This window comes from Pinus tabuliformis, chromosome J, assembly GCF_031772625.1.
Source record: "Pinus tabuliformis cultivar Carrire ecotype Pingquan chromosome J, CPIR1, whole genome shotgun sequence".
In the NCBI taxonomy this organism is placed as follows: Eukaryota; Viridiplantae; Streptophyta; class Pinopsida; order Pinales; family Pinaceae; genus Pinus; species Pinus tabuliformis.
In genome coordinates this window covers 370,026,792-370,315,149 of record NC_142295.1, presented here as the reverse complement: position 1 = coordinate 370,315,149, position 288,358 = coordinate 370,026,792, and the positions used below count along the sequence as shown (strand labels likewise).

General features: G+C 36.5%; 1 protein-coding gene across 1 annotated transcript; it reads right to left on the bottom strand.

The window, feature by feature from the left end:
- Positions 1–146,592: 146,592 nt before the first annotated feature.
- LOC149227278 (uncharacterized) lies at positions 146,593–274,866 on the bottom strand. Its single transcript, XM_089375475.1, has 9 exons — positions 274,570–274,866; positions 274,295–274,416; positions 186,172–188,171; positions 185,791–185,829; positions 185,501–185,653; positions 171,877–171,945; positions 171,519–171,575; positions 170,751–170,800; positions 146,593–146,901 (listed from the first exon to the last, which is right to left on the bottom strand). Coding segments are annotated over exons 3-9 (2,298 nt in total). The 5' UTR covers positions 188,101–188,171; positions 274,295–274,416; positions 274,570–274,866; the 3' UTR covers positions 146,593–146,900.
- Positions 274,867–288,358: the final 13,492 nt, after the last annotated feature.

Here is a 288,358-nt window from a genome sequence, read left to right as displayed (position 1 = left end):
GATGCAGGAGACTTGTAAGCCTAGTAACATGAAACATGGTCTGTATCATCCCTTACCTATACCTACTCATCCTTGGGAAAGAATTTCCATGGACTTTGTGGGAGGTTTACCAACAACTAGGAAGGCACATGACTACCTGTTCGTGGTAGTTGATAGGTTCAATAAGATGTGTGTTCTGATGCCCTGTGAAAACACCATCTGCAGATAAGAAGAAGCAAACTTGTTCTTTGGACAGGTTTGGGTGAATTTTGGGATACCAAGGAGCATCATTTCAGACAGGGACACAAGATTTCTCAGTGCATTCTAGACTACATTGTGGGAGAATATAGACACTTAGTTGAAGAGATCTACAACATTCCATCCACACACAGATGGGCAGACAGAAGTAGTCAATAGGACTTTGCTGCAACTTCTAAGGGGATACAACCAAAAGCATCCAAAGACCTGAGATGAAAATATGGTATATATACGACATTCTTATAATAGAAAAGTCCACACTTCTACCGGAAAGTCCCCATTTGAGAATTGTTTTGGAAATTTTCCACCTTCACCTTTGGATATTGCATATGGGTAGCAATGAGGAGTGAGGGAAGATCTTATGGGAGATGTGTTTAGGCCTGAAAAATTTATATAGAAGATCAGGCAGATCCATCTAAAGGTACAGGAAACACTTCATAAATCACATGAGAAGTATAAGGCCAGGCATGATTAGCATAGAACAGAGAAATCATTCGAGGTGGGAGACAGAGTATGGCTACAGTTGAACAAGAAGAGGCTGCAAGGACCTGGTAAGAAAATCAAGGCTCTAAGGTATGGTCCCTTTGAGATACTGGAAAAGGTGGGTGATAATTCCTATTGACTCAGTTTACCACCACATATGTGCATTTACTCAGTTGTGAATGTAGAGAATTTGAATCACTATGAGCCTTTTATGCTAGATCAAGAAGATGAACAGGTCCTACCTTCTGTGGGGAAGTTAGCACTAGACACTCAGGCAGAGTTGATAGAAGATACAGTTTTGCAGAAGAGGTCCAGAACTACAAGACATGGGCAACATGACCTTTAGCATATTGGGTTAAAGGGATAACTTCCAGGAAAAGCTAAATTGTACAATAGAGAGAAGGTGGAGGAAACATTTCCTCACCTCATTCAGTAAAATATTTTGGGGACCAAAATCCTCCTAAAATAGTGAGGTGTGATCCAAATTGGATCATTATATTGTTTTTCATCCATCTCAATGCATTTGGAGTGGAAAAAGTGGAGGAATCGGCTCATGGGACTGTTTTTACTATCGGGAACCAGTTTGTAAAAACGAGGTCTGAAACCTTCCAGGAGCGATTTGAGGCATCAAATGACATTTTTTTGGGGGTAAATTTTTTTTTATGTAGTGTTAGACCTTTTCATACTATTCTACACCCATATACCTTTCCAACGGCGCAAGAAGCACGCCGATCAAAATCTGTATGCAAAAGTTATGCCAGTCAGAAGTTGACCTTCCTATTTTCACACCTATAGTTTAGGAGGATGTCGCGTCAACCCCCATTATTCATGGAAAAAGTTCTAACCACATGTTTTTGATGTAAGAGACTCTAGAAGAGTCTATATTGTAACTCTAGTTAAAATTTTATGTAGTCAAACTTAACCACTAGTAGGCTATTAGGTTGTGTTATAACCAAACCACTAAGAGGAAGAGGCATTCCATTCTTTCGAGAGAATTTTGTTCCATAGATGAGCAAAGATAGCCTAGAGAGATAAGAGGTAGAGCACACATAGAGGATCTGTGCATTGTAGTAGCCCACGGGCCATAGGCATTACTTCTTTGTACTTGCAGCCATATTTCTAGACAAAGAAAGAGAGTGAAGCAACCTCACCTTCCAGTTAGGTTTTCTCACGAAAAGGTTTCCCAGAGAGAATATCTTATGTCTTGTGTGTGTGTGTGTGCTTATTTTATCGTTCTCTGATTTTCTACATAATTTCCATTTGCATGCATGCACTAAATACATTTAAATCCATAAATATTAAAGTCTAATAAACTACAATAGTGTATAATTTTTAGAGTTTTAATATAATATAATTAGATTTGTTGTGACGAACTGTGCAGTGGAATATCCACGAAAATTTACGAATCAACATTGGTCATGATTGCAGTGGTGTCGACATATGAAATTTATTGGTGTTGTGGTTGTATGTGGTCGTCGTGAGTTTATGTGGGTTATGCATGTCAATGCTTATATATCGTTATGCATACATTGATGTGGTTGTAGTTGTCATGCATGAGGTCATAACATGTGGTTGGTATAGTCATGCATTGATGACTGGATAATGGTTGAAACGATGATTAAATGATGATATGATTATGTTTATATGTATATATTGCGCTAATCTGATTGGTCTAGCAAACAAGATATCCTCCCCGAACTATGCTAAGGTATGTTGGTTTGTTTATGATTTGGTTTAGCTGACATAATATACCTTGCAGGAAGAAGAGATCAAAGATGACTAGAAAGATGGTAGACTACAGAGATTCTCCCTACGAATCAGATGAGAAATGTGGTGTTGGGCACTCTTCTAGCTTAGCACACAGATTGAGGAGTTTGAAGGAAGAAATAAGGATTTGTAAAGCAGTTAATGATAGAATAATGCAGGGACAGGAGAAACAAGAAGAAGACAATGCAGTAATTCTTCAGAGTCTGTCAGAATTATAGAGGTAGGGACAACTTCAGACCAACTATGGATATGAGGATAAGACTAATGGGGCATATGGTAGGAGATCTCACAGTGGGCATGGATTAGATAGAGATGAAATGATCAAGGATGGCAAGTTCTTGGATACACTGAACATGAGAGGTGATGGACACAGGTACTATTCTAGTTCTGTTTTTGATAAGTATCATGGTCATCCTCGTTATCATCCTTACAGGAGGAGTGATAGGGTATATTTTATAGATGAGTTCAAGAAAGAAATTCCACCTACATTTGATGGGAAATGAAGAAATCATAGGATGCACAAGCATGGTTAATTGCAATGAATAAGTTCTTCAAGATACATGATTACTTAGAGAACATGAAGGCCAAAATAGCTACATTTAGTGTTAAAAGTAAAGCATATATCTGGTGGGAATATGTAAAGAATGTCATAGATATTTATGAGGAGGAGTTGACCTGGAGTGAATTCAAGAGACTATTAAGGGAGAATTACTTATCAGAGAGGTACTATGACGATAGGGAAAAAGAGTTTTATGAGCTAAATATGGGATCTATGACTGATGAGGAGTACACTAGAAGATTTCTAGAGTTGTTGAGGTATGTGCCTTACCTCAAGGAGGAGAATGCCAAGATTCAGAGATTCATCAGTGGGTTGTCAATAAAATTTAAGGATTGAGTTTGATGACCCTAAATCATTGGAGGAGGCCATTTGGAAGCTAAATAATTGTTATGAGAAATGAAAGCGTAGATCTAAGACTAAACTAGATTGGAAGGGTAATAATAAGAATAAAGGGAAATTGGACAAGAAACGGGCAAGGCCTCAGGACACAAGTAAAAAAGAGAATGCAGTGTCGCATAATAAGTTCAATGCATCTGACAGAGGGTAGGAACTTTAGTCTGAGAAAAAAATGGTGATTATAAGAAGCACGTACGGTGTTGGACTTGTGTCAAAGAACGTTGTTAGAGAGATTTTCCAAAGCATCAGGGTGGTAGACAACAGATTTATAATGCCTAGGCAGCGCAGACAGTTGGGGATGTTGGACAGAGTGTTCCTAGGAACTATGCAGTGTTGGATAATAGGCAGGAAGATCACCAGGCGTCTATTATCAAGATGGATGGTAAGATTTTTGATCAATTTCTTTCTATTTTGATTTAGCCTGTGTTATCACTCAGGTTTTCCCAAAAGTTGTAAGAAAGGGAAAGGAGGCCGAGGTAACCATAGACTAATCTTTTAGATACAGAATCTAGCCAATCTATATCCAGAGAGGGCTCTCTCTTTATGATTTAGCTTTGTTTTTAAAGGTATTAGGCTAGTTATGAAGTTTAGGAGTTTTGTTTGAGTTTGGGTGGTGAGATTCAATAGAGCAGAGAGGTAAGACAGAGTAGTTCAGTCCATTGGGCTAATGGAGTCAAAGAAGATGGCTTTCTGGACTGGGTTTCTTAACAGAGGATGGTTTCACAAAGCAAGGTAGTCAAACAGGGAACAAATAAAGACTTGAAACAGATGGAATGGGCTCAAATTGGGTGAAGGGAAGTTAAGGATCCTTCTACCTATTTAAAGAGCGAAATTGGATGATTACTGATAAGGAGCAGTTAAGTATTCTTTAACTAATAATCAACATGAAATAATTAGGAAACATGAGCAATTATGATTTCACTGCTTATCCTAATTCTGAAGAAAACACAGAGAACAATAATAACTTGAAAACAGAGTGCAATCAAGCATATTCTGAAATTAAATCTTTTCTTTATCATTCAAATTGTGAAACACAAATGATGTAATAAACTAAGAAAACTTTAAAACAAAAGATATAGAGGACTTATTGATCTAGTGGTTGATTCAAGAAGTCTGTGACAAGTCCTCTACTACAATTCTTCATCCAGTAGGCCATGCAACAGTTGATTCCAACAGCGCTTTATTCCAAAAAATCAATATTATAGCAAAGTCTAGGAATCCACCTTCAATACTCCATTTGAGGGGGTATTTATGTAGAAAATTATACAACAAATATCTCAGTGAGATAATATCTAGGATGACTAATAATAGCTTACAAGAAAATAGAAACAGCTAGTCTCTATAATAGAAAAAGGTAAACTGATGTTGTGTTGGTCCTGTTTTTGTTAAATGTGCTAGAGGCAGGCCCTAGGATTTGGCGTGCAGCTGTCTTTCTTCGATCACTCAGTGCTGGCTACCCTGTTCTTACTGATACTCTTTAACCCTAATCTGATACACTTTGATTGTTCACCCTGTTCATCTCTGTCTGGTAGATAACTCTGTTGATAAATAGCTCAACATTTAACTTTTACCCAGGGGTGAAATTTTAACAATATTTCCAACATATTTTCTGTGAGAAACATTGAGGGGTGCAACCTTTCAGGGTTACAATGGGTTTTCTTTAGTTTCTTTGTATTTTCAAACCGGAATTCGGGCCTTCTGCGTTGAAGAAGGAAACAATACACTGACAGGTTGAAATGGCAACTCGGAGCTCGTGGTGTAGCTCTTCTAGTCGGGCGCCAGTTTGAAACTGGACTGCTGGCCTCGGTCATTGTTTCTGCCTGGAAATACTGGACGCAGCGAACAACAACAAAAATGGCGTTTTATTCATTTTATTCAACAAAACAACGGTTGGTGGGAGTTTTTGGCATTTATCAGGCGGATGACGTCAGCGGAAGGCAGATGATGTCAGCGGAGGCGGATGACGTCAGTGGAAGGCGGATGATGTCAGCGGAGGCGGATGATGTCAGCAGGGGACGGACAGTTTGTCGAGACATGGAGGGCGGTAAGTGGTTTTGCTTGCACCTCTTTTAGAGTCGAGCGGTATTGAGTGGAGGGCGAGTGAGCATATCAGATGGGCGACGCGTGGCAGAGGTACGGGCGAAAAATCGTCGGTGATCACAAGTTAACGCGTGGTCAAAAGGGGGTCGCGATATCGCTGTCGACCGTCGGATGTGAAGGCGGAGATCGGACGGCGAACGGGCAGGGAACATGGCGGAGAGTTAAGCAGCAGGGCCGGCACAATAAAATAATGTTTAATCATATTGGGCGCTATTTTGATTGGTCGAGATTGGTTTTTAATTAACCCATTATCACATGGCGGGGAAATTATGGTTCTTAAAAAGTTTCAAATAAACTTATTAATCCATGTTTAAACAGCGACTATGGTCGTATTTCGACCGGGGTGGGATATGTAAAATAACGGGGTTTTTTTTTAATATATTAATACGGGAAGGGTATATTGTAAGGGATTTATATATAATATATGTTAAATTTAATATGACTTATGATATGAAATGAAAAGTGCCCAGTTAAATGTTAAAAATTAATATGAATTTATGAAATGAAAGCGCCAAGTTTAAAGACAGTCGACTTTTGTAGTCAAACTTACGCTTTTGAAGGGGAAAAAGGGGGTTTTTCATATGATGTTGTGCATGTTTCCTAAGTAAAGTAGGAATTTACTTAGGCAACTTTATGAAATGGAAGGAGTGGTTTTTGAGTGATATTAAGAACAAATGTTAATATTTTTTGGGGGAGTTAGTTAATGATTAGGGAAAAGTATGAAGGGGAGTTAGTTATGTAACCTTGCCTCACTTGAGCTGCATCAAGTATAGTGTCTGCCATTGCACTAGTGATAGAGATAAAGATTAACACTTTTAGAGACATAATCTATCACAAGTATCATTCTGCAACACCACCTACCTACACTGCCTACTTTGGCTTAGCATTTTTTCTTCTTTATTTGGGTGCACTTAGACTGGCAAACCCTTATCAACTTTCCTTTTCTTTTCATGGTGAGCCTACCTAAGTCTGCGCTTATTGCATCCAAGGGCTTAGATTTAACTGTTGAGCTAATTTTTATTTACTCTACCCATCTACTTATCTGCCAAGATTGAATAGTTTGGTCAGATTTTATTCTCTATCTCTAAAACAGGAAATTCAAATATGAACTAGCCAAGATTAAGCTGTTTGGCCATTCATCAATTGTGGCATAAATTAACAAGCTGCACATAATGCTTTATTACAAAAAATGAAAAAGTAGTGGCATTTTGGACTTGCACACTTTTCTGGTCTATTTTTGTTTGGGGTTCATTTCTACTCATTTTTTCGACCATTTTTATTTCTTTTTTTTTTTTTTTTTCTTTTAAGGTATACCCTCTTTACATTTTTTAAATTTTTTGATTTTTAGAAAATATGGAAAACTTTTGCATACAAGGAAAGGAATGAACATATTACAGAGCTCATCAAGTCAATCATGAAATATGACACCTATTGGTATAGGAGTATAACAGTGGCTCCACTTGGGGATGGCTTTCCCTAGTGGAAAGTTAAGAACAACAGGTCAGATGGCCTTCTGAATAACTTAGACTATGCTCTGTAATCTCCTTTTGCTGGTTGCTTTATTGTATCTATGACAGCACACTTGTGAATCATAGGGCCTTCTCTTTGGCCTTCAACTGCAACAAGTTACTATCCAATCCAAACTGTGACATTATTAAGGATATAGTATGTACATGTTAGAGTCAGAATACATTAAAAAAACTGGATCAAAATAATGTTTCAACATTCGAGCATTTGCTGGTCCTTCTTCTGTTTCTGTACCATCCAGGCTCTTCAGAAAGTAAGTATTGTTCCCTTGCAATGCCTGGATGATAAATGGCCCTTTCCACAGGAAGTCAAACTTCCCATGTTTTCCTTTGTCTTCTTTCTTGGAATCCCATCTTAGAACTTTGTCTCCAAGGTAGAAGTCTTCTGCTTTGGTCCTTTTATCAAATATTTTCTTGATTTTTTCTTGTAACACTTGGGATCTTTGGTGCACTTCCTCTCTGGTTTGCTTCAAATGGATGGTCTGATTTATTCTCCTTTGAATGTCATTGGGTTCCACCTGAGCTTCTTGCAGTAATTTCATTACAGAAACTCCTAAAGATGAAGGAAATACAACCTCCATGCCATAAAATAACTCATAAGGACTAGTTCCAATAGATCTCTTTGTAGTAATTCTGTCTGCCCATAGTGCATTTATAAGTTTCTTGTGCCAGTTTTTCTTGTTCTCTTCCAACAATTTCTTAATAATATTAATTAAGCTTTTATTGGAAGACTCAGTTAGACCATTACCTTGAGCGTAATAGGCTGTGGAATGGCCTAAAGTGATATGGTATTTGTTACAGAAATTTATCATTTTCTTGGACTTGAAGGCAGCAGCATTATCAGTTATGATCTTTTCAGGACAGCCAAACCTAGACAATATGTTGGTTTCTAAGAATCCTATAATCACTGTATCATTGGTTTGTCTAGAAGGAATGGCTTCTATCCTTTTGGTGAAATAGTCTGTGGCAGTGAGGATCCATTTATGTTGGCCAGAAGAGGGAGGGTGTATTTCTCCAATGAAGTCCAAACCCCATTGTTGAAAGGGCTTTTCAGTGGAAATTGGTCTCAAGGGTAAGGGTAACAGTTTCATTTTTCCTTCAAAAAATTGGCATTTGTGGCAAGCAGTGACAAATTTCTTTACATCAGCGAACAAGGTTGGCCAGTAAAATACAGCCCTTAGGATTTTGTCTGTAGTTTATTTCCAATAAAGGTGTCCACCACAGTGCCCTGCATGAAATTCTTTGAGAACCTTGTCAGCTTCTTCCTTTATTAAACAGTTCAATAGAATACCTTCATGATTTTTCCAAAAGAGAGCATTATCTAAAATACAGAATTTTGAAGCTTTCATCTTTAAAAACCTTTTCTTTGTTCTAGATAACCTTGGAGGAGCCTGCAAGTTTAATAATACATGAGTTATATCAGCATACCAAGGTGATTCTAAGAAGGCCTGGCTGATTTGTGGAGTCGCCATCTCCTATTCCTTATCCAGTTCATTAATATCCAGGGCTTGAAAGTTTGTTTCAGTCATGAGTTTAGACAATCCCTATCATTTTATAAGCTTTGTAGGTTTTATTTCAATATCATACTTCAATATATTAGCTATCCATTTACCTCGTTTGCCTTCAATTCCATCCTGAGTCAGGATGTCTTTGACAACATCATTTGGTACATAAGCTATTACATGGGAGTACAATATATAGACATTGAAGTCTTTAATAGCTTTCACAAGTGAAAAAGCCTGTTTTTCCATGATTTTGTAATTTAGAGGTGCATCACTAAGTGCTTTACTGAAAAAGGCTATGGGTTTTTCACATCCTTGACCATCTTTTTGCAGTAAAACAGCTGCTATAGTGTGTTCTGATGCAAATGAAAAAATTATGAAGTCTCTATCGAACTTTGGACTTGTAAGGACTGGTGTTCTGGTCAAAGCCATTTTAATTTCTTCAAATGCTTGTTTGGCTTCTACTGTCCATTTAACCTTTGAATCCTTTTTTAACATATTGTTTAGCAATCTACTTAATTCAGCCAAATTAGATATGAATCTTCTTAAAAAGTTAATCTTTCCTAGGAAAGCTTGAAGTTCTTTGACATTTCTGGGGTGGGGTATTTGCAGAATAGCTTCTATTCTAGCAGGATCGATTCTGATGCCATCTTTGGAGATAATATGGCCTAACAGTTTGCCTTCTTCTAGACCAAACAAAGACTTTTTAGGATTTAATGAAATACCATACTTTCTGCATTTTAAAAACACTTGTTTGAGATGATCTAAATGTTGCTGATCTGATTTGGAAAATACAGTCAGGTCATCTAGATATATAACCAGAAAATCATGAATTTCTTTTGCAAAAGCTATGTCCATTGCTCGTTGAAAGGTTGCCCCTGCATTCTTAAGTCTGAATGGCATTTTAACATATTTGAATGTACCCCATGGTGTTGTAAATGCAGTCTTTTCCTGGTCATCAGGATGAACCAGAATCTGATTATAACCTGAAAACCCATCCAAAAGTGAAATCCTAGAAGCACCTACTACCCTTTGTAAAATATGATCCATCTTAGGTAAAGGGTAATTGTCTTTCAAAGAAACCTTGTTTACATTTATTAAGTCAACACATAATCTAATTTCTCCTGTTTTCTTCCTTGTAGGCACTAAATTAGACATCCACTCTGAAAATCTGATTGGAGCAATTATCCCTACATCATGCATTCATTTGATTTCTTTTTCAATTAAAGGAAGCAGTACAGGGTTAATTCTTCTGAGCTTTTGTTTGAATGGTTTTTGATTTTCCTTGAGGGGTATTGTATGTTGAATTATAGAGGTGTCATAAGACTTCAGGTCTTCATAGCTCTAGGCAAAAACATCCTGGAATTCTTTGATTAGTTCAACATACTTAAGTTTTTGATCAGGGGGCAAAGATTTGGACAATTTTACCATTTTTGGCTTTTCTTCAGTTCCTATGTTATAGTCTTCAATGTCTGCTTTTAGAGGTTCCATCTTGGGTTTCTTTGGAATATCGTTGAAATTAAAGAGATCTTCCAAAGGAGTTAATCCTTTGGGCAAATGATTGTCTTTCAAATTGATAACTTCATATTCTCCTTCAATAATCTCATCAATGTCTATTTCTTTAAGATCCTGTATTTCCTTTTTGGTAAATTTCATTGGATGAAGCATTTGAGTTGCATTTTCTACTGAAATGTCTGTTTTTGTCTGATTTGTTGGATCAGACTCACTAACTGTATCTATATCTATGTTAGTGCTAGAAAATTCTTCTTCTAGGGTTAAAAAATTGTTGATCTGATTATCACTGTCAAACACTTGCCAGTTCTTTACATTATCAGGTATGGCTGGCCTGTGTCTAATTTCAGCTGTGAATTGATGATTTGGTTCAAATGGTAATTTACATGATTTGGTTCAAATGGTAATTTACAGGTGTTGGCAAACATTGCCAGGCTATGAGCTTGCAAGTTGTGTTCTCTCGGGATTTTGGCAAGCTGAGTTTCTAGAAATGTATTGAGGATCTCTATAGTTGTTCCTCTGTACTCTCTTAATCTGGGATCATTTGTTACGAACTTCCCTTTTATCTGTTGAATGATTAAATCAGAATCTCCTAGGACTAACACTCTAGTTGCTCCCAATTTCTTGACCAGTTTAAGACCTAGCAATAGAGCTTCATATTCAGCCATATTATTAGTGCATCTAAAGTTTAATCTGTAGGCATGGCCTTCAGCATGATTGTTTTCAAGATTGTGCACCCAGACTCCTGCTTCTGCTCCTAATTTGTTCACAGAACCATCAAATTCTAAGTACCAAAGGATTTCATGTTCATAATTAGTATCTGGAGTTTCAGGGATCTGTTTAATAGGGAGATCTGGTTTTTTGGTTTCTTCTGGTTTATCTGATGTTTCATGATTTTCATAAATTTCTTGGATTCGGACACTAGACTTTTCATTTGCAATTTTTTCTGTTTCATTTGCTAAAACTTTTATTTCATGTGGGGGATCAATTTCAACATTGTAAAGGATAAAAGAATCCATATCTAAATGTACTGAGTAGATAGGGAAATTTTGAGGTTTCTCTTGACTACTTACTACATACTTCATTAAGGTTTCTCTGTATAGTTTCTTGGGTTGGCCAAACACTGAAATGGTAGCGTAAGACATGTCTAACTGTAGAGATCCTTGAAGCTTTGCACCCCAAGATCTAGACAATAACATGCCGTACTTTGGTGGAATATCAGCTACTACTATGTCCATTAAAATGGTTTTGGCAGGATATTGGACTAGTGATACATATAAGTCTTTGATTAAACCCAAACATTTGACCTGACTTGAATCAAAAGAGAAAAGGTCTTTATATGGCCCGGTGATGTCAAAGTCTAGTCTCTCCATTACAAATTTAGGCATTAAGTTATGGGAAGCACCAGAATCAAACATGGAATTATGAAGTATTTTATCATGTATGTTTAAAAGGTTTTTCAGTCTGAGTTCTTGTATTTCGGACAACTGGATTTTCTTCGTTTCTCTCCTCTTCAAGAGTGGGATTATGGGTTGAAGTTGTTTCCAAATCAAGTTCTAGAGGCTCTCCTACTTTTCCTTTAGAAGGAATAGAAGTGGAAGGTTGTCTGTTCTTTGGTTGATTATCTGATACATCTTCAACAATTGGGTTATTAGGGTTAGGACCTGTTCTAGAAAGAATATGTACAGGGGGGGTACTGATCTTACCTTTGTTAGGCTGCTTGGTACCTTTCTGTTTATTGGTTTCAGGGACATCTATTCTTCTTCTCCTCAGATTGTATTGTTTGTAGACTTCATAAATGGTTGTATCATACCCCTCCCTAAAGTCAAATGATTCACCTGACTGAGTTTGGAATTGTTTAAGAATGTGAGCTTCCTGATCCTCTTGGGTCAAGAAAACTTGTTGTTCATTGTTGAGTCCCATCAAATTAATTTGAGTGTCTTCTGTTGGTTCATCAAAGTTGAGGCTTCAGCATAATTTTCTTGAAATGGGGGCCTAATATTTTGGTCAGGCCCTGTCTTTCCAGTGTTAGGATTTTGGTTCTTCCTAAAATTTGGATTTCTCCCAGTATTTCCTGGTTGACCATCCCAAGGGGATTTTCTCTCGATTGTTTCTAATCTATCTCCAAGTCTATCCATTCCTTTAATAATAGAATCTAATTTCTGTTCAAAGGCAGAAGGTTCTTCTTTGAAAGGTGTCCTCCTTTTAGCTCTGGCTCTAGATCATTTAGAAATCAGGTTGGCCTCAACGCTGGCAGCTATACTTTGCATCTCTTCTAAGTTTCGAGGAGCTCTTTCCCTAATTTGGTATGCCATATGAGAATCAAATGCATCAGGGAATTTGATCAAGGCCAAATCTGGAGGAGGTCTGAGATTTTGAGGAATAGCATTGTAGACATTATTGAATCTGGTACAGTAATCTTGGACAGTTTCTTGTGTGCCTCTTCTTAGGTTTTCATATTCTGATAAAATGTGGAGAGGATCTTTCTTCTTTTCCCATTTGTTCAAGAAGGTCTAATAAATAGCTTGTGGGTCATTGATACTGTTTGCAGGGAGGGCTCTAAACCAGGTTCTAACATCTCCAGTCAAACTTTGAAAAAATACTTTCATTCTAAACTCATTAGCATCAACCTCATATATTTCAAAATAGTCGGTCATTTTCTTGGTATGTTGTTGAGCTGTGTAAGTGCCAGTACCTTCAAAAGAAGTGATTTTACTTTGATAGTCTTGTGGCATAGCCCTTGGATTGGCAGGTAAGTGCAGGGGAGTATATTGATTTGCCATGGTTGCAGAAATAGATGTGACAACTGGAGGAGTAGGGATAACAATGGGAATGTGTGTTGTAGATGGAGGAGTGGAAGGGGTGGCTGATGGTGAACTTGGAGAAGCTGTAGTAATCACAGAGAGGTTTGGTGTTCTTTCAGAGGTAAGCTCAGATTGAATGGAGTTCTGCAAATGTCTGTCAAGGTGTGAAGTAACAACTTCAATCTGCAAATTTTCAATGAATATTGGATCTTGAACTGTGTGGGTTAACCCAGATTCTGAAAAGGTCACAAATGAAGAGCTTTCCAAATACTCATCAAAAGGCTTGTCCTCAGGGTAGATCCACTTCACAAGACAGGATCTTGATCTGTATAGAGGCCAAGAACTAGCAGAATTTTCTTGGCTCTCTTGTCTTCTAAGAATCCTAGGAATCAGATTAGGATTTTCAAACACAGGTGGGGGATTTGGATCTGGATTCGATCTGGTGTAATGAATCTTTTCTGAAGCCAGGTTTCTGGGTGTGTTTTTGGGTTTTTTCTTGAAATGGGTTTGACAATACAACTTTAACAGTCTCTTCTAAGAAGTTTTAGATGTGGGAATTTTGAACTTCCTTAAGGCTTATTTGAAAAGAGGAACTGATCATGTATTTGAAACCAACTATCCAATCTATAAGCTAGACTGGAGATAGACTGAAGTAGCATTCATTTACTTCTGCAATTGCAAAGCAAAAGCATTTCAAAGGCTACCTGGCTAACTTCAAGCTCCGTATGTAGCTTATACAGAAAACAGTAGTAACAAATAAATTATTCAATCCCCAGCAGAGTCGCCATTGATGTTATCACTTAGGTTTTCCCAAAAGTTGTAAGAAAGGGAAAGGAGGTCGAGATAACCACAGACCAATCTTTTAGATACAGAAACTAGCCAATCTGTATCCAAAGAGGGCTCTCTCTTTATGATTTAGCTTTGTTTTAAAGGTATTAAGCTAGTTATGAAGTTTAGGGGTTTTGTTTGAGTTTGGGTGGTGAGATTCAATAGAGCAGAGAGGTAAGACAGAGTAGTTCAGTCCATTGGGCTAATGGAGTCAAAGAAGATGGCTTTCTGGATTGGGTTTCTTAACAGAGGATGGTTTCACAGAGCAAGGTAGTCAAACAGGGAACAAATAAAGACTTGAAACAGATGGAATGGGCTCAAATTGGGTGAAGGGCAGTTAAGGATCCTTCAACCTATTTAAAGAGGGAAATTGGATGATTACTGATAAGGAGCAGTTAAGTATTATTTAACTAATAATCAACATGAAAGAATTAGGAAACAGGAGCAATTAATATTTCACTGCTTATCCTAATTCTGAAGAAAACACAGAGAACAATAATGACTTGAAAACAGAGTGCAATCAAGCATATTCTGAAATTAAATCTTTTCTTTATCATTCAGATTGTGAAACACAGATGATGTAATAAACTAAAAAAATTTAAAACACAAGATATAGAGGACTTATTGATCCAGTGGTTGATTCAAGAAGTCTGTGACAAGTCCTCTGCTTCAATTCTTCATCCAGTAGGCCATGCAACAGTTGATTCCAACAGCTCTTTATTCCAAAAAATCAATATTACAGCAAAGTCTAGGAATCCACCTTCAATACTCCATTTGAGGGGGTATTTATGCAGAAAATTATACAACAAATATCTTAGTGAGATAATATCTAGGATGACTAATAATAGCTTACAAGAAAATAGAAACAGCGAGTCTCTATAACAGAAAAAAGGTAAACTGATGTTGTGTTGGTCCTGTTCTTGTTGAATGTGCTGGAGGCAGGCCCTAGGATTCGGCTTGCAGCTGTCTTTCTTCGGTCACTCCATGCTGGCTGCCCTATTCTTACTGATACTCTTTAACCCTGATCTGATACACTTTGACTATTTACCCTGTTCATCTCTGTCTGGTAGATAACTCTGTCTGATAAATAGCTCAACATTTAACTTTTACCCAGGGGTGAAATTTTAACAATATTTCCAACATATTTTCTATGAGGAACGTTGAGGGGTGCAACCTTTCAGGGTTACAAGGGGTTTTCTTTAGTTTCTTTGTATTTTCAAACCGGAATTCGGGCCTTCTGCGTTGAAGAAGGAAATAGTACACTGACAGGTTGAAATGGCAACTCGGAGCTCGTGGTGTAGCTCTTCTAGCCGGGCACCATTTGAAACTAGACTGCTAGCCTCGGTCGTTGTTTCTGCCTGGAAATACTGGACGCAGCGAACAACAACAAAAATGGCGTTTTATTCATTTTATTTAGCAAAACAATGGTTGGCGGGAGTTTTTGGCATTTATCGGGCGGATGACGTCAGCGGAAGGCAGATGATGTCAGCGGAGGCGGATGACGTCAGTGGGGGACAGATAGTTTGTCGCGATGCGGAGGGCGGTAAGCAGTTTTGCTCGCACCACTTTTGGAGTCGAGCGATATTGAGTGGAGGGCGAGCAAGCATACCGGATGGGTGACGTGTGGCAGAGGTACGAGCGGAAAACCGCTGGCGATCGCGAGTTAACGCGTGGTCAAAAGAGGGTCGCGATATCGCCGTCGACCGTCAGATGTGAAGGCGGAGATCGGACGGCGGATGGGCACAATAAAATAATGTTTAATCATATCGAGCACTATTTTGATTGGTCAAGATTGGTTTTTAATTAACCCAAATGGTTAATTAACCCATTATCGCACGGTGGGGAAATTACGGTTCTTAACAAGTTTCAAATAAACTTATTAATCCATGTTTAAACAGCGACTATGGTCGTATTTCAACCAGGGTAGGATATGTAAAATAACGGGGTTTTTTTTTAATATATTAATATGGGAAGGGTATATTGTAAGGGATTTATATATAATATATGTTAAATTTAATATGACTTATGATATGAAATGAAAAGCGCCCAGTTAAATGTTAAAAATTAATATGAATTTATGAAACGAAAGCACCAAGTTTAAAGACAGTCGACTTTTGTAGTCAAACTTAGGCTTTTGAAGGGGAAAAAGGGGTTTTTCATATGATGTTGCGCATGTTTTCTAAGTAAAGTAGGAATTTACTTAGGTGACTTTATGAAATGGAAGGAGTGGTTTTTGAGTGATATTAAGAACAGATCTTAATATTTTTTGGGGAGTTAGTGAATGATTAGGGAAAAGTATGAAGGGGAGTTAGTTATGTAACCTTGCCTCGCTTGAGCTACATCAAGTATAGTGTTTGCCATTGCACTAGTGATAGAGATAAAGATTAACACTTTTAGAGACATAATCTATCACAAGTATCATTCTGCAACACTATCTACCTACCCTGCCTACTTTGGCCTAGCATTTTTTCTTCTTTATTTGGGTGCACTTAGACTGGCAAACCCTTATCAACTTTCCTTTTCTTTTCATGGTGAGCATACCTAAGTCTGCACTTATTACATCCAAGGGCTCAGATTTAACTGTTGAGCTCCTTTTTATTTACTCTACCTATCTACTTATTTGCCAAGATTGAACAGTTTGGTCAGATTTTATTCTCTATCTCTAAAACAGGAAATTCAAATATGAAATAGCCAAGATTAAGCTGTTTGGCCATTCATCATTTGTGGCATAAATTAACAAGCTGCACACAATGCTTTATTACAGAAAATGAAAAAGTAGTGGCATTTTGGACTTGCACACTTTCCTGGTCTATTTTTGTTTGGGGTTCATTTCTACTCATTTTTTCGACCATTTTTATTCTTCTTTTTTTTTTCTTTTTAGGGTATACCCTATTTACATTTTTTAAATTTTTTGATTTTTGGAAAATATGGAAAACCTTTGCAACAAGGAAAGGAATGAACATATTACAGAGCTCATCAAGTCAATCATGAAATATGACACCTATTGGTATAGGAGTATAACACCCTGGATCTAATTATAGTTATGTTAATCTTGACCTAGTGGATAAGTGTGGTTTAAATAAATAAGTACATGCAGATTGTTGGTTAGTGTAGTTGGTTACAGGTACAAAGAAGCAAGTTAATAATTGGGTAAGAGCTTGTGCATTTGAGTTGAATGGTATGCCTACATTAGCACATTTGAATGTATTGTCATTGGGATCATATGGTATGCTTTTGGGTATGGATTAGTTGTATCTCCATAGGACCAAGGTGAATTGTTATGACAAAGCTATTGAGTGTTTCGATTATAATGGAGAATAGAGAATCCTACAGGGTAAGAAGAAAGCAACATCAGTTAGGATGGTGACAGCTATGCAAGAAAAGCACAATCGCAGAAAAAAGTGTGTGTTATTTGCATTGTATATTTATAGAGACAAAGGTAAGGAAGTTGAGGATGTGGATGTCTTGAGCAGGTACCCATTTTTGCAATAGTTTTAGGATTTATTTCCCGTACATATTTCAGAGTTGTCGCCTCACAGGGAAGTAGACTTTTCTATTGAGATGGTACTAGGGGCAGCACCAGCATGAAAAGCACCATACATGATGAGCACTCCATAGTTGGTAGAGATGAAGTTGTAGTTGAAGGAAATGCTTAACAAGGGATACATTAGGCTAAGTGTATCACCATGGGGTGCACTAGTATTGTTTGTGAAGAAGAAGGATGGTACTCATAGGTTATGCATTGATTACACGTAGCTGAACAAAGTGACCATTAAGAATAGGTATCAGTTGTTGAGGATTGATGATTTGTTCGATCATTTGAAGGGAGCAGTAGTGTTCTTGAAGATTGATATGAGATCTGAATATCATCAGGTACGCATTAAGGAAGATGACATTTACAAGACAACTTTCCAAACCAGGTATGAACATTATGAGTTTGTCGTAGTTCCTTTCGGTTTGACTAATTCTCCAACTACTTTTATGTGCTTGGAGAATAGTGTGTTGCATCCTTATCTGGACAAGTTTGTTATTGTATTCATTGATGATATATTGATATATTCTAAGAATGAAGAAGAGCATGCCAAAAATTTAGCAGCAGTATTGAGATTGCTAAGAGAGCATTAGTTGTACACTAAGCTTAGAAAATGCAGTTTCTTTTAGACAGAGGTACATTACTTGGGACATGTGGTTTCCAAGGAAGGTATGGCAGTAGATATAGAAAAGATAATGGCTATCATGGAATGGTAAGCTCCTATGAATTTGGATGAGGTAAGACCATTTATGGGGTTAGCAGGTTATTATAGGAGGTTCATCGGGAAATTCACATAGATTGCATATCCCATCACAGCATTGTAGCGAAAAGGTAAGGAGTTTTAATGGACAGAGGAATGTGCAACAAGTTTTGAGCAGTTGAAACATTTGTTGACAAGTGCTCTAGTGCTAAATATTGCATATCCGAACATATAATTATGGTATGCACAGATGCTTCCAAAAGAATACTTGGTGGAGTTCTTATGTAGGATGTATAAGTAGTATGCTATGATTCATAAAAATTTAATGAGCACGAGCAGAATTATCCGACACATGATCTTGAGTTGGCAACGATCAACCATGCATTGAAGATGTGGAGGCATTATATTCTTGGTAGGAGATTCTTATTGATGAGCGATCATAGTGGATTGAGGTATCTATTTCACCAAATGAATTTGAATGCTAATAAAGCTAGATGGTTGGCCATGATCAACGAGTTCGACTTTGAGTTCAGGTATAAAGGTAAAGAGAACAAGGTTGCAAATTCTCTTAGTAGGCAAATACAGGTGAACCACATAGTAGCTATGAGTTCTTATGGGAAAATTTACAGGCTCGGATCCTACAGGAAGGTCAACAGGATAACAAGTACACGGAGCTTAGGCACATGTTACAGTAGAGTACAGGTACAGGTGCAGGTACAGGTACAGGTAGAAGTACAGGTGCATAGGATTTGGACTATCATCTCACAACAGATGGCTTGATCATATTTAGGGACATGATATATGTGTCAGATGACATCGAGCTCAAGAAGTTTATCTTGAGAGAGTTTCATGTGAAATCGTATTCAGGTCACCCGGGATACCAAAAGACATTGACAACAGTGAAAAAGTTTTACTACTAGCCAAACTAGAAGAAAGAAGTGGCAGAGTTTGTGGCGATATGCTTGGATTTTCAACAGGTAAAGGAAGAGTGTAAGCATCCAGGTGGGTTACTACAACCGATCTCGATTTTGGAGTGGAAATGGGAGGTCATTTCCATGGACTTCATCACAATTTTTCCCAAGAACATCTAGACAACATGATTCCATCATGGTTGTGGTGGACAGGTTGACTAAGGTAACACACTTCATTCCAGTGAAATCTATCTATTTATCTGGTGATGTGGCACAGGTGTTCATTAGATATGTGGTTAGATTGCATGGCGTTCCGAAGAAAATCATGTTAGACAGGGATGTAATGTTCACTTCCAATTTTTGGAAGGAGTTGTTTGCAGGTTTAGGTACAGAGTTGGCCTTCAGTACAACTTATCATCCATAGATAGATGGAAAGACAGAGAGGGTCAATAGGATATTGGAGGATATGTTGAGGATGTATGTGATGCATCAACAATAGATGTGGAAAGAGTATCTTCCACTAGTAGAGTTTACTTACAACACTGGGTATTAGGAGTCACTGAGGATGAGTCTGTTTTGGGCATTATATGTGCAGATTTGTAATACTCCCATAAGTTGGAGTGACCCAGTGAACAGGGTATTGATTGGATTGGACATGTTAGCAGAAATGGAACATGAAATGCAGGTAATCAAGAAGAATCTAAAGGCAACACAAGATAGGAAGAAAATTTATGTAGATCGGAATAGGTTGTTTAAGGAGTTTCATGTTAGGGAACAAGAGTACTTGCACATCAAACCTAAGAAGAGCTCCTTGTGGATTGGATCAAGTGTCAAGTTGGCACCTTGGTTTTGTGGACCTTTCAATATTCTTGAAAGGATTGGACCAATAGCCTATTGACTTGCACTGTCTCTCATAGTTAAAGTCCATGATGTTTTCCATGTGTCATTGCCTAAAAAGTATGTTAAAGATGTTGATAATGTGATTGACACGAGAATTCTAGCTAAAACCTCAGTGTATAATGTAGAGAAAGATGCTCATGCTCCGGAAATGAGCAATCAAGCAAGTTAAAGTGCAGTGGAGGCACTTTGGGACCGATAAAGCTACATGGGAGATGGAAGATAAGATGTGGACTATGTATCCTTCTTTATTTACTTGTTAAGCGAATGTTTTGGTAAATGTGTTGGTGTGATGTTTTGGTGTATGTACATATGTATATGGATGTAAATACCTCCATGAGTTGTGTTATAAATCTCCAATAAGAGGTATGGGTGTCATGTCATTATGGTTTTCATGTTGTTATGTTGTCATGTTGGTTTGATTCTCGGCAGGCTAATCATAGTAAATACTACAATGAGCTAAGTTATAAAGCTCCATGGGCAGTATGTTTTTCTTTCACTAGTCTTGTTGGTTGTAGGTGCCATTGCACATAGAGGACGGTGTTCCCCCAAGGGGAGGGGTCCACGAGGGGTTTGTAACAACACTGGTAAAAAAATCATGTAATAAAAGTTAATAAAGGAAAAATAATAACCATGGTCATGGGACACGTATTCCAAGCTAAATGTTGGGAAAAAATCCTAGTGTGGGTGTTCATTTGGTTTATTATGGCTATGGAAATTGGAAAAGGAAATAACTAAGGCTTTGGAAAGGCAAAGTGGCATTTATTGGCATTTAATTATGAAAATAATGGAAATTAGGAGAAAAGGAAGGTGAAAGGTCACAGGTTGCATGTGAGGAAGAAAATGAAGGAAAATAATGGAAAATGAAGAAAATAGAGGCCTCATTAATAAAAAGGCTTCTGAGGATCAGTTCATGGCTTTTGATCAGTTCAGTTTTGGAGTTCTCATTGTATTCTCACTCTCTCTCTCACTGTTGGACACTTAGAGTTTTCTTGGAGCACTCTTGGGGGAGCGTGGCATACATGGGATTTGGCACAAGAAGGAAAAAAAGGAGCAGGAAAGCGTAAGAGGACATCATGATCAACAACTACAACAAGTTTTTTCTTGTAGGTACCAAGTTGCATGTATGATTTCCTTACTAGTTTTGGCATGCATGGCATATACATGTGGTTTATTGGTAATGATCTATCATTGACATGGAGGATTGCATGGATTGAAAGTGGTTTTTCCTAGCCTTTCCATTTCTTGGATAGCCATGGCATTGTGGGAGTCTTTCCCTTTTTATTTCGGCTTAGTTCTCATGTTCCTTTGGTTGTGGGTTGAGTTATTAGTCCTTGGAGCCTTGGTTGGACAAATGGTCTGGAGCCCTGTAACAACTTGGGTTGAGTTATTAGTCTTGGAGCCTTGGTTGTACAAACACTCTAGAGCCCTTGGTGGGTTGAGTTACTAGTCTTAAAGCCTTGGTTGGACAAATGCTATGGAGACCGGAAGTGGTTGTGAGTTGAGTTACTAGTCCTGGAGCCTTGGTTGGAACAAACACTCTGGAGCCCTAGACAACTTGGGTAGAGACTAATCTAGTGATGGTTAATGATTTCTGACCATGAGGTGGAATCACTAGTTGAGGGTTGAGGTGGTTTGGCCTCTGGAAACCTTGGTTTGATTTTGATGGATGCATTCTATGAAAACCTGCATTCATTCTTGGAATATGGCACATGGGTGATTGGCTGAAGAGAGACTTGCTTCAGCCAATCTATGGTCGGGTGGAACATGGAAGTAGTAAAACTGGTTGGCCTTTGCATTCATTAATAAGAGCTCTATTTCTCCTTGGTAATTTATGGGTAAGTATACTTGTTGATGTGTGGCTTATATGGTTGTTATATCCTTGATATTTATGTTGGTTATATGCTGGTTATGAATGAGTTATATAACAGTAATAATGTATGGCTCTCATCATGTTTTGGTTAATCACTGAATGTACAATGAATATATGTCTTAATAGATGGTAATGAAGTTATTGTGATGAGGCGGTAATGCTTCTTAGTGATTCTCAGATAAGTATGAGACCCATATGCTCAGATTTGTTATTTAAACCTGTAGAATGCGTATTTGTGACATGTTTGATGAAATGGCTACCATGACTAGTAGGGGTCCAATCAAGTCCTTATTCAAGTATTTATATTTGTATCATTGTTTTGAGGTTACATTTCATTTCTGGAAGTTTCATAGAGTTTTTGGTAGTGGCCTGGGTCCTGACCCTGAAAAAGTGGCACAGAATCTGGAGTCACTGGCACAAAACTACCTGGAAAAGTCCCCAGTCGCACACATGCCTTCCTGTGGGAGTGGCTGGAGGGTCCGAGTTGCATGCATTCCCATGTCAAGGGAGCAACTAAGTCTTTAAGGCATCAAAATTCCAGTTTGTCTCAGGGGCTGGTCACCTGGATGGGTTGGATGGCTCTTGGGGGTTCTGTTGTAGGCATAGAAGGCCAGGTTGTCTGTGTTTCGTTGGTTCCACTTCCTTAATTGTTACATAGGGAGTTGAATCATATCATAGTAACTCTTCGTCACATGTTTACCTCGGTTGGCCGGTTACTTGGGTAGATGTGGGAGGAGGGTGTTACAATCCAAACCCTCAAGCAAGGACCCTGTGATACAAAAACTTCAGTCCCTTTCTAGCTAATATTTTTCCAAAAACCTCCCAATATCCAAATACATTTACATTCCATTTTTCACTACTTTTTGATTTGATTTTGACTAGCTTCTTGTTTTCCTTGGAAAAATACTTTTTCCCTTCTTAATCCAACCCATGTGTTCTGCTAATTTCGATGGCTCATTATTTCATGAGTAAGCATTGCTATTTTTAGGATCTTCCTCATTTGCTTGATCTGCCTAGGAAGTTACTTTTCCATCATTATTCCTTGTGGATTTTGGGAGGAGATCCATCTTTCACAAGGTTTGTTGTATTTCCACTGTCGTTGAATCCAGAGGGTCCTCACTGACGTTCATTTTTTCTTGACTAGTTTTTGCTACCTTTGATGCATTTTCTTTGATGATATCTTCTTCATGTTTATCTTCTACTTTTTTCTTTTCTTGAGGCTCTTCTCCTTTGTATATTGTGTAATGCTCTCTCTAAGCTCCTTCCCACCATTTGGGTCTCTCATTATTTTTTCAGACTTCGTTGTTCTACAAATGCTTAGGGCAATCTTTCATTACATGCTCGCTCTCATAACACGCTCTACATTGAAATGAAACATTTTCATAATCAATATGTTGAACCTAGACATAGTCTGAAGCCATTAGATTCATCTCAGCGGGAAAACCCTTATTGAAATCCATCTTCACAAATATTTGAGCATAAGTAGCCTTGAAAAAAAATCAGTTTCTAGGCTACAACAATAAAACTTTCCTAATGCATTCCCAATAGAGGATAACTATCGAAGATTATGAAGATGTAGGGGAAGGTTTGAAATCCTTACCCAAACTGGAGTCATCGAGATTAATGTCATAATTGAATCAAAGGTGGGAAACCAAGTTTGTATGAAGAGACCAACTCTACCCCATAACCATGGCCCAGAGTCACAAATAACCTTGTTATCCTCGGTATTGTCAAAAACAACAACAAAACACCCCAAGCCATAGGATAAATATTTAGATCATTTGTCAAGAGAGGTTTCCAAGACTCATAGATCCATTTTTGAAGATCGGTCAACCATGGCCAAAACCCATTAAAGCTACAAATCAAACCTTATCTGTTAAAAAAAAAAAAAACTCTCTCAGCTAAAGGCTCCTCGGTCCAAAGGAACATTTAAGGAAGGAGCTTCTTGAACTACCAGAAGAATAGATTCATATTTCGGCATGGTACTATAAAAAAATTTTAAAAAGCTTGTTGGATTCATATTTCAGCATGGTATTATACAAAAATTTTAACATTTCTAAGTATGATTGAGGCGACTAACTCTCTCTTTTTATAAAAATACCAATACAAATATAAGTATAGTTGTTATAAAAAATTTTATTTAAAATAAACATTAAATTATTTTATTTATAATGAAATTTATTTTATTATTAATATTTCGGTAAAAATCACATCATCAAAGTTTTGTCAACGCCTTTCGAACCATCCAGTGTGGTTCATCGTTAGACAAGATGAAGAACAAGATCTTGGCATCAAGTTAAATAGATGAAGATAAAAAAAATTAGCCAGTTAGATTTGGATAAATAAATAATATTATTAATAAATAATATTTTCATATAAAAAAATTGTTAGATTTGACTAAATAAATAATATTTTAATATAAAGAAATAATTGTTGATATTGAATTAAGGAAAATAATGAATCAAAAAGAAAATTTTAATGAAATGAATATCTAAAAATAACAATAAAACTAATATTTAAGTCAAGGCTTAAATAATCAAAACAATATAACAATTAATAAAATCAATATAATAATATAATAAAATAAAAATAATATTTGGATCAAACTTAAATAATCAAAACAATTAATTCTAAAAAAATAAATAAAAATAATAAATATTCAAACATAATTAAAATAAAATAAAAAATAAGTAAATAAGTAAATAAATAATGATAATGATAAATTAATTAATTAGCTAAATAAATAAATCAATAATGAAAATTTTTTTATTTATTTATTAGTAGTCATAATAAAAATAAAAATAAATAATAAAATTAAGAAATTATATATATATATATATATATATATATATAGATAAAGAAATGGCAAGGATCCAACTAGTGCTAATTTTCAACCATGTCTCTATTCAGAGTATAAGCTATAATTTTTTTATATAATAATAAATTATATTTAAAAAATCATATTTAAAACATAAATATGATACTAAATATGTTTCCTTTGGTGTAGTATATATATATATATATATATATATATATATATATATATATATATATATATACAAAGCGATATATATATATATATATATATATATATATATATATAGTACAAAGCATTAGAGTACAACTTGTATGTAAATATATAACTAGTAGAGATGTTTGAAAGAAGTAAATTTTAAATTATTATTATGATAAGATTGATTAAAGAAAACAACTATATTTGACTCGGGAGAGAAGGGGGAAATGTTTAATAATATTTAGATAAATTTTATTCATTTATTAATTGTTTATTATATTTCTATTTCATTAATATATATATACACATACACCGATCAATTCACAAGTGATACCAGAATTACAGATTGTAGCATAGCGCGGTGCTTCCTAAGAGTCCCACCACTTTAGGTTCATATATGCATCAAAGTGCACATGCATAGGCTTGTTGAACTCAACCTAAGACACAATAACAGAGAGCTTGTAGAAAGAGATATCTCTAGTGACTCAAATGCCCAAATGGCAATACATTTTCTTTATTTATAGGATTTCAAAAGAGCATCCAGTCTCTTCTCGAAATCTGACCTGTCTACATAAAGTGTACAAACTATAGACCTAAAATCTAAAATTTTCCGTAGATTCTCTTAAATGTGGGTCAAGTCCCACAAAAAGAGTGCTCTGAGTTTTAGATATTCATCCAGAAAGTTAACCTAAGATTTTACTTTGGAAAATTTTACACAGTGGAGATTCTTGAGGAGGAACCCATGAAAGCAAGTAAATCGTGCATTATTCACGAGAGTAAGTAAACCGTGCACCATACTACACAGAGGAGATTCTTCACGGGTGAATCCCTCGAAAGCCAAGAAAGATGAAATGAGAGTCTACCAATCTTGTCCTTTCGGACTTTTGTCAGAATCATATTCATAATCAGAATCAGTGGGTACTTCATGATGAGGATCAAGATTTGTTCCTGGTACAATTTGAGCAAGCCAAGGTGGCTCATGTCCAAAGCAAGTTGAAAAGGATGAATATGCCATAAAATGATCACAATTGGTTGGTAGAATACTAATTTCTCCAAAATAATCGATGTTGATGTTGAAGTAGTGGCCTGTTGGAGAGCTGTCAGGGGTGATCAATACTGTGGTACCTTGATAAATAAGATCATATCCAAAGATATCATATCTCAGACTGCCTTCTTCCATATCTTTATGAAGAAAAGATAAAGTCCAACGTGGGCCTACTTTACCAAGATCATCTTTCCTTGGAACAAATGAATACATCAACAGATCCATCCATTGGCTCCAATGTCTGAAAGGGGAAACAACATCTTCACAATACATTACAATAAAAATTCTCCCCCAAGCTCTGGCATATTGCAAAATTCCATAATAATCCATCCAAGTTATACTTGGATCAAAGATGTAAACAATTTTTGGGTGGTTTTCTCTGGCTTGACCAAAATAGATGTGATTATTATTAATGAGGCTCCAGTTGATGTTATAACTGTCTCCCATTCTCAAAATTGAACCATTTTTCTAAAATCATTTTCTGGATCTCTGATGGCAGTGATAAAATCTTTTGAGAAAAACAATCCCAGTAGAACTGATAATGGCATGATGGACATAAATTGATTTGAGATTTCATTTAGAAGAACTTTCTCCTATCTCAAACTTTTTGATGGATATAACCTTTAGATCTCCTGTCCCTTCTCTGGTCATCATATCAACAAGATAGTTTTCTTTCCCTGCTTTGTAGATAATATCAAAATCAAATCCTTCGAGCCAGAGTGCCCATCGTAGGACTCGGGAATTCCCTTGTTCTAACAATTTTTTATTTTGTAGCATACCTTTCATATGTTTGAGATCGTCTTGACAGTAAAATGCACACTTTTTAGGAAAAAGCGAAATATTTTAATTCCATTCTTGACAGCTAGTATTTCTTTATGTGAGGATGGATATTTTAACTCAGTCGAAGAAAATTTCCCTGAAGCATAACCACAAATATCATCTCTCCTATTATGATTTTTTAGAAGAATAGTAGCCCAACAAGAGTCAGAAGCATCAGTTTCTAGAATGAAAGGTAAATCCTGTTTTGGAAGGGATAAAGATGGAAAATTCTTGATTTTTTCTTTGATGCGATGGACTGCTTCAGTCATTTGTGGTAGCCATACTGAATCCTTTTTCAATATTTGTTGGAGAATTTTGGTGTCCTTAGCTTGTTCTGGATAGAATTGCCAGATATAGTTCAAACATCCTAAGAATCTTTGGACATATTTGATATCTGGAAGTTGGTCTGGAAATCTTAACAGAGATTGTAGAACATGAGGTTGCAGTTGTATCTTCCCTTGGGAAATATATAATCCAAGATATTCGATCTTGGTTTGGGAAATGATAAACTTATCCTGAGTGGGAGATAGAACTAAGTCGTGCTTGAAAACAACATGATAAAATGATTCTAGATGCTTTTTATGTTGTTGTATGTCTCTACTAAAAACTAACAAATCATCAATATATACAATAACAAAATCAAAATCATGGAAAATATCCTCCACGCGTTTCTGAAATTCAGAAGGCGCATTCTTTAGGCCAAAAGGCATAATTGTCCATTGGTATTGTCCTCCTGGGACAACAAAGGCAGTCTTATACCTGTCTTGAGGATTTATGCCTATCTTCCAGAAACCACTTTTCAGATCAAATTTGCTAAAAACATTAGCACCTGAGATTTTTGCAAAGAGTATGTCTTTGCTAGGTAGTGGATACCTGATAGGTTCTAGTGCTTCATTTAATGCCTTGTAATTGATCACCAACCTCTTTTTCTCTCTTTTATGTTCTGAGTGCTTGTTGACGTAGAAGGCTGGGCTGTTGAAAATGGCAACAAGAAATGCTAAAAATAGAAGTGCTAAAAATAGCAGTTCAGGGACCAGTGTTGGACATAGCAGCAAGGAATGAAAAATGGAAGTTCTATAAATAGCAATTCGGGATAGATTCCTATTTTAGTTAGTCCCTAAACTAAAATAGTGAAGTAAAATTCGAATTTGATCTTAGCAGCTGTTTGTAAATTAATTAATTCATCTTAAGTTAATTAGTTAAGGAAAAATAAACATGAAGTCTATGTGGGGACATGCAAAAATTTCTCCATTAATTGAGGAATTTATCCATCAGTTAAAGAGATAAGGATGATTTGTAATATTGCATTGTAATTAATTGACTCAGTTAACTGAGTCAAGTCCAGTTAGATTAATTCAAATAGTTTGTTGAATTAATTGTGAGTTCAGTTAGTTAATGCTTGCATGCATGTAACTGCTGCACTTCAGATAACTAAATATTCTCTCATAAATAACTCATGCATGTTAGTTCAGATAGAGACCCAGTTGAGATCAGAGGAGGGACAGTGTACTATCAGTTGGATGAATTTTTCCTATAAAGGAAACTCATCCATGCAGAAGCATTCATCTCCTTCAGGATTGCGCAGTTAGATCAGAGGTTAGTGAGTGTGTGAAGAGGCCAATTCACACAGGTGGCAGCACTGGACCCCAAGGAAAATTGCGCAAGGAAATAGGAGGCTTGGAGGGTAGAGGAGAAGGTTGTGAGAGCCTTTCACTGTCTATGAGCAACAGTGTTTGATTGCAGACAGAGCAGGATAGCTTGTGAGCTAATTTTTTTTGTAATCTGAACATATTTTCCACTTGTATGATAATACAGATATTGGGGTTTTAGGCTGAGGCTTTCCCCGGGTTATTTCTTCTGTGTTATGTGTGATTGATTTCTCATTCTCAGTTATATGTGTTCTCATTGATCTTGTTCAATTCGATTAAGCTTCCACAAAGTTTGTTGTAGAAGTAGATCTTGTATTTTGCTTTAGTCTATTGCATAATTTGTTGATCTACAATGGTAATTTCTACATGGTATCAGAGCCAAGTTTATCGGAGCAAATTTTATCGGAGCAGTGAACAGTATATGAAGAAGAGAATTCGAAGTAAAAAAAATTGGGCTGCGAGTTTGCAGAGCAGATCTGAAATTTTTTGTGCAAATTTTTCAGAAACAAATAGCAGATCTAGATTCCTTGTGAAAAATACCTAAATTAAAAAAAAAAAAAAATCGGCTAAATCGGAGTTCGAATGAGGGAGATATCGTTGATTTAAAATTAGCTCTTTTTCCATAAAATTTCGTGACGACGGGAAAGATGAAACAGATTGGTGTGCTAGGCAAGAACCTGTATGCTCTTGAGGTTCAAGATGCATGCAAATCCTTGAGGAGCAAGACCAATATTAGAGACTTAGTGGTTGAGAGGGAGAGTAAATTACCTCTCAACATGCAGTCTCAGAAGAAGTCTCAGACAATTGTGGAGGAGCCACAATTGGAGATGCTGAGAGGAGACCGAGTGGAGGCATCCACTCATGCAGAGACCTCTAATAGGGGGAAATTTCGAGCCAATTCAGCAGAGGGATCACATGCAGCCATACCTCTAGGTGTGAGGTGGGGTGATGTGAAGTGATAGTTCCATGAAGGCTGAAATAGGGGCAAGATCCTTGAGGTACCCAGCTTATTTGATTAGACCTTGCTATGGGAGCCCTGACGAGGAGTAGCAGGACTGGCTAAGTGGGTAGAGACGGATGCGGATGGAGCAGTAGAGGGAGATTCAACATCAGAAGGTGTTTCTAGCCCAACAGGGAGGTCAGTTGGGAGATCAGTTACTTACTTCTCAATAATTGAGTTGCAGTGCAGCAGTGGGCAGCACGATGCAACATGATGAGAGGAGGTGCAGTGTGGATGCAGTGCTGGGAGAAAGGACCAGTAGCAGCATGGATGCAGCAGGAGGAATCAGTGTGATTGATGCAATCAGAGATCAAAGTGACAGAGGCTAGAGCAATTAGATATTGAAGAACATAGAGGTGCAGAGTTTTCAGTCGACAGAGGCAATAGCAGTCAGAGACTTTGATGACAGAGGCATCATTCTGATTGTATGTTTTTTTTGTTTCTAGAGTTGCTGGAGCAACAACACTTGAGAGAAGTGTTGCATGCAGAACATTCCAAAGGTTCAGGATCAGGATCGAGTTGAATTCCTTTCTTGTTGAGAGGAAGTGTTGAAAATAGCAACAAGAAATGCTAAAAATAGCATTGCTATAGATAGCATTTAAGGATATATTCCAATTTTAATTTGTCCTTGAATTAAAATTGAAAATTAAAATTCGAATTTAGTCTCACCAGTTGTTTGAAAAATAATTAATTAATTCATCTTGAGTTAATTAGTTGAAGAAATTAAAACATGAAGTCTTTTTGAAGTCATGCAACAATTATCCCTTTGATTGAGGAAATTATCCCTTAATTAAGGAGATAAGGATGAGTTGTATTTGAGTTGTAATTATTTAGCTCAGTTAACTGAGTTAAGTCCAGTTAAATTAGTTCTAAACAGTTGGAGGAACTAATTGTGAGTTCAGTCAGTTAATGCATGCAACTAGTGTACTCCGGATAACTGAATATTCTCTCATAAATAACTCATGCATGTTAATTTAGAGAAAGACCCAGTTGAGATTAAAGACAGGGACATTGTACTATCAGTTGGATGAATTTTCCTATAAAGGAAACTCATCCATGCAGAAGGAATAAGGTTCCTTGAGGATTGCACAGTTTTACAGTGTGTAAGAGCAGTGTTCCACTTGGTTGAAGGTGAATCATCCTAGAGGAACAACACAAGGAAATAGGAGGCTTAGAGGGCAGAGGAGAAGGTTTGTGAGAAGCCTCGTTTGCCTATGAGCAGCAGTGAGGGATTGTACTGAGAGCTGGATAGCTTGTGAGCTAAAGCTTTATGTAATCCTGAGATATTTCCACTTGTATGATAATACAGATAGCATGGTTTTTAGCTGAGGCTTTCCCCAGAGTATTCTTCTGTGTTTCATGTGTGATTGAATCTTATTCTCTGTTATATGTGTTCTATTTGATCTTGCTCAAAATCGATTAAGCTTCCACAAGTTTGATTGTAGAAGTAGATTAAGTATTTTTCTTTAGTACATTGCATAATCTGTTAGCATTTCTTGTTGCCATTTCAACACTCCCTCTCAACAAGAAAGGCATTCAACACTTCTCTCAACCTTTAGAATCTTCTGCATGCAACACTTCTCTCAAGTGTTGTTGCTCCAGCAACTCCAGAAACAAAAAATATCTCCCAACTGACCTCCCTGTTGGGCTAGAAACATCCTCTGATGCTGAAGCTCCATCTGCTGCTGACAAGTGCTCCCTTTCTGATCTCTGAGCTGCTGCAACACTCCATGCATCTCGCACCGTTGCACACCTCTTTGTGCCATCCTGCACTGGTGCAACACTCCTGTGCCTCTCGCATTGTTGCAGCTTGCTAGCTCTGCACTGTCTTGGGATTCCTGCATTGTAGCTCTCTCTGTCGCTCCATCCGCATCTGCCTCTACCCACTCAGCCAGTCTTGCTACTCCTCGTCAAGGCTCCCGTAGCAAGGTCTAATCAAAGAGGTTGGGTACCTCAATGATCCTGCCCCTATTCCAGCCTTCTTGGGACTGTCACTCCACATCTCCCCACCTCCGACCTAGAGGTATGGATGCATGTGATCCCTCTGCCCACTTGGCTCAAAATTCCCCCCTATTAGAGGTCTCTGCATGAGTAGATGTCTCTACTCGATCTCCTCTCGGCTTCTCTAGTTATGGCTACTCCACAACCTCCTGAAGCTGCTTCACCAATTGTGGCTCCTCCACAATTGTCTGAGACTTCTTCTGGCACTGCATGTTTAGACGTAACTTACTCTCCCTCTCAACCACCAAGTATCTAACCTTTGCCTTGCTCCTCAAGACTTTGCATGCATCTTGTACCTCAAATGCATATAGGTTCTTGGCTAGCACACCAATTTGTTTCATCTTTCCCGCCGTCACGAAATTTTCTAGAAAAAGAGTTGGTTTTAAATTAGCGATATCTCCCTCATCCGAACTCCGATTCAATTGATTTTTTTTTTTTTGAATTTTGGATATTTTTCGTAAGGAATCCAAATCTGCTATTTGTTTCTGAAAATTTTGCACAAAAATATTCAGATCTGCTCTGCAAACTCACGGCCCAATTTTTTTTTTTTTTTTTACTACTTCGATTTCTCTTCTTCGTATACCGTTCACAGCTTTGATCACCTTTTCTCTGATAAAATTGGCTCTGATACCATGTAGAATTTCCCACTATAGATCAACAGATTATGCAATAGACTAAAGAAAAATACAAGATCTACTTCTACAACAAACATTGCGGAAGCTTAATCGAATTGAGCAAGATCAATGAGAACACATATAACTGAGAATGAGAAATCAATCACACATAACACAGAAGAAATAACCCAGGGAAAGCCTCAGCCTAAAACCCCAATCTCTGTATTATCATACAAGTGGAAATATGTTCAGATTACAAAATGAATCAGCTCACAAGCTATCCTGCTCTCTCTGCAATCCAACTGCTGCTCATAGACAGTCAAAGGCTTCTCACAAACCTTCTCCTCTACCCTCCAAGCCTCTTATTTCCTTGCACAATTTTCCTTGGGGTCCAGTGCTGCCACCTGTGTGAATTGGCCTCTTCACACACTCACTTGGCTCAGAAATAATTGCACAAACCTGAAGGAGATAATTCCTTCTACATGGATGAGTTTCTTTTATAAGAAAAATCCTCCAACTGATAGTACACTGTCCCTTCCTCTGATATCAACTGGGTCTCTGACTGAACTGACATGCATGAGTTATTTATGAGAGAATATTCAGTTATCTAGAGAGCAGCAGTTACATGCATGCAAGCATTAACTAACTGAACTCACAATTAGTTCCACCAACTGTTTGGAACTAATTTAACTGGACTTAACTCAGTTAACTGAGCTAACTAATTACAACTCAAATACAACTCATCCTTATCTCCTTAATTAAGGGATAACTTCCTCAATCAAAGGGATAAATGTTGCATGTCTTCACATAGACTTCATGTTTGATTTTCTCCAGCTAATTAACTCAAGATGAATTAATTAATTATTTTTCAAACAGCTAGTGAGACTAAATTCAAATTTTAATTCAGGGACTAATTAAAATTGGAATCTATCCCGAAATGTTATTTTTAGCATTTCATATTTTGCTATTTCCAACAGAGTTGGAGTATATCCTAAAATGCTATTTGTAGCAATGCTATTTTTAGCATTTCTTGTTGCCATTTTCAACACTCCCTCTCAACAAGAAGGGCATTCAACTCGAACCCGATCCTGACTAAGGCAAAGAAAGGGAAGGAGAAGGATTCTCATCCCAAATCCAGTTCTTTCCATGGAGGGAAGAAGTTTGACAAATCGAAAGTGTGATGCTTTTGTTGTCATGAAGTGGGCCAGTTTGCTACAAATTGTTCATTGAGGAAATCCAAGAAGGGATCCGTGGAAGGATCAGAAGGTGAGGCACTGACTTCACAGTTTGAGTTGGATTTCACACTTTTCGCGTGCATGGTTTCATCCATGGTGGGCAGTGGTTGGTTTCTTGATAGTGGAGCTTCTTTCCACATGATCAGCGACAAGAGTTTGTTTAGTACCTTGGAGGAGAAAGATCTCCAGATACTCATAGCGATGGGTAATGATGAAAAGTATAGTGTCTCAGGTGTAGGAACGGTTGTTTTTTAGAGGGAGCATGGAGCTCGCATTACCTTGACCGATGTCAAGTATGTACCAGGACTGAAGAAAAATTTGGTGTCAATCACCATGCTGGAAGATAAGGGCTATGATGTAGTCTTCAGTAAGGGAAAGGTTTTCCTTCGACACATCACCATGAGACAGGTGAAGCAGATTGGTTCACGAGTCAAGAACATGTATGCTCTTGAGGTTCAAGATGCATACAAAGCCTTGAAGAGCAAGGCAATTGATGGAGACTTGGTGGTTGAGAGGGAGAGTACATTACCTCTCAACATGCAGCGCCAGAAGAAGTCTCAGACAATTATGGAGGAGCCACAGTTGGTTAAGCAACTTCAAGAGGTTGTGGAGCAGCCACAGCTAAAGAAGTCGAGAGGAGATCTAGTAGAGACATCTACTCATGCAGAGACCTCCAGGTCGAAGGTGGGGCGATGTTGAGTGACAGTCCCAAGAAGGCTGGAATAGGGGCAGGATCATTGAGGTACCCAACCTCTTCGATTAGACCTTGCTACGGGAGCCCTGACGAGGAGTAGCAGGACTGGCTGAGTGAGTAGAGACAGATGCGGATGGAGCGGCAGAGAGAGCTACAATGCAGGAATCCCAAGACAGTGCAGAGCTAGCAGGCTACAACAATGCGAGAGGCACAGGAGTGTTGCACCAGTGCAAGATGGCACAGAGAGGTGTGCAATAGTGCAAGATGCATGAATTGTTGCAACAGATCAAAGGACAGAGAGGGAGCACTTGTCAGTGGCAGAGGGAGCTTCAGCAGCAGAGTATGTTTCTAGCCCAACAGGAAGATCAGTTGGGAGTTTTTTTTTGTTTCTAGAGTTGCTGAAGTAACAACACTTGGGAGAAGTGTTGCATGCAGAACATTCCAAAGGTTCAGGATCGGGTTCAAGTTGAATGCCTTTCTTGTTGAGAGGGAGTGTTGAAAATGGCAACAAGAAATGTTAAAAATAGAAGTGCTAAAAATAGCACTGCTATAAATAGTAGTTCAGGTACCAGTGTTGGACATAGCAGCAAGGAATGAAAAATGGAAGTGCTATAAATAGAATTGCTAAAAATAGCAGTTTGAGATAAATTCCTATTTTAGTTAGTCCCTGAACTAAAATAGTGAAGTAAAATTCGAATTTTATCTTAGCAGTTGTTTGTAAATTAATTAATTAATTCATCTTGAGTTAATTAGTTAAGGAAAAATAAACATGAAGTCTATGTGGGGACATGCAACATTTTCTCCATTAATTGAGGAATTTATCCATCAGTTAAAGAGATAAGGATGAGTTGTAATATTGAGTTGTAATTAGTTGGCTCAGTTAACTGAGTCAAGTCCAGTTAGATTAATTCAAACAGTTTGTTGAATTAATTGTGAGTTCAGTTAGTTAATGCTTGCATGCATGTAACTGCTGCACTTCAGATAACTGAATATTCTTTCATAAATAACTCATGCATGTTAGTTCAGACAAAGACCCAGTTGAGATCAGAGGAGGGACAGTGTACTATCAGTTGGATGAATTTTTCCTATAAAGGAAACTCATCCATGTAGAAGGATTCCTCTCCTTCAGGATTGCGCAGTTAGATTAGAGGTTAGTGAGTGTGTGAAGAGGCCAATTCACACAGGTGGCAGCACTGGACCCCAAGGAAAACTGCACAAGGAAATAGGAGGCTTGGAGGGTAGAGGAGAAGGTTGTGAGAGCCTTTCACTGTCTATAAATAGTGGTGTTTGATTGTAGAGAGAGCAGGATAGCTTGTGAGTTGATTTTTTTGTCACCTGAACATATTTTCCACTTGTATGATAATATAGAGATTGGGGTTTTAGGCTGAGGCTTTCCCCGGGTTATTTCTTCTATGTTATGTGTGATTGATTTCTCATTCTCAGTTATATGTGTTCTCATTGATCTTGCTCAATTCGATTAAGCGTCCGCAAAGTTTGTTGTAGAAGTAGATCTTGTATTTTGCTTTAGTCTATTGCATAATCTATTGATCTACAGTGGGAATTTCTACATGGGCATGCCCATGAACTTTAGCAAGGTTTAATCAATCCCCTATCCAGGAGTTGTTTGATTTCTTGTTGGCATAACTTTTTCTCTGTAGGGCTCATGTGGTTGGCTGAGGCCTTTTGTGGTTTGTGATCAGACCCTGTCCTGAAAGGAAGTGAAACAAAGTACTTTTCTCAGAACCAAAATGCATCAGGATGCTCTGCTGTGCATTCTTTCCGAAGCTTACATGCAATATCTTTGAGAACTTCTTGCCCATGTAGCTCAACATGTTTGACAATCTTTTTTATTTTTGATAGGTCTTCAATAGCTTCCGTGACTATATCCACATTATCAGGAGGAATCCTGATAGAGTATGTATTTGTCGTAGGGACAGATACTTTCTCATTTTGGACACTGAATGTGATCTGGTCTTTATCAACAATCATGGGCATGTGTCTCTTTACAAAATCTTGACCAAGAATAATATCAGATCCAGTGTCATACTTATACAGAGTAACATATACAATTGTTGAAGAAATATATATAGGAAAATCAGGAGCTACATAAGAAATCTTCATGAGTTGTTTGTTAACATCTTTAAAATGTACCTTTGTTGGTTGCCAATAATAAGCTGGGATAGACTTGTATTTGCAGCAACTACTCATGTCTCCTATATCAATTTGGGTGTCTAACCGGTAGCTTTTGAATCCTGGTTTTTTGATGGAAACTAGAATGACCATCATGTCTCCAATGCCACTGATTTCTTTCATTGGTTCTTCTCCTGTATTCAGCCCAGTTGTTGTGTGTGCTTTGTCAAAAATAGACAATACAAATTTGGAATTGAGTTCATCTAGTTTCTGGACTTTAATTTGAATTTGTTCTGCTATGCTGACCAATTGTTGTTTGTCTCTTCGTAGACTTTCTTCAAGTATTTTGATGTCTGTTAGGACAGCATCGTGGCCTGATTCTCTGTTGGGCTCTGGTGCAGATTCTGTTGTAAACCATTATGTAGGATCAAGGTCTTCATGAAGTTGGGATTCCATAGTCAGTGCATTAATTTTCTCTTAGATCTGTCTCCTTGGGATAACTAGGCTTGGATTGAGAGAATCCATCTGCCTCTAGAGATTGCCTATCCGTTGTTGAGTACTATTAAAATAAAACATAAGGCAATCATAGAGATATGTACGATCACCTTCACTTGTAGCATCATCTATTACTGAAATTTTCTGAAATGCATTTTCAATGTCACTATCAGAGTCAGTATTTACAAAAAAGTATTCAAACTTAGAATTTGATTTAGAGACTAAATCCCAGTCAGCTGGATTATGTGAGGAGCTGAACAATTCCATAACTTTTTTCTGGATCCCTCTTTTGTTCTTTTCTGGACATTTATTTGCCCAGTGATCTTTTCTCCCGCAGATGAAACATTTTGATTCTCTAGTTGGTTTTGATCTCCTTCTGAATACATATCTATTCTTGGGGAATTTGCTTCCTTGATGCTCTTTTCATTTGGAATGGTTAGGGAATCTACATCTTGGGCTGGAGCACTTACACTTTTGTCTTTGGGATATATGAGAACTCTTACTGGAGGAGTTCTTAAAGCATCCAAAGTGGTAAGTTTCTGAGAAAGAGTTGCAAAGATTAGGACTGAAACTTAGTTGTTTCTTGACATTCTTTCGGATCTTATAAGCTGCACACTCGTTCCTAAGAATTTGAAGAATATGTTGTTGTAAAGAAGCTAAGGATAGAGTATCTATTGAGATACTTTGAGAAGATAGTGCCTGGTGAACAAGCTCTGGAATTTTGTCGGGCATTGATGCTATATAATGACGCAGATATGCAATATTTTGGTGGTCTAGGATTTTATAGTACAACTTTTGCATGGTGCAATAGTATTCATCTAACAAATCTAGGCTGCACAACCTTTGACTCATGAACATTTGTTCATAATGGTCTGAATATGTTGATAGAGTACCAAGAAACTCATGGGATAATGCCATTAACATTGCTTCAAGGGGATCTTCATTGTCTAAAATTGCAAGCTGTTCAGATCTTTTCAATGTTTCCCACCAAAGTCTTGCATTACCTGTTAGTGCCCATGTCACCTGTATGACTACATCCTTCCATGTGGCTTTGAGGTCAGCTTTTCTCTGACTGGCCCATGCATTAATCCTTTGCAGTAAGATCAGTGTTTGATCTATGTTCAAACAGTCAAAATTAATAAAAAAGGCTGGTCCTTGGCTACTGAGAGTAGGAGTAGTTTCTTCTTGAGCTTCTGTTGACGACATGAAACAAGCCCATTTAGAAAATGCCCTGGTTTGGGACTGAGATCCAATATCAGACCTTGAATTTCTTGGAGATTTATGTGAGAAGTGAAATGATTCATTTCTTTTATGTTTAGAAGACTCACCAATGTCTTCTTGTCCTGCCATCTTGATTTCATAAGTTTTGAATCTTTCTAACTTGGTTTTAATCAGATCTAGCTTTTCTCTAGCTAATCTGGCTCCATCTGTTATTCTTGTAGTATCTACAAATTCATCAGAAATAGCTTTCAAGGATAAGGTAGAAGATGACTTAGAATTTTTGAAGTAAGAAAACTTTGGGCCTTCAGCTTCGACTTCTTCATAGTTGGGAGGAGATCTAGGTCTAGGCAAAGAGTCTTGAAAGCTAGACACTGCCTTACTGATAACTCCTAATTGAGTTATGATTTCTTTTAATTGCTCCTCTTGCACATTCTGATGAGCATACATAGTATCATATGTTTGATGTATCATTCTGACATGATTTTTTACTTCAAGAACGTCTTTGGCTAAATTATCTAAGTTTTGAGCCAAACATACAGACTGATAATTATTGTAATTGAGCAATTTGATTGGCTCGGTAGGTTCAACTTCTGAAGATAATCGATAATGCAAGAATTGAAGATCACTTTGAATAGAACCATTTTTTAATTTTGGGGCAGTATTTGTTGGCTCTAAGCTTCTCTCAAGAAGTGTGATTCTGTTTCCAGGTTTTTCTTTGGGAAGACTGTACATTTTTATGTCAGATGTGGGAATCATGACACAATCAGGACAATCTGAATGTTGAAAGAGTATGTCTTTGTTGGGTAGAGGATACCTGATAGGTTCAAATAAAAATAAATAATAAAATTAAGAAATTATATATATATAGATATAGATATAGATAAATGAAGAAATGACAAAGGTTCGACTAGTGCTAATTTTCAGCCATGTCTCTATTCAGATTATAAGCTATATTTTTTTATATAATAATAAATTAAATAAAAAAAATCATATTTAAAACATAAATATGATACTAAATATGTTTCATTTGGTGTAGTATATATATATATATATATATATATATATATATATATATATATATATATATATAGGTAAGTTTTAAAATTAGTACAAAGTGCTAGAGTACAACTTGTATGTAAATATATAACCAGTAAATATGTTTGAAAGAAGTAAATTTTAAATTATTATTATCATAAGTTTGATTAAAAACTATGGTTGACATATATATATGTATAAAAGAAATAGAAATATAATAAACAATTAATAAATTAATAAGATTTATCTAAATATTATTAAACATTTCATCTTTCTCTCCCCGAGTCAAATATAGTTGTTTTCTTCTAGTTGTTAGGTTGACCTATCTCTCTATTTAACCTTCTTCTTAGATCTGTTGACCAAAACCTTCAATGTGATTTCTTCCGAAAAATTCTTTATACATTATAATATGGATCACAGAAGCTTGAATTCGAATATATTAAAGATGTTCCAAAGAAATAAATTTTAAATTATTATTATCATAAAATTGATTAAAAATTATGGTTGAAATTACATATATATTTTATTAATAGAATTGTATTTTTTGAAGCTATAATTTAGCTCGGATTATAAATTTCTGGAATTTGGTGAGAATTTTTTCAAACAATTTTATTGTTGGAGTATTTGAATCACCTTTTTTTATGGTGGAAATGGACTCATCACCATCAAAAACCCTTAAAACACCTAAAATCCTGAAATTTGACAATTGTAACCTAAATCTCCAAAAATTTCCACCCAATTTTATCAAAACCTTTACCTAAATTTCCATCCATTTATAAAATTGTAACCTCTTAAGAGTGTCTTTACTTTTTCAAACAATTCTTTTTTTTTAATGCAATTATATTAAAAAACACCGTTTCTAGCACGTGTCAGCGCACTGGCGGACTGCCGGCCCCTATCGCCATTAACTTTCACGCCTTTTCCTTCCCTTGGATTCTGTGAGTGATGGCCGCCATCCGAAAGGACTCTCACATTCCGGAAACGGTGTTTTGTCATCCTTTTCTGCAAAGTAAAGAAGGAAATGGAGTCTCTCTTCCCACACCATTCCCCAACATATTCCCATTACCTATTTAATTCATGGTCGATGCCACGTCATTGTTTTAGAGAACATAGCTTATGGTGCTCACGTCAAAATGCCCATAGCCACATGGGCAAAGAATGAAAGTTATGACGTGGCAAATTCTCATTAGTGGGGTTTACGCAATACCATTTGTACACTAGATCCCGAAGGGAACAGATTCACGAGTACAGACGTCCCCATGCCTTTAAAAATATAATACACGTGTCATAACACAAGTGGTGGTACGTACCTTGTGAAACATACATTCCCCTTTACCAGAATGTCACGGTTCTCCATCTCATACTCTTAATATTTATGAGATACCATCACGATTCCATCAGACCATTATGTTTTTTTTTTATGCCAATAGATTATGATGATCCTAAAGTCTACGAACACATATGGAAACCTTCCCAACACAATGTGGTGGGGTGAGGATGTACAAGTTTGTACAAAATATTAGGTTTGAAGGCCATATTTTGTTTAGATGGTTATAAAAAATTGGCTTAGAACATAACCACTTATAACCATGTGCATTCATTATTTGGTGAAAGGCTTTAGAATTTCAAAATGTAGAAAAAAAATGAGCCATCACATTTATGAATAAAGTATTCCTTTCTAAAATGTAAATCACAATCCCTTAAAAATTTGTTCATTAATAGTGAAGTTCGACGAGGCATATACATGTAATGCCAAAAGTGTTGTAATCTAGAACTTAAGTAAATAACATGTATTAGGTATAAAAGACAATAACAGGTGTGTACACTAAGTTTTGTTTTGGTCTTTGCTTCTAACTATGTTAAATGGTTGATGTATTGATTAAGATAGTTCAATATGTTTGTCTTTGCTTCTAATGGTTGATGTATTGATTAAGATAGTTCAATATGTTTGTCTTCGTCTTTGCTTCTAATTATGTTAGATGGTTGATGTGTTGATTAAGATAGTTTAGTATCAATATGGTTTGAATTTTTGTAGGGTTTAATTTTTATTAAGTTTTTTATTAAAAAAAATTATAGTGAGGAGTTGAGGGTGAGGTAATTTTGGGGTTACATTGTTTTATTAAGCATCTAAACTTAATGAGTCTTGTAAAATTTTAGTGACAACATTTAACATTGGGGTAGATTATTATTCCATCCAACTTTATGGCTAGCCCTAGCCTAAGCTCAACGTAGTATGGAAAAAATATTAAAGATTGTTATATTGAAGAATTGACACAACTAAACATGTGACATGTTTAACTAACTTTCTATGTGGTATTATAAATTGCAACTATTTAAAAATTAAAGTAAAAAATACACTAAAATAAACAATTATATATAAATAAGCATACACATAATATTATAAATCTAGATTGCAAGTTATAGGGACAATGATTTGCTCATCCCTCCTTAATGCTCAAGTACTAATAATAAGCATTACAAACATTACACTTTCAAATGCTTGATTGTTTGGCTCTTGTCCATTCTCTATTTAACTTTAATAATCCATTCAACAATCAATTATAATGATTACTATCTTATTTGCTCTCTAACACTAATTGTTTAGTTTCATCTACCCCAATCCCCTCTTCTCTAAATGTTCACTCAATTTTCTATATGTTGCAACTCTTTAACTTTAGTTTTTTATTTAGTTCATGGTTTTTTTGTCATGGGTCTACAACATATTCATGTTCATGGTTACACTTATGTTGTGTACTCGTTGTCTTTTTATCTCACAAACTCCACTTTGTTCTCCATGTTGTTTACATGCTTCCTCTTTAAATATTATGTGCTTTCTTGTCTATACTAAGATTTTGCATTGCATTTTATCACATTAGTCATGTTTCTCTCATTCTACATTGGACACTATGTTGTGAAGAAGGATCTTAAGAAGCACAATGAGAATGACATGTTGTTGACCTCCTCATTAGTAAAAATGATAATAAAAGGTGTATATTAGAAAGGTAATAGCATGTTCAAACACAAGACTAGTAAAGAGATTAGTTTAGAGAATATGAACCTAACTTTGGAGATGAAAAAACTTTGGAAATTCAATAGGAAGGAGATGGAGATGTTGGAGATGTAATTGAAGTGTAATTTGTTCCTAGTTTGTAGAGGAGTTTACTTCTAATTAATCAAACTACAAAGAAAATTTTGAAGGTAGAATTCAATAATAAGAATTGCCTCCTCAAATACCAGAAGAAGAAATATAAATAATAACATAAGGTTAAGAACATGAAGACATGTTTTAGTTTGATGCTAAGATTGGTGGTGAATGTGGAATGTAATACCATATATAACCACTAGATAGGTTTTGTGTATGTTAATGCTTCAAGTGCACAAGAATAAGCCAAGCCCAAATGGGATAGGTATCATAAGCATATGGTAAATGAGAGAACTACTCTATCGTTAGTTTTTATTTAGAATACAATAAAATAATAATAATAAGGTGCAATTGGGGCTATAACTAACTTTAAACATAATGGGTACAATGAACCAATGAGTGGAAAAATAGGGTGGGTCCTAATGTTTTATTGCTTCTACCTAAGTGTCATTGTTCCAAGATTTCTTATCCTTTTGTTTTATATGTTCAATGTTTTGTTTTCCCACCACATCTCCACCTTGGAAGCTATATATGGAAGTTGCACCAACAACTTAGTTCTAACCACTTCTTTGCCAATCCAAACTTTGCTTCTGTTAATTGCAAGCTCAACAAATTGGACTTAATCCTAGGCTAAATTTCCCAACTTATGAAAATGTACAATCAATTCAAGGAACATCAATCTCAACTATAGGGAGTCAAATCATCCAATCCCATGGGGCCTAACTCTCACCCATTTGTTCATAATCTAAGATTTCCTAAACTTGATATAAATAAATGTGATGGGTTTGACCCCACAGGTTGGGTCACACAAATAGAACATTATTCTTCCTTGCATGTAATCGTTGATGACTTAATGAAGCTTTATGTGCTTTTGTAACAACCCCCTCCTAATCCTTATCATAACACTGATTAAAGGAAGTGGTTACCATGCTGACGCAAGATCCAAGGTGTTGTTATGAAAAGAGGGTCTAAAAATTTTGATCTTTCCAACTTATTCAAAACCTTAGTTTGACATCACCATTGTGTTCGTCTCGTCGAGATGATTCCAATGATATAAAAAATTACCTCAAGTCGACCTTCAGATTATGAGATGTGACCATTGAAGTTATAGGAAATCAAAGAGCGCCACCTCATAAGCTTGGCCACATGGTAGCCACGTGGCTATACCCCCAGTGCAACTTGGCAATTGCTTATTGATTTTCGACCCGTTCATGGGTTTGGTTTCCACGACCCTGTGTTATGTGCCAACATGCAATTATATGTGTGTGTGTGTGTGTGTGTGTGTTTGTCCATAACAACAATACCGCCCAAATTGACAGGTCATAAACTACTGCTAACCTTCCCATTACCTGGCCCTTCCTTCTTTACACACTTGTGAATGCTCTGGGGTCGATCTTCTAGGCTGACTTGTGAAGTGGGTCTGCTATTGCACCACTGAAAGAACTGTCAGGCTCACATGTACACCACCATGGCCAAGATTACATCATCCCACCATTTTCACTTATCTGCTTTGCTTTATGCTCATGGGGAATAATATATGGGATTATGTGTAGTATGGGTCCACAACTATCTATAAGGCCTCGCTCATGGTTGGTCCACCGCCTTACTCCTACCACAACTTCCTGGGTTGAGTCATTCTGACATTACTCTCTCTAGCTCCTCTGAACACTTCTTATTTAAGCTCCAGGATGGAAGTCCCGGGACACATTACCGAAGGTCCTCCCACCCAATGCTTCATCATGTACCCGATGAAATTGAACTTCTCTGTGGTGACGATTTTCCATGTTTGTCAGGTCCTTGTCAACCCATGCGTTCCTTCTGCACCATCTTTGTGATCTTTTGGGATTAGACCCTTCGAGACATGTCATTCCTCCACTAGTGTAGTTATGATAAGGTGTAATCAAAATACCCAATCCGTTGCTTCCATGTCGAGGTTCTGTTATGCCATTTAGATAAGTCGAAACAATTCAAGACTATAAGATTGAGCCTTATTCCTATTGCAAGAAATCCATTCATTAACAGGCTTCATCCATGGCTTAGTTAAGGTGGTTCTCGTAAGGGATTTCTCCCATTATACACTGTGTGCCATTCATGAATGGACTCAACCATGGCTTGGTTGCAATAGTTTTGTCAGCGCATAATTTGCACCAGAGTCCAACCAATATGCCCATTAAGGTTTACTAAGGCACCCACTGGTATTATCCCTCTTCAGCTTACAACAAGGTTCGCCTTCCCAGTTTAGTAGCTTCTGCGATGAAGAGCGTTGATTAAGGACTTTTCCATTCAGGCCAGAGGCTCATCAACTTCATCTCTCAAGCATCTATCTTCCCTTGGGCCTTCATTATTTTACTAGGATCAAACAAATCTCAACTTAGAGATCCACAAGTCTCCTTTAAGGACCAAACAAGCACAGTGGGTGCATACGAGCAACCATAAGAATATGGTGCCTAAAGGGTCACAAGGAGAACAACACTTCTCATGGAAACATGAATTCCTTCTTCCAAGTCCAAATAAAACCATGAATCTTATGCATAGGCACATCATATATAATATCGCAAGCCTACAAGCATTCCCTTTTTAGGGACAGGGAGTTCCACACATCATTGTATAGATAGTCGCCAATTATCCCTTGTATCAAACTTGGTGACTCTTGAAAAGCCTCCACTGCTCACATCATACACCACCATGTTATCTAGTGCATACTACAACCACACAGGTGGTTTTATGTGTGTGTGTGTGTGTGTGTGTGTGTGTGTGTGTGTGTGTATGCAAGCATTCTATGCATAAAGGACAATGATATAGCCATTATGAGGGGATTTCTAGGAAATTTATTGAAAAATAACCAATATATAAACACCCACTAGCAAGGTACCAATCAGGCAATGCACCATGGCCACAACCAGCCATTCAAGCAAGGATTTACCACACCATCCCCACACTGAGACCACATACAAAATATGGCACTCAACCTTGGGAGACTTGACATCGCCATGAGCATATCGTGGGTGCAACATTATGTGAGTTACAGGGCATAAACCAAGTCATTCCATCTCTTATGGTAGAGCCATCCACAACACAAACTTGTAATGTTTATTTGGGTTTTATCTTTCTTAATATGGAACTGCAAACAAAAACTAGACTACCACTCAACAACTTAAGTACTATTATAAAAGGTTGAAATCAACAAAACCCCTAGCTTTGCAATGAAAAAGGATTCACATACAAAGTATTATTGGATTTGTAACCATGCCATTACACACTATTCCAATACCTTAAATTAGAGAAATTTTGAGGTCTAAAATGGGCCTCCTAAGGAATATATAAAATAATAGTGGAATAGAATAAGATTAGATTACCTCATCAAGTTTTGAAGGGAAAAAGGAAAAAACTACTTTTGCAACTCGTATTTTCAACTTATCTCCCTACGTTTTTACTCAAATTTTGAGCGGGAGCACTTGTTGGATACAAAATTTAATTTTGCATTCAAAGAGTATCCATGTTGCATATTTTGGATGGACTGTACTACATGAAAAATGTGAAATACATGAAAAAACGTGATTGCAATCAAGTTTTTCATGTATTTCACATTTTTCGTGTAGTAGAGTCCATCAAAGTATGTAACACGGGTACTCCTTGGAAGAAAAAGTAAATTTTGCATCCAACAAGTGCTCCTGCTGAAACTTTGACTAAAATTGTAGGGAGCTAAGTTGAAAATACGAGTTGAAAAAGTAGGTTTTCTTTTATTTTATTTTAAATCTTTACCTTTTTACTCCAAAAATGGTGATCATCCCCCATGGTTGACATCATCATATTGAATCATATTGGTTCTTATAAAGTTGATTTTTGTTGTGCATTTTTGTTTTGAGGCCCATTTCTAGCCTCAAAATTTCACTAATGTGGATTAGTGGCAACAACATGTTAATTAATCATGTAAATAGTAAGAACATAAGCCATGTGCCAAAACATTAATGTACACCATTTCAATCTAGTACGCAAACATATATTCACTTTTATTAAAAATACATAAAGGACACTTATCTTAGGAACTTTTGGAAAACTGAGTCTGGGACTATGACTCTCCACGCAACCTTAGATAGTTCCAACTAGTTCTCACTTGTAGTTATCATCCTCGAGCCAGATTCTAGAGAATGGGGGGTTCACTACTCAAGGGATTAAAAACAACCTTCAATTGCTCCAATTACTCCATAGATCTATCCACATCCACCCTCCAACTGAGTCACAAGCAACAAAGCGCATGGAATCTGGAGACTTGTAGTCTCCACCCAAATTGGAGACTCCAAAACACAACTAAATTAAACATACAATGAGGAAGCCATCCAAAAATCCCCCTGGAATAATTCCTTCACCCCAAACCTTTGGTATTTTTTGATAATCACCATATCCACCCTCTATCTATTGGGGACTTGAGAAGCAATTTCTTCCCCACTTGGAAGTGATTTCCTTCTTGACTACTTTCCAATCGAAAGTTGTCTCTTTCCTTGTTGTTGTTGTGCTCTCTCTTTATCTTCTCATATTGGTGCTGAAATCTACCATCCTCTCCTCTGTGTCACCTCTTCCTTTCTGGTTTCAATCATCCCCTATGTGTTGACCTCCTCATTCCTCTCCCCTACTACTTGCACATCCCATACTCAATAAATGTTCATCTTGTTTGCTTGCCCCACCTCCCAAGGAAAGTATGATTCTAGTACTTCTAATTCAGTCTCATAAATTAGAGGAACACCAGGTCATTAAAGCACAAAAACCAGCATTCAATAGCTATCACATATTACGATTTTTCCTGTAGCAAGTAAACCTATGCATCCCAAGTAGTTACCCTCCTAAACCTCTAAATCTTTGTCCCTTAACTCAACCCATATTTATTTTATAAAAGCATTTACATTGCATGCATGAGGTTAAGAAATTGGGTTATTACAAACCCCTCCCCCTGGGGGAACAACATCCTCGGTTTTCAATGACACATATACAAAAAAACACACTTGAAAACAAGTATATTGGTTCAAGGAGCTTTATAGACCCAACTCTTTACAATATTTACAATGTTTCATGCATTTTCTTCAACCAACAAAAAAAGATATGATAAACATCAAGTTAGAATTTTTTTATCTTTCAATGGTCCTATTTGTAGTAGTTGGATGCTTTAGACATGTCCAAACCAACTTGGATCATTATTTTCTAGTGCTGCTATGTTGAGACCTTTGTTCCCTTTAGCGAACAATTCTCGCTCATTGTTTTTGGGCACACCCCTAATGTGATTTTGATCCTAAACAACAATGTTCATGACTAAGAAACCCAATTTTATTGTTTGGCCTTCCCTTCTATGCTTCGTAATCCCTCAGGCATTCTGGTTACTCCCTCTCCATGCAGTCACTCACCTTCCAAGTTCAGGCATCCCCTTCTCCGCTTCTCAGTCCCTTAGGCGATCCATCCCACGGCAAGGCTTCCTCAAATCGAAAGGGGTTCAAATCCAAGGCATATCCCTACCTCCAAAACTACCATACAGGTCATAGCATGCTTCATGGTGAACAACGGGCACCATTGAGCACTAGTGTCACACAATGGCTCTATTCTTGAAATCTTTGACTTTAGCATATTGTTTCCAGTCCACACAGCGATCAATTTCATTCATTTGAATGAGAAATCCCATATCCTTTCTTGCACCATAGGCACATAGATTTCATGGGACTCATCATGAGGAAAGTGTAATAATTTTAAATCATACCTTATTTGAAGTTTGTTCATGAGGTGAACTTGGAATTCTACTTTAATTCCTGTTACAAAAAAACAAGGTTAACTTATAATCCAAACCATCATAAATTAAAATATTGAATTTATATTCATAATTTAAAAGTTCAAAAAATAAATGAAATGTTGATACTTATCTTAATTTTCTCTTTATTGCTTGATTTTCACACACTAGATCAGTTTCCCATCCTTGATAGCATCCAATAGCCTTTTATTTTTCTTGTACACACATTGGATCAGTTGCCAACCCAACAAGCACCCAATGCCTTCTCTTCTCTTTGACCACATACACACAATGGATCAGTTTCCAACCTGACAAACACCCAATGCCTTCTCTTGTCTTTGGCCATGTACACACACTATATTAGTTTCCAATCCCAATAAGCACCTAGTGCCTTCTCTTCTCTTTGACCACGTACACCCACCGAATCAGTTTCCAGCTCAGCAAGCACTTAGTGCCATCTTTTCTCTTCTCTTTGATTTAAAATTTACTAAGTGGTTCATTGGCGCAAGGGAGCACTTAGTGACAAATAGGTATAATTATCCCAAATGCCACCCTATGAATATGGGAACTACCCAACCAAGTAGTTACTACCAACTAGGTAGTCTTCTGTCGATAGGAATATAGGTGCATTCCACACTTTTGCAGGCCTAGGAAACCACCATTCTGGGTGGTCTACCCATCCTAAATAAAAACAGGCCCAGACAGTCCCATACCTTCCTGTTCTATTACATTACACAAGGGCCTATACATTCCCATACCTTTTTGTCCCAAAACATCACATAATACATGCATGTATGCACAATGTATCACATAACACATACACATACACACATGATACAACACAATGAATACACATGTACAACACAATGCATACACAAAACACATAACACAGTACAATATGTATACAACAATGTTTCCAAACACAGAGACCACATTGTCTCTATCCATAGACACCAAACCACAGTGCCTCTAGTGTCTTTCCCACGCTTAGCTGAGGGCATCCACGATTTAAATCCAAGATCTGAGGTTTATTCAAGCTTGCCCTTGCATGCAACAGATCACAATGATTTCGTCCTACTGATATATCCTTCATCATTCCTTGTCCATAACATAACATGAGCATAATATATGAACCATATTCACCTATTATTAAAATCATGGATCAACCAGGGCTACTTTTTCCCACTTGGTTCTTCATAGATCCAGGAACCTTTTTATGCCATTCACATCTGCATTCAATAAATTAAAACAATCATTCTTCCACAAGAATGGCCCACACACACACACACACACACATATATAGGTTCATCAGTATGATCATGTATATGAGACACAATTACATATGTAACCAGCGTTAAGGTTAGGAGAGTTCACTTTGTGCTATTCTCATGGCTACCATGATACTTTCCATTATCTCCCATGGACTACAAACCACTTGGATATCGTAGTGTTATCCACTTAATCATGGACATAGCATATGCATTGATATTCATCTAAGAAAGTCTGAGTTGAGATAATTCTCTCCATTTAAAGAAGACATGCCTTAACTAAAGGAATTATTTCACTAGAATTCCTCTCGTTCCCTTCTTTACCATGTTTTTTTTTTCTATTACACTTTCGCACAAGAAGTGTTCCAACCTCTCATATTTTCTTTTCTTGCGCTTTAATTATGTGCAGATCCCTTCTTCCTTTGCATTCTCGATTGATCCTCCTTGGCTTTCTTACCCGAGGTCCATGGCTTTACTGCCACACTCAACAAGCTTTCTCAACCCCAAACATGACATTCAAAAGGGAAATTTAAAAGAGAAGGAAAGATCAATCAATACAAAAAGCGAAATCAAATCAACAAAAAAAAATAAGAACTTCAATTGAATGGCATTGCCATGCTTAAATCTAAAACCAAATTATATCCAATCATGAACACGATAAATTACAACCACAACACATAGGCATTAAAATAAAATTGTCCCCCAAAATCAATTCTAATCCCCATAAGTCCAACATTCACGACACTTCGATCCATTATACAATGTGCATATATTTATATGCACATACGCATAATCATACCAAAATTAGTTCAAGACTTGTTTACAAGTCTCACATCAAACTTGAAGTCTTACATTCCCTAAAAGTTCACATGGGATCTTTTCAACACACACACACACACATATACATAAGCTTAAGGGAATGCCCCTCCTCCTTCTTAGCATCTTGCATCATTGAGGTGTGTTCCTATGGCTTGTAGGGGATAATTTCCTTCTTCTTCTTTTTCTTGTGGGGAGAATCCTTTTTCAGATGCTCTTCTCTATAGCACTAACAAGAAAATATCCTCCTCTCCTTTTTAGCCTCACGAGGCCTCTTCCTGCCACTTCCATTTTTCATTTTTGGGGTTTCAACTTAATATGTTTCTTGCAAATGTTTTTTCATTTGAGCATGCCACTCAACAAATCTTACTATTTCCATGTGAGCTTTCTAAGTTCTTCCCTGCAGACCTTCAACTCATCTTCCAAGTCCTTGATCTCAACCTCCAAATTCTTGAAGTTTCTCTTCCTTTGGAGGGATGTCCCACTTTCTTTTTCTCAATACATTTGGTCCATGTCCTGCTACACCTTTCCACAATAGGTGTTACCTTTCGCTTCCACTGAGTCTTGCTATGTGCTACCACACACCCTCAGATGTTAGTGCATTAATAGATATAAACAAATATACCAATTGCCTTGCTCTTTTGTGTCAAGCACACTTCCCTACAACTGCACACATGTATTAGTTACATATTAGCCACATGTCACAAAATCCATAACACAAATATTTCAACATATTTTTCTTTCAAAACCCAGAATTTCTATAGGGGCATATCAACTCATTTATGACCATGATTTCAGAAGATTTCAGTTTATTTTCTAAGTATGTCCATAATTGGAAACCGACTACCATGCCAAAATCAACATCATTAGTTTCATTCATTCTTTGCACTGAGACTAAAGCAACAATTTAAATTCAGCCCTTATACTTAACAAATTAATTAGAAACCCTTTAACACATCAGCATCATTTCATGCTTAATAATGTCTTCACTATATTAAATTTCAAACTTTTACTCGAAATTATTGCCATTGATCCTTATCGAGATCCCTATTATTACCAACTAAAAGCAATCCTTTGCATGGGGAATGAGTGTTAGCCTTCATGGGATTCATTTAATCTCTTTACTAAGGCTATCACCACTAATCAAAAGGTCAACTTTACCACAAGCAACCTAAGTGGAATGCACATTCAACCTCTTCATATGTCACGCCCATTCCGTGAACACAGAAGGCGTTTACCATAGAGATGAGCATTCATAAAAGAAATCACAATCATCATAAAGAAAAGGTCAACCACTATCGAGGTAATTTTCCATATAATGATCAGGTAATGGGACTCCCCCATCCCAGTTAATATATTCATATACATATCACTTTAAAACTCATAACTTTTCCCATTTGTGCAGTATATCATAAGTATATAGGTAGTTTCACAATCAATGACTATATATATATATATATATATATATATATATATATATATATATATATATATATATATATATATATATATATATATATATATATATATATATATATATATATAGATAGATAGATAGATAGATAGATAGATAGATATACACACACACACACACACATATATATTCATCTAGTCATGGTGCCACACTTGACACCTACACGCACAAGCAAACATTCATCAAGGAGAACAAACATTTATAAGGTGGAACATAACATTAACACATAGGAAACAATTAGCCTCTACTAAGGTTCTTAGCCTCCTACAACATACATTCCATGGGATTTCCACATCCCAACTCACATCTAATACATATTCCTACCATTCATTGAACCAAGCAGTGTTGTACAAAATACAAATCACACAAATATTCTTCTCTAAGTCCCTCAAACCTCATGAACATAATTGTCCCAAGGATACAATATTGCATCACCCAACTGATGGTGATTTTATGCTACAAGTAAATCACTACCTGACATGAAGTTCTGCAAAGTTAAAGAGAGGACAACTTCTAAGGCCACAATCACCAACTGTCTAGCCTTCAAGATGCCAAATAGCAAGAGCATGTCATTTCTAAGGCATTTATCACAACAACACACTGAACATCATTATAGTTAGTGTGCCATACATATCAAATTCTAGAAGTAAGATACCATCATGCTCGCATTCAGTTACTAAAATTATAATTGAGATCCTCCCTAGATCCATGGATTCATGCATATTTATTATGCAAGTAGTACATCAATTGTAGATCGAATTTTAACACCTAAACATTTATTTAGTTAATTTTCTAAAATCATTATGAGGCCCCCTACTCAGTTAACATGGTAAACTAAGTGTCGACTTATTAGCACATGATAGAGCCCATCAAGTCCAAGTGTTGAACTTGGATGCTCTGATATCACTATGTAATAGCTCCCCTCATAATCCTTACCATAACATCGATTAAGAGGAGGCAATTATTATGTTGACCCAAGATCCAAGGTGTTGTTATGGAAATGGGGTCTAATTTTTTTGGATATTTTCAACTTATTCAAAACCATAGTTCGACATCACCATTGTGTTCGTCTAGTCGAGATGGTTCTAGTGATATAAAACCTTGCCTCAATCCGACCTTTAGATCATGAGATGTGACCATTGAAGTTTTGGCGAATCAGAGAGTGCCACCTCATCAACTTGTCCAGATGGAAACCACATAGATAAACCCCCTAGTTATCCTCCCAATGCCATTTGGAAATTACTCATTGGTTATCGATCCGTTAATGGGTTTGGGTTCCACGACCCTGCGCTATGTGCCAATGTGTAATTAATATATATATATATATAGATAGATAGATAGATAGATAGAGATTGCCCAAATTGACAGGCCATCAACTGCTTCCAACCTTCCCATTACCTAAACCTTCCTCCTTTGCACACCTGTGAATGATCTTTGGTTGGTCTTCCAGGTTGACCGATGAAGTGGGTCTACCCTTGCACCATTGAAAGAACTGTTAGGCTCACGTGTACAACACCAAGGCCTGTATCAATTCATCTCACCATTTTCACTTGTTCTCTTTTCTTTGTGCTCCCAGGGAATAATCTCTAAGCTTATGTGTAGTGTGGATCCACACCTTTTTACAAGACCTTTCTCACAGTTGGTCCACCGCCTTACTCTTGCCATGAATTCCCATGTTTTTTCATCCTGGCGTTACCCTTTCCAGCTCCTCCTCCAAGCACTTGTTATTTAAGCTCTAGGATAGAATTCCTAGGACACATCACCCCAAGTCTTCTTGTTATATGCCTTATCACGTACTTGATCAAATCGAACTTCTCCATGACAATGAATTTCCATGCTATCTCGATCCTTGTCAGCCTAAACATTCCTTATACACAATCTTTGTGTGCTTCCGAGATTATACCGTTTGAGACATGTCATTTTGCCACTAGTGAAGTTATGATAAGGTGTAATAAAAACACCCACTCCGCTGCTTCCATGTTGAGGCTTTGTCAGACCATTCAAATAAGGTCGAAACAATTCAAGTATTTTTGGTCCCTTAAGCCTTCATAGTCTTATTGGGATCAAACAAATATTGACTTAGAGATCCAAGAGTCTCTTTTAAGGAAAGAACAAGCACAATAGGCGCATACGAGAAACCATAAGGCATATGGTGCCTAAAGGGTCACAAGAAGATCAATACTTCTCAATAAAATATAAATTCCTTCTTCCAAGTTTGAATATGAGCATGATTCTTATGTACAGGCACATGATAGATAATATCGCAAGCCTACAAGAATTCCCTTTTTAGGGACAGGGAATTCCATGCATCACTACTTAGATAGTCGTCATTTATCCCTTGTACCAGGCTTGGTGACTACTGAAAAGCCTCCATTGGTCACATCATACACCACCATGCTACCCAACGTGTACTACACATGTGGTTACATGTGTGTGTGTGTGTGTACTTATACAAGCATTCTTTGCGTAGAGGACAATGATACAACCATTCATGAGGGGATTTCAAGGCAATTTATTGACAAAATAACTAATATATAAACACCCATTAGTAATGTACCAATCAGGTGGTGCACCATGGCTACAACCAACCATTCAAGCATAGATTTTCCATACCATCTCCACACCGATACCACATCCAAAATATGACTATCAGCCTTGGAATACTTGACATCACCATGAGCATATCGTGGGTGCAACATTATGTGAGTTATGGGGTTGTTGACGCTGCGATCAACACTCTCCAAAATTTTCTTGCACATGAATTTTGGAGCCTACTGAGGATCTAATGACCTATCATTCCATGGTCACTTCATGATTGATTAATGTTATGCTAAGTGTTTAAGTCTTCTTTTTTGTTTCTAAGTGTCGAAGTCACTTTCTCACACATGTTCGTTCTGTAATAAGTTCATGAGCTCATTCCTCTACGCAAGATTGGAAAACCATAGCTGCATAGTCCATCAAGATAGTGCCAACGCAATGTTTAATCTACATCAAAATTCAGTGGGCACTTTCAATTGAAAATCTCTCACTTTTGGTTACAATTGTACTTCTATTTTTGACAGTGAGTTTTTCCAACTTTCACTCTGGCGCACCTTTGTTTCGCAAGTGTCGCTTTCATGATTACAACTATCGTTTTTTCTTGCCTTCAATTTAATAAGTGTTTTTTTCATTTCATCTTCACTCTGGCATGTGTCGCTTTCAATGTTGTTTGCATTTGCAAGTGTCGTTTGCACTTTTCTCTTACTTTCGCAAGTGTCATTTCGCAAGCATGGGAAGTGTCGCATGATGTAAAAGCAGAGTTATTGTTCATTTTAGGAGGAAAATTTGGTGTCAATGGGTCTTATTTATCATCTAGACATGTATTAGACTCACTCCTAAAGTAAATTTATGCATTTTCCCACTAGTGTTCTCATTGTCATTGTAAGTGTATCTTTAGTGTCGCACTTGGAGGGAAGTGTTGTGTTGTCGTCGCATCAAAGGGATCATGTTGTTTGTGTGTACAGAGTGTTCAATGTTATGTCATCAATTATTCTGAGTGTGTGTGATCATTCATAAGTTCAATACTAGTCTCGCTTCGACCTCATTGATCCAACACTTAGCCAAATCCTAAAAATATTTCTACCCGACCAACTTGACCCAAATCAACTTCCTTGAACTGTGCATTGCGTAGTAGCAAGGCTCAAGCATCCCACTTTCCTCTTGGAACAATACAATGTATAGTTCATGCCTCCAAGGACTACACATTTCTCAATATCAATGTTCAATCTTTCCCTTTTGACCTCCACAACTACGTAGTTCACCCTTCTAGTCAGTCTCCTATTGTGCATTGCATAGTGGCAAGCCTCAGACTATCTCCTTACCTCCCTAAGATGCACTATTGTGCAATCTCTAAGAATGTCTCTCTCATGTACTATAAATTGGGAAACTTCAAGGCTCAAAAGTGCCTCACTAAGCTCCTCAACTGTGCAGTCATCTTTCCCATGCCTATAAAACTTCCATTGTGTAGTCTCAAGCAACAAGTTGTCTTCCTGCCTTCTTGAGTTGCACAAGTGCGCAATCCATTGCACCTATATCTCTCCTTAACTACACATTGCATAGTTTTAAGGCTCAATCCTACCACATTGAGTTCCCCAACTACACAATCTTCCTTCCTATGCTTCCATAACTGTGCCTTGTGCAATCTCAAGCCTCAATCCCTCATTCCTAGCCTCTAGAACTACACACTGCAAAATCCCTGAGCGATCCTCCTGATACAATACCCAATTCTAGGTAGACCAGTGGTTTTCATGAAGCAAGTTAGGCTAGGATATTTCCAAACTAATATCGTCTTGTCATGATTGGATTTCACTTGTAGGTACTATATCTTGACATGATAGGATGACGCTTGGAGAGGAAGAAAAGGAGACTATGCTGAAATACATTTGCGAAGTTGGAACCATGAAGAATTCATCGAGCAAGAAGATGAAGATACACTAGCTTTTGACAGAAGATAAAAGATCAAGATCGTATGAAGACTCCATATCAATCATCCCCTTAGAGGATGAATATAAATCACATGCAAGATCCATCATGAATATGTAAAGAAAGTAGCAAAAGGAGCAGCTTGGAAATGCCACATCATCATGAAGTTCCATGTCATCATTGTCAAGGGTCATCTCAAGAGTCACATGTGTCATAATGTCTTGCAACATCATTTGTGGAATGTAATTGTGTAATTTCCATAGATGAGAAAATGAAAAATATGTGGAAGACCAAGGGTCCCAAATGGAATATGAAGAGTCATTATTGATTTCTAAAGTCATCTAGAAGCTCAAAGTTCATGTAAGAATTCGAAAAATTAATTGTGGAAGGCGAATAGTCACATGGGAGGTGAAGAGTCACCTCATTTTTTATAAATACATCCTCATAACTCAAGCAATGGGACTTTTGGGACTTGAACTTTCACCTTGGTTTCTCTAGCTTGGAACAAGAGGGAAGATCTTTCTTTGGAGAAGCAAATGGTGACTTAATGTATTATGTTCCACCATTGGAGTTAGTGTGGCAACATTGTACTTGTATATCTTGGCACTTCCACTTAAGATATGAAGCTCAATGAGCCAACAAATTTTCATGCATGTACCATGAACGTAGTAGGACTATTCTTTAGATGTTTGTTGTATATGTTTTGTTCATATGTTCTAAGGAAATTGAACTATTTCGGTGGCTTTGGTACTTATCTTGTTGAAGGTGTGTTGTTTTTTGGTTTTATGATCGTGGTTTTCTTGTGAACTACTTTGCAGGCTGACTTACGATCCTCTTATGCTATTGTAAGCCTATTTTAGGATAGTACTATTACTTTTCTTCTAGAGCTTCACTCTCTTTCTCCCTGTCATGAAAGTACCTTGTATATATTACAATTGTATGCCTTGCAGTGTCAACTTGCTTGTTTTAAAGAATGTTGTATAACCTCTTATGTTAATAATTGCAGCCAAGGTAAATACCTAACAAAAATGGAAACCGATCATATTTATAGTTGGGGCTACTACTCCAAATGGTGTGAGGTCTAATTGGTACTTCGAATTGGGGAGACCCCTTGGTTAATGGATTTCCAGCACTATCAATAGATGGTGCTAGAAGTAGGGCCAGATGACAAGCTATGCTCATTGAGTCTATTTTGAATCTTTGATCTTAAATGGATCTTTCCCAAATTATAATCTTTGAGTGTTTTCTAACCTATCCCTTAGAAAAAATTTCATCTCCAAGGGATAGTTTCATGACTTAATTTAGGTTTGAGGATGAGGGTGGTACATTCATAGCTAAACATATATCCAATTTCTTGGTTTTTGTAAATCTAATGAAATCGACGATGATGATGTTGCTTGTATGTTATTCACCCTCACTCTTGAAGGCCGAGTTAGGAAGTGATGTCAAGTTTTACCATCCGCTTCCATACATTCATTTGATCAATTTTTCAAGGAATCAACTTCATCGAGCCTTTGATAGGTATGATTATCAAGTTGTATGTAATAGAATTGATATGCTTAAAATGAAATTTGTTGAATCTGTAGAGGATTTTATTAACCAGTTTCTTCACCTTTGCTATGAATTTCCCAAGGGAGTGATTGATTTAAATTTTATTAGTGAAAAGTTTAATAGCTTGATCCTCCTCTCCTTGAAATATTTTGAATCCAAACCCCCGGATGATGATGCTCTCCCAACTTATGCTGATCATGAGACACCCCAAATTTGTGAGGAGGAACCCACTATTATGTTTGTTCCTTGTCCTCCTCTTTTTCCAGTACCAATTTGGGTGCCTCCTAGTGATGATGTTAAAGTTGGGAAATATGAAAATCAAATTGTTGATTCGTCCATTCAACCTCCACCCAATTCCCATGATTCTGATCCTATTGAGGAGAACTTGGAATCATGTTTTAGCAATTACACAGAGCCTGAATTAAAAGACGATCCCTTAGTTTTTCAATATCACATTAATGTACATAATCCTAATCTTGAATTTGATTCAATTGAAAACATAATTTCCTCAAGGGATACTTTTCAACCTCTGTCATCTACATCACATGATTCCTTGTTTCATGATATGCTTGATCAACCTACTTCAACTTTTAATGATGTTCAACCTGTTGTTACAAGCAGTAATCATGAACATGGTAGTTTCATTGCACATGTATAAGAGCAAAGTGATAAATATATGTTTCATATTTCTTCCCTCTTTTAGGATGACAATCTTTCATTTCTGGCTAATCATCGATCTTGCGATCTTGATAACCTGTCAAATGATTTCAAATCCTTCATTCAAGTTGAGATTTTGGACAACCATCACCATGACATCCTTGTTTCCATTGATACATGTGGTCATGTATATCTAAGTCCATCAGATGATATCTTTTCTTCTTTTGAACGCTTAGATTCATGAGGTATTGATTCAGAATCTGCTTCTCACAACTTGCCATCTACATTTATGTGATGAGATTCTCTTTCTGTTGGGTCCCTATAATACTAGTGATTACCACATTACTATTGTATTTATACCCCTTATTAATATTGTTGTGCCCCTATTGCCCCCATATTGTTATTACTGTGACCCATAGAATCCCTCTATTGATATTTTTGTGGCTTTATATTATTATTGTTAGGTCGACTGGATTATATTGTGACTCCTATATATAGAAAGGAGGTTTTGTCATTTGAATCATCCAAGAATTGTTCATTTATGTAATGTAAAGGAGGTTTCCCCCTCGAAGAGGCTGAATTCTAAGGCGTTGATCTATCTTTTCTATCTTTTCTTGAGCTGGTTTCATAACATTTGGTATCAGAGCTTTGGATTCTAGGGTTTCACTGCTCCAAACAGGTCATCGTGGAATTTTCGCTATAACTTTTTTTCTGCGACGTTTCAGAAGTTGAAAAAAAACCCATTTGAGAAGAAATCGCGCTGAACATCGGGTCCGAATTTCAGAGCTTTTCACGCTATATTTGCGGAGATATGATCTGAGGAAGTTGGTCTTTTTGCAGACTCCTGAATTACATTCCAAACAGGTGACCTGGGGAAAATCGTCATAACTTTCTCTCTGGGGATCGGATTTCAATTTCATAAGAAGTTACAGAAAGAGTACGGACTGTAGTTTCTTGTATGCATTTTTCAGATCCAAAGGTCGAAACAGTGACTCGTGGAACATCGTACAATTTCGCTCTACTGAACTAGTCTATAATCAAGTCACTGTGGGAGATTTCGCATAACTCTTCCTTGGAGAATCCAATTTGGGTCAGACTTGTGGCATTGGAAAGAGGACACAGAAGGCTACTACAAGTCGTAATTTCATAACTGGAGGATTTGAAATTACAGAGATACATCAGATTCAATATCAGGCTTCCACAAAGTGAAAAAAGGTGTGTAGTTTTTTTTTTTAATTTTTGCGTAAGCTTGGTTTGAAGGAATTCAAAGGGCATAGTAAAGCATTATTATCGGTAACTGATGCCCCGAGGAAAGAAAATGTGAACACCTAGTAAGGAACCTAAAATCTCTAGCATGACTCATGAAGAAGAGGAAGAAATGCTACATGATATATCAAAATTACAAGAACAAATGCAACAAATGTCACGCTCACAAAAGCTAATAGAAGCTAAGATAAATGGCGTGGAATCTAAGATAAAGGGCATGGAAGCTAAGATGGATGATTCAAAGACATATTTGAAGAGAGACATGGCAGATTTGAAGACAGACATGGCAGATTTGAAGACAGATTTGACAAATTTTCTACAAGAAATACTTACTAATGGTGAAAAGGTTGTAAAGGAAAATCATGATGTGAACAAAAGAAATGTTAATCATGATTCCATAGACTCTAATGTTGGATCGAAGACCCACCATATTCCAAAAATCGATATGAGGAAGTTTGATGGCAAGGATCCCGCCACATGGATATTACAAATGGAGCAATTCTTCGATCTCAATAATGTGCAAAACACACAAAAGGTACGTATGGCAACTTTATATTTGGAACCAAATTAGTTTGTATGGTATCAATGGCTTTGCTCTCGTAAACAATTTATCACTTGGGCAATTTTTACGGAAGAATTGATAGCACATTATGAGGATACAAAAAGCAACACTTTTTTTAGCCAATTGATAAGTCTCAAACAAAAGGGTTCAATAATGGAGCACATTGAGGAGTTCCAAAAATTGAACATAAGGGTAAAAGATATTCCAGAGGAGCATAGGATTGATGTGTTCATAGGGTCTTTAAAGGATAATATCCAACATGATGTTCGCCTTTGGGAACCTGATTCATTAGAGAAGGCATTCAGGTTAGCAAGAAAAATGGAAAGCAAAATTATGGCAACCAGGAAGCATACCACTCACAACTATAAAGATGGAAGTGTTGTTGCCCCTAGTCTTCCACAACCTATAAGGTTGACACCACAACAATTGGAAGAAAAAATAGCAAAAGGGCTTTGTTACAGTTGTGATAGCAAATACACTAAAGGTCATAAGTGTGCTGAGAAGAAATTATTCTACATAGATTGTGAAGAGGAAGAAGAAAAAGAGCAAGAAAGGTCAAAAGAAGAGGATATACTCCAGGAACAAAGCCTAGATAAAGAAGAAATGAATCCGACCATATCTTGTAATGCATTGGCGGGAATTACCACTCCTCAAACCATCAAGATAGAAGGACAAATCAAGAAGAAAAAGGTAATAGTGTTGATTGATTCAGGAAGTACCCACAATTTTATTCATTGTAAGGTAGCAAAAGAATTGAATTGCTTCTTATATCTAGCACCAGAGTGTCAAGTGATGGTTGCAAATGGAGGAACAATAAATTGCTCTGGAAAGTGCCATAATATCAAGCTATCCATGGGAGAATATGTATTGACTAGCCCAATGCTTTCCATTCCAATGGGAGGTGCTGATGTTGTACTAGGAGTCCAATGGCTACAATCCTTGGGTACAATAGCTTTTAATTTTCAAGAACTTTTCATGAAATTTCATGCGGAAGGAAAGGAAGTTGAATTAAGGGGTATTGCAGGGAAACCGGGAAAGATAATCAGCTCTAACGGTATGACAAAGCTTCTAAAAAAGGAACAAAGAGGTGTAATTGCACAATTATGTTCACTAGATGTTTCCACATCGGAATCATCTATTTCTCCAGATCTCCAAAAAGTCCTGGACAATCATTCCAAGGTATTTGAGACTCCCAAAGGTCTCCCACCTATGCGTGATCATGATCATGCTATTCATCTGATTCCAGGAAGTGTTCCTCCAAACATCAGGCCGTACAGATATCCCTATGTCCAAAAGAGTGAAATTGAACGTATGGTTGCAGAAATGCTAGAGGCTGGTATAATTCAACCGAGTCAAAGTTCTTTCTCTTCTCTAGTAGTATTGGTGCACAAGAAGGATGGATCATGGCGCATGTGTCCGGATTATAGGGAGCTCAACAAGCTCACTATTAAAGATAAGTTCCCCATTCCTGTCATTGATGAATTACTGGATGAATTGCATGGATCAATTTACTTCACCAAGTTGGATCTTCGTTCAGGATATCATCAAATCAGAATGAAGACTGAAGACATTCTGAAAATAGCATTTAGAACTCATGAGGGTCATTATGAATTTTTGGTCATGCCTTTTGGCCTTACCAATGCACCTTCAACATTTCAAGGTTTGATGAATTCAATTTTCAAACCATTCCTTAGAAAATTTGTGTTAGTATTTTTTGATGATATACTAATCTACAGCAAGTCTTGGAAGGATCATGTTGAACATGTTGACAGGGTGCTACAACTATTGGAGGAGAAACAATTATATGCAAAAAGATCCAAATGTTTCTTTGGAGTCCAGGAGGTGGAATATCTGGGTCATATTGTATCTCATGAAGGAGTTAAGGTAGACCCTAGCAAAATTAAAGCCATTAAGGAATGGAAAATCCCCACATCCATAAAGCATCTGCGAGGATTTCTCGGGTTGACAGGGTATTATCGCAAGTTTGTTAAGAATTATGGGAGAATAGCAGCACCTCTAACAACATTATTGAAGAAAGATGCATTTTCATGGACTCCGGAAGCAACAAAGGCCTTTGAACATCTTAAAGAGGCAATGTGCCAAGCACCGGTCTTAGCTACACCGGACTTCACAAAAACCTTTATTGTGGAATGTGATGCTTCAGGAAATGGAATTGGTGTTGTTCTAATGCAAGATGAAAGACCCATTGCTTTTGAAAGTCGTCCAATCAAGGGAAAGTTTTTAAGCAAAGCTATTTATGAGAAGGAAATGTTGGCAATACTCCATGCACTTAAGAAATGGCGACCCTACCTAATGGGAAGACACTTCAAGGTAAAAACGGATCATGATAGCCTTAAATACTTTTTAGAACAAAGATTATCCTCTGAAGAGCAACAAAAGTGGGTCACAAAGATGTTGGGTTATGACTTTGAAATCATCTACAAAAAAGGGAAGCAAAATGTGGTGGCAGATGCACTCTCAAGAAAGGATGAGGATGTGGAAGCATTGTTGTGCGCCATTTCTATTATCCAACCAGATTGGATAAACGAAGCAAGGGAGGAATGGAAGAATGACGAAGAAGTGTGGGCACTTATTCAAAAGTTACAACAAGATTCCAGTACGTCTGATACATTTAGCTGGCAAAATGATTCGTTATGGTACAAAGATCGCTTATACCTCTGTAAGAATTCCCAGCTAAAACAAAAGATTCTTATGGAATTGCACACTTCTCCCTTAGGAGGGCACTCAGGATTTTTAAAAACTTACCACAGGGTTAAGAAGAAATTTTTTTGGGATGGCCTTAAATCAGATATTCAAAAGTTTGTGGCGGAATGTTTGGTTTGCCAACAAAATAAAGTTGAAACAATTAAGACACCGGGTCTATTACAACCTTTATCCATTCCAAGCCAACGTTGGGAGGAGGTTTCAATGGATTTTATCACAGGTTTACCCAAGTCTGAGGGAAAGAGTGTCATCATGGTGGTAGTTGACAGACTTACCAAGTATGCACACTTTTGTGCATTATCACATCCATTTAAAGCCAGTACAGTTTCTACTGCATTTATGGAAACAATTCAAAAGCTACATGGAAACCCAAAGATTATTGTAAGTGACAGAGATCCCATTTTCACTGGAAATTTTTGGACAGAATTATTTTCTTGTCTTGGTACTCAGTTAGCTCATAGCTCATCTTATCATCCTCAATCTGATGGGCAAACTGAGATAGTAAACAAATGTTTGGAAGGATATCTTCGTTGCTTTGTATCTGATAAACAGACACAATGGGTCAAATGGTTGCCTCTGGCTGAATGGTGGTATAACACTTCCTTCCATACAGCAACAAAAATGACCCCATTTATGGCACTTTATGGGTATCAACCACCATCCATCACATCATATTTAAGAGAAAATTCTAAGGTTCAGGCAGTGGAACATCACATCGAACATCAACAACAAGTCCTCCAACTCTTAAAGGATAACCTCGTGTTGGCACAGAATAGAATGAAACAACAGGCAGATCAACATCGCAGTGAAAGAAGTTTTGATGTAGGTGATTGGGTATTCCTACGGCTACAACCATATAAGCAAATGTCCCTCAAGCAAGCTAAGAAGGATAATAAATTATCACCAAAGTATTATGGTCCGTACAAGGTGTTGCAAAAGATTGGTACTATGGCATACAAATTGGAGCTTCTTGCAGCTTCTCGATTGCACCCAGTTTTCCATGTTTCATGTTTAAAGAAGGTTATAGGCGACAAGCTCCCAGTTCAAACAATATTGCCAGAACTTGACGAGGAAGGAAAAATTATATTGGAACCGGAAGCAGTCACAGAAACAAGAACTCGACAGCTACGAAATCAATCAATTTCAGAGTATCTTATCAAGTGGAAGAACTTATCCGCTGAAGATTCCACATGGGAGGATGAGAATTTTATGCAGAAGTATCCAGAACTACTCAAGCGTTGAGGACAACACTTTTTTGAAGGAGAGGGGCATGTTGGGTCCCTATAATACTAGTGATTACCCCATTACTATTGTAGTTATACCCCTTATTAATATTGTTGTGCCCCTATTTCCCCCATATTGTTATTACTGTGCCCCATAGAATCCCTCTATTGTTATTTTTGTGGCTTTATATTATTATTGTTAGGTCGGCTGGATTATATTGTGACTCCTTAGACTCCTATATATAGAAAGGAGGTTTTGTCATTTGAATCATCCAAGAATTGTTCATTTATGTAATGTAAAGGAGGTTGCCCCCTCGAAGAGGCTGAATTCTAAGGCGTTGATCTATCTTTTCTATCTTTTCTTGAGCTGGTTTCATAACACTTTCAATTCAGAATGATTCTAGATTTCTTTTGATCCATGCATATTCTAATGAAAAACCCAAAAAGGTAAGTTGTCAAGCTGTTGAATCTTTAATTTACCCCTTTGAAGAAAAGAAAGATCAATCTGAATGTTACGTTGGTATGCATGTCTTTGATCATTATGATGATGAAAATATTCTCATCAAGCATAATATACATGTTGATCTATTGTTCTTACCAGCTCAATCTGATTTTTACTGCTGGTTTTTCTCCTCTTGAGTCTCCTCATCTTTCCTCACCTCTCACACACTATTCATTATACCTAGATATGTTGGATAAGTCTGTTAAAAAAATAAATTTTCTTAATTCTTTAGATCCTTATTCAGTTGGTCATGATTGCAACTAGGTATAGGATGGTGTGGTCACACAATCAGAGGATGAAAATCTCGAATCTATTATTCATTATTTGTTCAGTTGTAAATCCTTCATAAGTCAAGAGGATGATGTTACAATTCTAAATGATCAAGGGAGTTTTCTAATTGATGTATCTAAATTTTCTATCCATCAAGAATCTAATATGTTTAATCTTGAATCTGATCAAATAGTGGCATTATTAGTGTTTTCATTGATACATATAATGATAATGGTGCATACCTATTTATTTATTTTTCTAACCCACCCAAACTTGATGATCCACCATCAGAAAGTCTAGAGACCTATCAGGATTCGAGGCACTTCAACCCCTGTTAATGGTTATGTCAAGTTCTTGCAATCCTATTGGGATATCTTAACTGAGTTTGGATCCATATTTTCACGCATAATTATTTACTTGACATTTATCCACTGCAAGTGAGATCATTCTTGAAAGACTTTCATCATTTTCAAGTTAATCCCTTAATCCCTCAAGATGGAGTCTTTGATCATATGGAAGATTCTAGTTTGATTAGTATTTCTTCATCATCATGTGAATCCCTTGCATCACACTCAATAATAGGGAGCATATTTTTTTTACAGATATACACAACTTGAAAGGCTACCATTTTGATTGTCAAGAAGAAAGTCACTTTCAGTCGGAAGATCCATCCCTATCAAACACTTTCGAGATCAATCACCTTCTTATAACTTTTGTGCATGTCATGGATCTAATCATCATTTTTCAAAATCTCTCTTCTTGGGTGATGTTAAATGCTTGAGTCATTTGGAAAATCAAGACCCATGTGTTGATATGAATACCTAGTTTAATTTGACCCTTTCTTCCAATCTTTTTCCAGCTTGGTATCCTAATTCATTTCCTAATTTTGTGATTTCAATGATCATGTTAAATACCTTAAGCTTTCATATCACGAGCATGGTATATGATCATATGAAAAGGGAACTAATAGAGAGTCAAGGATCTCGTAGTCACCAATATGATCGTAATATTATTTTTAATAACTATCTCTTAATTAATCATTTTCTTGTTAGTATACCTAATGACAATTGTCTTACATTGATTGATTTTTTTCAACCCAATTATTTTCATGATTCAGGTGCTTGTCGGATAATTGAGGAACTTCAGCATGAGCTAATGGTTATCTTAGGTCCCCACTATCTTGACAAGGCTATTGAATGAGATTATATTGATTCCTCTTAGAAGATTCTCTTTGTGATTCTAATGTGTTAATTGGAAATTCATGTCTTCATGAGTGTCATGGTTTTCAAATAGGTTTTTTTGAATATCAAGATCCAATTTCCGATGGTTAGAGAAATCTTACCTGGTAGGCTCCATTGCAAATAATAAGTTTTGATCTTTTCTAATGTTTGCAAAAAATTAAAAAATGGATGAATGTACACTCACGAGCAACCTTAAAGGTTTGTATGATCGTCATTTCAATCAACAAAGTAAAGCTCGAGATTGGATCAAACTAGTCGGTATGGCACATCTTTAATTAATAAGCAAGAACTTCAGTTTTTTGTGCAAGTTTTTCAAGTTCTTATCTTTACTCTTGCACATTGTTTTATATTTCTCTTAATCATTCATATATTTGTGTTTATAGGTAAGGAGAAACTACGGTGGCCACACTAGAAATTTAATTACACTTACCCATGATATTCTAGCTAGTTAGGTGAGGAGAAGCTCTAGTTGCATGTTAGTTTTACTTACACAGTCATCCTACACTCACTCTCCATCTAGTCTCTCTATTTTTTTTGTCCTCTCATTTCTCTCTTGCATTTTGCTTTTCAGTCAAGTTCTACATTTTCTTTGTCTTTTGATCTTGTTTCATTGTTTTATTGTGTCTTTCCTTCCATCTTTTGTTTAATAAGGCTTTGCATGAAATATGTCCCTTTTGGCTCAAAAGGCAATTTGGAAAAACTTGAATAGGGGAGTTTGAATAATGAGCATTGCTTGGCTTATCTGTATCCTCTTATCTCTTTTGAGTTTATACATATCTTTAAATTCGACGATATATGAAGGGAAAATATGATTCATTCCATAAGGAAATCCTATGGTCAAACTACAAATTCATATCTTTATTAGAATCCTTGTTTGGTCAATTTAGTGTGTTCTAAATTGCTAATTAAAATGTCAATCCGGGATTCATAAACTGACAAAGTGAGGTGTACTATATGTACAAGATAACCATTTTCTTAGTCTTTTGTCGTTTTTGAGTTTTTTTTTTAGTTTGTTTTTGGGTTTATCTTCTATGGATTCCCTAGTGTGTGATGGCGAAATTGAAAGTTAAGTATGGATGGTAATGGTGATTTCTACAGTGATTTTCCAAACTTAAAAGTTTTCAAAAAGAAAGTTCCAAACTGACTGTAATGAAATCAATTCTCAAAAGGAATTAAATGTACCAAAACAGTAAACTAGTGACAATGGCCCAGTATCCTTACTGCTGTATGAAAAAGAAAGTAAAAACTGAACTTAAAGCAACTCAAAGACTGAAAGCAAAGCAAACTAAATCACACTACTTCAACCCCCGTTCTGACCCTTCACCTTTCAACTCACTCTGTCTATAGGAAGTAATCATAAACAAGCTGAGTAATATGATATCTAAATTGCAAGAAATTAAATTGCATAAAAGGAAACTAAGATTTAACTACTCATTCATATTTCAACTCTTGAAAATGACATAAGTAATTCAATCTCTAACTTGCAGGAAAGCAAACTAAATCATACTACAATAAGTAATATTCTGATTCCTTACTAATAGAGTCACTTGACTATAGAAAAGAAATCATAAACAGATGAGTAATATGATGTCTAAGTAGCAGAAAAGTAAATAAGCAAAACACAATTTGAAAAATGGCAGTGCTGGAATTAAACTCAGGAAATGAAAATCAGCAGAAAGGACAAGATGATCTCATGTCAGTAGTTATCAAAAATATGTAAATCTGCCCCGGCTACCTACAAAAACCTGTCAAAGAAGCACTGATCAGCTAACAGTTATAAAAGAAAACATAAAGGAAATATGGACAACAATGAACATCAGAACAACGCAATATATATATATATATATATATATATATATATATATACACAAGTAATGATTTAAAAACAGTAAATGAAAACAAGTAAGAAACTATACAAAGCTTTGGTGTACAGGGGCCCTCTGCAACCTCGGCCAGTCAATCACTTAGTCACAAATCAAATTCAGGAATGTTGTCTTCCCATGTATTTAAAGTGAAATAATAAAACAAAGTGAAGCGCAGTACAGTGGGTTGATAACAACAGTCAAAATTACATTTCAAAAACTAACTATCCAGCGTATATCAACGCGTTATTTATAAGTAAAGGTGTTGCAACTAATTCCTAGATTTTATGATGCCAAGAGACACGTAAATCTCCTTGACCCGAGATCTAGCGTGATGGTCATCATGACAGTTGAATCCATGGAGTGGTGGCTGCTCGATTCAGTTCACGGGCTGCTCTACAGGTGTGCCAGTACCTCCGGAAACTAAGGATCGTGCCACGCAAACCTTCACGTGGGAAAAACAGAGTCGTGCCACCGCAAAACTCCTCATTTGGCCCTTCCTTTGACCATCGTTGACCACGACCATTTATGAGTGATTTGGCTAATCTGAGGGGACACACTCCATGTACACGTCACTTGCAGCTTATCCATGTGGTCGATTTCTCCATTGGACACCTGTAGCATAGCCTTTAACAAAATGGCTGCGGAAACTTGGGCTGGCTGCAGAAAGTGACAAGTTTCCGCAGCTGCTTGAACAAAAATCTAAATCAAACAACATTCATAAACATAGTTAGGAAACCATTTCATAAGATCTTTTTAGACTAATATGCAACGATTTGACAGCTTGGTGGATAAAGTAAATGGAAAAAGAAGGCTGAAAGGGTATATAGGGAAGTGCAAGTTTGGGACTCAACATACCCCCACTGTGAAGGTGTTGCATGTCCTCATGCAACCAAAATTTAGTCACTCCTCTCTAATCCATATGTTCTGATGCTTCTGCTAGGACATCTAGCCCTCTTTTCTTCTTCTTTGGTGCTACCACCATTCTTGGTTTCCTTATTAGACATCTGAACTTGAGATTGATCAATGCTCTGCTCAACATTTTGCACTTTTTCTTTAGTTTCTTGTTTTTCTTTTGCCATAGTCCTAAATGGAGCATAGTGTTATCATGAATAATTTTATCTACTTTGCTATGTTCTTTGAGTGCTTCATTTTCCTGCTTGATGTGCCTATTTAGGACCTCTAATTCAAATACCTCCTGTTTTAAGGACTGAACTTGTGCATCTAGTGGCAGAGTGGTACTTGGACATGTAGCTGATTTTTCTAATGATTCCGAGTAGTCATATACTTCATGTTGATTGGGGTCTACTTTAGGTGTCTTTCTTGGACTGAGTTCAAAATCTGGTGGAGGAGGAGGACTGCTCTCTAGCTCTGGTTGAGAAGGGCTTTCATCATGTGGAGGACTGGTTTCAATGCTTGGCTAAGGACGAGGTGGACTACGGCCAGCTGGAGTTTTCTCAGGTGTCTCTCCACCCAAGTCAATGAAGTGGGGCCGTTTTATTTGTGTTTTACTCCCTTTTCCTCTTAACCTTGTGCTTCTCCTTAAGTATTGTGGACTAGTACTCTTTTCTTGTATACTCTGTTTTCCTTTTGCCTTTTTCTTTGCTATAGCAGCAGCCTGAAGATGTACTAATATTTCTGACAGTGGTTGATAATCCTCCTCTATGGATGGCTCAGGTGATTGGTAGACTTCTTGGATGATCCTTTTTCCTTTTTCTTTCTTCTGTTTCTTGTCTTTAGTTCTGTCTTCTTCTTCTTTTTTACTAATTTATTGAGTTTCTATAGTAGGGGAGTCTTGGACTATGGTGCTCGTTTCTCTTCTCCTACTTTTTCTTGGTGTCTTTGGTGTACTACTTTCAGAGGCCTCAGATTGCTCTTGGAAGTAGTTTCTTATCAAGAATTGTTCCCATGTATCTTTGTTTTTCTTTAGTTGGTCTTCAATAAGAATTTTTATAAGTCCATGATGGTATAGATGAGGGTCTATATTGCCTATGTGTTTTTGGACTGTAATGCTCATCTTCTTCAAAATCGAGTAAGAAATAAGGCAAATTAAGAGTCTGATTCTCTAATAAATTCATCAACAGTCTAGCATGGTACATGTACATCGAACCAAAGCGTCCTTCACAAGTGACAAATTTTTGGATAACTAACAGCAGACTAGCCCATTCTTCCTTCAATGCATGAACAGGAATTCCTTTAGTAAACACAGTGGTGTCCATACCTAGGTTTCTTAGCATAATTCTCCATGCCTGTTCATCCACGCTTTTATTTTTGAACCATCTCTCACCTTCCTGAGGTAAGCCTATGGCAGCTGCTACTGTTGTTTCGGTCACTGTGAACTTCAAATCTCCAATCTCCACTTTTTGACCATCGAACGACCGTGCAAAAGCCTTGGTTACTTCTTTGTTATAGCCTTTAAACCTTTGAATGAACCATAACCATTTGGCTTTCTTCAGTAAATCCTTGGCTTGAGGGTAACCTTCTAGATGTTTCGGTCCTTCTGGCTCTGCCCTTAGTAGTTTTCCCATTCCTTTCTCTGTTTTAAATTTCAACTGAGGATGCAATTGCGTATGAGGATTTTAGCAGAGGGAAGTAGCTCGGTTGCAGGGTTTATGGTAAAAGGAAATGGCTGCAATCGATACCAGGTAACAGGAATGCTTCAGATTATAGGCGGAACAGAGGATAAGCAGTAGTGAATGAGTTCACAAATTAAAATGCGTGTGTATGAAAAGGAAGGTCTCAAATGAAATGGTAAGTGAACGGTAGAGGAGGTGAGATCTTTTTTTTTGAATTAATGACTGCGTACGGGAGATCACATGTTTTGATAGATGGCTGCGGAAAATACGGTGGAGAAGAGCCGTAAAGGGATTGGTCACATCTTATGAGCGCAGGTGGCAAATGAAAGTGCAGTCAACTTGAGTTTAGACTCGAAAACCCATCATGAGACCGTTAAGAAATGAATGCATAGTGTATGGAGTAATATTGTGGGATAGGAGTGGGTAATCATATCGAATCATTGCACATAGTAGAACTTTCAATGGTTTGATAACTATGCATAATCATGACTTTAATTGCTATTTGATAAAAAAAATTGCTCATACCTTTGGAAACTTTGTCATTTCTTGCCCATAGCTTTTAACCAACTGTTCTTTCTTGATGTCTTGGAGATGCTCCATGTCTTCATGGCATTTGCTCACTTACACCTGCATTTTCATGATTTTTGTACTAACATTTTGACTGTGAATTTGAAAAACAGAGTGGTGGTAGCTGCGGAAATCGTTTCTGGCTGCGGAAACTGTTTCTGGCTGCGGAAACTGCTTCCAGCTGCGGAAACTGGGACAGCACCCACTTAGCTGAACAAATATGGTTAGAAAAGAACTAACTGAGTGAAAATAGTCCTGAAAGGAACTTTTATTGATGAAATGAAAATGAAATGAGTGGAATGGAATGAAAATGAAGCGGAGTGAAGTGAAGAGAAAATGTGAATGAGATGGAGATGGAGTGGAATGGCAAATGAGGTGGAGGGAAGATGGAAAGAGAAGGAGAGGAGGATTTTTTTTGGGAAATATAGAGTGTCAAGTGTCCTTGATTTTCACTCTATATTTTCTGTATAAGACTGCCAATCTATGATTGGTTTTCAGGCTTATACAATTTTTTTTTTTTTTTTTTTTTTTTTTTAACTGAAAGAATCAAAGGCTAGGCTGGTGGGGAAGAAGGATTCTTCTCCACCAGCCTTATTGCAGAATTCTCTTGGAACATCTTGACAAATTCTTCTTTTGAGTGTGGATTATGATAAATTTTCAATCGGTGGCCATTCACAATAAGAGAAATTTGAAATTCATCAATGGTCTTGATTCTTACCACTCCATTGTTAAAGACTTTGTTAATTTCATATGGCCCAAGCCAATGGGTCTGAAATTTACCTTTAAAGTCTTTGAAATTGGAATCAAACAGTAATGCCCAATCTCCCTCTTGAAACTTTCTCTCTTTGATGTATCTGTCATGCCACTTAGCTCTTTGATGTTGAAGTAGATCAGTCCTTAAAATTGCTTCTTGTCTGATCTCATCTAGCTCATTCAGCTACTCCATTCTGTGCTTTTGGGCTTCTGATAGATTCATCCCCAACTGGACTGCCATCTTGAAAGTCTTGACTTGAAACTCAATGGGGAGCAGGACTTCTTTCCCATAAACAAGTTCATAGGGAGAATGTCCTGTTGTATTCCTCCATGTAGTTCTGTAGGCCCATAAGGCTTCAGGAAGCCTTTCTGCCCAATCTTTTCTATGTAGATGAACAGTTTTGGTGATGATGCTCTCAAGAACTTTGTTTGTAGACTCCACTTGGCCATTTGCTTGCGGATGGTAAAGAGTAGATTTTCTGTGCTTGATTTTGTATTCTTCCATCAGCTTCTCCATCAAGTTAGATGTAAATTGACTTCCCTGATCTGTCACAATTTCTCTTGGGACACCAAAACGAGTAAAAATATCCTCAAAAAGAAATTGAACAACTGAATTTTCAGTGGCAGAAGGCAACGCTTTGGCTTCTACCCATTTAGTGACATAATCAGTGCATACCAATATATACTTTTTCTATTTAGATGGTGGATTAATAGGTCCAATGAAATCTAAAGCCCATTTTTCAAAGGGTTCGATGAGTACTTGTGGTTGTAATGGCATTTCATTTGAAAGAGTCGGTCTCCCAACTCTTTGGCAGCTGTCACACCTTCTGACATATTGTTTTGCATCTTTGAAAAGGGAAGGCCAATAATATCCTAAAGAAAGGATTTTATAGGCCATCCTTTTGTCAGCAAAGTGTCCACTGCATGGTTCATCATGACATGCCTTGAGGATGTCAGGAATTTCATCTTCCTAAACACATCTTCTGATCACACAATCTAGCCCTGTTTTAAACAATTCATTAGAAATCCATGAATAACTTGAACTCTCCTGAATAATTCTTCTTTTTTCACGAGGAAATAAATGTGGAGGTAGCTTTCCTGTAACCAAATAGTAAGCAATATCTGCATACCAAGGAGTCTTAGTAGTTACTGCAAATAAACACTCATCTGGAAACTTATCCTCTACAGGAGAATCTTCATTAGTATTTTGGATTCTAGACAAGAAATCAACTACTATATTTTGTTTCCCTGGTATATCCAATACAGTAATGTTGAATTCTTGTAAAAGTGAGAGCCATCTTGTAACTCTGCCATTAGTAACAGGTTTATTCATGAGATATCTAATTGCAGAATGATCAGTATGGACAAAAGTTTCATAGCCTGTTATATAATGTCTAAACTTATTGATTGCATGAACAACAGCTAAGAACTCTTTTTCAGTCACAGTATAGTTTAACTCGGTGGGAGTCAAATTTTTACTGGTGTAGTAAATGGCATAAGGAACTAAATCCTTTTGACCCAACATAGCTCCTAGATCTGTATCTAAAGCATCTGTGGAAATATGGAAAGGAAGTTTCCAATTTGGCCCTCCCAAAATGGGTGCTTCAGATATTCTTGTTTTCAAAGTTTCAAATGCAGATTGACAATCAGGATCCCAATTGAATTCACAGTCTTTTGTAAGTAATTTGAAGAGTGGAGATGCTATTTTGGTGAAGTTTTCAATAAATCTTCTATAGTATCCAGTAAATCCAAGAAAACTTCTAACATCTTTTTGACAATTTGGAATAGGCAACTTGGAGATGACTTCAACTTTTGATCTATCAACTTTAATCCCATCCCCTGAAATATGATGTCCTAAAACAATCCCTTTAGTAAACATCATAAAGCTTTTTTCATGACTCAATGATAGGTTTGTTTCTTTACATCTTATAAGGACTTTTTCCAAATTCTCTAATGCCTCTTCAAACGAATTACCATAAACTGTAAAATCATCCATATAAACCTCTACACAATCATGGATTAGATCAGAAAAGATTCCTAGTAATGCCCTTTGAAATGTTGCGGGTGCATTACATAATCCAAAAGGAAGTACTCGGTAAGCAAAAATTCCCCATGGACAGGTAAATGTGGTCTTATCCTGATCTTCAAGTGCTACCTGAATCTGATTATAGCCACTAAAACCATCCAAAAATGAAAAATACTTTTTTCCTGCTAAAGTATCTAATACCTGATTGATAAAGGGTAAAGGAAAGTGATCCTTCAAAGTTGCTTTTTTCAATTCCCTGTAATCAATGCATACCCTCCATTTACCATTCTTTTTAGGTACTATAACCAAAGGAGAAACCCATCAACTATCTGAAATTGGATAAATGAAGTTTACATTAAGTAGTTTTTGGAGCTCTTCTTTCACTATCTCCCTAAGGTTTGGATTCATCCTTCTCTAAGGTTGTCTCATTGGTCTACTGTTTTCCTCAATGTAGATGTGATGAATACAAGTCTTAGGGTCAATACCTTTCATATCAGTATATTCCCATGCAAATGCAGTAGAATGTTTTTGCAAGATTTTGGTTAGTTCTTCCTGTTGTGATCTTTCCAACTTTTTGTTGATATTCAATGTTTTACCTGGAAAGATCTCAATGGCAGAACTACCAAACTCTTCCATAGAGAAAAGAGACATTTGTCTAGATGATAGATACTCAATGTATCCTCAACATCAACCCACTCATTATCTGTATCCTCATCATCAACCCACTCATTATCTCCTATTTCTGTAATTTCTTTTGCTGGAGGATACAGATTGAATTTCTTTGTCGAATTACCATCAGAAATATACATATCCCCAGACCTACAACCGATGAAAGCATCAGTTGTGGCTAGCCAAGGTCTTCCTAAGATGAAAGGGTGTCCTCCTAAATTACTCTTGGGAGTTAAAATCATGAAATCTACTGGATATTCCCAAGAGTCTAAGGAGACCAAAATGTCTTCTAATACACCATCTGGTTTGATAATTGATCGATTTGCAAGTTGCAGTAAAGTAGGTGTAAAAAGAAGATTAGGAAGTTTCAGTTGTTCCATAGTCTGTCTACTCATAATGTTGATAGCAGCCCTAAATCAATCAAAGTATTTGGAATTTCTACCCCATTGATATGTGTTTTGACAATTGGACTACCGGGATCTACATACTTCTGCATAGTAATTTTTCCCATCATGATATCTGCATTTTTTCCTACCAGGTGGATTCTTCTTGTATCTCTAGGTTTCCTTCCTGGTATTTTAAGACACAACTCCTTTATTGTTTTTGCTAGAATAGGAATCTCTCTAATGGCTTGTAACAAGGGAATCTTGATATAGACATTCTTCAATTCATCTAGAAAATCATAGTCAGGCAACAAGATTTGTTTTTCCAACCCTTTGTCAATTTGTAATCTTTCAGGAAAAGGAGGTGTGGATGAAGATGTAGGTTGCTCAACTATAGGAGTTGTGGGGGTTAGCTATTTTTCTTTTTCTTTCTGAGTGCTTGGGTTTTGAAGAGATGCTTCAGAACCTTTATTGGCTTCAAGAGAATCTTCCTCATAAATGCTTTGCTTTTGGGCATCTATAGAAGGTTTATCTAAAACTCTACCAGATTTGAGTTGTACATCATTGAGAGGAACAATCATATAGGTAGGAAATTGTTGACCTTCTACCATGTAAGCATTTTGAGGGTTTTTATTATTGGGGTTTGGCAATGGCTGGGAAGGAAGTTGATTTGACTTCTGTTAGAATGGAAGCAAGAGTTGAGAATTTGGATTCTATTGAGAAGGTCATTGTTGTTGTTGTTGAAATGGCAATGATAGTTGTGGATTTTGATTTGGAAGTTATGGAGCTTGTTGGTTTTGAAAAGATGGAGGATATTGATAAAATTGAGCAAATCTCCCATAAGGATTTTGCATGCCTTATACCCATGATTGAAAACGATTTTGAGGTTGGGACCAAGGTTGTTGCCAAGGATTCCAATTTGGTGGGGTTTGAAAGTTCATAGAGTTGTTCAACCCTTGGTTTTGTTGCCCCTGCCAAGGTATCCTTGCAGCAAAACAGAGAGACTCAATTGTATTTGGATCTTCTTGGAAGACAACTTTGAGCCTAGGAATTGAAGGACAATCCTTGGTCTCATGATTCTTTGAACAAATCGTACATATTTCTACAACTTTTTCATCCAAGGGACATTCCCTGAGAGCATGTTTCTTTCTACATTTTGGGCAAAAGATGGCCAAAGCTTCAGCTTCTGCTTTCTGCTTATTGTGGATCTTAAGAGTGTCTAGTTGCTCACTAAGACTCCCTAAGATATCAGTTTTGAATTCATCAAGCATATTGCCAATCTCAGCCCTACTTACTGATCCAGTTACAGATTTGTTTGCTCTGATGAGAGAAGGATCTCTAGGCCCTTTTCCAGTTTTAGATTTTCCTCTTGAGAGATGGACACACAGATCTGCTATATCATGAAGTGGAAGTTGAGATATGTCTCCTTTTCCCATCATGTTCAAAATATCTATCCATTCATCTCTAATGGCTTTTAATAGAAGGGCTTTCAGGGTTTCCTCATCTAAGTTACTCATTTTTGCTCTTTTCAGGTTGTATTGGAATCTTTCAAGTAAATCCTCTAAGTTTTCATCTTCTCTTTGCACCATTTTGAACACTTCATCCTTGTGATTGGTGGGCATACAATAGTCCAAGTATCTATCCAAAAATGTTTGTTTCATATAATTCCAAGTCCTAATGGATTGAGTGAGTAATCCCATGAACCATTTCAAAGAAGCTCCTTTCAATGTTGAAGGAAACAGTTTGAGTTTTTCAGAGTCTTCCAGATAATCATAAGTTCGACACACGACCTCAAACTCAAATAGAAATGTTTCGGGATCCTCATTTCTTAACCCATGAAAGTTTGGGAGGACAGATGGTGAAATATTTTTCATTGTTGCTCGAGAATCCTCATCGACTATAGGAAATCTGAATGAGTTATCTCCATCCCTATTTCCCCATTGTTACCTCTACCTCCTCCATCGTTTACTCCTCCCCCTCCTCTACCTCTACCTCTACCAAATCCGTTAACTACCTCCTCTGTCATGATAGCTTCCTCAGAGATTTCAGAGTCCTCTGGCTCCTCTACTAATGGCGAACGAGGAGGAATTTCTCCATCTTCTTCCTCAGGTGATTCTACTTCTTCAATTACAATGTGTCTCCCTGTAGAAGGAAAGAAAGGATCTTTTCCTAATTCAGATTCGATGGATGGTGTGGAAGAGTCTCCAAATTCAACTACTACCTCTTGAATTCCAGGAATCCTAGGGCTAGGAGTGTGGGTTGGAGATGATGGAGGTGTCTCTTGTCTATTCCTTGAAGTAGATGGAGTTGTGAAAATCGAACTCTTGGCTCTAGCTAAAAACCTTCCCCTAGAATCTCTTGCTCTATGTATGTCATTTTTATTTTTCTTCAAGTCAGGCTAATAATTCTCTTTCTGATCTTCCAGGTCACTCTAGGTGCAAGAAGAGAGCATACTCAAGAAACTATTAAACCAATAACTTTCTCTTTTCTGATCCTCCAAGTCACGCTAAGTGCAAGAGGAGAGCATACTTTGAGAGGTTATCAATTTTCCTTCCTTGATTTTTTTATTTTTTTTTTAAGAAATTGGCTACCTAGTTTCACTTCCCTGGCAACGGCGCCAAAATGTTTGGTCTTAGTGTGTTCTAAATTTCTAATTAAAATGTCAATCCGGGATTCGTAAACTGACGAAGTGAGGTGTACTATATGTACAAGATAACCATTTTCTTAGTCTTTTGTCATTTTTGAGTTTTTTTTTAGTTTGTTTTTGGGTTTATCTTCTATGGATTCCCTAGTGTGTGATGGCGAAATTGAAAGTTAAGTATGGATGGTAATGGTGATTTCTACAGTGATTTTCCAAACTTAAAAGTTTTCAAAAAGAAAGTTCCAAACTGACTGTAATGAAATCAATTCTCAAAAGGAAGTAAATGTACCAAAACAGTGAACTAGTGACAATGGCCCAGTATCCTTACTGCTGTATGAAAAAGAAAGTAAAAACTGAACTTAAAGCAACTCAAAGACTGAAAGCAAAGCAAACTAAATCACACTACTTCAACCCCCGTTCTAACCCTTCACCTTTCAACTCACTCTGTCTATAGGGAGTAATCATAAACAAGCTGAGTAATATGATATCTAAATTGCAGGAAATTAAATTGCATAAAAGGAAACTAAGATTTAACTACTCATTCATATTTCAACTCTTGAAATGACATAAGTAATTCAATCTCTAACTTGCAGGAAAGCAAACTAAATCATACTACAATAAGTAATATTCTGATTCCTTACTAATAGAGTCACTTGACTATAGAAAAGAAATCATAAACAGATGAGTAAAATGATGTCTAAGTAGCAGAAAAGTAAATAAGCAAAATGCAATTTGAAAAATGACAGTGCTGGAATTAAACTCAGGAAATGAAAAGCAGCAGAAAGGACAAGATGATCTCATGTCAGTAGTTATCAAAAATATGTAAATCTGCCCGGGCTACCTACAAAAACCTGTCAGAGAAGCACTGATCAGCTAACAGTTATAAAAGAAAACATAAAGGAAATATGGACAACAATGAACATCAGAACAGCGCAATATATATCTATATATATATATATATATATATATATACAAGCAATGATTTAAAAACAGTAAATGAAAACAAGTAAGAAACTATACAAAGCTTTGGTGTACAAGGGCCCTCTGCAACCTCGGCCAGTCAATCACTTAGTCACAAATCAGATTCAGGAATGCTGTCTTCTCATGTATTTAAAGTGCAGTAATAAAACAAAGTGAAGCGCAGTACAGTGGGCTGATAACAACAGTCAAAATTACATTTCAAAAACTAACTATCCAGCATATATCAACGCGTTATTTATAAGTAAAGGTGTTGCAACTAATTCCTAGATTTTATGCTGCCAAGAGACACGTAAATCTCCTTGACCCGAGATCTAGCGTGATGGTCATCATGATAGTTGAATCCATGGAGTGGTGGCTGCTCGATTCAGTTCACGGGCTGCTCTACAGGTGTGCCAGTACCTCCAGAAACTAAGGATCGTGCCACGCAAACCTTCACGTGGGCAAAACAGAGCCGTGCCACCGCAAAACTCCTCATTTGGCCCTTCCTTTGACCATCGTTGACCACGACTGTTTATGAGTGATTTGGCTGATCTGAGGGGACACACTCCATGTACACGTCACTTGCAGCTTACCCATGTGGCCGGTTTCTCCATTGGACACTTGTAGCATAGCCTTTAACAAAATGGCTGCGGAAACTTGGGCTGGCTGCGGAAAGTGACAAGTTTCCGCAGCTGCTTGAATAAAAATCTAAATCAAACAACAATCATAAATATAGTTAGGAAACCATTTCATAAGCTCTTTTTAGACTAATATGCAACGATTTGACAGCTTGGTGGATGAAGTAAATGGAAAAAGAAGGCTGAAGGGGTATATAGGGAAGTGCAGGTTTGGGACTCAACAATCCTCATTTTAGCTCAACCCTATATTGAATGGTGTTTCATCATGTCAACCCATCTAGGTAGAGAAGGGAAAGGAGAAAAACATTAAAATGAGCATATAACTTCAGTTATATTTCAAATCCATTAAATAAGGAGAAACCTCTCCTGCTCTCAATAAGTTGGGATCCCTCTTCAACCCATACTTCAAATATTCAATAAATGTTGCAATAATATATTTAAGAAAATAAAATAAAGGGTGAAGAAGAGAAAGGCTTCCTACGCAGAGAGGTGAATCAAAAAACTTCATCGGGGTACTATCCAGGCCTTTTGGTAGCAAAGAAATGTTTGTGTTTCCTTCAGGTTACTCCTCTGAGGTATTATCCAGGCTTGCAGGCAGCGAAGCAACACCAAGGAATGTGCTTAAAAGTTTGGTATACTTATTATATTTCCCCCTTATCGAAACGATTGAGGTGTGACTAGTCTTATTTTGATGTGTTTCAAGATGAGAAAAGAATAAAGGAAACTACAGGACAAGTAGCAAAGCATGGGTAATCTGCATGGAAAATCAATACTTCCTGAAAGAATGAGACCTTGCACTTAACAATAAAACATGAATTGAGAAATTGGAGTTCTACTAGTGTGTCACCAAGTGTTGACGCTGCAATCAACACCCTCTAAATTTTTTCCTACACATTAATGTTGAAGCCTACTGAGGATCTAACGATCCTTAATTCCACGGTCACTTCATGATTGATTAATGTTATGCTAAGTATTTAAGTCTTCTTCTTGGTTTTTAAGTGTCTAAGTCACTTTCCCACACATGTTTAGTTCATAACAAGTTCATGAGTGCATTCCTCTATGCAAGCTTGGACAAGCATATCATAGTCCATCAAGATAGTTCCTATGCAATGTTCAACCTACGTCAACAATCAATGTGCACTTTCAATTGACAATCTCTCACTTTTGGTTACAACTGTACTTCTATTTCAGTGAGTTTTTCCAACTATCGCTTTGGCACACCTTCGCGTTCGCAAGTGTTTCTTTCACGATTACGATTGTCGCTTTTTCTTGCTTTCACTTTCATAAGTGTCATTTTCATGTCATCTTTGCTCTGTCATGTGTCACTTTCAATTTCAATCGTATTTTCAAGTGTCGTTTTCACTTTTCTCTTACTGTCACATGTGTCGTTTCACGGGCATGGAAAGTGTCGCATGATGTAAAAGCAGATTTATGCTTCATTTCAGGAGGAAAATTTGGTTTCAATGGGTCTTATTTATCATATAGACATGTATTAGACTCATCCCAAAGTTTTATGCATTGTCGCACTAGTGTCGTTATTTCCATTTCAAGTGTATCTTTAGTGTCGCATGTGGAGGAAAGTGTTGTGTTGTTGTCACATCAAAGGGATCAGGTTTTTCATGTGTACTGAGTGTTAAATGTTGTGTTGTCAATTGTTTTGAGTGTGTGTGATCATTCATAAGTTCAATCCTTATCTCACTTCTACCTCACTGATCCCACACTTAGCCAAAACCTAAAAATATTTCTAACTTGACCCAACTCGACCCAACTCAACCTCCTTGAACTGCGCATTGCGTAGTAGCAAGGATCAAGATTCCCCCTTACCTCCTGGAACTCCGTAATGCGTAGTTCCTGCCTCTAAGAACTACACATTGTGTAGTCTCAGTGCTCAATCTTGTCCTCTTAACCTCCACAACTGAACAATTTACCACTCTATTCAGTTTCCTTCTATCCATTGCACAGTGGCAAGCCTCAAGTTGTCTCCCTGCTTCCCTAAGTTGTGTAATTGCGCAATCCCTAGGCCTCACTCTCTCATGTACTACACATTGGGAAAATTCAAGGCTCAAGACTGCCTCACTAAGCTTTTCAACTGTGCAGTCATCTTTCCTAGGCCTCCATAACTGCACATTGTGCAGTGTCGAGCAACAAGTTGTCTTCCTTCCTTCCTAAGTTGTGAAACTACATAAACTAATACCTCTCTCTCTCCACTAAATTGCACATCATGCAATCTCAAGGCTCAACTCTACCTCACTGAGCTTCCCAACTGCACAGTCTTCCTGCCTAGACTTCCAGAACTGTGCATTGTGCAATCTCAAGCCTTAGTCCCTCACTCCTAACCTCTGGAACTATGCACTACACAATCCCTGATCTTTCCTCCTGATCTAGTACCCAGTTCCAGGTCAACCAGTGGTTTTCATGAAGCAAGTTAGACTAGGATATTTCTAGATTGATATCATCTTGTCATGAGTGGATTTCACTTACAGGTACTATATCTTGACTTGACAAGACGATGCTTGGAGAGAAAGAAAATGAGACTATGCTAAAAGACATTTGCGAAGATGGAACCATGAAGAAGTCATTGAGAAAGAAGATGAAGAGACACTACCTTCTGATAGAAGATCAGAGATCAGGATCACATGAAGAATCCCTATCAATCAATTCCTTGGAGGATGAATACAAAACACGTGCAAGATCTATCATGAAGATGTAAAGAAAGCAGAAAAAGGAGCAGCTTGGCAATGCCACATCATCATGAAGTTCCATGTCATCATTGTCAAGAGTCATCTCAAGAGTCAAATGTGTCATAATTTCTTGCCACAACATTTGTGGAATGTAATTGTGTAATTTCCCAAGATGATAAAATGAAAAATATGTGGAAGACCAACAGTCCCACACGGAATATGAAGAGTCAATATTGAGTTCTAAAGTCATATAGAAGCTCAAAGGTCATGTAAGAATTTGAAAAGTAATTGTAGAAGGTTAAAAGTCACATGGGAGCTGAAGAGTCACCTAATTTGTTATAAATACACCCTTATAACTCAAACAATGGGACTTTTGGGAATTGAACTTTCACCCTGGCTTCTCTAGCTTGGCATAGGAGGGAAGATATTTCTTTGGAGAAGCAAGTGGTGACTTAATGTTCCACTATTGGGGCTAGTGTGGCAACATTGTACTTGTATATCTTAGCACTTCCACTTAATATATGAAGCTCAATGAGCCAACACATTTTCATACATGTATCGTGAACATCATAGAACTATTCTTTAGATGTTTGTGGTATATATTTTGTTCATATGTACTAAAGAAATTGAACTATTTCAGTGGATTTGGTACCATTACCTTGTTGAAGTTGTGTTGTTTTTTGGTTTTATGATTGTACTTGTCTTGTGAACTACTTTGTAGGGTAAGTAACGATCCTCTTATGCTCTTATGTGCATCTTTTAGGATAGCACTATTAATTTTCTTCTAGAGGCTCACTCTTTTTCTCCCTGCCATGAAGGTACCTTGTATATATTGTAATTGTATGCCTCACATTGTCAGCTTACTTTATTGTTTCAAAGAATGTTGTATAACCTCTTTGGTTAATAATTTTAGCCAAGGAAAATTCCTAAGAACAATGGAAACTAGATATATTTATGGTTGGGGCTCCTACTCCAAACCATGTGAGGGCTAATTGGGACTTCACATCGGGGAGACCCCCTTGGTTGACGGATTTCCAACACCGTCAACAGGGGCATAAAACAATTCATTCTAGTTCCTTAGGCAGAGCCATCCACAACACATAATTGTAATGTTTATTTAGGTCTGAGCTTTATCAATATGAAACTGCAAAACAAAACCAGACTACCACTCAACAACATAAGTATTATTATAAAATCTTGAAATCAACAAAACCCCTAGCTTTTTAACAAAGAAGGATTCACATACAAAGTACTATTGGATTTGTAGCCATGCCACTGCACATTATTCCAATACCTTTAGATCAGTTGCAATAGCATGTTAATAAATCATGTAAATAGTAAGAACATAAGCCATGTCCCAAAAAATGAATGTACACAATTTCAATCTAGAACACAAACATATATTCGTTTTCATTGAAAACACATAAAGGATACTTACCTTGGGAACTTTTGGGAAACTGAGTCTGGGACTGTTAGCTTTGTTAGCATTTGGCCCAAAAAAGGGATCCAAAATACTCCCAAAGTCTCCAAATTTTGCTTAATAGCATGCAAAGGGATCCAAAAAGGCTCTTGAAATCTTCAAAAGTGCTTAAGATCATCCCAAGATCGAAACAAAGAGCGAGGAGAGCCCTTGGAAGGGCAGAAATGCACTATCGGGAGGCTAAAACACTTCAAAATCAGTCAAAAACCCTTATTGCAGGCTTAAAACTCAAGAACACACAGTTGTCATTAGATTTGGCCAATCAACGGTCCAGATCTAAGCAGCTAATCACAAATCGGAGGTCGCAGATAGTGGCAATCGGCGCTGGACACCGTCGATCAGTGTTCGTCGATGATCGGATCAACGGGTCACAATCAGTTGAGGCGAGTTAGCGTTATCGGCACATACCAAGGGGAAGGAGCGACTGTGATCGGTGATTAAACGTGGACTGTCGATCGCGAGCGTAGATTGATGGCACACGTTACATTGCCGGATCGCAATTGGTGGAAACCATGGGGTAGGGCCTATGCACAGGCATGTGGGCGACCCAATAGCCAGACCTGAAGGCATTATATGTAATATTTGATAAATTTTCAAGTCCGTGGAAAGGCCCGTTTTTATGCATTTTTCATGTATTTCGTTATATAATGAAATACAAAGGGGAACAGGGCAGCGCCGATTACGATGAAGCTCGAACCCGAAAGGGTCCGGGAATTGAAAAATATAATCTTTGAAGTCCGTGGGAAGGCATGTTTTCAATATATTTTGTGTATTTTCATTGTTTAAATGAAATACAAAGGATCCTTGGGGAATTGCGATAGCGATAAGCCCGAACCCGAAAGGGTTCGAGAAGCAAAGTATATATATTTTTTCAAGTCTGCCAAGGCCGATTTTTCCTATTTTTCAGTGTTTTTCATGTATTTCCAACACACATAGAGAAGGCGGGAAGTTCACAGTATTACATCATTTTTTTGTATTAAACAGAAACCAGTCACTGTCCGCATTTTAGAGGGGTTTCATAGGCACGAAGAGCCATTCCACCACACAACAAAAGCCAGAAAGTGATCAGACAGTGCAACACAGAAAGCATGCATTGTTAAACCATTGAAACGGCCACAGCATGCGTAGCTCCTCCCCAAACTGACATAGAGGCCAAGAATAGACAACGCAACACAACCACATCAACAACTAATCATGGAGCATCAACAGCCCTGCCATCGCAACCAAAATATCTGAATGTAGTTACTTTGCTGTCAAAAGAATAATACTCCAAGCCCATGCTTGCCTAGTCAGGGCATCAAATGATTAAAGGGACAGAAAGGATAGATTAAGACTTCGAGCCTTAGTAGGCTCAACATCATTGTAAAGAGCTATAAATAGCTGAAAACTAAATGTAACAAGGGTTCAACTTCTGGAGATTATTCCTCCTCTGTTCCTTCAAGCTTCTCATCTTCATTCTAGTAATATAAGCTTCTTTTGCCATTATATGTTCAATGTCCATTCTCTTTGTTGTTCTATGCTTGTACTTGAACAGTTTATTCATGTTTTCTTTGTGTCTAAGGCCAGATAACTCTCATCTTATCTCTGCTTTGATAAATTATATTTGCAAGCTTCTTTGCTGCCTGTAGCTAGCCATCCATATGTGGTCATACATGCATCTGCCAGTACAGTCAGTATTCTCTTTGCTGCTTATAGCTAGCCATTGATTTATGTTTATGTATGCAATCTACTAGTATAGTTAGTATTCTCCATCTATCCATTGAATTTATAAATTATTGAGCATTAGTGGTTTAAAGCCTTGTATTGGTGAGAGCGTTCATGCATGCCTTGAGTAAAAACAGAGCTGAAATGGTTATCTAACTTGATCCAAACCATCATTTATTCCAATAGTTCAGAGAACAATATTGAAGAGTATATGTTACTAGGCATCTCTGAGCTACAACCTAGGAGAGTTTCTTGGAGTGATAACAGGGACTATGATTCTCTACCCAGCCATAGATAATTGTAGCTAGTGCTCACTTGCACCTATCACTGTCAAACCATATTCCAAAGACTAAGGGGTTCACTACTTGAGGGATGAATCACAACCTTCAATTGCTCCAAGAACTCTAAAGATCTGTCCACCTCCACCCTCCAACTGAGTCGCAAGCAGCAAAGCACAAGGAATCTTGAGACTCACTATCTCCACCCAACTTTGAGACTCTGGAACACAACTAAATTAAACATACTGTGAGGAAGCCATCTAGAAATACCCCAGGAATTTTTCTAGGAATAATTCCCCCACCCCAACCCTTCATTATTTGTTAAGAATCACCATCTCCACCCTCTGGCTATTGGGGACTTGAGAGGCAATTTCTTCCCCACGTGGGAGTAATTTCCTCCTTGACTCCTTGCCAACTGAAATATGTCTCTTCCCTTTTTGTTGTTGTGCTCTCTCTTTCTTTGCTTATGGTGATGTTCAACTTTGTCATACATGCCTTGGTGTCACCTCTTCATTTATTGTTTGAATCATCCCCCGCACGTTTATATGCTCATTCCTCTCCCACACTTCCTGCACAACACATACTCAATAAATGCTAGTCCTGTTTGCTTGCCCCACCTCCCAAGGAAACTATGGTTCTCATACTTCTAATTTAGCCCCATAAATTAGAGGAACACTAGGTCATTAATGCACAACAACCATCCTTCAATGGATGTCACATAACTCAGGTTTTTCCTATAGTAAGTAAACCTGAGCAACCTCAGAAATCACCCTCCTTAGCCTATGGAATTTATGCCCCTTAACTCAACCCATATTTATTTTCTAAAAGAATTTATATTGCATACATGAGGTTAAGCATTTGGGCTATAACAATTTTGTGTTTATATCTTAAGCATTCACAAAAGTGACGTTGGCATAAGAAATCCCACTAGGGTCATATTGCTTAGATTCAAGTTATAGTACATATCTATGAATGTTTTGAAAGAGACACTGATTATTTGGGCTCCCTAAAAAATATTAAACATCCTGGTACACTTTGAAGAGTTCACATTTAATTTTGAACATGAGGTTGCTTTCTCCACCAAATACATGTTGGATACCTTCTTCGAAGAATGCTTTATTAGTGGTATGAAGGAAGAAGTACATTAACAAGTCTTAATGTCTCCCTCTACTACTTGGCTAGAAGCTCTCAAGGAGCCAAGGAAGCCTAAAAGGTCATGAATCCCCAAATAAGAAAGCCATTCATTATTCTCCATCCTTGCTCCAGTAATCCCTCTCATCCTACTCCCCCTCTCAAGATACACAAAGTAACACATGCTAAAATGGAAAATCACCAACTTAAAGGTCTTCGCTACAATTGTAATGAGAAATATTTTCTTGGGCATAAATGTAAGCAAGAAAATCTCTATATGGCCATTTCATAAGATATTTCATAGGATATGGATGTTATACATCCTAAAACCTCTTCGTCAATGAGTTGATGAAATTCCTCCCTTTGATCAACCAAATGTGGAATACCAAATCTCCTTGCATGCATTGATCTGAAATGGAGTAGATTATTAATGTTGTGTTAATTCCCCTTTCAGGATAAAACCCAAGATTCTTATCATTTGTTGATCAAGTGCTTAGTATTTAGCTCAAAAATCAAAGTTCTCAGAATTGCTCAAAACCTAAACAACCACGTCTATCTCAGCGATACGATCCCAATGCAACTTGTTTCACTCAAAATAGAGTTCATATGAGGAAGCTATCGTGTTCTATTCGCTTTGCCAAATAGAAGAATTTTCTCAAAAGAAAGGTACAGCCATTGCACAGTCAGAAATCTGTACTGCTAACGTGGCAGGAGACTAGGCAGGTCAACAAGTTGGTCAATGTCTAGTAAGGACTCGCCAAGTGGTGCATTGTGGTTGGTTAATGGTGTGGTGATTTGGCTTCATTTTATTGGTTGAAGGATGGACCAATGAGGAGGGGACAAGTGGCAAGCCCAGAGGCCGCCACATGTCCCTCTCCAAAGGTCGGGTATCTATCAGCACGCAGTGAAATATTTATGGGCAGGTCAGTGGATTCGAACCCGCAAGCTCGCCCGAACAAACCATGTGACTTACCACTATACCACTGTGTTGTGACTTAATAGTCTATGGTCACAATGCATATTTGAAGTTTATTACGTTTGCGGTTGGGGGGAGGAGAGGGCCATCCCCCTCCCATGTGATCACTATCACAGAACCGGCAGCCAACTAAACCATAATGGTTAACGGTAACCGCCAACCTAAAATCTTACATGTGACCACCACCACTAACCTCGATAGCTAACGGTTAGCATAATTGCATGGATTAAGCATTAATCACGATTATGTTAATTAATCTGAGTTTATCCAATAGTTAATGCACATTTTAGTTTGGCAGAAAGTTTGGTGGTGCCCCCAATTTCAGCGGTAACTCCAGATTTAGTGGAGTCAACTAGAGTTCCTCTAGCTTTAGTGGAGAATTCCTAGGAGAAATTGATTTTTCCATAACTTTTGGAAAATTCGACCAAATTGGGATCAAGAAAAGGAATTCCTAGATGATTTTGATGTTTTGAGCACATTGAAGCAGGTTTTAGATAATACAGAGGCCCAAGCCATGGAAGATGGACCAAGGAGATGTAACCATGGAGGGGTGAACTCCATCAAAACAATGTGTTAAGTGTTCATTTTGATGGTTTTTTGTACATTTGTTTGTTGTTGTTCATCACTTTACTTTCATGCTATTTTTATCATGAATTTGACATAAAACTTGATAAATTTTACCTGTTCATTCACAAATACCATAAAGGGAACCTATGCACATGAAGCAAATGATAAGAATTTTTTTTTTTTAATTATGAAGTTGAAATTAGCACATCAAAACTAACATTTAACAACAGATCAAGTTGGTATTAGAGAAAAGGTTATTTGCTTGATTTCTTGAGTTCTGTGCAAGTAGGGTTTTAATGGTTGCAAATTTGTGATGCTTACAAGGTTAAAGTTGCAGAGAGGAGAATGGAAACTATTGGTTGCAACTCCTGAGGTAATTCCAAGAAGAAGGAGAGCCACAAGGCCACAATATCCACCCAAAGTTCCAATCCCAGCTGCACTTGAAACACCTCAAGTTTTACCTTCAATTGAGATTGAGGAGGCACAAGCAGTACTAGAAGTTGAGCTTGACTCCAAAGCCATCATGTCTGGAGCAGGAGAGACTAGAGGTCTTTCAAAAGAGGAAGCATTCAAGAAAGCTTTCTATGACTTAACTGACATTGTTAGAGTCCTCTATGAAGAGAGGAATACTAGAATGGCTAAAGAGAGTTCTAAGTCCCCACATGGAGAGGGAAGCTCATGAGATAGAAAAGATGAAAATAAGCAGTCAAAGGGTAATGGAGGAAATCCTCCTCCATCTCCACCATCTTCATCATCTTCCTCATCATCTCAAATAGCATCATATTCCACTTCCACCACAAAAATTGTTCATACTCATTCAAAAAACCCAAAAGAAAAAACTCCTTGACTCAAATTGGACATTAAGTTTGAACTTCCCATGTACAATGTTGAGGTCAATGCAGAAAATGTAGACAATTGGATTCTACAATTGGAGGTTTATTGCGGAATTCAGAACCTTCAAGAAGATGACATAAAGATCTAGTTGGATTCATCAAGGCTAGAAGGAGCAACACTAGTTTGGTGGGAAGCAAAGACTCAAGAGGAAATGTGAATTCATGGTAAGATATCCATTGCTCAGGATGAATTTGTTTCTTCAATTAAAATGCAGTTTGATCCTTTAGCCTATATGCAAAAATCCATTATGAGTTGGAAAAATTTTAGGCAACTCAAGGGTCAAACAATTCAAGACTATACCCAGGAGTTTAGGAAAAGGGCTTTGTTGTTAGGAGTAAACTTGAACTCCCAAGATACATTGTTGAAATATATGGGGGGTTTACATTCCTACTTAAAGCATACTATCCTTATGTTCAATCCAAGCAATTTAGATGAGGCATGTGTGCAAGCCACACACCTTGAAGCAAGAGGAAAGAACATTCAGGAAGAGGGTAGTAAGAAGAAGCCATTTAAGGGTAAGGAGAAAGAGAAGGGTGGAAAATGGAAGGGAAAGAAGAATGCAAGTGTGAAGAAAGAAGGGGAGAAAACTATATGCCAACATTGTTCCAAAGCAGGACATTGTTCCAAAGCGGGGCATGATGAAACACACTGTTGGGAATTACATCCCAAACTAAGGCCTAAGGAAGCGAACAATAAGGGGAAAAAAAAAAGATGATTGCTACCACCCAACATGATCTTGGATCAAATTCTGTTGATGAGACCAATATTTCAGCGATGGTCACAAAAGGAAAAGAAGCTATTGCAAGCACTAGTTCCTCACATAGTCATAACAATGCTCCAAATGAAGAATCAAGGATAGAGTTGTTCCATGTAAGGGTAATTTCAAATCATACAAAGATTGATGCATTATTTGATAGTGGGTCACAATCGAACTTAATTTTAGAAGACTTCGGTCAAAAATCTTAACCTTGAAACTGTACCTCATCATAAGCCATATCCCTTGGGTTGGATAGTCAACAATGAAAATTTACAGGTTACAAGGAAATGATTATTCAGGTTTTCCATTATTGAAAAATTCATTGATGAAGTTGAGTTAGATGTAGTTCCACTTGACATCTCAGGAATCATTTTGGGAAGCCCATATTTATATGACAGGAAAGTGGTATTTTATCGCCATGAGAATAAGTATCTATTGCTCAATGATGGAGTGGAGTATATTGTGAGAGCCCATTGCAAAAAAGTTAAACATTTCTTTGGTTAATGCAGGGAAGATGAAGAGATTAGTAAATGCAAGTAAAAAAATTTTGCTTCTCATGATCAAGAAAAAAATGATATTGATTATGAATCTTTTGAAGGTTGTGATGATAAGTTATAATATGATTTGTCTGATGTGGTAAGCAATCATGGCGAGATGTTTCAGGAACCAAAGGGGTTACCTCCCAAGAGGGGAATTCAGCATGAGATACGGCTACAACAAGATGTTCCACTTCCAAACATTGGCATGTATCGCATGTCAATTATAGAGGGCATGTAAATCAAGAAGAAAATTCAAGAATTGTTGAACAAAGGTATCATACGCCCATCTACTTCACCATGTGGTTCACCCATTGTCTTGGTGCCAAAGAAGGACGGGACTTGGTGCATGTGTGTGGATTTCCATGAACTAAACAAAATAATGGTAAAGAATCGTTATCCACTCCCAAGAATTGATTATTTGCTTGATAAATTGAGGTATGCAAAGTATTTCACTAAGTTAGACTTACAAAGTGGTTATCATCAAGTTAGAATAGTTGAAGAGGACATTTGGAAAACCGCATTTAAAACTAAGCAAGGATTGTTTGAGTGGCTTGTTATGCCTTTCGGTCTTATAAATGCTCCAAATACTTTCATGAGAGTTATGAATGATGTATTGAGACCATTTCTAGATGACTTTGTCATTGTTTACTTAGATGATATACTCATATTTAGCAAATCCAGATATGAACATGTCATGCATGTGAATAAAGTAATTGATGCCTTAAGAAAAGAACAATTGTTTTTAAAGATTTCAAAGTGTGAATTTGTCAAGACTTATTTAGTGTATTTGGGACACATTGTTGGAGGAGGTGAGCTGAAGATAGACCCCTCTAAGGTTTAGGTCATTGTGAATTGGCCCAAGCCCAATATAGTTACGGAGGTAAGAAGCTTTTTAGGGGCATCACAATATTGGAGGAAATTTATTGTTAATTTTTCTTCCATTGCAGCTCCACCACATGCATTGACTAGTGTCAAGAAAGTATTCCATTGGGGAGATGTACAACAAAAATAATTTGATGCTTTAAAACAAAATATCAGTTCAACACTAGTATTGGCTCTTCCGGATCTTAGACATCCATTTGAGATTCAAACGAATGCTAGTGATTATGCCATGGGAGCAATTCTTATGCAGCATGGTAAGCCCATTTCATTTCATTCTAAAAAATTTAATGGTGTTGTGACTAACTATCCCACTTATGACAAAGAACTTTATGCATTGGTATAAAGTGTTAAAAAATGGAAACGCTACTTGATGGGGAAGGAGACCATTATCCATACCGACCATCAACCATTGAAGTACTTACAACCACAGTCAAATTTGTAGCAATCACAACACTTCAGATGGATGGGTTTTCTACAACAATTTCATTTGGCTATCAAATAAAAAAAGGGAATATACAATAAGGTAGTTGATATGCTTTCTAGGACTATTGTAAAATTCATCTATTTTACTAAAGCACAATTATGTTTTACATGAAAGTTAGATTTAGCAATATGCATATGATAATGACTTTCAAGATGTGTATGCAAGCTTGAGGCAAGGAAACCAAATTGAAGAGTTAGATTACCATGTACATAACAGTTTTTTGTATCACTTGGAAAGTTATGTATTCCATAGGGAGAAAGAAACAATATCATAAGGGAGGCCCACACTTCATTGATTGCTGGACACTTTGGTGTAGGCAAGATAGTAGCGAATATCCAAAGTTATTGTTATTGGCCACGCATGTTTGATAATGTATCTCGTTTCATTAGAGGATGTTATTTGTGTGCAACAAGTAAGCCTAGCAATAGGAAACGAGGATTGTACACTCCACTTTCGGCACCTTCACGTCCATGGGAGAGTATCTCAATGGATTTTGTAGGAGGTCTTCCATTGTCAAGGAAAGGTCATGATTACTTGTATGTAGTTATAGACAGGTTCAGCAAGATGTGTATTCTAATGCTATGTAAAAAGAAAATTATAGCTAAACAAATAGCTCATCTTTTCTTCCAACTATTTGGGTTCATTTTGGTCTTCCTACTTCCATTGTAAGTGATCGAGATTCTCGATTTGTTGGGAAATTTTGGTCAAATTTGTGGGACATGATGGACACTAAGTTGAAGAAGAGTACAACCTTTCATCCACAAACAGATGGAAAAACCGAGGTGGTCAATAGGACAGTCATTCATCTTCTTAGAGGATATTGCAGCAAACATCCCAAGTTGTGGGATGAACAGTCGCATTAGATATAACATGCATACAACAAGGAAAAGCATTCTTCCACAAACACATCGCCATTTAAGGCATGTTTTGGGTACTTTCCAAGATCGCCATTGGACTTCATCTTTGAGAAAGATTTCACCATCGATGGTCATAGTGACATCGATAAGGTAAGGAAGTTCATTGAGAAAATTTAGTTGATACATCACACAATGCAGGAATAGCTTGAAAGAAGTCAAAGAAGCTACAAGGCAAGGCATGACAAACACCATGTCGATCATAAATTTCAAGTTGGAGATGAAGTTTGGTTATATATTAGCAAAGAGAGACTTCAAGGGGAAGGTAAAAATCTTAAGCCAATCCATTACGGTCCTTTTATGATTCTGGAAAAAATTGGTAACAATGCATTTAAGCTAGATTTGCCTCCTTATGTGCAAATATATTCTGTCGTTAATGCTGAGAATTTGATATTGTTTGAGCCTCCTTTGATTAATGATCAAGGATAGCATGTTCAACTTCCATCAATAGATGATTTCTCGCCAAAATATCTTGATGAGCTACAACAAGATCTCATACTTGACAGAAGAACCAGAACTTCGAAGAGAGTGAATGTCTTGATGTGCTAATTTTACTTGTTCATTCACAAACACCATAAAGAAAACCTATGCACATGAAGCAAATGATAAGCAATTGTCTTTAATTCTGAAGTTGAAATTAGCACAACAAAACTAACATTCAACAACAGATCATTTGCTTATCAAGTTCTTAAGAATTCACCATGTTTGCTTAATTAACTGATTCCCATGAGATTTTCTTATGTAAATGCTATAAAAAATTTAACATAAAACATATGTTGAACAGAAGAGAAATAACAGCAAAGAACATCAAAATACAACACACAACACAGAGATTTGATGATGAGTTCACCCCTCCTGGGCTACGTATCCTTGGTCCAACTTCCAATGCTTGGGCCTCTCTATTATTCTCAAAATTACAACAAAAGTGTGTTTACAATGATCAAACACCTCTGAAACCTATCTCAATGAGTTCAAAATACTCAAAAATGGCTATCTAGCCTCTTTCTGCATCCCATTTGGATAAGAACTGAAGAAGTTGTGACTTCTCCTAGTTCTCTCGCTATTTGTTCCACAAATTGCTCCAAAACCAACATAATCCCACAAATTCACTCCAAAATCCACTAACTGAGCGAGAATTTGGCCACACCACGAGCCATAACCTATCATCCATATCGCAAATCACAATCGCCGAGTGTTGTGGGCTATTATGGTCTGTGAATAGAAACGAGCAATTTGTGATTGTGATATCGCAGATCCGATGGGATCTTAAATCGCAACCTATAGTGGCATCACATTTGGAAACTATCACATTTCGTAATCGGTGAAGTTTGGAGGGTTGAGGGTATTGTTAATGGCGAAATGTTGTGTGATGCAATATCAGTAGACCTGATAGGAACTTAAACTGTGACATATAAAATATTGTGTCTGGGGTCTTATCGCTATCGAAACTCATCACTCGTCGCAATCAACATTAATCCCTGTATCATATCTCTCTCTCTCTCTCTCTCTCTCTCTCTATATATATATATATATATATATCAGTGGGTATTGGGTGTGATATGCGATTGTGATATATTAAATCACAACCCTGACTGTGCCAGGGGGCGATTCTATAACTCCTCCTTTCCTGCGATTGCGATATTGCAATATCACAAATCACAATCGACACTGCCTGGGAGCTGATTCTTAACTCGATCAACATGTGACATGTGATATGCGATATGCGAGGGCCAAGGGTAGCCTGCCACTTTGCGCCTCCTCATTCGCTGGAACCTTTGCCACGTCTTCCAATCCTGCCATGTAGACAAGTCAAACTTGAACTTTAACTTGCTCTAACTTTTGTATATGAGATCGGATTTGAGTGTCGTTCACACCAATGGATTCAGAATGATGAGATCTTCGATCTGAAGTGGAGTTTGAAAAAAATCTGACACTTTGATTTTTGAGCGTAAACTTGAGCACCTGATCACTCCTCCTCGCTAGAAGCCTTTTGGAACCAAAAATATTATATTCAGTTATTGAATAGATGAGGGTGTTTCCCCCCACCTTCCCCTCTTCAATCCATTTGGCCTTTGATGGATTTGTACCTTTGAGACCCACTTGAAGATAATCAACATTTCCCCTCTTTGATGACCTCGTTCTTCTGCCAAGTATGGTGTCTTACTGAAGCTCATCAAGAAATTCTGGAGAAAAACTGTCAATTGATGGAATATGTACACTTTCTTCTTGATCTTCAATTAAAGGAGGCTCATACAATCTCAAATTTTCAACATTAACAATGGAGTAAATTTGCATATATGAAGGAAAATCAAGCTTGAAAGCATTATTACCAATCTTTTCCAAAATTTTAAATGGACCATAATGGATTCGTTTTAGCTTTTTACCTTCACCTTGAAGCCTTTCCTTCCTAATGTATAGCCAAATTTCATCACCTACTTGAAAATGATGATACACGTGATGCTTATCATGCCTTGCCTTATACTTGCCTTGACTCTTTTCTAGTTGTTCTTGAACTATTTGGTGAATCAACTGAATTTTCTCAATGAATTTATTTTCTTTGTCTATGTCACTATGTCCATCTACAACAACATCTTTCTCAAAGATGAAATCCAAATGTGATTTAGGCAAATAACCAAGACATGCCTCAAAGGGTGAAGTTAGAGTAGAAGAGTGTTTTCCTCAGTTGTAAGCATGCTAAATATAATGCAACTGTTCATCCCACAACTTAGGATGTTTACTGCAATATCCACTTAGCAAATGAATAATTGTCTGTTAACCACTTCAGTTTGACCATCTGTTTGCAGATGGAAGGTTGTACTTTTCTTCAACTTGATGTCCATCAAGTTCCATAAACTTGACCAAAAATTCCCAACAAATCGGGAATCATGATCACTTACAATATAAGTAGGTAATCCAAAATGAACTCATACATTTTGAAAGAACAATTGAGTTGTTTTTTCAGCTATAATTTATTTTTTACAAGGCATTAATATGCACATCTTGCTGAACCTATCCACAACTACATACAAATAATCATGATCTTTTCTTGATAAAGGAAGACCTCCTACAAAATCCATAGAAACACTTTCCCATGGACGTGAAGGCACTATAAGTGGTGTGCACAATCCTAGTTTCCTACTACTAGGCTTACTAACTGCACACAATGAACAACCTTTGATAAAACGTGACACACTTTCAAGCATATGAGGCCAGTAAAAATACATCTGTAGATTTTCCACTGTTTTACTTACACCGAAATGTCCAGCAATAAGAAGTGTGCATTTCTCTTGTGACATTTACTCTCTCTCCCTTTGGAACACAAATTTTTCCCAAATGATACAACAGATTATCATGTACATGGTAATCTAATTCCTCAACTTGGTGGCCTTGACTCAAATTTGAATATAACTCTTGAAAGTCAGTATCATGTGCGTATTGTTCAACATAACTTTAAGGCAAAACATAATTATTCTTGAGTAAATTGGCTACATTAACAACCGTCTAGAAAACATATCAACAACTCTGTTATAAATACCTTTCTTGTACCTGATTACCAAGTGGAATTGCTGTAAAAATTCCATCCAATGAAAGTTCCTTGATTGCTGCAATTTTGTTTGAGATTGTAGCTATTGCAAAGGTTGATGATCAATGTGAATAATGGTTTCTTTACCCATCAAGTAATTCTTCCATTTCTTCACACTTTGAACCAATGTGTAAAGCCCTTTATCATATGTAGGATAGTTAATAACAACACCATTAAAAATCTCAGAATGAAATGAAATTGGCTTACCATGTTGTAAAAGCACTGCACCCATGGCGTAGTCATTTGCATCTGTTTGTATTTCAAATGGTTGTTTCAAATCTAGCAATGCTAAAACTGGGGCTGAACTGATCTTTTGTTTTAAAGCATCGAATGCTTTTTGTTGTTTTCCTCCCCACTGGAAGACAACCTTCACACTGGTCAAAGCATGTAGTGGAGTTGCTATGGAAGAGAAATTGGCGATGAACTTCCTCCAATATTGCGCTGCTCCCAGAAAACTCCTTACTTCTGTGACTGATTTGGGTATTTTCCAATTCATAATGACCAAAACTTTAGAGGGGTCAATCTTCAGCTCACCTCCTCCGACTATGTGGCCCAAATACACTAAGGAATTTTTCCCGGATTCACATTTAGACATCTTCAGAAATAACTGTTCCTTTTTCAAGACATCCAAGACTTTCCTCACATATTTGACATGTTCTTCTCGTGATTTGTTGAATATCAAAATATCATCTAAATAGATAATTACAAACACATCAAGAAAGGATCTTAAAACATCATTCATAACTCTCATGAATGTAGTTGGAGCATTGCAACGACCGAAAGGCATAACCAACCACTCAAACAATCCCTATTTGGTTTTAAAAGCAATCTTCCAAATATCCTCCTCGGTTATTCTAACTTGATGATATCCACTTCGCAAGTCTAATTTAGTGAAATATTTTGCATTTTTCAACTGATCTAGTAAATAATCTATTCTAGGCAGTGGGTATCGATTCTTTATGGTAATCTTGTTCAAAGCTCAATAATTTTGTATGGTGATATCTTCCGGAGCCATCACATTCATGTTTTCTTGGAATCGACGTTTCGAACCAACCAATATGGTTCATCATCAGGATCAGATGATTTAATAAATCAAAACCTCAAGGGATCAATAGAGGAGGAGAGGGTTAGGAAGTGAGTGAAAGGAGCTGACAGGTTTACTAATGATATGATTTAGATTATTAATTAGTTAATGATTTCTTAAAATATTTAAATTATTTTGACAATTATATTTTTAGTTTATGTTGAATGATTAAAACTAAATATTAATTTGATATTATTAATGATTAACTAATTCTTTTTTTCATAATTAATTAATTTATTTTGTATTTTTTTAATTAAATAAAAATTAATTGATAATTAAAACATGATATTAAATAATGATCCTAAACTAACCTAATTTGATAAGCATTACTAATTAATTTTTATTTTTCTTATTAAGTTCAAAGTATTTGAGATGATGTTTGTTTGATAATAATAAGTAATGATTAAAAACTTAATATTTATTAATGCTTATAAATTAACTAAATTTATTGTGCATTACTAATTGATTTTTCATTAATTACAAATTGGATCAAATTATTAATTTTAATTATGTTAGAATGAAAGTATATAACTTTCTTATATAATTGTTAAATATGAGGTTAATGATGTTCCTATGTCTTCATATTTGTAAATTATTATACCTTTGTTAATTAATAATTATGGAGTTTTTAGTTGAAAAATGAATTTAAAGTTGAAATCATAAATTAATTTATTCTTGATTATTGTTTTCAATCAAATTATTAATTTTAATTAGGTTAGAATTTATGAAAATATATTATTTTTCTTAATTAATAATTATTAAATATTATGTTAATGTTGTTCCTAAGTCTATATGTTTGTAAACAATTATATCTTTGTTAATTATTGATTGTTAATTATTAATTTATAGAGTTTTTAGTTGAAAAATGAATTTAAAGATGAAATAATATATTAATTCATTTTTTATTATTGTTTTCAATAAACTACTAGGCATACGTACAACCCAGTTAGAAAAATAATATTCCTTGGAATATTCTCAAAATATTCTCACAAGTGGACCAACTAGATCGTGACAAGTGGTGACACGTAATTGGTTAAAGTGCATGACGTGGACCAATGAGCGGGTGACACGTGGCAAGCCCGGAGGTCGTCACGTGCCCTCTCAAAGGTTACTTAAATTTTTATGGGCAAGCCAAGGAGTCAAACTCATGACCTCGCCCATACAAGCGCCAAACTTTACCGCTATACCACATGCTATTACTTAACATATAATGGGCGCCTGTGCTATTTAAAGCTTAAACCATGGCGAATTTGGAGTTAACCACTAGCATTAACCGCTAACGGTTAACCTTCACATGTGACCACCACCACTAAACCACCATCATTCTATGTTAAGCACTAGCGGTTATGTAACCGCCAGGTAACACTAACCACCCGCATGTGACCAACACCAATGCTGATCTCTAGCATTTTATGCTAATTGCTAGATTAATGCGCTAAGCGAGATTAGTACTAATTAATATGTGTTTATCATTTAATCAATGGTGGATTAGGTTGGCGGAGCTTTTGGCAGATCCGACAAATCCGAATCTAACTCCAAATTTGGCAGAGTCAACTGGAGTTTCTCCATATTTAGTGGAGATTTCTTAGGAAAAATTGAAGAAGCCACAACTTTGGCAGTTTTCAACCAATTTTAGCTCAGAAAGAGTCATTCCTAGATGATTTTGACGCTCTGAACACAATGGAATAGGTTGCAGAAGCAGAAAGACACTTTTGTATGTAATTTTCCTAAGTTGAAGTTTGAGGAAGCTTAGGGCCACCAGGAGAGGAGGTCAAGCCTAGATCAACTGAAGTCCAATTGCAGAGATTGGAGAGTCATTTTTAAGGTTTTTGGGTCTTCTGAATCTAATGTAGCAGGTTACAAAGACATTGGAGAACTACAGGTGCATGTAATCAGATAATTTACCATTAATCCAAAGAGGGCCTACCCATTGAAGTAGGTCCAAGGAGATGTATCCCAGGAGGGGTGAACTCCTTTATCAACTTTGTGTTATGAGTTTGTTGTGTTTTATTTCTCTGCAATATACTTGTTGCATATGTGTTTTAAATAACTAATTAAACTCATAAATTACTCATAAAAATGCACATAACCCTTGACACATAAATCCTCACAATTTTAGTTAATTTGAGACGATCCTAAGCACATTTTTAATACTAATGATTGAGCTTGCCTAGCATTAACAAGTTTGCCCAAACGAACAACAGACTCTAACTTTCTCATATGAACTTCGTTTTGAATGAAATGAGTTGCATTGGGATCGTACCACTAAGATGAAAGCAGTTGTTTAGGTTTTGATCGATTCTGAGCAGTTTGATTTTTGAGCAAATTTTTGCCCCTAATCCAGATTCTAATCACTAATAAAATCAATAATGTACACACATGCGCCAGGTTCCATATTTCTTGAGTACCAAAACAATTGTTGAACCACATGGTGAAGTAGAGGGACTAATTATACCTTTATCTAACAATTCCTGGACTTGTTTCTTAATTTCTAAACTTTCCAGAATTGACATTCAATACATACCAATGTTTGGGAGTGGACAGTCTTGCTGTACCTAAATTTCGTACTAAATTCCCCTTTTTGGTGGCAATCCATTTGGTTCTTGAAACATATCTCCATATTGATTGACCACATCAACCAATTCAACTTTAGCTTCACATCACAGCCTGCAAAGGATTCATGCTCCGCATCATTCTTCTGCTTGATCATAAGGAGCATGAGACTCTTGCTAGAATTGGCCAGTCGATTCATTTGCCTTATGCTTGTCATATAAAGATTAAGATTTCTACGATGGGCTCTCACAATATACTCCACTCCATATTTGAAAAAATGATATTTTTTCTCAAATCTATGGAAAAAAACTTTCTTGTCATACAGATATGGGCTTCCCAACACAATTAATATCCAAAGACACTACATCTAATTCAACTTCATCAATGGAATTGGCAGTAATTGCAAACCTGAGAACGCATTTCCGTGTGACCTGAATATTTGAATCCTTGGTTATCCAACCTAACAGATACAATTTATGATGAGGCACAGTTTCCAGATTCAATTTCTTGACCAAGTCTGTAGAAATTAAATTTTCCTGAGATCCACTCTCAAACAACGTATCAATCTTGGTGTGTTTGGAAATAACTCGGATATGGAATAGCTCAATTATGTTTTCCTCATTTGAAGCGTTATTGGAGTTATTTGTTGTGCTGGTTCTTGCCACAACTTCCTCTTTGCTTGCTTTTGCCACAACTTTTCCCTTGGTGACTGTGGCTGCAATATTTGATTCATCACCTAACTCAGAACCCAAGTCTTGTTGTACAAGAGCATTTGTCTTTTGTTTCCCTTTATTGTTAGATTTCTTCAGTCTTAATTCAGGATGAAGCTTCCAGCGATGCGCTTCATCATGACCCTCTTTGGAAAAATTCTTATACACGGGTTTCTCCCCTTATTTCTTAACAAAAGCATTTCTCTTCTTCTTTCCTTTGAAATTATTTCCTTTTGCACCACTCTGGAATGGCTTCTTCTTACCTTCTTCTTGTACATTTTTCCCTCTTGCTTCGAGGTGTGTAGCTTGAATATAGACCTCATCAAGATTCGAGGGATTAAACATAAGAATGGTGTTTCCAAGATAGCTATGCAAACCTTCTATATATTTCAACAAAGTATCTTGTGACTGCAAGTCTACTCCTAGCATAAGAGCTCTCCTCCTAAACTCTTGAGTATACTCTTGCACATTTTGACCTTTTAACTTTCTGAAATTTTGCCAATTCATGATAGCTCTTTGCATATGGGCTAAAGGGTAGAATTGTCTTTTTATAGCAGCAATGAAATCAGAACAAGTAATAGAGATCTTACCATGTTTTTTTATCTCATCTTGAGTCCTTGCTTCCCACCATACAAGTGCTGCACCCTCCATTCTCAATGAAGGCAACTGAATTTTTATGTCATCCTCATGAAGGTTTTGAATCCTACAATAGACCTCCAATTGATGAATCTAATTATTAAGCTTCTTTGCATTCGAATTTAACATCAAGCTTTAGAAAAGGTGATTTAACAGTTCCTTTTGTAGAATGATGATGAGTATGAGTAAGGGTTGTATTAGTGGAAGAGTGTGAAGATGCTTGCGAAGAAGAAGATGAAGAAGATGGTGGAGAGGGTGGAGGCTTGTCTCCATTCATATTACCTCCTCTTCCATTACCTCCTGAAGAGCCTTCTCCTTTGGGAGGTTTGGAACTTTCTCCTTGCAATCTGATATTCCTCTCTTTATAGAGGGCCTTCACCATCTCTGTCATATCAAAGAAATCCTTTCTGAAGGTCTTCTCATCTTCTATCATGATAGGTTCTTCTTCATGAAACATGGTCTCTGAATACTCAAATGAAACTTGAGGCTAAACTGGTGTAGAAGAATTTGGCAACCTTGCTCTTCTTCGACTTGACTCAACTTCAGGGCTTCCAACTAGCTTTCCTTCACCTCTTTTGAGCTTTAACCTCGTAAGCATGACATACAACTAGCAAATAAGTAAATCCTTCTTTGCACAAGAAAATATAATGAGAAAAAACTAGTGCTTTGATACCAACTTGATCTGAAACAGAACGATTAGTAATGCTCCGCTAATTCCCCATTTATAATAAAACCCATGATGCTTATCATTTGCTTATGAAGTGCTTAAAGATTCACCATGTTTGCTTAATTAACTGATTCCCGTGAGAGCTTCTTATGTAAATGTTATAAACAATTTAACATAAAACATATACTGAATAACAACAAAAAAATAGTAAAGAACGTCAAAATACAACACAAAGATTTGATGAGGAGTTCACCCCTCCTGGGCTACGTCTCCTTGGTCCAACTTCCAATGCTTGGGCCTCTCTATTATGCTCAAAATTACAACAAAAGTGTGTTTACAATGCTCAAATGCCTCTGAAACCTGCCTCAATGAGTTCAGAATATTCAAAAATTGCTATCTAGCCTCTTTTTGCATCCCATTTGGATAAGAACTGAAGAAGTTATGACTTCTCCTAGTTCTCTCGCTATTTGTTCCACAAATTGCTAAAAAATTGACATAATCCCACAAGATTTCTCCAAAATCAGCTAACCGAGCAAGAATTTGGCCGCAATGCAGGTCATAACCTGTCGTCCATATCGCAAATCACAATCGGCGAGTGATGCGGGCTCTTATGGTTTGTGAATAGAAACAGAGGATTTGTGATTATTATATCGCGGACTCGACGGGATCTTAAATCACAATCTATAGTGGCATCGCATCTGGAAACTATCACATTTCGCAATCGGTGAAGTTTGGTGGGCTTAGGGTCTTGTTAACAACGGAATGTTCAGTACGATGCGATATTTGCGGACCCGAAGGGAACTTAAACTGTGACATATAAAATATCACGTTTGGGGTCTTATCACTATCAGAACTCATCGCTCATGTTAATCCCTAGCTATATATATATATATATATATATATATATATATATATATATATATATATATGTATATATATATATATAGATATGTATATATATATAGATAGATATGTATATCTATATATATATATATGTATATATGTATGTATGTATGTATGTATGTATATATATATACATATATATATATATATATATATACATATACATATATATATATATATATATATATATATATATATATATATATATATATAGATAGATGTACATACATACATACATACATACATACATACATACATACATATATATATATATAGATATATATATATCGGTGGATACTCGGTGCAATATCTGATTGCGATATATCGCATTGCAACCTTGATTGTGTCGGGGGGCGGATTCTTAACCCGATCCACTTGCGATATGCGAGGGCCAATGGCGGCCTACCACTTGGTACCTTGTCATTCATTGGGACCTTTGCCACGTCATCCAATCCTAACATGTAGACAAGTCAAACTTGAACTTTGACTTGCTCTAACTTTTGCATACGAGCTCGGATTTGAGTGTTGTTCACACCGTTGGATTCAAAATGACAAGATATTCGATCTGAAGTTGAGTTTGACAAAATTCTGACACTTTTATTTTTGATCATAAACTTGAGCACCTGATCATGCATTGATTGGTATTTCAACTCCCCAAACCCTCAAATTGATTAGTTACATCAAACATCATAAAGTCATTATCTTCAAGATATGTTCCTATGTATAGTTATGTATGGAGGCCACCTCTAGTAAGTAAGGCCTATGTAATAATGTGAAAGCAATAAATGGAAGAAGGCTTACTAGAAGGACCCACCTACTAGAAAGTTCCTTCTCTAGAGTGTTCCTATGAGGTAGAAAGTACTATATAAAGATGTAGAAACAATAAAAAAGACATCGTGTGAAGTTATTTGTAACTAGAGCTCTACTCAATTAGAGGTTGACCCATTGAGGAGGCAAGTGATCTTTACTTCCAATATTAAAGGTATAACATTCTAGTGATATTATGGTTCTTTATTTGTCTATTGTGATTGCAATCTATATTTTTTTTGTAGTAAATCTAGATAATATTTGTTATTTTTACTAATAAAGAACACCACGTTAAGGCCATGTTTGGTAAAGGTGGTGATTTTAACAATGAAAAAATTGGAGCTACCAATAGCACCACTTTTATATTCAAGGGATTGGTGTTTTGAGCTAAAAAATATAGGTTTTAAACGCTAAAATTATCATTTTGAAATCACATTTCTAGTTGAGCCAATAATTATGTTTAACTCCTTACTCTTGTTCTTATTTTATTTTACTACATGAATTGTCAACTCATTTTTATCCAACAAACACCTTTCTTATTATACACCCTAATCTTCAAACCATTTCTTACACTACTGATGTCATATTTTTGTCCTTTGTTTTTGCTCACCAAGGCAACATAATTAAATAACTTTGTTATGCTTTATGGGGCCATGTTATATAACCAATGATTAAGGAATGAACCTCTCTCTCGTTTCCTTGTTAATTACCACACATTTAGAGTATGAAGGGAATGTATAATTTAAATAGTTTAAATTGGGAAAAGGAACTAACTTATGTGAAGAATGGGGGTGATGATACAATGTCAACCTTCATGAAGTTCTCCTCTTCTTCTTCCGATTTCTAAATGGAAAGAAAATCAAATATGAATTGCACAATTAGTAACCCCAAAAGATTGAATTAACACAAAATTATTTACCAATTGTACTAAGCACTTATAACTTCCAAAAACAATATAATTTACTTATGTTTTAAACAAATTTTATTAATACTATAATTAACTTAATTTATTGCAAACCAATTTATTTTGATGTCAACATTAATTATGTTTTCTTATAATTAACTTAAATGATAACATAAATTATACCTTATGTTAAGAAAATGGTAACTAGACTAGCAAAACAAAACTTAATAAAAGGATGACTAATGAGAATAGATCCAAGTAAGGTTGAGCTCTCGAAGGCGGCTACAATGGCGGAACCCTAACCCTAGGGTTTGTTACAGGGACGTTTACCCATGGCGACTAGCGTTTTGGGCGTTTGGGGTTTGGGAGCACTGACGGTCTGATCATCGACAGCGGTTTCGGGTTTCACGGAGCATTATTTTACTCTGCGGTCCCCTCCTGGTTTCCCTGGCGCACTGACCCCTCCTACCTTTCCGCCGGTCGGCCCCCTGATCGATTCCTGTTTTGGCTTTCTCTGCACCGACAGTCAGCATGGGAGATGAAGACTTGGTTGACTATGAGGCGGACCCCACGCCTCACCAAGACATCTGGGCTCACCCAAAGAGGCCTCATATGATCCCGCGGAGTGTTGCACTGGGCTACGAGACAGGTGCTTCGTCTCTGCAGCCGCACCTGTCGCATACAGGGAAGAACAAATCTCCAGTCTTCACCCTAGCGGACTCCTCGCCACTTGATTGCCCGCCCCTATCCCCTGCGACGATTCAGTTATTGGGTTCATGCTTTCAGAACTCGCCTTCTCTCGACGCTCCGCTCCAGTTTCAAAATCGCCCTGCTTTACCTCCGCCCCCTCCGCCTCCGCCTCCATCAAACTCACAATCACCCTCTGTTTCCTTTATGCCGCAGGCCCAACAGCCCCCCCTCCGCTCCTCCCTATCCCTTCTCCCTGGCACTAGCAACTCGGTTCCTCGCTCTCCGATTCGCTTGGGCTGCTTCACCACCCCGCCGCTATCGATTCGATCCGCTGGCTCCGCACAGCATAGCTCTACTGACCCTTGCCGTAAACTTCTAAAGGAGATCCCCTTTGGCAAACGCTCATAGAAGGTGACAAAAGGCAGATGCCTTCGAGCAATTGATTCGGATTTCAACATCAATTTTGGGCCTGAAGCACCGCTGCCAGACGTGATGGATGCTGCTCGCAAGGTCCTGGTCGGTAGGGTCCGTGGACGCACCTACACTGTGGAACGACTCAAGCTCTGGGTGGAGGAGATATGGGGCTCATTGCTTAAAGAACTTCCAGATATTATGGTTCTCACGAGGGGCTGGTTCGCCTTACATTTCCATCGACCCGAATATACCCAGTGGATCCTCTCTCAGTATTGGCACATTGAGCTAGCTCCAGTCATGCTCAAGCGGTGGGATCCCCTCTTCGACCCGGAACGAGAACAATTGGGGGCTGGACCCATTTGGGTTCGCCTACCTGGTCTGCCATGGCAATTTTGGACCCCGTATGCCTTTAAGAGAATAGGGGACACTCTAGGTACTTACCTGGAGCACGACAGATCCTATGAGAAATCGGGCATCAGGACAATGGCTCGAATACTAGTCCACTTGGATACCAGACCAGGGTTAGAGGAAAAAATCACCCTGCACCACAGCCATGTCTCTCGCAAACAGCTACTAGACTACGAAGGCGTTCCCTTCCGCTGTCGAAGATGCCATAAAATTGGCCATCTCTATAAGGATTGTCCACTGAATTCGGGGGTGACTTCTGAGGATACCAAAGGACCTCGATAGCAGACCACAGTGGAACAAAATGCTGGAGCTAACATACCAACGGAAGGCGAGCAGGCACAACAGGAGACTCCATCTAAGAAGACGGGTGATAGCGCTAAAAAGAACGCTCGAAGGAAGGCATCATCTACACCAGGGCCGCCGCGTACTCGCTCCAAGACTGCTGAGGCTGCATCTAAGCCGGCGGAGGCTGCACCTACTCATCCGGGTAATGCTTCCACTCCCAACTGTACTCCATTTTTTTCTAATGATATGCAATCATTTGTGTATTCTTCTTTGCGGGCCTCCCACTCAGAAAATGTCTCCCTCCCCTCCATCCTTTGCACCATTGCCCCACCCCCACCCACTTTCTCTACCACTCCTCCCTCTCACAACCTGGTATTGGGTTGTCCTGACTTCCCCTCCTCTCCGGTCAGATCCGGTTCTCATCACTATCATCTGAGGCCCCGAGCATGTTCTAGAATTCTGGGCCTGGGTTCATCCCCTGGTCGTCACCGCAAGCAAAAGCGAGGCAGACCATCGAATATCTCTTCAGCAAAGCTAAATGCTGTTGCGGATGTTGCCATGGGGCGACAGTTTACTATTGAACGGGCACTTAGAGCTATTGAGCCCCTGACCTGCGGTTCCCCATGATCTGGCTCTCCTACAACTGCAGGGGACTAGCCAACCCCAAAAAACAACTGGCTCTGAAGAGACTCTTGCATGAATCTAGATGTGATATCATTTTCCTTCAGGAAACACTCTGCACATCCGAGGTGGCAGTGCGAAGCCTACAAGCTATGCTCCCTGGCTGGGTTTTACATGGATTGGATGCGTGTGGTCGATCTGGCGGACTGATCATTGGAATAAACCCCAGAAAAAGCAGGCCTCTCTCTGTTTGGGGGGGTAGCGGCTTCCTCGGTATGGACATAATCATGGGTGACTTGGGCATCCCAATCAGAATTATTAATATTTATGGGCCTAATCAGAATAGACTCCCATTTTGGCAAAATTTTCTAAATGGCAATCATATCACTCAGAATACAGTGATTGGGGGTGATTTCAACTTCTCATTGGGGGTTGGAGAATCCTGGGGACATCATGCTCAGAGCGACCCTATTGCGGATCAAATGAACATGTTATTAGATGCACACCACCTCGTGGATATCCCCATGAACAAGAAGCTTCCTACTTGGCACAATCAGCGCACAGGAGAGGCTGCTCTGGGGCGGCGGTTAGACAGATATATGATGCATGAGGAATTGATACAATTGTTCCCTTTATACAGACAATGGGTCAGCACTGGGGGTCTATCAGATCACCACCCGATTCTACTTCAGATCAGTGACAAAAAATCAAAGCCGCGCTCCCCCTTTAAATTCTTTGCTGGATTTCTCCAAGAGCCGGAATACATCAAGCTGGTCACGGATTTCTGGGCATCACAACCCCGTTGAGGGATCAGAGGAAAGCGATGGATTTCTGTGATAGACTAAAGATGCTCAAAGTAATGACCGAGACCTGGGCGAGATCAAAGCGGAACTGAGATGAACAGATACTGAAGAACAGATAGCTCTATTGACTGATGAGAGAGGGGCTGGCTATCAATCCGACGATTCCAAAACACTACTATGCCAGTTGCTTGGGCAAAAATCGAAGATATTACAAGAAAAGGAGGAGCTATGGAGACTTAAAAGCAGAGCCATTTGGCTCAAAGCTGGGGACAGTAATACAAAATACTTTCACAACCTTGCCAATGGTAGAAAGGCATCAAATACCATTTGGAAGCTACCAAGGGAACCAGATGGATGGGCTACCACACACCAGCAACTTGCTAGTTTGGGGGTAACACACTTCAAGCGACTATTCACGGCGCCGAATGTTGTCAATCTTCCAGACATCATCAGTCTTGCAGGAAAGTTTCCTCGGTTTGTTGGACAGGAAGACATTGAAGACCTCAGTCAACTGGTCACTATACAAGAGCTGGAAAGTACCCTCAAATGGTTTAAGAAAGATAAGAGTCCGGGGCCAGATGGCTGGCCAGTGGAGTTCTACCTAGCTTTTTATGATCTGCTGGGAGAGGACTTATTGGAAGTCGTTGAGGAGAGCAGGATCACTGGGCACATACATCCGCCTATGAACCAGACCTTCATTGCCTTGATTCCCAAATCTGATGACCCCACATCCTTCAATGATTTTCGCCCTATCTCCCTCTGTAATTGCCTCTATAAAATCATTGCCAAAATCATTGCCAACCGCATTAAACCTATTCTGTCCACACATATATCTGCAGAACAATTTGCCTTTCTCCAAAACCGCCACATCCAAGAGGCCATAGGCACTGCCCAGGAAGCTTTACACTCCATAAAGCTGAAGAACCTTAAAGGTATTTCACTAAAGATCGATCTTACAAAGGCTTTTGATAAGGTAAATTGGTCTACCTTAAGATGATTCTTACCCATTTGGGCTTTCCCCATATGCTCATAAACTAGATTATGGGATGTGTATCTTCTGTCTCCTTTGCCATTCTTATAAATAGTGCAGCCTCTGCCCGCTTTAATATCAACAGGGGTATCAGGCAAGGCTGCCCTCTCTCCCCACTACTCTTTCTTATTGTTATGGAGGGACTGAGTAGGCTCATTGCGGCTGCAAAAAGGAACGGTGACTTCAACGGTCTCAAAATCACTGAACAGTACTCTCTTACCCATCTACTGTTTGTTGACGATATTTTAATCTTTCTCAATGGAAGTGTCCGAGACATCATCGCATTAGATGATATTCTTCTACTCTTCTGTAAAGCCACGGGCATGGAAATCAACAGGGACAAATCCACCAGATCTATGATGAGATGCACACAACAGGAAACTCAGCTGGCGATCCAGCACTTCCCCTTCTTGGAAAGTAACTTGCTGGAAGGCATCAAATACCTTGGTTTCAGATTAAGGCCGGATGGATATAAATCTGAACACTGGTCATGGCTCATAAATAAAATTGAAAAAAGGATCATCTGCTGGCAACATCGACTACTGTCAAAAGCTGGTAGACTACTGTTGATCAAATCTGTACTCGAGGCTACCCCAGTCTACTGGATGTCCCTCACATGGATTCCAAAAGGCATCCTTCAAAAAATTCAACAAATCTGCAACAGGTTCCTGTGGAATGGCAATAAAAAGGGAAAGATATTTGCTTGGACAAGATGGTCCCTCGTTTCCATGCCAAAGAGATGGGGAGGGTGGGGTCTAAAATCTCTCTCAGAATTCGCACAAGCGTTAACAGCGAAACAGGGCTGGTCACTCCTCAAGATGGACAGTTTATGGGCGGAAGTAATACACCAAAAATATATTTGGCCCTCCAACATCATTGAATGGCTTCGCAGACCCACTTGGAACCACCAAGGCATATCCGCGATCTGGAGGGCCACACTAAAAGCTATGCCACTCATCCGAGATAACCTTCTATGGAAAATTGGGAATGGTGCACAGGTCCGTATAGGCTTAGACCCTTGGCCTGGTTCAGGGAACGCACACCTTCTATCGGAAGGATTGATCCGACATCTCAACAACGGGGGCATAAAATATCTGGCACAGATTGGTGATCCTCAACGATCAACTATCTTCACACAGGCATGGGTCACGGATCGTCAGTGGCACCTGTCAGATGAATGGACTGAATATTGGCAAGGATACATTCAGGCACTTACCGAATCACACATCAAGCTTCATGAGGAGGAAGATGAACTAATATGGGCGCCTGCTAAATCTGGTATTTATGCACCAAAGCTTGGCTACTTAAAGCTTATCGAAGCTAAGAAACCTGACATACAAAAAAACTAGTGGAAAGATATCTGGCAACTACAAGCACAGCCTCGGGCCAGACTTCTAATGGGAACATTATAGCAGACAAGCTACCTACAGGCGCCATTCTCAAAAAGCGGGCTTTCGCTGGACCAACTTGGTGCGTACTCTGCAGAAAAGAGGAGGAATCAACGCCCCACCTATTCCTTACCTGCGAGGTTACAAAGGATATATGGCACCAGGTCACACAGGCCCTCAACATAACCACAGTCTGGCACGGTGCAGATATACCCTCAGCCTGGGATCAGTGGTGGACTGCGGTGGCTTCTGAAAAGGCCAGGAATTTACCGCCTGTGGTGTCCTGGTTCATTTGGAACAAGCGTAATGCCATCATTTTTTAGGATTACAGGGTTAACTGGCATCTACTTCCGCCATCCATTTGCGCGGCATACACAGAAATCTCATTTGAAAATAAAATCAACACACCCAGGAACATCTTGCCTGAAAACATCAACAGGGATATGCCTTGGGCGTACTTCGACGGGGCAGCACCATTGCAAGGATGTGGGGGGGGTATATTATTTCATCTAACAGAAACACATTATTTTCACCTGAGATTGGGACTCGGCCCGGGTACCAATAACCATGCTGAGCTTATTACACTGAGACATCTTCTCTACTTTGCTCTATCCAAAAACTGTCGACAAATACAAATCTTTGGGGACTCAAAGACTGTGATTGATTGGGCAAATAATAAATCTATCTGTCATACATATTCTTTGAAACACATCTTGGAAGAATTTTTTTTTTTAAAAACACATTTTGACCAGATCACTGTTTCTCACATCTACAGGGAAAGAAATGCAACTGCTGACCGGCTCTCGAAAGAAGTGGCGGATCGCCCTCTAGGAGACTGGCTGATTGAAGAATACAAACCAGAGGGGATGCACAGATTCTATCATCGTCCATATATTGACGGCCTGCAACAGGGGGACAACCTCCCCATCTAATTTTGATCTACATGTTTTTATTTTTGTATATAACAGCACAGTACTGATCGGCTCTATAGTTTTATTTCACTGCATGAGGGCTCATATACCACAAAACTCTGTCTATTTATGGTTATTTGTGAGACACTGTTTTATATTTTGACGGATACAGAAACACCGTATCCTCAGTGGGACTTACAGGATGTTTATTTGTATAAATTTTTGAACAGTGGTAAAACCACACTACTGCATATGCCTTGGCATCAACAACATGTAATCTCTATTATTTCTCTTTAATAGAAATTACGAACTCTATTTTCCTCAGAAAAAAGATCCAAGTAAGGTTAAGTATGAGATAGATTAGACAAATTCATCTTAACGCCAAATCCATTATGCATCCACAGGGATCAAATCCATTGATATCAAACCTCTATTTCAGTTTTTTCAATATTCAAATAATTTTCTCCTTGAAAGATTTCATCCCTCTTTACCCATAATAAATCTACAATTAAGATGAATTCTCTCTCTCTTTCTATATATGTGCACATGTGTGTCATGTGTCAAATCCATGTTAAGCAAAGATGAAAAAACAGCTCCACCTCCTTCTTAATAAAATGCAAAAATAACATATTATAAAAATATTTTATGTAAAATAAATATTAAATTATTTTATTTATAATTAAAATTGTTTTTTTTAATTAATATTTTTTAAATATTACATTTCAATTATGTTAAGTATAAAAGAATTAGCGAGTCAATTCTTTCTTTGTATGATCATAGGTTTATGATAATAACATAAAATAGAAAAATGTGACACTTCAAACATAAACGTGACACTAAGTGTGATTGTTTTTTTTTTTTTTCAAAAGGTGGAAAAACCTATCAAACTCAGTTTGTCAAACCAACAGTGAGGACAGCCATCTCTGGCTGCTATCCGCAAATGTCAGTTGACACATCACTGTTATCAAGGAAAACCACGCCACCTGAAATAACCCGCTGGTGGTCCGTAAGGGAGCAGGCTTTCACTCCTGCCAGATGCCTTTGGGTCTTGGGCCGTTAACCTGTTTCCTTACGTCCGAGGAAGACGAGCTCTTAGCCAAGCAGAAGCAGTTTTAGGGCATACTCCAGGCCCGACTAAGTGTGATTGTTACGCTTTGATAAGTTAAAAAGATATAATTTTAATATATTTATAAAATAATATATTTAATTTTAAAAATAGTATAAAGAGTGAGAATATAATTTGCAAATAAATAATATTAGATTTAAGATTTTTGTGATTTATAATGTAAAAATATGTTTTTCGGATTAATCTCATTATTAGGATTTGGTTGACGTTTCAAACCAACTCATGTGGTTCATCCTTAGGACCTAAGGATTAACCAGATTAGTTGGTTCGAAATGTGGACCAAATCTTAATAATGTGATTAATTCAGAAGTCATATTTTTAGAGTATATAACAATTAAAGATGCTTAAAAAAATTATTTTTTATCGACGTTTCCAACTAACTAATGTAGTTCATCCTTAATACAAGGTGTCTAGAGGATTAACAGCATTACATTAGTTAGTTCGAAACGTAGATGAAATCTTAATAATGTGATTAATCAAGAAGACATATTTCTAAAGTATATAACAAAAAAATACTTAAAAATTTTAATTTTTAAATTATTATTATCCTAAATTTGATTTAGAAATCGTCATTGAAATTGAATAGTTACTCTTTATTTTTTTCGGATTCTTTTAATGTAATTAATATTAATGGTTTAAAATGATTTGAGAAAGATTTTGGCGATAATCACATCAAAATTCATAGGTCCACGTGTTTCAAAACAGAAGTGTGGTTCATCGTCAAAACAAGATGAAGAACCAGAACATGGTAACAAGTAAAATATAGAGATCTATCATTCAACTGCTAGAAAAAAATGACTAAGTTAACGATCTAAAATGAATTGAAAAAACACCCGCAGTTTCTGGCACGTGTCACAGACTGTCCGCCCCTATCGCCGTTAACTTTCACGCTTTTCCCTCCCTTGGATTCTGTGAGTAACGGCGGCCTTCCGAAAGGACTCTCAGATTCTGGAAACGGCGTTTTGTCGTCCTTTTCCGCAAAGTAAAGAAGGAAATGGAGTCTCCATTCCCATTACTTATTTAATTCATGGTCGATGCCACGTCATTGTTTTAGAAAACATAGCTTATGGTGGCCACGTCAAAATGCCCATAGCCACGTGGGCAAAATAATGGAAGTTACGACAAGGCAACTTCTCATTGGTTGGGTTTACGCAATACCATGTGTACACTAGATGCGGAAGGAAACAGGTTCACGAGTACAGACATCCCCATACATACTAATTGACTTAAAAGAATAGTACACGTGTCTTAACATAAGTGGTGTAACGTGCCTTGTGAAACATTCATCCCCTTTACTGAATGTCACGGTTGTCCATCTCATACTCCTAATATTTATTAAATACCGTCACGATTCCATGAGACCATTATTTTATTTTATTTTGGTGTTTTTTTCGATGCCAATAGATTTTGATGATTCTAAAGTCTAGGAACACATAGGGAAACCTTCCCAACACTATGTGGTGGTGGCCCGGTGGGGTGACGATGTATAGGTTTGAACAAATTATACAACTTTGATTAATAATAAGTTAGATATGAAGGACCATTTGTTTAGATAGTTATAAAGAATTGGCTTAGAATATAATTACTTATGACCATGTGCACATTATTATTAGCAATCAAATTTATGATTAAAGTATTCCTTACTAGAATGTAGTGGACAATCATCTAAAAGTGGTTAATTAGAGATGACATTGAAGTTCAATAAGGCACATACATGTAATGCAACAAGGGTTGACCTCTAGAATTTGAGTAATAAGACAATTAAGACAATAACATGTATCATGTCTATTATGATTTGTTGTTGCTTTTAATTATGTAATTGGTTGAATGGTTAGATGATTAAGATAGTTAGTATGATAATTAAATATTGTTTGGGTTTGTGTGAGGTTTAGTTTTTATAGGTTTTTGATTCAAATTTTATGGGGAGGGGTTGAGGGTGGTAGTCAGTTTTGGGGGTTACATTGTTCTATAGGGTATTCGGGTTTGATGAGTTACATAATCCTAGTGACAATATCCCATATTAGGGTAGATAGTTCTTTCGTCCATCATTATGGTTGGCCTTGGCCTAGGCTCAACCTAGTTTGAAAAATAATCAAAGATTGTTATATAGAAGAATTCAACTAAACAAGTGACATATTTAACTAATTGTTTATGTGATATTATAAATTCCAACTATTTAAAATTTAATTAAAGATACATCAAAATAAACAAGAAAAGCTCTATATGGCCATTTCATAAGACATTTCATAGGATGATGTGGATGTTATACGTCCTAAAACCTCTTCCTCAACAAGTTGATGACATTCCTCCCTTCGATCAAGCAAATGTGGAACACTAAATCTCTTTGCATGCATTGATTGATTTCAACTCCCCAAACCCTCAAATTGATTAGTTACATCAAGCATCATAAAGTCATTATCTTCATTGATAGTGGTAGCACCTCTAATCTTATTAACCACTAAATAAACTAAGAAACACACTGCTATATCCATGTTGTGATTACCTCCTAGATCATGATTGCTAATGGATGTTCCATGAAATGTGGCTATTATTATAAAAATTTGTGGCTCCAAATTGGTAACTATTCCTTGAAACCCCATATTTTTTATGTTGAAATGGGGTGGGTGTGGAATTGTTTTCTGTGTTGAATTGCTAAGGACACTAGGCCCCATCCTTATGTATTTCCAAGAGTTATACATATGTTTCCATTAGAGAGAGAATCATTACACTTTCTAGGAATCACAACAAGTTCTCTAAAGCTTATAATTTCAAACTACATGGAAAAACTTCTTAAAATAGGACATTCTATGATTATTTCCCAATTCCATGCCATTTAAGCATTTGAGACCCCTTCCCAATTTATCCATCTTAACATGCAATTAGTATTGGCCAAACACTAGTTAGTCTTTGAAACCCCCCAAGGCCTCCCACTCTTCTGTTGCACACATGATCATCTTATTATGTGCATACCAAGTAACATCCTTATCTCCTACTTAAAGAAAGTTTCTAGATCTATTTATCATGTTCAAACTAGTCTTCTTGAATTAGATGCAGGGAAAATTTTAGGGGCTAACATTTGCATAGGGGTTACTTTTCCATTCTTTTTCCAAAAAAAAGATTTGCTAATTTCCATTTTTTTCTAAAAACAATTCGCCCAAGTTTATAGGATAAACTTGTTTTATTTTAAAAATCACTAAAATTTTATAAAGACTAGATAAAATCATTAGAAATTTGAATATTTTTTACAAAAATATCACCAAATATTTTATAGTTTGGATATTAAGGACTAGGAAGATTCACCCAAGTTTCTAAACTTTATGATAAATTCACATCCTTCAAATTTTCCTTCATTGAGGCTTCCATTTACAAAAGAGAGAGTCGTCTCTGCTAGTGATCTATCCAAGAAATCCTAATACAAAGGAAGGATACACAACTCAAGAATTCCACATGGGAACCAAAAACTATCCTTCAACAATTCCCTCATCTCTAGCCTTAAGCACATGTTGTTTTTTAAGGGAGGGTGCAGAGGGGGGGGGCATGTTATGGTGCTAACCTCCATAGCCTTCTGAATAGAAAGATATGTTCTATTGATGGCAATGGACCCGCCAACATTTAGGGGATCGCCCCGACATGAAGTCCCAACTAGACCTCACATCGTTTGGTGTAGGAGTCCCATGCAGATTGATGGCCCAATTTCCATTTTTCTTAAATATTTTCCTTAAGTCTTGCTTGTCAGCACATGAGAGTGGATTTCTTTGTCTTTGAGGTTCACCACAGAGAGAGAGGGTGGAAGTGAGTCTCTAGTCCAAAGAGAAGAATCCCAACTCTGTCAGAAACACACAACACAACAGGATATGCACAACTTCCAGAGGAGTAGTCCACACAGATGCGGAAGTCACAATGCACAAGAGGGATAGCATGTACAACACTCAATGGTGCAGTCCACGCGAGTGTGATGGTCATTATAGAAAGTTTATGGAAAAGTTTTGTCTGATGTTCGGTGAGGTAGCCCATGCAGGCAAGACAACATTAACAACTTATACAACACATTTTCATAATTATATGTGTTAGAGAAACAAAAGTAGTTCAATTGTTTTAACACAGGTTAAAGAAACATGCATTACAAGTGTTCCAAGATTAGTCTTACAAACAATTACAATACATGTGAGAAAACGTGTTGGCCTGTTATCAGGCTTCTGAATTAAGTGAAAGTTCCAAGACACATCGTTACACCATACATCACTAACCCCGTAAGAGGGGCGTTGGATCCACTGCTCGCTCCTCAAAGAAAAGACTCCAGACTCTCAAGGCCACGTGAGGGGAGCGAAGGTGAAAAGTCCTTTGCATTTACAAATGAGGGCTATTTATAGCCAAGGGTAAAACTAGCCCTTGTGACTATTAGACTTCCCTCATGACTGTTTGACTTTCAAGACTCTTCAACTTTACATGACTCTTCAGATTACAAGTGGGTCTCTTGGAATTCCACGTTACATTACATTGATTGACAACAGTATGGCCCACAGTAGTGATGTGGCCGACATGACTCATGACACAACTCAACACTAAAGTTTTGTTATGTTCATGTTGCAACTGGTGTGCATGTCGATCTGCAGTGTTGCTAAGTGATGAATGTTCTCTTGGTGTATCACAGCTTCACCTCCGCATGGAAAGATGTGCAGATTCCTCGATGTTCATTGGGTTCGCTTGATTTTGCATGTGTGTGTTGCTCCTTGGTTGAACTTTGGCATGCTTGACATGTCCGTCCGTTGTGAAAATATCTCCTCGCATGTTTGTTCGTCTGTCCATCCACGAACAGATCTTCACATGGTCGTCCATTCGTGAACACATCTCCTCGCATGCATCGTTTGTTCGCCCATTTGCGAACACATCCTTTTGCATGTACTCTCCTTGTTCATCCCATCCGTCGTCGCATCATGTCTATTCATGTACCTGTATCTGCAATCAATCATGACAAGACGCCATCAAATCCATAAACCTCCTAGTCTACCATGATACATGATCATTCACTTTTGGATGCAGGTGATAGGGAGGGAGGACAAGGCCGTGAAACTATATAGGGCAAGTTTCAAGTTGGTATACAAGCTCCAGGCACCACTGGTGAAAATTGTGCAAAAGTCACTGGGAGGTTGAGATGGAAAATATGGATCGATAGTGATTGTCCATGGGATCTGGCTCGGTTGGAGGATAGATATGAGAATTTCTGGAGGGAAGAAGCACAAGTTGCGGGAAGGCTTGATAGACAAAACTGCACAATTTCTGGAGGGAGATGGCAATAGACTCCGGAGTGGCTTGGTAGCAAAAACTGCGTAGTTCCTGGAGGGAGCTACCAGTGGGAGCTACTGGAGAGAAAAAATGTGCAGTTTCTGGGAGGCTGACCTGCTGAGCACCTCTACGCAGTTTTTGAGTTGAACGGGCCGTTGGGCTATAGAGGGCTTGCTCATGAAATCTGCGCAGTTTTCTAGGTGAGCAGCCCACCAACTAACTGGGTGGATGGTTGGGAAAAATGCACAATTTTTTGAGGGACATAGGAATAGGCACTGGTGTTTGTATGGCCTGTTTCCACAATTTCCTCAGTCAGTGGAGCAGGAAAGGCCTGCAGCTTCTGCATAATTTTTGAGGGGAATCATCAGTCTGGGGGTCACTACCTAGTCAAACTCTCCGGTTGACTGGCAGGAGGGTGGATTGATTAGCTTTTGGGCAGTGCAACTTGAAATGGCTTGTTGGACACTTTTGTGTTGTTCTGGGTGACAGTCATTTGAGTCGACTCTAGGTGAAGGTTCAGCTGTTAGAGGGTGATTCGGTCATCACAAATTCAACAAAATGACTAACTGTGTGAGAAAGTGAATTTGTGCATACGTGAGCTTGGAAACACACACTTGACATGAATTGACGACAAGACGCCTCAAACCATCAAGACAACATATGCTCAACATTACTGACCGATGGTGTGAGCGACAAGCACACGCTTATGATAGATCGTTGAATGACCGTGACGACGCTTGTGTGAAATTGCATACAACTTCGTGTGTGAGCACAATGAATGTTCACATAGCAAATACAACCTACACACATGAAGAAGAGACCTTGCCCACGACTAGAACATGGTTACAAGCATGACATTGTGACCAACATGCAAAAATTTGTCTGTTGAACGGTCAAGAAAAGAGGGTGCAAAGACTCAACACGAGCCAACTGGGTGAGCTTGTGTGTTTGAAAACATCAAGTAAAAGATCAAGGGAGGCTTAGAAATTGGATGCGGGCCAAAATTCTGGAGGGTGTTGCAACCACTACAACACTTGGTGACACAGTGGTAGAATTCGAGCTTCTCTGTTTTGGTTCATTGACAACACAGGGCCTTGGTCTTTAAGGGAGTATTGAATCGATGTGCAGGTTACTTCGGCTTCCCGACTTACCCCATGGATAAACATGGTTCACCTTCTGACAACTCAGTCAAACACAACAAAAAGTTTCAGCTTGATCAAAGTGTTTCGAAATCGGGAAGGGTAGTTTAGCTCGTGAGTTAAAAATTTTCAAAGTATAAGTTTTCATCTAGTGTTGCTCCGCTGTGAGAAGGCCTGGACAGTACCCCAATGGATTCATGCAGGAACACACATATTTCTCCACTGCCAATGAGCCTAGTCAGTACCTTAGTGGAGTTGCATGCTTCACCTCTCTCCGTAGGAAGCCTTTCTCTTCTTTTGCCTTTGTATTTTTTCAAGAGGACTGTGCATAGGCACTGATTTATTTTTGGGGTGAAAGAGTGATCCTGACTTATTGATAACATAAGAGGTTGTTCCTTCAGAGAAGCATGTAAGACCTCTTACATAGGTTTGCTCGTTTATTTTTTCCCCTTCTCCATTTCTACAGGTTGGATGAGCTTGAACACATAGAGCAGAAGACTGAGTACAGGCATGGGGTTTCCGAGTGTGGATACAAGTTCATGGTTGGACCCAAGCTTCCCTTGCAGACGGTTCATATTTTCCTTCAAGGCTTCATCGGCTGAAGGTTATAACCAAGAATAGAGATGATGGACACAGGACTAGACAAGTGCTACAGTGTCACAAGTCTCTTCAGATCTCAGCCACATACTCATTCAAAAGCCAGAACTTAGTAGAGGGCAACATTTATTTACAAAACTAAAATAACATGATAATAAGAAAACAAAACAAAATGAAACAAAAATGGTAAGCAAAAGCGCAAAACAAAAACAAGCAATAAGCAGTAAGCAGAGTATGTACATGGTGCGGGGCACGACCTGACCTATTGAAAATAGTGCTTGAGATCTTAGTCGTTGATAGGAAGATTGTCAATCCTCCCGTCAAGTGATTGCAGACAATACTTGTGAGGGCCAAGCTTCTCGTGAACTAGTATCAGACTATCAGGTTCTGTTGCCGGAACCTGGTGGTATCCCGAAAGAACTTTAGGTGAAGACAACATTCCTGCTTCAGATACTGCGTGTAGCATAGGTTCGATGATGGCATGAGGTAGTTGTTTTTGTTCCCGGAATGGTTTAGGTTTCGGAAATCAATGCATAAGCAGATTTCCCCGGATTTCTTACATACAGAACTTAAATTAGAAACCCATGTAAAATAATGAATTTTGTAAGTGATTTGAACATCCAACAACTTAGTCAGTTCTTTCTGTATAAGGGGTTCAAGCGACATATGTGTTTTACCCAGTTTTTGCTGAAATGGATTGGCTCCATCTTTTCTTGGAATCCTGGATTGGATTATTCACATGTCGTATGTACTCAAGTCATCATATGCCCAGCGGACACATCTTGATACTGTTTGAACAAGCAGACAAAGGCTTGTCGCTGCTGCGGTGTGCAGTATGTACCGAGACTGACTAACTTCAGATCGTGGCCTGTTCCCATGTTGATATGTTTGTTCATCATGGTGGAACTATGGGTTTTGTTGTTTCTTGACCCTTGACAACGGTTCTGCAAGTCATAGAGCTTGTTGAGAGAAATCACACCTTTGGGGATGAGGTTGCCTTTCTTGCCATCAGCTGCAACTTGCAGGGGCTGCTCGTGCTCATCTTCATCAGCTGTTGCGTCCTTGAAGGCATCAAAATTGTCCATGAAGTGCAGTATCTGTTGATCATCACCAAAAACATGTAGCTTAGTTATGTTATCAGGGATAGAAGGCTTATACAAAATTTCAATAGTAAATCTATCCCTAAGCGATGACATGCTAGAAACTGCATTTTCCAAGGCATCAACAGCTGCAATACGCATTTTTGGCAAAACAATGATATTAAATGCTTGGAATTTAGAGATCAGTTGTCATAGCTCCTGCTGGTAACTTTTGATATGAGGTGATAAACAATGAATGGTGTTACGTATGTGTCATACCACTATTTCCAAATCACCTACCACTTTGAGCGCGACCACACTGAGGCTAATGGCTTTTTGCAAGCCCAACATGAGTACTTCATATTAAACAATGTTTTTTGTGCACTCGAACTCCAAGCAGCTTGAAATAAGATGTTTTCTATTATTTGGGTCGACCAAGACACACCTGTATCCAGAGCCATCTTGTTTTTCCATCCGTCGAAATACATGGTCCATAACTCCTTCGTACACAGACTGTTTGATGCGCTTTCACTACTTCTACTGTTGTCGCTACTACTATTGTTACAATTCACTGTATAGGTTTCATTTCCATAAGTTGGGAAAGGAAGGAGACCCAACTGCATATTTGGTGGAGTTGAAGCTGGTTGTGTGAGATAACACCCCAGCGTTGTTTCCAAGAGGTAGTTTCCGAACATGAGCTCTACGAAGGCCAACGGTTCGTTCTCACCATTGACGGAAGTGACATTGTGCTTCATGTATCTCTCGGATAACACCCAGATTTGATTATATTTTCCCTTGTAAGGAAGCCACAAGTGTGACCAGTCTGTAGCAATGTATCCGTTTAGATTGCTAGACTAGTCTCTCATGAGCAGTAAACCATATGCTTCCAGTATGTCCAGAACAACAATGTTTATGCACTAGTGAACTTGACTATCATGGGAAAGTCTGATGATCACGTCGCGAAGTTCACCAATGGTTGGCATGCATGTGTGATCAAGTTGGATGATCTGTGCAGATGTCTTTCTCCATTACACATTGATCTTCTTAGCAATGGAGAGTGGCATGACGTTGGCTGACACACCAGAATCAACCAAACAATTGTGAACATTACAGTTGAATATTTCGAATGATAACAAGAATGGAGGGAAAACAGAGTTTGCTTCTTCCATCCGGAGTGTGTTTAGAAAAGTTGTGAGTGATCCGGGAGATGTGCTTTCTCCCTTGCTGGTAGAGGTTGTGTTGTCTGTATATGACTGCCCCAGCGCGCGCAGCAAGATGTTCCACTGTCCTTGAATCTTAGCCAACTCGAACAAACTGATGTTTGCACGATTCTTCTTCATATCTTCCACAATATTGTAATCAAGGGCGGGTAGACTCACCAGGATGTTCGGGGTCAGACTGATGTTCATGTTGTTCGACGGATTGTTCTGAAGTTTTCTTCTCATGGACGTACTCTTATCCGTCATTGTCTTCCTGGGCTTACATTGTGTTTTTGGCTTTTGGATGGCTGGTGGATCAACCCTCCTCAACAGTTCGAGCTTTTGTTTAATTTCCCCAATTATGGGGGTGGGGGGCTTTACTTTTGAGATTTACAATCATTCTGCTTGGGGCGCTGCTTCTCGATGCTTGTCTTTTGTGCTGCTTGCGCGCACTGACACATGTTAATCACTCGCCCAGTGCTTGAGGTCTCATCAAGTGCAACATCTTCATCATCATTCGTGTCTACCGGTTTTCCCTGCATACTACTCACTACATTTAGTGCATGATTCCATATTGAGCCTGCAATTCATTTCTAATCCGAACAAGACCCTTCAGGGTGATCATATTCATGGAATGAGAAAAAGTCATCGTTCGCGCATCATTCTAAATTGAATAATGAGTTGGAGCTCTGCGTAGTTTTAGCCAGGCATCGGTTGTTGCCTCATGACATGCTTCCTTGTTGTTGTCTGGGCGGCCGGCTGCTCGGGGATGTGTCCACTCTTCATTGTTTGAGCTCATACACTTCCGTTGTCAAGTTCTTAACAAAGCGAGTGAGGGTTTCACTATCACTTATTTCCTTGTATCTACCCTTGCTCGCCGCAGCCTGGGGCTTCCTCCTTGCATCTATGGAGTCCTTTGTTCGTTCATCATCCTTGATGACTCCAACCACGCGTAGGTCTTTTTCAACAATTATACCTCTTCACAATTTTATAACAAATTTGGTTTCGTAGCTCGCTTGACGAACTGCAAAATATTGGTCGGCATTGTGGACGTGTAGTAGTCAATAGTGACGGAGTCATGAGGCTTCGTGTCCACTGAAAAATTATTCAATATGCACAGAAACCTCTGATTGAAATCTTTTACCTTTTCTTTCCCCTCCATCTTCAGGCTTCCCAACTCTTTGAGTAACATGGTTGGGGTCTTGTCATCAACAAAATTTTCTAGAAACATGCATTTGAACATACCCTAGTTATGGATAGAGTTGACAGCAAGGTTGTGATACCATACTGTTGCGTGACCGTCCAAGGTACACAGAAACAATCTACATGCAACATTATTGTACCATACCTCGAGTGTCTGTAGCTGTAGGTAGAAGTTGTCCAAGTGGTCTTCTACCTTCACTGTGCTATCAGGGTCAAACTTTGTGAGCATTCTCTCTGAGTGCTTTGACAACCTGTGAAAATCACCCGTGAGATCCAATGGTACCTAAGTCATCCATTCCAAGTTTTGGTCAACCATGTCTTCTTCTTCTTTGTCCTCCTCCTCTTCTTCAGAGTCTAATGGTTCCAGCAGTAAGTCTGTTGGTTCTTCTCCACCTCCGCCTTCTTCGTTACCTTCCCCTCCACCTCCTCCATTGCCTTCCCCTCCGCCTCCTGTACCGGAGTCTAAGCCCAAGATCACAAGGGTGTCTCATTCTCCCTATTGGAAGATCGAGGTTCCTCTCCATTCTCAACAACTTCTGTTAGACCTTCAAGTGTGGCAAGAACTACTTCTTCCACTGATGATACAACAACCCCTGTGGGAGTGGTTTTTGGCTTTCTCGACGCGTATGGAAGATGTTGTATTCCTGGGATTAGTTTGATTACATTCGTGAAATGACGGGTGATGGGATGGATGGAGCGAAGTTGCTGATATGAAATTTCGTGTTCACGTATGGGAGGTAAGGAATAAAAAACTTCATAGTCACGCGTAGGTGAGATGGAGTGCGAGTTACTGCCTTGACTAGATGATTGATGAGTGGGGGTGAGAGGAAATTCAACCATAAATAATTAGCGACCCTCCTTCTAGTGCTAGAAATGTTGACTGTGCTAGACCCACCAACATTCAGGGGATCTCCCCAATATGAAGTCCCAACTAGACCTCACATTGTTTGGTGTAGGAGTCCCATCTAGTATGATGGCTTGGTTGCCATTTTTCTTAAAGATTTGCCTTAGCTCTTGCTTTTGAGCACATGAGAGTGGTCTGCTTTGTCTTTGAGGTTTGTGTGCCTGGTGAGTGCTAGTATTGCTTGTGTTAAGGTTCTTTCACCAGAGAGAGAGAGGGTGGAAGTGAGTTTCTAGTTGAAAGGGAAGAATCCCAACACTATCAAAAACACACAACACAACAGGACATGCGTAACTTCCGAAGGAGTAGTCCACAAGGATGCGGCAGTCACAACACACAAGAGGGATAACACGTACAACACTCAATGGAGCAGTCCACGCGAGTGTGACGGTCATTATAGAAATTTTATGGAAGGATTCTGTCTGATGTCCCATGAGGCAGCCCATGTGGGCAAGACAATGTTAACAACTTATACAACACATTTTCATAAGTATATGTATTAGAGAAATTGAAGTAGTTCAATTGTTTTAACACAGGTTAAAGAAACATGCATTACACGTGTTCCAAGATTAGTCTTACAACCAATTACAATACATGTGAGAAAATGTTTTGGCTTGTAATCAGGCTTCTGAATAAGCGAAAGTTCCAAGACACAATGTTACACCATACATCACTAACCCCATAAGAGGGGTGTTGGAGCCACTACTTGCTCCTCAAAGAAAAGACTCCAGACTCTCAAGGCCACGTGAGGGGAGCCAAGGTGAAAAGTCCTTTGCATTTACAAATGAGGGCTATTTATAGCCAAGGGTAAAGGTGGCCCTTGTGACTGTTCGACTTACCTCATGACTATTTGACTTTCATGACTCTTCAACTTTACATGCCTCTTCAAATTACAATTGGGTCTCTTGGACTTCCACATTACATTACATTGATTGACAATAGTATGACCCAAAATAGTGATGTGGCTGACATGACTTATGCCACAACTTGACACGACAGTGCTGGTATGTTCATGATGTTGTTGGTGTGCATGTCGAGTTGCAGTGTTGCTGAGTGATGAATGTCCTCTTGGTGTATCACAGCTTCACCTTCGCATTGCAAGGTGTGCGGAGTCCTTGATGGTCATTGGGTTCGCTTGATGTTGCATGTGTGTGTTGCCCCTTATTCGTACTTTCGCATGCTTGACATGTTCGTCCATTCGTGAAAATATCTCCTCGCATGTTCGTTCATCCATCTGCAAACACATCTTCACATGGTCGTCCATTCGCGAACACATCTTGTCACTTGCATCATTTGTTCGTGAACACATCTACTTGCATGCATGATTTGTTCGTGAACACATCTCCTCGCATGCATCGTTTGTTCATGAACACATCTCCTCACATGCATTGTTTTTTCATTCGTTCGCGAACACATCCTTTTGCATGTACTCTCCTTGTTCATCCCATCCGTTATCGTGTCATGTCTATTCATGTACCTATATCTGTAATCACTCATGACAAGAAGACATCAAATCCATAAACCTCCTAGTCTACCATGACGCATGATCGTTCGCTTTTGGATGTAGATGACCGGGAGGGAAGATAAGGCCGCGAAACTGCATGGGGCAAGTTTCAAGCTGGGATGCGAGCTCCGGGCACCGTTATTGAAAATTGCGCACAAGTCACTGGGAGGTTGAGATGGGAAATTTGGATCGGTAGTGAGTGTTCGCGAGATCTGGCTCGACTAGAGGACATATTTGCACAATTTATGGAGGGAAGCAATGCGGGTTGTGAGAAGGCTTAGCAGACAAAACTACGCAATTTCTAGAGGGAGTTGGCAACAGATTGCGGAGTGGCTTGGCAACAAAAACTGTGCAGTTCCTAGAGGGCATTGGCAGTGGGCTGCGGGAGAGAAAAACTGTGCAAATACTAGGAGGTTTACCTGCTGATCACCTCTGCGCATTTTCTGAGCTGAGATGAAATCTGCGCAGTTTTCTGGGTGAGTAACCAATTGGCTGATTGGGTGGCTGGCTAGGAAAACCGTGCAATTTTCTGAGGGAGACAGGGATGGGCACTGGGTGTCTGTCCGGCCTGTCTGTGCAGTTTCCTCAGTTAGCGGAGCGGGAAAGGTCTGCAAATTCTATACAATTTTTGAGGGGAGTGAGTCCTCGTGTCGTTGCTCGGTCAAACTTTCTAGTTGACCAACAGGAGGGTTGATTGATCAACTTGCATGAAACACAACTTGAAATGGCTTGTTGGACACTTTTGCACTGTTCTAGGTGATAATCAGTTGAGTCGACTCTCGGTGGAGTTCTAGCTGTTAGAGGGTGATCCAGTTGTCAGAACTTCAATAAAATGACTAAGTGTGTGAGCGAGTGAATTTGTGCATACACAACCTTGCAAACACACACTCAACATGACTTGACGACAAGGCGTCTCAAACCATCAAGACAACATATGCTCAACATGACTAACCGACGATGTGAGCGACAAGCGTGACACTTGTGATAGATCATTGAATAACCGCAACGACGCTTGCGCGACAATGCATACAACTTCATGTGTGAGCGCGATGGATGTTCACATAGCGAATACAACCTGCACACATGAAGCAGAGACCTTGTGCATGACCAAAACATGGTTGTAAGCGTGACATTGTGACCAACATGCAAAAAGTTGTCCGTTGAAAAGTCAAGCAAAGAGGGTGCAAACACTCAACACGAGCCCACGGGGTGAGCTCGCGTGTTTGCAAACATCAAGTAAAACCTCAAGGGAGGCTCTGAAATTGGATGCGGGCCAAAATTTTGGAGGGTGTTGCAGCCACTACAACATGTTCCTATGTATAGTGATGTATGGAGGCCACCTCTAGTAAGTAAGGCCTATGTAATAATGTGAAAGTAATAAATGGAAGAAGGCTTAATAGAAGGATCCACCTACTAGAAAGTTCCTTCTGTAGAGTGTTCCCACGAGGTAGAAAGTACTATATAAAGATGTAAAAGTAATATAAAAGACATCTTGTGGAGTTCTTTGTAACTGGAGCTCTACTCAATTAGAGGTTGACGCCTTGAAGAGGTAAGTGATCATTGCTTCCAATATTAAAGGTATAACATTCTAGTGATATTATGGTTCTTTATTTGTCTATTGTGGTTGCAATATATCTTTTTTTGTAGTAAATCTAGATAATATTTGTTATTTTTACTAATAAAGAACGCCACACGTTAAGGCCATGTTTGGTAAAGGTGGTGATTTTAACAATGAAAACAATGGAGCTACCAATAACACCACTTTTATATTCAAGGGATTGGTGTTTTGAGCTAAAAAATATAGGTTTTAAAGGCTAAAATTATCATTTTGAAATCACATTTCTAGGTGAGCCAATAACTATGTTTATCTCCTTACTCTTGTTCTTATATTATTTTACTTCATGAATTTTCAACTCATTTTTATCCAACAAACACCTTTCTTATTATATTCCCAAATCTTCAAACCATTTCTTACACTATTGATGTCATATTTTTGTCCTTTGTTTTTGCTTACCAAGGTAGCATAATTAAATAACTTTGTTATGCTTTATGGGGCCATGTTATAGAACCAATGATTAAGGAATGAACCTCTCTCTCGTTTGCTTGTTGATTACCACACATTTAAAGTATGAAGGGAATGTATAATTTAAATAGTTTAAATTGGGAAAAGGAACTAACTTATGTAAGAATGGGGGCGATGATACAATGTCAACCTTCACGAAGTTCTCCCCTTCTTCTTCAGATTTCTAAATGGAAAGCAAATCGAATGTGAATTGCACAATTAATAACCCCAAAAGATTGAATTAACACAAAATTATTTACCAATTGTACTAAGCACTTATAACTTCCAGAAACAATATAATTTACTTATGTTTTAAACAAATTTTATTAATAATATAATTAACTTAATTTATTGCAAACCCATTTATTTTTATGTTAAACATTAATTATGTTTTCTTTTAATTTACTTAAATGATAATATAAATTATATTATCAAAACAAAATCTCATAAAAAGGTGAATGATGAGAATAGATCCAAGTAAGGTTAAGTATGAGATAGACTAGACAAATTTATGTTAATGCCAAATCCATTATGCATCCACAGGGAAGAAAAAACACTTCTCTCGTAGTAAAATGCAAAGATAACATTATTTTAAAATATATTATAAAAATATTTTATTTAAAATAATTATTAAATTATTTTATTTATAATTAAAATTGTTTTTTTTTTAATTAGTAATTTTTAAATATCACATTGCAATTATGTTAAGTATAAAAAATTTAACGAGTCAATTCTTTCTTTGTATGATCATAGGTTTATGATGATAAGAAAAACCTAATCTTATCATCCCCATACATACTAATTGACTTAAAAGAATAGTACACGTGTCTTAACATAAGTGGTGGTACGTGCCTTATGGAACATTCATCTCCTTTACTGAATCTCACGGTTGTCCATCTCATACTCCTAATATTTATGAAATACCGTCACGATTCCATGAGAACATTATTTTATTTTATTTTGGTGTTTTTTTGGTGCCAATAGATTCTTATGATTCTAAAGTCTACGAACACATATGGAAACCTTCCCAACACAATGTGGTGCCCTGGTGGGGTGACGGCGTACAAGTTTGAACAAAATATACAACTTTGATTAATGATAAGTTAGATTTGAAGGACCATTTGTTTAGAACCACTTATGACCATGTGCACATTATTATTAGCCATCAAATTTATAATTAAAGTATTCCTTACTAGAATGTAGTGGACAATCATCTAAAAGTTGTTCAATAAGGCACATACATTTAATGCAACAAGGGTTGAACTCTGCAATTTGAGCAATAAGACAATAACATGTATCAGTTCTATTATGATTGGTTGTTTGTTTTAATTATGTAATTGGTTGAATCGTTAAAAGGTCAAGATAGTTAGTATAATAATTAAATGTTGTTTGGGTTTTGTGAGTTCAGTTTTTATAAGTTTTAGATTCAAATTTTATGGGAGGGGTTGAGGATAATGGTTAGTTTTGGGGTTATATTGTTTTATATGTCATTCGGATTTAATGAGTCTTACATAATTTTAGTGACAATATCTCATGTTGGAGTAGATAGTTCTTCCGTCCATCATTATGGTTAGCCTTAGCCTAGGCTCAACCTAGTTTGAAAATAATTAAATAATATTGTATAAAAGAATTCAACTAAACATGTGACATGTTTAACTAATTGTTTATGTAATATTATAAATTCCAACTATTTAAAATTTAATTAAAGATACCTCAAAATAAACAACTATACAATAACTAATGACATAATAATATATATCTAGATTACAAGTTATAGGGGCAATGACCTACTCACTTTTCTTTACTACTCAAGTAAAGAAAACAAACATTACAAACTTCATGCTTCCTAATATTTTATTACTTAGTTCTCGTCCATTCTCTACTTGACTCTAATAATACATTTAACAATCAAATTATAATTATTATCATCTTATATATTCTTCAACATTAACTATTTAGTTTCATCCATCTCAATATATTTTTCTATAGTTATTCACTTAATTTTCTTTATAATTACAACTCTTCATCTTATTTTAGTTGTTTTATTTTTTAATATGTTCATGGTTTTTTCTTATCACATGTATACCACATGCTCATGTTCATGGTTATATTAATTTTGTCTACTCATTGTTTTCTTTATCTCACACTCCACTTTGTTCTCAATGCTAACATTGTTTACATGCTTCCTCTTTTAAGTATGATGTGCTTTCTTGTTCTATATTAAGATTGTGCATTGTGTTTTATCACATTCGTCACATTTCTTTTCCCATTTTACTTTGGACAATATGTTTTGGAAAAGATCATAAGAAGCACAATGAGAATGACATGTCTTTGAACTTTTTGTTAGTAAAAATGACAGTAAATGATGTATATTAGAAAGGTTTTGGTATATTTGAATCTATGGTTAATAAAGAGTTTGGTTTGGAAAATATGGACTTAACTTTGAAGATGATTTTTTTTTAAAGCTCAACAAGAAGGAAATGGAGATGCCTTAATTTCACTGAGTAATGAAGATGAGTAATGAAGATGCTATAAATGAAGTGTCATATGTCCCTGATTCATAGAGGAGTTTACTTCTAATTAATCAAAAGATAAAGAAAAATTTGAAGGCAAAATTCAATAATAAGACTTTGCTCATCAAAGACGATGAAGAAATATAAATAATAGGATATTGTTATAAACATGAAGACTTGTATTGGTTAGATGCTAAGATTGGTGGTGAATGCTCAATGTAATAACATATATGAACTCTAGATAGGTTTGTGTGTGTTAATGCTTCATGTGCTCGAGGATAAGCCAAGCTCTAGTGGGATAGGTATCATAAGCTTATGGTAAACTTAAGTACTCTACTGTTGGTTTTTATTTGGCCTACAATAAAATAATAATAAGGTGACTTGGGGCTATAATTTCTTCTAAACATAATGTGCATAATGAACCAATGAGTGGCAAAGTAGGGTGAGTCTTAATTTTTTATTTCTACTAAGTGTCATTATTCCAAGCCTTCTTATCCTCTTGTTTTATATGTCCCATGTTTTGTTTTTCCAAGCTTCATGGGAGGGCACATGCTACCCATGCAACTAAGGAATTCATGTGAACTTTTGAGAAGGGATTCACTCAATCTTTGGAAGTATTTATTCTTTCAAGCTTGTGCTAAGGTTGGCTATGCTAAGGAGTGAAGGGGATCTATCTTGAGAATTCTTAATTGTCAATTCAATAGGATTATTCTACTTTGTCCTATGCTACCATATGTTGCAACCATGAAAAAATATAGACTCAGCCATTGATCACAACTAAAATCCTTTGTGGCCACCAGTGAAGATTCCTTGGCTAGCTTATAGTTGAGCACTACATGGAAGTGTTGGTAACTTAAGGAACTTCTTAGCAAAGAAGAGGATCCCATTTCTTATTTCCTATAGGATGAGGAGAAAGAGATGTTGGTCGAGTGGCGCAGTTGTGATTGGGAAATGATTGGGATGTTAATTCCTCATTTGTGATATTTAGAAATTGATCTAAGTAAGAAATACCAAAGCCAATGAATTCACCTTGTTATTTCATTGCCGAACATGAGAATTACATCTACATGAGTTGTTACCTATGATTGGGAGAAAATTTGCTCCTATGGAACTATTTTCCCAAGTGCATCCACTAATAAATAAATGGTAATATGTTTTCTCTCATATTTCCCTCTAACCCCCACCCACATTTCCCCCAAATCTCACCCACATTTCCCTGCACCCCAACCTCATGAGGGTGGGGGTGCAGAGAAATATGAGAGAAAACATATTAGGAGTGGGGGGAATATGAGAGAAAACACATAAACGATTTGATTGACACTGATATGTGTTGAAACTAAATCAATATATTATACTATGTTTGGTAATTAGTTATGTGTAGATTCAAATATTACTTCAACCACCAATGTGTATCTTATGGAGGTTTGACTTCTTCCTCTATTGTGATTAGTATGCTTCACTTATAACAAATATTCAAATTTGAAATTATGGAAAACATTAAAAATGATAAAACCAAAGCGAAATTGTAATCATTTTCATAAGAAAGATTGTATATCTATTTTGTAAATCTTTCTTTGTATTAATGGTAATAATTTCATATTTACTCATCATATTATTTTTTACAAATTTTATTAACAATATAATTGACTTATTGTAAATAAGTTTTATTAATAACATAATAAACTAAACTTATTATAAATTTAATTATTTTAAAATCATAAACATTAATTATGTTGATAGGCATATCTATTTTGGAATAGGACTTCCAATTTTTAAATTTAATTATCAATAATTATTAGGTGGATGGTAGGAATTTAACTTCCACATAGTATTTCTAGAATAGTTTTAGTAGTATACACAAATCAAAGGTTGAGATTGGTGGCTTGGGTGCAGGCGGTATGGACAAATGGCTGAAACCTGAGATAATTTCTTCTAATGCTGGCTGAATTTCTCCTTCTGCTTCCACTGGTGTTTCAGTCATCTACTATTAGAATAATTGTTATAATAATTCCCTTGCTCCTTCACATAACCATTCTTCCTTTTTAAATCACCCCAACCCTTGTTATCGGGCATAAATCATACCATAGGCCTTGTTTCTTTTAAAACAATGAAAATGCGTTGAAAACACAATATACACGGGTGGAGGGCTTTCGTTCCAAAGGAACGGAAATACACTATCGGCACTTTATTAACACTATATTGTTAATTCAAAAGAATTAGCTATCAACGCTTTATATTTCAAACTATGCGTTTGAAACGCAATTAACACTATCGGCGGACTTTTATTCCAAAGGGTCGGAACAACACTATCGACGCTTTATCATGGTGATTTTCCGATGCGATATGCCACATGGCTATCGGCAATCGCTATCGGCGATTCCGAAAGTCCACACAATAGGCTCCTCCCGCTTCAACTTTGCGATGTGATAACCTTGTGGACCCGAAAACTTATCAACCCAACTATATAGTATTTCGGGTCCGAGCTTATCGGGGGTTTGGACTTCGGCGGTTCCACAGGTCTCTTCCGCTCCACTTATGGTTATGTGATGCGATAAAGGTTCGGACCCAATACGGGTATGAACCAGATTTAATAATATTTCAGGTCCAGAACTACGTCCAGCTTAAGCCTTTTTCACGATTTCCATGTGTAAAGTTGAGTTTTATCTGCGGGACTTAACAATGCATTAAAGAAGAAGAGCCGTGCTGATATAAGGGAAAAATTGTACCAACAAGCTTAATTCACGTATATGATAGGAAAAATAAGGCCGAATCACCATTAACAAGGCTCAGAAGGGAAGAATTGCCATCAAATACATATGCAAATATACCAGTTAACAAAGAACTGTAATTTCCTATGCATAGAGAGAATTCTTCAAGAACACAATGCCTCCGGGATCTACCTACTGTAGAGCGTCCCATTATTTTATTTATAAAATAATAGATAAGCCCTCTCGGTCCTTATCTATATAAAATCATGCCTTTTACATAGAGTTTTTTAAAGCAATCATACATAAAAAACTTATTATCACTTATCCATAAGTGATTATTACATAATGCTTTTATTCTTAATCCTATCTCTATCTTAACTAGAAAAGCATGGAAACTGCTGGCTAAAGGACCCCACTCCTTTGCCTGTATATTTTTTTGCATTTTTTGGAATTAAATTTGAAGGTTTTTCCTCCAAGTCGCATGCTCCTGCATCAGACTTCTGAGAACAAAATTCTTCATGGGCTCTTGTCCATGAGTTCATCTACAAAACTGCCTAGTTTCTGTAGCATATCTTTTGTAACCCAAGTAGCTTCAACGGTCGGCTGATCCTTCCACTTTACCAAACACTGGAAGTACTCTTGTCCCCTTGTTTTCTTAAACACCTTATTGTCCATAATTCTTTCTGGCTGCAAATTCTTTGCTGTGGGTAACTGTTTTACCCAGTCAATCTCTTGGGCCTGTTGATCTTGTGCTATATCATCTGTAGTTTCACCTTCATACTTGTACAGGTCTGCAACATTAAAAATTGGTGATATTCCAACATCAGGGGGTAACTCAATCTCATAGGCATTTGCAGAAAATTTCCTCAACGCTCTGCACGGTCCAATTTTTTTGAACTTCAATTTGTTATACTCCCTCTTTGGAAACCTCTCCTTTCTGAGATGTGCTAAAACTAGATCTCCAACTTCAAAGTTCACCTCTCTTCTTCTCATGTTTTCTCTAGTCTTGTACTTGATGTTGCTATCCTGTAGCTGATGTTTCACTTGTTCATGTATTGCTTGCATTTCTGAAGAAAAATCTTCACCCTCTGCACTTCTCATCTCTTCTTTTCCCAAGTTTCTTAACTTAGTTACTCCTCTTGGATGCATTCCATAAACAATATGGAATGGACTCTGTCATGTACTCCTGTTAGGTGAGTCATTATATGCATATTCAGTTTGTGCCAACACTTGATCCCATTGCTTTGGATGTTCTGCAGTAAGGCTCCTTAAAAGATTGCCCAAACTCTTGTTCACAACTTCAGTCTGTCCATCAGTTTGTGGATGATAGGTAGAACTGAAACTTAATTTAGTTCCCAATTTCTTCCATAGTGTCCTCCAGAAATTTCCAACAAATTTGGAATCCCATGTCTGAGACAATACTCTTAGGCAACCCATGCAATCTTACAACCTCCTTAAAAAACAAATTATCAATGTGAGAAGCATCACTAGTTTTATAACATGGAATAAAGTGTGCCATTTTTTAAAATCTGTCCACTACAACAAAAATTGAATCATTACCTCTTTGAGTCTTTGGTAAGCCCAAAACAAAATCCATACTTACCATATCCCAAGGTCTATCTGGAATTGGTAATGGGATATACAAACCTGTGTTTTGGCTCCTTCCTTTTGCATATTGACAAAATTTGCAAGTTCTCACATACTTCTCCACTTCAGATTTCATTTTCGGCCAGAAATAAAATCTGTTCAACTATTCAAAAGTATTCTCTACACCAAAATGTCCTGCAAGTCCTCCACTATGTTTTTCTTTGATTAAATTATCCCTCATTGAACAATTTGGTATGCACAACTGATTTTTTTTAAACAACAATCCATCTTGTAAGAAGTAATCCAACCATTTACTCCTATCCATCAAAATAGGATTTTTACAAGCCTCAAATGCCTCTTTAAAATCTGGATCTGTTTCATACAATTCTTTAAGAAAATCAAAACCCAACATCTGGATTTGACTCTTTTGAAATAATACATTCCTCCTACTTAAGGCATCTGCAACTTTGTTTGATTGGCCATTATATACTTCAAGACAAAATGGAAACCTTGAAGGTACTCTACCCATTTAGCATGTTTCTGGCTGAGCTTTGGTTGCTGCATTATAAACTGTAGTGCATGGTTATCTGAATAAAGGATGAATTCCTTTGACATTAGATAATGCCTCCATTTTTTTAATGACTGCACAACTGCGTAGAACTCCTTATCATAAGAAGAATATTTCTTTTTGGAATCATTTAGATTTTCACTAAAATAGGCTATAGGTTTGTCTTCCTGACTTAAAACACCTCCAATTGCTTCTCCGTTGGCATCACACTTCACTTGGAAAGGTTTACTAAAATCAGGTAGAACCAAAATAGGATTTTCAGTGATTTTCTTCTTTAGCAGCTGAAAATTTCTTTCTACTTCAGCAGTCCATCTAAATGGTTGTTTGTCCTTCTTTATGGTCTCAATAATAGGTGCATTAATCTTACTAAAATTCTTGATGAATTTTCTATAAAAGCTAGCAAGACCATGAAAACTTCTTACCTCAAAAACACTCTTGGGTGAAGGCCACTCCATGATTGCCTTGATCTTCTCTGGATCCATCTTCAGCCCTTCAGTAGAAATAACAAAACCCAAGTACACTAGCTCTTCTTTCATGAATGAACACTTCTTCAAATTCAACAATAATTTCTCCTGTTGTAGCCTTTGTAAGACATAATTCAAATGCCTCATATGCTCCTCCTTAGACCTGTTGTAAACTAATATATCGTCCAGATATACTATTACAAATTTACCAATAAAATCTTTAAAAACTTCATTCATGAGTCTCATAAACGTACTTGGTGCATTTGACAACCCAAAAGGCATTACTCTCCATTCATACAATCCCTCATTTGTCTTAAAAGCGGTTTTCCACTCATCTCCTTCTCTTATCCTTATCTGATGATACCCACTTTTAAGATCTAGTTTTGAAAAATGCTTTGCTCCACTCAAGCAATTCATTAAATCTTCAATTCTAGGAAAAGGAAATCTGTACCTGATTGTGATTTTATTGATGGCTCGTGAATCTGTACACATTCTCCAGCCTCGATCTTTCTTTGGACTCAGCATTGTTGGTACTGCGCAAGGACTCAAGCTTTCTCTAATCATCCCTTTGTCAAGCAATTCTTGCACCTGCTTCCTAACCTCTTCATTTTTTGTAAGAGTCATTCTGTAAGCTTGTTTGTTAGGTAGAATTGCTCCAGGAATCAAATCTATATGATGGCTAATTATTCTAATGGGTGGCAACTCATTTGGCAAATCATCAACAATAATATCACAATATTTCTCCAACATTTCTTGAATTTCAATGGGTAAATTAGAAATTTTAGTAGAAGTCATTATTACCTTGGGCTTGCAAATTACAACAAAATTTACCTCATTCTCTTCAATCTGCTTCAAGTATTCCTTTCCTCCTAGTAACAGAGTTTTTGGATCAGTCTTCTTTCCTGATACATCTTCTTCTTGCAGAGGCAGCAACGTATGATTGACACCATCATTTCTAAACTTGTAGGTGTTTCTTTTCCCATCATGCATGGCTCCTCTGTCATATTGCCAAGGTCTTCCAAGAAATATGTGACACACATCCATTGGGATCACATCACATACAATTTTATCTTTATACTTGCCCACTTGAAATTCCACTTCACACTGTTCATTCACTAACAGTTGATGTCCCTTTTGTAGCCATGACACCTTGTAAGGTGTTGGATGTTTCATTGCCTTCAACTTCAATTTCTTCACCACTTCTATAGAGACCAAATTATCAGTGCTGCCACTATCAATGATCATCTGACGACATTTCCCTTGGACTTTACACATTGTCCTGAATAAAGTCTTTCTTTGTGATGGTTCAACTACCTCCTTTGTTGGCTTGAGAAAAACTTTATTAATTACCAAAGATTCTCCTCTCTCTGGTATATTTTCTTCTTCTGCCACTGCTGCTACTGGTGCTTCTCCCTCAACTGGAGCAACAATTGCATTCCTCTGGCTTGTTCCTGCATTTTCTGGGCACTCAAAAGCTCTATGTCCTAGCTTGTTACATCTGTAACATCTTATTTCTCTTCCTCTTCCTCTAGAAAAACTCCCTCTGCCTCTTGCATCACCTCCTGTGGGTGCATGTTGGGTTGAGTTACTGCTAGCTCCATCTTTAGGTGTTGTAGATCTTCCTCTACCACCTTGACTTCCCCTTCCTCGGAAAGTACCTCTCCCTCTGGCAGACTGCTTCCTCATGAGTTTTTCTTCAGCTTTCAGTGCTATCTGATAAGCTTCCTCTACTGTTTTAGGAGACAGTAGACTTATCTCATCTTGAATGTCCATCCTAAGGCCATTCACATATCTAGCCACCTTCTCATCTATATCCTAGGCTTCTCCAGCTCTTATGCTTACCTTGTAGAATTCCTCTATGTATTCTTTCACTGTCAAAGACCTCTGTCTAAGATTCTGCATCTGTTTGAACAAGGTTTGCTAATAATTACTTGGTAGAAACTTACCTCTTAGCTTTGCTACCATCCTACTCCAATTCTTGATCGGTTGCTTGACAATTCTCTTCCTTTATGCCTGCACACCATCCCACCAAAGCGCTGCATGGCATTTTAACTTGGTGACAACAAACTTGACTTTCTTCTCATATTTTGTTTCTTCATAGTCGAATAATTTCTCCATGCCATTAATCCAGTCTACCAATTCTTCTGGATTCAGTCCTCCTTCATATATTGACACCTCGGTCTTTGGCCTAGCTGTGGATCTTAATACTGACTAAAAGAACCTTATCTCAGGAGTAACTGCTACAGCTTCCTCCTCTGCAGCTTTAACCTGAGGTTCAATAACATCTCCATCATCTATGTTTCTGCCTGTTGTTAATGCACCCAATCTAGCTTGCATCTGTTGCAGAGCTTCCATTACTTCAGCGTTTGCAACACGTCATCCTCTTCCACCACGTCCTCATCGTCTTCCAACTCTGAAAGCCATATTAAATTTCCTTCTCCTGCTTCTGAGATTCTTCAATGTCAGCTAGTTGCTCTGATACCACTAATGGTGGCCTGGGTGCAGGCGATATGGACAAACGGCTGAAACCTGAGATAATTTCTTCTAATGTTGGTTGAATTTCTCCTTCTGCTTCCACTGGTGTATCATTCATCTACTATTAGGCTAACTGTTATAATATTTCCCTTGCTCCTTCACATAACCATTCATTCTTTTTAAATCACCCCAACCCTTGTTATCGGGCATAAATCATACCATAGGCCTCGTTGCTTTTAAAACAACGAAAATGCGTTGAAAACACAATATACACGAGCGGAGGGCTTTCGTTCCAAAGGAACGGAAATACACTATCGACGCTTTATTAACATTATATTGTTAATTCAAAAGAATTAGCTATCGACGCTTTATATTTCAAACTATGTGTTTGAAACACAATTAACACTATTGGCGGACTTTTATTCCAAAGGGTCAGAACAACACTATCAGCGCTTTATCATGGTGATTTTCCAATGTGATATGCCACATGACTATCGGCAATCGCTATTGGCGATTCCGAAAGTCCACACAATAGGCTCCTCTCGCTTCAACTTTGCGATGCGATAACCTTGCGGACCCGAAAACTTATCAACCCAACTATATAGTATTTTGGGTCTGAGCTTATCGGGGGCTCAGACTTCGGCACCTCCACAGGTCTCTTCGCTCCACTTATGGTTATGCGATGCGATAAAGGTTCGGACCCGATATGGGTATGAACCAGATTTAATAATATTTCAGGTCCAGAATTACGTCCAGCTTAGGCCTTTTTCACGATTTCCCTGTGTAAAGATGAGTTTTATTTGCAGGACTTAACAATGCATTAAAGAAGAACAACCGTGCTGATATAAGGGAAAAACTGTACCAACAAGCTTAATTCATGTATATGATAGGAAAAATAAGGCTGAATCACCATTAACAAGGCTCGAAAGGGAAGAATCGCCATCAAATACATATGCAAATATACCAGTTAATAGAGAAATGTAAGTTCCTATGCACAGAGAGAATTCTTCAAGAACACAATGCCTTCGGGATCTACCTACTGTAGAGCGTCCCGTTATTTTATTTATAAAACAATAAATAAGCCCTCTCGGTCCTTATCTATATAAAAGCATGCCTTTTACATAGAGTGTTTTAAAGCAATCATACATAAAAAACTTATTATCGCTTATCCATAAGCGATTATTACAGAATGCTTTTATTCTTAATCCTATCCCTATCTTAACTAGAAAAGCATGGAAACTATTGGCTAAAGGATCCCTCTCCTTTGCCTGTAGATTTTTTTGGATTTTTTGGAATTAAATTTGAAGATTTTTCCTCCAAGTCGCATGCTCCTGCATCAGAGATTTATCTACAAACTAGTAATGCTCTTTTCGTTTTTTTAATTAAATTGGTTAATTAAAAAAAGTGTTATCATATCAACAAGTGTCATATGAAATGAGTTTTGGTTTTTTAGGCATTAGGTAGTGATAAGCTCCGTTATTGGCACATGGTATTGTAACAAAGTATATTTACACATTAAGAATATCCATGGTAACGTGGAGGTAAATCTCCATAGATAAGAATCTTGTTCCATGCTTTTTCATATATATATAACTTCTATATTAATTATTTTTACAATTAACAAGTGATACATAGTAGATAGTACCTATTGCTTAGTTTAAATATAACTAAATTAAAGTAAAAATATTGAATTCAAGTGAGTGTTAAGGTTTAGAATCCAGTCAATTTAGGTTGTACTGGTTGGTAAATTCAAGTATTTTTTTTAATTCTAATTCTAGAAGGTTTTACATTATATGTGTAATGTATGGATAGATATATTCTAAAGAGAAGTTGTTCTTGCCAGATATATCCTTGAAAGAGGTTGAATATATTCCTTTAAAAATATATAAATATTAAAAATGGAGTTGCTTTATTTACTTCACTTTGAATATATTCCTATATATATATATATATATATATATATATATATATATATATATATATATATATATCTTTATTTACTTAGTTATTTGTTGTTTGAATTGATAATCATTTTAATTTATTATTAAAATTTAATTTACTGATCTCTTATTGATATTAAGTAAATTTATATAATTTTTTTACTATAATTTAATTTGTTTGTTAAAATTCATTTCATTTTATGCACTTAGAGAAAATTTCAGCCTAAAATGTCTCATGTACATAACATGTAAACCAATCAAAATCCTTGATACATGTAAATATTTTGGAAGGAAAAGAAGAAAACTATTTTTTTTTTTAAATGTATTTTTTTCTTATCTCCTTATAGGTTTACTCAGATTTCAAGTGTACACACTCGTTGTATGTGAAATTAAATTCCACATCCAACAAGTACACATTATACATACTTATAAGAAGACCCATTTGTTAATATCCAAAGATATGTTAATTTCCATTTTTTCTAAAAATAATTGGCCCAATTTTTTAGGATAAAAATGTTTTATATCAAAAATCACTAAAATTTTATAGAGACTATATAAAATCATTAGAAATTTGAATATTTCTACAAATATATCACTAAACATTTTATTTCTTGGATATTAAGGACTAGGAATATTCACCCACGTTTCTAAACTTTAAGAAAAATTTACATCCTTCAAATTTTCCCTCATTGAGGCTGTCATTTACAAAAAAGAGAATCATCTCTGCTTGTGCACTATCCAGGAGGTCCTAATACAAAGGAAGGATACACAACCCAAGAATGCCACATGGGTACAGTAAACGATCCTTCAACAATTCCCTCTTCTCTAGCCTTAAGGACATGTTGTTTTTGAAGGGGGGTAGGGGTAGAGGTATAGCGGGGGGGGGGGGGGGGGGCATATTATGGTCCTAACCTCCCTAGCCTCCTGAGTAGAGAGATATGTTCCTATTTATATTGATGTATATATGCCACCTCTAGTAACAAAGGCCTATGTAATAATGTGAAAGAAATAAATGGAAGAAGGCTTACTAGAAGGTTCCACCTACTAGAAAGTTCCTTCTCTAGAGTGTTCCTACGAGGTAGAAAGTACTATATAAATATGTAAAAGCAATATAAAAGACATATTGTGAATTTATTTGTAACTAGAGATCTACTGAATTAGAGGTTGGCCCCTTGAAGAGGCAAGTGAACATTGCTTCCAATATTAAAGGTATCACATTCAAGTGATTTTGGTTCTTTATTTGTCTATTGTGGTTGCAATCTATCTTTTTTGTAGTAAATCTAGATAATATTTGTTATTTTTACTAATAAAGAACACCACACGTTAAGGCCATGTTTGGTAAAGATGGTGATTTTAACAATGACAAAAAATGAAGCTACCAGTAACACCACTTTTGTATTCAAGGAATTGGTATTTTAGACCAAAAAATATAGGTTTTTAAGAATAAAATTTTCATTTTGAAATCACGTTTCAAGTTGAGCCAATAACTATGCTTATCTCCTTACCCTTGTTCTTATATTATTTTACTACATGGTTTTTCAATTCTTTTTTATCCAACAAACTCCTTTCTTGTTATATAGCCTAATCTTCAAACCATTACTTACACTATTGATGTCATATTTTTGTCCTTTGTTTTTACTCACCAAGGCATCATAATTAAATAACTTTGTTACGCTTTGTAGAGCCATGCTATAGAAATATACCAATAGTTAAGGAATGAACCTCTCTCTCATTTCCTTGTTAATTACTACACATTTAAAGTGCGAAGAGAATGTATAATTTAAACAATTTAAATTGGGAAAAGGAACTAACTTATGTGAAGATGGGTGATGATACAATGTCAACCTTCATGAAGTTCTTCCCTTCTTTTTTAGATCCCTTTCTTTTTCAGATATCTAAATGGAAAGCAAATCGATTGTGAATTGCACAATTAGTAATCCGAAATGATTGAATTAACACAAAATTATTTACCAATTGTACTAAGCCTTTATTACTTCCATAAACAATATAATTTACTTATGTTTTAAACAAATTTTATTAATGATATAATTAATTTAATTTATTGCAAAGCCATTTACGTGAAGTCAAACATTAATTATGTTTTCTCATAATTAAATTAAATGATAGTTTAAATTATATCTTATGTTAAGAAAATGGTCACTAGACTAGCAAAACAAAACTTCATAAAAAGATGATTAATGACAATAGATCCAAGTAATGTTAAGTATGAGATAGATTAGGCAAATTCAGCTTAACTCCAAATCCATCATGCATCCACAGGGATCAAATCCTTTGATATTCAAACTTCTCCTCAAGTTTTTTCGATATTAAAAGAATTTTCACCTTGAGGGAGTTCACCCGTCTTTGGCCATAATAGATCTAAAGTTACGATGGATTCCCCCTTTCTATATGTGTGCATGTGTGTCATGTGTCAAATCCATGTTGAGAAAGGAAAGAATGACACATCTCTCTCATAGTAAAACACAAAAAGTACATATTCTTAGAATATAAATTCTCGCTTACGTTGTCTACCGAGGTGACAAATTTGCGCGGAGGGAAAAAAGTTGTTGGAATCCAACCCTTTTTTTTCTTAAAAAATTTGACAATCTGATTGCTTGAATCATGTTTTTGATGGCGGAAACGGATTCAGCACCATTAAAAACCCTCGGGGCACCAAAAATCTTGAAACTTGAATCATGTTTTTGATGGCGGAAACGGATTCAGCACCATTTAAAAACCCTTGGGGCACCAAAAATCTTGAAACTTCACAGTTGTAACCCAAATTTCCCAAAATTTCTATCGGTTTTTATCAAAATCTTGGCCGAATTTCCATTATTTTCTGGGCAAATTTGAAACCTCATTGGACTATGTGTTATATATAGTTATTATAAAAATATTTTATTTAAAGTAAATATTAAATTATTCTATTTATAACTAAAACTAAAATATTTTTTAAATATTATATTTCGATTATGTTAAGTATAAAAAATTTACGAGTCAATGCTTTCTTTGTCTGATAACAAGGGTTACATAGTAGCTAGTACATGCGGCTTAGCTTATAAATATATCTTAATTAAACTAAAAAATAATAAAGACAAAAATTTCATAAAAATAAAATAACTAATAAAACATTATATTGTTGATTAATTAATATTGTTTATATTAACATCTATACACTTTAATATATATGTTTGTTTTAATATATATTTATGTGTTTTATTCTTTTTTAATATATATAATTTTTTATAATTAAATTAATTAAAATATGTTTTTAATATAATAATAGGGGATCTTAAATTGAAAATATGGAAAAAAAAATATAATTAATGAAAATATAAATAATATAAAAAGGGAAAAAAGACAAAACAAAAAGTTAAATAAAAAAGAAATAAAGCTGAAAACAAAAATTAGTAATTCATATAAATGGAAGTTGCTAAAGAGTCCATAATAAGACCTCAACAAATTACTTTACAAAAAATAAATTTAAAAAAATAACAAAAATTGAATTCCCAATATTAAACTATAAGTAATCCATATATCGACATAAATGTTTGGTCAAAAACAAATTAATACACAGTCAAAACAAAAAAAATATCATAATAAACATGGGTTAGATTGTGGTTACTTCAAAATGTATATAATTTTTAAAATAGTAGAAACAATTAGAATACAACCTGTGTTACTTTAAAATATATATAATTTTAAAAATAGGAGAAACAGTTAGAATACAACCTGTAAATTTTATAAAAATTAAAGATACTTAAAAATATTAATTTTTAAAATTATTGTTATCGTAAATTTGATTAAAAAATCATTGATGAAATTGAATGGTTACTCATGTAAACATAAATTTAACCCTTTTTGTTTTCCATATTTTTAATGTAATTATATTAATGGTTTAAATTTAACCCTTTTGTTTTCCATATTTTTAATGTAATTATATTAATGGTTTAAATTGAATTGAAAAAACGCCCGCGGTTTCTGGCACGTGTCACGGGGCCGCCTTCCGAAATGACTCTCAGATTCTGGAAACGGCGTTTTGTCGCCCTAAAGAAGGAAATGGAGTTTCCTACTCCATTCCCTAACATATTCCCATTATCTATTTAATTCATGGTCGATGCCACGTCAGTTATTTAGAGAACTTAGCTTTATGGTAGCCATGTCAAAATGCCCATAGCTACGTGGGCAAAAGAGTGAAAGTTATGAGAAGGCAACTGCCCATTGGTTGAGTTTACGCAATACCATGTGTACACTAGATCCAGAAGGCATCAGCAGGTTCACGAGTACAGACGTCCCCATACATACTAATTGACTTAAAAAGAATAGTACACGTGTCTTAACATAAGTGATTGTACGTGCCTTGTGAAAAATTCATCCCCTTTCTTTACTGAATGTCACGGTTTTCCATATCATGCTCTCAATGTGGTGGTGGCCTGGTGGGGTGACGATGTACACGTTTGTTCAAAATATACAACTTGATTAATAACATGTTAGATTTGAAGGACCATTTGATTAGATAGTTATAAAAAATTGGCTAGAACATAACCACTTATAACCATGTGCATATTATTATTTGGTGAAGGCTTTAGAATTCCAAAATGGAAATATATAAAAATGAGCCATCACATTTATGAGTAAAGTATTCATTTTCTAGAATGTAATTGGCAATCACCTAAAAGTTGTTAATTAGATATGACATTGAAGTTCAATAAGGCATATACATGTAATGCACTGTGGTATTCTAAAATTTGAGTAATAAGATAACATGTATCATGTGTGTCATGATTTGGTTTTTGTTTCTAATTATGTCGAGTAGTTGAATTGTTAGATGGTCAAGATAGTAAATATAATAATTAAAGATGGTTTAGGTTTGTGTGAGGTTTAGTGTTTATCAAGTTTTTGATTCAAATTTATGGTGAGAAGTTGAGGCTCAGAGATAATTTTGGAAGTTACATTGTTCTATAAGACATATAAGCTCGACAAGTCTTGCATAATCCTAGTGACAACATCCGATATTGAGGTACATTGTTCTTCCATCTCACCTTATGGCTGGCCCTGGCCTAGGCTTAACCGAATCTGGGAAAAAGATTAAGATTGTTGTATTGAAGAATTAACACAACTAAATGTGTGGCATGTTTAACTAATTGTCTATGTGGTATTTTAAATTGCATATTTAAAACTAAATTAAAAAATACACTAAAATAAACAACTATACAAATAATCATACACACAATATTATAAATCTAGATTGCAAGTTATAAGGACAATGATCTACTCATCCTTCTTTAATGCTCAAGTACAAAAAATAAACATTACAAATTAATTGATTGCTGGGTCTTGACCATCCTCTACTTAACTTTAATAATCCATTAAACAAGCAATTTTAATTATTACTATCTTATTTGTTTTCTAATGCTAATTGTTTAGTTTCATCTACCTCAATGCCTTCTTCTCTAATTGTTCACTCAATTTTCTTTATATTATAACTCTTCAACTTCTTTTATTTTTTTTATTTGCTTCATGGGTTTACCACATATTCATGTTCATGGTTACACTCATGTTGTGTACTCATTGTCTTTTTTATCTCACAGACTCCACTTTGTTCTCCATGTTCTTTATAGGGTTTTTCTTTAAGTATTATGTTCTTTTTTGTCTATATTAAAATGGTGCATTGCATTTTATCACACTAGTCATGCTTCTCCCATTCTACATTGGACACTATGTTGTGAAGAAGGATCTTAAAGAGCACAATGAGAATGACATGTTGTTGACCTCGTCGTTAGTAAACATGATAATAAAAGAACTATATTAGAAAGGTTTTGGCACATTTGAAAATACGACTATTAAAGAGATTGGTTTAGAGAATATGAACCTAACTATGGAGATGGAAAAACTTCATAAATTCAACAAGAAGGAGATGGAGATGTTGGAGATGTAATTAAAGTGCAATGTGTCCCTGGTTTGTAGAGGAGTTTATTTCTGATTACTCAAAAGCAAAGAAATAATTGAAGGTAGAATTCATAATAACAGTTGTCTCATGAGAGACCATAGAAATAAAAAATTAATAATAACACAATGTTATGAACATGAAGACATGTTTTGGTTTGATGCTAAGATTGGTGATGAATGTGGAATATAATACCCTATATGACCACTATATAGGTTTTGCATGTGTTAATTGATCTGATTGGGAAAATTAGTTTTGTTGTGCTAAATTCATTTTCAGAATATGTTAAAAGTGCTTAAGGATTCATGAGGTTAATTGCAAGTTTAAAACATAAGTTTTTTAGTGTTTTTATATACAAATTAACATAAACAAATGATTGAACAACAACATATAACAGAAATGAACATCACCAAAAACAATATCACAACAACACATGATGAAGGAGTTCAACCCTCCTAGGCTATGTCTCCTTGGTCTAGCTTACAATGGCTTGGCCCTCTCTATTATACTCAAAAGTGTGAATACATTAGTTTACAATGCTCAAAAAGTTCCGAAACCTATTCCAATGGCTCCAAAATGCCCTAAAATGCCTGTGTAGCCTCTTTTTGCTCCTGATTTGGTCAACAACTGAAGAAGTTATGGATTTCCCAAGTCTTCTACTAATCGCACCGCAAATTCCCCAAAACCTGGCACCATCCTACAATTTCGCCAATTTTCGGGTGAAATTGTTGGACACTTTAAATGTCCTCTAACGCCTTATATCTGAATTTCGTGGCCATATGGGGGCCACGTGCCCGGGGCTAAGGCCAATGGCCTGCCCCCGCCAATCAGGCCCCTGCACCACTCGTTGGTGGTTATATGGTGGTGCGTGCCTAGGGGCTGGCCCTTTCCCCAGATTGGTGTGCCCATGGAATTTAAATATATGCCATGGATCAATATTGTTAAGACCTTTGCGATGGTGTGTTAGTAGATGGCTTGTCTCGTTGCTTGGTGGTTGTAGGTTCGACCCCCACTATATACAATTATTTTGATAAATGTGACATCTATTTGGGTAATTTTGGTAAAAGAATAATAAAGATGTATATTAAAAAATTATCTACATGGCATTATTTTATTAGTTTCTTTTTTTTCTTACGTGGTTATTTTTTGAGTTGAAAATTCCTCTAATGTGAGAATTTTGGTAACAAAAGTTAGATGAAAGGGACAACTTGTTATAGACTAGGATACCGTGGTTCTCATGGTACATAACTTGTATTATAGGCTTATATAGTTTAGGAGAAAGGGGTATTTCAACCAACATCATAGTATTATCCTCCAAGATGATCAGGAGGTATTTTCATGTATAACGCATTTAAGAATATATCACAATTCAAATTCATAACTTAGTATTTGTAAACAAATTTAAGAGTAATTGACAACGTTCATAAAAAATATAGCAGTATCCTCATATAAAACAATTCTACATCAAAAAATCATTGACAATTTTCAATATACATATATTACTACTAAACCAACATTTATCGCAGATATCATTATTCCAAGGTAAATTCACAACATTACATCCAAAAATAGTCTTATCATCATATATAATCATTCCCCATAAAAAAGCATTGACAGGTTTCAACACATATATAAAGTAACAAGATAATACTAATAATATCTTCATCATATTTAATCAAATCAACTAAGATTCAAATGTGTGATTATCATATCAAAATTATTTCATGAACATCATTATTCTAAGGTAAATTCACAACACCCATCAAAAGATAGTAATATCGTCATACATAATAATTCTCCATCAAAATAATGTTGATAATTTTCAATATATACATAAAATAACAAGATAAAAATGATAGTATCATCATCATATCTAATCAAATCAACTAAAATTCAATGTAAGATTACCAAATGAAAATGTTTCATAGATATCATTATGCTTATGTAAATTCACAACATCCATAAAAAAGTAGGAAACTCATCATACACAATAATTCTTCATAAAAAAAATTGTAAACAATTTTCAACATATTCATAAGGTAAAAAGATAGTATCGATAGTATCATCAGCATTATTCAAATAAACTAAAATTCAAATGTATGATTACCATAGCAAGACATCCAACTAAATATAAAAAATAACGCATGACTAGCTAGCACCACAAAAATCATAGTCAAGCTCATCCTCATGATCATTTCCATGATCATCATCCTGACCATCTTGATAATATCATCCACATAATCATCACCAATGCCATCGCCATCCTCATCATCATCATCTATGATATATGATGTAATATAAACATAGTCTATAGCATCATCTTCGTGGTCATTACCTAAAAATTTCTGGAAAAAAATCAATATTACATGTTAGTACTAATTCTATAGCAAAATGCATATTTTTATTATAATGCTAATAATAAAATGAGTTAGGACATAATAACATTTAATAGTAATAAAAATAAAATGAAAATATGGCTTAAGATATATTGGAGATCCAACTAAGATTACACTTGTAATTCACATTAAGTAGTAGAAGCATTTTTTAATCCATATGAAGTAGGTACCCATTTGTTCTTCATATTATATTGTGAATGTTTGTTATGATTTCCATGCAGAATTGGTAAATTAATATTTACTGGAACCTTTATTTGAAATTACAATTGTAATTTAGATTAGAAATAGAAGAAATTTAAACAAAAAAAGAATGTCACATGAAAAAGTAAATTGTTTTTAATGAAAAATAAGTCGCATACAATATGAATGTCACATGAAATATTGAGTTGTTTTTAATGCATGTACTTTTCTCTATAATAAGATGGATCCTAATGTTTGTTCAAGAACAAATGCTCACAAATAATTACTTCATTTTATCCATTATCACACTTAATCCATTATACCTAGTGATGACAATGATTCCATTCAAATTGATTTGAACTCCCTAAATATAATGTAAAAGAGAAAACTCCATGACCACGACCACGACCGCAACCCCCTCCCTTGCCTCGTCCATCATCAGAGACAATGAACTTGGAGTTATGACCACGATAGAAACCCCTTCCTTGCCTTCTGTCCACCATTAGAGGCATTGACCTTGGAATTAAGAGTACTCATGTTTTCTTTGCTCTACCTAATCTCCAAGGAATCAAAACTTGATCAATATATCAACGACTCCATCAAGGAATAGATATATCATAAGAGAAGCTCAATAGGCTTTGTGAAAAGAGTGTGAAATAACACTTATCTCTATTTTATGAAATAACTTGAGTGAGTGGAATGAATGGTGGGAAACACTTACCAAGGAAAGGAATATTTTTGGTCTATCCTTATTTCTATTATTATTTTTGCTTCTTAGAATGGAGGGAAGTGTTTAAAAAATCTAAAAAATATTTTAAATTTAATATATATCTATATATATATATATATATATATATATATATATATATATATATATATATATATGCTTAATTTTAGTTTTTTTTAATATATATTCAGTTTAGTATTTTTTATTTTCTAAAAAAATATATTATATTTTATTTTTATAAAAATGGATTTTAAACATCCATTCATGCAAAATTTGTGATTCTATAATATAAGTTTAAATTATATATAAAAAAGTAACTTAGTGCCATGCATTGTGTCAGTGAGATGGGTATTATACATCTCTTCCTTGCTAAGTTATAGAATGTGCTTGGGTTTTCTTAATGCAATAAAATTAATTCTTCTCTTCATTATATCTTGAGATGTTCAACCTGCACCTAATAAAACAATAAAGTTAAAATAGGTTTGCCTTTTTCCTTTGTAGATTTCTTTCCCCATTAACCCTTGTCTTAATAGATTAATTGTCTTATGGTGGCCTTGAGTGGTCACTCCCATTAGTTGCATGCTTTTTAGTTTTATGTTAGTGGCATTTCTTAGGATTGATAACATGTTATTTAATTTACGAGAATGTGTTATTTTCCATATTATTGTTAAATATTAATATTAAATATGTTGGTTTTGAACATGGTTTAGCAAAAAGTTCCCAAAAGGTTTATAGATTGTAATTTATAATGTAATGCTTCATTGCTTGATGAAATTGTTTTGGATATTTTTTTTAAAGATTCATTGATTGATAAAAAATTTATGGATATTTTTTTTAGTATATTAACTTGTATGTGATAAAGTCAAAAGTCGCCTCTTTTTGAGATTTTCATTGGTTAATTTCCCTTAAGGCTATCAAGTTCACCATTCAGTCCCAGGTTAAGGAAATATAGGAGTCATGAAATGGCATTGTTCAATAACTTAAATCTTGGAACACATTTTTTTAGTCACACTATACTTCCTTTCTGTGTAAATTCTCCATGAAAATAGTCTCATGGAACATGAGGGACCTCAATAGTAAAGGAAAACAAATACTCCTAAAAGAAAAATGGTCCGCAAAGCACCCATCAATAATGTTGATATAAGAAATAAAAATATTAAGTGAGGTTCTACCTCATATAATTAGAAAATGGGGAGGAATTTCCGAGTAGTAGTGATTGATGATTAGATATACTTGGGTGGAATGGCTATTATTTGGAATGATTAGGACATCAAGGTTACCAATATGTTTACCTCTTTTTGCATTATGACAATATAATTTTAGTTAATTGACATTGAGGACTACTACCATGTATCCAATGTCTGTGACAACAATATCGCAAATGGAAAACCTCTATTTCTCAATTTTGTTTCCAGCACAAGTAATTTATACTCCCCATCTTCGTGGATTATTGGGAGTGACATCAATATTATCAAGTGTCTCGAGGAATAGAAAGAATGAATCACAATGTTGACCAAGAGATTTTGTAAGATATACCATCAAGGCCCTAAAGTAGTATCCATTAAAGTTCTCAAGCAGTGAGTCTCCAACCCACACATGTGGATCAATGACATGTAATACATGTGTGTGTGGTGACTAACTTAATACACTATTCTAATAACTCCACAAACTTAAGTATTTCACTCCATCACATGATTTACCGTAGTGTGAAATAAGTAAACCAAGAGTAGACATGAAACCCTTAGGCAAGAAAAATTCCCTAGATCCTCAATTAGGTTCTTAAATGATGAAGTGAAAATGAAAGGGGAAAAGAGGACTTCATGATTTAACCATCACAAACATGTGATCAAGTGCGACTAGGAGTGTATATATTCATATGTTTTCCAAAGAGGGTGTGAACACATGAGTTACCATTCATTGGGCCTTATTTTTCTTTCTTTTGATTTTTCTTATATATAGGACTTAGGGAATAAGGTTTTCATAAGTTTTTAACAACTCATAGATATAATATTTACATAAATTTTCACTTTAACCTTACAGTTTAGACTTAGATAAATCATTATATTGTATCTTTAATGATTTTGGCTTTCATTTTTTGATTTTCTTTCATCACAAATTATAAAAGGGGAAATATTTTGCCACAAATCTATGAATGCTTAATCATAAAGGCGTCACATGATGAAAACAAATTAATGATGTTATTCCCTATGAAAATGATGGGTATTCTTGAGAAACGCTTATGCTTATGGATGTCTCCTCCCTAGTTGAGAGGGAGTGAGCATTGACACCATATTATCCATTTGTGATGTACTACGGCCGAGACTAATAGTCGTAAGCCTACTAAAGACACTAGTAGGGAAAATGGTGGATTAGATAAACATATGGGACCAATATTCTTTGAGAATTTGTGCTTTGACTAGGACTAACCACCATAAGTCAAGTACATTAATACAAGATAAGAATAGTCATTAGGATCGACATTTCCTGGTGTCAAATATTATGACAGTGGATTAGGAAATGATCATGTGAGGACATGCTTGATGAACATCCTAGTGTGGTAAGTGCCTAAAGAGGGAGTGGTGTCCAAATTTATGCCTCCCAAAATTGTGCTATGATCTAATGGAGAGATATAACTTGTTAGTCAAGGCCTTTCAATTTTGACAATGTTGGCTGCGATGATGTAAATCATCGTTGATTCTTATCAATCCAGATCCCTTCTTATATGAATATTTCAACTCGAGAGTACTTTTTTGTCTCATTATGAGTATCTCCCTAGTTTAGAGGGAGTGTCATCATCTTCATTATCATCATCATCATCACCACCATCAATCTCATCATTGCATTATCGTCATAATCAACATTCATGTCGTTATCATCATCATGATTATTGACATTGTCGTCAATTGTTCATAATTATAGGTGTCGTAAGAAATATCATCAACCCAAAAAATATTACGAGTGCTAAAAAAGGGTTGTTAGGACACATGATATATGCAAGATAAATGACAACTTTATTTTTTAGAGATGATCGATGATGATCATCATCACTACCATTATCATCGTCATTATAATTTTCATCATCCCCATCATCATAATTAATGTAATTTCTATCATCATTGTTGTCAACTTCATCATGAACATCATAATCATCATTCATGCCATTATTGTTGTTGATGATGACCAAGATGAAAATAATGATAATGATGATCAAATAATGATGACTTGGAAGATGACTCTAAAGATAATGATTATGATTATGACCATGACAACATTTAAATATTGGGAAGATTGTCCAAGGTCATTAGCATCGCCATCATCATTGTCATTATAACCCCCATCATCTTTATTATCATTTTGATTATCATAATATTAATCAAAATTCATGTCATCATCATCATCTTCATTATCATCATCGTCATAATTATTGACATTGTCATCAGTTGTTCATAATTGTTAATGTCATAAGAAATATCATTAATGCAAAAAATATATGACTGTTGGAAAATGGATGCAAAAGTCAAAAAATAAATGGGGGAAACAATAGACGTAAAATTGGATGAAGAGTGAACACAACATAAGTAGATGCAAAACAAGACAAAAAAATTGACACAAAAGTGGATGGAAAAGTAGATGCAATAGTTGATGCAAAATTGGACACAAAATAGGATGCAAACATGGATGAAAAAGTGGAAGAAAACATGGGTGTAATAGTAGGCATAAAACTTAGCATGAACTGTTGTGAAATAAATTTGGATACAACAATGAACAAAAAACAAGACACAAACTTGGATGAAAAAAGGAGGGAAAATTGGATTAAAAAATGGATGTAAACATGGAACAAACATGGTGCAATAGTGGACACAAAATTAAATTCAAAATTGGATACATCAGAAGTGGATGTAAAAGTAGATGCAAAATGAAATGCAAAAAACATAAAATTTTGGTGCAAACTTGGACATAAAAGAGGACACAAATGTGGATGAAAAATTGGAAGAAAATGTGGGTTTCAATGATAGGCACAAGATATGGCACAACAAAAGTGGATGAGAAAGTGGATGTAATAAAAAACACAAAAAAATATGCAAACTTGGATGCAAGACAAGATGCAATAAGGGATGCAAAAGTGGATGCAAACATGGGTGCAACAACAGAAACAAAATTGGATGAAAAATATGGATGCAATGGAAGTAGATGCAAAAGAAGACACAAAATGAGATGCAAAACCCAACACAAAAGTGGATGCAAAAATAGATGCAATATTTTAATGCAAAAGTTGATGCGAAGATGGATACAAATTTGGAAGCAAATGTTGGTACAACAGTAAGTACAAAACCTGGTACAAGTAGTGTCACAATAAAAGTGGATGTAATGATAGATGCAAAAAAAGAAGCAAATGAAGATGAAAAATAAGATGCAAAAAGGGATGCAAAAGTGGACGTAAACATGGGTGCAACAATGGATGAAAAATATGATGCAAAAGTTGATGCAATAAAATTCGATGCAAAAGTAGATGCAATATGAGACACAAAACCTTATGCAAATCTTGACGCAAAGGGGATGCAAAAAATGATTTAAAAAATGATGCAAAATAGGATGCAAGAGATGATGAAAAAGTTGATGCAAGTGTAGGCGCAAAAAGTGGATGCAATAAATGATACAAAAGTTGGCGAAACAAAATTAGGTGCCAAACTTGATGCAAAACATGGTGCAAAGGATGGCATAAAACTTGGCATAAAACCTGGCATAAAACCTAGTGTAAAACCTGATGCAAAACCTATTACAATACTTGGTGCTAAACTTGGTGTAAGACTTGGTGAAAAATTCGGTGCAAACTTTGCATCAATTTTTGCACCATATTTGATAAATGGACACAAATAGCACCAAAAATGGGCTATAGACGCAAAAAAGGAAGAAAAAATGGATGCTAATCACAGGGTTTTGTTGTAGTGACTCCAGTTAACTGAAGATTCCTTCATCTGTAACTCATGCATGCCTATTTTGAGAAAGACCCAGTTGCGATTAAAGATAAGGATAGTGTACTATCAGTTGCATGTGTTTTCCTATAAAGAAAACTCATGCATGCAGAAAGAATCAATACCTTAGAGGATTGCACAATTCTGACAATGTGTTAGAGCAGTGTTCCACTTGGTGAGGTGAGAATCATCCACTAGGAACAACGCAAGGAAATAGGAGTTTGGAGGCCAGAAAGGAAGGCTTGTGAGAAGCCAAGATTGCCTGTGAGCATCTGTGAGGATTGTACTGAGAGCTGGCTAGCTGTGAGAGCTAAGGCTTTGTATAATTCCTATGTATTTCCAACTTTTATGATAATACAGATATTGGGGTTTTTAGCTACGACTTTCCCCAAAGTATTTTCATGTGCATTGATTCTTCTTCTTCTCGAAATATGTGTTCAGCTCGATCTTTAAGCTTCCGCAAATTGATAGTAGAAGTAGGTTATAGTATTTTTCTTTGGTTATATTGCATTATCGAGTCAATCTATAGTCAGATTTTCTACATGGTCATATAGCGATATTTGTAGAGAACTTGCAGAATTTCTACATGGTATCAGAGCCAAGTTTATCAGAGCTGTGAATAGTATACGGAGAAGAAAATTCGAAGTTTGAAGTTCGCGGTTGCAAGTGTAAATCAAATTCATATCATACTTCAAGGTTGGCCAATGGCATTCTATGGCTTGAGATTCGAGTATGCCTTGGAAGGCAGCTCGAATTACATAGCATGGAAAGATCGAATGGAGGCTATATTAGAAGAAAATGGCTTGAAGGATTTCATTGATCGAGAAATCCCAAAGCCAGATTCAACTAATGCACAAGAGTTGGCTGAGTGGAAGAAGTGTGTGGCGAAGGCAAGACGGATCATCATTGAGGGAGTTCGAGACCATATTGTCTCGAGTCTCCATGGGAAGGATACTCCATTTTCAATGTGGAAGACATTGGAGGACCTCTACCAAAATAGTAGCGACCAGAGGAAATTGGAACTCAAGGATAAGCTTCGAAGAATCAAGATGGAGAAGGGCGATACTATTTCCACATATCTGAACAAGCTCACCACCTGTAGAGATTAGCATTAGCAGTGTGGGAATAACTATTGCCGATGATGCTATGGTAAGCCTCTCTCTCCTTGGCCTTCCAAAGAGCTAGAATAGCTACCAAGACTTTGTGAATGGAAGGGAGAAACTGTCAGATTAGGAACAACTGTGGTCGGATTTGATGCAGGAGGAGATCAGGAGGAGCACACAAGATGGTTCTTCATCCAAGGATGATGATGAAGAAAATCTGGCCTTAGCAAGTAAGGCAAGGAAAGGAAAGGGGAAGGTTTCCCATTCCAAATCGAATTCTTCTCATTGAGGGAAGAAGGGTGACAAGTCTAAAGTGAGATGCTTTAATTGTCACGAGATGGGACATTATGTGGCTAATTTCCCATCGAATAAGTCTAAGAAGGGATCCTCGGAAGGATCGGAAGGTGAAGCATTAGCCTCTCAGTTCAAAATGGACTTTACCAAATCTGGCCTTAGCAAGTAAGGCAAGGAAAGGAAAGGGGAAGGTTTCCCATTCCAATCGAATTCTTCTCATTGAGGGAAGAAGGGTGACAAGTCTAAAGTGAGATGCTTGAATTGTCATGAGATGGGACATTATGCGGCTATTTTCCCATCGAATAAGTCCAAGAAAGGATCCTCGGAAGGATCGGAAGGTGAAGCATTATCCTCTCAGTTCGAAATGGACTTTACCCTCATTGCATGCATGGTGTCACCGATGATGGGTTGTGTTTAGTATCTTGACAGTGGAGCCTCATTCCACATGGCCGGTGATAAAAGTTTATTCAGTGCCTTGGAGGAGAAAGACCTCAAGATGCACATAGATATGGGTGACAGATGTGGGCACGGTTGCTTTTGAGAGGGAGCACGGAGATCCTATCACCTTGACAGATGTGAAATATGTTCCTGGACTGAAGAAGAACTTCGTATCGGTCACGATGTTGGAGGACAAAGGCTACGATGTTGTCTTTAGTAAGGGAAAGGTTTTCCTTAGATACATCACCACGAGACAAGTGAAAGAGATCGGTTCACGAGTTAAGAACTTGTACGCTCTTGAGGTTCAAGATGCATGCAAAGCCTTGAGGAGTAAGGCAAATGTTAGAGACTTGGTGGTTGAGAGGGAGAGTAAATTACACCTCAACATGCAGTCCCAGAAGAAGTCTCAGACAATTGTGGAGGAGCCACAATTGGAGAAGCAGAGAGGAGACCAAGTGAAGAGATCCACTCATGCAGATACCTCCATTAGGGGGGAATTTCAATCCAAGTGGGTAGAGGGATCACCTGCAGCCATACCTCCAAGTGTGAGGTGGGGCGATGTGAAGTGATATTCCCATGAAGGCTGAAATTGGGCAGGGTTCATTGAGAGGTTTTATCTCATGGATCGTACCTTGCTACGGGAGCCCAAAGTACATAGTAGCGGGAGGAATCAGCAGGATTGATGCAATCAGAGATCAAAGTGACAGAGGCTAGAGTAGTCAGATACTGAAGAGCACAGAGAAGAATTGACAACAATGCAGAAAAGCAGAGTCAGCAGAAGCGCAAAGTTTTCAGTTGACAGAGGCAATAACAGTCAGAGACTTTGATGACAGATGCATCATACTGATTCAAGTTGGATGTTTTTTTTTGTTTCTGGAGTTGCTAGAGCAACAACACTAGAGAGAAGTGTTGCATGCATAACATTCCAAAGGTTCATGATCAGGATTGAGTTTATTCCTTTCTTGTTGAGAGGGAGTGTTGAAAATAGCAACAAGAAATGATAAAAATAGAACAAGAATATTCCAATTTTAATTTGTCCTTGAATTAAAATTGTGAATTAAAATCGAATTTAGTCTCACTAGCTACTTTAAAATAATTAATTAAGTTATTTTGACTTAATTAGTTGGAGAAATTCAGGTTAGAAGTCTTTCTGAAGTCATGCAAGAGTTATCCCTTAAATTAAGGAGATAAGCCTTTAATTAAGGAGATAAGGCTAAGTTACGTTTGAGTTGTAATTAGTTAACTCAGTTTACTGAGTTAAGTCCAGATAAATTAGTTCCAAATAGTTTGAGGAACTAATAGAGAGTTAACAGTCAGTTGATGCATGCATGCACTCAACTAGTGTACTCCAGTTAACTGAAGATTCCTTCATCTGTAACTCATGCATGCTTATTCTAAGAAAGACCCAATTGAGATTAAAGACAAGGACAATGTACTATTAGTTGCATGTGTTTTCCTATAAAGAAAACTCATGCATGAAGAAGGAATATCTTGGAGGATTGCACAATTATGACAGTGTGTTAGAGCAGTGTTCCACTTGGTGAGGTGAGAATCATCCACTAGGAACAACGCAAGGAAATAGGAGCTTGGAGGGCAGAGAGGAAGGCTTGTGAGAAGCCAGGATTTCCTGTGAGCATCTGTGAGGATTGTACTGAGAGCTGGCTAGCTGTGAGAGCTAAGGCTTTGTATAATTCCTATGTATTTCCACCTTGTATGATAATACATATAGTGGGGTTTTTAGTTGAGGCTTTCCCCAAAGTATTTTCATGTGCATTGATTGTTCTTCTTCTGGTTATATGTGTTCAGCTCGATCTTTAAGCTTTCACAAATTGATAGTAGAAGTAGGTTATAGTATTTTTCTTTGGTTATATTGCATTATCGGGTTAATCTACAGTCATATTTTCTACATGGTCTTATAGTGAGTTTTGTAGAGAACTTGCAGAATTTCTACAAGAAGATCTTGGTACATGAAGATACTTATATTTCTTGTTCCACATAGTTGTTTTGATTTAGGTGGCTCTTTTGATGATGGACATATACATGCTGTTGATTTTGATGCTGCTAGAAGATGCTGCTGGTGCAGTTCATATATGGTGTATGATAGTTGCTGATGACTATCATGGTCTTGTTTAGATTGTTTGTCCTTGTTATAGATGTCATGTATATCATTTGATGTAAAGGTCATGAAAATACCTAATTTTTAACCCCACTATGCATGGGAAGGATGATTTAATAATTTCTATTTCAGTCATGTATAAACAATTGGTGTATCCCCACTTGGTTGGGAGATTGATGTATGTATGAGTCATTGGTGATAGGAAGGTAATACTCACATAGTTGATTTATAGAGTCATGATATTCTTTTGGAAAATATTTTTGCAAACTCTACATGTGCTCAGGGGGAGCATGGACGATTTAGTACATCTCAGCATGTACAAAGGGGGAGCTTAATCAGAGAATTCAACATTTACTCAGGGGGAGCATGGACAGCATAATGTATATCAAACGAGGAGAATATCTTGATCCGCCCTTTGCCCTTGATGTCAAAGGGGGAGAGTGTCTTGGTGTTGTTGTTGCCATCAAGTCCAAAGGGGGAGATTGTTGGCATTATGATACATGTGTTGTTCTTGATGGCAACTCACACAGATAATAGTTCATAGTGCAACAGGTTAACAACAAAGGATTACAGATAAGACTCCAGAGATTGAAGAAAGAGAGGTATACGTTGTTTCATCTTGTCCAAGTAGCATATACACACGGGTTAACAGAACAAAAGGAGTGTATACGTATGCATGCACTTTCACAGAAGGAAAAGCGCATATGGGATGGAAAACCAAAGAAAGAGAGGTATATGCTGGTTCATTTTGTCCGAGTAGCGTATACACGCGGGTTAACATAACAAAAGGAGCGTATATGTATGTACACAATTTCACAGAAGGAAAAGCGTGTATGGGATGGAAAACCAAGGTTTTGGTCCAAGGTATTGGTCTAAGATATTTGGTCTGAGGTATTAGTTCAAGGTATTTGGTCCGAGGTATTGGTCCTAAGTGGTTTTGGTCTGAGGTATTTGGTCTAAGGTATTGGTCCTAAGTGGTTTTGGTCCGAGGTATTGAGAAAGGCCTAAAACTATATAAGGAGGAGAAGATCATTAGGCCAAAGTGTGCAAGTATTGAATATCTTATGAAGAGTTAGATCAAATATGTAGGTTATGGGTTTATGATGCTTTTCTTGATCTTAACTAAGGATGCACCTAAGTGGTTGATGATGGATGATGGATCGGGATCATAAGACCTAAAATGAATTATCATTATGTGGATTGATCATGGATAGTCTAGATCTGAATACTGACGCATGTTTTATTCTGAAAATGTTATGATCTAGGTATGAATGAAGTCTGGAATAGCTATGAAGTTTTTAAGTTAGTATTTGCAGATCTGTAGGCTGGTTCCCTTTGATAAAAGCGTGTATACACACTGGTTTGGCACATTGAAGTAGCGTATACATTACGAAATATGATGGTTGAAGTTGCAGTTTGTTCTGGTTGTTAATGTAGAGTTCTGGGTTCTGCTTTGTGTTCTGGTGACAATGTTCTGAGTTTTTAGATTGATTGATTGTGATTTTCTTCAGTGATGTTGGGTTTTCAATGATTGATTGATTCAGTTGTGGTTGATTCAAAGAGTAATGATTGAGTTTCAGTGATTGGTTGATGCAGATGTATTTGATGGTTGTATTGCAGTGGTGATTGATTTTGAGCTTTAAGGTTATTGATGGGTCCATTATGAAAATTTGATGAAACAAGGCCTTAAGATTGTGGTGTTGTGTTCCAGGAGTATCCAGTTTGAAAATTTATGAAACGTGGTCCCTGGAGGAAGAGAGAAGTTCGTAGCCTTCTGTAGGTCGGTGCCTATGTATAGGTAAACATATAGGCCAACACAAGAGACAGGGGGTTTGAGCTCCCTTCCAGTAGTAGCTAGAAAAATAAGTGAAGGTTGGAGCCTTCTGTAGGTTGGCGCCTGCATACTAGTAAATGGGTCGGATAGTACAAGAGCCAGGGGGTTGGAACTCCCTTCTAGTAGCAGCTGGAAAATGAGTGAAGGTTGGAGCCTTCTGTAGGTTGGCACCTACGTACTAGTAAATGAATCAGCTAGTACAAGAGCTAGGGGGTTGTAGCTCCCTTCCAGTAGAAGCTGGAGAATGAGAGAAGGTTGTAGCCTTCAGTAGGTGGGTGCCTGCATACTAGTATGAGTCTGGACCAGTACAAGATTGTAAACAGGTTTTTCTTATATTAAAAGAAGTTAGCAGTGGGTGGTTTTTGTCTTGCATTGGGTTTCCACCTTAAATCTTGGTGTTCATGTGTGTTTCTTATGTGTGATGGTTTATTCTGTTATTAATGCACATGGTTACTGTTTATATGGTTAATGAAGTACTGATTCACTGATTAAAGATCAACATATGATGATTTAACTGACTCATAAGTTTGTTGGATATAAGCTGGTTGCTTTAAAGACAGTTGCGTGTACACGCGAGTTACCTTCATTGAAGTTATAGCGTATATAAATAAGAGTATGAAAAGAAAAATTTATTGATTTAACTAATACTGATTCACCCCACCCCCCTCTCAGTATTATTTCCAACAATTGGTATCAGAGGAGGTCCTTTGGTAGAAGCTTGATCGCTTGAAGGAGATCTGTAGAAACAATGGGAAAGAAGCTGAATAAGAAAACACCTCAGAAGAAGAAGACGCTCAAAGGAACAGGGACAGTGGGAGAGACAATTGGCCGTTAGGTGGAAGCAAGTATTCAGATTTAGAATCACCTCTGAATTGAAGATGAATAAGCAAAAGAAGTATCAGGTACAAATTTTTGGTCTTCTGGTGATACTTTTCTCTGTTCATGCAATGTTGAAGATATTGAAAGTGATAGTGAAATAAATATAGAGGTAGAAGTTAAAAGACTCACATATAAAATTAGAGATCAACAAGATCTATTTAACAAAAGGGAGTGTGCCTTCAAAGAAGAAGTTACCAGATTAAAAGCTCAGTTGGAGGAAGGAAACAAGGTAAGGAAGCAATACAAGGAAAAGGGAGATCAATGTCAAAAGTTGCAGGATGAAGTGACATCATTAAGAAATGAAGTAAATGAAAAGAGCACAACAATCAAGAGACTTAAAGATAGATCCAGTTACTATGAAAGTCTTGAAGCTAAGATCCTCTCTCTAAAAGAAGATCTTGAAAAATCAAATAAGCAGAATGAAGAACTACCTCAAGCAGATGAAGAACAAGAAAATGAGATTCTCAAATTAAGGAAACAGGTGGAAGAAGGAAGAAAGGCTAAAGAAATCATGAAGAAGCAATATCTTGAAAAGGAAGGACAATATCAGGTTGAGGTAAATATCTTAAAAGGTAAATTAGAAGAAAAGGATAATCTGTTACGATTTCAAGATAGTACTAAGATTTTGGATAATATTCTTAGTAGTCAAAGGTCTTCTTCCATCAAAACTGGTCTTGGTTTTCATGAATCTGTTGAAGGTGAATCTAGTTCTCAAGATGAGGCAAGGAACTCTAATGCAAAATCTGAAATGCTCAACAAGATGAGAAGTCAACCCCATCAACAACCAAGGAAAGAAAGCCTTCAAAGAAAATCTTTTACTCCTAACTATGGAAGTGATAGTTAGATATTTCCTCTGATGAATAATGTTGAATGTTTTATATGTCATAATTTTGGACATGTTGCAGCGAGATGTAGAAGTAGAATAGTTCAAGACCGTCACACAGAAAGATCATTAGCTTCCAGGTACTTTAAGGGATATTTTTTTATTGCAATATGTTTGGTCACAAAGCCATTGACCGCTATAGAAGGAATATGAAACATGTAAGATGTTATGCATGTAACAAATTTGGACATATAGCAAAGGAATGCAGGAGCAATTTTCGGGCACCATACCAAAAGGAGAAAACATCATCACACTCGAATATATGGAAGAAGAAGGAAGTACAGTCAGAAAGATGTGGCATAGCACATAGTACAGACATAACAGAATTAGGGCAAGTTGAAAGTGTGAAACTTCAGTGTTCTAAATCTCATACGCAATTTTCATGAAGATAAGTCATGTATATACATGATTTTGAAGCTCCATAGTCGCGTATATGTTGGTTTGAGGAAAAAGAAGTGGGACGGACTCAGAAAAATGGGTTTGATATGGTTCAGTCAATTATCAAATATCTGCTCTATTCTGATTGATGATGATTACAGGCTGTTGATAATATTTAGAAGTGCTCTTGGCCCTCATAAGTTTTTGATGAATTGATGTATATTTGATTGATGATGATGCCTTGATGATTCTTATTAACAAATGTAATGATCAGATCTAACATTGAACAGTTAGCACAGATTCAGGGGGAGCATATGCTTCTCATAATGCATTATTGGCATTATGTTAGAAGATCTTGGTACATGAAGATACTTATATTGCTTGATCCACATAGTTGTTTTGATTCAGGTGACTCTTTTGATGATGGACATATATAGGCTATTGATCTTGATGCTGCTAGAAGATGTTGATGGTGCAATTCATATATGGTGTATGATAGTTTCAGATAACTAGCATGGTCTTGTTTAGATTGTTGTTCCTTGTTATAAATGTCATGTGTATCATTTGATGTAATGGTCATGAAAATACCTAATTTGTAACCCCACTATGCATGGGAAGGATGATGTAGTAATTTCTATTTCAGTCATGTATAAACAATTGGTGTATCCCCACTTGGTTGGGAGATTGATGTATGTATGAGTTATTGGTGATAGGAAGGTAATACTCACATAGTTGATTTATAGAGTCATGATTTTCTTTTGGAAAATATTTTTGCAAACTCTGCATGTGCTCAAGGGGAGCATGGATGATTTAGTACATCTCAGCATGTACAAAGGGGGGGCTTAATCAGATAATTCAGCATGTACTTAGGGGGAGCATGGACAACATAATGTATATCAAAGGGGGAGAATATCTTGGTCCGCCCTTTGCCCTTGATGTCAAAGGGGGAGAGTGTCTTGGTGTTGTTGTTTCCATCAAGTCCAAAGGGGGAGATTGTTGGCATTATGATACAAGTGTTGTCCCTAATGGAAACTCACATAGATAACAATTCACAGTGCAACAGGTTAACAACAAAGGATTACAGATCAGACTCCAGATATTGAAGAAAGAGAGGTATATGTTGGTTCATTTTGTCCAAGTAGCGTATACACGCGAGTTAACAGAAAAAAAGGAGCATATACGTATGCACGCACTTTCACAGAAGGAAAAGCGCGTATGGTATGGAAAACCAAGATTTTGGTCCAAGGTATTGGTCTGAGGTATTTGGTCCGACCTTTTGGTCCAAGGTATTGGTCTGACGTATTTGGTCCGAGGTATTGGTACGAGGTATTTGGTCTGAGGTATTGGTCCTAAGTGGTTTTGGTCTGAGGTATTGGTCCTAAGTGGTTTTGGTCCGAGGTATTGAGACATGCCTAAAACTATATAAGGAGGAGAAAATAATTAGGCCAAAGTGTGTAAGTATTGAATATCTTATGAAGAGTTAGATCAAATATAAAAGTTATGGGTTTATGATGCTTTACTTGATCTTAACTAAGGATGCACCTAAGTGGTTGATGATGGATGATGTATCGGCATCATAAGACCTATAATGAATTATCATTATGTGGTTTGATCATCGATAGTTTAGATCTGAATATTGACACATGTTTTATTCTGCAAAGGTTATGATCTAGGTATGACTGAAGTCTGGAATAGTTGTAAATTTTTTAAGTTAGTATTTGCAGATCTGAAAATTTGATGAAACAAGGCCTTCAGATTGTGGTGTTGTGTTTCAGGAGTATCCAGTCTGAAAATTTATGAAACATGGTCCCTGGAGGAAGAGAGATAGTCGTAGCCTTCTGTAGGCCGACGCCTATGTACAAGTAAACTTATCTATCAGTACAAGAGCTAGGGGGTTGGAGCTCCCTTCCAATAGCAGCTGGAGCCTTCTGTAAGCTAGTGCCTACATACTAGTAAATGGATCGACTAGTACAAGAACTAGGGAATTGGAGCTCCTTTCCAGTAGCAACTGGAAAATGAGTGAAGGTTGGAGCCTTCTGTAGGCCGACAGCTATGTACTAGTAAATGGATCAGATAGCACAAGAGCTAGGGGGTTGTAGCTCCCTTCCAGTAGAAGCTGGAGAACGAGAGAAGGTTGTAGTCTTCTGCAGGTGGGTGCCTACGTATTGGTATGAGTTTGCACCAGTACAAGATTGTAAACATGTTTTTCTTATATTAAAAGAATTCAGCAACAGGTGGTTTTTGTCCCACATTGGGTTTCCACCTTAAATCTTGGTGTTCATGTGTGTTTATTATGTGTGATGGTTTATTATGTTATTACTCCACATTGTTACTATTTATATGGGAAATAAAGTATTGATGCACTGATTAAAGATCAATGTATGATGAATTAATTGACTCATAAGTTTGTTGGATATACGTTGGTTTCTTTAAAGACAGTTGCGTGTACACGCAAGTTACCTTCATTGATGTAGCATATATAACTAAGAGTTTGAAAGGAAACTAAGAGTTTGAACTTGTTTCAGAAAAAGACCTGAATTTCTACCTATTTGTGTTAGCCCGAGTTCTATATTCTTATGATGCAAAGACCTTAGCCCTGTATATATAGTTTTGGTCTAAAGTAAATAAGCTGACATGAACATATGAACAGTTGTGTCTCCAATAGGTGAAGCGGACAAGTGTTATTTATTTTATCTTGAGGCCGACTTGAATAAGAATAATGTGTGCATGTCTTGTAGGGCTACTAGACTATCCTATATACTGATATACATTTGTAACATGCCCAAGAAGGGTTCTTCATACATGACATCGACTCTCTTTGACTTTTATGACTAGATGACAAATCCTAAAGGGTCACAATGGGAGCCATTTAAAAATGAAATTCCTTGCTCATGAAACCCATGAGGCAATCATTACAATAATAATTTTATTTTTCTTCTTTACATCATTTACATAAAATCACAATTACATGTCATTATAAAGATCGAACTTACTTGATTTCAAACACATCCTAATTTACCTATCCCAATGGATATGGGATTGGATGATCATGAGATTCCAATCCAATTTTTTTTATAATCTCTATTGCAATGAGATTCACCTACAATCCTGAGTCAAATAGAGCATCAATCTTTGTCTTCCTAACATGTATCTTTATATGCAATAGCCTTGTATTTTCATTATCTTCTTGTTGTTGAAAGCTACTCAAATTTACCTCCTTCTCCACTAATGTAGAGGTGATCTTCTCATCCACATTAATTTACTTTAACCTAGTTTCTCAGATTAGTGACCATGAGATTCTTCTTATTATCTTTCTTTTTATTCCTTGGGTTAAACTTTGGATGCAACTTCAATACTTTTCCTCTTTAATATGGTTAGCATAACATTGGTTGTATTGGTTGTTGGGATCTTTGGACTGGTGTGTTATGGTTGTCATCCTTTTGTATTTTCCTCCTTTCCACTTCTTCTTCCCCTCCTTATAAGTGCCTTGGTGCTCCTTCTGCTTCAATCTACTTTATTTCTCTTTCTTCTAGCCTATGTTTTCTAGGTTCTATTCTCATACACAACCCTCGTCCACCAATATGGAATTGAATTGCATCACTTTCTTCTACAAATGGATGCATAGAGCCCCTAGATACTTGAGGAGTACATTTGGATTCTTTGAGGAGATATCCAACATTATTTCCATCTTTTTAAATTTTTTGGTGTACTCATGTACACTCTGCCCTTGCTTCTACCTTAAGTAGTGCTATTGGATCCATTATCATCTACATACTTGATGGGGTAAAATTGTGACTTTATTAGGGTTTTAAAGTCCTCCCACTTGGTCACTAGAGGATCTCCCTCCAAACTCAAGGTCTCAATGTGATTTTCCCAATAGGTCAAGGCATGACCCTCTAATTTCATCCATGCAAATGAAATTATAATTTCCACAACTAGTGATTTAACTCCTGGGTGTCGATCTCACCTTGGTACTACTTGATATCTACCTTTGGTTCCATTTTGAACAAGGATTGTGAAAGGTTCACAACACTCAAACATGGGTGATATCTTTCAGGTTCATTCTTTGACTCCTTTATTTCTTCCCAATCTCTTGATCTCCCCTCTGATTAGGCCTTTGCATTAGAAACCACATATTCTCTAAATAACATGAACTTGTTGGTCAAGGCTACCATGAGGAGATTCATGTTATGGTTTATATCTAAAACTTGTGCTTGTAACTAAGAAGTCCTCTCCTCTGTAGGATTAAGAGGGATATTCACAAATTCGTCAACTACGACTTGGGTTTCATGACTTTTGGCTTAGACAATCTAGATCCCTTAAAAATGTCCGTAATATGCCAAAAGAAACCTACTCCCATACCAATATTATTTGTAAACTTCCATTGATATTCCACTGTACAGTTCATCACAATAGATCTTATAAGTTACACTTCAAAATCCTAAATCTACACTATGAGGTTTGTTTCTATTTAGATTTATGGATCTATAAATTATTGTTTATTACATGTGCATGCAAATTATAATTATGCGTAAAATTAGAGGATAAAAAAATAAAATATAAAAAATCATTATTGACACAATATATCCAGGGAAATGCTTTCGAGAGAAAATCTAGCTAGAAGGTATGGTCGCTCTAATCTCTTTCACTGAGTAGAAAAATGTTGCAAGTATAAAGAATGTCTATGGCCTGTGGGCTACTCCAGTGCACAAATCCTCTCTATGTACTCTCTCCTTGTCCCTCTTGGCAACTCTGCGTGTCTATGGAACAAAATGCCTTGAAAAATAATGGAACTGGTTTTCCTCCTAGTGGCTCGGTTATAACACAACCCAATAGCTTATTAGTGGTTAGGTTTGACTCCAAATCCTAACTAGATTTACAATATGGACTCTTCTAGAATATTTTTCATCATGATTACGTGGTTATCCCTTTTCCCATGAATAATGGGCATCCTATTGAAATATTGTGGCCAAAATAGGAAGGTCAACTGCTGGGTGGCATAACTTTCGCACACTGACTCTAATTGAGGTCATATGTGCACTCTTAGAAATGCCTCTACATGTAGAATAGGTAGAAAGTATGGTATGCTAAAGAAGAAAAATTTTACCCCCAAAAATTTCATTTGATGCCTCAAAGTGCTCCTAGAAGGTTTCAGACCTCAATTTACCAAATTGGGCCCCGCTAGTAAAAATGGTCCTACGAACTAATTCCTCCACCTTTCCAATTATAAAATCCTCAAAATGGATGAAAAGTAATATAATGATCCAATACAAATCAATAAACATGGATATAAGGTTTACCATATGCATTATGTCAGGCCTTGTTGTTGTGAGATACATTAGGTTGTGTATTAGTTGCTTGTACAAAGTGGAATTCACTACTAGACTATTTTCATCTTTCCTTAGCTTGGTTCGTGGGACAATTGGCGTGTTTGTTGGATTGCATTCACTCCTCTTGTACCTTGTCAAAAGATCTCTTGCATACTTTCTTTAACAAATGAAAATTCCTTTTCCATATTGTCCAACTTCTGTTCCAATATAATATTTCACGTATTGGTCATCTCAAATACCTTTGCCATAGCATTTTAAAATATTCAAGCTGCAAATTTCCTGTGTAAATCACATCATCAACATAAATGCAAACAATCAAAATATTACCTTCTAGACATGTTATTATATAGAGTGTGTGTTCCTTAATGTTGTGTTTGAATCCTTTGTTGAGCAGAAAAGAATCAATTATGTTGTACCATGCTCTGGGGCTTGTTTTAAACCACACAAAGCCCTTTTTAACTTGTAAACTTTCAACTCTTGACTCTTGACTTCATATCTTGGAGTTTCATCTACATTAACTTCTTCCTTCAAGATTCCATTTAAAAATGTTGATTTGATATCCATTTTGTAAATTGGCCAATGATTTTTTGTTGCTATTACTAATACTATTCTAACAGTATCCAAAATTACCACTGGGATTAAGGTTTATTCACAATCCACTATAGGATTCTATGCAAATCCTTTTGCTACTAATATAGCTTTATGATTTTCAATTTTCCTTTTTTTCATTAAACTTTGTCTTATAGACCAATAAAACTCCAATTCTTGTTTGTCCAATTGATAGATATACAAGACTCCATGTCTCATCCTTCTCTATTGTTGTGATTTCTTCATTCATAGCTTCAATCCATTCTATCTTTTTTATTGCTTCTTCAAAATGTGTTGGTTGACAGGATAACAAGGCAAAATGTGTTTGTTCATTATCTAGTTGTTCATAAATTTCTCTCAAACTTCTTGTTTTCTCTGAAATGGTGGGATTAGATTCACTACTTGAGGATGGACTATGGCCTCCTTGATTTTCCCCTCCTAAAGGAACTTGTAGTCATGGGAGTCCTTGTCTTGGTTGTTCCACTTCTGTTATTTCACTTGGTTCAAATGCATGTGGAGAAACTTGATTTCTATTTGTTTTATTATCTTCATCATTCCATGCTTGATCTTCAAATAACTTAACATCTCTTGAAATAATTGCTTTTTTGGTGACAAGATTGTACAATTTATAAGTCTCTTATTCTTCACTATAACCAACAAATATGCATTTTTTTATTGTGTCATTCAATTTCCTTCTCATTTATCCTGGAATATGTGCATAGGCTACATAACCAAATATTCTCAAGTGTGATGCACTTGTCTTCATACCACTCCAAGATTCTAAGAGAACTCTATCTTTGATGCTTTTGGTTGGAAATCTATTCAAAATATAAACTGAACATGTTACAACTTCCATGCCATAATCATTTTGCAAATTATTTGCGTTCAATATGCTTCCTTCCATACTCATGACTATTTGATTTTTCCTTTCATATCCAGAGATGTACTTTTCCTCCATATGATCTTAATACTTTAACTTTCTTACCACTTTGCTTCTTTGAAATTGATTTGAATTACTTGAATTTTACAAATGTATCAGACTTTTTGTTATGAAGAAGGCCCATGTTATTCTATTGAAATCATCAATAAATATTATAACATAAAAACTCCCTCCTTTTGATTGGGTTTAAATTGGACCACAAAGATCTATGTGAACTAGCTCAAGTAGACTCTAGGCTCTAGTGCTTGGAAAATTGCTTCTTTGATGTTTGGAAAGAATACAACTTTCACATGGATTATGATGGACATCTATTGCAAGTAAACCTAGGACCATAGACTTATTTTTCAAGATATCAAGACTATTAAAAGCTAAATGGCCATATTTAAGATGCCATAGCCAAGATTCATTAGAAATTTCTACAAAATGAGCATATAATAATTATTGCTTGATAGTTCTCATGAAAAGAGGAAATATTGTACTTTTGGTCATTTGGATCCTCGCTATGACTCTTTGATTGGGTGGCTTGTCAAGAATTGTGTAGGTATGACCTTTAAACTTGACTTCAAAACCATTTTCATTCATTTGTACTACACTTAATAGATTTTTTTTCAAACTTTGTACACAATAGACAATATGAATGTCCTTTTCATTCTACTTGTTTACAACTGTAGCAATACCTTTTCTTAAGGAATTAACAAGGTGATCATCACCCAATTTAATGTAAGATTTAAGTGTTTCATCAAAACTTGAAAAAACATATATGTTACATGTCACTGTAGCCATTGTGAAATAACCAAATATCTTCATTGTTTTTTTCTTATGCTGCTAAACAAGTAAGAAACATGGAAGATGTTGTATCTTCATTAGTGCTTGAAACATCTACACTTCCTTTGTTCAAATATGAATATTTCTTCTTGCATTCACTTTCAAAATGGTCATACTTCTTGCAGTAATAACACTGTATATTTGACTTGTCCATCCTTCCTCTTCCTTTTTTTTTATGCCTCTTCTTCTTTGATTCTGAGGTTGATCCTATGGCTACTCATGTTGACTTGGTGTGTTGTTTCAATTGCTAGAATATCCTCTTCATTTTCTACCTTTGCTTCTATTACCTCTATCTCTTCCTCTATTAATTGTGGCTTGAGTTTGAAAGGAATTTTCTAATGAGTCATTTCTACCTTTAATGCTTGGCTCATGATTTAACATTGATCCTAACAATTCTTCAATTGAAATTTGGACCACATCTTTACTTTCTTCTATGGTTGTTACAAGCATGTCAAATAAAGGTGGGAGACTTCCGAAAATCTTCTCAACCACCTTTTGATCAGTGAAATCCTCTCCATGAGTTTCAAACTTTCAAGCTTCTTCTTGAGGATATGGAGCTTTGCATTCTTGACCTGTTTGTGCTTTCGTATGCTTTTTCCAAATTTTTGCAAGTTTAATGAGCACTAGTTGCTATTGCAATCTTGGGGAATATGGAGTCTTCAACTCCATTGTGCAGATTCCATAGTGCTACTGAATCCTTTCTTTTGCTCTGTGTTGAAGCATTTCTTTGGGCATTTGTCATTGCTACTAATTCTACAACTTTAGGTTCTTCATATTTTGTGGTTGTTTCTCCCTAACAGTCCAAATTCTTCAAAAATCTCTTCATCTTAATCGCCCCTACTACATAATTTATACCATTCAATATAAGACCTTGTGTGTTGTGATTGTTGGTGGAAGCCGTGACTGAATTATGTAACAACTACCCCTTACTATGAATTGGGGAGCTTCTCCCCTATTTTCAACTTACTAGAACCCCAATGGGGGTCTTAAAACCTCGAGGTGAGCAAATTTGGCTTACAATGGTGGCTCTAAATAGAGGAATCATATTGTTAAACATGACATTACAACATCTCTACCATATTGGGTTGGAGAGCGCCTCTAGGGCAATAATTTAATTATTAATTTAATTTGTTTAATGTTTTACTTTTTATTTACAATATTATTTTAAAAATAATATATTAATATAAAATTTATAAAAATGATTAAATTAATATATAATTTTTGTTTGTTAGTTTATGTGAGTCTTGAGATGACTACATGACTAACCTATGGCTTGAGTGGGTGTGACCTAGGGACATCTAAGCTGTCAAAATCACCCATTGATCACATCTTACGTGAGTCACACCAACCCTTACCAATGATTGGATTTTCTCCCACAGAGTCTCAAACTGACCAACCCTTACAAATGATTGGATTTTCCCCATAGAGTCTCAAACTAGTGACCTTCACATCACAGAGTGTCTTAATAGAACACCCTCTCAATAAAACATTTTAATATCAAATTTTATTTATATGAAAGGTAATCCAAAGTTTGTCAATTGAATTTGTTTGAAAGGTTTTGTCTAACTTTATTATGTTTTGATTTTTTTGATCGGAATCTAGTATTACAATTTTAGATGAGATTGTGATCTTAATATATTTGTAAATACTTAAATAGATTCAGTAATCTCAAAAAAAAAAAAAATAGACATTTAGATTATGCACACTTTAAAAGTCAAAATTGTGATTTTAACCTATCTTACTAAAATTAAAAACAAAACAAAACAAAAACATTAAAAAATCAAATTAAAAACTTAATACTCTAAAGAATAAAAAACATTAAAAAATCAAATTAAAAACTCAATACTCTAAAGAAATCACTATTGACATTTGATTTTGTAAAAGGATGTTCATTAATCTTTCATCCCATAATGTTTTATCTTCAATTTTTAATAACATGTTTATGGAGACACATTAGCTTTGCATAAATGTGATAATATGCATTATGTTGGAATATTAAAAAGCTCATAATTTGATCGAAAATTAGCAAATATTTTTTTATCTATAACTTAAAATAAATAAATAAATGCACGGTAATATATACTAATTTTTTAAATGATTTTAATAGAGAGGGTAGACATCAAGACTAATGCTGAAGAAAATATATTGAAGGCAACGAATTTAGTGGAGAGGGTAGACATCAAGCTTGTTGAAGCAGAAAATATATTTAGAGCATTGATCTACTCTAATTAGCGACATTTACGCACTTGACCGTATTAATTGACGTAACAGATAGAAGCTGATCAGTGACAGTTACTCTATCCTACTTACCAGAGGGTTTTCTCTTTGTCTGCGTCCGTTGAGTCGTCTTCTCCGGCGTCCTGAAAAAAATTGAATAGTTAAATTAACACAAAATTAAAAATAAATTCATAATGTAAAATAAGTTTTCTTTAGTTTTTACTATTTACAGTAACTTTAGAATAATATGTATAAAGTAATTGAGTTCAATTATATCTATAAATTAAATTTAAAAATAATCTTAACAAAATAAAAATAGAAATAGTAATATATATATGAAATAATTCTTCTGAAATACAATGAGAGATATCCAGAGATGTACTTTTCCTGAAAAATGGATAAATTAAAATAAATAAATGACATTAACATATAAATTTATGTTAATTAATTTGTACCATATCCAGTACTCCCTGTGCTTTAGGTGATAAAAAGGCCACATGCAATATTTCTTCTTCCATGCCCTCAATGTGTTATGTAACAATGTTGTTGCACTCATAACATACAACTTCTATTTGATATGCATTATGTTAGAATATTAAAACGCTGATAATTTGATCAAAATTGCGGAAATACATTTTTTATCTATCACTTAAAATAAATAAATACACTGTAATATATGCTAATTTTGAAAATGATTTTAATAGAGAGGGCAGACATCAAGACTAATGCTGAATAAAATATATTGAAGGCAATGAATTTAGTGGAGAGGGTAGACATCAAGATTGATGAAGCAGAAAATATATTTAGAAAATTGATCTACTGTGATTAGCTGATCAGTGACAGTTACTCTATCTTACTTACCACTTCAATCGGCGTTTGGTCAGTGAGCGAATCATGAGGACGGCGAATAAGGTTGCTCTGTCGAATAAACAAAATAAAAGGGTTATATATGCTAATCTTTCTCATCAGTTATAAGTTATAAAAGTGATATGCATTATGTTCGAATATTAAATAAATACACTGTAATATTTGGAAAATGATTTTAATAGAGAGGGCAGACATCAAGACTAATGCTGAAGAAAATATATTGAAGGCAATGAATTTAGTGGAGAGGGTAGACATCAAGCTTGTTGAAGCAGAAAATATATTTAGAACATTGATCTACCGTAATTAGCAACATATAGAAGCTGATCAGTGACAGTTACTCTATCTTACTTACCGGTGCAGATTGTACACGACGTATCAAGCGACGGGGCAGGAGTTCAGCTTGGCCTTTGCCTTTGCCAGCCTGTCGAATAAACAAAATAAAAAGGTTATATATTCTAATCTTTCTCATCAGTTAAATCATTTTATTGGTATTGTTTAAGTTAGGAAATAAATCCACGTAAATGTAATATAAATTTGAATAGGTTAAATTAATATAAAATTTTATAAAATTAAAAATAAATTTATAATGGAAAAGAAGTTTTCTTTAGTATGTAAAACACATAAATGAGGCTCCTCTAGAAAGAGCAAGGAGCAGGTTAAGTAAAGGCAATTTGTAACAAGATTTGTGGGGAGAAAAAGTTTCTATCGCTTTTTATCTGGTAAATAAATCACCATTAGGTGCATTCCATTGTAAAATTCCTAAATAAGTATGACCAAGTTATCCTAGCATTTTTTCAAATTTAAAAAAAAAATGGTTGTAAAGGTTATGTGTTGAGCACACACTTATACTTAACTGAGTGTGTTTGCTACTTTTTCCTTCACATGGTTTACCTTTTGCTTCTACCTTCACCAAGCTTTATTGTTCCTTCCATCTTCACTAAGCTTTCTCACTACTTTGACTTTCATAAAGTCCAACTAAAATTTGAATCTCCGAATGAAATTTATGACAAGTCTCCCAAAGCTTCTTTCTTTTAGTATCATCCCAAGAATGAGCTTTTACAACATGCCACATATTTGATTTTTCAAAAATGATTCTGAAACTTTTACCTAAGGCACTTATGTATGCCTCCTTAGACCTCTAAAAGTTTTACAATATGGAGAATCCCAGAAAATAAGTTATAAAAAAAATTCCAAGTCGACATATTTGAAACTAATTTAAGGAGCAATAAAGAACCCAAACTTCCATAGGTAATATCTCATAAAGTGTAATGAAACAATGCCTAAAATTTTGATCACATGTACTTAAAGATATTTCCCCTGTCTCCTCAAAATTTCTTGGTTTGAAACATCCAAAACAAAATGTTATAGTGAAAATTCCAACCTGCCCTATTTAAAACTAATATTACGAACATTCACGAACCCTAACTTCCAAAGGGAATATCTCATAAAATAATACAAACCAATTCCCAAAACATTTACCACATGTATTGAGATATGTCACCTCTATCTCCTAAAAATTTGATGGTCTGAAACATTGTAGAAAACAAGTTATAGCAAAAATCCTGAGATGGCTCATTTGAGGCAGATTTTTAGACCAATCACAAAGGCTGACTTCCACAACATATATTTCCAAAATCATAGCAAACCAAAATCTAAAATTTTAACCATACGTTCCCCTTAACTCTCTTAAATATGCCCAATATTTCACTATTTGAAGCAGTCCAGGAAATACTTATAGAGAAAATAACAATATGACTTGTTGACTCCACAAACTACATTTTCATTCCAAAGCTTAATCATTTTACATGATATCATGACCCTTCATTAAAAGACATGTTAATTCAAAAAGTGACATCAATTCAATAATTAAATAATTAATTCCCTTTTTTATTTCATTTTTCCAAATGCCATGAGCTTCATATACCATGGGTTTGAAACCACTATTTCACTTTTTGACTCCTCCTTTTTCAAAAGAACACATTTTTTAATATACTTGGATACTTATATATACTATCAATAATATAATCCCTTTTACATCAATGCCAAAAGTTGTTTCAATCATCTCCCCCTTCGTCATTGATGGCAATCCCACAATGAAACACATAATCCACCGAGGCTTTCCATGAACTTGTGCTTCTCCTTAATCACTTAGTGATGAGATAAATATTACTCCCATTATTGTCTCAAATTTTCAAATGTCTCTATGGGAAGAGGTCTTGTGAAACTATCTTCAATCTGGTCTGTGGTGGAAATATATTTCAACTTGACATTTTGTTCTGCTACTTGTTCTCTTAAGAAGTGATACTTGATTAGAATGTACTCTCTTTTCAAGTGCATAACGTGATTTTTTGAAATATTTATTGCGCTTTTGTTGTCACAAAGTTTTGAAATTAGATGATCATATTCTACATTAATATCTCTCAGTGTTTTCTTCATCAAAAGAACTTGTGTGCAACATGATTCTAATGATATATACTTGGCCTCTATTTTGGATAAAGAAACTGAAGATTGTTTCTTGACCAATCGAGACACTAAATGTTGCCCAGAAAGAATGCTCCTCCACTTGTGCGTTTCCTATCATCTAGCACTCCCTACCCAATCTGCATCCATATATGCTGCTAGAGTAAAATATTCACCTCTTGAGTACCACAAGCCAAATTCAAGGGTTCCCTTTAGATAGGAATCTTCTTTTCACTACTTGCAGTAGAGTTTATTTTGATGCAGCTTGAGACTATGTAACCAATCCTACTAGTTGCATAATTTATGGCCTTGATGTTGTCACATAGTAGGCTTCCAATCATTAACTTGTACAATGTTTTATTTTCTTCTCAAGATTCATCATATTTACTTAATTTACAACCTATGACCATGGGTGTACTGACCAATGCACAATATTCCTTGATGTACTTAGTTTGTTAAATGAATAGCCCTTTGTTGGATTGAGAAATCTCTAAACCAAGAAAAAATAATTGTTCACCCAGAATAGAGATCTCAAATTCCTTTTGCATTTCCATTACTAACTCTTTGCACGTTTTTTTCATACCCTCTCCAAAAATAATATCATCTACATATACCACGATAATCAATTGATTTTCTTCCTCTTTCTTGATGTAGAGATTATTTTTAGTAATTCCTCTTTTGAATCCTTATTGTTGTAGATATTTGTTAAGTCTTAAACACTAGGCTCTGGAAGCTTTCTTTAGCCCATAAAGTGCTTTCTTCAATTTTCATGCATGATCCTTATTTTTTTATAATAAGAACCATTCTCATTGTTCAATGTATACTTATTCCTCTAGATTTCCATTGAGAAAGGACGATTCTAAATCTATTTGATAGAATCTGAAGTTCTTGAAACTTGTAAGTGCCAAAAATAATTTAATAGGTTATAGTCTTTCAATGGGGGCAAATATTTCTTCAAAATCAATACCTTCAACTTGAGCGTAGTCTTTTCAAACTAAACTCAAGCTTTATTTCTTATTACTTGACCATCTTCATTCAAATTGTTTCTAAAAACAAACCACATGGTGTCAATCACTTTTTTATTTTTTGGTCTTGAAACAATTTCCCATGTCTCACTATTCGCAATTTAATTCAACTCTTCTTCCATATAATCAAACCATTGCTTGTCTTCACTAGCTTCTATGAAATTCTTAGTCTCAATTTTAGATAGAAAGGAGAAATGTACATGTTATGATCCATTTGCTAATCTTTCTCTATTCTGGACTCATGTATCTTAATCACCAATAATTAGATTTTCCTTAATGATTCTTATGGATGAATATTGATGTTGTCTTTGTATCTTGATGTTTTGTTTCTTCTTCTTCTTCTTATTCTTTTTCCTTGCAACTCGTCTTTTTTGAATGTTTATTTGCTTGTGATTTCTCATTTTAAGGAACTGCTTCATCCATTTAAACGTTTGTACTTTCTACAATTTTTGCAATGATTTGTTGTAACATCTATAAGCCTTCAATCTTGATGAATAACCAAGAAATATACCTTCACCTACTCTAGAGTTAAAATTTCCTAAATCCTCGTTATCTCTCTTTATGTAACACTTTCTCCCGAAAGCTTTGAAGTATTTGACTGCTACTAGTCTATCCTTCTATAGTTCATAAAGTGTTGTGTTGTTTTTGAATTTGATTTACCCTCTATTCAAAATGTAGACTATGGTCCTAACCGATTCTCTCCAAAACATGTTTGATATCTTTGATCCATCCAGCTTTTATGCTTATGTTTTTCCTTTCTGCCACTCTATTCTATTGTGTAGTTCTTGTAACTAAAAGAATGTCTTTTTATTCCACGAGACTCACAAGACTCTTCAAATTCATTTGCGATAAATTCACCTCCTTGATTTCATCTCAAGTACTTGACCTTTAAATCAGCTTTATTTTCAAATAAGAATTTGAAAGCTTTAAATTTCTCAAATGCGTCTAATTTACGTTGAGGAAGGCAACCCATGTCATCCTTGAGTAATCATCAATGAGCAACATGAAGTAATTTTCACCTTGTAGACTTTGTGTTCTTGAAGGCCCACAAAGATTTATGTGAACATCTTCCAGTGGATTCATTATTGAGTACTCATTTCTCTTAAAGCTTGTCCTTATCTACCTCCCATGCTAACACTACCCACAAATAGTGTTTGAAGGTTTTGTAATCTTTAGCATGTCTCTCACTTCTTCTTTGGTGTTGATTTTCACTTGAGTATCAAAGTTCATATGGCCCATTCTTATATTTCATAACTAGCTTTAATATAGTAGTACCATATAACATTTTTCTCCCTTTATCTCATTAAGGATATATACACTATTTTATTTTTTATTTGCATATGCAACTAATTTTCCTATGCATGCCTTCCTTATCTCACAACCATGATAATAAAATGTGAGAATGTGTCATTGATCACACATTTTACTTACATGAAAATAATTATGATTCAAACCTTCAACATATATGACATTGTTGTTTTTGTCTTTCCATTATTGAGACTACGAGTACCTTTTCAAGTTATCCTTGCGGTAGAATTATTTACAAATATCACACTACCTTCATGAAATTTTTCCAAAGTGAAAAAATTTCTCTGGCGACCTATCACGCAGCTTGAAAATCCACTATCAATGTACCATTGGATTCCTTTTTTTGGGTATGAAGTGCAATTTGTACAAGCATAAATTTCTCCTTCTTTAGCTCTTCTTACCCCTTTCTCTCCAAAATTTTGTGTATTCTTTGGTAAGGGTGTCTTCTTCCTTGTTTTGTCTAGTAGATTCTATAATACCACTTCTACAAAAATGTGTTATGTGACAATGTTGTTGCACTCATAACATACAACATTGTAATCAAATAAGGTGGCAAAAAAATTATAGCTTCTATTTGAAAAACCCACTAGTACTTCTATTTTTGTTCCATGCGTTAGTATTTCTTGCATGTGCTCTACAATATATTGCTTTATGACCAAATTGATTGCAAGAAAATCAATAACCAATAAAGGAGTTTCAGTATCGAGTTGTGCAAACCACCTTGATGGAAAATATCTTATGAATTCTTCAATGTTGTCATTGTGAGAAAGATCAAGTTTATGTATGAATTTGTTTTATTTATTCATGTTTCCTTCATTTTAGATGGATATTTTGAGAACATAAGCATAGCTTTTATATTTCATTCATTTAGTTTCTTTGGCGGCTTTCTATCCAAATAATTTGAATTTTCTTTAGGATTCTTCTTATTCATACCATAGACAACATCAATCTTAATGAATGGTGACTTTTGACAATTGATGATTTCATCTAATGTGTTAGTATTCTTTTCAAACTTTAAGCCTCTATTCAACTAAGCAGTTGACTTATCTATTTCCTTTCTTAAGGAAACAATTTTATCTTCTAGCTTCTTGCAATTCTTTTCTTTTTCCTTCAACTAGACTCTCATCAAATTCTTCTATATTTTTTCCTCTTGTAGTTGAACCTTTAGGCTAATAATACCCTATTATCTTTCTTCAAGGATTTATGACATCTTTGATCTTGCATCATGACACTCCTCTTTATATTTCTATAGATACTCATTTTGTTTCAAATTTGTTTTCCTAATATTCTTTATTTCAAATAGGGCACATTGAGTTCTTCTTCAAGATCCACTTGTTCATTTGTTTCAATTCTTTCCAAGACAAAAACATGCCACATCATCACACATCTTCCTTGGTGCCACATCATAATGACATGTCACCTCACAACATCCCCGACCACATAGCTAACACATGGAAACCCCTTGGGTGTACTTTGACTCACCACATCAACATCTACCACACCAGGCTCTTATTAGGCTTCGAAATTGTCGAGAGGAAAGCCCGATATTAGAGTTTTGAACTACCAATGCTCAACCTCCTCACACTTGATACTAAATGGAACAACATCCTAAGATCTAAAAAACTTTCACCCATGTCACCTCTAGCCATTTCCTATCACTTGGCCTCCTGTTGTGCAATCTGATCCATTCCATACCATGTATTCTCACTAAGTCAGTTGCCACATGGCCGAGACATGGAAATATTATCCCATGTCAGTTTACCACATTACTTGCCACATGGCATGCCTCATGGAAATTCCATATCACCATATTTTTCACATAGAATTTGTATTAGGATTATTATATATAGAGAGTAAACCCTAACTACCAAAGTTTTTCTCTCTTGATACATGACCACCATATGCCTGATGCTTGATTGTTGATATCTATTAATTTTCATCCCCCAAACATTTGGTCTATTTTAATTGACATATATGTCATATTCTGTTAGTGTCAGTGGTTTCATGTCAATTGTTTCTTGGGGTTTAACTAACACCAAATACCCAATGTCTTGATCCATCACTTGAATAGTCCCAAAATCTTCCAATCTCTGTTAATTGTTCAACAATGTGGGTTCTATTAGTATCATGGATTCTAGGTAGTGAAATACCTAACCGATAGGGCACAATATCCAAATGTCTTGATAATAATAACTTGATAACTTGAAACTCCCTCCAACTAGCTCTAAGTCATGGCCCCCGTGTCATCCATTTGACCAAGGGATGAAGCCAATGACTTTGTTCCCCAAATTTACAAACTTGTTCCATACAGATCTAGAAATGCAATTGGTCAATCCTTGAATTTCCAAACATCTGCTACATAACTCTATAAATTTAATGAGTTAATCCTTAAATTTTCAAGGAAATCCTCAAATTTCTATGCTTTTAATAAATCTTCCAAGCATATTCTGAGGTTTGAAACCTTCAATGATTAGTCCCAGAATTTTTTCCAAGGAAAGTAGGTTAGAAAGGTAGGGTCAAAGTCTTAGCTCATGTCTATAGACTAGAAGGGAATTTGACAAGAATATAAGCTACCCAAGATACTATTAAAAATTAACTCAAGATAAAACCAAATTTACTGAGAAAAACATTAACATAGCAAAAATACTCAAACATGCAAACATAACACCATGTTTACCCTAGGAAAACCTGAAAACTGGGAAAATCCCAGCTAAGGGAATTCCATTAGATTCATTGGCAAAACCATTGGCCAAGTCAGCCAAGTGATCCTTCACCACTCACATCCCTTGGTCCATTACAATAGAGTCTTCACCTATGCTTCTAAAGGCCTCACTCATGAATCCATGGGCACAAAACCATGGGAAACCAAAAAACCATGGGCTCAAAACCACTACTGTTGACCTAATCAACATTGACTCTTTCCTTGAGTCAATTTTACCTAACAATTCCCCCCTTAAACCTTAACTTTGGATTTCCCTTGACCAAATCCAACCAAATCATCCAAGTGAGTTAGCCTCATTCACTCTATTCCTTGTCCCCCTCAAATTCTATACCCAAGTTATCATGCTCCTTATCACCTAGTTCTAACACTAGATGTTGCTAGAAATTTCCCAGGGTTATGCATGCCTTACGAGGTCTTACAATAGTATGCCTATTTACATGAAATTTGAAAATTTGACTCCATTATGACATTTTTTTTATTAATCCAAAATTTATGTTACAATCCTCTCACCTTAACATGCTTCCAACCTCATACTCTTCTATTTAGAGATAATTTTCATGGCTACATCTCACCAATAAAACTATCATCTCATTGAAACAATTTTCCAAACCCTTTGCAAGCATCCTTGACATATATTTCCATGGCTCTCGACCATGATTTCCTATGGCATAAAACATGCAAGCTCTCGATCTCTATCACATGTTGTATTTTGTAATCGATACAACATTGTTCCATAATCTCTTCATTCCACTACTCACGATGTCCTATGCTAGGAATTGTCAAGCTTCTATAACATCGTTGTGATCTTCGCCAATTGTTGTTGGGCATTGCATCACATGCTCCCAATAAGTGTGAAAAATTGTAACTGCAACGTATATTTCCCGACGATATCACTCTCTCCTTGGAGTATAAACTCCACTCCTTAAGGTATAAAATCCTGATGGTGTGATTGGTAGGATCCTTTGCAACAATCGTTCCAATGAGACTCCCATAGTAGTTTACCTTAGAATATCCAAGAAGGTTCCATGCCTCCTTTTCACTATGACTCTCCTCATGTGACCCTATCCCTAGTTGTACCTTCACTTGATCCCCTACAGTACTATCGACTAATGCATTTCTCACATTAATTTCTCCTACAACCATATTGATGGGCCCATTTATATCATTGCCAATAATTTCATTCACTCATGGCCACCATAGTTGACTCGAATACTGTAAGTCAAATGGCCCATTCTAGTTGTGTTTATAAATATCTCAACCACATCGAGCTTTGTCCACTATAAGAACATATCTTGTCTACAAGAACCTATCTTGCCTTCATTAGATTGCACTTGCTTCCAATGAGAATTTTGATAATTCCCACATCAAGTACATGCGAAGTTCTTCTGGCCAGCGATAGATGTTTTGGAAAGTCTTGTACCTGCGTAGGGATATGAAAATTTTACATCTTTGAATTATTCCTAACTACTCATGCACTTTACACAGCCTCAACATGGATCCTCTCCTCTATGTTCCATAGTGAGGTAGGTTCCTTCAAATTTCTTCAACTATAACTTTCCACTCTATACTCTACAGAAATGTCATCAAAAAATGGTTTTCCAAGTATCCTTTATGCATCGGTCACACACAGACACAATTCTTCACATTTTTCACTAGGAAAAAATAACCCTTGGCAATAGAGGTGTCCCCCTAAAGCCGCACTCAAATCTGATACCATCTTAAAAATTAACCATAGAGAAAACCAAATTTACTAAGATAGACATTAACGCAACCAGAAAACTCAATTGCGCAATCATATAACCATGTTTACCCTAGGAAAACCCTAACTCTAGGGAGAAACCCAGTTAGCATAATTCCATTTTATACCTTGGACAAAACCCTAGCCAAACCAGCCAAGTGAGCCTTCACTACTGGCATCCCCTATCCCATTAAAATAGAGTCTTCACCTAACCTTTTAAAGGCTTCATCACACAAATCCATGGGAACAAAACCATGGGAAACGAAAAACCCATGGACCCAAAACCACTATTGTTGACCTAGTCAACATTGACTCTTTCCCCAAGTCAAGTTTACCTAATATATACTTCTTGAAACTATAGAGACCTTCACCAGCCATGGGGGTACCCATATACTTCATATCTCAAGCATAAACCGATTAATTCTCAAATGAATTCAAAGAAGTCATTGCATATAATTTTCCTCCTCTAAAGTCTCCATGCCTTCTCTCTCAATCTAGTGTATCCTTACAACTAATCAACAATCCAATTAGGTGTACATCATGGATTTTTAAACCTCTAGTTGGCCTCATAAATAGACAAACACTTTCACTTACTGGAAACTTCAAACCCTTTAAGAGGCTTCCACCATTCAAGAGTTCCTTCGTGAATTCAAGAGTTCCTTAGTGAACTCTAGGGAGAAACCCAGCTAGCATTATTCCATTTTATACCTTGGACAAAACCCTAGCCAAACCAGCCAAGTGAGCCTTCACTATTGGCATCCCCTATCCCATTAAAATAGAGTCTTCACCTAGCCTTTTAAAGGCTTCATCACATAAATCCATGGGAACAAAACCATGGGAAACGAAAAACCCATGGACCCAAAACCACTATTGTTGACCTAGTCAACATTGACTCTTTCCCCAAGTCAAGTTTACCTAATAGATACTTCTTGAAACTATAGAGACCTTCACCAGCCATGGGGGTACCCATATACTTCATATCTCAAGCATAAACCGATTAATTCTCAAATGAATTCAAAGAAGTCATTGCATATAATTTTCCTCCTCTAAAGCCTCCATGCCTTCTCTCTCAATCTAGTGTATCCTTACAACTAATCAACAATCCAATTAGGTGTACATCATGGATTTTTAAACCTCTAGTTGGCCTCATAAATAGACAAACACTTTCACTTACTGGAAACTTCAAACCCTTTAAGAGGCTTCCACCATTCAAGAGTTCCTTCGTGAATTCAAGAGTTCCTTAGTGAACTCTATAGTACTTTATTTTAGCCATTTTGATAGAAATATTTATTTTGAGTCTCATCTTTGAAATGAAGGCTTCTACTCTTACACCTAACTCCACACCAACAATGACCTTCTAATTACCACAAACATTTAACTCAAAGAATTTTTGATCTAACCAGTCCTAACGAAACTCACTTGTTAAGACTCACAAAGGGCCTTTCATACCAAAACAAACCATCCTAGTTTTCCACAGGGTTGAGCAGTCATCCTCCCCTATATTCTTAGTCTTAACTTCATATAAGATAAGGCCTATAGAAATGATGAAATATTAACCAATACCAAGACTAAAATCTAACAATCCTATTCTCTTAAAAATAGATGATAGGAGAAGATAAGGATCCAAAAGCAAGAATATGAAGGCTATATAGCCATTAAAACCAAATTTATCATTTCATTTCTTAGAAAACCTCGCATAGCCCATAATACTCATTCAGAAGACAAAAACATAACTAGTGAAAATCGTTAACATCATTTCTTTTTCATTAATAGGATTTGGATTGCAGAGATGCATCCCACAAGTCTACTTATCTAATCTTAATTATTCGTTTAAGACCTCCAGTCCCTACAAGCGTGCATAGATTATCTCACAAACCATTTTTGATTTGAACCCTTCCACATTTTATTATGGAAATATTTGTATAATATCATAGTAGCTTTGGTGAAATTGACAAAATAGTACCCTAGGTTGCACCAATTTTTGAAATCAATTGTTAAGTACACAAAATCGAAGGAAGCCTCAACTTCATCTAAGCCCACACTAGTGAAGACACTTTTCATTGTCATTGTGGTGGCAATATGTTTCAACTTGACATTTCGTTCTACTACTTGTTCTTTTAAGAAGTGATACTTGATTACAATGTACTCTCTTATCAAGTGCATAACGTGATTTTTTGAAATATTTATTGTGCTTTTGTTGTCACAAAGTGTTGAAATTGGATAATCATACTCTACCTTAATATCTCTCAGTGTTTGCTTCATCAAAAGAAATTATGTGCAACATGATGCTAATGATATATACTTGGCCTCTCTTTTGATAAAGAAACTGAAGATTATTTCTTGACCAATCAAGACACTAGATTGTCACCCAGAAAGAATGCTCCTCCACTTGTATGTTTCCTATCATCTAGCACTCCCTATCCGATCTGCATCCATATATTCTACTAGAGTAAAATATTCACCTCTTTAGTACCACAAGCCAAATTCAAGGGTTCCCTTCAGATAGGAATCTTCTTTTCACTACTTGCAATAGAGCTTATTTTGATGCAGCTTGAGACTATGTAACCAATCCTACTAGTTGCATAGTGTATGGCCTTGATGTTGTCACATAGTAGGCTTCCAATCATTAACTTGTACAATGTTTTATTTTATTCTCAAGATTCATCATATTTACTCAATTTACAACCTATGACCATGGGTGTGCTGACCAATGCACAATATTCCTTGATGTACTTGGTTTGTTAAATGAATACACCTTTGCTAGATTGATAAATCTCTAAACTAAGAAAAAATAATTGTTCACTAAGCATAGAGATCTCAAATTCCTTTTGCATTTTGCATTACTAACTCTTTGCATGTTTTTTTCATACCCTCTCCAATAATAATATCATCTACATATACCACGATAATCAATTGATTTTCTCCTTCTTTCTTGATGTATAGATTATTTTTAGTAATTCCTCTTTTGAATCCTTGTTGTTGTAGATATTTGTTAAGTCTTAAGCACTAGGCTCTCGAAGCTTACTTTAGCCTATAAAGTGCTTTCTTCAATTTTCATACATGATCCTTATTTTTTGATAATAAGAACCCTTCTCATTGTTCAGTGTATACTTCTTCCTCTAGATTTCCATTGAGAAAGGCCAACTTGACATCTATTTGATAGAATCTGAAGTTCTTGAAACTTGTAAGTGGCAAATTTTTTTTTAATAGGTTATAGTATTTCAATGGGGGTAAATATTCCTTCAAAATCAATACCTTCAACTTGAGCATAGTTTTTTCAAACAAAACTTGCTTTATTTCTTATTACTTGACCATATTCATTCAACTTGTTTCTAAAAACAAACCATGTGACGTCAATCACATTTTTATTTTTTGGTCTTGAAACAATTTCCCATGTCTCACTCTTCTCAATTTAATTTAGCTCTTCTTTCATATCATCAAACCATTTCTTGTCTTCACTAGCTTCCACGAAATTCTTAGTCTCAATTTTAGATAGAAAGGAGAAATGTGCATGTTATGATCCACTTTCTAATCTTTGTCTAGGCCATACTCATGCATCTTAATCACCAATAATTAGATTATCCTTATTGATTCTTATGGATGAATCTTGATGTTGTCTTTGTATCTTGATGTTTTGTTTCTTCTTCTTCTTTTTCTTCTTCCTTGCAACTCATCTTTTCTGAATGTTTATTTGTTTGTGATTTATCATTTGAAGGAATTGCTTCATCCATTTTAACATTTGTACTTTCTACAATTTTTGCAATGTTTTGTTGTAACATCTATAAGCCTTACCTCTTGATGAATAACCAAGAAAGATACGTTCATCAACTCTAGAGTTAAAATTTCCTAAATCCTTGCCATCTCTCTTTATGTAGCACTTTCTCCCGAAAGCTTTGAAGTATTTGACTGCTAATAATATATCCTTCCATAGTTCATAAGGTGTTTTGTTGTTGTTGAATTTTATTTACCCTCTATTCAAAATGTACACTATGGTCCTAACCGCTTCTCTCCAAAACATGTTTGATAGCTTTGATCCATCCAACATTGTTCTATCCATCTCTTGTATGTTTATGTTCTTCCTTTCAGCCACTCTATTCCATTGTGTAGTTCTTGTAACTAAAAGAATGTATTTTAATTCCACAAGACTCACAAAACTCTCCAAATTCATTTGAGATAAATTCACCTCCTTGATTTCATCTAAAGTTCTTGATTTTTAATCAGTTTCCTTTTCAAATAAGAATTTGAAAGCTTTAAACTTCTCAAATGCATCTAGTTTTTGTTGAGGAAGGCAACCCATGTCATCCTTGAGTAATCATCAATGAGAAACATGAAGTAATTTTCACCTTGAATACTTTGTATCCTTGAAGGCCCACAAATATTTGTATGAACAACATCCAGTGACTTCATTATTGAGTACTCATTTCTCTTAAAGCTTGTTCTTATCTACTTCCCATGCTAACACTACCTGTAAATAGTGTTTGAAGGTTTTGTAATCTTTAGCATGTCTCTCACTTCTTCTTTGGTGTTGATTTTCACTCGAGTATCAAAATTCATATGGCCCATTCTTATATGTCATAACTAGCTTTAATATAGTAGTACCATACAACATTTTTCTCCCTTTGTCTCATTAAGAATATGTGATTGGCAACATTTACGCACTTGGCTGTATTAATTGACGTAATAGACAGAAGCTGATCAGTGACAGTTACTCTATCCTACTTACCAGTTCAGGTTCAGGTTCAGTTTCAGTTTCAGTAACAGATAGAGGTTGATCAGTTTGAATGGGTGAGCTAGTCGATGCCGGATCAGTGTTGTGTTGATCAGTTTGAATGGGTGAGCTAGTCGATGCCGGATCAGTGTTGTGTCCTTCGGGAACCTGTAGAATAAACAAAATAAATCCACGTAATTATAATATAAATTTGAATAGGTTGAATTAATATAAATTAAAAATAAATTCATAATGGAAAATAACAGATAGAAGCTGATCAGTGACAGTTACTCTATCCTACTTACCGATTCAGCAAATTGAAGGGTCTTGTGTCCTTCGCGAACCTGTAGAATAAACAAAATAAATCCACGTAATTATAATATAAATTTGGATGGGTTAAATTAATATAAAATTAAAAATAAATTCATAATGGAAAATAAGTTTTCTTTAGTTTTTATTATTTAGAGTAGCTTTAGAATAATATGTATAAAGTAATTGAGTTCAACTATATCTATAAATTAAATTTAACAATAATCTTAACAAAATAGAAATAGTAATATATATATATGAAATAATTCTTCTAAAATACAATGAAAGATATCCAGAGATGTACTTTTCCTGAAAAATGGATAAATTAAAATAAATAAATGATATCAACATATAGATTTACATTAATTAATTTGTACCTTATCTTTAGCTGCTCCCTGTGCTTTAGCTTTAGCTTTAGCTTTAGCTTTAGCTGCTCCCAGTGCTCCCTGTGCTTTAGCTGCTAAAAAGGCCACATCCAATATTTCTTCTTCCATGCCCTCTTCAGCCAATTTACTGCACTTTTGAAGAACTGCTTTGTTGACGCCTTCTGTCATGTTAACAAAATAAACATTTGCCAATTTGCGTTCTAACAGATCGGAACCTGGACAATAATCCCTTGTTCTGGACAAGCAATCGTTTACAACATCCGTAGTGTCCGTAGGGATGGCCAGCCGAATGTCTTCTGTGGTCCCCGTCGGTTCCTTCTTACGATTATGCCAAAAGTGCTGGAGACTCTTGAACCTTTTATCGGCTTGCCGACCGAGTGATTTGACTTTCTCATCTAAACAGTCAACAAAGTTCATGTATTCCAATGCTCGAATGTAACATTGCATAGCATTTTCAATAACAGAAGCAGAAGCATCACTGCCGTCATAAAATTCGATCATAAGATGGATCAATGAGACTGCTGTCATCTTCCACGACTCTACGTTAGCTCGCTGCAAATCCTTTGCTTCTTTAGCAGATGTTCCAACTTGACCTTCCCAGGTCACTGTTTCGAGTCTTAGTAAGCGAATCAATTGAGGGGGACTGCTCTTACCGTCTTCTTGGCCTTGCTCCATATACCTTTCTACTTTCCTGAAGCCCCGTTCATTGGCCCCCGACAGAAACGAGGCATTCTCTTCTGGAAGTAGTATCCTGTTCACAGTCTGTGTGTACCACGGCCGCGGGTCGACAGCCACTTCTCTTGGTTTAACTTTTTCGATAACTGTTGTCATGATACGCAATAACCTCTGTTTTAGAGAGGTGAGCCAATCCGGTGAATTCATTGAAAAATTCGGTAAGAATGAATTAATACTAGGAAATTTCTCCCACGTTCTTTTGGCCCTAACCGATAAGCGTCCAAAGAATGCGCTGAGATCAATCTCCGCATCTTCAATAATCATACTGTAAAGATCACTTCTTCTAGAAGTATGACCTTGCCTATAATGCACCCATCTGACAAGAAGGACGATCCATCCTATTGCGACGATTACATAGTGACCAGCAATCACAAACTGAACCAGCGTGCTTTTAGTCCCACTATTGAGTGACTCATTATCTGTAAAATGAATGCATATCCACTGAATGCCGTGGACCACAATGCAAAATGTCACAAATGGGAAGGCCGTTGAACATACACCTGTTCTGACCAAGACATAATCAGGTTGGTAGAGACGCGCCGCAAGCCAACATTTGAGAACGTGATCCTTAATATCATTATAGTCCTGCCTATCACGTTGAGTACCATAAGCCGGGAGTACTGAACGAATCTTTTGCGACCCGATCCTACAAATGGTTCTACCGCTCATGACCGCCTTCATTAACAGCACAAGCAAATATATAATCGCCGGGATTAGCAAAGCGCTCCACACATAGTAAATTATTGGGTCAGACCCTTCGCTCCAAAAGGACTGAACCTCAGAGAAAGCATGGAATGCTATACCCAATGCCAATGCTGCAAGATTGCTCCCGACCATAATAGAGCCGGAACGGGCCATTCCTGGAAGCATATAAGCAATGAGCACACACATCATAACTCTTCCGCTATCAATCACCAGCTGATTTTTAACCAAAGTGGCCACCACCTTTTTTGTCTGGTACCTGCTACCTGAATATATGCTGATATGCGAATAATCGATGAAAGAGAGCAATTGAATAATAATGGCGCTGAGCCCAAGTGCTTGTCCTGGAATCCAGGGAGCACCTCTCTTCCACGCCTTCCATAAATCCCATGACAGCAAAATTATAACTAGACCCAACCAAAAAAGCCAGAATGCCAGATCTTCCGTCCTGGGAAGAGTTATAGCCTCCTCTTCGTTTGCCATACCAATTACACCGAAGACGCTGCTTTGAGGAGGGTGTATCCCAAATAACGACTAGTCTCGCTGAAACTTGTCTGCATTTACAATCTGACTAGACTCAAACAATCATGCAAATGGCATTCGTAGGTAGGATAAAAATGGAAGAAAGAAAAACAAAGTGGAAATCAAAATGCCAGAAAATCTGATTCAAAATGACCATAACTGAAACGAACAGAAAATATTAATTAATAAAACATTATTCAAATATCAAACAATATTAATTAATAAACCATTCAAAATGAATAAAACATTGAATATTAAACATTAATCAACCATTGAAGATTAATAAAACATTATTAAACTATTAAATATTAATAAAACATTAAGCATTAAAAATTAATAAATCGTTAAGCATTGAATATGATAAAATATTAAACATTAATTAAAAAATGAAACATTGAACATGAATTAAAGATTAAAAATTAATAAAACATTAAACATTATTAAAACATTAAACATTATTAAAACATTAAACATTAAAAAAGCATTAAAGAATAATAAAATTTGTGAATATTGTAAATATTCTATAAAATATAAATATGGGAAAAAATAATATTTGAAGTTTAATAATTAAAATATATATATATATATATGATTTGAAATTTATAATATTGAAAAATATAGATTCTAAATAACTATAGAATATTGTGAACATTTAGAAAAAAGGGATTATAAATATTAAATGGAAAAATACAAATTGAAAAAACAAAATATAGAGGTTTAAATATATTTGAAGATATAATTATAAGCATTGAAATATAAAATAATGATACAAAATATACATCAAAATTTGAGATTTTTAAATAAATTGTTAAAGAAAATAATATATATATATATATATGAAAAATTTTAATTTGAAAAAAAAATAGAATAATAAAATTTATGAATATTGGAAATATAAAGAATATTGGAAATATTTTATAAAATATAAATATGGGATTTTTAAATAAATTGTTAAAGAAAATAATATATATATATATATATATATATGAAAAATTTTGATTTGAAAAAAAAAATAGAATAATAAAATTTATGAATATTGGAAATATTTTATAAAATATAAATATGGGAAAAAATAATATTTGAAGTTTAATAATTAATATATATATATATATAATTTGAAATTTATAATATTGAAAAATATAGATTCTAAATATTGGAAAATTTAGAATAAATGTCACATTTAAAAAATGAAATGTTGAGAATTTAGAAAATAAAAAAATATTTTATAAGGAGAAGCACAAAAAAATATGAAAAAAATTATTTTAAAAGAAAAAAATAATATTTGATATTAGAAAAAATGAAATGAAAATAGAGATAATTATATATGAAATATGTAATTTTGAAAATAGAGATATTTATATATAGAATATGTAATTTTTAAATAAATTATTAAAGAAAATATATGAGTGGACCTAATGGTTAAGAGCATGTGTTTCCTCTTAAGAGGTCACAGGTTCAAAACGAGACAGGGTAGAGTATCTATAGCTATGAAGAGGTGGGTCCCTTGTCCCACAAACAAAGGGGTTCTCAAACACCAATTTGATGTAGAATAACAAAATTTAAGAATATTATAAATGTTAGAAATATTACAAAATTTACAAAAAAAAAAAAAAAAATGGGTTTATTAATAATTAGAATAGATATATATATATATATATATATAGATATAGATATAGATATAGATATAGATATAGATATAGATATAGATATATATATATATATATATATAATAGAAGTTTTAAAGTTGATAATATTGAAAAATATGCATTTCAAATATTCAAAATTGGAAAAAATCAAATGAAAATATGGATATTTATATGTTGAATATGAGATGTTGGAAATTCAATTTGAATATTGAAATTATATTTGAAATTGAAATATTTGAACAATAGGGGTAATGAGAATGTTAATTTCTTTTGGAAAATGCATAAAAGGAAGTGATATTGGTAAGAAGGCGTTACTACTGGTGTTTTGGAAGATGTCTCGATTTTGTTCATGGAGGTGGAGGAAGGAAACTAGAAACGAAAACAATCGAGGCAGTCCAAAATTATATTGGCGGGACGACGTTTTTGAACTACATCTTTGTGCATGTTCCTTTCCTCTAGTTTCTGTTACTCGGGTTCGTAACATTTCTGGGTGGTTGGCGAATGTTGGTGGGATCCTGGGCTCGATTTGGGACGGCGTCAATTGTTGCTAGGGTTGAGTTGCATAGATTTTCTTTTGGTCTTCTGTGGCCTTTAAAAGGTCTGCCTCCCTTCCTATGGTTTTTTTTTGGATAATGAATTGCGAAGAAAGAAAGGATTTTTTTTTTTTCTATAATGACAAATGATGTGCGAGTGTGGACATAAGGTCCATGAGTCACGTGAACAGTTCATTAGCCTTCGTAGAGACCCAAGTTAGTTACTAAGCCCAACTCGCTAGGTAGCAGCCTGGAAAAGCAGTGACGGGTTCTCTTAGAGGTCTCGTGTTGTCGTTATGGGATTTTTGAAATTGGTAAACTACACAGTACCGTAATGATAATGTAACAACCCTCGATAAAAATCCATGTAAAAAATATAAGACCACGGTCGATGGGACACGTACTCCAAGTTGAATGGTGGGCAAGACATCCTAGTGGGTGTTCATTTTGGTTATTATGGCTAAAGGAAAATGGAAAAGGCATTGACAAAGGCTTTGGAAAGGAAAAATGACATTTTTGGCACATTTGTTTATGAAAATAATGGAAATTAGCAGAAAAGGGAGGTGAAAGGTAACACATTGCATGTGAGAAGGAAAATGAGGAAAATAATGGAAAATGAAAGAAATATAGGCCTTATTGATAAAAAGGCTTATGAGGATCAGTTGGGAAGCTTGATCAATTCAATTTTGGAGCTCTCTCATTATTCTCTCTCTCACTCTTGGGAAGCAAAGATCAAGCAAGGGAAAGCAGGATCAAGCAGTTACAATAGGATTCTTTGCAGGTATTGATTTTCATGTGTGATTTCCTTGCTAGATTTGGCATGCAAGGTATTGCATGTGGTTCTTTTATTGTTATGGCATGGGTCGTGCTAGGTGTGACAGTGTCTTTCAGCCTAGCATTGCCATTTCCTGATAGCCTTGATGAGATGGGTTCTCATACTTCAGTTGAGCTGGATCGCTGGATAGATTCGAAGTTCAGTGGGGTGGAACTCCTAAATGACAAACACATGGCTTAGTGGTCCCTGAACCGGACTGTGGATCATAGTAATGCCACTGGCCTAGTAACCCCTGAGTCAGACTATGGGTTGTGGTAAAGCTAGGATTGTGTGCCTCAGTGGACCTAGTAATCCTTGCCGGTGAATGGTCGTATATACAGTAAAGCCAAGAGGTGGATTTCTCTCCGTTGGACCTAGTAGTCCCGGGAAGGGATGTACGATAAAGCTTGGAGAGTGGGTCTCAGTGTAGGGCCTAGTGATACCTAGATCGTATTGTGGGTTACGGTAAAGCCTAAGAGATTAGGAGGCACTAAAAATCCTCACAGTGTTGGTGGAGAACTCCGGTAGCATCCATTCTTGTTTGGTTATTTTTGGTTGGTTATTGCTAGGTTGTGTTATATTCTTTCCATGACTACCCCATGCACAGGGGGTCCACAGGCATTGCCGGGGGGTCATGGGGGGGTGGCTACTACCCTTGTCACGAGATAAGCAGGGGGGAAATAGCCCCCCTGCATAGGATCCAAGGAAATGCCCTGGGAAATTTTTTTGGACCCTATATTAGGTGGGCGGACCTACCTATGGTTTTCTACATGGATTTCGCACATGGTTTTGGACATGATGGTTTTCAGTCCATGGTATTTTGTAAATCCGGTCAAGGGAACTACAGTTAAGTTCTAATCCAGGGTTAATAGATTGGGGTGTATGGATGCTTCGACATGTATATATATATATGTATTGTAACATTGAAATGAATAATAATAATGAAAAAGCAATCTTGTAGTCCCCATTTTGGGATCCAGGGGAAAATATCTATGTATATTTGTTTTATGTTTTATGCTCTCACCATTGTTTATTTTTTGTTTTTAGAATTCATATGTAGGTAATTGTTTTACAGGGCTAAAACCTACATTTGGTATCAGAGTTGTTTGGCTTCAAGGAGACACCTGTGTTGCTAAGGGGTTTTTTGCTCAGGCCTATGGTAGACCATGTTCAGTGGGAGATCTACGGGATCAATTTTTGTGGTGAAAGAAGATGGCGAGTAGTGGAAAGATAGAGATAGAGAAATTTAATGGTCAGAGTTTTGATTTGTGGAAACTCAAGATGGAGGATCTGCTAGTGGATAAAGATCAGTGGATTGTGGTAGATCCAGGTACTAAACCAACAACAATGTCAGTTAAAGACTGGGCGAAGTTGGATCAGAAGGCAAAGAGTACAATAGTATTGCTGAATGTATCAGGGGAAGCTTCAACGAAGGCTTTGTGGGACAAGTTAGGGACTTTGTACCAATATAAGTCTCTAGTGAATAAAATGTTCCTATGAAAAAAGTTATATAACCTGAGGATGAAAGATGGAGACTTAGTGATAAAGCATATGAATGCATTTAATACTATGGTAAGGCAGTTATTATCTGTTCATATTAAAATTTCAGATGAAGATAAGCGCATCAGTTTTTTGTGTTCTCTACTAGATTCGTGGGATAGTCTAGTTGTTGCAATAGGTAGCAATGCAACTGCCTTGCAGTTTTATGAAATAGTCTCATCCTTGTTGTCGGAGGAGATGAGACAAAAAAATATGGAGGGTCATAATGGTGATGCGTTCTTTGTACGAGGGTGATCCTAGAACAAAAAAAAAATAAGTCCTCGAGTGGGAGATCTAAATCTAGAGGGAGATCTAAATCTCCAAGAAAACCTGTAAAGGTGTGCTCAAAATGTAGAATGGAAGGGCACTTCAAAAGGGATTGTAAATATAAATCTCTTGAGAAAGGAAAGGGTTCTGATGATGCTCCTTCTACAGAGGTGAAAACCACCTTAAATGAAGTTGGGGATGTGTACTTGGCTTCTTCAAGTACACATGTAGATCATGAGGCATGGTTGATTGAATCAGGTGCATCCTTTCACTTCACTCCCCATAGAGAGTGGTTCTGCGAGTATGAGAAATATGATGGCAGCGATGTCTACTTAGGGGATGAAAGGAAGGCAAGAATTGTTGGTCGTGGAAAAGTCAAGTTGAAGTTGCAAGGTGGAAGGATTTGAACACTTTCGGGTGTTCTACATATTCCTGCATTGGCCAAAAATATGATTTCAATAAGCAAGCTGGATGATGCAGGTGTAAAAGTAGAGTTCGAGAAAGATACCTGCAAGATGGTTCAGGGAGCACTGATATTGATGTGGGGAGTTCGGGTTGGAACTCTCTACAATCTTTAAGGTAGCACTGATATTGATGGGTGCAATAGTTCTATGGTTCCTGGAAGTGGAGCAGAAAATCTAGTGATATATGGAGAAAAGACCATGCTATGGGATCAAAGGCTTAGACATATTGGACAGAAGGTCCTTCAAATACTACATGGTAAAGGTATGATAGAAGGTATGTCTAATAGCTCTCTGGATTTTGATTTATGTGAAAATTATGTATATGGGAAGCATAATCGGGTGAGTTTCCCTTCTGGTGATAAGAGGGTGAAACATACATTATAGCTTGTGCAAAGTGATGTGTTTGGACCTGTCTCGGTTCCATCACTAGGAAAGTTTGTGCACTATGTATCATTTATAGATGACTTCTCAAGGAATACATGGATATATTTCCTTAGGAAGAAATCTGAAGTCTTTGACATGTTTAAATAATTTAAGGCTCTGGTGGAAAACCAAACAGAGAAGAAGATAAAGGTGTTGAGGACAAATAACAGTGGAGATTTTTGCAAGATGGAATTTGAAGAGCTTTGTAAGAAGTGTGGTATAGCATGACAGAAGACTACTCCATACACACCTAAGCAAAATGGAGTTTCAGAAAGAATGAACAAGACATTGATGGAAAGGGCAAGAAGCATGCTCAGTGGTGTCGTATTAGGATAGAATTCTGGGAAGAGGTGGTGGAGACTGCATGTTACGTGGTCAACAAATCACCTTCATCAGTGCACCATCAGCGTTGGGGGATAAGACTCCACAAGAGGTATGGTCTAGTAAGAAACCTTCTCTTTCACATCTAAGGGTATTTGGATATGATGCATATGTACATGTTTCAAAGGAGAAATGAACAAAGTTAGATAGTAAATCTAAAAAATGCATCTTTATTGGGTATAAGGATGGTTTAAAAGGTTATAAGCTTTGGAACTAACAAACATGGAAGGTTGTGTACATCCGAGATGTGGTGTTTAGAGAGGAAGAATCAGACTCAGAAGAGGAATTAGAAGATGAACAACCACAAGCTCCAACTGCAAGGAGATCAATTCAAGAAAGAAGGTAGCCAAAAAGGTATAGTCCATCTGTTTTTTGTTCAAATTTTTCTTTATCTATTACTGATTATGATCCCAGAACTATGAGGGAAGCAGTAGATTCAGAGGATGGAAAACTCTAGAAAGAGGCCATGGTTGATGAAATGGCATCTTTGCACAAAAATGAGGCTTGGGATCTCATGGAGTTGCTGGCTAGAAGCAAATCCATTGGCAACAAATGGATGTTCAAGAAGAAGAAGAATGAAGAAGGAAAGGTGGAGAAATACAAAGCTCGGTTGGTAGCAAAAGATTATTCCCAGGTGTCGGGAATTGATTTTGGTGATATTTTTTCTCCTGTTTCCAAGGTAGCTTCTATTATATTTCTTTTATCTATTGTTGCTACTTTTGATTTGAGGTGGAGAAGATGGATGTGAAGACAACATTTCTTCATAGGGATCTAGAAGAAGAGATCTGCATGAAGCAACCTTAAGGCTTTATGGTGAAGGGTAAGAAAGAACTAGTATGCAAGTTAAAAAGGTCTTTGTATGGGTTAAAACAATCACCAAGGATGTGGCATCAAAAATTTGATACATTTATGTGGGGACTTGGCTTCACCAGAATCAAAGCAGATCATTGTGTGTATTTTAAATTAATTGGTGACCGTTTTATTTATCTGGTCTTGTATGTGGATGATATGTAGCTGGTTGGAAATGAAATAGAAATTATCCAGGATTTAAAGACCCAATTTTCCTCCAAGTTCGACATTAAAGATCTTGCTGCTACAAACTATATTTTTGGCATGGAAATTAAATGAGATTGGGAAAAGAGGAAGCTCTGGTTAAACCAGAAGATGTATGTCGAGACAATATTGTAGAGGTTTAATATGAAAGATAGTAAATCGGTGAAGGTTCCTATTCTTGTAGGTGTAAAGTTATCTGTTGAATAGTGTCCCAAGACACAAGAAGAGGAAGATGACATGTCTCGTGTTCCATATGCAAGTGCAGTCGGTAGCCTGATGTATGAAATGGTATGTACTAAACCAGGCATTGCACATACAGTGGAAGTATTGAGCAGGTTTATGTCAAAACTATGGAAAGAGCATTGGATAGTAGTGAAGTTGGTTTTCAGATATTTGTGTGGCACTAGTGATTATGGTTTGTGCTATCAAGGAAGACTACGATTGGACAGAGTTGTGGACATCTGTGGATTTTTTGATGCGGACTCGACTGGAGATTTGGATCAGAGAAGATCTACAAGTGGGTATGTGTTTAACCTATTTGGAGGTACAGTCAGTTGGATGAGTAAGAGACATTCTGTAGTGGCACTTTAAACCACAGAGGAAAAATACATGGTAGCCACTCATGCAAGCAAGGAAGCAGTTTGGTTGTAGAGATTGTGTTAAAGTATGGGGTTAGTACAACAAGCTATAAGGATATATTGTGATAGCCAAAGTGCAATTTTATTGGCAAAGAACTTTGCTTATCATTCAAAGACAAAGCACATTGTTGTTCAGTATCACTTTGTGAGGAATATGATTGAGGACAAAAGGGCGTTGTTAGTAAAGGTGGACACTATGAAGAATACTGCAGATGCATTGAAAATGTCTGTGAGAATTGAGAAGTTCTCTTGGTGTAGAGAAACAATGGGCATTGCAGAGCTAGATCAATGATCAAGCTCTCATGTGGCCCCCTATGGAAATAAAACAACAAGAGGGAGAATGTTGGGTTGTGATATATTTTTTGCACGACTACCCCATGTGTGAGGGAGGGGAGGGGGCTGGAAGGCCCCCCCTATACATTGTGCGGGGCATTTCTACCCCCTTTGTCAGGGGGTAAGCAAGGGGGTGGTAGCCCCCTTGCAGGGGGTTCAGGGCAGCGCCCTGAGAAATTTTTTTTAGACCCTATATTAAGTGCGTGGTGCTACCTATGGTTTTGTGCATGGATTTCACACATGGTTTTGGTCATGATGGTTTTCATTCCATGGTATTTTGTAGATCCAACCAAGTGAACTACGATTATGTTCTAATCCAGGATTAATGGATTGGGTTTTATGGATGCTTCGACATGTATATATATGTATTGTAACATTGAAAGAAATATAATGAAAATTTAATCTGGTAGTCTAGATTTTGGGATCTTGGGGAAAATCTTTGTTTATATCTATTTTATGTTTTATGCTCTTGTTGTTATTTATTTTATGTTTTTAGAATTCATATGCAGGTAATTCCTGTATAGGGTTAAAACCTACAGTTATGAGTCCCACATTCATGCTTAGATTATGACATGGGGGTGATTGGCTGAAGAGAGACTTGGCTCAGCCAATCTATGGTCAGGTGGAATATGGTAGTCCCATCTCTGGTTGGTTTTGCATTCATTAATGAGAAATTCATTCCCTTGGTCCTCATGTGTAAATGTATTAGTTTATATGTGGATTTTATGGCTGATATTTTTATGGTATTTCAATTGTCACTATGTTGGTTATATGTATGTTTTATGACAACATCTATGTATGGCTCTTAGTGTGTTTTTACTTGTAAATGAATGGAAAATGTATCTATGACCTAATAGATGATAATGCAGCAAATGACACGAGGGGACAATGGTTTTTATCAATTATCACATAGAAATCCCTATTCTTAATTCTGTTGTTTACACCTGTAGATTACATGTTTGTGATATGTTTAACAAAATGTCTGTCATGGCTAGTAGGGGTCTGGTTAAGGGTTTGTTTAACTAGTTGCTTCTACTCCATTGTTTTCATGTTATTTTATAGCTCTTAAGATATCATTCCATTCTGGGCAGTGACCTGGGCTCTGGGCCGAAAAAAGTGGCTCAAATCCCAAGGACGTTTGCACATAACTAGAAAAATTGGTCCCTGGACATTGGCATGCAGGCCTGTGAGAGTGTCCAGAGGTCCCTAAACATTGGCATGCCCCTAGCAGGAGAGCGTCTAGAGGGAAAGTGATCATAAGCTTTTGTGGGACCCCACGGGCAAGCTGCCTGAAGTGTTGGCATGGTTCTTAGGGGTCCTGTAGCTGATGTGGAAGGTCTTTATGTTGTGTTTCTGTCGATTCCATTTCCTTAAGGTCACATAGGAGGTTGAATCCAATAATAGTAGCCTCTCATCGCATGTACCCTGGTTGGCCAATTACTTGGGTAGATGTGGGAGGAGGGTGTTATAGATAAGAAATAGCTATGTTGGTTTTCAATTTATTCTGTAATGGAAAATGATGTGCGAGTGTCAACATAAGGTCCATGAGCCATGTGAGCATTTCATTAGCCTTTGTAGAGACCTGGGTTAGTTACTAGACTCAGCTAGCTAGGCAACAACTTGGAAAAACTATCCCCGGTTCTCTTAGATGTCCATGGTTTTTGTTATGGGATTTTTGAAATTGCTAAACTACATAGTACCATAATGATAAAAAATAGTTGTGTTGTCGAAATCTTTAACCAAGATATCTAACAAAAAAATGACCAAAATATGAGATAGTCGAAAGAATACAAGAAGTCTATTTGAGTTATTTGGGTTTTTGAAATAATGTACCGTAAATATATCAAATATAAATTTTGTAAATATTCAGCTGGAAAACATTCAGGTCCAAAACAAGTTAAAACTCGGAGCTAAAGATTTTGATAAACCCCATATATATAGGGAGGTTGTGGTTATGGGATTTTTTGAAATTTCTAAAGTGCACAATGATGCAAAGCGATAAATGAAGAAGAAACCCTTAGGGTTTTAACAATATTGTAACATAGATATTTGAAGAATTTTTGTTTTAAACAATCAGCTTCAAAACATTGAGCTCGAAAACATTCAGGTCGAAAACAGGTTAAACATCAGACCTCAGGACTTTCATAGACTCGATATATATAATGATGTTGTGGTTATGGGATTTTTCTAATTCCTAAACTATAGAGAACCACAACAATAAAAATTTACTGCACTGTCGACATCTTTAAGAAAATTTGTGAAATACAAAAAATGACGAAATTCTCAGATAGTCGAAAGAATACATGCAACTCTATTTCAATTAACTGACAAATGAAGCGGAAGCCCTTAGAGTTTTGAAAGTATTGTTCTGTAACATTTAATAGAAACATATTCAAAATATTTCGAACATAACATTTCTAGCATAACATTTAATAAAAACATATGGAAAGTATGAAAATAATCATGTTGTTTCAGTAAACAATTGTCTAGTAAACCCTAACTACCCTTCGATAGGGAATTCTTTTACAATGGGAGAATAGATAGTGGTGTCTATGATCCACCAAGAAAAAAAATTGAAGAAAAGAAGCAACAAGCTCATATTATTAAGAACTTGGCTGATCTGAGAAGGAGAGGCACAACTCGGAACGAGCTGACAACCATACCTGCATAGCAAAGATAGGGAATTTGCTAATTAATAATATGAGGGTTTAAGATATCAAAAGAAAAATGTGAGGCAAGAAATTGGGTGCCTCTTTGAGAAAACAAAGTCACAAATGTAAGCGGCTAGAGGGATTCGTTCCCTGGAGTCGAAACTTGTTCTGGTCGACTACTTTTTATAGGGCTCTCTGGAAGTACTCTGCGACCTAAAAAGCAAGAAAGAGAGGCAGAGAGAACAACATAATAGCAATTCAAAATCCTGTATGTTCAAAAATTAAAAGATTTCCAAGAACGGTTATAAACCTAGTTCGTTGATAAGTGTATTCTTACCTATGGAAAACTGAAGTTCACGTATTTTCTGCATGGCCTTAGGGTTTTTCCATATTTCTGAAGCTCAACCACGATGTCGTGAGCGATGTTGAATCTATAACATAGTTGAAGCATTCGACACTATGGTGAAATGACTGATAGTCGTGGTAAAAGAAACATTGACGAGTGATAGCCATGGTGAAACAACATTAACAACTATTGACCATGGTCAAACGAGCATTGTACTCCCTCTGCACGCTCAGGCGTTGACTGTATCAACAGAGATGGCAGAGCATTGGTTGTGGGGAACTTAGCGTGAATGAGAAGTTGGAGGTAGATGGGGTAGGGTTGAGAAACAAGCTATGTGGTGCCTCTGTGTCATCGGGGATCGACTGTATGACTAGAGATAATAGAGCATCGGCTGAGGGAAAATATGGTGTGAATGAGAAGTTGGAGTGATGGATGGGGTAGGGTTGAGTAACCCTAAGTCGTGTAGATTTTTCAAGAGCCATTCGATCGGTAACCCTGCGAATGACAGTGGAGACATCATTGGTTGTTGTTTTTTTCTGACCGGAAACTACACGTGGCGAATTGGGAACCTTCTGCATATTGTGGCACCAGTTGTCTTTAGGGTGACTAGCAGGTGTGGGTGGGGATTCAGGAACATTCAGTGTCTATGGTTATAATATAATATTTTCATATCGACGTGAACCTTGCGATTACCATATAATATAAATAATATTAAATATATCACACAATATAATATGTATATAGCATTCAATTGATGAGTTATAAAGTGCAAGTACGAGCTTTTAGGATAGTTATTAAATACTAGCAATTGTCCCAAAAGGTACAAAGAGAGGCCGATAGGATTATTAAATTGGAATTGTTGAATTTTTCTAGAAGAGTTAATTGGTTTGTGGAAAACCTTCTTTTCTTGGACTGGATCATTGTGCAATTATTTTTCTTGAGATGTTTTGTTTATATCTATATTACAAGGAACACATTGAATGCCTTATTTCATTTTAGAGTAAGTTAATTATCCAAAATCAAGAGGTTAAATTGATTACCCAAAATCAAGAAACCTCTATAGATGGCCAAGCATATACGAAGAATACATCTCATTCATATGCAATACCAAATCCATCTTTTCTTTTCTCTGAGTAAAATTTCAAAAGCATCAACACATGCCATTTCATATGCACAATAAACCCAACTTCTGAAATTTCAATGCTTGGATGCATCCCATTCATATGCTACAGTAAACCCATATTTTCCTTAAATTTCAATCCATAAACACATCCATTCATGAGCCATAATAGAACCACAAAACACAAAACCCTCTGACCCATTAATACATTATCTACTCAGTGAGAGGTAAGACGAAAGGACAACACTGTCTACGGATCCTCCATGTCTTCGAAGGAGATGAGGAGTGTCCCGTGACCCATTAATGCATTGTCTTCTCAGGAGTGCAAGGTAAGACTAAAGAAAATCACTAGCTATGGATGTTTCATGTCTCCATAAGGCCTTGATAAATCTTTGTTTATTTTGTAAATACAATAATTTGATTGCATTTTAACACTACCTATCTCATTCCAAAATTTGCATTTTCAACATAAAATCTAGTTGGTCCAAAATTTTGTAAGTTTATTTTTGAAAAATGTTATGAAATTACATTCGTCAAATGTTCATTCAAGCCTTTTTTGTTAACTTCTTTCCGCTGGAACATTCCAAAACTTAATAAAAGATAAAAAAATGAGATTGTTCTTTCTCAACTTCATCAAATCTTAAAAAAAATACCTCTACTTACGTAATTACTCATAAACTTACCAAACAAAATTAAAAACTCGCATATCCTTTCCTCATAAACTTGCCAAAAAATTTTTAAAAATCTCATTTTCTGTGCTGGAAAATCTAGAAATTAAGTTTGTTTAAGGGCTTGAAGCGTAGCCCTGTATGAGTGATTCTAGGGTCATTGTTCGCTTAATTCAATAGGTTCCCTTAGGCTCCAACAATAAGTCATCTAAAGTTATATTTTTTCTTACCACACACTATTTGGATAAAATGTTTTGGTTTATTTAGTTATATCTTTTACAAACACTCACAGTAAGATTGATTTTATTTTATTTTTAAATTGATATATAAACTATTTTTTTTAAGAAAAAATTATAATTTTTATTAATAAATAAAAATATCATCCTATTTTTTCATAAAGATGCACTCAAAAAAACCTTGTAGAGCCATCATCCCAGAAAATATGATTAATGCTAACCATATGATTATACTGTATCGCAATGAAGACCAGGGTTTCGAAAATAAGATAATATTTTTGAATTAACAGAATTTCAGTTTAACTCTTATTACATATGATCGCACGTCAGCGAAAACTTGAAATTCTCCATTTCGATCTAACGAATTCCAGGCTTTCATGGTAAGAAGGAAGATAAAATTTTTAGAAAGGATGCCAGTATTGTGAAATTTTGTTTTGGGCAGATTAATGGAGTTGAGTTAATTAGGTAATAAACAGTTTTTTAATTATAGAGTTACTAAAAATTTGTCAGAAATTTGAAGCATGAAGTGAATATGATTCAAATAACTTTGTGGAGAATTTATAACTCAAATCTATGATTCTAACAAATACCTATCTCATTCTGAAGAAATTTTACAGAAAAATATGTGGTTCCTCCAAAAATATATAACAAATAATTTATAAACTAAAGCAAAGCAAATTTTATTATAATTTATGCATAGTAGAACCCGTTCATATAGATTTTGTCTAATCCCCAATGAAATTCTTAAAAATTTGAAAATTTCATCACAGTTCTGGAAAGATGAGACGTGATTTTTCTATATCACCAAAATTCTAGCAAATTTTCCACAGTATTTGGCCTCTCCAAGCAAATCCATCGGTTAAAAAGGATTATTTGTTTCACAATACATTTGTTCGCAGACTATAAAATCAATGGACTTGTAAGAAAATAAAAGGGTTTTACCTTTCATTCGATTTAAATAGCAGACCAGAAATGTGGGAGGCTTGGTTAAGGGTTGCCTTCCACGTCTGGATGCATTCCACTGCGACTCTGCCTTTGCGTTGGTGTTCTTCAAAGGCTTTAGCGTAACGCCCACTCTCAACGTAACGAAGGTCTTTAGGCTCAATGTCACAAAACACAGGAATTATCTTCAAGTTACGCTTGTGATATGATCTCAAAATCCAACGCAGATCTTCCAAACACCAAGGGGATTCAGCATAACGCTCAGTAAAAAGGGCAATATGAACTGACGCACTTTGAATGGCTCTGAGGATTGCAGGGGACAGAGTATCTCCCGTGTGAAGTTCCTTGTTATCCAAAAACACGCGCAACCCATGACAATTTGTGAGGCAATGGTAGATGAAGCTCAGTGCTTGCCAAAAACCAGGGAAGAAGAACAGTGCTTGCCAAAAGCCAGGAAAGAAGAACAGCAACAACAACTGGCAGGGAAAAAGAAATAAGGAAACTCAGCCTATATTTGGAAAAAGCAGTCACACTTCAAATCAATGGTTGGAAGTGTCTCACCTGATCCAACAGAGCAAGGTAAAAGTGTTGACGGTTGTTGATGCATAGGAAGGCCTATCGGCCTAATATAAGTATTTTTAAAAATTCAACATTAAATTTTCATTTATTACTTAAAATTCAATAAAGTACTTTATTGTTTCAAATTTTCATATATAATCATTTTTTAATTTTATAAATTTAAATTAACATGTTTATATATAATAGTTTTTGAATTTTTTAAATTTAATTAATATTCTATTACTTAAGTGCACTAATAAAAATATATAATCTTCGTTATTGATATACTAATTTTACTAAGTAAATAATATTTAGTTTAAACAAAAAAAATTACAATTTATTTAATAATTTTTTTGGTTTAAAGTAGATTAAACTTAAAATATAAAATAATAAAAATAAAAAATTAAGAAAATAAAAAAATTGAAATGTAAAACTTAAAATGTAAATTAAAAAAAAAAAAAATTAAATTATATAATCTCAATGGTTTAAAAAAATATTGAATTTATTTATAGATTTAAGATTATAGTTTAAATAGATCAAAGTTGGCGTCAAGGAGGTCGGGGAGCGAAGCAAGAGCGACTAGGGTTTCAGTTTTCTGAGTAAATTTTTCCCCATGGATGGGCGCAGAGGAGGGAGCTCCACTCCCTCCTACAAGGAGGGGGTGGCCAACAAGGGCAAGAAATCCCCGGATAAAGGCAAAGGTAATGTTGTGGAAGGAAGAAGAAACAGGGAAGAGGAAACAGAAAGTATCAAATCGAAGGAGAATGATGGCACAAAAGACAAGGAGGAAAATGACAAAAAACAGGGAACAAAAGACAAAAATCATTAGGGACCATATAAACCCAAGGCTGAAATCACTCCTAGAGTGGTTTTAAATGATCCAGCGCTACAAGTGCACAAGGATCACAAGCGGACACATGCAATCATATGCAAATTCATGGGGTTATGACCCACTGAAAAAGCTTTACAAACATGGATCAGATACCACTGGAAGCCTAAAGGGAGCACTGATCTTCATCTAGGGTCCAAGGGATTCTTCACCGTGGTGTTCACCAACATTGAATATAAAGACAGAGTGTTTGAAGGTGGGCCCTACTTCTATGCAGCAACAGGGCTCTATATGAGGCCATGGACGATGAATTTCGTACCGAAGCAAGAAACTTTTACTTCAGTCTCTGTTTGGGTAAGACTCTATTCTCTACCTCTTGATTATTGGCAAACAGAATCACTAGCTGCCATAGGCAATAAATTAGGACGGTTTGTCAAAGCTTCTGAAGCCACAAGGAGGGGAAAATATACCTCCTTTGCAAGGATCTGTGTGGAGATGGATCTATCTGGAGCTCTTCCAGATGAGGTCATCTTGGAGGTTTTTGATGAGGAATGGGTGTAGACAGTAGACTACGAGCATATTCCATTTAGATGTCGTAGATGCCATGAACATGGGCACCTTCTAAGAGACTACCCTCTCAGTAAAGAAGAAAACAAAAGAAAAACTAACACAATGAAAGACACAGATAGCTTTCACAAAGTAGTTCATAAAGGAAAAAGCGGCAAAAAAGGGCCAAAGCAACACCAAGCTGAAGGACAAAAGGCTAGTCAGAATCAGTTCCAAGTTCTCGAAGAGGATGAAGAAATAGCAGTAGAAGATCAAGTAATGAATGAAGGTTATGAGAAGAAGGAGAAGGAAGAAGATAATGATCAGACACAGGAAAATGAAAAACAGAAAGGGATCATGATGAGTGATTCAGAACTGGAAATGGATCAGGAAATGACCCAGAGTGAGATGGAAACGGAGGACAATGAGCTACAAGAGATTCTTGATAGAGAAAACCTGGATCTAGAAGGGTTCTTGAATCAGGGAACTACTGGCGGGGTAGAATCACTACCACAAGAAGAGTTCAATCGAATACAACAGTTATTCTTATGGAAAACTCAAGCAAAGGGTTTGGAGGAAGTAAACAACATTGAAAGACAAAGTAATGAAGGGGTGAAAGCAGTAAAAACGACTCCAAGGTTAGCATCGAGAAATCCAGGAAAAAAAAGAGGCAAAAAAAAGCAGAACGAGCTACTGATGGAATGTGGAAAGCTTATGGTAGACTCAGGTAAGATGAAAGATCTAACCAGTTACTCCTTTACCAATATTTAATTATGAAGTTTACAACATGGAATATTAGAGGTCTAGGCAGAAAGAGAAAACAGAGAATGCTGAATATCAGAATGAAGCAAACAGCTCCGGACATAATTTTCGTCCAAGAAACGAAATGCTCTATTCAAAAGTTGAGGCAAATCCATAGTAAATGGCTCAGCAAATTTGAGTTTGTAGAAGTTAAAGCTGAAAACACAGCAGGGGGTATCCTCACTCTCTGAAATCCCAAAAAAATAGGAATAATTGATGTGGAGGCATCAAGGAATTATTTATCAGTGGTCATACATCCTGTAGGAGACCAGGACACTTATCTAGTCACGAATGTTTATGGCCCTCAAAGATTAGATGACAAAATCATATTTATGGACTCCTTGGTGGATCTCTGGGTCAGGCATGCAAGATAACCTTGGATCATAGGAGGGGACTTCAATATGATCAGAGCTCTCTCAGAGAAAAAGGGGGGACAAGAGCTCTAAATAAAGATTCCTCAACCTTCCAAACCTTTTCAGAAAACATGAAGCTTGTTGTCATTGAGACAAACAATGGCCTCTGCACATGGAATAATAAAAGAGGAGGGGATTCCCAGGTAGCCTCTAAGCTAGATAGATTCATGATCTCTGAGGATCTCATGCTTATAGACAAGGAAATAATAGCAGGAATTCTCCCTTTTGGAGGCTCAGGTCACTGGTTGATTCAAATGGAGATCAAGGGCATAGGTACCCCAAGAAATCAACCTTTCAGATTTGAAAATATTTGGCTTTCACACCCAGAATTCATCAGCAACATTGAAAAATGGTGTGCGGAAGATTTGCATATTCAAGGATCAATAATGTTCCTGCTACACAGAAAATTAAAGCACATCAAGATGAAGCTAAAAGCTTGGAACAAGAATGAATTTGGAAATATTTTTGCAGATAAGAAATTTGTTGAAAATAAAATTATGGAACTCAACCAAGCTTTGATCAAGGAAGCCTTTGATAAGAACAAAAATGATCAAGTAGAGAAACATCATCAAGAATGGGAAAAGTTGTGTAAACAAGAGGAAATTTTTTGGAAACAAAAATCTAGATTCCAATGGCTAAAAGAAGGAGAGTGCAACACTAATTTTTTCCATATATCCACCATTGCAAGTAGGACTCACAACAAGATCTCTTTGATCAAGGACGAGGAGGCACAGATACATCAATCCCATGAGGAGATAGAAGCAATGTTGTTTAAGCACTTCCGAGATATTGCCTAGGAAAACATTTTAGTAAGGGAACCTTTCATCAAGGACTTCACTAAACACATCCCTAAGTTGGTATCTAGAGAGGATAACTGTAATCTCAATAGACCTGTAACTGAAAAGGAGGTCAGTGAGGTGCTCAAGGAAATGCAAAATGGCAAGGCTCCAGGTCCGGATGGATTCAATGTGGATTTCTTCAAAGTTTGTTGGAATATTGTCAAAAAGGATATTTTAAGGGTAGTGGAAGATTCCAGGCTGAACAGAACTATTTTGAAGGCTCTCAATACCTCCTTCATCGCCCTAATTCCAAAACAGGATAATGCTCAAACGCCAGAGAGGTATAGGCCCATCGCTTTATGCAATGTAGTTTACAAGATAATTTCCAAGGTAGTGGCCAACAGACTCAAACCTTTGCTGCCTATGCTTGTTTCGGGGGAACAATTTGGTTATGTGGAAGGCAAACAAATACTAGATAACATCATTCAAGCTCACGAGGTGGTTCACAGCCATTCAAGCGGGTATGATAATGAAATTGGACATAGCCAAAGCATATGATAAAGTGAACTAGACATATATCAAGAAATTGCTTATCACGTTTGGTTTTGATCATAATTGGGTCAGATGGGTCATGGCCCTGGTGACTTCCTCCAGCTTTTCAATTTTAGTTAATGGCTCTCCCTCTGAAATTTTTCTTCCTTCTAGAGGACTCAGACAGGGTGATCTGCTCTCTTCTTTTCTCTTCATCCTTATGATGGAAGGGCTGGGGAGGTCCATTAAGCATGCTAAAGTAATGGACAAAATTCAAGGACTCCAACTTTCGGAGAATGGTCAAGTTCTGACTCATCAACAATTTGTAGATGATACCATGCTACAGGGAGTTCCCACAGTCAAGGAAGCACTTGCATACAAACAAATTTTGAATAGCTTTGCTATGGCAATAGGTATGGAAGTCAATCTTTCCAAATCAAAAAAAAAATCCTTTAATACTCATATAGCCATTCAGAGAAATGTCTCCAGAATTCTTGGATTTCAAAAAGAATCCCTCCCCTCTCGGTATTTGGGAGTTCCTATAACGGCTAAACCTTTGCACAAGAGCATTTGGGAACCGTTAATCATCAAGATGCAAGATAAAGTCAAAAAATGGACAATCAGGTCTTTAAATCTGGCAAGTAGATTGGTTCTTACAAAGGCAGTGCTCCAAGCTATCCCAGTCTTTATGCTATCAGCTCTACCTGCTCCTAAAGGATTCTTACAGCAATTTAGAAATATCCAAAGAGATTTTCTTTGGGGCAAGGAGGAGACTAGGAAAATATGGGCTTTGGTCTCATGGGAAAAGATCTGTAAACCCAAGCACCAAGGAGGCCTAGGATTGGATGATCTAGAGATTCTCAGTAAGGTTCTAGGGGAAAAACTTTGGTGGAGGTGGGTTAAGGATCCTAAGGCTGAATGGGCAAGCATCTGGAAGGAAAAATACGCCAGCTTCTGGCATTCTTCTGAGCTAATAAGATGTCTAGAAACATGAAGGGCTTTCCCATATGGAACAAGGCCTGGGAGAACAGAGAGGTGGTTCAAAAAAACAGTTTCTGGGAAATCAGAGATGGTGATCTGGCACTCTTTTGGGAGGGTAAATGGCAACAAGAGCCAACACTATTGAAAGAGGAATTTTTGGGCCTCAAGCATGAGACAGACAAGCAAGGATTTGTAAAGGTAAAGGACTTTTGGGAGCATGTTCACAATTCAGGAAAATGGAGAACATGGAGAAAAATAGACGACAGAGGGGACATAACCCTCAACATTAGAGCAGAGACCCTAAAGAGGATATTGGATTAGAGGACGATTTTAGTCACTGAAGGACAAGATCAGCTAAGATGGGGTAACAAAAAAGAGGGAAATTTAAAATAAAGGAAGCAAAAGGTATTCTCCTTGGGCTGGATTCCCAAGCTCCGGTTAGAATCTGGCAGAAGCTATGGAAGCACAAAGGCTGGATGAAGATCAAAGTCTTTATGTGGTTGTTTCACCACAGGAAAATCTTAACCTGGGACAACATTATAAAGAGGGGTATGCTGGGACCCTCCAGATGCCAACTCTGTGAAGCCCAAGAGGAGACTATGGAACATCTTCTCAATAGCTTCATTTTCAACTCAAGGTTGTGGGATATTTTTGCTACCATGTTCAATCAGTCCGATAGAGAAAAAGAAAGTATCACTAACACCCTAAACAATTGGAGGAATAATTTTTCGGATTATGAAGTTCTTAACTCTGCCTAGGCTCTCTTGCCAAGTTTCATTATATGGAATGTGTGGAAAGAAAGAAACAAAAGAATTTTCAAAGAAGAGAAGAATTCCTCTCTTTGCCTGTTGGAGCAGATCTTGAAACAGCTTAAAGAGACAGTTGGCACCATAGTAAGGGATCTCCCCAAAAATCCTCCCTCAGAAGCAGAGTTGAGAATTCTCAGGCAGTTAGACATGCAGGGGCTCATTCCACAAGGTCTAGACAGGAAAATAATCATGAGGGAAATAGTTAAAGAATTCTGGAATCCCCCCCCGGAAGGTTTTTTGAAGTATAACATCGATGGAGCTTCAAAAGGTAACCTGGGAATGGCTGGATTTGGAGGAGTTCTACGGGATGAAACCGGAAGCATCATCTCCCTCTTCCATTGTCATTTAGGAAAAGCCACCAACAACATGGCGGAACTAATGGCATTGGAGCAATGCTTAGAATTTCTGAAACAGGACAACTACCAAAATGTGATAATAGAAGTTGATTCAGAGTTAGTCATCAACGCAGCCAAGAGAATTAGTCATGGAACAGGGCCGAAAAAAAATTACAAAACACTGGAGGTTAATAAGGGTTCTCCATAAAATTTAGGAACATCTTCAGGGACTACACACACTTAGATTCATCCATGTGCATAGAAAGGCCAACAAATTGGCAGGCATTCTAGCAAACCAAGGTGTCAACTGTAAGGATAGCAGAATTTCGATGGGTTGGCTTGCAATGTCGCAGAGCAACCTAAAAGAAATTTTCCATAACCAGGTAAAGAAGTGTATCAGAAAAAAACTAAGGAAGCCAATTTGCAATGAGAAGATTTCTACAGGATTCTCTACTCTAGTCAAACAGGTCTATGATGGAAGGCTGGCCAGGGTCGGCTTCAACAGTTATGGTAATCACAACCCTAAAAATCCCTAGAGTCTGGCGCTTGGTTTCCTCAGTCAGGAGCAAGGTGGAGAGTTCTAACCGATGGCCTTGTTCCGGCGGCGACATTTCCCATTTTTCCAACTGTCGGGAGACAAAACCACTTCTCGAGTGGTTTTGGAGCGATCGCACCGCTTTCAAGCCGAAGGTGGTTTTGTATTTTTTGTAGGGATGCCATTCAACTCTTGACACGTGGATGAGGGCTGGGTCTGAAAACCACCCTCATCACACTCTAAACTTCGTTAACTTCAGGCATACGATTTTCAGCTCCGCCGTCCGATTTAGAGAGACCGATCAATGATCAGGATTGTGCGAGCGGTTTGGTGGGGTCGGGGGGTTAAACATCTTGCTTCTTCATGGAGCAATATGTATCTCCAACGTCAGATTTGTTCCATATTAATAGGGGAAAGGAGCCTAAACAGACTCTCTCGGCTCTATCCAGCCCAACCATTTACTAGACTTCCGTTCACGAAGCTTCTAGACATGGAAGCTTCGACTCCATTTTTAAAAACTTGCCAAAAGGGGGTCAGCGCGAGTGGTGAAGGGCTCACTTGCGTCGTTCGGCGCTGGGCCTGGTTTCAAACTCTACAAATCGACACGAGGAAGGAACGAAGCACTAGAGCTAGACTTGAAAACTGGGATTGAAGTAATATTCTTGGGAAATGATGCAAGAGGGGAATGTTCTGCACATGAAGAGGGATGTAAAGGCATGCTCTTCATGATGGGAAAGCATATAGAGTTCACTATAGAGGTCCTCTAGGATCTAGGAACGAGGAGTACAAGGACAGTGACAAAATGGTGTGTAACACCCTATCCCTGGTTTTATATTCACCTGATACCCTACAATACTATCGACTAATGCATTGCTCACATTAATTTCACCTATGACCATATTGATGGCCCATTTATCTCCTTGCCAATAATTTCATTCACTCATGGCCACCAGAGTTGACTCGAATACTATAATTCAAATGACCCATTCTCCACTCCAGTTGTGTCTATAAATGTCTTAACCGCTTCAAGTTTTTTCCTCTACAAAGACCCATCTTGCCTTCATTATATTGCACTTGCTTCCAATGAGCAATGTCATAATTCCCACATCAAGTACATGTGAAGTTCTTCTAGCCAACGATAGATGTTTTGGAAATTCTTGTACCTGCCTTTGTGATATGTAAATGTTACAACTTTGAATTATTCCTAGCTAGTCATGCACTTTCATCTCCTTTTTTATTTACACGGCCTCAACATGGCTCCTGTCCTCTATGTTCCATAGTGAGGTGGGTTCCTTCGAATTTCCTTAGCTATAACTTTCCACTCTATCCTCTATACAGATCTCTTAAAACAATGGTTTTCCAAGTATCCTTTATGCATCGGTCACGCACAAGCATAATTCTTCACATTTGTCACTGGGAAAAATTAAGCCTGGGAAATAGAGGGGTCCCCCTAAAGCCACACTTGGATTTGATACCGTATTAAAAATTAACCAAATGGAAAACCAATTTTACTAAGAGAAACATTAACGCAACCACAAAATTCAAACGTGCAATCATAACACCATGTTTCCCCTACAAAAACCCCAATTCTAGGGAAAAACCTAGCTGACATAATTCCATTTTATACCTTGGCCAAAACCCTAGCCAAACCATCCAAGTGAGCCTTCACTATTGACATCCCCTATCCCATTACAATAGAGTCTTCACCTATCCTTTTAAAATCTTCATCACATAAATCCATGGGAACAAAACCATGGGAAACCAAAAAAACATGGACCCAAAACCACTACTGTTGACCTAGTTAACATTTACTCTTTCCCCAAGTCAAGTTTACCTAATAGATACTTCTTGAAACTATAGAGACCTTCACCAGCCATGGGGGCACCCATATACTTCATCTCTTAAGCATAAACTGATCAATTATCAAATTAATTCAAAGAAGTCATTGTACATAATTTTCCTCCTCTAAATCCTCCATGCCTTCTCTCTCAATCTAGGGTAGCCTTGCAACTAATAAAAAATCCAATTAGGTGTACATCATGGATATTTAAACCTCCAACTGGCCTGGTAAATGGCCAAACATTTTCACTTACAAGAAACTTCAATCCCTTTAAGAGGCTTCCACCATTCAAGAGTTCCTTAGTGAAATCTATAATAATTTCTTTTAGCCATTTTGAGAGAAATACTTCTTTTGAGTCTCCTCTTTGAAATGAAAGCTTCTACTCTTACACCTAATTCCACACCAACAATGACCTTCTAATTACCACAAAAATTTAACTCAAATCTTTTTTGATCTAACGAGTCCTAACCAAACTCACTTGTTAAGACTCACAAAAGGCCTTTCATACCAAAACAAACCATCCTAGTTTTCCACGAGGTTGAGGGGTCACCCTCCCCTATCTTCTTAGTCTTAACTTCATATAAGATAAGGCCTATAGAAACGATGAACTATTATCCAATACCAAGAATAATGTCTAACAGTTTTATTCTCTTAAAAACACGTGATAGGAGCAGAGAATGATCCAAAAGCAAGAATATGAAGGCTATATAGCCACCAAAACCAAATTTATCATTTCATTTCATAGACAACATCGTATAGCCCATAATACTCATTCAGAAGACAAAAACATAACTAGTGCAAATCATAAACATCATTTCTTTTTCATTAATAGGATCTAGGTTACAGAGATGCATCCCACAAGGTTACTTATCTAATCTTAATTATTCGTTTAAGACCTCTAGTCCCTACAAGAATGCATAGCTTATCTCACAAACCATGTTTGAATTGAACCCTAACACATTATATTATGGAAATATTTGTAGAATATCAGAGTAGCTTCAAAACTCATGAAATTGACAAAATAGTACCCTACATTGCACCTATTTTTGAAATCAATTGGTAAGTACACAAAATCGAAGGAAGACACAACTTCATCTAAGTCTACACTAGTGAAGACACTTTTCATTGCCATTGTGGAGAACTAGTAAGGAAACACTTACCCAAAAATTAAACCAATGAACACTTTTCGTGTCAAGACATCTACAGTTTGAATTGCAACATGGCTGACAAAGGCTCCAAAAATTTCAAATGTTACCAACACAGTGGAACCAATAGAAAATACCTTTCCAATGGCAATAGTAGTGTTTTTCGCTACATCAAGGGCATCATTCCTTTCATGGATCTTATGACTCATGCCAACCAGCGTAATAATTCCACTAGCATTGTCACTTATGGGTCCATATACATCAATGGCCAATCATTATTGCAATTTTTTTTAGCATGAACAAAGAAGCTACTGCAATACCATACATGGAAGCCAAACTAAAATTGATAAAAATTCTTACTGCAATATAAAATATGGAAATACTAACAAATTTGTATCCCGAATATAACATTAATTTCCTCTCCCACAATGCCAATGGTCATCACTACTGTGGAGATAATAAGGGATTGTTTCAACGAAGGCTCAATTTCCTTCACAACCTTGATCTCAAATATGTCAGCTGCAAACATAGTTGTGACTAAGTAAGTAATGATACCCCTCAAACTAATGAGAAAGGGGTAGCACATGGTAGTAATATCATGATAGTTTACAAATGTTGATATGGATGCAACAACTAGAGTTGCACAGGAAGATTCAACATAGTACCCAAATAGATCTCATCCCATACCAGTGATATCTCTAACATTGTCACCAACATTATCAACAATGACAACTAGTGACAACTAGGTTGCGTGGATCATCTTCGGGAATGTTCCTCTGAACCTTTCCAACAAGATCAACACCTACATATGTTTCTTTGGTGTAAATAACATCAACTATGGTGCTATAGAAAAACCTCCAACAGCATAACAACCCTAGCATGAGGCATCCAAACCAAGAAAATTGATAAACTAAAAAATTTACAATAAGAGAGTACCCAAACAGAGGAAACAAACCATAAACAAATGTATATGGCACACAAAGTGCTATAAAAAACTTTACAAGTATTGGTGATAGAATTTTGTGAAGTGCCCATAATCCAAGTAAGCGAGAAAACCTATTTGTTTTAACTTCTAGAACTTTATTCACCAGTTATCATCTATATGCATTTCCATTTAACCCAACAATACCAATTTCATCCATATTTTGAGAACTATAAGCCCAAAATCCCAATCATGATAGAGAAGAAACACAGGAATTTCATCCATAGGAACCTACAATGGGACTACCACCATCATATTGAACAAAAAATTGATCAAAATATATATCACGATGGTCCATAAAATTAGATGAATACAACTTTTGATGACCATTATATACCATTTTAAGAACCGCATGAAAATAACTATGAAGTTATTAACTCTTAATAGTATATTAAATATCCAACTCGAGTTGCTACAACCCAGACGACATAACATTGATACTATTGAAGGCATAAAGATCATTTCACTTAATGCCATGGGTAATTGGAAGCTATGGAATTGAAGCAAGCGTTACTTTCCCTACAAATATTGTGGATTTGAAGTAGAGCATTGTTAACCATGCCCAAAATAACAACAATATAATGTGGATAGTAAATTTATATTCTTATAATCATCTTGTTCATATCCATCATTCACTTCAAAAGTCACACCCTCGTTTTCATGCACCATCCTCCCGATAATCCCAACAACAAGAAGTTATAATCTATGGAGATTATGTTCTTGGACACCATGATTAAAACCATCTTGTAACCATCCTCATATTGGGGTTTTGCAAGAGGAAGTCAAACAATCTAAGCATCTAACCAATAAAAAAAACTAGTGGAAAAGAACAATATTAAAAGTTGCTTGTGGCCTAAAGCGGTCAATGGAAAATGGAATACAAATATGAAACAAAAGCATGTTCGCTAGGATCTCTGTAAATCGATATAACATCGATGTATCCAAAGGGTATAGGGAACGTGTCGAAAATATTGTGAGTTTGAATGGTAGGAATATCAATGAAACAATCAAGCTTCCATAAACCACAATAGGAAGCAAGACCCTTCATGCATGTTTTGAGATCTTAAAATGGATTATAATTTGGATCGGTAGGATCTTTGAGAAAGTACAATACACTAGTACCTCTAGAAGAAGGCTAACAAATATGCTTATTTGTAACATATACATAATTTTTATTGATAACCCATACCGTGTAGGAATTTATGACTAAATTGCCTAGCTTGGATCAAAACCAACTTTAAATCCTGGTTTCCATGGAGTTATAACTCACTCTGATACCACTGATCCAAAGAGGAAGGAGACTAAATATCACCATAAGACAAAAAAATAAAATAGAAAGAGAAAGATAATACCCAACTCTTTATTAATCGAATGGGAAATAATTTTACATCTACATTGTGGAGTCTTCCATGTCCTTTTGAAAGGTGAGGCCCTTATTTATAGTATTTTCAGTGTCTCCTTGAGTTACATCATTCAATACCATGGGTAAAATCCATGGCTAGATACCACTTTCCATTATGATCACTCATGGCTTCTCATGGCCCATATCAAGGCTTCACCTCTTCTTTAGCTAGTATTATATTATAAATACAATTATTATGTGTCTTTTTCCCATTTACGTTCGCATACCCATATAAGGTTTAATAACATAATTGGTTATAATTACAGTACCAGGGAAGGAGGGTTAAGTGTTTGGGATGCTACAAATGGCCTTAAGCTCAATGTTTACAAAGCTTTGAGCTTCTATGAGACCTCGTTTAGCTTGGGTACCATATTTAGAATAAGGCAAAATTCAAAGTAGTTTTCCTCGTGATATGTATTTCATAGAAAAATTAAAATAAATAAATAAAGAATCTAAAAAATGATAAGAAGTTTCTACAATAAATTAATATAGAATGACTTATAATCATTGGCCCAATCGAAGTAGAAGAGTCATTAGATATAAAAATCCAAACTCTTGAGAAAGTAACCAATATAGATCTAGTCAACAACAAAAAATTCAAATCCAGTAGAAATAGGAATGCTTTTATATGTTAAACTACAAACAATGGATTTAGAAACCCTAGTAAATCCAAGTATCTTTTGATCTGAATCTTAGGGGGTTATAATTCAAGTTTAAATGTATAATTCATAAAGTCATATTTTTATGTAAAATACAACTTGGTAGATAGTTAGTTGACGAAGTAGACCCTCATTAAAATTTACTCCATCAAAAACACACCCTATAAGAAGACAATAGGAGCAGAGTGAAGGTCGAGAATGATAGGTCCCAAAATTGGCCTCATTGCATCTAATGGTTCTTCTTAATGGAATTCTTCTTCTTCCTTGATACTTGCTCTCTCTCTTTCTCTTAATATTTTGGTGATGTATTCAACATTTTCACTTTTATCAATGCTCTTGTGATTATTTTTATGGTAGATCTATATGTTTTCTTTCCTACTCTCTCGGTATTCAAGCCTCTTGGATGGTTTGAAGCATATTTCAATTTCAATATTTTACAACAATCTCCAAGCTCCTTTTGGTGCTTTTGGAGTCCAAATGCTTAGCCATACACTGTAAGTATCACCATATTCGTCCACAAGAGTTATAGGGTTTTATACCCTTGTATCTTCATTCACCATTGGAAGAGAATTCTTTCTTGGATTCACTCCATCCATTGGTCTACAACATGGAGGTCCCATGGCCTCTATAGTAACCCATGTTGCTCTACAAACCCTTGTCATCCTTTGTAGCCCTCTACTCTTGGTATTCTCACATTCATTGACACAATAATGGATGGAACATAGGTAAATAATCTTCAGTGAACTTCATGCAAGTGACATGACCTCTATCAAATAGTTTAGAGGGTTCGTAACAAATCATTATAAAGATTTTTTCATTATTTCAATTGGGATTTTTACAGAATGTGATTTGGGTTCCTAGTTTGAGAGGTATCATAGATTGAATTCACATGTCTACAAATCAATGTGACTATGCGTACATTGAGGTTAAAGAATGAATTTATCACTCCATAGATCATCACAAAGAAAAATTGTTATATCAATGGAAGGGTATTTTCAATATTTAAATGACCCTTTAGCAGAATTTGATTTCATCACCTATAACAAAATTTATTATCAAAGTTGCAGCAAGAGGTCCATTCTAGAAAAAATCATTAATAGCCACAATTTTGGGTCATCTACAAACCCACCATTATGCATAAACCACAAAAAACCATTTTTCTTAATTGGCATTTGGAACATTGTAATCATGATGGTTATGAGTCACTTGCAAACCCACAGATATTGGTTTACCACACAAATCTCTTCTCTTGATTAGCCCATGGCATATTGTAATCATGATGGTATTTTAAACATAATGTGATCCTGCATTTTTAGCATTTTGAAAGATGGGGACCATCATTTTTTTAGGGGTTGGGGGTTGGGGAGGGGTTGATACAAATCTTAGGGGGTTTATTTTCTAAGTTTAGATGTATAAGTTATAAAGTCATATTTTTATGTGAAATGGAACTTGATAGATATTTAATTTGTGGAGTAAATCTTAGTTAATGTTAACTTCGTCAAAAGGACACCTTATAAGAAGGAAATTGAAGGAGAGTGAAGTTTGGTAAGGAGAAGTCTCAAAATTGGCCTCATTGCATGTAATGGTTCTTCTCAATGGAATTCTTCTTCTTCCCCAATTCTCTCTCTCTTCATATTTTTGTGATGTATTTAGTTATTTAATTTTTATTAATGCTCCTATAATCAATTTTATGGAAAATGTGTGTGTTTTTTCTCCTCCTCCTTTGGCATTCATGCCTCATGTATCTTAGCCCCCCAAGATCCCGATCATATTCACTAGTGCAATGATCAACAAAATGAGTTAAGTAGATGAAGAAGATGAAGAAGATATAATACCAAGGGTAAACTAGGGAAATCCTAAAATTTATGATATGAGAAGATCATGCTACAACTTTATCGGCATCCTAATCAAAATAATAGATATTTTAATTAATCAGTATATTAGCACAACTATGGAAAAAAAAACCAATATTTTAAAAAATATTAATCCTAATACAATTAGGTCTCAAAATTAAAGTTCATCTTGGAAACCATATAAAAATGCACAGATTCAAGTCCTAATCAAAATAATAGATATTTTAATTAATCAGTATATTAACACAACTATGGAAAAAAAACCAATATTCTAAAAAATAGTAATCCTAATACAATTAGATCTCATCTCAAAATTAAAGTTCATCTTGGAAACCATATAAAAATGCACAGATTCAAGATTAAATTAGGGTGGAACAATGTTACACAATTTAATGATTCTACTCAATACTTCTATGTTCACATTGTCTCATATTCAACCCCAAAATGAAACGTTATGAAAACACATTGCAAGTTAGAATGAATAAATAGCCTTTTTCATAAAATGTTTTAATGAAAATATAATTTTTTTAAATTACATACAATATAAGGAACATAGAATATATAAATAAATATTAATAATATAAAATGCATAACCTAACTAATGGAAACGACAATCCCCATGGTGACTAAACAAAGTGTATAAGTATACCCGCGGAGAACATCATATCAATCTTCAATTTTTCTCATATCTCAATTAACTATTATTCTATTATATCATTATCTTATCTCAAATGGAGATTCTATTATATCATTATTATCTTATCTCAAATGGAGATGGTTGCCCACTATTGTGACTAATTAATATATAAACTATACCACCAAAAAAACATAATATCAATCATCAATATATCACATATCTCAGTTGATCATTATTTCATTACATCATTATAATTATCTTATATGGTTGCCAAATTATTATCCTCGGATATTTTCTTAATGAACTGTTATTCATTACATTGTAAAGTTATATTTATAAGGAAAAATCAAATTGTATGGAAGTATATAAGGAATTTTAGATATAGAATCAAATTCAAGATTTATGAAGAAATAAAAGAGACATGTTCGAGAAACCACAAATTTGAAGGTGCAACAAAAATATTACTTCACAATATCTGTATCTGTATGTTATAAATTATTATGTTTAATTAGTTTTTCTATTTACAAATAAATGTTTAGTTATCGAGTGTAATTAATTAATGTAAAGTTTTTAATATGTGGTTTTTAATTACGGAACCTTTGTAGTCAAATTACATTAACATGATTGGATTTCAAAGGTTTTGTTCTATAAGGTGGTCAAGGTTTGAAACTTGCGATAATATCCATCCATTTTAAAGGTTGGTGTAGCTCACATTAGGTGTGATCCCCATGTGATTTTGATGGCTCAAATGCCTTTAGGTCACGATTTCTTAGACCATAAGTTACTCCTACAAGTCATGGACACTCTACTAAACCAAAAGGAAAATGACTAGGACACCTTTATAGCTTATTTAGTTAATCATTCCATATAATATTCTATTTTTTTATTCCCATTGATTGACTTTCTGTTGGGTACAAGCCATTTCTCATGCCACTGGTATTGTCTCCAAAAATTCTATGTAGATAGATGATGTATACTAAGTTATTTTCTATAATGCTTATTATGAAAGGTCTTTGAAAGAAAATACTAATGGGATTTGTACATGTATTTTTTACTATCAAAGCTATGAATTCAATTATACTGAAAGTGAAATTAAATATGAAATGAACTTCTCAAATACATTGATTTTATGTTATATGATGAATTTTCCTCTTGAATTCTCTGGTCACTAGTTAAAAAGCATGTCCAATATACATTTAAATCATTTTGCACATCTTCAACACTCATTATCCATGAATCCATAAAAACAATTATAAGACTTGAAGAATCAATTTTGACATATACTTTTGAGATAAATTACAATATACATGATAGAAGTAAAAACTAATTTGTGAAATATATATATTTTTATGTATATTAAAACAAATTTTCAAAATATTAATGTTAATTTTTGGAATTTTGTAACTTTTTGAAACTTTAAATAATCTTTAAAATGAAATTCTCTTTTTAATATAAATATTGTTTAAGTTTATTAACTTTACAATTTGTTCTATTCAATGATATGTACTTATGTCAAAAACAAAAATACAAGTCTAAAATTTCAAATTTCAATAGTCTTCAAGAGACTTTAAAATGCCCTCATAGTTTGTTACAAAATTCATTATTATTATAATAATTTAACATTCAATCTATTTTTTAAAATTATAATTGTAATTAAAACAAAAATCTGTTGAATGCCTTATCAACACCAACTAAAATTTATCACTAAGACATGCTTTTGTTTACTACTTCATGTCCATTTCCTTAACAATAAAGTTGAGACGTGTCTTTCTTTTTGCTGAACTTTCTTTAAATTCTCTTAAGGAAATTTTATTTTTATTCAATATGTTATCCCTTATTCTTCTCTTTATGTATATGCTTTTACTAATGAACAAATATAACGTCCTTATTCCTCTCCTTTACTACTGGATGAAAATAATGTTGTGTCGTAATAAATTAACTTTCTATGCTTCTTAATAATGTTTTTCTCTTTTGTCAGTGCGTTACATAGCTCTTTCCCCATTAAGATGCTACTTATCCACACCATACATAGCTCTTTCCACATTAAGATGCTACTTATCCACACCACACTAAAAATTAGTTATATAGAGAATATACAAAATTATTTGTTTGATTCAATTTGGCACCTTGTTTGATGTGGTCTAACGTATTATTGCAAACTACTAATTGTGAGTTGAATGTACTAGACTACCAAAGTTATTGGCTAAGTAAATTATTTAATAGTTGGAAGATGTAGTCAACAGTTACGTTCAACACTTCCCCTTATTTTTGACTTCATCTTCCATATGATTTTCAGCGCATATAATTTGTAAATGTTATCTTTGAAATTCAAAACTTTCTTTTGCCAATGGCTTTGTAATGATGTTTGTCAACTATTTTTTGGAATTACAAAACTGAAGATTGACTTCACCATTGTTGACTAGCTCTTGGATGAACTGAGTACAGGTGTCAATGTGTTTACTTTTCCGGTGAAACACATGATTTATGGAAGGTGCAACAACTAAAGTATTATCACAGACAATAAGATTTGGCTCTTTTTTTCTTTTGCCTTAAGATCACCTATCAATTTTCTTAACCAAATTGCTTGGCATCTTGTTCCTGTTTCTGCTACATACTCTGATATTGTTGTTCGTGTTGCTGCTGCATACTCTGCTTCTGCTAATGAAATGGAAACAATGGGTTTTTCTTGGATTCCCATGAAATCATTCCCATACCTAGTTGAAATGAATATCATAAGGTACTATTTTTGTCATTAATACTTCTTGTAAAATCGCTATCTGTGTAACCAAGAAGATGGCTTTCTTTGGAATCCATGTGTAGAAAATATGTGTAGGTTAACCCAATAATGCAATATAAATCGAAGCAGAATACTATAACCTAATTCTACTATCAATTTGTGGAAGCTTAAAGATCGACCTGAACAATATATCCAGAAGAAGAAGAATCAATCACACAATACACATGAAAATGCTTTTGGGGAAAGCCTCAGCTAAAAACCCCACACTATTGTATTATCATACATGGTGGAAATACATAGGAATTATACAAAGCCTTAGCTCTCACAGCTAGCCAGCTCTCAGTACAATCCTCACAGATGCTCACACGCAATCTTGGCTTCTCTCTAGCCTTCCTCTCTACCCTCCAAGGTCCTATTTCCTTGCACTATTCTTTGTGGATGATTATCCTCTTACCAAGTGGAAAACCAACTCACCAAGTGGATGATAACCTTCCAAAACTGCGCAATCCTCAAGCATCAAATCCTTGACTACATGCATGAGTTTTCTCCATGAGAAAACACATGCAACTGATAGTACACTGTCCTTGACATTAATCTCAACTAGATCTTTCTTAGAATAGACATGCATGAATTTATGATGAGGGAATCTTCAGTTAACTGGAGTAGCACTAGTTGAGTGCATGCATGCATCAATTGACTGTTTACTCACTATTAGTTCCTCAAACAGTTTGGAACTAATTTAACTCGACTTAACTCAGTAAACTGAGTTAACTAATTACAACTCAAGTATAACTCAATCTTATCTCCTTAATTTAAGGGATAACTCTTGCATGACTTCGGAAAGACTTCTAACTTGAATTTATTCAACTAATTAATTTAAAATAAATTAATTAATTATTTCCAAGTAGTTGTTAAGACTAAATTCGATTTTAATTCACAATTTAATTCAAGGACAAATTAAATTGGAATATTCTTGTTGCCATATTTCAACACTCCCTCTCAACAAGAAATGGATTATCTGCCACCCCAATCCTATCTCTATGGAACTCGAATTTACACTTTCACAATGCCTTTGTCAAAATGTCAGCATCTTGCTCCTCTGTCGAAATATACTACAGCAACATGATGCTCTCGACCTGTGAAAAGCCACGGGCAACAAATATTGCCTTATGCTTCTCCACACTACCATCAGTAGCTTGCTTTACCTTGTAAAGCTAGCGGGAACTCATAACTGACTTGTTCTCGGGTCTCAGAACCACGTCCCAAACACTGTTACGAAATATGGAGTCATACTCCTCCACCATAGCATCAACCCAAATTGGCTGCTGCACTGCTTCCTCAAAGGAAGATGGCTTGATCTCAACACATTCCCCAGCAAGGGCCATGTATCAAATGTACCTCTCAGGTGACCTCCTCTATCTACACTGAGAAGATGGTGCTCCCACATTCTCTCTCGCATCCTCCAACAATTTGTCAACTTCTCTTGTGCGCTTCCGTCCATCTCTGGAAGACTCTGCTTGAGTGGATGCCTCCACTCCTGGAACATCTGCATGCCGATGCGCCTCATCAGTCTGAGGCTCCTCCTCCTTAGGAACCAACAGTTCCTCCACAGCCTGTAGTTGGAGCTCCCTCTCAAGGGAAACTTGCATGGCCTTCTGCTCATCAAACTTGAGATCTCTGCAAACCATTGTCCTGCGACTGGTAGGCAAGTACACCCGATAGTTGTGAGGTGTATCAGTGTACCCAACAAATATCCCAAACTCTGCTCTCAGCTGAAGCTTCTTCCATGCATCCTTTATCCAATGGTAATATATCGATGACCCAAAGACCTTGAAGTGACCCACATTTGGTCTCCTACCAGAGAAATCTTCCTCTGGTGTCTCCATCCCAAGTATGTGATGTGAGCTTCTATTCTGCAAATAGATCGTTGTATTGCATGCCTCAGCCCACAATTGAAGTGGTAGGCCTTGGTCATGCAGCATTGCCCGTGCTGCCCCTACAATAGTTCTGTTCTTCCTCTCGACCAACCCATTCTGATGTGGGTTATGAGGTATCGTCAACTCTCGTTTAATTCCTTCCACTGCACAGAAGTCCTTAAAATCTTGAGAGATATATTCTCCACCATTGTCGCTTCTCAAGGCCTTGATCTTCTTCCCTAACTCTTTCTCGACCAAAGCTTTGAACTCACAAAACTTTGTGAAAGTTTGGTTTTTCTTCTGCATGAAATAAATCCAGCATTTACGAGAATAGTCATCAATGAAAATCACATAATACCTTTGCTTCGCTGTGGATTCCGTCGAGAATGGTCCATAAAAATCAGTATGAACTCACTCTAAGATAGCCTCTGCTCGACTGTCTCGATCATGAAAGGAAGATTTGGTGTACTTTCCCAAGGTACAACCTTTGCATGTGTCAACTTGCTCAAGTTTACCTTTGGGAAGTCCTGTAGATATCTGCTACATTATATTCAAAGCCCCATGATGCAAATGGCCCAACCACCTATGCCACAACTCGCCAATGTCTTGGCTTTGCACCAATTCTACTTTCGTACTCAATGTTGCACAATCATCTACCTCTAGTTTATAGAGATTCTTCACCCGAATCCCTATCCTCTTGGTCTGACCCGTGGCTATGTGTCTTAGGAACACCTTTCCTTTACTGAAGACAACATCGTAGCCTTTGTCCTCCAACATTGCGACCGATACCAAGTTCTTCTTCAGTCCAGGCACATACATCACATCTGTCAAGGTGATAGAAGCTCCATGCTCCCTCTGAAAAGCAACCGTGCCCACTTCTGAAACACTATACCTTCCGTCATCACCCATCTCTATGCGCATCTTGAGGTCTTTCTCCTCCAAGGCACTGAATAACTTTTTATCACTGGTCATGTGGAATGAGGCTCAACTATCAAGATACCAGACACAACCCATCATCAATGACACCATGCATGCGATGAGGGTAAAGTCCATTTTGAACTAAGAGGCTAATGCCTCACCTTCCGATCCTTTCGAGGATCCCTTCTTGGACTTCTTCGCTGGACAATTAGTCGCATAATGTCCCATCTCATGACAATTAAAGAATCTTACTTTAGACATGTCACCCTTCTTCCCTCCATGAGAAGAATTTGATTTGAAATGCGAAGCCTTCCCCTTCCCTTTCCTTGCCTTACTTACTAAGGCCATATTTTCTTCATCATTATTCTTGGATGAAGAACCATCTCGTGTGCTCCTGATCTCCTACTACATGAGATCCGACCACAATCGTTCCCAATCTGACAGTTTCTCCCTTCTATTCACAGAGTCTTGGTAGCTATTACAACTCTTTGGAAGGCCAAGGAGAGCGAGGCTCACCATATCATCATCGGAAGTAGTTCCCACAATGTCAAGCTCATCTTTGTAGGTTGTGAGCTTGTTCAGATATGTGGAAATTGTATCGCCCTTATCCATATTGATTCTTCGAAGCTTATCCTTGAGCACCAATTTCCTCTAGTCGCTACTGTTTTGGTAGAGGTCCTTCAATGTCTTCCACATTGAAAATGGAGTATCTTTCCCATGGAGACTCGAGACAATATGGTCTCGAACTCCCTCAAGGATGATCCATCTCACCTTCGCCACACTTTTCTTCCACTCAGCCAACTCTTGTGCATTATTTAAAGTTGGCTTTGGAATTTTTTGATCAATGAATTCCTTCAAGCCATTGTCTTCTAATACAACCTCCATTCTATCTTTCCATGCTATGTAATTCGAGCTACCTTCCAAGGCATACTCAAGTCTCAAGCCATAGAATGCCATTGGCCAACCTTGAAGTATGATATGAATTCGATTTGCACCTGCAACCCCAAACTTCAAACTTCAAATTCTCTTCTCAGTATAAGCTCCGATACCATGTAGAAAATCTGCTTGTAGGTCAACCCGATAATGCAATATAAATCAAAGAAGAATACTATAACCTACTTCTACTATCAATTTGCGGAAGCTTAGAGATTGATCTGAACAATATAACCAGAAGAAGAAGAATCAATCGCATAATACACATGAAAATACTTTTGGGGAAAACCTCAGCTAAAAACCCCACACTATTGTATTATCATACATGGTGGAAATACATAGGAATTATACAAATCCTTAGCTCTCATAGCTAGCCAACTCTCAGTACAATCCTCACAGATGCTCACAGGAAATCTTGGCTTCCCTCCAGCCTTCCTCTCTACCCTCCAAGCTCCTATTTCCTTGCACTGTTCCTTGTGGATGATTAGCTTCTTACCAAGTGGAAAACCAACTCGCCAAGTGGATGATAACCTTCCAAAACTACGTAATCCTCAAGGATTAAATCCTTGACTGCATGCATGATTTTTCTCCATGAGAAAACACATGCAACTGATAGTACATTGTCCTTGACTTTAATCGTAACTGGATCTTTCTCAGAATAGACATGCATGAGTTACTGATGAGTGAATCTTCAGTTAACTGGAGTAGCACTAGTTGAATGCATGCATGCATCAACTGACTGTTTACTCACTATTAGTTCCTCAAACAATTTGGAACTAATTTAACTCGACTTAACTCAGTAAACTGAGTTAACTAATTACAACTCAAATATAACTCAACCTTATCTCCTTAATTTAAGGGATAACTCTTGCATGACTTCCGAAAGACTTCTAACTTGAATTTCTCCAACTAATTAATTTAAAATAAATTAATTAATTATTTCCAAGTAGCTATTAAGACTAAACAATACAACTTGAAATTTGAAATTTTGTACACGGTGTTGAAATATGGCAACAAGAATATTCCAATTTAAATATGGATTAGTTTCATAGTATGGTTGTTGGTTGGCATCCTAGTTAACCTAGTTTGACTTGTGATGATGATGGAATTATTACAGTGACTTGGTGAATTGTTGTTGAGGTGTCAGAGACTTCCATAGGTCCTACCGAGGCTCGTCAAGCTCTAGAAGAAGTTGAGGCAACTTCTGAGCCGAGGAAGCATGATTTTGAGTCTCATAAGCCCTAGTCACATGCATAATGGGTCAAGGGAGCGGTTGGAGAGCTCCAATCGTGTCGAGGAAGACCCAAGGGAGCCGTTATAAATTCAATTGCTCAAAGGACAGTGCTAAGGGGGAAACTGAGGGATTTCAAAAGTTTTTCTCCGTAATCCTCACGTTACTCAACCAATTTTGGTGTTGTGGTGATGTTATTGATCAAAAATTTTCAGCATATAGTCAGAAAAAGTTTGTGGGCCCTCTAGAAGCTTATCAATGAACTAGTGGAGTTAGTGATTGATTTGATCAAGAAGCCTTCCTCAACCAAATCTGAAGCATGTAAACAAATTTGTTGAGTCTTCCATAACTTGTTGCATTTATTGAGTTAATCTTCTTAGAAAGTGTTAAATAGAAGAAGTATTTGAGTTCATTTGGTTGGTTTCTTGGAGAGTGTGTAGGATTCTATTGTGAGAGAATTGAGAGTGAGTAGATTATGCAGCATTTGCTCACATATTTTATGCAGATATATAACAGATATTTGTGAGTTGAAATCAGAGATAGAGTTGAGAAGAAGATGTTGAATTTGTGTGTTGGTTATGGCATAAATTTTGCAGATTGAGGTGTGTCTGAGAGCAGTGATTTTGGTGAGCAGAAGAGAAGAAATTCCTCCCTCCGAGTTAGAGTACGATTCAGATTTGATGAGCGGAATGCTAGAGTTGTTGGGTTGCTCGTGTTGAGCAAATTGAGAACCCAATATAAAATATTGTGAAACGTTGTTCGCATGGAGGAAGTGAAGGCGTTTGGAGGCTTCATTATAGATAGTGATTTGGCCGATTCATAGTAGGAAGAGTTTTCTCCATCCAATAGGAGTTGGACAGTCCAATGGTGGCTGAGCGAGGATCGTTGCTCGTGGGAGATTCCAGCGGATGGTAGTCCATAGATCCGCAAGAGAAATATATTTTCAAAATTGATAGTGCCATCATACTGTAGAGAAATCCAAGTCTTCCGAGTATGGGTGTAGCTAATCCATGTACAATTTTTTCAGCAGAATAATAAAAAGAATTGAGCAATGTAGCAATAATAGGGTGGTTTTCTCCTTAAAGGGTTTCAACCGGAAATACTTGTGTCCCTATGTGTGCATGCTTGTGTTGATGTTTCTTATGGTTATTTATTATGGTTATTGTGGTTTCAGTTTATTGTTGCTTGCATATTTTGATGATCTAATGTTGTGCATGTGCATGGATAATTGAATTTTGGAAGAATATTTATAAATTAGTGAAAATTTATTATAGTCCATCACTAGTGATTCACTCCCCCAGTAGTGAATATATTTCCAACATTTTCCCCCAAAATACGATTGTTTTATGCTTTCTCCTAGAAGGATTTAGACCCCAACTTTCCAAACTTGGCCCTGTTAGTAAAAATGCTTATGTGAGTTGATTCCTCCACCTTTTCCACTCTAAAGCCTCGATATGGATGAAAAATAATATAATGATACAATATGGGTCACACCTCCCCATTTTCTGAGGCCTTTGGTCCCCAAAAGCTTCTAGTAAATGAGGTGAGGAAGCTTTTCCTCCACTTTCTCTTGGGTGTACAACTTAGCCTTGTTTGGAAGTTGCCTCTTCAACCCAATATACCAAATGGCATGCTACCCATGTCTTGTAGTTTTGGACCTATTCTACAAAATTGTATCTTATGTCAACTGGTCTTGAGCATCTAGTGCGAAATCCTCCACAAAAGGTAATATTTGTTCTTTGTCCTAGTCTAGCATGGAAGGCTCATAGAGTTTTATATTCTCTACACTCGCAACTGAGTAAATGCACATGTATGGGGGTAGTCTGAGTATATATAAATTATCTCCCACCTTTTCCAATATCTCGAAGGGACCATACCACAAAGCCTTAATTTTCTTACCAGGACCTTGTACCCTCTCCTTGTTCAATTGTAATCATACTCTGTCTCCCACCTTGGATTACTTTTCTATTTCGTGTTGATCATGCCTGCACTTATAATTTTCTTGTAACTTCTACCTATATATCAATTGTCGTGATCTTTTCTACAAATATTTCTACCCTTAAGGCATCCTTTGTAAGATCCTCCCTCACTTGTACTTTGATTCGCATATGCAATATCCAAAAGTGAAGGTGGAAAATATCCAAAACAAATTTTAAATGGGGAATCACTAGTAGAAGTGTGGGATTCTCTTTTATAAGACTGTTGTATATATACAATATTCTCATCCCAAGACTTTGAATGCTTTTAATTGTAACCCCTCAAAAGCTACACCAAAGTCTAGTTGATCACTTCTCTCTGCCCTTCCTTCTGTGGATGGAATGTTGTAGACCTCTTCAACTTTGTGTCCATATTCTCCCAAAATGTAATCCAAAACGCACTAATAAATAGCATGTCCATGTCTGAAATGATGCTCCTAGGTATCCCAAAGTGCACCTAGACCTGTCCAAAGAAAACGTTTGTTGCTTCTTTCCACCGATGGTACTTTTATAGTGCATTAGAACACACATCTAGCTGAACCTTTCAACTACCATGGATAGGTACTCATGTGCCTTCTTGATTGTTGGTAAAGCTCCCACAAAGTCCATGGAAATGATTTCCCAAGGATGAGAAGGTATAGGTAAGAGATTATATAGACCCTGTTTTATGTTACTAGGCTTGTTGGTACAATAAAGCGTAAATCCTCTTATGAACCTAGCTACATGTTCTTACATATTAGACCAATACACATACCTATGAAAGTTGGCTATTGTCTTCCCTACACCAAAGTGCCCTGCAACCTTGGAGGTGTGCACCTCCTTAATCAAATGTAATTGCTCACTTTTAGGAACACATAAATCATCCAACCTAAAGAGTAATATATCTTGTAGATGGCACTCAACTATGGTGTTGCCATCTTGCACATGAATATGTATCTACAACTATTAAAACACCTCCTTGAATTCCTCATCCTATGAATATTCCTCTTTGTATGCATCATGGGTGAATGGCTCCATATAGATTATATTTCCCAAAGTTATGATATTTGAAGTGGGTGGCCCTGAAAGCATGGTGGCTAACTTGTTTGTGATGCCATTATTTTACTTCATCACTAAATGAAATTGTTGTAGAAACCCCATCCACTTGTAATGTTGGGTCTGTTGTAGCTTACTTTGGGCATGCAGGTACTATAATGGTGAGTAACCTGTGTGGATTACTATCTCCTTTCCCACCAGATAATGTTTATACTTCTTCATAACTTGCACTAGGGAATATAACTTCTTATCATACATAGGATAGTTAAGAACTTCCCCACAAACTAATTTATAATGGTAGCATATAGGCCTTCCTCCCTACATCAATACTGCTCCCATAATATACCTACTCGTATATGTCTCCACTTCAAAAGGGTGTTGCAAGTTCGATAATGCCAAAACTAGTGCTTGATTGATATTCTTCTTTAGCTCCTCAAAGGCCCTTTGCTAACCCTTTCCCCACTGGAAAATATTTCCACTTATTGTTACGGTATGGAGTGGTGTTGCTACCACTAAAAATTATGTTATGAATTTCCTTAGGTACTATATTGCCCCAGCAAAACTCCTAACCTTAGAAACATTTATGGGCACTAGACATTTCATGATGGCCTCCATCTTGGAAAGATCTATTTTAAACTCTCCTCCACCTATCATATACCCTAGGTACACCAAACAATGTTGTGAAAAATCACACTTCTTCAGATTTTCTAGTAGTTGGTGCTTCTTTAATGTCTCCAGTACCTATGTCAAATATGACATGTGCCCTGATAAGGTAGCGCTATATACCAGTATGTCATCAAAATAAATAATAACGAATAAATCTATAAAAATGGAATGATATATCATTCATTAACCACATAAAGTTGGTGCATTGTATAGGCCAAATGGCATGACTAACCACTCAACCTTTCCAAGTTTTGAAGGTAGCCTTCCAGGAATATTCTTCTCTAACTCGAACAAGTGATATTCAAATTTTAAGTCCATTATGGTGAGGCATCTCACTTATTGCAATTGATCTAGCAAATCATCTATTCTAGCCAGAGGGTATATGTTCTTGAACCTCATTTTTTTTAGTTTCCTATAATCAGTACAAATATGCCAAGTCCCATCCTTCTTTTGCACAATGATGATGGGTGACCCACATGGTGATGTACTCAGTCGAATAACACCATCTTTCAATAGTTATTGTAGGTATTTCTTCACCTCACTTGATTCTACAATAGACTAACTATGTAACCTAATTTTTGGTGATGAGGACTCTGACAATAGTTGGATCTCATGCTCCACTTTTGTCTTGGGCGGTAGCCCTTTAGGCTCCTAGAACACATTCATGTATGCTTGTAGAAACTCTTCAAGTTCATGTTTCTATTTATTAATACACCCCTCCAGGGATGCCTTTTCTCTCACTGACTCTTCTATAGACTGATTCTCTCTTAAAAGTAGCAGAAGGAAAAAAAAAATGCTAGAACTAATCAGTTTCTTAGATTATTTGGAATTTACTAATGAAATTCGATTTTCATTTGTCCACATTGATGGTGAAAAATTTTCCATCCTTGATGAGCCGATATTGGTTGGTTCTACACATGAATATGCCATCCCTCATGTACATGTAGGGACTTCCAAACACCACTCCACATACATCAAGAGGAACTACAACTAGTTCTGCTTCATCACTAAAATAAGCACTCATAGTAAGTCTATTTTTTCACTACTTTTACTTTTATCCCTACATCATGTTGATAAATCTAGGGCATCAAGTATTAAGTGATTTATCTTCAATTAGTAAATGTTTGTGAGTGATTTTTACTACTTTAGATTATGGTCTTGTTTTACTTAGGTTATTAGTGTTCTTCTTCATTAAACAACTATCAAGGCATGGACATAAATAGACAAGAGACAGAATGTAGGCTATCAGCCAGAGCCAAAAACTCTCACTCTCTGAGAGGAGAACCCACACAAATTCTTCTTATAGAGATTCCAATTGATAAATACCAAGACCAAGAACCTTGAACTATTTTCCACTCCAAGACCAAGACACTAGTTCTCTTTACTGTCAAACTTCTGCTCTTTTCCTCTTCTCGACTCCTTTTCCACTTCAATCTTCTTAGCACCAAGACATTATTACCACAAAGACCTTCTCACTGACATGACACCAAGATATTATTATTGAATCATCACCAAGATCCCATTTTTTTGATGGCACTGAGTCCTTCTCACTGTGATAATATTGATTCCTTTGTATTGTGGTGGCACCAAGCCTTTATCACTGTGGTGGCACCAAAACATAGTTATAGTGGTAGCATCAAAATGAACTGTGGTCACACTGATATGGTCTCCTATCCAATCACATTGAGATGGTCACCAAAACTATGATAGCAACACACTATGGTCAAATTAAGATGGCACCAAAACTATGGTTTTCTTAACTGTAATGACACTGGGACACAAAGGCTTTTTCTTTGTGATAATAACAAACCTTACGCACTATAATTTCATTGAAATGTCTCCACTATATTGTCCAAAATTGTTTCATAAAATGACCTGAACTTCTGCTTATCTGTGTTAGCCGGAGTTCTATAGTCTTATGATGTGAAGGCCCTAGAACTGTATATATATTTTTTGTCCGAAATAAATAAGATGACATGAATATATGAACATTTGTGTCTCCATTAGGTGAAGCTAACATGTGTTCTTTATTTTATCTTGAGTCCGACTTGAAGAGGAATAACTTGTGCTTGTCTTGGAGGGCTACTAGACAATCCTATATACTAATATACATTTGTAACATGCCCAAGAAGGGTTCTTCATACATGACATTGACACTCTTTGACTTTTATGACTAGATGGCAAATCCTAAAGGCTCACAATGGGAGCCATCTAAAAATAAAATTCCTTTCTCATGAAACCCATGAGGCAAGCATTACAATAATAATTTTATTTTTCTTCTTTAATCATTTACATAAAATCATAATTACACATGTCATTATGAAGATCGAACCTACTTAATTTCCAACACATCCTTATTTACCTGTCCCAATGGATATGGGATTGGATGATCATGAGATTCCAATCCCAATTTTTGTTACAATCTCTATTGCAATGAGATTCACCTGCAATCCTAAGTCAAATAGAGCATCAACCTTTGTCTTCCTAACCTGTATCTTTATATGGAATAGCCTTGTATTTTCATTATCTTGTTGTTGTTGAAGGCTACTCAAATTTACCTCCTTCTGCACTGATGTACAGGTGATATTCCCATCCACATTGAGTTACTTTAACCTAGTTTCTCAAATTAGCGACCATGAGATTCTTCTTATTATCTTTCTTTTTATTCTTCAGGTTAAACTTTAGATGCAACTTCAACACTTGTCCTCTTTAAAATGGTTGGCGTAACATTGGTTGCAGTGGTCATTGGGATCTTTGGACTGGTGTATTATGGTTGTCATCCTTTTATATTTTCCTCCTTTCCACTTCTTCTTCCCCTCCTTATAAGTGTCTTGGTGCTCCTTCAGCTTCGATCTACTTGATTTCTCTTTCTTCTAGCCTATGTTTTCTAGGTTCTATGCTCGTACACAACACTCGTCCACCAATATGGGATTGAACTGCATCACTTTCGTCTACAAATGGATGTGTAGAGCCCCTAGATATTTGAGGAGTACATTTGGATTCTTTGAGGAGATATCCAACATTATTTCCATTTTTTTAAATTTTGTGTTGTACTCGTGTACACTCTACCCTTGCATCTACCTTATGTAGTGCTATTGGATCCATTATCCTCTACATACTCGATGGGGTAAAATTGTGACTTTATTAGGGTTTTAAAGTCCTCCACTTGGTCACTAGAGGATCTCCCTCCAAACTCAAGGTCCCAATGTGGGTTTCCCACCAGGTCAAGGCACGACCCTCTAATTTAAGCCATGTAAATGAAATGTTTTGTTCTTTATCTATATGGTGAACACTAAAATAAAATTATAATTTCCACGACTAGTGATTTAACTTTATGGTGTCGATCTCACCTTGGTACTACTTGATATCTACCTTCAGTTCCATTTTGAACAAGGATTGTGAAAGGTTCACGACACTCGGGTTCATTCTTTAACTCCTTTTCTTCCCAATCTCCTGATCTCCCCTCTGATTATACCTTTGCATTAAATAACATGAGCATTTTCTTCAAGGCTACCATGAGGAGATTCATCTTATGGTTTATATCTAAAACTTGTGCTTGTAACTAAGAAATCCTCTCCTTTGTAGGATTAAGAGGGATATTCACAAATTCGTCAACTATGATTTGGGTTTCATGAATTTTGTCTTAGATGGTCTATATCCCTTAAAAATATCTGTAATATGCCAAAAGAAACTTGCTCTGATACCAATATTATATGTAAGCTTCCATTGATATTCCATTGGACAGTTCATCACAATAGATCTTATAAGTTACACTTAAAAATCCAAACTCTAAACTATGAGGTTTGTTTCTATTTAGATTTATGGATCTATAAGATATTGTTTATTACATATGCATGAAAATTATAATTATGCATAAAATTAGAGAATAAAAAATCATTATTGACACAATATATTCTGGGAAATTCTTTCGAGAGAAAATCTAGCTAGAAGGTATGGTTGCTCTAATCTCTTTCTCTGAGTAGAAAATGGTTGCAAGTATAAAGGTGGTCTATGGCCTGTGGGCTACTCCAGTGCAGAAATCCTCTCTATGTACTATATCCCTATCCCTCTCGGCTACTACGCATGTCTATGGAACAAAATGCCTTAAAAAATAATGGAATTGATTTTCCTCCTAGTGATTCAGTTATAACACCACCCAATAGCTTAATAGTGGTTAGGTTTGACTCCAAATCCTAACTAGAATTATAATATCGACTCTTCTAAAATATTTTTCATCATGATTACATATTTATCCCCTTTCCCATGAATAATGGGGGTCGATGTGGCATCCTCTTGAATTATTGTGGCCAAAATAGGAAGGTCAAGTTCTAGGTGGCATAACTTTTGCATACTTACTCTAATTGAGGTCATATGTGCACCGTTAGAAAGGTCTCTACATGTAGAATAGGTATAAAATGTGTTATGCTAAAGAATAAAAATTTTAGCCACAAAAAAAATCATTTGATGCCTCAAAGTGCTCCTAGAAGGTTTCAGACCTCAATTTACCAAATTGGGTCCTGCTAGTAAAAATGGTCCTACGAACTAATTCCTCCACCTTTCCAATTATAAAAGCCTCAAAATGGATGAAAAGAAATATAATGATCCAATATAGATCAATAAACATGGATATAAGGTTGACTATATGCATTATGTCAAGCCTTTTTTGTTATGAGATACATTAGGTTTCCTATTAGTTGCTTGTACAAAGTGGAATTCACTGCTAGACTATTGGCATCTTTCCTTAGCTTGGTTCCTGCGACAATTGGTGTGTTTGTTGGATTGCATTCACTCAGCTTGTACCTTGTCAAAATATCTCTTTCATACTTTCTTTAACAAATGAAAATTCCCTTTTTCATATTGTCGAACTTCTATTCCAATATAATATTTCACGTATTGGTCATCTCAAATACCTTTGCCATAGCTTTTTAAAAATATTCAAGTTGCAAATTTTTTGTATAAATCACATCATCAACATAAATTCAAACAATCAAAATATTACCTTCTAGACATGTTATTATATAGAGTGTGTGTTCCTTAATGTTGTGTTTGAATCCTTTGTTGAGCATAAAAAGAATCAATTATGTTGTACCATGCTCTGGGGGCTTTTTTTAAACCATACAAAGCCTTTTTTAACTTGTAAACTTTCAACTCTTAACTCGTGACTTCATATATTGGAGTTTCATCTACATTAACTTCTTCCTTCAATATTCCATTTAAAAATGTTGACTTGACATCCATTTTGTAAATTAGCCAATGATTGTTTGTTTCTATTACTAATACTGTTCTAATAGTATCAAACCTTACTACTGGGATGAAGGTTTCTTCACAATCCACTATAGGATTCTATGTAAAACCTTTTGCTACCAATATAGCTTTATGATTTTCAATTTGCCCTTTTTTAATTAAACTTGGTCTTATAGACCAATAAAACTCCAATTCTTGTTTGTCATGTTGATAGATCTACAAGACTCCATGTCTCATCCTTCTTTATTGTTGTGATTTCTTCATTCATAGCTTCAACCCATTCTATCTTTTTTATTGCTTCTTCAAAATGTGTTGGTTGACAAGATAACAAGGAAAAATGTGCTTGTTCATTATCTAATTGTTCATAAATTTCTCTCAAACTTCTTGTTTTCTCTGAAATGGTGGGATTAGATCCACTGCTTGAGAATGGACTATGGCATCCTTGATTTTCCCCTCCTACCAGAACTTGTAGTGATGGGAGCCCTTGCCTTGGTTGTTCCACTTCTGTTATTTCACTTGGTTCAAATGCATGTGGAGAAACTTGATTGCTATTTGTTTTATTATCTTCATCATTCCATGCATCATCTTCAAATAATTTAACATCTCTTGAAATAATTTCTTTCTTGGTGACAAGATTGTACAATTTATAAGCCTTTGATTCTTCATTGTAACCAATAAATATGCATTTTTTTATTGTGTCATTCAATTTCCTTCTAATTTATCCTAGAATATGTGCTTAGGCAACATAACCAACTATTCTCAAGTGTGATGCACTTGTGTTCATGCCACTGCAAGCTTCTAAGGGAACTCTACCTTTGATGCTTTTGGTTGGAGATCGATTCAAAATATAAACTGAACATGTTACAACTTCCATGCAATACTCATTTTGCAAATTATTTGCATTCAATATGCTTCCTTCCATATTCATGATGGTTTCATTTTTCCTTTCAACTACTCGATTTTGTTTTGGAGTGTACCTTGTTGTAAATTTCTTTTTTGGTACATTGATCCCTAGAATATGCCACAAATGCTTTAGAATCATATTCTCCTCCTCCATATGATCTTAATACTTTAACTTTCTTACCACTTTTCTTCTTTGAAATGGATTTGAATTGCTTGAATTTTACAAATGTATCAGATTTTTTGTTATGAAGAAGGCCCATGTTATTCTATTGAAATCATCAATAAATATTATAAAGTAAAAACTCCCTCTTTTTGATTGGGTTTAAATTGGACCACAAAGATCTATGTGTACTAGATCAAGCGAACTCTAGGCTCTAGCGCTTGGCAAAATTACTTCTTTGATGTTTGGAAAGAACAACTTTCACATGGATTATGATGGACATCTATTGCAAGTAAACCTAGTACCATAGACTTATTTTTCAAGATATCAAGGATATTAAAAGCTAAATGGCCATATTTAAGATGCCATAACCAAGATTCATTAGAACTTGCTACAAAATGAGCATATAATAATTATTGCTTGACATTTCTCATGAAAAGAGGAAATATTGTACTTTTGGTCATTTGGATCTTTGCTATGACTCTCTGACTAGGTGGCTTCTCAAGAATTGTGTAGGTACGACCTTGAAACTTGACTTCAAAACCATTTTCATTCATTTGTCCTACACTTAATAGATGTTTTTTCAAACTTTGTACACAATAGACATCATGAATGTCCTTTTCATTCTACTTGTTTACAACTGTAACAATACATTTTCTTAAGGAATTAACAAGATAATCGTCACCCAATTTAATGTAAGATTTAAGTGTTTCATCAAAACTTGAAAAAACATATATGTTACCTATCGTATGGTTACTATAGTCATTGTGCAATAACCAAATATCTTCATTGTTGTTTTCTTATGTTGCTAAGCAAGTAAGAAACATGGAAGATGTTGTATCTTCATCAGTGCTTGAAACATCTACACTTCCTTTGTTGAAATATGAATATTTCTTCTTGCATTCACTTTCAAAATGGTCATACTTCTTGCAATAATAGCACTATATATTTGACTTGTCCATCCTTCCTCTTCCTTTGTTTTTTATGCCTCTTCTTCTTTGATTCTGAGGCTGATCCTATGGCTACTCATGTTGACTTGTTGTGTTGCTTCAATTGCTAGAATATCCTCTTCATTTTCTACCTTTTCTTCTATTACCTCTATCTCTTCCTCTCCTAACTGTGGCTTGAGTTTGAAAGGAATTTTCTAATGAGTCATTTATACCTTTAATGCTTGCCTCATGATTTAACATTGATCCTAACAATTCTTCGATTGAAATTTGGATCACATCTTTACTTTCTTCTATGGTTGTTACAAGCATGTCAAATGAAGGTGGGAGACTTCCGAGAATCTTCTCAACCACATTTTGATTGATGAAATTCTCTCCATGAGTTTCAAACTTTCAAACTTCTTCTTGAGGATATGAATCTTTCCATTCTTTCCCTGTTTGTTCTTTCATATGATTTTTGCAAATTTTTGCAAGCTTAATGAGCACTAGTTGCTATTGCAATCTTGGGGAATATGGAGTCTTCAACTCCATTGTGCAAATTCCATAGTGCTACTGAATCCTTTCTTTTGCTCTGTGTTGAAGCATTTCTTTGGGCATTTGTAATTGCTACTAATTCTGCAACTTCAGACTCTTCATATTTTGTGGTTGTTTCTCCCTAACAGTCCAAATTCTTCAAAACGATCTTCATCTTAATCGCCCCAATTTCATAATTTATACCATTCAATATAAGACCCTGTGCGTTGTGATTGTTGGTGGAAGTTGTGACTGAATTATGTAACAACTAACCCTCACTATGAATTGGGGAGCTTCTCCCTTATTTTCAACTTACTAGAACCCCAATGGGGGTCGTAAAACCTCAAGGTGAGCAAATTTGGCTTACAATGGTAGCTCTAAACATAGGAATCATAATGTTGAACATGTCATTACAACATCTCTGCCATATTGGTTTGAAGAGTGCCTCTGGTGCAATAATTTAATTAATTTAGGGTTTTACTTTTTATTTACAATATTATTTTAACAATAATATATTAATATAAAATTTATAAAAATGATTAAATTAATATATAATTTTTTTTTGTTAGTTTATGTGAGTCTTGAGATGACTACATGACTAACCTATGGCTTGAGTGGGTGTGACCTAGGGACATCTATGTTGTCAAAATCCCCCGTTGATCACATCTTACCTAAGTCACACCAACCCTTACCAATAATTGGAATTTTTCCCACAGACTCTCAAACTGATGACCTTCACATCATAGCGTGTCTTAATTGAAAACGATATCATACTCTACTCTACACCTAGTGGGAAATTTTTAGAATTTAATATATATAAGAAAATAAATAAATAAATTATAATTTCTTTCCAATAAAATTAATATATAATATTTTTTTTTAAATATTAATTAAAAAATCATTTCAACTAAATACAAATTATAAAATAATTCACTACTTATATTAAATAAAATAAAACATTTTAATATCAAATTTTATTTATATGGAAGGTAATCCAAAATTTGTCAATTAAATCTAGTTTTGTTTTATCGGAATCTAGTGTTACATTTTTAGATGAGATTGTGATCTTAATATATTTCTAAATACATAAATAGATTCAGTACCCTCAAAAAAAAAAATAGACATTTAGATTATGCAAACTTTAAAAGTCAAAATTGTGATTTTAACCAATCCTACTAAAATTTTAAGAAACAAACCCAAAACAAAACAAAAACATTAAAAAAGCAAATTAAAAACTTAATACTCTAAAGAATCAAAAACATTAAAAAAATCAAATTAAAAACTCAATACTCTAAAGAAATCACTAGTGACATTTGATTCTGTAAAAGGATGTTCATTAATCTTTCATCCCATAATGTTTTATCTTCAATTTTCAATAACATGTTTATGGAGACGGATTAGCTTTGTATAAATTTGATATGCATTATGTTGGAATATTAAAAAGATGATAATTTGATCGAAAAATCGCAAATAATTTTTTCATCTATCACTTCAAAAATTACACGGTAATATATGCTTATTTTTTAAATGATTTTAATAGAGAGGGTAGACATCAAGACTAATGTTGAAGAAAATATATTTGAAGGCAATGAATTTAGTCCCAATATGAAGAGTCCCAAAAAATAAGTTATAAAAAAATTCCAAGTCGACATATTTCAAACTGATTTAAGGAGCAATATAGAACCCAAACTTCCGTAGAGAATATCTCATAAAGTGTAATGAAACAATATCTAAAATTTTGATCACATGTACTTAAATATAGTTCCTCTATATCTGTAAAATTTCATGGTTTGAAACATCCAAAAAAAATATGTTATAGCAAAAATTCCAAACTGCCCTATTTAAAACTGATATTAGCAACATTCATGAACCCTAACTTCCAAAGAGAATATCCCATAAAATATAACAAACCAATTTCCAAAAAATTTGCCACATGTATTGAGATCTGTCACCTCTATCTCCTAAAAATTTTATCGACTGAAACATTGTATAAAATAAGTTATAGCAAAAATCCTGAGATGGCTCGTTTGAGGTAGATTTCTAGACCAATCACAAAGGCTGACTTCCACAACATATATTTCAAAAATCATAGCAAACCAAAATCTAAAATTCTAGCCATGCATTCCCCTTAACTCTCTTCAATATGCCCAATATTTCACTATTTGAAGCAATCCAGGAAATATTTATAGAGAAAATGACAAGATGACTTATTGACTCCACAAACTGCATTTTTATTCACATACATTTTCAGTCCAAAGCTTTATCATTTTATATGATATAATGACCCTTTATTAAAAGGTATGTTAATTCAAAAAGTGACATCAATTCATTAATTAAATAATTAATTCCCTTTTTTATTTCATTCTTCCAAATGCCATGAGCTTCATATACCATGGGTTTGAAACCACTATTTCACTTTTTCATTCCTCCTTTTTCAAAAGAACACATTTTTTAATATACTTGGATACTTATATATACTATCAATAATATGATCCCTTTTACATCAATGACAAAAGTTGTTTCAATCATTTCCGCCTTCGTCATTGATGGCAATCCCGCAATGAAACACATAATCCACCGAGGCTTTCCCTGAACTTGTGCTTCTCCTTAGTCACTTGGTGATGAGATAGATATTACTCCCATTGTTGTCTCAAATTTTTAAATGTCTCTTTGGGAAGAGGTCTTGTGAAACCATCTTCAATCTAGTCGGTGGTGGCAATATATTTCAACTTGACATTATTTTCTGCTACTTGTTATTTTAAGAAGTGATACGTGATTAGAATGTACTCTCTTTTCAATTGCATAACATGATTTTTTGAAATATTTATTGCGCGTTTGTTGTCACAAAGTGTTGAAATTGGATGATCATATTCTATCCTAATACCTCTCAATATTTGCTTCATCAAAAGAACTTGTGTGCAATATGATTCCAATGATATATACTTGGCCTCTTTTTTGGATAAAGAAACTGAAGATTGTTTCTTGACCAATCGAGACACTAGATTGTATCCCCTAGAAAGAATGCTCCTCCACTTGTACTTTTCCTATCATCTAGCACTCCCTACCCAATCTGCATCCATATATGCTACTAGAGTAAAATATTCACCTCTTGAGTAACACAAGCCAAATTCAAGGGTTCCCTTTAGAAATAAATATTCTTTTCACTACTTGCAATAGAGTTTATTTTGATGCAGCTTGAGACTATGTAACCAATCCTACTAGTAGCATAATGTATGGCCTTGATGTTGTCACATAGTAAGCTTCCAATCATTGACTTGTACAATGTTTTATTTTCTTCTCAAGATTCATCATATTTACGCAATTTACAACCTATTACCATGGGTGTGCTAACCAATGCACACTATTCCTTTATGTACTTAGTTTGTTAAATGAATATTCCCTTGTTGGATTGAGAAATCTCTAAACCAAGAAAAAATATTTTTTCACCAAGCATAGAGATCTCAAATTCCTTTTGCATTTCCATTACTAACTCTTTGCACGTTTTGTTCATACCCTCTCCAAAAATAATATCATCTACAAATACCACGATAATAAATTAATTTTCTCCTTCTTTCTTGATGTAGAGATTATTTTTAGTAATTCCTCTTTTGAATCCATGTTGTTGTAGATATTTGTTGTCTTAAACACTAGGCTCTGAGAGCTTGCTTTTTCCCATAATGTTCTTTCTTTAATTTGCATACATGATCCTTATTTTTTATAATAAGAACCCTCCTCATTGTTCAATGTATACTTCTTCCTCTATATTTCCATTGAGAAAGGATGACTTGACATCTATTTGATAGAATCTAAAGTTCTTGAAATTTGTAAGTGCCAAAAACAATTTAATAGGTTATAGTCTTTCAATGGGGGCAAATATTTCTTCAAAATAAATACCTTTAACTTGAGCATAGTCTTTTCAAACAAAACTTGCTTTATTTCTTATTACTTGACCATCTTCATTCAACTTGTTTCTAAAAGAAAACCACACGATGTCAATCACATTTTTATTTTTTGGTCTTGAAACAATTCCCATGTCTCACTCTTCTCAATTTAATTTAGCTCTTCTTCCATATAATCAATCCAGTGCTTGTCTTCACTAGCTTCTACAAAATTCTTAGTCTCAATTTTAGATAGAAAAGAGAAATGTATATGTTATGATCCACTTGCTAATCTTTGTCTAGTCCGCACGATTGTATCTTAATCACCAATAATTATATTTTCCTTAATGATTCTTATGGATGAATCTTGATGTTATCTTTTTATCTTGATGTTTTGTTTCTTCTTCTTCTCTTTCTTTTTCCTTGCAACTAGTCTTTTCTGAATGTTTATTTTTTTGTGATTTCTCATTTTAAGGAATTGCTTCATCCATTTTAACATTTGTACTTTCTACAATTTTTGCAATGCTTTTTTGTAACATCTATAAGCCTTACCTTTTGATGAATAACCAAGAAAGGTATCTTCATCAACTCTAGAGTTAAAATTTCCTAAATCCTCGTCATCTCTCTTTATGTAGCACTTTCTCCCAAAAAAATTGAAGTATTTGATTGCTACTAGTCTCATCCGGATTTAAACAGGAACACAACAAATTACAGAGATAACCATATACACAAAGATGCAGTGGAAATAATGCTTCATTTCATTAATGGAAAATACTGAAATATGCTTACAACCAGAAATGGAAATAAACCAGCTAGGGCGATGGTAGCTTATCTCTAAGAAGAGATGTGGTGGCTACATGCCTTTGAACTGTGCTACAATGAGGCTCGAAGGCCTATTTATTGTTGAGAAACAATGGAAAACCCTTCACATTCCGAAACCTAACCCTAGAAGATGAAACGCCAAACTATGGGCCCCATTTGGGTAAATTGGTACATCAACTTCCCAGGTTCGTAACTTTGGCATATGATCTCCGTTTGACACGTACAATAGCTCGTTAGAAAGATCTATCCAAGCACTACCACTTTGGGACCGCAGCATCGGTCCATGGACCCAAGTTGCCCCATATTTCTCAAAAAACATCGTTTAGGGCCTCAAAACGGCTTCGAAAGTTCAGGACCCAAAAAACTGCTAAAAATAGTAAATTGCGCTACAATTTAGGAAACTGAAAAGACTGAAAGAGACAGTTGTGGAGGTCCAAATGGAATAGGTGGGTGGCCACAAACATCCACCTGGATCATTCCTCCCCCCTTAGGAAGCAATGGTCCCCATTGTGTTGAGCTCCTCCCTGAGATGAAGAAGCTTTTGTTGATCTGGGTCTCTGGTGAGCTGTTCTGCAATCTCTGATGTGTCCAGAAATGGTGGGAAGCATGGTTGACAACGGTCCACATTGAACACTCGGTGCAAGCCAAGGAATGGAGGAATGTTGTGCTTCAAAGCATTGTTGCCCGTAGCCTTGGTACTGGTGTAAGGACCATGTCGGAGTCGCCTGAGTTTCTGATGGGTTCTGGTAAGGCATTTTCTCTGCAGATGTAACCAAACTTTGTCGCCCACCTGAAACTTGTGTGGTATCCCTGTGGGTGAGGAGAAGTTGTTCCTATGCCTTGTCATGACCATATCCCTTTGTTGCTGCTGCTGCATGGAGGAACCCTTCGCAGGGGTCATGGATGTGGTGACGATCTTCCCCTTACTTTGGGAGTGAACCAGACATATGAATTTCCTGGTCTAGGAGATGAGCTTGATGCCTTTATTAGCAGTGATCAAAGAGGTGGCGGTAGGAGGGGCTACCTTCGGTATCCTGTATAATGAATCATCCAAAGAAATAATAACAGCACGAGGCCTTGACTCATACACAGCATGTTGCCTCCACAAGTATGGTTGGCCTAATAATACATCACAAACATCCAGAGGTGTAACATCACAAAATACCTCGTCTGTGAAGGGCTTGATGCTGTAGGGAAGGCGGCATTGCTGGCGAAATTTGAGATCTCGTCCTTCATGAAGCCACCCGATACTATACGGCTGCCGGTGTGGTGTAGTTGGTAGGCCCAACTGCTTCACAACCTCTGCTAAAACGAGGTTCTTTTGGCTGCCACTATTGACAATGAATTGCAGCAGCGAACCCTTCACCCACATCTGTGAGTGGAAAAGACGCTCCCCTTCCTCTGGATTTTCGGGCTCATTTTTCTGGATCTTGGCGGTAGCAACAGTGGCACTAGGATCCGCATCAATGATCTGCTTCCCTTTGCCATTCCCCTTGTCAGGTTCTGGCTCAGGGTCGGAACATGCATCTGATTCGGAAGCCTTCAACTCGGCCACCAGCGACTGCATGGTCTGACACTCACTTGTGTTATGAGTGGGACTCTTGTGGAACTCACACCACTTTCCTGTGTCCTTCTTCGGCTTCATGGTGTTGTTCTTTTCTTGCGGCTTCGACGGGTTGTCTTGGGCCACCCCGCCTTGGCTTTGTCCTTTGGGCTTCGAATTTGCATATCCAAAGTCTCGCTTCTTCTATTTGAACTTTTGATCGATTTTGACAGCGTAGTGGTACGTCGTGCCGAGCGAGGAGATGTTCAAGAACTCCATCTCTTCTTGGATGTATCTGTGTAGGCAGCCACAGTATTTGAGTACCAGATGCAGCTCAGAATCTTTGATACCCAACTGTGTGCGAAGGGTATGAAAAATGTTTGTGAACTCTGGAACATCTTGGTCTCGTCCCTGCTACAGTGTGGTCCATTTGATGTATTTGTCCTCATAGCTTTTGACGGGGTAGTACTGCTCCTTAATGGCATCCCGGAAGTCATTCCAAGTGGGTGCGGCTGAAAATAATGAGCCTGTACTTTCATCCTTCTGCTCGCAGTATGTTTCCCACCAGTCCTTGACGTGGGGGGCTGCTTTGAGAAGAGCGAAAACAATCTTTTCCCGACTCGAAAATTCATGAACAGAAAAATAACCCTCTAGCAGATTTAACCATTTATCTACGACATCTGCATCTATCTGACCCTCAAAGATGGGGATTTAAAAATTCACTTGTACCTTGAACGGTGTGGCGTTTCCAGAGTAGCTGTTGGACGCTGATGCGTTGCTTATGGGTAGCCGATGAAGGATCTGGGCAAAGCTGTCCATCATCGCGTTTCTGTTGTCGGTTGAGGGCTTCTTCGAGCAAGATTTTGATAGGATCTCTTGCCCCTCATCTTTCTTCTCATCCACCATGGGAGTCCGTCGGGATTTGCGAGGCTGGGCTTGCAAAGGTTCAACTAGTTCAAGCCCTAACTCCTTATATCCCGACCTCGTTGGGGACATGCAAAGAAAAACAGAGAAAAAGCAGACCACTCTAATACCTATGATCCATATTTAAACAGGAACGCAACAAATTATAGAGATAACCATATACACAAAGATGCAACAGAAATAATGCTTCATTTCATTCATGGAAAATACTAAAATATGCTTACAACCAGAAATGTAAATAAACCAGCTAGGGCAATGGTAGCTTATTTCTGAGAAGAGATGTGGTGGCTACATGCCTCTGAATTGTGTTACAATGAGGCTCGAAGGCCTATTTATTGTTGACAAACAATGGAAAACCCTTCACATCCCGAAACTTAACCCTAGAAGATGAAACGCCAAACTGTGGGCCCCGTTTGGGTAAATTGGTACATCAACTTCCCAGGGTCGTAACTTTGGCATATGATCTTCGTTTGTCGCATACAATAGCTCGTTAGAAAGATCTATCCAAGAACTACCACTTTGGGATGGCAACATGGTCCATGGATCCATGTTGACCCATGTTGCCCCAGATTTCCCAAAAAACGTCATTTAGGGCCTCAAAACGGCTCCGGAAGTTCAGGACCCGAAAAACTGCTAAAAATAGTAAACTACGCTACAATTTAGGAAACTGAAACGACTGAAAGAGACAGTTGTGGAGGTCCAAATGGAATAGGTAGGTGGCCACCAACATCCACCTGGATCATAGTCTATCCTTCCATAATTTATAAGGTGTTTTGTTGTTGTTTAATTTTATTTACCCTTTATTCAAAATGTAGACTATGGTCCTAACCGCTTCTCTCCAAAACATGTTTGATAGCTTTGATCCATCCAACATTGTTCTATCCATATCTTGTATGTTTATGTTCTTCCTTTCTACCACTCTATTCTATTGTGTAGTTCTTGTAACTAAAATAATGTCTTTTTATTCCACAACACTCACAAAATTCTTCAAATTCATTTGAGATAAATTCACCTCCTTGATTTCATCTCAAGTACTTGATTTTTAAATCAGTTTCATTTTCAAATAAGAATTTGAAAGCTTTAAACTTCTCAAATGCCTCTAATTTTCGTTGAGGAAGGCAACCCATGTCATCCTTGAGTAATCATCAATGAGCAACATGAAGTAATTTTCACCTTGTAGACTTTGTGTTCTTGAAGGCCCACAAATATTTGTATGAACATCTTCCAGTGGCTTCATTATTGAGTACTCATTTCTCTTAAAGCTTGTCCTTATCTACTTCCGATGCTAACACTAGCTGCAAATAGTGTTTGAAGGTTTTGTAATCTTTAGCATGTCTCTCACTTCTTCTTTGGTGTTAATTTTCACTCGAGTATCAAAGTTCATATGGCCCATTCTTATATGTCATAACCAGATTTAATATAGTAGTACCATATAACATTTTTCTCCCTTTATCTCATTAAGGATATATACACTATTTTATTTTTTATTTGCATATGCAATTAATTTTCCAATGCATGCCTTCCTTATCTCACAACCTTGATAATAAAATGTGAGAATGTGTACTTGATCACACATTTTAGTTACATGAAAAAAATTATGATTCAAACCTTCAACATATATGATATGGTTGTTTTAGTCTTTCCATTATTGAGACTAAGAGTACATTTTCATGTTATCCTTACGGTAGCATTATTTCCAAATATCACACTACCTTCATGAACTTTTTCCAAAGTGAAAAACTTTATCTTGCTACCTGTCATGTGGCTTGAAAATCCACTATCAATGTACCATTGGATTCCTTTGTTTTGGGCATGAAGTGCAGTTTGTACAAGCATAAATTTATCCTTCTTTACCTCTTCTTACCCCCTTTTTTTTTCCAAAATTTTGTGTATTCTTTCGTAAGGGTGTCTTCTTCCTTTTTTGTCTAGGAGATTCTATAATACCACTTCTACAAAAATGTGTTATGTGACAATGTTGTTGCACTCATAACATACAACATTGTAATCAAATAAGGTGGCAAAAAAATTATAGCTTCTATTTGAAAACCCATTAGTACTTCTATTTTTGTTCCATATGTTAGAATTTCTTGCATGTGCTCTACAATCTATTGCTTTATGACCAAAGTGATTGTAAGAAAATCAATAACCAATAAAGGAGTTTTAGTATCGAGTTGTGAAAACCACCTTGATGGAAAATATCTTATGAATTCTTCAATGTTGTTTTTGTGAGAAAGGTTAAGCTTATGTAGGACTTCATTTTATTTATTCATGTTGCCTTCATTTTATATGGAGATTTTGAGAACATAAACATAGCTTTTATATTTTTATTCATTACTTTCTTTTGTGGCTTTCTATCCAAAAAATCTAAAATTTCTTTAGGATTCTTCTTATTCATACCATAGACAAGATCAATCTTAATGAATGGTGACCTTTGATAACTGATGATTTAATCTAATGTGTTAATATTATTTTCAAACTTCAAGCCTCTATTCAACTAAGCAGTTGACTTATCTATTTCCTTTCATAAGGAAACAATTTTATATTTTAGCTTCTTACAATTTTTTTCTTGTTTCCTTCAACTAGACTCTCATAAAATTATTTTATCTTTTTTTCCTCTTGTAGTTGAACCTTTAGGCTAATAATACCCTTTTATCTTTCTTCAAGGATTTATGACATCTATGACCTTGCATCATGACACTCATCTTCTATAGCTACTCCTTTCGTTTCAAATTTGTTTTCTTAAGATTCTTTATTTCACATAGGGCATAATGAGTTCTTCTTCAAGATCCACCTATTCATCTCTTTCAGTGCTTTCCAAGAAAACAACATGCCACATCATCACATATCTTCCTTGGTGCCACATTGTAGTGTTCTAGCTAGGGTACTAGGCTAGACTATATTTAATATCGACCACGATGCGTAAGCTTAGAGGCATGCGTCTAAAGTATATAGACATAAAGGATTGCTGGCTAAGTGGTTATGATGTAGGTTACAAGGCTTCTTTACGGAAGACTGGGATATGTCACCTATCATCCAAACACTCAGGTCACTCTACTAATATACCTGATTACAATGCTTATCATCAAATGCATCAACCAAATTAAACACTGAATCTAAACACTGTGTATTACTGTAACAATGATCTTAATCTCCTTACAAAGATATTACCCAGAAAACCCTTGTTCAGTAAGCACCCAGCATTGGCTAATATCTACACTATATCAAAATATACAGAGATCATAAATGAACTGTGAAATGAAAACAAATTTTATGACAATGCTTTTAAAAGACACACAGGGATCGAATCCCTTACAGGACGCACTTCCAGATCTCAGTGATGACTGTTCAGCATGACCATAAACGCAAACCAACCATAAGCGCAAACCATATACATTCAATGGAAATCAAAAGCTATGGAAATCGAAACCCAAGTAATTGTAACTGCTATGCAAACCATATAAAATCTATTGAAATCGAAATCCAATCAATACTACTGTGCAAACCATACAATAACCGAAATGAAAATAAAATGAATGGACAGTATACCGATTGAATGCAGGGCCCGTCCGCGTTCCAGGGGTACACTGGCTTATATTCGACCGGCTACCAAATCAATGCACGAGACACACAAGTCGTAACTGTAAATGGATCTTAGTATTAAACTCAAAAGCTCTGTTTTGGAACGATTCAATGATTAACCATTACTTCGGACTGTATTTACATATGTCCAGCACAACCATGTCACTCGATAATGAATGTACATTCAGAGTTTGGCTGTTGCCGCTTTTATTACATCAAGCTTTTCAAAATGTTTCTATCCTAAGTGTTTTCAAAAAGAACAAAAACTAAATAAAAATAGAACGAGCTACTGTTGCTGCCTTTGTTGCCAGTGTGCCATGCTTTGACCTGAATTGACCGCGCATATAGGAGGATCGATTCGGCTGGGGAATAGGTGTTTGTCCATGCTTGGACATTCTACTTTTCATCCATGCCTTTCGTTTTAGCCCAGCTATTGCGCCACATGTCAAACGATAAGCTTATTACAGGATGTTGGAACTTCCTGTAACCATTTCATCAAAAACTTCTAATTCTTCAACATAAAATCCCTAAATCAATTTCTATGCAATTTAATAACTATAAGACTATTAATAATCAATTTTCAAGGATTCTAAGGGATATATGATGAAAAGGAATGGATAAATGATATGTTTTCAGGAGGAAAAAGGGGTCTTGGGATGATACCAACATCTCTCCCCGACTTAAGGATTTAGCATGTCCTCATGCTATCCCCGAAGTGCTTCCCTTGAACTCTGTCTCTGCCTGGATCTCTGCTGCCTTGAGCAAGGTGTCCACATTCTTTTTCACCTGGTTATCTTTCTGTCCCTTGAGCTCCTGCTTTAACTTTTTGTATTTTTCTTTGAGGGTCTTCTTCTGATTGTACCACTTAGTGGCCTAGTTAGAAATCTCAGTTTGCTCAGTCTCCAATTCACTGATTCTTTCCTTTAAATTTTCATTCTTCTTCTGAGTTTCTTTACTCTGCGCCCGGAGCATTTCATTTTCTCTCTTAATAACCTTTTCTAACATATTAGCTTCCATGAGCTCTTCCTTCAATTCTTCAATTTGTTTCTCTAATTTCTTCTGTCTTTTAATGGGAGGTGGTGAACATTTTTTCTGTTTGTTATTGCTTTCTACCTCCATATCAACTTCTGGTGCTGGTAGTGAGTGGTCACCACTCTCAACATCTATTTGTATAGGTGCATTAGATTCAAACTGGTCTTCTTGTAACTGGGCTTTTGGTGTCCTCCTTGTTCTTCGTGAGTAAGTGGTAAAAATTTTATCTTTTTCGGCCCTCTTAGCATCTTCTCTTTTCATGTTCCTGGTCCTTATGCTGCCCACAGGTAGAGGTGCTTTGCTGGCTTTGGATACTGGAATTTCTTCATCAATGTCCTTCATAAACCCTGAGTCCTCTTGCACTTCTTCTTTTTCTTCCTCATCTCTAATTTGATCGACAGCTAGGAATTCTTTCCATGGTTTCCCTCTTCTCTGCAATTCATGCTCAATGAGGATTTTAATTAAGCCAAAATGATACAGGCTCTTGTCTTCATTCCCCTTCTGCTTCTGGATAGTCTTGGACATCTTGGTTAAGCTTTGTAACAGAAAATATGGTATACTGATGACACATTGTTTCTTCAAGTGGAGGAGTAGTTTTATGTGGTATAGATAAACAATACTGTACCGACCTTCACAGGTTATGAATTTTTGAAGGATGTAAACCATCTCATCCCAAGGATGTATCAACCAGCTTCTTGGAACACCCTTCTTCCAGTTTACTGAGGAGACTCTAGATCTAGACATGAACTGTGTCCATGATTTCTCTTTAAATTGCTTGGTTTTAAAATACTTCTCCCCTTCTGGACTAATCCCTATTGCCTGAGCTATAGTATCCTCTGAAACCCTGAATGAGAAGTTACATATCAGGGCTTTTTCTCCATTAAAGGTGAAAGCAAATTGCTTGGTAACTTCCTCATTACTTCCATGAAATTTTTCTAGAAATGGTAACCACTGTATTTCCCTGAGAATTTCAATGCAATCCTCATGGTATTGTGAACTGTCGAACACACTTGGTTCGACCCTATGAGTCATAGTGGTGGCAGAGGGTCGTGCTTCTAACCCTTCTCTGTTTTCGTTCTTACAATTTCAACAAAGAAATTTCAAATTGGTTACCTGGTGTATCGCCTCCTTTAGTCTTCAATATAATGCTCGGCCGGTCGATATGACTGTGATGGGAGTCAAAAATAGAGTGGTGATACTTTCCTCTTTCGGCGCTCACTGCTTTCAATACTCACTGTGTAAATCGACCCAAATGGTAATACTCTCTTCGGCGCTCCTTTCTTCTGATTCTACTTTGAAAGTTATGGGAATCAAATGTGGAAATGATGGTGGGACAACCCTGTACTCACTTCACAACGTATCCATTCATTTAAAAAATAGAGGAGTGTTGTACGCTTACATAGATGTCACCACAAGAGCGCTGAGAGCGTATCTATAATGCTGGGTATGATTTCGGGGAGTCCCTTGGATCATTGGGTACGTTGGGTGGTGAAGTTATGATTTGGCTGTGTGGAGTGAAATAGATAGGCCGCTTTACATCTGTCTCTTCCTTTGTATTTAAAAACACAATCCACCACGTGCCCTTTTTCAATTGGTATTCGGTCGCATAGAGGATGTTGGTATGGCTGTAGGATATATGACAAGGTTGATGTGTTGATAATGGGTTTTAGAAATATGAATAGGTTGATGTATGGGAATGATGAGAATCGGTGGAGTAAGGGATGATAGGAGATTGATGTAGGTTTCCTTGAAATCAATCATAACAGTTCACAGTCATCAAAGTTACATTAAAAATCAATCTAGGAAATTAAATGTTTAAGAACAGAAACACATTACTCTTTTGTTGGTCGTTATTGTATTGACATGCTGAGTAGCTAGTCCCTTTTTTACTGTTCTTTTGCTTGTTGTAACAGGTCCTCTGAGGAAGATTGAATGCACAAGTCCCTTTGAGAAAATTTGAAGATGTAACAGGTCCCTTGAGAAAATTTGAAAATGTTCATGCAGCTCCTTATATTGTTACAGGTTCACTGGGCTTGGGCACTTGATGGAGTGTTGGTGCCCAAATCCTTGTAGAAACTTGATGAAATTCTGTTGAAGTAGCCCTTGGTGTCAATTTCTTTAACAGGTCCCTTCAGAATGTCTTAAACAGGTCCCATTACTGCTGGTGTTGGTAGCATAAATGTCTGAACAGAACAGGTCCCCCTGCAAAATGTTTATAACCAGGTCCCTCTGAGATAAAACAATGACAAAACAGCTTATTTATTGAAGTCTGGAATGTTGGAACAAGCTGCTGTGGAAATGTACAGTGAAGATATAAAATAAGAAATCTTCAAGAATTTACAAGGGAGAGATAAAAGTAACAAAATGCTGATGCCTCTCTCCCTGACTAAAAGTGTGACTTGTCCTCAAGTCATGATTCAGCTGATAAATCAAACAGTGAACAGAAGAAAGAGAATTCATACCCGCCAACGAATTCGTTTTCAAGTAGGAATTCGGGGTTAGATTGTGCCATATGCTAGTTTTCACATCTAACCCATGATTTTATTTTATTTTTTGTTTTTATTTATTTTATTTTTAGTTTTTGTTTTAAATTTTTTTTTTTCTTTCTTTTTGACTCTGAAATTGAAAGGAAATGAAACTAAGGCAGTGATACTGCAGCTGAGGGCTGCAGTATCTCAACCTCTCTTTGCTGAGATAGTGTATGGAGAAAATCTTGCTTGCTGATGGGCTTGGTGTACAGTTTCAGGCGATGACCATTGACTGTGAAGGAGTGACCTTCTCCATCAATAGTTTTGAGCTTGACTGAACCATTGTCATAAGCCTGAATAATTTCATAGGGGCCCATCCAATGGGTGGTGAACTTGGCTTTATGATCCCTGAATTTTGAATCAAAAAGTAAAGCCCAGTCACCTTCTTTGAAGTGCTTCTTCTTAATGTGTGAATCATGCCATTCCTTCCTGTGTTTTTGCATGAGGATGGTGGTTTGTTCTGCTTGCTGCCTCATCTCATCCAGCTGGTTCAACTGCTGGATTCTTTCTTTTTGTGCTTGGTCCAAATCAATTTGTAAATCTGCAGCCAGTTTAAAAGTATGGATTTGGAATTCAATAGGAAGCATGACCTCCTTACCGTACACCAATTGGTATGGTGTAAATCCTGTGGTATCTTTCCAAGTAATCCTGTAAGCCCAGAGTGCATCTTTGAGCTTTTCTTCCCAATTTTTCCTGTTCATTGCAACAGTTTTGGTGATGATCCCCTCCAAAGTTTTGTTTGTTGATTCCACCTACCCATTGGCCTGTGGATGGTAAGGGGTACTTTTCCTATGCTTTATTTGGTACTTGTCTGTGATGTCCTTCATGAGCTTTGAGGTGAATTGAGTACCTTGATCAGTTACAATTTCCCTTGGTACTCCATACCTCACAAAAATCTCCTCAAAAAGGAAATTGACTACTGTGTGTTCGGTTGCTCTCACCAGTGCTTTTGCTTCAGCCCACTTTGTGACGTAATCAGTACATACTAAGATGTACTTTTTACCATTGGAGGTTGGGTTAATGGGTCCTATAAAGTCCAGAGCCCACTTATCAAATGGTTCTAAGTGAACTTGGGGCTGAAGGGGCATCTCATCGGTAGCTGTTGGTCTGCCCATTCTTTGGCAGCTGTCACAACTCTTTACATACTTCTTGGCATCCTTGAAAATGGATGGCCAGTAGTATCCAAGAGTAAGAACTTTGAAGGTTGTCTGCTTCGCTGCAAAATGCCCACCACACGGTTCATCATGGCAAGATTTTAAAATATCAATTACCTCATCATTTCTTACACATCTCCTAATGATCATATCAAAACCAGTGTAAAATAAATCGCCATTAAGCCATGAATATCTAGCACTTTGTTTGATTAGTCTTTTCCTTTCCTTTGCAGTGAAGTGTGGAGGTGTCCTTCCTGTAGACAAGTAATTAGCCAAATCAGCATACCAAGGAGTTACTATGGAAATTGCAAATAAGTTTTCATCCGGAAAAGAATCTTCAACTGGAACAACCTCACCTGGATTTTGCAGTCTAGAGAGAAAATCTGCCACCTGTTTCTCTTTGTCTGGTCTATCTAACACTGTGATGTTAAATTCCTGTAACAATAGTAACCATCTGGTAACTCTGCCACTAGTTATTGGTTTATTCATTAGATGTCGAATGGCAGAATGATCAGTATGTACAAAGACTTCATAACCAGTTATGTAATGGCGGAATTTATTCATAGCATAAATGATGGCAAGTGTTTCCTTTTCTGTAACTGTATAGTTTAACTCTGCAGGTGTTAGGTTTTTACTAATGAAATAAATGGCATAAGTACAAGATTCCTCTTTTTGGCCTAATGATGCACCTACTGCAGTGTCGGATGCATCGGTAAAAATATGAAATGGTAAACTCCAATTAGGCCCTCTCAAGACTGGTGCGGTAGATAGTTTCTTTTTGAGTTGTTCGAATGCATGTTGACAGTTCTCATTCCAGTTGAAAAGTACATCTTTGGTTAGAAGTTTAAACAAAGGTAAAGTTATCTTGCTAAAATGTTCAATGAATCTGCGGTAATAGCTTGCATACCCAAGAAAACTTCTTACCTCTCTCTGATTCCGAGGAATAGGAAAATCAGCAATAATCTGGATCTTGGCTGGGTCAACCTGGATGCCTTGAAAAGAGATATAATGGCCCAACACTATCCCTTCATTTAACATCATAAAGCACTTTTCGTTGCTGAGGGACAGGTTAGCTTCAATACATCTTTTCAAAACTCTCTCAAGATTTTCTAATGCATGTTCAAATGAATTTCCATATACTGAAAAATCATCCATATACACTTCAACACAATCATGAATTAAATCAGCGAAAATAGCTGACACAGCTCGCTGAAATGTAGCTGGAGCGTTACAAAGTCCAAATGGCAAAACATTGTAGGCATAGGTGCCCCAAGGACAGGTGAATGTGGTTTTTTCCTGGTCTTCAGAAGCAATCCTAATCTGGTTGTAGCCACTGAAACCATCAAGAAAAGAGAATGATGATTTGCCAGCTAGGGTGTCTAACACTTGGTCAATAAATGGCAATGGGAAGTAATCCTTGAGCGTTGCTTTATTCAGCTGTCTGTAATCAACACAGATGCGCCACTTACCATTTTTCTTGGGTACGATAACCAATGGGGATACCCACTGACTATCAGAAATAGGATATATAAAGTTGACTCTCAAAAGTTTTTGCAATTCCTCTCTGACAATGTCTTGGAGCATGGGGTTCATTCTTCTCTGTGGTTGCCTCACTGGTTTAATGGTGCTATCTGTGTAGATATGGTGAGTGCATGTGTCGGGGTGAATCCCATGCATGTCAATGTAATCCCAAGCAAAGGCTTTTTGGTATTTCTTCAAGAGTCTAATCAATTTCTCTTGCTGAGATGAGTCTAGGTGGTTGCCTATGTTCAAAGTTTTCCCTGGACTGATCTCGATGACCTGACTCTGTGTATGGGTGATGGATTGAACTGGAAAGATGTCGTGAAATGTAGATTGCAAAGAGTGGATGGTGCATGTTTCTTGAAAGTTTTGAGCCAAAAGTACATCTGCAGCATTATATTGTTCATTTCTCAAATTTTCAGACACATCAGGTTGAGAAAGGAATAATTCTACCAAATCATCATTGTCTTCCTGGAAATCATAGATCTGGTCAATGCTAAAAACAGATTGTACTTCTTCTTTATCATTAAATTTATCATCAAGCCACAAGTTATGTGTTACTGCTGGTGATTGTGCCGATGGATAGAGGGTGAGTTGTTTTCTTTCGGTCCCTCTGGAAATAATCATGTTGCCTGATCGGCATCCTATGAATGCATCAGCAGTCGCTAACCATGGTCTACCTAGGATGATAGGGTGTCTTCCTAAATTGGATTTGGGTTGAAGGACTAGGAAATCCACTGGACACTCCCAAGAGTCCAGTGAGACAATGATGTCTTCCAAAATCCCTTCAGGAATGACTTTGGACCTATCAGCTAGTTCAAGAACAATCGTGGTATGTTGCAAATTCATTAGCTGGAGTGTTCTCATGGTTTCAAGGGTCATGACATTGATTGCAGCTCCAAGATCTATCAAAGTGTTTGGAATCCGTATGTTGTTAATGATGGTGGTCACTTTGGGAATGCCAAGATCAACATACTTCTCCATGGAGATGGTATTGGTCATAAGGCCTGCTATGAATGGTTTAAGGATCAATCCTTTTTCTAGCAGGCTTCTTGAGGCACATGTCTTTGATGGCTTTGGTATAGATAGGAATGTCTTTTATAGCTTGCAGCAGTGGGATTTTTATGTAGACATTTTTAAGTTCATCCAAGACATCAAATTGTGGTGGAGACAGTGATGGTTTTACTTGGACCAATCGGTCTGGAAAAGGTGGATGCAGTGATTGCATTTGTTTGTCTTTGGTATCACTGCTTGGTTTTGTTTGAGTTGTCATTTCATTTTCTTTTTCTGAGTTTTCTTCTTGTTGATCTGTTATTGGAGAATCCTTTTGGAGCACCCTACCAGACCTCAGATTAATGTTTTGCAAAGGCAGTGTGGAGTATGAGGTTCCTTCCTCTACATTATAGGCTGGCCTCTCTGCTCTATTGTTCGGATTTGGGACAGTTTGAGCAGGAATTTGAGTGGGTCTGGGAGGTTGTGGGTTAGTTGGAAATTGCAGTTGTGGTACATTTATTGGTGGAGGAGCAGGCAGTGTTTGTTGGGAAGGTTGGGGCTGATAAACAACTTGCTGAGGGTGCTGCTGATATGTTTGAGAATGTGATGGATATGGCTGTTGGTATTGTTGATATGGCTGTGAGTAAGGTGGGTATGATTGAGGATATGGATGATAAGATTGGGAGTACTGTTGAGACGGTCTCCATTGGTTTTGTGGTTGGTTTTGATGCTGCCATGGCATGGGTATATTCCATGAGTTTTGTGCATACATTTGATCATTCATAGGAAATTGCAGATTTTGATTAGGAAACATACCTTGGGGTGCTTGCCTTGGCTGCCATGGTCGCTTTGCGCCCATGTAATACACATTTTCCATCTCTGTACTGGCTGCCATGTTACAGTTCTGCAAAATTTTAACTTTAGGACAGTTAAACATATCATGATGTTCAGTACAGAAAGCACAAACTTGGATATTTTCTAGAGGGCAGTCTTTTAATGCATGTTTCTTGCGGCATTTGGGGCAGAAAATAGCCATGATATGATCTTCTTCTTCCTGTTTCTTTTTGGCTTTTAAGGTATCAATTTGGTTCCCTAGAGTGCTCAACAAATCTGTTTTAAACTCTTCTAAAAGATTACCAATTTCAGCCCGGGTGACACTTGCAGAGGCAGTTTTTGTGACCCTTGATTATAAGGTTCTCTTTCCCATTTTAGCTTTACTCCTTGAATATTTTTCACACAGCTCAGCTATTTCTTCAAAGGGTAAGGCAGAAATGTCACCTTTGCCCATTAAGTTGAGATCATCCATGTATTCTTCTCGGATACCTTTCAAGAATATTGTGCGGACCAGATCAGGAGGCATTGTTCGGTGTTTAGATTTTTGCAAGTTGTAGACAAACCGTTCTAAATATTCTTCTAAGGTTTCATCCTCCTGCTGACTCATTCTAAAGATATCATCTTTAGAGTCTTTGGATCTACAATAAGGCTGATATTTCCTTAGAAATATTCTCCTCATGCCATCCCAATCAACTATGGCATGCTCACCTAGCCCCATGAACCATTTTAAGGCTGCTGCCTTTAATGTGGCTGGAAAAAATCTAAGCCTATGAGCATCATCTGTATAGCCATAAGTTCGACATACAATGTCAAACTCGAATAAGAATGAGTCTGGATCCTCTGAAGCCATACCATAGAAATTGGGTAGCATGGATGGGGGTATATTTTTCATTTTGATCTCCTCATCCTCTTGTGGTTCTTGTATAGGGAACTTAAAAGTTGACTCCTCCTCCTCTTGGTGGGGTACTGATCCAGATCCTTCCTCAGCCATTCTAGTTGGTGGAAAAAGGAGAAAAGAAGATTTCTTGGTAATTGTACTACTTTTTCCTTGTGTAGAAGATCTAGGAAAGGGCTTCTGCTGTGATTTATGTGCGAATAGAGTTTCCCTCTCAGCAAGAGTAAGTTGCTGTCCTGAATAAAATCTTTCTTCCAATGTTTGGATATCCTCCTCAGCTGGTGTTGTATTCCCTAGAGAGTCTGCTCCTGATGATGATGGGTTAGTTTTTAGATGGTGGGGGGTTTTTACAAATCTCCCTTGATTGTCTCTAAGTCTAGGCATAAATGAACATGATTTCTAACTGTGTTTTTGTTTATTTTTGTGTATTGAAATTTTTTCTTTTTGTTTGAATCCTTTAAGTACGCCTCCCCGGCAACGGCGCCAAAATGTAGTGTTCTAGCTAGGGTACTAGGCTAGACTATATTTAATATCGACCACGATGCGTAAGCTTAGAGGCATGCGTCTAAAGTATATAGACATAAAGGATTGTTGGCTAAGTGGTTATGATGTAGGTTACAGGGCTTCTTTACGGAAGACTGGGATATGTCACCTATCATCAAACACTCAGATCACCCTACTAATATACCTGATTACAATGCTTATCATTAAATGCATTTACCAAATTAAACACTGAACCTAAACACTGTGTATTACTGCAACAATGATCTTAATCTCCTTACAAAGATATTACCCAGAAAACCCTTGTTCAGTAAGCACCCAGCATTTGCTAATATTTACACTATATCAAAATATACAGAGATCATAAATGAATTGTGAAATGAAAACAAAGTTTATGACAGTGCTTTTAAAAGACACACAGGGATCGAATCCCTTACAGGACGCACTTCCAGATCTCAGTGATGACTGTTCAGCATGACCATAAACGCAAACCAACCATAAGCGCAAACCATATACATTCAATGGAAATCAAAGCTATGGAAATCGAAACCCAAGTAATTGTAACTGCTATGCAAACCATATAAAATCTATTGAAATCGAAATCCAATCAATACTACTATGCAAACCATACAATAACCGAAATGCAAATAAAATGAATGGACAGTATACCGATTGAACGCAGGGCCCGTCCGTGTTCCAGGGGTACACTGGCTTATATTCGACCGGCTACCAAATCAATGCACGAGACACACAAGTCGTAACTGTAAATGGATCTTAGTATTAAACTCAAAAGCTCTGTTTTGGAACGATTCAACGATTAACCATTACTTCGGACTGTATTTACATATGTCCAGCATAACCATGTCACTCGATAATGAATGTACATTCAGAGTTTGGCTGTTGCCGCTTTTATTACATCAAGCTTTTCAAAATGTTTCTATCCTAGTGTTTTCAAAAAGAACAAAAACTAAATAAAAATAGAACGAGCTGCTGTTGCTGCCTTTGTCGCCAGTGTGCCATGCTTTGACCTGAATTGACCGCGCATATAGGAGGATCGATTCGGCTGGGGAATAGGTGTTTGTCCATGCTTGGACATTCTACTTTTCATCCATGCCTTTCGTTTTAGCCCAGTTGTTGCGCCACATGTCAAACAATAAGCTTATTACAGGATGTTGGAACTTCCTGTAACCATTTCATCAAAAACTTCTAATTCTTCAACATAAAATCCCTAAATCAATTTCTATGCAATTTAATAACTATAAGACTATTAATAATCAATTTTCAAGGATTCTAAGGGATATATGATGAAAAGGAATGGATAAATGATATGTTTTCAGGAGGAAAAAGGGGTCTTGGGATGATACCAACACACATCATAAGGACATGTCACCTCACCACATCCCCAACCACATAAATGACACATGGAAACCTCTTGGGCATACTTTGACTCACCACATCAACATCTACCACATCAGGCTCTTATTAGGCTTCGAAATTATCGAGAGGAAAGCTCGATATCATAGTTTTAAAGTATCAATGCTCTACCTCCTTACACTTGAGAGTAAATGGAACAACATCCTAATATCTAATTTTTTTCACCCATGTTACCTCTAGCCATTTCCTATCACTTGGCCTCCTGTTGTATAATATAATCCATGCCATACCATGTATTCTGACTAAGTTAGTTGCCACGTGGTCGAGACATGGAAATATTATCCCATGTCAGTTTACCACATTACTTGCCACATGGCATGCCTCATGGACATGCCATATCACCATCTTTTTCACATAGAAATTGTATCAGGCTTATTATATAGCGAGAGTAAACCCTAACTGCTAGATAATTGCTCTCTTGATACATGACCACCATATGTGTGATGCTTGATTGTTGATATCTATTAATTGTCATCCCCGAAGCTTTTGGTCTATGTTAATTGACATATATGTCATATTCTGTTAGTGTCAGTGGTTTCATGTTAACTGTTTCTTGGGGTATAACTAGCACCAAATACCCAATGTCTTGATCCATCACTTGATCGCTCCCAAACTCTTACAATCTCTGTTAATTGTTGGACAATGTGGGTTCTATTAGTATCGGGGATTCTAGGTAGTGAAATACCTAACCGATAGGACACAATATCCAAATGTCTTGATAATAATAACTTGATCACTTGAAACTCCCTCCAACTAGCTCCAAGTCGTGGCTCCCATGTTATCCATTTGACCAGGGGATGAAGCTAATGACTTTGTTCCCCAAATTTACAAACTTGTTCCATACAAATCTAGAAATGCAATGGGTCAATCCTTGAATTTCCAAAATTCTTCCACATAACTCTATAAATTTAATGGGCTAATCCTTAAATTCTCAAGGAAATCCCCAAATTTCTATGCTTTTAATAAATCTTCCAAGCATATTCCAAGGTTTGAAACCTTCGATGATTAGTCCCGGAATTTGTTCCAAGGAAAGTAGGTTAGAATAGTAGGGTCGAAGTCTTAGCTTATGTCTACAGACTAGAAGGGAATTTGACAAAAATATAAGCTACCCAAGATATTATTAAAAATTAAGTGAAAACAAAACCAAATTTATTGAGAAAAACATTAACACAATAACAAAACTCAAACATGCAAACATAACACCATGTTTACTCTAAGAAAACCTGAACACTGGGAAAATCCCAACTAATGGAATTCCATTAGATTCGTTGGAAAAACCATTAGCCAAGTCAGCCAAGTGATCCTTCACCGCTCACATCCCTTGGCCCATTACAATAGAGTCTTCACCTAGCCTTTTAAAGGCTTCATTCATGAATCCATGGGCACAAAACCACTTCTATTGACCTAATAAACATTGACTTTTTCCTTGAGTCAAGTTTACCTATCAATTCCCCCCTTAAGCCTTAACTTGGAGTTTCCCTTGACCAAATCGGCCAAGTGAGTTAGCCACGTTCACTCTATCCGTTATCCCCCTCAAAGTATATACCCAAGTTATCGTGCCCCTTATCACCTAGGTCTAACACTATATTTTACTAGAAATTTGCGAGGGTTACACATGCCTTACGAGATCTTACAATAGTATGCCTATTTACATGCAATTTGAAAATTTGTCTCCATTATAACAATTTTTTTTATTGATCCAACATTTATGTTACAATCCTCTCACCTTAACATGCTTCGAGCCTCATACTCTTCTATTTAGAGATAATTTTCATGTTTACATCTGTTAGGTCCCTATACTACTAGTGTAACCCCTTATTGTTATTAGTGCAACCCCCTTATTATATTGTTGTGCCCATGTAGTCCCCATATTGTTATTATTGTGCCCCATAGAATCCCACTATTGTTATTGTTGTGCCCTTACATTATTATTCTTATGTTGGCTCTCATTACATTATGACCCCTTAGACTCCTATATATAGAAAGGAGGCCTTCTCATTTGTGTCATCCAAGAATTGTTCATCTATGTAATGTAAATTAGGTTGCCCCCTCAAAAAGGTTGCTTTTAAAGTCGTTGATCTATCTTTTATATCTTTTTCTTAGCTGGTTTCATAACATTTGGTTTCAGAGCTTTGGATTCTAGGGTTTCGCTGCTCCAAACAGGTTATCGTGGAATTTTAACTATAACGTTTTCTCTATGAAGTTTCATATGCTAAAAACAAAACCCATTTTGAGTAGAAATCGTTTTTAACCTCGTGTCCTGATTTCAGATCTTGTCTCGCTATATTTTTGGAGATATGATCTGAGGTAGTTAGGGTTTTTGCAAGCTCCAAAATTCCATCGCAAACAGGTCATCATGGAATTTTCGCCATAATTATGTTTCTACGAAGGTTCAGACTCTGAACGTAAAACCAATTTGAGCCGAAATCTTGATGAAGCTCAGGCCTGAATTTCAGATCTTGTTTCGCTATCGTTTCGTAGATATGGTCCAATACATTTAGTGTTTTTGCAGGCTCCCGAATTATATACCAAAAGGGTGACCTGGGAAAAATCATCATAACTTTCTCTCTGAGCATCGGATTAACATTTCACAATAAGTTTCAGAAAGAGGACAAACTGTTGTTCTCTGTGTATCACTTTTAGGTACAAAGGTCGAAACAATGACATGTGGAATATCGTACAAGTTAGCTCTACTGAACCAGTCTATAATCAAGTCATCGTAGGAGATTTGGCATTAGTCTTTATTTAAGAATCCAATATTGATCAGGATGGTGGGGTTATAAAGAGGACTCAGAGGGCTGCCACAAGAAAACAATTTAGAACTTGAAGATCTGAAATTACAGAGTTACAGTCGTTTAAATATCAAGCTCCTAAAAGAAAGAAAAATAATGACTCGAATCAAGAAAATAGAAACACCTAGTAAGAAAAATTGGATGGATGATTTGAAGAATGCGATCAAAGCTAAGATAAATAGTTTTATATGTACCATGGAAGCTAATATCGATGGTATGGAAGCAGATTTGAAGAAACACATGGAAGATTTGAAGAAGACCTAGAAGGTTTGAAGGAAGGTGGGGCAAAGCTGCTACAAGAAAGGCCTCCTAACGATGAAAAGGTAGTAGAGGAAACTCATGATGAGAAAAAAAATGTTAATCATGATTTCATAGAATCTAACATTGGATTGAAGACCCACCATATTCCAAAGATCGATATGAGGACATTTGATGGCAAGGATCCCATAACATGGATACTACAGATGGAGATGTGTGAAACTATTACAAAAGGTATGTATTGCATCTTTATATTTAGAACCGAATCAATTTTTATGGTATAAATGGATTTGTTCTCGTAAACCACTTGTTACTTGGTCAATTTTCATGGAGGAAATGATAGCACATTATGAGGATACAAAGAACAACACCCTCTTTAGCAAATTGATCAATCTCAAACAAAAGGGTCCAATGGCAGAGCAAATTGAGGACTTCCAAACATTGAATATAAGGGTGAATGATATTCTAGAGAAGTAAAAGATTGATGTCTTCATATGTCCTTTAAAGGATAACATTCAACATGAGGTTCACCTTTGGGAACTTGATTCATTGGAGACGACATTCAGGTTGGAAAGAAAAATTGAAAGCAAAATTATGGCAACAAGAAAGCCTACCACTCACAATTATAAAGATGGAAGTGTTGTTGCTCCTAGCCTTCCACAACCTACAAGGTTGACACCACAACAATTGGAAGAAAAAGGAGAAAATGACCTTTGTGACAGTTGTGATGGAAAATACACTAAAGGTCATAAGTGTGCTAAGAAGAAATTATTTTACATTGATTGTGAAGAGGAGGAAGAAAAGGATCAAAAAACATCAAAAGAAGAGGATATACACAAGGAACCAACCCCAGAGAAAGAAGAAATGAATCTGGCCATATCTTGTAATGCATTAGCAGGAATTACCACTCCTCAAAATCTCAAGATAGAAGGACATATCAAGAATAAAAAGGATAACCTCACTTTCACGCAGAATCGAATGAAACAATAGGCAGATCAACATCGTAGCGAAAGAAGTTTTGATATAGGCCACTGGGAATTTTTACGAATACAACCATACAAACAAATGTCCCTCAACCAAGCTAAGAAGCATAATAAATTATCACCAAAGTACTATGGTCCTTACAAGGTGCTGCAAAAGATTGGTACTATGGCATACAAATTAGAGCTTCCTGCATCTTCCCGAGTGCCCCTAGTTTTCCATGTTTCATTCTTAAAGAAAGTTGTAGGTGACAGGCTCCCAGTTCAAACAATATTGTCGGAACTTGACGAGGAAGGAAAAATCATATTGGAACCTCAAGCAGTCACGAAAACAAGAACCCGGTAGCTACAAAATCGATCAATTTCAGAGTATCTCATCAAGTGGAAGAACTTACTCGCTAAAGATTCCACATGGGAGGATGAGAATTTTATATAGAAGTATCCATAACTACTCAAGCATTGAAGACAACACTTTTTTAAGGAGAGGGGCATGTTAGGTCCCAATACTAATGGTGTAACCCCTTATTGTTATTAGTGCAACCCCCTTATTATATTGTTGTGCCCATGTAGTCCCCATATTGTTATTATTGTGCCCCATAGGAGCCCACTATTGTTATTGTTGTGCCCTTACATTATTATTGTTATGTCGGCTCTAATTATATTATGACCCCTTAGACTCCTATATATAGAAAGGAGGTCTTATCATTTGTATCATCCAAGAATTGTTCGTCTGTGTAATGTAGAAGAGGTTTCCCCCTCGAAGAGTCTCATTTTGAAGTCATTGATCTATCTTTTCTATATTTTTGTGAGTTGGTTTCATAACAACATCTCACCAATAAAACTGTCATCTCATTGAAACATTTTTCCAAACACTTTGCGAGCATCCTTGACATACATTTCCATGGCTCTCGACCATGCTTTCCTGTGGCATAAAACATGCAAACCCTCGATCTCTATCACATGTTGTATTTTGTAATCGATACAACATTGTTCCATAATATCTTCATTCCACTACATTTGTTTCATGCAATGGTCGAATAATAGCATTATTCACGATGTCCTATGCTAGGAATTATCAAGCTTCTATAACATCATTGTGATCTTCGCCAATTGTTGTTGGGCATTGAAGCACATGCTCCCAATAAGTGTGAAAAATTTTAACTGCAACATATAATTCCTAACGATATCACTCTCTCCTTGGAGCATAAACTCCACTCCTTAAGGTATAAAATCCTGATAGTGTGATTGGTTGGATCCTTTGCAACAATTGTTCCAATGAGACTCCCATAATAGTTTACCATAGAATATCTAAGAAGGTTCCACGCTTCCTTTTCACTATGGCTCTTTTCATGTGACCTTATCCCTAGTTGTATCTTCACCTGATCCCCTACAGTACTATCAAATAATTCATTGCTCACATTAATTTCACCTATAACCATATTGATGGGCCCATTTATCTCCTTACCAATAATTTCATTCACTCATGGCCACCAGAGTTGACTTGAATACTATAATTCAAATGGCCCATTCTCCACTCTAGTTGTCTTTATAAATGTCTCAACCACATCTAGCTTTGTCCTCTACAAGAACCTATCTTGCCTTCATTAGATTGCACTTGCTTCCAATGAAGATTTTCATAATTCCCACATCAAGTAAATGTGAAGTTCTTCTAGGCAGCGACAGATGTTTCAGAAAGTCTTGTACCTGTCATTGTGATATGAAAATGTTTAAGCTTTGAACTATACCTAAATAGTCGTGCACTTTAATCTCCTTTTTTATTTACACGGCCTCCACATGGCTCCTGTCCTCTATGTTCCATAGTGAGGTAGGTTCCTTTGAATTTCTTCAAATATAACTTTCCACTCTATCTTCCTCTTTAAAAAATGGTTTTCCAAGTATCCTTTATGCATCGGTCACACACAGGCACAATTCTTCACATTTTTCACTAGGAAAAAATAACCCTTGGCAATAGAGATGTCCCCCTAAATCCACACTCAGATCTGATACCATCTTAAAAATTAACCAGAGAGAAAACCAAATTTGCTAAGATAAACATCAACGCAACCACAAAACTCAAACACACAATCATAACACCATGTTTACACTAGGAAAACCCCAACTCTAGGGAGTGATCCAACTAACATAATTCCATTTTATATCTTGGCCAAAACCCTAGCAAAACCAGCCAAGTGAGCCTTCACTATTGGCATCCCCTATCCCATTACAATAGAGTCTTCACCTAGCCTTTTAAAGGCTTCATCACATAAATCAATGGGAACAAAACCATGGGAAACCAAAAAACCATGGACCCAAAACCACTATTGTTGACCTAGTCAACATTGACTCTTTCCCCAAGTCAAGTTTACCTAATAGATACTTCTTGAAACTATAGATATCTTCACCAACCATGGGGGTACCCATATACTTCATCTCTCAAGCATAAACCGATCAATTCTCAAATGAATTCAAAGAAGTCATTGTATATAATTTCCCTCCTATAAAGCCTCCATGCCTTCTCTCTCAATAGAGGGTATCCTTACAACTAATCAACAATCCAATTAGGTGTACATCATGGCTTTTTAAACCTCCAGTTGGCATGGTAAATGGGAAAACACTTTCACTTACAAGAAACTTCGATCCCTTTAAGAGGCTTCCACCATTCAAGAGTTCCTTCGTGAATTCAAGAGTTCCTTAGTGAACTCTATAGTACTTTCTTTTAGCTATTTTGAGAGAAATACTTCTTTTGAGTCTCCTCTTTGAAATGAAAGCTTCTACTCTTACACCTAATTCCACACCAACAATGACCTTCTAATTACCACAAACATTTAACTCAGATCTTTTTTTATCTAACCAGTCCTAACCAAACTCACTTGTTAAGACTCACAAAGGGCCTTTCATACCAAAAAAAACCATCACAAAGGGCCTTTCATACCAAAGAAAACCATCATAGTTTTCCATGGGGTTGAGGAGTCATCCTCCCCTATCTTCTTAGTCTTGACTTCATATAAGATAAGGCCTATAGAAATGATGAACTATTAACCAATACCAAGACTAACATCTAACAATCTTATTCTCTTACAAACACATGATAGTAGCATATAAGGATCCAAAAGCAAGAATATGAAGGCTATATAGCCATTAAAACCAAATTTATCATTTCATTTCATACACAACATCACATAGCCCATAATACTCATTCAGAAGACAAAAACATAACTAGTACAAATCATTAACATCCTTTCCTTTTCATTAATAGGATTTAGATTAGAGAGATGCATCCCACAAGGTTACTTATCTAATCTTAATTATTCGTTTAAGACCTCTAGTCCCTACAAGCGTGCATAGATTATCTCACAAACCATGTTCGATTTGAACCCTTTGAGATTTTTTTATGGAAATACTTGTAGAATATCAAAGTAGCTTCAAAACTGGTGAAATTGACAAAACAATACCCTAGGTTGCACCTATTTTTGAAATCAATTGTTAAGTACACAAAATCGAAGGAAGACTCAACTTCATCTGAGCCCACACTAGTGAAGACACTTTTCATTGTCATTGTGGAGAACTAGTAAGGAAGCACTTATCCAAAAATTAAACCAATGAACACTTTTTGTGTCAAGACATCTATAGTTTGAATTGCAACATGGTTGACAAAGTCTCCAAAATTGCAAATGTTACCAACATTGTTGAACCAATAGACCCTTTCCAATGGTGATAGTAGTGTTTTCAGCTGCATCAAGGGCGTCATTCCTTTCATGGATCCTATGACTCATGCCAACCATCTCAATAATTCCACTAGCATTGTCACTTATGGGTCCAATATATACATCAATGGCCAATCACTATTGCACTTTTTTTGAGCATGAACAAAGAAGCTACTGCAATGCCATACATGGAAGCCAAACTAAAACTGATAAAAATTCTTAGAAATAATAACAAATTGTATCCCAAATCCAACCCTAATATAACTTTAGTTGCCTCTCCCACAATGCCAATGGTCATCACTACTACATGAATGGTCTTCAAGAATGTTCCTGTCAACCTTGCCAACAAGATCAACACGTGCATATGTTGTTTTAGTGTCAATACCATCAACTATAGTGCCATAAAAGAACCTCCAACACCATAACTATAGTGCCATAAAAGCGCGTTCTTTTTATGTGGGTCATTTTTTGATGTTGGAAGACGCTCCGTTTAAATTTGTCCATGTGGCTTCAATTAACTAGGAATTTCAAATGTGAGTATCACCATCTGCAACTCTAAACCTTATTTTAATTATTTTAGCACACATTGTCACCATATGCAACTCTAAACCCTATTTTAATTATTTTAGCAAACAATGTTAATGGTGTTACTTTATTTAATGGGCAAATTATCGAATTTCTCAGTGAAAGTCAAATTCTATCGATGATTCCAATAACAGTTTGTTAATTTTGAACCCTTCATCATTATAATTAACTAAGACGATAGGTAGTTATATCTATTCCCAAGCACCTTTCATTTAATCATTCATTAATTTTACTATGTAAATTAAATATCGATTGATAAACATTTTGTCTATCCAAACCAGAAATTTTATATTTTCAAAAATATACATTAAATATACTCAAGGATTGGAGTAGTTTGTATCTTTGACTTGTTTGCACAAAGAAATGGGAGACATGAGTTGTGACTCATGTCTGCGGTAGAAATAATAAAACATTAAAGATAATAAAACATTAAAGATTAACGGTTACAGATTATTATGTAGACATGGATAAAATATAAAATATAAAAATATAAAAAGTTGTTAAACCTTAAACATTTAACGTTAATAAAATATTAATTAATAAAACACGTTGACTAATAATTGAATTTTAAATATTAATAAAACATTGAAGATTAACAAAACAGTATTAAAATAGTAAATATTAATAAAACATTAAAAATTAATAAAATATTATTAAAACATTAAAAATTAATAAATCATTAAAAATTAATAAATCATTAAACATTGAATATGAGTGAAACATTGAACATAAATTGAATCAAAGATTAAACATTAATAAAACATGAAACATTATTAAAACATGAAATATTAAAAAAATATTATTAAAACATTAAACATGGATAGAACATTAAATATTCTTAAAACATTTGTTGCTAAAAGCATTATAACTGTAGAATATTGTGAACATTTATGAAAAATAAATTATAAATATTGAATAATTATAAATATGGAATATTGAATAAAGAAATACAAATATAAAATATAAAAAACAAAAGATGTTTAAATATATTTGAAAATATAATTATAAACATTGAAATATAAAATAATGATACAAAATATAAATTAAAATATGAGATTTTAAAATAAATTATTAAATAACGAACATATATATATAAACTTGAAAAAATAAGCAAATAGAATAATAAAATTTATAAATATAAAAAATATTAGAAATATTGTATAAAATATAAATATGGAAAAAAATATTGAATGTTTAATAATAAAAAAATATATATTAAAAATATTTGAAATTTATATTATTGAAAAATATAGATTCTAAATATTGGAAATTTTAGAACAAATGTGAAATTTAAAAAATGAAATGTTTTGGAGAATTTAGAAAATATAAAAATATTTAATAACGAAGAGCGCAATAGAGAATATGGGAAATTTTATTTTTAAAAAAATAATTAATATTTGATATTAGAAAAAATAAATGAAAATAGAGATATTCATTTATGAAATGGCAATTAATAGGGTTTGGTTTGGTGGAGGATAGTCAGAGAAATGTCCACAACCGTGTTTCTCTCGTGTCGGATGGTGGCTGACAATAACTGCAAACTTTGCAATCATATTAAAAAAAATGTTGCCATCGAGCGTTGGCGCGTGCATAGTCAAAATATGCCCACAATATTATGTGTCGTCTACCCAATGCGGATGATGGTTAGTGGTTAAAGTTTGGGTAAAAAAATTTAAGAAAGTTTGAATCATAGTTAAAAAAAAAAAAAAAAAAATTCTACAATATTATGTTTAGTCTACTCAATATGGATGATGGTCAGTGGTTAAAATTTAGGTTAAAATTTTTGAAAAAGTTTGAATCATATTTTTATTATGAAAATAGATTTCAGGGCCATCAAAAACTTGTAGAACACCTAAATTTTAAAGTTTAATAACTATAATGAGATTTAAAAAAATTCCTACCAAATTTTATCAACATCTAACTTATTTTATATTTTCAAAACAAAATACAATCTAATTAAAAAAATTCTTATTTTCTCTTATTTTTTTCTTTATCTTCTCCCATGGTAGTAACTTTTTCCAGGCAAATCTTATTTTCTCATATTTTCTTTATTATTTTCTCTTATTTTTTTCTTTATCTTCTCCCATGGTAATAACTTTTTCCAGGCAAATCTTATTTTCTCATATTTTCTTTATCTTTTCCCATCATAATAACTGCATTAATAATATAATCATTTTTCCACCAAATGACAACAGCCTTACTCGGCTGGGTGACGTTAAATGCACATTTTTAATTGTCGTCATCCAGGGTTTGGCAAGACTCCGCTACAGGCATAGTCAAAACAAAGCATTTTCCATGTAATTCATGTTTTGATGGGATAAATCGCGCTGTCCAAATTTGTTTCACGAAGGTAGGCATGGCGACTTTGAAAGCGATTTCGTTTAATTACCAAATAACGAATTAAATAGTTGGTAAACCATCATGGTTAGTAAATCTTACCAACTATTTATGAAATTAAATGATCTGCCAATAATGATAAATATCTAACGCCAAATATTAATTTATTATATATTTTATATTAATAATAATAATAATAAAAACTATAAAATCAATTAAATTAGAATTTTATTTTAATGCAGCTTTGTTATTATTAATAATTATTAAAATGTATTATATATTTATGTTATTAATAATAAAAAACTATAAAATTAGTTAAATTCGAATTTTATGTTAATGTAGCTTTGTTATTATTAATAATTATTAAAAGATTTTGATTAAAAAAAAATTACATTAATCATATCATGAGTGTTTTTGGTTGATATTTTGAATAATCTAATGTGGTTTATCTTCACGACAAAGGTGAAATTTTTTGAGATCAAACCTTTAGCCTCTGAACTCCGCCCTAAGCGATGGAAGAGGTTTGTTGACGATAGGTGTGTCGTTTGGCCCCATAGTCTTGAAAAATTAAATTTGTTTCTCAAATACATCTTAATTCCCAATCTGACTCCATCAAATTCACGATGGAAATCAAGGTAGATGGATGCCTCCCTTTTTTTGATATTCTCCTATCTAGAATGGATGATGGTTCTATATCTCATCAATTTTTTCACAAAAAAGCGCACACAGAACAATATCTTCATGTCAGTTCTCATCATTTTCTAGCACAAAAACTCGGGGTTCTCAACACCCTTGCGACCCGTGCTCTAAGAATTTCTGATGAGAATCGCTTAGAAGAGGAAAAATCTCATCTTCTAAAAGTTTTTGAAAATAACGGCTATAGCAGGCAACAAGGCCTCAAAGATTTTCTGAGGGTTAGTAAAGAATTAAGGATTAAACCTTCTCGTGATGATACAATCTCAAGTGTTCAACTTCCCTTTATACAGGGGACCACCGATAAGATTTCATATTCTTAAAATAAACAAAGTCACTGCTACCTTCAAACCCCTTACTACCATTAGAAATTCTCTTAGATCCGTTAAAGATCATGTAAACCCTAAAGACATGAAAGGGGTCTACTCCATCACATGTTCTTGTGGGATTCCCTACATTGGGAAACGAGTCGCTCCATTGACCAAAGAATCCAAGAACATGCAACATATATTAAGCACAACCGCTCTCATTCCTTAGCTTTAGTTGAACATGCAGTGAAATCCAATCACCATGTCTACATAGAGGATTCTCGAGTCATCGCCAAAGTTCATCACTTCCATCATATAAATCTTGGGGAAGCCATTAAAATTGAAAAGCACACTATTAATCTTAACATGTACAATGGTTGGAATTTAAGTAGAAGTTGGATCCCCGCCCTCTTTTCGTAATATATATATATATATATATATATATATATATATATATATAATTCAATTTATTATTTTTATTTTTATATTGCAATATATATCCTCTTTGACCCCCCTATTAAAATATTATCCAATATTTTAATATAATAATATTTAAATGTAATTGTTGAATATTATTCATTTTTTAATAATTACAATATTAAACTTAATTTTTTATTATATATTTACAAATATTCAAATCTTATTATATTACTATTAAATTAATCTAACTAATTTGAATTCAATATTATTTTAATTAAAATAAAACATAACAAAATAATAATAAATGTATTCAACTAATTTTTAACAGCTATTTCCTAACGGCTAACTCATGCATCCTTGTTATTTAAACATTTTGACTAACTGATTTTTCACCTTTGTCCTCAGTATGAACCACATTAGATGGTTCAAAACCCCGACCAAAAAAACCCATGATGTGATTAATCCCAAAGAATTTATCAAAATTAGTATGGATCACAAAAGTCTAAAATCAAGAATTATTAAAAGAATTATTTTTATGATGGGGTGAGTAATGGGATTCATAACCTGGTGGGGATTCATGCACACCACTTTGGGCTAATGGAGAATGAGCGACATTAAATTTTGAGGGCGGCAAGGCCACCCCCGCACATGCAACCACATGCAAAGTGTTATGAGGTTCTATTTGGCTACAAGATTATATGACATGGTTGTTATTTAGTGGGGTTGGCTCTTATCAAGCTTGCAATGTAAAGGGGAGGGTTTTCTTTCTTGATACTGAGAGGGAGAACCTAGGTTTGGTTGTTTTTAACTGTTATAGCGTTGGGAGTCAACACTCAAGGGGTTAGCCTAAGGCAACAGGTCCTTTTCCTTTGGCTCTGGAATTCCCCAGTCTAGTAAAACCTTTTTGGAATTGTAGGTCTACAAGTCTCCTAGACCATATTACTTTGTTGTTTATTTTTGTGGGTGGGGTTTACTCGAATACCACAATTCAAATGGCCCATTCTCCACTCTAGTTGTCTTTCTAAATGTCTCAACCACATCGAGCTTTGTCCTCTACAAGAACCTATCTTGCCTTCATTAGATTTCACTTGCTTCCATCGAAGATTTTCATAATTCCCACATCAAGTAAATGTGAATTTCTTCTAGGCAGCGAGAGATGTTTCGGAAAGTCTTGTACCTGTCGTTGTGATATGAAAATGTTTAAGCTTTGAACTATACCTAACTAGTCATGCACTTTAATCTCCTTTTTTCTTTACACAGCCTCCACATGGCTCCTGTCCTCTATGTTCCATAGTGAGGTAGGTTCCTTCGAATTTATTCAACTATAACTTTCCACTCTATCATCTAGACAGATCTCCTCAAAAAATGGTTTTCCAAGTATCCTTTATGTATCGATCACACACAGGCACAATTCTTCACATTCTTCACTAGGAAAAAATAACCCTTGGCAATATAGATGTCCCCCTAAATCCACACTAGGATCCGATACCATCTTAAAAATTAACGAGAGAGAAAACCAAATTTACTAAGATAAACATCAACGCAACCACAAAACTCAAACACGCAATCATAACGCCATGTTTACACTAGGAAAACCCCAACTCTAGGGAGTGATCCAGCTAACATAATTCCATTTTATATCTTGGCCCAAACCCTAGCAAAACCAACCAAGTGATCCTTCACTATTAGCATCCCCTATCCCATTACAATAGAGTCTTCACCTAGCCTTTTAAAGGCTTCATCACATAAATCCATGGGAACAAAACCATGGACTCAAAACCACTATTGTTGACCTAGTCAACATTGACTCTTTCCCCAAGTCAAGTTTACCTAATAGATACTTCTTGAAACTATAGATATCTTCACCAACCATGGGGGTACCCATATACTTCATCTCTCAAGCATAAACCGATCAATTCTCAAATGAATTCAAAGAAGTCATTGTATATAATTTCCCTCCTATAAAGCCTCCATGCCTTCTCTCTCAATCTAGGGTATCCTTACAACTAATCAACAATCCAATTAGGTGTACATCCTCGATTTTTAAACCTCCAGTTGGCGTGGAAAATGGAAAAACACTTTCACTTACAGGAAACTTCAATCCCTTTAAGAGGCTTCCACCATTCAAGAGTTCCTTCGTGAATTCAAGAGTTACTTAGTGAACTCTATAGTACGTTCTTTTAGCTATTTTGAGAGAAATACTTCTTTTGAGTCTCCTCTTTGAAATGAAAGCTTCTACTCTTACACCTAATTGCACACCAACAATGACCTTCTAATTACCATAAACATTTAACTCGGGTCTTTTTTTATCTAACTAGTCCTAACCAAACTCACTTGTTAAGACTCACAAAGGGCCTTTCATAATAAAAAAAAAAACATCACAAAGGACCTTTCATACCAAAAAAAAACCGTCCTAGTTTTCCACGGGGTTGAGGAGTCATCCTCCCCTATCTTCTTAGTCTTGACTTCATATAAGATAAGGCCTATAGAAATGATGAACTATTAACCAATACAAGGACTAACATCTAACAATCCTATTCTCTTACAAATACATGATAGGAGTATATAAGGATCCAAAAGCAAAAATATGAAGGCTATATAGCCATTAAAACCAAATTTATCATTTCATTTCATAAACAACATCGCATAGCCCATAATACTCATTCAGAAGACAAAAACATAACTAGTACAAATCATTAACATCCTTTCTTTTTCATTAATAGGATTTAGATTAGAGAGATGCATCCCACAAGGTTACTTATCTAATCTTAATTATTCGTTTAAGACCTCTAGTCCCTACAAGTGTGAATAGATTATCTCACCAGCCATAAAAGAAGCTCTCCAACACCATAACAACCCTAGCACGAGGCATCGAGAGTAGGAAAACTAATAAAATTTACAATAAAAACTAAAAAATTTACAATAAGAAAGTACCCCAACATAGAAAGTACCCCAACATAGGAAACAAACCATAAGCAAAGGTATATGTCACACAAAGTACTATAAAAAAAACCTTTACAAGTATTGGTGATAGAATTCGGCGAAGAGCTCATAATCCAAGTAAGCGAGAAAACCCATTTGTTTTAACTTCTAGAACTTTATTCACGAGTTGTCATCTATAAGGGTCTCCATTTTAACTCAAGAATACCAATTTCATCCATATTTTGAGACATATAAGCCGAAAATCCCAATCATGATAGAGAAGAACTACACGATTTCATCCATAGGAACCCGCAAAGGGACTACCACCAGCATATTGAACAAAAAATTGATCAAAACATATATCACGATGGTCCATAACATTAGAAGAGTACAACCTTTCCTGACCATTATATGCCATTTTAAGAACTGCGTGAAAAGAACTATGAAGCTGTGAAGTCTTAAATAGCCTATTAAATATCCAATTCCAGTTGCTACAACCCAGATGACATAACATTGATACTATTGAAGGCATAAAGATCATTGCACTTAATGCCATGGGTAATTGGAAGCTATGGAATTCACTGAAACGAACAGAAAATCTGATTCAAAATGACATCAACTGAAACGAACAGAAAACAATAACAATATACCTCTGGCTGCAGCGATCCAAAGTTCAAACACACATTCGTTTAGAATTCCATCCTCCAGTCCAAAGCCAGGGAGTTGAATGAATGCACGAGAGAAATTTGATGTAAAATGAGGATCTGTTAGACTGCATAAATAGACTGAAAGAATCATACAAATGGCATTCGTAGGTAGGATAAAAATGGAAGAAAGAAAAACAGAGTGGAAATCAAAATGCCAGAAAATCTGATTCAAAATGACATTAACTGAAACTAACATAATAATAATAATAATAATATACCTCTGCCTGCGGCGATTCGAAGTTCAAACACATTCGTTTAGAATTCCATCCTCCAGTCTAAAGCGAGGGAGGGAGAAAGTTGATGTAAAATGAGGATCTGTTAGACTGCAGATTGTGATCTTCTTTAATGACCTTAAAAGATACCAGGGTTTGGCTTCCTGGGTTAAAATACCACGGTTTGGCCGGAGGATAGACAGCGAAATGTCCACAACCGTGTTTCTCTCGTGTCGGATGGTAACCGACAATAACTCCAAATTCCTCCAGTCCAAAGCGAGAGAGTTGAATGAATGCACGAGAGAAATTCCTCCAGTCCAAAGCGAGGGAGTTAAAAAAGAAAACGGGGCCAGGGTAGGAGCATAGTTCCACAATCTCGTTTCTCGTGTCCAGTGGCAACCCAGTGGAGAACTTGTGTCAATTGCGGAATTCTCGGAGTTGTCTTTAGTGAGACTTTTTGGAAGCTTTTCCGGTAGGTTTTTCCGGTCAAATTTCTCTAAAATCCGGAAGCAATTTATTGAAATTGCAAGTTTGATAGGTAGTTTCTGCACAATCAAAGCGTCTTAGGGTTTTTCAGGGTGCTGAATCCAAATATGCAATTAAAAAACCATTTTAAATGATGCAAATCAAGATTTTACCTCAATTTTTTCCGCCGGATTCCGGTCACCGGAATCTCCAAAAAGTCGCACTAAAGACAACTCCAATCAAAAATAATTAAACTCCTAGATTAGATTCCCTGAATCCGCAAAATGAACAAGTGACACGATGATTTAAAAAAATGTTAAAAGTATCCACAATCGCATTTGTTTTATTTCTCCCATAGTAATAATTGGATTAATAAAATATATTTATTTTTCAATACAAATGACAACGACCCCACTCACCAGCTGACTTGCCACCCCTATTTCCAATTCTATAGACCCATTAATACACCCCTACGGACCTCAGGCCACTGACACTCTCACACCTATTTAATTGTCAAGCAAACACTCTCCGGTTAATAGTGATGAAGGACACATTCAAAGTTGAACGTACGAAGCTGTCCCGCGATGTTATTTGATTTTAATGCGTGTCAAGCTGTACATCATATCCTATACTGCGCGCCGAGCTCGTATAACAATTTAATTAGTACCATGGTTCTCAAATTCCAACCCTCTTCCACATAAAATTGAGCTGATGTTGAATGAAACATGGAGGAATCTCGAGCTCGTATAACACTTTAATGAGTACCATGGTTCTCAAATTCCAACCCTCTTCCACATAAAGTTGAACTGATGTTGAATGGCACATGGAGGACTCTCGAGCTCGTATAATCCAATTTAGTTAGTACCATGGTTCAAATTCCAACCCTCTTCCACATAAAGTTGAACTGATGTTGAATGGCACATGGAGGACTCTCGAGCTCGTGTAACAATTTAATTAGTACCATGGTTCTCAAATTCCAACCCTCTTCCACATAAAATTGAACTGATGTTGATAGGCACATGGAGGGTCGAGATTCTTTTGCTTCTACTTATCAAAAGTAAAGAGATGGCGATAAAGTTGATAGGCACATGGAGGGTCGAGCTTCTTTTGCTTCTGGTTATCAAAAGTAAAGAAGATGGCGATAAAGTTGTAGGTGAATGGCACATTCAAAATTTAACGTACAAAATTGTCTAGAGATATCTGTTGGAATTTGGATTTCTCTGGATTCAAAATTTTGTCTTGATGATTGAGATTTTAATAATAAATTAATTTTTTATTAATAAAAATTTATAAAAAATTTATTTTTTAATAAAATAGTTATGTTTAAAAATTTCATATATTTATCATTAAAAAAAACCAAAATGGTTATATAACACAGATTTTTTTTATTCATAAAATTTTAAAAAATATATATATATTTTTCAATAAAATAGTTATGTTTAAAAATTTCATATATTTATCATAAAAAACCAAAATGATTATATAACACACATGATTTATTAAATTTTGAATTTTGGTTTGAAATCGTATGGAACACTCTATAATAAAATCTTCAAAAGTGGAAATTAAATGTTCTTGACCTATGCATGCCATAGCATTTGTATATATGAGATATGACTAAAGAGATCTAAAGGAGACTTTATGGGACATATAAGATAACCAACATAATAAAACTATTGAATGTTATCAATAAGAACTCAAAAGTAGATTAATTAATACAATTTATGTTGTGATTTACATAATTTAATACATACTATTAGATCTAAAAGATAAAATATATATTTTTCATAGTGTATTTTGGCATTGGATCATAGGATATACACTAATATTAACAAGATTGAATGCATAGTATGTGAATCTTTTAAAAAATAAATACACTATGATAAATAAATAAACTTATAATAAATGGATGCTTTATTACTAGAAGAATCACAAATTCCAAAAATTGGGTTTTCAAGAAAAAGCAGCAAATACAACAACAACAAAAATCTTATTTTCTTGGACAGTTTTGACACCCACCTCTCATACGAGTTGTTGAACACTCAATGAAAAGCCAAAATAATAAAATCTTATTAAGGTTTCGACAATTGCCTCGTGCAATGCAATGTTGCTTCAAAGGTCTCCAAATATACTGGTGGGCAAATTAAAAACTACATTGAATCAACTTTTGACATTCCTTCGTCAAGTTTTTGAGCTCTTTATTAAACATTAATAATATGCTTTTAAGGTTTCTGAAAGTATCACAACAAGTCACATTGGCATAGTAACACAAATCATTATTAAATCTGTACTTTTTTACTATGAAATCTCCTTGATAAATTCCAATATACTTGCTCCAAAAATCTCTCTCTTGTATTTGAATAGGTTTTATTCAAATCTACAAGTTCAAAGGCCATTTGACTCGTTTTGAAGGGATTTAATGATCCAAGATCTTTTGCTTATAGATGTATTAAAGAATTACACGGATAAATTACAGTGTAACCATAGAAATTTAATGTGCACATGAGAGAAGAGGAGAAACACATAAAAGCATGAAAGAAGACAAGAGACTTGATAACAAAGTTCGTCCAATTTGGACTACGTCTCCGGGCCCTGCTCAATCAATGGGGAGGCCTTCATTCATTAAGTGGCATTAGAAAGAAGAGTACAATCAACATTTAGAAAAGGAGTCTTATACCTCCAATCTGGAAAATGGCCAAAAAATGGAAAGCTCTGTTGTAGAAACTGGGATCACCATTGACTTCATGTCGCCAAGATGTGAAAAATTGATATAAAACTTTCCCAATTCTAACACTGGACCAAAATTGACCCCCTGGAAAATGTGCTCAGGCAAAGTTCCACCCCCTGTCAAAGCCCTGCTCACGTTTTTGCCTCCTGCAAATCATATGTCTCGAAATATGTGCACGCTCTCTTCCCCCAGGGACATTGTGCAAAAGTCTTGATATAATGTTTGGTGGGCGAATCAACCAAGGAAGGTTGTTGGGCGCATTGGGAAACAAGGAAACTCATTGAGGGGGGTTAGGGGATCAAATCCCGCCCCTCCCTTTTTTAATGCATAACAGTTATAGTTTATTTAAATGGGAGAAGTGTCCGCCGGTATGGTGGCCCGCTCCCCTAAACCTTCGTCGTTGCCTCCGTATAAGTTGAGTGTAGTGTGTAATCAAAGGTGGGTCCACCAATCCCGGTGTCCCGCTCCCCCAAATCTCTAGCGGGTTTGAATGTGAGGTGGAGGGGCAACGGCGTTGACAGCCTGCGCCCCCACCATATGCATATTTTTTTGTTGGTGGACTCCGAGGGGTGGTGGGGTCATGGCTGCCCAACCCATTTAATATCACTTTTGTTATGGAGGTTCCAGGGGCGGCGAGGTCATGGTCGCCCACCCCATATTTGTTTATATTTTTTATTTAAAAAAAAATAACCACCACCCACTTAGGAATATTCCAGAACCTTAGGCGATATTAGACAAATTAACAGACCCACAATTTCACCCAGAAAATTGGCTGGATTCAGATGCTGGAATCTTGCCAAATTGTGCCCTCTTTAAGCCTGTCACATGGGCAAGTCAACCCCAAACTTTGACTGCCTCTATCTTCTTCATACGGAATCGGATTGGAGTGTCGTTTGTGCCATTAGAATCAAGGCGACGATGTCAAGGTAATCGACTTTCTGCCACTTTATTTTGAGCCTTTTTCATGCCACTAGTGTTTGGATATCTACTTGGATCAATCTGATAATTATTCTTTCATTTTTTCTTGCCAACCTAAATGCCTTCTCCAATGAATCAGGTTCCCAAAGGCGAACCTCATGTTGGATGTTATCCTTTAAAGTCCCTATGAACACTTCAATCATATGCTCCTCTGGAGTATCTTTTACCCTTATATTCAATTTTTGGAAGTCCTCAATGTGCTCCATCATTGAACCCTTTTGTTTGAGATTTATCAATTAGCTAAAAAAAGTATTGTTTTTGTATCCTCATAATGCGCTATCATTTCATCCCTAAAAATAGCCCAAGTGACAATTTGTTTACGAGAGCAAAGCCATCGATACCATACAAACTGATTTGGTTCCAAATATAAGGTTGCAATGTGTACCTTTTGTGTGTTTTGGACATTATGGAGATCAAAAAATTGCTCCATCTGTAGTATCCATGTTGCGGGATCCTTGCCATCAAACTTCCTCATATCGATCTTCGGAACATGGTGTTTATTCGATCCAACTTTAGGGTCTATGAAATCATGATTGACATTTATTTTATTCTCATCATGAGTTTCCTTTACTACCTTTGCGCCATTAGTAAGCATTTCTTGTAGAAATTTTGTCAAATCTTCCATCTTAACTTTCACACCTTTCTTTAAGTCATCCATCTTAGCTTCCACGCCATCCATCTTAGCTTCTACGCATTTCTTTAAACCATCCATCTTAGCTTCCATGCCATAGAACTTAGCTTCTACGTCTTTCTTTAAACCATCCATCTTAGCTTTTGTCACTTTTTGTGCGAGTGAAATTTGTTGCACTTGTTCTCGTAATTTTGATATATCATGTTGCATTTCTTCCTCTTCTTCATGAGTCATGCTAGAGATTTCAAGAAGTTGCTTACTAGGTGTTTCCATTTTTTTTCTTTGGGGCATCAATTACTGATTATAATTATTCACTATGCCCTTTGAATTCCTTCAAGCTAATTTTTCAAACCAAACTTATGCAAAAATTTAAAAAAACTACACACATTTTTTCACTTTGTAGGAGCTCAATATTGAACGACTATAACTCTGTAATTTTGGATCTCCAAGATTTGAAATTGCAACCTGCAGTATCACTCTATGCCCTCTTTCTAATTCCACCAGTTTGATCGAAATTGGATTCTCCAAGAAAGAGTTATTCCCCACCTCCCAAGATGACCTGCTTATATACCTATTCAATAGAGCAAACGTGTATGAAGTTCCACGTGTTACTGTTTCGACCTTCGAACCTAAAAACAATATAAAAAAACGTACAGTCCGTCCTCTTTTTGAAACTTCCTACGAAATTTCAATCTGATGCTTAGAGAGAAAATTATGACGATTTTCCCAAGGTCACCTGTTTAGAATATAATTCAGGAGTCTGCAAAATCCCTAGCTTCCTCAAATTATATTTCCAAAAATATAGCGAGACAAGGTCTGAAATTTGGACCAGAGCTTCACCAAGATTTTAGCTCAAATGGGTTTTAATTTCAGAGTCTGAACCTTCGTAGAAAAAAAATTACAGTGAAACTGCCACGATTACATGTTTGAGATGAAATTATGGAGCTTGCAAAAACCCTAACTTCCTCAGATCATAGCTCTGAAAATATAGCGAGACAAGATCTGAAGTTCGGACCCGAGGTTTAGACTGATTTCTTCTCAAATGGGTTTTTTGTTTAGCTTCTGAAACTTTGTAGCAAAAAAGTTATAGCGAAAATTCCACGATGACCTATTTGGAGCAGTGAAACCCTAGAATCCAAATCTCTGATACCAAATGTTATGAAACTAGCTTACAAAAAGATAGAAAAGATAGATCAACGACTTAGAAACAAGCTCTTCAAGGGGGCAACCTCCTTTACATTACACAAATGAACAATTCTTGGATGATACAAATGACAAAACCTCATTTCTATATATAGGAGTCTAAAGGGTCACAATATAACCAAAGCCGACCTAACAATAATGATATAAGAGAACAAAAATAACAATAGTGGGCTTCTATGGGGCACAATAATAATAATAAGGGGACAATAGGGGCACAACAATAATAATAAGGGATACAATGGCAATAGTAATGGGGGAATCACTAGTATTATAGGGACCTAACATCCCACAACTTAGGATGTTTTCCACAATAGCCTTACAACAAGTGTACCACGATGCGGTAGACAACCTCTGTCTGTCCGTTAGTCTGTGGATGAAATGTCAAGCTTGTTTTCAACTTGGTGTCCATAATCTTCCACAAGCTGGTCCAAAACTCTTTGATAAAGCGAGAGTCCTGATCTGACACAATCGATGTGGGCAACCCAAAATTGACCTAAACATGCTGAAAGAAAAGATAAGTAGTCTGCTTTGCAGTGATCTACTATTTACAAGGCATTAAAATACACATCTTACTAAAACAATCAACGACGACATACAAATAGTCGTGACCTTTTCTAGACAAAGGAAAACCTCCTACAAAATCCATCAACACACTTTCCCATGGACGACTCGGAATAGGGAGTGGTGTCTAGAGCCCGAGTTTTCTATTAGAGTGCTTTGAAACAGAACACATCACACATCCCTTTACATAGCGAGTCACAATGTTCTTCATATGAGGCCAAAAGAAAAATCTTTGTACATGACTCAAAGTTTTTTCAACACCAAAATGACCAAACACAAGGGAGGTGTGGGACTCCCAGATTACATGTACCCTTTCCTCTATGGGTATGCACAATTTTCCAAGGTGATACAACAGTTTTCCCTACAAGTGATAGTTTTCCACCTATGAACCATGCGTTAGTTTTTCATAAATCTCCTTAAAGTCATCATCATTAGCATATTGTTCAGCATAACTTTCAAAAGATAATGAAGCATTATGCAAAATAATAGAAGCAGAAATAGGAGGTTGAGATAGCATATCGACCACTTTATTGCTATTGCCCTTCTTATACTTTATTACTAGATGAAATTGCTGAAGAAAACCCATCCACCTGAAATGACGAGCTTGTTGCAACTTGGTTTGTGGCTGAAGATACTGCAAGGGCTGATGATCCATATGGATGATGGTCTCCTTGCTGATCGGGTAGTGTTTCCACTTTTTCACACTCTAGACTAAGGCATATAACTCCTTGTCATAAGTGGGATAGTTTATCACAACCTGAGAGAATTTCTCTAAATGGTAACATATCGACTTCTTTTGCTACATTAGTACAACTCCCATGGCATATCCGTTGGTATCTATCTTGATCTCGAATGGCTGTTGGAGATCTGGTAAGGCCAAGACTGGTGTGGTGCTGATCTTTTCTTTCAATGTTTCGAAGGACTTCTACTGCTCTCCTCCCCATTGAAAGAATTTATTTACACTTGTCAGTGTGTGTAAAGGTGCTACAATAATAAAGAAAGTGGCAATAAATCTCCTCTAATACTGTACTGCACCCAAAAAGTTGCGAGCCTCGATTACACTAGTAGGCTTAGGCCAATTTACAATTGCTTCAACTTTGGAAGGATCAATTTTTAACTGACCACGACCAACAATATGACCTAGGTAAACCAAAGAGTTTTTCCCAAACTCACACTTTGACAATTTTACATAGAGTTTTTCTTTCTTCAATACATCAAGCACTTTCTTTACATGGCATACATGTCCATTCCAGTTTTTATTAAAGACAAGAATATATCTAGATATACAAGAACAAATTCATCAATGAAAGGCCTAAAGAGATCATTCATGACCCTCATGAAAGTGGTTGGAGCATTGCAAAGTTTGAATGGCATCACCATCCATTCGAACAACCCTTGTTTGGTCTTGAAGGCAATTTTCCACACATCCTGCACCACAATTCGGACCTGTTGATAACCACTACGCAAATCCAATTTGGTGAAATAGATAACATTCCTTAATTGATCTAGTAAATCATCAATGCGCGAGAGAGGGTAACGATTTTTCACTGTGATTTTCTTTAGTGCTCGGTAATCCACGCACATCCTCCATGTGCCATCTTTCTTTGGCACTAAGACAATCAGTGATTCGCAAGGAGAAGTGCTCGGTCTGATGACCCCTTGGTTAAATAGTTCTTGCACCAGTTTTTTGATCTCCTCCATATCAATAGTCGACATCCTGTACATGCCAATATTTGGTAAAGGAGCGTCATGCTGCAAATGGATCTCATGTTGGATTTCCCTCTTCGGAGGTAATCCCCTTGGTTCCTGAAACATCTCATCATAGTTAGAAATTAATTCACATAATTCCTTTTTATGCACATGATCACAACCATGGAAAGCATCGGATAATTATTCATCCTTCTCCCTTACAACCATAGGCATGCAACCCTTACTGGAATTCACCAACCTCTTCATTTATCCTGCACTTACAAGGCTGGCATTGATTTTAGTTTGATGAGCCCTTACAATATATTCTACCCATCTTTTTTGATTTGGTATTTATATCATATAGATATGGACTCCCTAACACCATGCCACAGATATCCAATGGTATCACATCAAGTTCTACCTCATCCACTAACTTAGAAGCGATCACAAATTTAACCTTGCACTGCTTAGTTACATTCAATTTTGCTTTATCATGTATCCATCCAAGCGAGTAAGGTTTTGGATGTGGTTTGGTTTCTAAGCCTAGCTTCTTTACCAAGGACTCTGAAATTAAATTTGCTTGGGATCTAGTATAAAATAGATTTTCCACTTTTGTATGATTTATGACAACTCTAATATGAAATAACTCAATTCTCTTTCATTCATTAGGAAGAGACTCATCTATTGAACTAGTGCCTTCATGTGATTCAGAATTAACATGAGGTGTAAGAGTACCTTTTGTTCCTGCTGTCGTGATCAATGCTTCATCTCTAGAATCGGATCCAAGGTCTTGCTACACAGTTGCCACTATCATTTGATTTCCTTTTCCTCCATACTTCTTTGGTCTCTTTTCCAGGTACAATTTCCAACAATGATCGTCATCATGACCTTCCTTTTTGCAGTGAGTGCAATAAGGCCTTTCTCCTTCATCTTTCTTGGTTGATGCCATCCTCTTCTCCTTTCCCTTTCCTTTCACTTTGGGTTTGCCATTTGGAGGTTTGAAAGGTGGTTTCTTGGAATGATCATCTGTTGTGGGGAAAAGTATCCGATGCGGATGACACTAACCCTTTCTAAAGGTGACAGTCTTTAGCAACAACTGAATGATAAAGTTTTCATGTTCCACTTTATGAAAGCACAGAGAGAATGGAAAGAGGGTCAACCAACCTGGTGTCTTGCGCTTAGTCGATCTTTGTCCTTCTCGCTTTGTATCCCGTTCCCAGCTCTTTGCTCTCCAAGCCGATCCAGCTACACACAGAATCTGCACAACAAAAGGGAGCAAACTACGAGATACAAGCAATCATAATTGAAGCACGGATTAGGTTGCATCAAATATACATGTAAACACAAAAGCATCTATGTAAAACAAGTATATAGAAGAACATGCAAACTTTATTGATAGAAAGTAACAGGGTTCCAGAGGAAGTTACAACCAATGATGTTGGCTCCAATCCAGCAGCACCTCCTCGGCAGCAAGAACTCTCTTCTTCACCTCTAGTAAAACAATCACCCAATAATCCTGGCAGTATACCAACAGCACCTCCTTGCTTATACAAAATTCCAGCCTCCTTAGACCTCATAGAAGAGCTCTATATATAGGAGAGAAGAAGAGAGGATGAGTCAGCTTGAGGCTGGCATAGAGCTGACTAGTGTCCTCTCCCTCTTCAGTTAATCTTCAGTTCTTGAATCCACTTGGAGATCCTTGGTTACACATGGTGATCAAGTACCTCTTACTCATCACAAGGCGAATCTGATGAACCAAGTGTCAGTTTGGAAGCTTCCTGGGCAATTGACACCTTGCAGGAGGACTGTGCCACTTGGCCAATCTCGCCCAGCGCAAGTAGCCTTCATTGTTTTTGACTTCCAGCGCAGGTACAGAGTGGGACAGTTGCAATACAGCGCAGAAGCTCAGTTAAGCAGCTGACATGATCCAAAATAAGCCTGTTCTGAAGTGTTTTCAGGTGGAGAACTGATTGGAAGTGCTGTTGATTGATGACCTTGTTCCTCTAGGGGTAAGAACAACATGTTTAGGGACTTTGGATCCCTTTAATTATTGACATTTCATGCTCCATGCTGCGAGGCACAAAAATGTCTATAACAGTTGCCCCCTAAAGTATGAGGTCGTTTATCGGGTGAAATGCTTTATCTAGAGGGTCCGAAGTTCGTTCCAGTGCTGAGGAGAGTGCCCTGTAATACAATACAATACAATACATTATTTTTCATACAATTTTCATGATCTAGCTGAGGCGGGCATTCCCATGCTCAGCTTTTATAAATACATTTTGGTACATATGACAGACGATCGTCTGAAGACAGACTGATAATCTTCAGCTAAAATTATCATCCTTTGAGGAGGATGATCATCTGCTGCAATGATGTACATGGCAAATGCTTTTATATTTCCTGAATATATATCGCAGCCCGGATGGATGAAACTAGATCCGGGGTCTTCAAACTCGTTCGATCTTCACTCTAAGTACAAGTCGATCCATGTGAGAATTGCGCTGAAGTCGAACATGGAAAGACATCGCTTGATTACCGGTCAATAATGAAAACCGTTAACAAGCGCGAGAGGAATCACCAATAATGACGATGACCCTCAAGGTATGGCAGTACAATTCACGTGGCGTGAATAGAGGACTTGGCGTCGAACGCCACGCAAAATCTTCTGGTCGAAGGTCATTGATGTATACCTGTCGCCGGAAGTGAGAAACTTGCCATTGAGGCATGCAAGCTTCAAAGTACTGATGGGGGTGTTCCTAGATCAACTTCTTGGATAATGAGCTGAAGTCGACAAGAAGCGATCCGTCAAAGGAGGGCCTTGATGAATCCCACATCAATGACACGGAACGGAGCTAATGATTTTAGTGGAGGTGAAAACAAACTGTGACACATGATTCAGGGTGGCGATCATGAATGGATGAAGGATAATGTATGGCAGTGGATGGGACACGGTTGATACTTTCAGGATGACCCCTCTTGAACATATAACGACACTGATGCGATGGATCGGTAGCATTACCCCAAATGTGGATGGTGTGGCGAGGACCATGGTGATGAGACCGGTGAATGAAACAACCCAACCCGATGTGGTACGGAGGAAAAGTGTCATGTTCAAGAGTGACTTGCTACCTTTAAATTTTGATGTTCTCCCAATTTTTCCCCAGTCATTTCTGACCAGTACCTCTTTATTTTTGTCAAGCTTGAGGAGGATAACATATGCTTGTTCTATAACCTGCCCTTCGGGCAAGCCCATCGCTATGATTTAACGAGCCTAGCGATAGGGAAACTCGTTCTCGTCTAAAGACAAGTTTGTCGCTATTTAATCATTTTAACGAGTCTAACGACAAGGAAAACTCGGTCCTTTTCATTTTTAGAGAGTCTAAAAAGGTACAGAAAGTTAACTCCATAATTCCTTTTTCGTCAGCTAATCCCTTAAGTCCGAAAAAGTATAAAACAATACAGAAGGGATGGCTGTTCGGTACTTTTAACGAGCTGAACCAGGCAAGCGCTCGATCCTTTTGTGCAATAATCCCTCAAGTCCAAAAAGATTAAAATTTAGAGGAGGGATAGCGTTCCGGTCATTTAACGAGCTGGAAGGCCAAAACTCGGCAAACTTTTCATATTTTACGAGTCAATGAAAAGAGCTGAAAGAAGACTCGTCTTTTGAGGAACGAGTGATAAACAGGGATAGCTATAGATTCCAGGTACAGGTTGGAATTTCCCAATTACGGCAGTGTCACAAGGATGGCTAAGTGAAATCACTCTTCGCAGCTGTTCCTCAAAATGGGTAAACACACGAATGGAAGTGAATGATCGGCCAAATGAAAAGTGGAGGTGATGGTGCACAAACACGACCAAGGCTTTTATGGCTGATGAATTTACGATCTCAAAAGGTTATTTACCGGTACTGGGTTCATTTTTTAAAGAGCTTGAATGCGCCAAAACACTGCTCAAAAGCTTATGTTTATTTTTTAACGAGCATGAACTATGATGCTAAAACTGCTCGGATCTTTTGCATGCCCCCAGCATCATAATGACGCATGTCAAAGGAGGGTGCCCCCCAAGCTTCATTGCAATCAACTCGGTGATTGGAATGAAGGTTTACCTTTGAATTTTGAAAAAGGGGATTTGTTTCATTTTTTAAAGAGGTTGACATAATGAAAGAACTATCCTCGGCGCCGACAAAATATCTAGGAATCTTCCGAATCCAACCAGAAGATTGGATTAGATTTCATTTTGTAGGTTTCCACTGTGGCCACTTCCGCCAGATTACTTGGAGGCGGTAGGGCGAAAGTACCCATTAAGGCAGGGTCTTTTAGGAAACCTACTCCGATATTTTGGAAAAAATGATTCCTTGCATGGATCATTGGAATGCTTCCTGTAACTTGTGAACTGTTGGGGAGAAAAGTTTGTTGGTCGACGATTGTAATTCCTTCTTGGGAGGGAAATGCAATCCTCCTGAAATAGGTCGACACAACCGCGGCCATGGCATAGATCCAAGGCCTTCCTAATAGGATGTTGTAATCGAGGTTTCCATCAATTACTTCAACATCAATCCCTACTGTTTTGCCCCCCAGTTCAACTTGCAAGTTACTTAAAATCCCGTATGGAGTGTATGATCGTCCATCAAATGCTTTTAACGTCGTTGACGATTTTGACAAGGGTGGTGATCCTAATTCTTTCCAGCAACTCATTGACATAAGACATGTAGATGCCCCCTCATCAATAATTGTTCGATGAACAGTTTTGTTGAGGGCTTTCACTTGAATAAGGAAAGCTAGTTGAGCTGGTAACTGAGGGTCATATCCTTTATGATCAAAGGCCACAAGATTGGAATCCATTGGGCCAATCTCACCTATAGCTGATAATAAAGCTTGCTCTTGGGAGGTGCAATTTTGCACTACCTCAGGTGTCGACATAGCGGACGATGATTGAGCCAGGTCCTCTATTATATTATAATCCTATGTTACATTTGCACGAGGATTAAATGTCGATTTGTGTACTACTCCCTTTGGCGAGTTTATTATTGGCTTAGGAACGATGGGCGGCACAATTTCGTTCAAAGTTGTTGTCGAACTACTAGGTTGTTTATCAGCCTTGTTATTCGACCGCTGTGGATTCCGGTAATCTTTACTCCTTGTCAAAGCATTATTCTGTTGCTTCGAGGTAGACAACATAAGCACTTGGGATGTGGAAGCATTTTGATTAGCAACCATATTTTGACCTGGATTAGGAAACGGATCAGTCAATACTGCTGGGGTTTTTGAACTCTTGAAGAGTTTCTTAACTTCAGCTATATGTGGACAATCTTTCGTCCAATGATCCTCATCGCATATATGACACCCTGTCGGGGGTTTCCTTTTTCTTCCTGTCTTTTTCTTCTTGCCCCCTGGTTGCTTCAGTTGTTTGCCTTTGTCGGTCGACATGGCATTTACTTCTGAGGCAAGAAGTCGCTCATTTGCATTTTGACTAGAAATTTTGCGTTTGCCAGTCACGCCATTACTGGCGTGAGAGTTAGTATTCGATCCAGGAGGGGGAGG

Excerpts from the sequence above, each read along its gene's own strand:
- LOC149227278 (XM_089375475.1), bottom strand. The coding sequence starts at position 188,100 with ATGGCAAACGAAGAGGAGGCTATAACTCTTCCCAGGACGGAAGATCTG. Across the intron at positions 185,830-186,171 it reads AGGGAGCAGCTAAAGATAAG|GTTCGCGAAGGACACAAGAC; the intron begins GTACAAATTAAT and ends TTTATTCTACAG. Across the intron at positions 185,654-185,790 it reads CCCTTCAATTTGCTGAATCG|GTTCCCGAAGGACACAACAC; the intron begins GTAAGTAGGATA and ends TTTATTCTACAG.